Source organism: Cupressus sempervirens, chromosome 2, assembly GCF_028749045.1.
Source record: "Cupressus sempervirens isolate cs-2001-9-10 chromosome 2, ASM2874904v1, whole genome shotgun sequence".
NCBI classification, from domain to species: domain Eukaryota; kingdom Viridiplantae; phylum Streptophyta; class Pinopsida; order Cupressales; family Cupressaceae; genus Cupressus; species Cupressus sempervirens.
In genome coordinates this window covers 643,983,235-644,271,592 of record NC_143119.1, presented here as the reverse complement: position 1 = coordinate 644,271,592, position 288,358 = coordinate 643,983,235, and the positions used below count along the sequence as shown (strand labels likewise).

Here is a 288,358-nt window from a genome sequence, read left to right as displayed (position 1 = left end):
TTCTGGAGGCTTTGATCACTTTCTAAAGGTCAACACCTATGATGTCCTAGCACTTTTGGAAGAAGAATGCCTAGAATCTGTCAAGACCCAAAGATTTATTCGGATTCATATCAAAGACCACTTTCTTAACTTCTTCTAGGGTGATGGGTTTGATTAGTTTTCTGTTATCTTCTTGAGTTACAACTTTAGGGATAACTTTTAATAGGCTTTATTGCACTTTTCTATTTGAGCCTTCATGATTATTTAATATATCCTAAAAATATTTAATGAAAGTGTCAGCTATTTCACCAGGTTTTTCTGTTAGAATGCCTTGATGGTTTTTAACACATGTGATCCTGTTCTTAGCTCTGTTGTATAATGTGTAGTTGTGAAATTTTTTTGTATTATAGTCACCTTCTACTAGCCATCTTTCTCAAGATTTCTGTTTCCAAAACATGTCTTCTTTGGATAATATGTTTGCTTGCTTGGCTATCCATTTTTTTTCGAGAAGATAACTCCTATTATATGTGCCCTTGCTAATTATTTCAGAGTTCAGTTCTTTAAGTTGGTTTTCAATGTCCAATTTTTCTTTGAAGATGTTGTTAAAATTTTCTCTAGTCCACTTAAGGATACGTTCTTTAAGCATCTTTAGTTTGTTGATAAAGACAAACATGTTGGACCCTTCACAACTATCTTGCGCCCACCATGATTTGATATTATTGATAATGTATGGGTCTAGGAACCACATTTTCTCACACTTAAATAGGTTTTTGTTTGGTTTAAGGGGCTCAACAAATTCAAATCTGATCGAGAAGTGATCAGACCCAAGGATAGATAAAATGAAAGATTGGATATTGAGATTGCGGACATCCAGCTCACCCTTAATCATAAATCTGTCTAGTTTTTCTACAATGTAAGCAAAGTCCTTTCTTCTATTATTCCATGTGTAAATGCCATTATTGGTAGGGACGTCAATCAAATTATGCATAGCACACCACTCTTTAAAATCTTTAGATGCTTGTGATAGCACCTGAATACCTCCTACCTTTTCATTGATATCTAAGATAGTATTAAAATCACCTCCTAGAAGGAATAAATTGTTAAGGTGACTATCCATGAATTGACCAATTTCCTCTCAAACTATTTTTTTATCAATATTATTAACCAAGCCATAAACGTTAATGATAGTAAATTCAAGATCTAATTTTAAACTATGAACATTACCACTTATCCAATTGTTAGAATTATGGAGGATACTAATACTAACCTTCCTTGGATCCTAGAGGATGCCTAGACCCTAGGATGCCCCTAAGGATTCATGAAACATAGAACACCAAACTCCTAACAACCTACTAATTTTAGCTATTTCTAATGTATCTAATTTAGATTCTTGAATTAGAACAATATCAAAATTAAATGATTTAAGGTTATGTTTTAGTAACCTATTTTTGCTAAGGGCATTGAGTCCCATAGCATTCCAAGTAGTGATCTTCATACCTGATTGGGAAGGTACTTTCCCTTTCCATTGTAGAAAATTTGATCTATCTTCTACTGTTCCTTACAAAGACCCTCTGCTTCCCTGAGCTCCTTAAGGGATTTTCTTCCTCTTTTGCCCCTTACTTTGCAGCAACATGGAGATTTAAGTGCTTCTTGAGACATGTAGATGCCTAGTTGTTCTAGGTTAGCTTCCGCTGTCTATACTATATCCATCTTTTCTAGTAGAGGCTATTCCTATACCTCTGACTCAACTTCTGTATTGAGCTGAATAAAGAGACCAGATTGTTTGGAAAATTCTAATGCCATGTCTTTCGATTGAACATTTAATGTCTCTTTTGAGATCTTCACCAGTATATTCCTTTGAGGCATTTTTCCTTTTGCCTTGTCCTAAAATATTCCTTGATTGGTGTTGAATTAAACAAATCTAAACCCATTCTTGTGAAACATTCCTTTGGACTCTAATCTTCTTGAAGCATTTTGAGATCTCTTCTTCTAATTAAGGGAAGAGACTCACTGAGATCCAATCTTTTGGACATCATGTTAAAGGACTGTCTTCTTTCATCATCAAGTCTGATGATATCCAAGATTTTTCCCTCATTCTTGAGAAATTCTAAATCATATTTGGATCTATTTGTGATGAGTTTTAATTGTTTGGAATTGAATTCATTGATTTGACCATTAATAAAGAGTTTCACATTATTGCTATTTTGACAAGCCAAATCCAATCTAATGAGGTTTCCTAGAGAGCTACCAATACTTTTTAAGATGTTAATGTGCATTAATTCTAGAGGTAATGAGTGAACTACAAACCAGGTGGGAATTAAAAAATCTAAAACACTTTCATTACAATTAGAAATCCAATCAAAGAAGTGAATAGCATGGCCTTTGAACATAAATTCAAAGGCCTTAAGAAATTATTTTTTAATTAAATCATCATAGTAATGAAGATAAATTATTTGATTAGAGAATTTAGAAATACATACCTAGGTGCCACAAAACTCTTCAAGCTAGTCGATCAATCTATGCAAATTAGTAACAGGGCCATTCCAATAGGCAAAAAAGGCCTTCCTCTTGACATTCTTCCCATTGCTCTTTGCTAACTTGATCATTGATGATGAGAACCATGGCATCATGTTCCATTGAGGAATGGTGGAGGGGTCTAGAGAAACTAGGGTTGAGATGGGGATTTTTGCTAGCTCTATGATGCAGAGGGATGCAGGGAGGGGACAAAGGTGAAGAAGGGTGAATCGACGAATGAGATGGTATTACTGGTTGATGAAGATGAGAGAAACCCTCAAGCCTTAGATAAGGAGAAATCTGGTTAATCTTGGCATACTTGGTCAAATTGAACACAACAATCTACTTATCTAAGCTTGAAACCGAGAATATTTTGGATGGCATCTCTCAGCTAGATCTCACTGTTGTGTTTTCCTCCCTCTTCATTTTAGATCTGCCAATGGAGCATAATAATTTGATGTGTGAACCTTCTCTATGCCAAGATAGCCATGATTGCCTACCTTGCTTTGGAAATGATGGTTGAAAGGAGCTTTGCCAAACTATTTGGAAGTTTGAGAGTGACACCAATGATGTTTTCCTAAATTCTTCCTAGAAAAGGGTTTGGAGTTTTTTGTATGAAGTCTGCTATTCACATTTTTTGCATTGCACTTTTTGCTCGCCATTTTTTCCTTTAATTATTATTATTAATTTAAATGATAAACTACACTTTAAATAGTGCTTGCACTGATTAATAAAGTGGAGGGAAAGAAAATAAAAGAATATTTTAATTACAAAGTTCTTTAAGTATGCATGAAAGGATTAAATAATAAAATTTTATTTTAAGGAGAGGCCTTTGCATGTTTTAAAACTGGAAACCCTAGGTAGAGTTAAAATCTTTATGAAGAGATTTGAGCTCATTACTACACACAGGGTTTGGGGAGAAAAATTTAGAATTGGATCAAAAGAATTGTTGAAAGTTTCAGAGGGTTTGGATTTGCATGCATTCACAGATTGTCTTAGATTTTAGCTGTGATTTTGAGGCAGGGTTTGAAAACCCATTATAGAATTTTATTAAAAGATCTGCCTACTTCATGTCTTCCTAGGTGCTTGCATAATGCTTATTAATTTATTGTATTGAATTTTGGATAAGAATTATGTTGTAGATTTTGAAAAAAGTAAAACTTATTAATCAAGAAAAACTTGACCGAGGAAAATTGTAGAAAAAATCTAGAAAATTATTATGATTGTATTATTTTAAAATCCTTTCTAATATAAGAAAAATTTGATTATAGAAAAGTGGAAGAAAACAAAAAATTGAACAGCTAAGGTTTGAACTTTAAATTTGTCATTCAAACCATGTGATTATCATGAATTTTCTAAATAAAGATAAATATTCTTCTTACACCTTAAATAATTTAATTGCAAGATTGATTTGAAAAATAAAAGATTAATTCAGATGAAAGCATGGTGTAACTAAACTTATGCATGCATGTGAAAAAAAATATACAAAAATAGAAAACTAAGTCACTACAACATTTGGGCTCAAATTGTGATGGCAAATTGCGACGATGGTGTAATTTGTGGTCATTTTCATTTATTTTTTGTAGTTATCCTTGACATCATCACAATATTGGCATTGGCATGGTAATTTCAATGCTCTCGCAAGAATAAAACAAAAAAAGAAACACAACAATTATTTTTCATTTGTTTTGATTTTGGAGAAAGCTGCGTACAAAAGACGTGGAGAGCTATGAACGTTGTCGTGGCACTTGTGATCGATGCATTTGGCTGGTGTGCGCTTGTGATCTCTGCATTTGGCTGGTGTGCGCTTGTGATCTCTGCATTTCCTTTCTGTACCCTTGCTTTGTGATTTCATTGTCATGTTGTGCCCTTGCTCTACAATTTCATTGATGTGTTGTGCCCTTGCTCTACAATTTCATTGTCGTGTTGTGCCCTTATGATCTATGTGTCCTAGATTTGTGATTTTCTTCAAGGGCGAGAAGGGATGTGTATGTAAATGTTTTTTTTCTTTTCCTTGTAAACATGTATATCTTTATATTTCCTTCTAAACATGTATCTCTTTATATATTTAGAGAGATTTTTTTCAAGGTGCTTATTACATATATGATCCATGCAGTGCCTCTCCCATTTGATTTCTGTAAGTCATCCTGATGGATGCAACCTTGTTGATCTTTCTTGGTGAAGTGATTGTAATTGGGACCATGAGTGGTTTACACCCTTGAGGTGATTGGATTTATGTTACTGAATTAGTTGCTTTGATTATGCTTATGGTCAATTTACAAGATTATGATGTATTAGATGGCTCATTGAGGTTTGTGACAGTGGTTACCAAGATTGGTGTGGTATCATGATGTTGTTCCATGATTACCTTGAGATTCGTGCAAATATTGCACCATGTATTATTATCCTCCTACACTGGACTAGGTTCTTGTAGGAGTGGTTAGTCATATATTTGACCATGTTCACTTATGCATTTTAAGTGCCTTTTTATGTTTTTTATACAACCATCATTAAATGCCTAAATAATTAGAAATGAATTGTCCATGTTAGATTACTATGTTGTTTAGTTGATTATTTATGCATGATGATGCCTTTTTGAGATGACAGTATGTTTTATGATGATATCTAGTTATCTGGTATTTGAACATATTTTTGATTATATTTTATGTAGGATTTAATGTTATGGTTGGTTAGACCATTCTTGCTTTGTTATATTTTATGTGAACGTGAGTGATGTAAATGTTGGAAATATAGATGGAGTAACTGAGAGGGGGGGTGAATCAGTTACCACAAAAATAAATCCATAGATCCCTTAGATGTCTCAAATAACTAGATACTACTGTCACTTAGTACCCATACAAAAAAATGTTATAACTCATTAGATAAACTATGTATTAACTTATTACTGATCTTTAAGCATTCACAATTATTGACATGCATGCAAAAAGAAATAACATGAACACAACAGACACTAGATTTAACATGGAAACCCAATATGGAAAAAAGCACTAAGTAACTAGCTACCAATTTTCACTCTTCTGAAGTGAGCCCTGTTAGGAGCCAACCCTATTAAAGGTTACAAAACACACTATTAGGTGTGACCTTGTTGGAGGATTTAATCACCCTGCTAGGAGTGGCCTTACTAGAGGACTTTACAACAATTAAGTAGAACTGTCCACCTTGTTAAAGGATTTACAAAAATGGCTGCTAAACCAACTATGTTAAGAGATTTAAAATTCACTGATATAATTGTGAGAAAGTAACAATGAGTGACCTGAATAAGATGCAACTAATCTTTTCTATTACAGATCTTCATTCTGCTTCACTAGATCCTTACTAATTGAATACACCTTTGCTGCTCCTCAAGGATATCTGACCCTTCTTCAAAATTTGCTCACACTTCCTCTTTACACAATCAACTCACTTGCATACTCGTTCATTCATACATCCATTCATACTTTAGAATTCACAACTTGACCTTTTATTTATACCTTAGAAATTATCAAGTCAGCTCATTTGCAAGTTACATTTACCAATAAATAATACATTAGTTGGCTACAGACATTACATGAAACAATTAAACTTTATTTCTCAAAACAATGAAATCCTTCATTGACTGACCCTACTCGGTAAACACTGCTCTAGAAATGATTTCTAGTGTTAACCAAGTGAAGCTTGGTAAACACTGCAAACTTTGCAAAATCCTTTGGAGACTGAGTGAACTCGATAAACACTAACTTTCCTTCATTGACCTTGTGAGCTCGGTAGAAATTGACTTCTGCCTTAGAATCCTTTAGTGCCTGAGTGAGCTTGGTAGAAATTATAATTCACTTTGCTAACCTTTTGAACTCAGTAGACTCTTTCTTTTTCTTTTCTGACCAACTGAGCTCGGTAGATTTTGTCTGATAATTGATATGACATTTGTGTAACATCAAAGACAACACACAATTGAACAATTGTATCCAATAGCAAATGAATTATTTCAGTATAATTAAATAAGTGATTAAATTAGGTTATTTAATGTATTTATTGCTTTGACTATGTTATTATATGCAATTGCACTTGATCATGAGTTTTAGTGTCTAGGATTTATATCCCTAGTAGTGCCACATGGAGTTAGTAATTCAACCGTTCATATTTTACCAAAGTCATCCCTGTATGGTCAACATATCCTATTTAATTGTTTAAATTAAACCTTCCGGTGATTTGATTAAATCCAGACTCATTCATATTATGTGATTAGACCCATGAGGGTGTTTGTGCATTTAGAGGTTTGCATTTGTCACGAGAGTTGTTAAGGAATTCTGTGATTTTGGTATAAGGGATTTAAAAAAATTTCTAGCAGCTTTGCCATAGATGAATTCCAATTACTTGGAATAGTCTTTTTTTTTTGGGTTGATTCAGGGTCTAACTAGGTTACTTTGCTATTTACCCTAATCAATTATTCACTCAAAAATTGAATAAGTATCCAAAAAGGAATTTTATTTGTCACTTCTCACTTTTGAATTAGAAAGTTTGAGAGTAAAGCCCAAAAATTCTCTTCATGAGAAATTACTTTTCTATTCATTGTGGGAGCTACGGGCATGGGATCGTTATGAGATCAGTCTCATTGGAACCATCTTGGGGAGACCTCAGATTGTCGCGATTTTCAACTACTTCTATAGGAATTTCATTTTATGGTTCAAATTCTTATTTTGGCCTTTTTGGCTGTGAGGTAGGGCTCTCCCATTTTATTTTTTCAACTCTGTTTCTACTTATGTTTTTGGTAGCCATTTGTTAGGAGGCTAAGAACTAGTGGTCCCCTCCATTTTTGTATGGTAGCTCTACCTAGTTGGGTGGGTATGAGCATTTCCCTATTTTCTAGGATGAGGGTTTGGGGTTTTGCACCGTTATGTTGGCCATTTTTTCATAGAGACTTCAAACTCAATTTTTTTAATATTTGTGGCTTTTGTGCCCGAAGATGAAATGGGTTTTAATTTCAAAGTTTTTTGAATTTTAAGGTTTTTTACCTCAATTTGTGTGCCGCTTAGTTTTCTTAGGTTTTCTTGGCATGGTGTTGGTCATGGATTTAGATTATTCGTAGGATGTCAATCCGACCATTTTTGCATCTTTATGTTTGCATTGGGATGTGTGTTGCATTTGTACTCCCATCATTGTGTTTGGTTGAGTGATTTTATACTTGGTGTTATTGATTCTTTTGGACCTTTGATATAATTTCATGAACACTAGGATCTATGTAGAATCCATACTCCCGAATTGAGGCCGATTGAGTGAGTTCATGATGTTTGGTCTTGTTGCATAATCGGGATTCCTATAGAATCTATACTCTCAGATTGAGGCTAGTTGAGTGAGTTTGTGATATATAGCTTTATTGTTAATTGGGATTCATGTAGAATCCATCCTCCCAAGCTTGTATTTGGTTGAGTGTTATTTTTCTTATATTATCATCTAACCCTTGTTTTATGATCTTTGTGATGGTGGTGCACCACCCATGAGCACATGTGTGTGCATTTTTTGGTGACTTGTGAGGCTTGAACTCCTGGTGGTAATTCAATTAAGTAATGTTCATTGGGGTTGGGTTGGGAATATGCATGCCTACGGGAACTCATCATTGTGATGAGCATGGGTATGTAGGGTAGCATGGAGGAGCTTCTCTCGTAACCTTGGTGACTATTTCCCAGAGGGTTAACATAAAGAAGTTCTAATTAAGTGATAACTAAGTAAATTAATTGGGTAATAAATGAAATATAATAAAATGTTAAGTGAGCACCCGATTGAGTTTGAGGACAATTGTCATATGAGCACCCCGTTAAGTTCGAGGACACAGGATTATGCACCTTCCCTTAAGAAGTTGATGCTACCAAGATTGTGCACCTTATGTTGGGAATTTGATGTTGCCACCACTAGCTTGGGCTACTTGATGCTAAGTTATTTACCCTCTGGTGAGCCCCTATATAGTGACCCATAGAGTGTATGACCAGGACCTGATCCACTTGCATTGTCTCATGATCTTATTTTCAATTGTCTTTACTGTTTGGCATGAGTGTTAGCCACTAGCATTTTCTTTTTTTATGTTTGTGGTTAGATCATTATCTCCATCATCACAATGGGAGTGGACCTACGGGTTCCACATTTTTGGGAGGCATAGCTACCTATACCATTGTTGGGGACCGATGTACAAAGACAATCTATTATTCTAGTGTGACTGATGCTTGATGTTTACTCGGTATATTTAGGATTTTGGAGTATTCTTCCTTGTGATCTATGCTTTCATTAGAATGCTTGGATACCATGTTTAGATGATGTTTGTTTATTTGATGCATTCTTATATTATGATTTTTAGCATATGATTAGATGATGTGATTTTCTTAGTTGGAGTATCTATTGCTTATTGATTTGGCATGTTAGATTTCCTGTTCTTATGATGATATTATGTTTTAGTAGTGACATCCTCATAAGACAACCTTGACTATCTAGTTAGTAGTTTGGGATGTTACGCATAGGGGATGGCTAGGGCCTTTGAGGTCTCATGATGCTATTATGGTTGGGAGGAGCTACACATGAGTTTTATCATTTTTGTACATTGCAATGATGCTTTCAATACATTTCCTTTACTGCTATGTTTCAGATGGTTAGATGCAATTTTCATCTTTCCGTTATTGTGTTTGAGTGTGTAAGGCTCATTTTGTCAATTTGGTACTCCCCAATGTGGAGAAATTGTTTTACCTATCTTCTCTTATTGTATTTTCCTTGCTTCCTATTGTGAATCCCCATGCAAGATTTTACTCTCTCCCATGTAAAACTTGGCATTTTCTTCTACATAGCCTTGCATTTCTTCATGTGGTTTCTTGTACTTCCTTGTGTGAACCTCAACACTAGTGCAGTGTATTTTGGTTACTGGACCAAGCTTTCCCTTGTGTGGTAGATAGATCCTCACGTTGCATGGTATACTTTCTCAATTGGTTTGGAGCACTTTCTCATGCAAGACTATCAATTGTGTTTTCTCACATGAAAAATAGGGTGTATCTCTAGTATTTTGTAGAGAATGCAATTTAGTGTTTCAAGTACCCTTTGGGATTGCTTGTTTTTCAAGGCTCCAATAAATCAAAGATTATTTGTTCTATTGTCACCTTTGGTTTTTATTTCCTATTTGAGTGGGTCAGTTGGTAGTGGCATTTGGATATTCATTGGTAATCAAGATGGTTGATTAAGTCTTCCATTGCAATCTTTATGATCCCTATATGTTGATTACTGTGTGCATCCATACTCGTTTTAAAAAATAATGTTGGATTTTATTTATCCTTGTTCCAAGGATCTCTGGGTGGGGCATTACATATGATATCAGAGCCCATGTTCAAACATTGGGATCTTAGTGTATATGTTGCCCATATGGTTGATGCTACATTGTGTGAGTGCGAGTGTCTCTCAGAGAGCTCATGAGTTTTTTTGCCTAGGTATCTACTTGTGATGGACTTTCTTGTCTGGTAGATGCAACTAGAGTAGTGTGAGGACAAGGAAGAGAGTCTTCCTAGTTACGTGGATGGAATCGATGTGCCTTAGTATGGTTGGTTTCTTGGGTGAACCTTTTAGATGGAGCCATTGATTGGTTTCCATGTTTGGGCTTTGAATGCCTCTTTTGTTTCTCCTTGTGGAATAATGTGCATTGTTTTCTTTATTTTCTCCTATTGTAAGTAAAAAAATGAATCTTACATGTGATTCTGTGTTATGTCAATATGGTGATAAAATATTTCCTTTCATTAAGAAATGAGTGTTATTGGGAATCATTGCAAAGTAGTAGGTTTGCATTGTATCACCTACTTTAGTAGTTGCAAATGGAATACTAAGATCAACAAAATATTCACAATACAAAATAAATTAACACTTACGATAGGATGAAGACAAACATTATGGAGGAGAGAAAACTAAGAATGGTAAGCTCCTCAAATGTGTAGCTTATGATAACATCAGTATGTCTAGATATATAGGGGATGTATGCTCATGATGTGCTCAAGCTTCAAATGGTAGGTGATCAAGTGTGGAGATGGATGAAGGGTTTAGCGATGAGTGTGTGGATGGGATTTAGCTTGGTAATGGTGTAAAATGGTTGTGTTGTAGTGGTCAATATGGCATTATAAGTTTGCATTAAGAGATGACATGGATTGTGAGAGGGAAGGGTTCTATTTATAGGGGAAGGGGTAGTGAGATGGAGGGTCAGGATGTAAGGATGGAAGAATAGTGAGGGAGGGCTAGGATGCTTTGAAAGGGAAACACATGGATTGTGCTTGTTTGGAGCCAATCAGGGAGTGACACTTGTCTCAAGGAGGATGAGTGTGAGGGGATGAGAAAAATGGATGGTCAAAGGGAGATATGAGGGAGGAGGAGTGTATACGAGGGATGTAAGAGGCATTTAAGGGCATTTATGGCATGTAAGAGCCATTAATGCTCTTGGATAGGAATTTAAGAGGATAAGGGAGACTATTAACTTTGGCTTGGGTTAGAAGGTCTTAACCCTTGCTTAAATTTGTGCACATGTTTAGGAGGGGGATTAGGTTTAGCTTAGAAAGGGGGTTAGGAGGTAAGTGGATTAGCTTTGATGGAATGGGTTAGTTAGTTGGCTAAGTGAGGTTAGTGTAGGTGAATGGGTTGAATTAGGGGTAATGATAGGCTTTAGGGATGGTTTAGGGGTTTAGGATGATTTATTAAATGATTTATTTAATAAATGGGGGATGTGGGATCAAATTAACTAGATTTTTACATTTATTTAATTTAATAGAGGAATGGGGATTTAATTGATAAATTGATTTTGGGTTATCATTTGATTTTATCAATTGGACTATAGTTAATTAAATAAATAAGTAAACTAGTGGATGATGATTAATTAATTAAATATAATATATTTAATCAATAATGTCCTAGAAGATGACTAAATAAGATTACATAATGATGTAATCAGATTTAGGTGTCTACATGCATTAGATCCTTTGGGTTAATGACTCAAGTCTTCAAACTGATGCTTTGCAAGCTTATGAAAATTGTATTAAAAGTGATGGTTATCTGAATGTTGCATTTCATGGAAAATAATTAAGGAAATTAAAGTAGTATGCATATGCATGAGGTTATTGAGGGTATATTGCTTGATGTGTGTGAGTGTGTTCTCTAACGCTTCTAAGATGATGAATTCCTTAGCATTGTGTGGTGCTTTATCCCTTTTGTCTGACTGTTCTCAGTCATCACATGTAATGTGATTTGATTGATGCCTTATTTTATTTAGCTGGAGGTACTTTCCTCATGTTGTTGGGCTAGCATTGGTTTTCAATATTTTTTATTTCTTGGACTAGTCATCAAATTTTTTTATCGCTCTCTTTGTGGTTGTTGTCACACTTGAATTATTGTTGAAATGAGCTCTTTTGTGATTTACTATTGGAGTTGACAATTCCCCATTTGGGCTTTTGTATTTTAGTTCATGATGACTATTCTAAATGTGTTTTACTGCTGCCTAGATGTGTGTTGTGACTCTATCACGTTCATCTCGAACTGCTGGTAGTATGTACAAGGGATAATATCATAGAGAACATGCTAGTGTATTTGTGATGCATGTAAAGTTGTTAGTATGATTGAATGGTTTAAATGATAATTAAACATAATGTTATTTTGGAAACAAATTTGAAAAGATATGTACTTGTTTTATGGTAAGTGACTCTTGAACGCTTGTGTTATGATTAACTAATGAAATTATGAAAGAGAAGTAATATTGGTTTTCATGTGTTAATTTTCTTTCTTTTCATTCCTTATGTTGTTTTGGACTTGTCTTCTCTTTGGTTGTTTTAGACGTTGCATTTGTTGCTTGTCTTGGTAACCAAGACTATCTGATGTTGCCTATGATGTTTTAATCTTGAGTGGTGATTAATAATATTAGGTCTTAGGACTCTCTAAACTCCATCATGTTGTAGGCCATGTCGATATCTTTTTGAATCTTTTTGAATGGAGTCAATCAGAGTCCAAACGTAAAAATTATGGCCTCTGGAGTGAAGGAAATACTTGTGTTGTGAGATTCTATGTGAGTAAACAAGTGTCATGCATTTTATCACCTAGGGTATTGCATTATCTCACCTGATTATGTGAGAAATCTTGCACGAGAGAGTGCTAATGAAAAATGTCACCTGGGCAGCCATAGGAACTCTTTCACACATCAAAAGATGGAGATTGATGTTTCGAATACCCTTTATTGAGTAGAGGCCAATTCAATCATGACATATCATATTTATGGCCATTAGAGAAGTTTAACCCTTCATGTTATTCTTAAAGGAGGAGTTAAAAATCCTTTATAACCTACTGGGTACTTGTTGGAATTTGTGCTTGGGTCGTGTGTTCCCTATAATACCGATCCACCTTTGTGAGGTGAATTGTTTCCTTGCCCTTGTTGTTTGGGAATGACTCAGTCCTTTTGGTGAGTCTAGATCATCATTTTGGATGATTGACATTGGCACATCACTATACCCTTTCCTCTTTTGAGAAAGTGGGCTAGCATGGGTATGCCACTAGCTCAGTTAGTGTTGGATGAGCATTTTTTATGGTTGGTTGAATTGTGAGTTTCTGTAATGTGTCTTGGGCTGATTTAGTGTAGAGGTTGAGAGAGACTCCCTCTTAGTCCTAATAATCTATAGTTTCTTCCTCCCTAAGCTTGTATCTTGAAGAGGATTGTCATAGTCGAGTTGCTCATTTATAGTTGACTTGAGGTTGGAGATTGAGTTTAGCAGTAGGTTGGGTGTAATTTCCCCAATATGTTGTTGGAGGGACATGGCATCATTGGACACATGTCACCATTTTATGAGTTGGTATGAAGATATTACATGATTTTTCCCACTACTGATGTTCTTTGCAACCTTTTGGAAAGGTGATATCTTGTTTGGTTGGGTTATATAACCTAAGTTCACAGTGATAGTTGAGCTTCTTGTATCATAGAGACTAAGTGATCCTATGCTCAATGGTTAGTTATGGAGAGTATCTCTTTTGGAGTGTGCAATTTTGTTAGTAAATTGTCATCCTCTATGATCAAAGGGTGAATTTATGTGGATTCAAGGATGCTCATGTGTGGCATGATAGTACTCTTAGGAATTTTGGGATGATTATTCTCCATGATTCTAACTCTTGTTAGAAGTATGTAGTGTATTGACCTTGTTTTGTGGTCACATAGTATGTGCATGTTTAATTGGGCACCTCTTGACGAGGTAGAGTGGCTTTTTCTTTACCTTGTATTGTTGGCTTTATGGCTAAATGGGTTTTCCTAGTGCATAGGAAGTTTTTTGTTGAATGACCTTGTGTTAGTGTGACACCTATTCTCTTGAGGTTAACCTATTTGCAGGGCGGGGGGGGGGGGGGTGTGGGCATTGTTGAGAAGGCTTGTGAATGTTGGAGTGATTTGGTTGGACTTGTGAAGAAGTTAGCGAGTCATTCCTATTGAACAATTTTTATTATGTACTTGGTGTGTTTGGTTTCTATTCTTGGATTGCAGGCTTCTAGGTGTAAGCATAGTCTTAAGGGGGGATGATGTAGTGCCTCTCCCATTTTATTTTTGTAAGTCATCCTATTGGATGAAACCTTGTTGATCTTTCTTTGTGAAGTGATAGTGATTGGGAGCATGAGTGGTCTACACCCTTGAGGTGATTGGATTTATGTTACTGTATTAGTTGCTTTGATTATGCTTATGGATGATTTATGAGATTATGATGTGTTGGATGGTTTGCTAATGTTTATGCTAGTGGTTACCAAGATTGGTGTGGTATCATGATGTTATTCTATAATTACCTTGAGATGCGTGCAAAGACTGCACTGTGTATTATTATCCTACACTAGACTAGGTTCTTGTAGCAGTGGTTAGTCATGTATTTGACCATGTTCACTTATGTGTTTTAAGAGCCTTTTCATGTCGTTTATACAACCATTATTAAATGCCTAAATAATTAGAAATGAATTGTCCACGTTAGATTATTATGTTGTTCAGTTGATCATATTTGCATGATGATGCCATTTTGAAATGAAAGTATGTTTTATGATGATATCTAGTTATTTGGTATTTGGACATATCTCTGATTATGTTTTATGTAGGATTTAATGTTATAGTTGGTTACTTCATTCTTGCATTGTTATGTTTTATGCGAACATGAGCGATGCAATTTGATTATATCAGTATAATTAAATAAATGGTTAAATTAGGTTATTTAATGCATTTATTACTTTGACTATGTTATTATATGCAATTGCACTTGATCATGAGTTTTAGTGTGCAAGATTTATATCCTTGGCAGTGCCACATGGAGTTAGTGATTTAGTCGTTCATATTTTACCAAAGTAATCCCTATACAGTCGATGTATCCTATTTAATTATTTAAATTAAACCTTCTAGTGATTTGATTAAATCTAGACTCATTCACATTATGTGATTAGACCCATGAGCATGTCTATGCATTTAGAGGTTTGCATTTATCATGAAAGTTGTTAAGGAATTTTATGATTTTGGTTTAAGGGATTTTTGGGCTTTATGTTTATTGATTTTAATTTATGGCAACTTTTCCATAGATTAATTCCAATTACTTCGAATACCCTATTTTCATTTGGGTTGATTTAAGGTCTAATTAGGCCACCTGGTTATTTACCCTAATCGATTATTCTCTTGAAAAGTGAATAAGTGTTCAAAAAAGAATTTTATTCCTCACTTCTCATTGTTAAATTAGAAAGTTTGAGAGTAAAACCCAAAAATTCTATTCACGAGGAATTATTGTTCTGTTCATTGTGGGAGCTATGGGCGTGGGATCATCGTGAGATCAGTCTCATTAGATCCAGCTCAAGGAGACCTTAGATTGCCACAATTTTGGGCTACTTCTATGTTATTTTTATTTTATGGTTTAGATTCCTATTTTGCCCCTTTTGGCTGCAAGGTAGTGGTCTCCCATTTTATTGTTTTAGCTTTGTTTCTACTTCTATTTTTGGTAGCCGCTTGTTAGGAGGATGAGAACTAGTGTTCCCCTACATTTCTATATGCTAGCTCTATCCGGTTGGGTGGGTATGAACATTTTCCTATTTTTTGGGATGAAATTTTGGGGTTTTGCACCGTTATGCTGACCGTTTTTGCATACAAACTTCAAACCCAAATTTTATTTGATATTCATGGCTTTTGTGTCCTAAGACCAAATGGGTTTTAATTTTGAAGCTTTTTTGAGTTTTGAGATTTTTTGCCTCAATTTGTGTGTCATCCAATTTTCTTGCATTTTCTTGGCATGATGTTGGTCATGGATTTAGATTATCTATAATACGTTAATCCAACCATTGTTGCATCTTTATGTTTGCATTGGGATGTGTGTCACATTTGTACTCTTGACGTTGTATTCGGTTGAGTGATTTTATACCTGGTGTTATTATTTCTTTTGGACCCTTGTTATTATTTCATGGACACTAGGATTCATGTAGAATCCATACTTCCTGATTGAGATCAGTTGAGTGAGTTCATGATGTTTGATCTTATTGCACCATTGGGATTCATGTAGAATCCATACTCCCAAATTTAGGTTAGTTGAGTGAGTTCACGATGTATGGTTTTATTGTTCATTGGGATTCATGTAGAATCTGTCCTCCCAAGCTTGTATTTGGTTGAGTCTTATTTTGCTTGTGTTCTCATCTAGCCCTTGTTTTATGATCTTCGTGATGGTGGTGCGCCACACAGGAGCACATGCACATACATTTTTCTAGTGACTTGCAAGGCCCAAACTCCTAGTGGTAATTCGATTGAGTAATGTTCATTGGGGTTGGGTTGGGAATATGCATGCCTATGGGAACTCATCATTGTGATGAGCATGGGTATGTAGGGTAGCATGGAGGGGCTTCTCTCGCAACCTTGGTGACTATTTCCTAGAGGGTTAACATAAAGAAGTTCTAATTGAGTGATAACTAAATAAATTAATTAGGTAACAAATGAAATATAATAAAATGTTAAGTGAGCACTCAATGCAATTTGAGGATACTTGTTATGTGAGCACCCAGTTAAGTTCAAGGACACAGGATTGTGCACCTTCCTTTAAGAAGTTGTTGCTACTAGAATTGTGCACCTTCCGTTGGGAAGTTGATGCTTCCACCACTACCTTGGGATACTTGATGCCAAGTCATTTATCCTCTAGCAAGCTCATATATAGTGACCCATACAGTGTCTAACTAGGACCTAATCCACTTGCATTGTCTCATGATCTTGTTTTCAATTATCTTTATGTTTTGGTATGAGTGTTAGACATGGACATTTGAGTTGTGTGTGTTTGTGCTTGGATCATTATCTCCATCAACACGATGGGAGTGGACCTATGGGTTCCATCTGCTTGGGAGGCGTAGCTACCTATACCACTATTGGGGATTGGTGTACAGAGACAGTTTATTATACTAGTGCGAGTAGTGCTTGATGTTAACTGGGTATAATCGGGATTCTAGAGTATTCTTCCTTGTAATTTATGCTTTCATTAGAATTCTTGGATATCATGTTTAGATGATGTTAATTTATTTGATGCATTCCTATATTATGATGTTTACCATATGACTAGATGATGTGATTTTCTTAGTTGGAGTATCTATTGCTCATTGGTTTAGCATGTTAGATTTCTTGTTCTTATGATGATATTATGTTTTAGTAGTGACATCCTCATATGATAGCTCTAACTATCTAGTTGATAGTTTGGGATGTTATGTGCAAGGAATGGCTAGGGCCTTCGAGGTCTCATGATGCTATTATGGTTGGGAGGAACTGTGCATGAGTTTTGTTGTTTTTGTACATTGTGATGTTGCTTTCAATACATTTCCTTTACTACTATGTTTCAGATGGTTAGATACAGTTTCCATCTTTCAGTTATTGTGTTCAAGTGTCTAAGCCTCATTTTGTGAATCTGGTACTCCTCGGTGTGGAGGAATTGTTTTACCTATCTTCTTGTCTTGTGTTTTCCTTGCTTTTTGTTGCAAATCCTCGCATGAGATTTCACTCTCTCTCGTACAAGACTTGGTATTTCCTCATGCATATCCTTGCATTTCTTCAAGTGGTTCCTTGTACTTCCTAGCACAAACCTCAACACTAGTGCAATGTATTTTGGCTGCTAGATCAAGTGTTCCCTCGCATGAGAGGCAAATCCTAGCATGACATGGTGCACTTTCTTGCATGGCCTGGAGCACTTCCTCATGCGAGACTGTTGGTTATTTTTTCTCGCATGGAAAATAGGGAGTATCTTCATTGTTTTTCAGAGAACACAATTTGGTGTTTCAAGTACCCTTTGGGATTTCTTTTTTTTTCCAAGATCCGGTAGATCAAAGATTATTTGTTCTGTTGTCATCTTTGGTTTTCATTTCCTATTTGAGTGTGTCAGTTGGTAGTGATGTTTGGAGATTCATTAGTAATCAAGATGGTTGGTTAAATATTTCATTGTGATCTTTATGATCCTTGTATGTTGATTGTCATGTGCATCCATACTTGTTTAAAAAAATATATATCTTGGCTTTTATGTATCCTTATTCCAAGGATCTCCGGGTGGGGCATTACAATCAAACTACATAAATATTTTAGAATCCAAATAATACAACAATAAAACTCACTCAACTCATTCTACGTGACTTACCTCAAGATCTTGCACAAAAATAATGCAGAGCTCAAAAAATAGGTCGACTTCGTAAGAAATTTTACAAAAACATATCATAGCATATTTTTTAGAAAGAAACAAGCCTCCAGTTAAATGGGTCTAGTTGTTGATTAGCTGGGTTGATATATATGTATATTTAACATGGTTTGGCATCTGCAAGGGAGTGGGCCTCATAATTATGTATATGTGTTTGGTGCATTCCTTTCCTGTGATATATCTCTGCATTTTGTTCTCATGCCTTTGCTCTGTGATTTGGTTGCCATGCCCTTGTGATCTCTATATTTTGTTGTCATGCCCTTGCTCTGTGATTTCATTGTCATGTTGTGCCCTTGCTTTGCAATTTTTTTGCCATGCCCTAGCTCTAAGATTTTCTTCAAGGGTATGTAAATGTTGGTTTCTTTTCCTTCTAAACATGTATCTCTTTATATCTCCTTTTGAACATGTATATTTAGAAATCTTTTTAAAGGTACTCATTACATATTAGCTACACAATAGAAAAATTGATCCAACTGCATACATATTCCAGAATCCAAATAATAATAAAAATTAAGCTTACTCAACTCGTGCTAAGTGACTTACCCCAAGATCCTCCACAAAAATAATGCAGACTAGGAAAAATGGGCAGAGTTCGCAATAAATTTTACAAAAACATATCATAGTGCAAATATTTTTAGAAAGAAACTAACCATAACCAGTTAAATGGATCTAGTTGTTGATTAGCTAGGTTGATTAAAAATTCCTTTAGAACTATCATTATATTAGGTACAATAAAATGAACAATTAGTTGTTCCCAGCTAGCAGGATCAAATACAATTTTCCAAGGTGATAAAATTGCATATGCAAGGAATTGAAGAATAACTTTAGTGAAGATTTGAGTGTAAGGAGTTGAAGAAGCAAGTTCTTCTTCTATGTAAATGCCATAATCATGAGGCTCATTCCCTTGTAGAAGCCTCTACCACAATGAAATTACCTCTAGAGCTTGAAAAGAATGTTGAAGTGGTTCCCAACCTTGAAACACTCTTATAAGCATTTGATACTTGGAATTATTGTAGGGAGACTGTGCCAATACTTGGAACACTCTTATTAGAATTTGATATTTGGACTGTAAATTCTTAAAAACACTTGCGAGTGATTCTAATGTCATAATACCTACCACAACACTTTCCTAGATTCTATCAAGTGGCTCCCATAATATCCTCTATGCTATCTAGTTGTTGTTTCTATCATGCAGTCTCTTTATAAAGTCACTACTTCTCATTCTCTTTCTAAAGTTTCTCCTTCTCCTTTTCTCTCGTGCCTTAACTTTTGATTATTAAACTTTTGAATATCTTCCACTACCTTATCTAAAATCAACTTCATAGTGTGTTGTAACTCTGGCATAGGTATTTGATCATCGATAGCTTTCATTTCAACATTCAAGTTTTCAAGATTGGTCAACACCTTCACATGCAAACCTCTCATGTCAAGCACTTTTTGTACTATTTCAACACCATGTTCTTGCTTCTGAGCTAATAGTTCTTCATATGCATTTTCTTGTAAAACATTAATTTTTTTGAATAATTGTAAACTCTTAGAAAGTGCATTGTTGTTTTCATGTATGTATGCGTATCATCTTAAAATAGAAGCACTTCCATGATAAGAGTGTTTAGCCCTCTAAGTAAGTGGTATGGGGTAATGTCAAGCACCTTGAATGGGTCTTTTCATGGATTTGGTTGTTTTCCCCCTAGTCTACTTCTCTTTCTCTATTTCTAACCTATTTCTGACAAACTGCTATGTGAAACTAAGGACTTTGGCGTCTGGGTCAAGGATGACCTTCTGGGTCAAGGTCAAACTTGACCATGATCTAGGTCAAGGATGACCTCAACCCTGACCTAGGGTAGGTTCAACCTTGTCCCCAACCCTAGGTCCCATTTTCAATTTTTGGGAGTTTTGGGATCTCGGGCTTCAGTATGTTTCTTTTCTCGCTTTCGAGTTAGCTGTTTTGGGTTTTGGAATGGTAGACTCTTAAATTACATTTAATCTAGGTCTATTCCTAGGGGTTAAGGTTAAATGGGATTTAAAGCTCCTATGTCAGCCTTCTTTAGAAGTTTGTGCCCTTGATCTCTATATAAGGAAGCCTTCTTCCCTCATTTTGACATCCACTTTCTATGAATGACTATCTACTTTTAATCCACACATATTCACAAGCTATATAAAATCTATACACAATCAATCTACTTTTCTATGAGCTAGGAACTACCCTTTATGAAATGCATCCACCTACATGAAGTGATGTTCTATCAAGAATTCAAGTATTCAAGCATCCAATTCATCAAGGAGATCTATTGTTAGCCATTGATGGATTCAATCTGTATGGAGCCCTCTTGTTGAAGATTTCTACATCCACATTCATCCAAACCTTCCTCTATGCAAAGATATATTCAATATTGGTGTTGAAGATCTAATGACAATGATTTGAGACATCCTAAATACATTTATAGCATCTATACTTGTGGATTCAAGGATTCGATTCCTCTACAAGAATTTTCACATAAGCAAGGTGAATAGTTTCATTTACTTTGTTTATAAATATATTATTTCAATTATATTTCAAGGTTAATTCCAAATTGAGGTTTGACTGAGGCAAACCCCCCTATCTAACAAACAAACCATTGTTCTTGTAGATACAAGTGTAGAACAACGAATTGGAAAGTAGATTCAAATACCATTTTTGTTGAACTTACGAGACTCGTAAACAAAAATTTTGTCGGAGCAGTGCAAGTCAAGGTCAAATTTTCAAGGTACAATTGTGCCCCACCAATAGGGTCAAGGTCAACCTGCCTTCAAAAAGACAAGATGTATGGATTTTCTCTGTCTTGACATTTCAAGTCTAGAGTAAGTTGTAGATTTTTCAGAAAATATCACTTTCCAGATTCAAGGTTAGTATTTGTCTTTTATCTATTTCAAGATTTAAGCATATACTCTCCTATAATAGAAAGATTATATAATCTCCTTTCTCCCTATTTTACATCTCTTGATCCGTTATTGCACTGATCACTTTTGATGACATGAAGAAATAGATGTTTTTTTTACCCTTTTTGTGAACATTTATCTATAACGTACTAAACTTTATCATCCTTTAAGTATAGTATTTTGTAATTTTGATGTATAAGATATGAACATATGGCATAAGAATGATAATTAAAATTATGTCTAAAAAGGGTTCATTTTGTTGGAAAAAAAAAATTTCTTCATGAATGTTTGGCATGGGTAGAGCTTCCTACAACCGAAGAGATTGCAAAAATTGTTAGTTGAATATTAATTAATAAATATAAATGAATTTTCGTTGGAAGTCCTTGTGTTCATTAAATGTTGGCCGCAGGTATCCAAGCCAAGCTAGAATCAATCAAAATAACTTTAGCAAAGGACTAGTGTTGTGGAATCATTGGTATTAAAGAGAAATATTATGGCACATTGCAGCTGGAGACTTAGTTGCAAAACTTGAAGGGACCTATTTTAATGGAATAATAAGAGACCTGTTCGGTGGCATAGAAAGGGGACATGATCCAACAGAATAGTTGGGACCTGATAAAGTGGCTGAGTGGGAAAGCAAGCATCCAAGTGATTAGTTGAACATGCAAGGAATTGTTACACAATACATAGATTCCTAGAAGCTATTTAAGTCAGATAGCAGAGTAGATCTAGCATCTACTATGCTCTATATTTATGGGAATTTAAGGAGATAACTGATTTTTTTATGATTTCATGCTTGCATAAATCTTGAGTTGTAATGAACTATCCTTCATGAGGAAGTCATAATTGTATGAATCTATTATTTCCTTCCTTTTAAATAAGACCTTGTCTATATCGATGAGGTCAAGTAGTAAGTAGATTGATAGAGTTGTTAGACATCCTGTTTTCCAAGAAAATGTAATATTGCATATTTAAATGAATACATGACTTTGCTGAGTTTTTACACTTCTGTCTAAGTTAATCTTTTCTTCATTCTTTCGTGGGGGCTCACATAGAAGGTGGAATTTACTTTAGCAATTAGGAGTTAGACTCAGTTTTCTAAGTTAAAATTTAAAACTTCTATTCCTGCAGCCACTGGAAACACAACCACTCACTATTCCTGCAATAGTAGGTGCATAGATGTAGAGTTAAGTAATTAAAGTTTCCTTCCAAGTATTTGATAGTTTTCTTTCCTTTTGATAAGCTACATTTCCTTAATAGTTATTGTATTCAAGGTAGTAGTGACTTTTAGTAAAGACTAGAGCTCAAGTTCACGTTCCTGGATTGATATTTAATGAAGATCAACATAGTACTTTGGTAGTAAAGGATTTCCAATCCTGCAACTAAAAAGGTGTTATATTGGCTCAAAATTATTTTGCACCATTGTCGAGGATGGTGTCAATCTAGTATTCACTATTGAGTCACCTAGTTAGTTTCATTTTTAGTATTTTGCATGCATAGGAGAAGAGACCACCTTGGAAGATTTCTTCCCAAATTCAATCAAGAAGATCCCTTTCATCATGATCCTAAGGAAGAAGAAAGAGAAGAAAGAGAAGAAGAAGAAGAACTATTTGAGAACGTGTTTGCAAAAGCACTTGATCAAGTACAATCACCAACCACATTTGAAGAATCTTTCCATTTGAATAGCCTTTTTGCTAAGCTAGAATATCAAGATAATCTATTAGCTCTGGTCATTTATCAACCACCTCTAGGACATTAATAAATGGTAGCTACTCAACCTACCTTTCCCCTTCCAATCCCTACTCAGCAGGGTAATCAAAATCTAAAAAATATACCCTCAGATGCCCTGCCAAAGTTCTATGGCCTTATTACTGAAGATCTAGAAACCTTTCTCTTTGAGTTTGACATTCTTTGTTGAAGTTATGATTATACCATAGACACTTATAAACTGATTTTTTTTCCATCAACTCTCAAAGAAGCTACCTTAAAATGTTTTATGAGTTTAGGTGCCAATGATGTGATAGATTGGCCAACTATGAGTAACTTGTTCCTTAATAAATATAAGGAATATTGCAGAGGCCATGATTTAAAGGGAGATGGCATTTTTAAGATGTCACAAAAGGAGGATGAGACTTTGGAGGACTATGTCACATAGTTCATGTTCAACTTGTAGCACAACATGTAGCATTAGCTGAATGAGGAGTCCCAGAATCATCACTTTCTGAAAGGAGTGCATGATAGGAGTATGGAAGCCTTAGACTTAATGGTTGGAGGTGACATTACATAGAAGATGTGGGCTAAAATCTAGAACATCTACTTGAGCTATTCCAAAGCAACAATAAAAAAAAGGAAGAGGCTTGAGAGACTTACTCCAAAAAACCCTAGTGCCAGAGTACCTAAGACAGAACTATCAAACCTCCTATCAGATTTCAAGCAAGACATCATTAATGATGTCACTACACAACTAGACACCATGCAAGCATGAAGGAAGAAGGAGGATGTTGATATTATGTTAGCAAAATATTGCCCTTACTACAGAGAGAAGAAACACAATTGCCGATGCAAGCCTATTGCTAGTCTAGAGTTACAACATGTGCCTACTGAATTTAAGGCAATTGATGAAGATGAAGAAGTTCTCTATATTTCTCAATAAAGGTCGTGGGCTCCAAGATCAGGTATTCCTCAAGACCCACTTCATAATTATGGTGGTAATAGTCAATGGCAACAACAAAAACATGGTGGTTATAACAATTGGCAACAACCTAACCAAGGTTGGCAGTAGCCTAACTAGGGTTTGTAGCAACCTCAGCAAGGTTGGCACTAACCCCAAAACTGGTAGTAGTAGCAACCTCAACAAGATTTGATGCAACCTCCTCAAAAACAAGCCTTAATGCCTCCTACAACAAATACAACCCCTCCAAAATAGCCACAATTGTCTGCATAGCCTACTCCCAATCCCAATAATGTAAAACCTTCAACCCAACAACAAAGCTATTCCATCACCTTGAGTGATAGTCATTTATGGTCAAGAACAACACTTGCATCACCTCAATAGCCCATTATAACAGAAGTAGATGATATAACTGTTGAGTCAGTTCAAGAGCCTACAACCACTATCTCTACTATAGCCAAGAAACCACCATTTCCTGGTAGGTTGACAGAGAAAATTCTGCCAAATGAAAATCAAGCTGCACTAGATTTCCTTGAACAACTCAAGCAAATGACAGTAAAAATCCCCTTGCTCGATGCAATCAAAGAGGTACCCATATATACAAAAGCCATCAAAGAAGATTGTATTAAAAATCTAGGAAGGAAAAAGAAGGACCCAAAGACTATCCATGTCCTTGGCCAACTTTTTGATCTTATGCTTGATAACCTTAAGATACCCAAGTATGTAAACCCTGGAAGTCTAGTAGTAACACTTGCCATTCAAGGAATCCAAGTGCAGAATGTCTTAATAGACTTAGGAGCATCCATTAATGTAATGACCAAGGAAGCAATGTCTAAATTAAACATCATTGGTCTTAGAAAAACACCAACAATCTTGCAATTGACAGATAGTTCTAGCATCATTCCTGATGGTATGTTAGAAGATGTCACTGTCACATTACATTCATGGGATTACCCAGTTGAATTTATAATACTCTCTCCAAAAACCAGTACTAGGGGGTATCTTATCATTCTAGGATGACCATGGTTAGCCACAAAAGATGCTTATATTGCATGCTGATCAGGAAAAATGACCATCTTAGCCCTTGTTGTAGGATGACCAAGTTGTCTGGCCAAATTTGAATAATTCTGACATGGACATAGATTATATTAAACAACTGATGATGATCTCAAGGGACTCATTTGTAAGTCTTAAAGAAGAAGATGATGTCATTTCTTCTATCATATTGAATGAGTACGGAATGCAACTTGAGACATCTTCCAAATAGGATTGTGTTTTAGAAAATATTCTGCCCTTACCATCTAAACTTCATCATTTTGAGTCTGCACAACTTCTACATTCACTCCTACCAAATGAAATAGACTCACAACCAATTGCTCAGAATTTCAATGGCTGAAAAAGTAGTCAAAACAATAATTGTTCTAGGGAGAGAACTAAACTTAAGCAAATCCTTATCTTAGGCACAACATCACGATATCCTACAACTGTTACAAAATTACCAAGATGCTTTTGCTTGGGAATATATGGATATGAAAGGTTTGGACCCCGCACTCTATACTCATAGGATCTATATAAGCCCTGATTGCAAACCTATGACACAACCACAACATAGGATAAACCAAACACTAAAGGATATTGTCAAAAATGAACTACAAAAGTTACTCAATGCTGGCTTTATATATCCTATTTCAAATAGTCAATGGGTTTCACCATTGGTTATTGTTCCAAAGAGGGGGGGGGGGGGGGGAATGGTGAGTTTGCATAGATTATAGAGAACTTAACTCAACTACCAAGAAGGATCATTTTCCACTACCATTTGTAGATTAGGTTCTCAACAATCTTGTAGGAAAGAAGTACTTTTCCTTCTTGGATGGGTTTAGTGGTTACAATTAAATCTAGATAGCACCAGAGGATCAAGACAAGACTACATTCACATGTCCATGGGGAACATTTTCTTATTTCGTCCTACCATTTGGTTTATGCAATGCACTTGCAACTTTTCGAAGAGCTGTTATTAGCATTTTTTTTGATATATTTGCAGACTGCTTAGAGGTATATATGGATGACTTCACCACATATGGGCAGACCTTTGAAGAAGCCAAAGAAAACTTGGAAAAGGTTTTGCAAAGATGCAAAGACTATGACTTGTCCTTAAATATTGAAAAGTGTTTTATAATGATGCAAGAAGGTGTGGTGTTGGGACACTTTATTTCCCCCAAAGGAATTGAAGTGGATCCAACAAAGATAGAGGTTATATGCACATTGTCTATACTAGCTAAATTGAAAGAAGTCATGAGTTTTCTAGGGCATGTAGGGTACTATTAGTGCTTGATTAAAGATTTCAGTCAAATTGCAGCCCCTCTATATAAATTGCACCAAAAAGACGAAGCATTCATATGGAATTCTGATTGTACAAAGGCCTTCCTATAGCTTAAGGAAGTCCTTTCAACAACACCAATTCTACAAGGACCAAATTGGGAGCTACATTTTCACATACATATTGATGCCTTAGACCATGCCATTGGAGTAGTGCTTGGACAAAAGATGGATTCCGTGGAACATGTAATTTACTATATTAGCAAAAATCTTCAAGGAACCGACTATAATTATACTGTAGCTGAGGAAGAATTGCTCGTTGTAATTTATGGTCTGAATAAATTCAGACATTATATTATAGGCTACCAAATATTTGTACATACAAACCACTCTACTATCAAATACCTGATGAACAAACCAACAATCTCTAGACAATTGGCTTGATGGTTGTTACTAATGCAAGAATTTGACATTACCATTATTGACAAACTAGGTAAGGCAAATGTTGTAGCTGACTTCTTATCCCGTCTTCAAACACATGATGATCCTGCAGCCATAGAAGATAGCTTCCCCAATGAACATCTCTTTCTTTTGTCAGCACAAAACCCTTGGTATATCAACATTACCAATTACCTAACCACTGGTAAAACACCTCCACATTTCTTTGCAAATAAAAAATGGTTGTTGGCACAAAAGAGTTTCAACTTTTCATGGATCTCTGGGTTCATGTTTTATACTGGACTAGATCATGTGACACAAAGATGTCTTAGAGAGGATGAAACTTATGATGTTCTTCATGCTTGTCATGATGGGCCCTGTGTTGGCCACTTTCCTACCAAAAGGACCTCATTGAAGATTTTAAATATAGGCTATTACTAGCCCACACTTCACAAAGATGTAGCTCAATACACAAAAAAAGTGACAAATGCTAGAGAATGGGTTGACCAATGAAAATAGATGAAATGCCCCTACAACCACAGATAGTAGTAGCACCATTTGATAAATGATGGATTGATTTTGTTGGCCCTATTGAGCCACCTTTAGAAGGGAAGAGTTACATCTTGGTTTGTACTGATTATGTTACTAAATGGGCAGAAGCAAAGCCAATGAAGCACCTTCATGATAATAATGTTGCAAAGTTTCTATACGAATGTATCTTTACTATGTTTGACATTTCAAGAGAATTACAATCAGACCAAGGCCCTCAATTTACATCTAAGTGATAGCTGCACTCATGGAGGAATACCATATTTGACATGGAAAATCTTCCCTGTATCATCCATAGGCCAATGGATAGGTTGAAGTGACAAATAGAGAGTTGGAAAATATCCTCACTAAAATAGTGTCCTTACATAGGAAAGATTGGGTGGCTCAGCTTCCTGAAGCCTTATGGGCATACAAAACAACATGGAAATCCACTACTGGGTTTACACCTTTTGAGCTCTTATATGGGAAGACAACCATCATGCCCATTGAATTTGAACATAAGACTCTACAGACAACCTTGGAACTTGGTAGTACTCTTCCTACAACACAATAGGAATGCATTTTGTATCTCAATGAGTTGGACGAATGGTGGAAGTTAGCTCTTCATAAGACAAAACTAATTCAGAGTCAGAGGAAGCAATGGCACGATAGATTCATTAAAGATAGAAAGTTCTCTATTGGTGATTAGGCGCTCCTATATGACTCCCAATATCAACAAAACTAAGGAAAATTTCAAACTAGATGGCTTGGTCCATATGAAATCATTTCAATTTTTAACAATGGAGCAGTTCAACTGTCAACAATTGATCTGGTCAAATTCAAATTCCTGGTTAATGGACATCGCCTAAAGTTATATCACAAACCAACAACTTGGAAGGAATTTCTTCAACAATTCAACACAACAGAAACATCCCTTCCTATAGCCACTCTGTCTGAGTCTTCTATTCAGACACCTATAGCCCGTTGAATTTATTTCAAGGGTTTCATAATAAAAAATTCACATTTTATGTGAAATCCATTTCTTTTTTACCTCAATCCATCTAATCTTCTTGTCTTTCCATCATCACTCCATCTCATCTTCTTTATGTAGTACATTACTACTTGGAGCATCCTTTCTATCATGTCTCAGGTTGGTTACACTTGACCCCTCTACATTTATTTAATTTATTATTTATTTAGAAAAGGGTGTTATTTTGATTTTCAAAATTTGCAATCTTTAAGGTCTAGTGGGATCCAGTCTCTGCTAGGTTGGGGGGAGGGAAAATTGAAATCATAAATAGAAATCAAGGTGAATCTTAAGTTGGCATGTAAGATGTATAGGGTAGGGTCATCTCAGTAATGAGCTAGCAGCCCTTTGTACTTCTGAAGTGTGTTAAAGGTAATTAAAAAAGCCAACCATTAAGCCATGATTTCACAAGTATATAACTCCTAATTAATATGGTGTATGTTTTGAGCATGATCTATGTTTTCATTATGTTTTGGTGATTAAAATGTCGTCATGAAATACTGAAGGATGTGATATTTGGAATTGCTAAATTGTTTAAAACTTGTTTCCTTTCCCAAATGCAATTGTTAAAACCCCTATAGCCATCTCTACCCACACTTTTAATCACCTACAGTGAATTCATAAGTTATAGCATTTTTCAAAAGATAACATGGGCTGAGAACCTCAACGGCATGAACCAGCAGATCACAGAGTCCTGCTAGCAAACCCAACAACATGCAACTTGTTTCAACAATAGGGTTGGTTGGCCTACTGTCTTAGTATGAAGAAATTTGATCAAGAAATTGCACTCCAATTTCATAATACACTAAGGGATGGATATGCAATTGTTAAAGGCATCCAGATAGAGTTTATAGAGGAAGTGGTGGTAGAGGTTACTAGTTTGCCTACAAATGGGGAATGATGGATAGAGGACATGAATGCACTAGCACAAAAGGAGCAATTTACAATGCATTGAGACCCTTGGCTAGAAGAAAACAAGAAGCAAGGTACATTACGATTATCTCTTCCCCTTCAATTTATTCACCCTGCTGATTTTATCATAAGGTATTTTACCTGTGAGGGGAGGTATTCCTATTTGCATACTATTCATTTCAAAATTTTGAGTGGTTTGCAACATGGTGATTTTCTTGTAAACCTCCCAAGTTTCCTTTATAATATTTTCAAAAGGAAAGCTACCTATGTACAGCAAGGCAAAACCCAGTTGGTGTCCCACCATTGTTTAATAAGAGCCATAGTTGAGAGGGAATTGACTAGGAAACATTTAGGGACATGGGATGATTTTGTAAAGCTTAAAATAGTGGGACCCCAAAGGGGTGGACCTAAGGGCCAGGGAATGGGGACAAGAGAGAAAACTGCCATAGGAGTCAGAAAGGTAGTATATAAAATAGTTCAAGAAGCTTCAGCTTCTGTGTCCACACCCAAATTTACCAAAAGGAGAATTTTGCCCTTAGAAGCCTCGACCTCTAAAAAGAGAAAATCACACATAGCTATTGTAGAAAGAGGTTCAAAGGAAGTATCTCTAGTGCCATAGGAAGCTACACCTAACTTTAATAAAGGAAAATCTATTAATAAGGGTAAGCAAAGAATCTCTACCCCACGGCGAGTTACCAAACTATCTGGGGTGAACCTGAATACTGAACCTTCCATTCCACCTATTGATTTAGAAACTCTGGTACATATGCCTATGCAATCCCCAAAGAATACAATCCATACTCTTGAACATGAAAGTGATCCTGAGCAAGTTCCCCTGAAGCCAAATAGCCCTATTAACATTAACAACAAGCAAAAGAAATTGATAATTTACCGCCAAAAGAATATCCATCATTTGCACAAGAAATAGTTCAGGAAATTGTTGAGACATTTAAAATTAATATGGTTGTTGTGCCCTATCCTGTAGCCATAGTACCTTTAGAAAAGGTTAATAGTCCTATTGCTCATCATCCTCTCGAAGATGATAGCATTACTGCTCATCAAAATGATAGCCTTGTTGATCGTCACCATTCTGAGGATGACAACATTGTTGCTTGTTTAAGTGACAACCCTACTACTCATCCTAAACACCATCTTGAAGATAATAGCCCTATTGTCCATCATCATGCACCACCGGACATTTCTACTCCATTAACCATCAGCCTTAGTTTGTACCAACAATTTCAATGGGAAAAAGAAAACTAAGACCTAGAGAGGAAACAATTGCTCAGAACTATAAAGGAATAGGCATGACAAATCGAAGAAAAAGATAGTGAAATTATGATCCTACAACAACATGTCACAAAGGTAAGAGAGCTCATTCTAAAGCTTGTGAATTGCAGGTCACCATCTCTAGTTTATACACGATTCCTAAAAGAGCAAAAGATTAATTTTTAATTGTCTCAAATTACTTGGGGATTGAACCCTTCTTGGCACACTCCCTAGAAATTTTATGTAACATTCAAATTAGTCCTGATGGCTTTGCAAAATCTTCTCTATGAGCTATATGTTCATAACCTTGTTGTTCCAGATGATAGAGATTGGAATTCATTGTTATATGTGGGAGATGTACAGTTCAGAGCAATCATGTCTTGGATGCAAAACGAGATCAGTCAAGAGAATCAGGCCACCCCTTATAGGGAGAAAGAAATGTTGGAACCACTATACATTTGGCTTGAGGTACAAAATACTCATAGGTTGTTCTTTGATTGGCTCTCTATTAATAATAATAAAAGTGGTGCTGCTAAAATTCACCCTGTTCGGGAATAGGCATTTCTAGATTGGGAGCAACATTGTTCTACAATTGCTCTTGATGCCATAAGAGCTTCTACTCAAAGATGGATCCAATTATCAAAAGATCTAAAAACAAGGGAATTATACTCTCCTCAAAATTTGGAGTTGGTTATTAGTAGGATGCCCAGGTATATGATACTAGGTAGAAATCAAAAGAGTTATTGAGTTCCTCTTCATTTCCAACCACCAATACTCTTGCATCCTATGCTCAGAAAGCATGATTCTTTTGTTGGTTATAATATGGCCATTGAAGAGAAGAAATGGGAAAGGTTAAAATAGAATCATGGATACTTTAACTACAGGGCTCATGAATCAGGTGAGAAGATTGATAATGATCTTCGGCTGGGGATGAGGATCAGAAATTTATAAATGCTAAAGGGACAAGGATCAGGTTGGTTGGGGGGAAAAATGATGACATGAAGAAATAGATGTCTTTTTGACCCTTTTTGTGAACATTTGTCTATAACATACTAAACTTTTTCATCCTTTAAGTATAGTATTTTGCACTTTTGATGTATAAGATATGAACATATGGAATAAGAATGATAATTAGAATTATGTCTAAAAAAGGTTCATTTTGTTGGTCAAAATCTTTCTTCATGAATGTTTGGCATGGGTAGAGCTTCCTACAGCCGAAGAGATTACAAAAACTGTTAGTTGAATATTAATGCTTTTTCTTTATAAATTAATAAATATAAATAAATGTTTGTAGGAAGTCCTTGTGTGCATTAAATGTTGGCCATAGGTATCCAAACCAAGCTAGAATCAATCAAAACAACTCTATTGAAGGACTAGCACTATGGAATCATTGGTATTAAAGAGAAATATTATGGTACCATTGCAACCAGAGACTTAGCAACAAAACTTGAAGGGATATGTTTTAATGGAATAATAAGGGACCTATTTGGTGGCATAGAAAGGGGACCTAATCGAGCAGAATAGGTAGGACCTGATAAAGTGGCTGAGCAGGAAAGCAAGCATCCAAGTGATCAGTTGAACATGTAAGGAATTTTGACATGATATATGGATTCCTGGAAGCTATTTAAGTTAGATAGCAAAGAAGATCTAGCATCCACTATGCTCTATATTTATGGGAATTTAAGGAGATAACTGATGCTTTTATGATTGCATGCTTGCATAAATCTTGAGATGTAATGAACTATCCTTCATGAGGAAGTCGTAATTCTATGAATCTTTTATTTTCTTCCTTTTAAATAAGACCTTGTTTGTATCTATGAGGTCAAGTAGTAAGTAGATTGATAGAGTTGTTAGACATCCTGTTTTCCAAGAAAATGTAATACTACATATTTGAATGAATACATGACTTTGCTGAGTTTCTACACTTCTGTCCGAGTTAATATTTTATTCATTCTTCCATGGGGGCCCACACAAAAGGTGGAGTTTACTTTAGCAATTAGGAGTTAGACTCAATTTTCTAAGTTAAAATTTAGAACTATTGTTCTTGTAGCTACTGGAAACATAACCAGTCATTGTTCATGCAACAATAGGTGCATAGATGTAGAGTTAAGTAATTAAAGTTTCCTTCCAAGTATTTGATAGTTGTCTTTCCTTTTGATAAGCTAGATTTCCTTAATAGTTACTATATTCAAGGTAGTAGTGACTTTTAGTAAAGACTAGAGCATATACTTTGTAGACACCATCTCAAGTTCACGCTCTCGGATTGATATTTAATGAAGATCAACATAGTACTTTGGTAGTAAAGGATGTCCAATCTTGCAACTAAAAAGGTGTTATATTAGCTTGACAACTCTCTTGTGCATAATCAATTTGGATCATTCCTTTTGGAAATTAGTGTTGAGAAAAGGTTTCCATTTTCTTCCTATTCATTTTTGTGAACCCGCGATAGACAACTCTTTCTTTTTGGTGTTATTTTTTCATCTTGTGTTATTTATTGCATGTTAGATTTATTTCGTTTATATATTTCAAAAATACAAAAAAATTGCAAAATCTCTTTCAAAATACAAAAATATTGGTGTTTTATAGTTTATTTTATTTTCCTTGCATTGGTTTATGAGCTTTATTACTTCTAGTCCTACTTCTAATCTTAGAGTTAGATGAAGTCATAGACTTATGGGTACCTTTGAGCCTAAGTCCTCTTCTTCTTTCCTTAGGATTCTAGATGAAACTTTGATTCTTCCCAATTCTAATCATCTTGTGGAGCAAAACTCTTCTCACTCATCTAATGATGAGGATGATGCTTTAAGAGTTCCTCCTGAACAAGTCCAAAAACTTTCAAAGGAACTTGATAAAATGGGTAATTGACTTCTTCAAGAAAATCATAATCAAGATTCTATTCAAGCTATAGAGGCTCTTAAGAAAGTTCTTCATGATAATGACCAAGGTCTTAATCTCTTGCACGGTATTACTCACCTTGTGCATTCCAATGTTAAACCTTTAGCTTAAGAAGTTTAATATTTAGGGTTGACTCCTCTTATCACTAGTGTAGAACCTTTTTCTATTCCTTTTCCTAGTGTTCCTACCTATACTCCTTTGGTGACTATGATGGTTCCCTCTATTCCAATGAGTGTTCCTAATATGTCCCTTCCTACTTCACAACCTTCTTATCATAATGTTCCTTTTACTTATTCTATTCCTATGCCAACTATAGTTCCTAGTGTTCCTCCAATTGTGTATTATATTCCTATAGCTTCGTACACTATACCTAATGTTTCTAATGTTGCTAGTTCTCCTATTTTTTCTCATGATTCAACAATTATCAATTTGGCTCAAACTGTGTCATCTTTACAACAACAACTTTCATCCTTGACTCAAAACAAATTTAGTATCCCTACTTTTGACATGGGAAGTCATTTGTCTCAGGATATTATTCATACTCCCATTCCTCATGATCATAGGATTTTAGCAAAGTTATTTTCTCTCATGATTATGCTCATGATCATAGGATTTTAGCGAAGTTATTTTCTCAAACTTTTTGTGACAAGGCCTCGCAATGGTTTTGTTATTTGACTTCTTATTCTTTTCATTCATTTCCTCAACTTGCTAATGCTTTTATTCAAGAATTTCAAAACAAGATTGACCCACAAGTGTCTTTGACTAATTTGATGCATTGTAAACAAAATTCTAAAGAAAAATTGACTGAATTTATTGGTAGATTTTAAGAATTTACATGCTCATATTTCCTATCCTATTCTTGATATTGATATTCAACATATGTTCATTTCAAATTTGTGAAATGATATTAGAGATAAGATGTTCAACAACTTTTTGCAATGCTTCATCATTATCAATTACAAGTGAGTCAATTTCAGTGCACCACTCTAATGGCTCATGTTCCTATTGATAACAATGATGCTTCTCCTAATCCAAATAAAGTTCAAAAATTCAACAACTATGTCAAGATAAATAAACAAGCAAATGTACTTATTGATCAAGTTGTTGTTACATCTCATAATGCCACTTCTCTATCCACTTCTTTTTGATTGAATCATACATTTACTCCTCTCTTTGAATCTTTACATTCTATTATGAATATGTTGTTAACTACTAATATGATTACTTTACCTCCTATTCATCCTCTTTTACCTACTACAATAACAACTAAATCTTTTTATCTGAAAGCTTTTTGTCAATGTCATCACCAGAATGATCATGATACTGAGAAATATAATTATTTAAAATATAAGGTTTAGGACTTAATTGATTCTAATTATTTATCTATTGATAATTTTGATGGTAGTAGGAATAAATTTGTTTCTCCTCCTAATCAAAATTTGCAAATCTATATGAATCCTTTACTTACACATGATATTAATACTATTGCTCAACCATCTTCTATGGATATTGTGTACAATTCAAATATGGATAATCTTAATCATGTGGCTAATCAAGTGAAGCATGTGGTTCCATCTATATCTCCACCTCAATCTCAACCTCTGCTTCAATCTCAAGTTTTAGCTACACCTCAACTAAAACCTAAGCTACAACTAAAGCCTCAACCTAAATCTCAACAACGACCTAAGAAAAAATGGCCTCAAGAACTTTTTATTACCTTTGATGATTTTGAGCTCCTGATGGTCCCCTTTATATTTATGCTAAGGTTGCTAAGATACCTACTCGCGATTGTTTTGTTGATCCTACTTCCTTAGTCAATGTTATTATAGAAGAAAACCTTTTTATGAAAAGTTTGCAATGTGATTTTTATGATAAATTAGATGTATGGATTCAAACTTGTAATGGTTTTCTTTATCCATCATTTGGTTCTATTGATTTGCCAGTTGAACTTTGTGGAAAGATTGTGAACAATACCTTTGTTGTTATTCCCACTTCTGGTCAATTTCAAGTTAAGCTTGGTTTACCATGGTTAAATTCCATGCATGTTGTTGCTTCACCTATTCATAAATGTCTTAAGTTATTTTATGATGATGAATTGAAGATAGTTAATCATAGTTTATACCATACTTCTAGGCCTAGGGATACTGCTACCATTGATTTATTTTGGTCTTCATTACCTAATTCATGTCCTACTCGACCTAATCATCTTTTCCATTCATATCAAGGCTATAAGCAATGAAATATTTTTGAGTTAAGTTTATCTCATAAGGATCTTAACCATGGTATTTTCCTACACTTTCCACACCTCCTTTATCTATGGCTTCTACATCTGTTAATCAAGCTCCTCCTATTGCTTACCATTCTACTAGTAATCCTATTAATCCTCCTATAGAACCTGTGAAGGATCCTATAATTGTTCTTCCTAGTTCTCAACACATTTCAAGTAAGGAAAAATGTAACCAATCTGCTAATGAATGCCATAAGAAGCGTCATGCCAAGCTAAAGCTCATAATTCTATTATTCAAAAATCTTTATCTTCTTTGGATACAAGTATGCATGATGTGTTAGAAGAAGTTGTTACTGATAATGATGTTAAGTTGCCTGATTCTAATAATTCTATTCACATCTTAGATCCTATTTTAATTAATCTAGATGACGAAGATACTTTTGATGATATTGATGATGTTAATGATGAATATGAAACTATTGACATTGATGTTGATTTACGTAATATGCTTTCCTCACAATTAATACTGACACCTAGTATTGAACATTGTGATTCTCAAGAGGATCCTTGTTTGGAACTAGCTATTATTCCTACTATATTGGATATAGTCCCTCTTGCAAGTTATCCACCTTTCCTAAATGATAAAAAATGAGATAGGGAGAGTAGTTGGCATGCTTTCTTGGCTAGTCTTTCATGGTGGCTTCTTTTGTATGTTTGTCTGTTGTATTGTGCTTCTCCCATAATAAGTTTGCTAAATGTTATTAGTGTAAGGAAACGCATGTGTGGAAACAACTTCCTACACTAATCTCTTAAGGAAAGTATTGTGAAAATTGTTATAAAATCCTTACAATTATAGATTCAATATTATGTAAACAATAATATTGCAGTCAACCATGAATACATAAACAGATAGAGAAATAATAACACATAAATACAAAGATATGCTGGTGAAGAAAAACCTTTCGGTAAAACAACCTCACCCCTCCAAAACCTACACAAAGTATTATCTGCAACTCAAAGATTACAACACACTTACAGTGCAAGCTCTTTCAGGACATGGAAGACTTATCTAGTAGCAACCAAAAATACACTAGTCACACTCTTCACTAACTACATCCCCTAAAAGTGCTTATATAATGCATGTTCCATTTTTAGGGAATCTTTCAAAGATAGCTCTTATGTGTCATAGGAATCTGCCATAACCATTTCAGTCATGATTTCCTTACACATAATTAAATCTTCCAAAGATAGCTCTTACACATCATAGGAATCTGTCATAACCATTTTAGTCATGATTTCCTTACACACAATTAAATATTCTAAAGATAGCTCTTACGTGTCATAGGAATCCATCATAACCATTTTAGTCATGATTTCCTTACACACAATTCAGGATGCTGACACATGCAAGTTTAGTGACACATCAACATGCCAACTAGACATGTACACTCACACTTAATTACATTATTTGCAAAAAATACATTTACAAAAACAAATAATAAGAATAGGAATTATCCCAGGTTGAGACACCTTATTCCTAACATTCTCCCACTTGTCAAACACCTTGTAAGAGCAATAAGAACATAACAAGAACTAACCGCTATAGGCCGAAAGACCCATAGACTCCGAACACCATCTAAACTTCTCTATGCCCACTAGTTTCATCAATGCATCTACAACATTCTTTATAGCATGTGCCTTCTCCAAATTTACCTTTCCATCTTCCACCATATCTCTCATAAAGTGAAACTACACATCAATGTGCTTTGTTCTGGCATGGAAAGTTGGATTCTTTGCAAGGCAAATAACACTCTGACTATCACAACAAATAATAATTTGTCTTGCATCAACATCAATATCAAAACACAATATCCTAATCCAAATGGCTTCCTTACAAGCATGAGTAGCATCCATGTACTCAACTTCTGTCGTGGACAAAGTAACCATAGGTTGTCACTTACTCATCCAACTGATGGCACCACCAAACATAGTGAACACATTAGCACTGATGGATCTCCTACTGTCAATATCACCTGCCCAATCTGAATCCACAAACCCATGAATACAAACTAAATGCAGAGCTCCAAAAGAGTTACCATGATAACAAATGGAGTAATTTGATGTATCCCTCAAATATCTGAATACTCGCTTAACTGCATCCCAATGTATCCCTTCAAGATTAGCCATAAACTAGCTTAGAACTCCCACTGCTTAGGCAATGTTTGGTTTGGTACAGATCATAACATGCATAAGACTGCCAACCACACTAGCATAAGGTACTCTACTCATGTCCTCCACCTCACTAGGAGATTTTGGACAATCATCTACAAATAATTTTGTTCCCATAGCAACAAGCACACAAAATGGTCTACAATCTGCCATGCTAAACCTTTCCAACACAGACTTCACATACTTACTTTGACTCAACCAAATTTTTTTGTTTGACCTATCTCTACTAATTTCCATACCCAAGATATACCTTGTTGCCCCAAGGTATTTCATCTCAAACTATGCTGAACACTGAGATTTAAAATCAAAAATCATACCCTTACCCTTCCCAAACAATAACATATCATCAACATACAATGCAACAATAAGAAGGCAATCATTTTCAACTCTGAAGTACACAAAATGATCTGATTTAGATCTTACAAATCCAATTGACAAAATAAAGGCATCAAACTTAAGGTACTACATCCTAGGAGATTGTTTCAAACCATATAGAGACTTCTTTAATCTGCAAACCAAAGATTCTTTACCTTTAACTTAGTAGTGCTCATGATGTGACATATAAATTTGTTCCTCCAAATCACCATGAAGGGAAGTTGTCTTCACATCCATCGATTCTATCTCTAAATCATATGATGCAATAAGAGATAACATAAATCTAATGGATGTCAAATTTGCAATAGGAGAGAATATTTCACCATAATCTATTCCCTCTACCTTTGAATACCCTTTTGCAACCAATCTAGCTTTGTACCTTTCAACACTACCATCTACACATAATTTCTTCTTGAAGACCCATTTGCTACCAATAGGTTTTCATCCTTTAGGAAAAGGTACAAGGTCCCAAGTTTTGGTTTTATCCAATGAAGCCATCTCATCATCCATGGCCTCAATCTAGGAACCTGCATCTTCCATACCCATCTTTCACAGATCTAGGCTCATCAGTGTTAGTAATCAAAGAAAAGGCACAACTGGAATCTAACATAGAATAACCAAACCTTTCTTGCTACTTTCTTACTCTCATGGATCTCCTCAAGGGTTGAGGTTGAGGTTGTTCTTCCCCTTCTTCTAAACTATCAAAGCTACTAGAGCTCTCCTCATCATTAGACCCAACATAGTCTTTATGTTTAGTCTTCTCAGGGGTAGGAGGCAACTAAACAATATCTTCCTTCTTTTATTTTTCTTCCGGTTGTAGCACAATAGGAGAAGATGTTATCTCTCTAAAAATAAAATTTATGCTATACAACACCTTACTAGTCACAGGGTCCCAAAGCTTGTATCCTTTCATACCAACACCATACATGATGAACATACATTTGACAGCTTTATTTTCCAACTTAGATCTTTTCTCCTTTGGAACATGTGCATAAGCTTCACAACCAAAAACACGAAGATGTCTAATTGATGGCTTCTTACTAGACCACACCTCCTTGGGTGTCTAATGAACAAGAGTTGATGTCAGACATCTATTAACCAGATTGCAAGTAGTGACAACAAATTCAGCCCAAAACTTTTGTTCAAGATCAGCTCCACTAAGCATACTCCTAGCCTTCTCCATTAGTATCCTATTCATTCTTTTTGCAACTCCATTTTGTTGTGGGGTATAAGGAGTTGTCTTATGCCTCTTAATACCTCATTCTTTACAGAATTATTTGAACTCTATTGAGGAAAAACTCACCACCATTGACACACTTAATCTTCTTATTAGTCTAATTCTCTACAAGGGCTTTAAATTCCTTGAACTGACTAAAGACTTGTGTCTTAATTTTCAGGAAATAAATCCATGTCCTTCTACTATAATAATCTATGAAAGATACAAAAAATATAGACTTTGAGATTGAAGGAACTTTTACATGACCAAATACATTAGAATGAATAAGATCTAAAAACATTAGAAGATTTGTGAGAACTAGAGGAAAATTGAACACGATTTTGTTTATCATAGACACAATGTTTGTAGAATTCAAACTCGAGATTAAAATCATTTAACCCCTCAATGAGTTTCTTTCTTTTTAGGGTTCTAAGACCCTTCTCACCAATGTGACCAAATCTTATATGCCACAATATAGTCTTTTCTATAGAAAGCTTGTCTTCCAATGTGTTTGCACCCTTAGGTACACATGCTACACTTCCATCAGAACCAATAACCATAGTCTTCTTTACTACTCATTTAGATGGTGGGGATGAAGTGATAGTTGGTCTCTTCTTTGAAATGGAAGAACTATTGCACTAAGAAATGCATGCATCAAGCTGAAATAGAGTACCTCTCCTAGTACCCTTATCAAGCACCATAGCTCCTCTCATCATCTTACATCCATCTTTAGAAAAAACAACTTGCACACCTACATCATTCAACATACTTACAGATAATAGGTTTTGTGCCAAACCAAGGATGTACATTAGCCCATTGATCCCCTTTACTCATCCATCGGGGAATGTGATAGTGACCCATCCTCGTAAAACTATCTTTAGGTGAGAATCATCACCCAAGTACACCTTTCCACCATAAAAAAACTTCATACTTTGAGAACCAACTTCAATGAGAGGTCACGTGGAAAGAAGCACCTGAGTCTATTAACCACACATCATCAGATGCATGCATTACCAAAGCTACGATGCAAGCATCACCATCTTCTTGAGATTTTTCTGAACTTGAATCTGAGGCCTTCTTTTTCTTTAGCTCTTTACAGTTTTTACAAAAGTGCCTAGCCTTATCACAGTTCCAAAATTTTGCCTCGGACTTTCCAGGAGTCTTTGATTTTCCATAGGATTTGGATCTACTCTTTCCAGACTTGTCATTTTGCTTGCCTCTATTATTGGATCTACCGCAAACAACAAGAGCTTCCAAAGCTGAATTTGATGACTTTCTCTTCATCTCCTCAGATAAAAATGAAGACACCACATCATCCATTTTGTAAGTGACTAAAGTACTTCCAAGAGCCATCACAAGATGGTCCCATGAATCTGGCAAGGAACATAATAGGGTCATACATCGATCCTCCATCTCTATCTTGACACCAGATGATGTCAACTATGCAATCAACAAATTAAAAGCATTTAGATGATCTATAACAGATTCTCCTTCCTCCATTCTTAGAGAATACAACTTCTTCCTCTTGAAAAACTTGTTCACCAGAGATTTGGCCTGATACATAGACCCAAGTCATGTCCACAAACTATTTGTGGTCTTCTCATCAAGAACATTTAGGAGAACTGAATTAGCTAGATAGAGTCTAATGAGATCCTTAGCTTTTTGATCCTTGAGATCCCAATCTGCTTGAGATATTGTTGCAGGTCTCACATCAAGTGAAGTCACCTCCCATAGATCACAATCTTCAACCAAGTCTTCCATCTTGATTTTCCACAACTCAAAATTATTGCCATTAAATTTTTCCACCTCCATTTTTCTGTATGATGAACTAGCCATCTCAATCTACAAATAAGATTTAGAATTCTCTACACAAAACTCCCAATCAACTTGAGATTAGCTAAAAAAACCCTACCCAACAACTAGGATCAAAATTTGATCAAGCTCTAATACCACTTGTAAGGAAACTTAGGCACAGAAACAACTTCCTACACTAATCTCTTAAGGAAAGTAGAATAGACATGTACACTCACACTTAATTACATTATTTACAAAAAATACATTTACAAAAAAAAAAAATAGGAAAAGGAATTATCCAAGGTTGAGACACCTTATTACTAATAGTTAGATTCTTTTATACAATCTTTGTTTCTTCGAAGGTGCACGGTAATAAAAGAATCAAACTTGTTATATTATTCCTCTATATATATCTCTATTATTCCATATGTTGTACTTGTGTTATTTTTTGTACATGTTTCCTTGTGTAATATGCTTGGATCCGTGACTTGGTAGCACTAATTCTTTTTTGGTCTCTAGGTCATGGCTCAAAATGATTCTTCTATGTATTTCTTATGTGATCTTCCCCCTTTATGATTGTAGTTCTACTTTATTTGGGGAATGATGTCAATTCATTTGCAATAATATATATATATATATATATAAAATCTAATGATCATATGAACCCCACAGTAGGTAGATCCATTTTGTGTTCTATGTAGTTTATGTGGTATTTCCCTTGATTTGTCTTTGCCTGGGGCATCTTGTAGTGGAAACATAATCAAAGGAGTTATTTATGTTTCTATCAAAGCCATTGCTCCTGTTAAAGTGTTAGCAATTACTTTAATGGAGGGACATACACTCTACTCACTTATTGCACATAGGCACTTTTCAATACATATATATAATTTTTCAAGTTAACTTTTTTTTCCCTTTTCAGATTAATGACTAATCCTTAAACTATGGATTTATATTTTAGGATCTCTTGATCCCTACAGTTTCAAATATTGTTGATCCCTTAAGGTAAAAGGTGTCCTTAAGATTGGATCTCTTTTTCTTTTTGGTTTTACTCTTATAGAATAGAATATTCTTGAGGGTGAATCCTTAATGGGTTGAATAGTGAGTAGCCACATTCACTAGGTGGTTCAATTCCATCTTTCCAGTTGTGCAGTTTCCTTGTGTGGTTCACAATGGGACATAATTTCTCATTGGGCCAGATAATCACACTCTTTTTCCTTTTCTCTTTTTTCCAGAGATGTCTCTCTTATTGTGATCTTGGAATTGATGAAGGTTTGAGTCTCTGGGAGCTTGAGGATTTCTTTGTCCCTTTGATGTTAAAAAGATTATTTCTTTGTTTTGATCTACTTTACCAAGAGTTTGCATCGAGTCCATACTCTTGCTAAAGTGGGGGCTTAATTTATCGTCTTAAAATAGAAGCACTTCCATGATAAGAGCATTTAGTCATCCAAGTAAATTTGGCTATTTTCCCCCTATTCTACTTCCCTTTCTCTATTTCTAACCTATTTTTGACAAATTGCTCTGTGAAACTGAGGACTTTGGCCTCTGGGTCAAGGTCAACCTCGACCCTAACCTAGGTCAAGGATGACTTTGACCCTACCCTAGGGTAGTGTCGACCTCATCCCTGACCCTAGTTCCCATTTTTAATTTATGGGAGTTTCAAGATCTCAGGCTTCAGAAAGTTTCTTTTCCTACTTTCGGGTTGGATGTTTTGGGTATCAAAATGGTAGACTCTTAAATTACATTTAATCTAGGTATATTCCTAGCAATTAAGGTTAAATGGGATTTAATGCTCCTATGTTAGCCTTCTCTAGAAGTTTGTGCCCTCGATCTCTATATAAGGAAGCCTTCTTCCCTCATTTTGACATCCACTTTCTATGAACATGATCTACTTTTCTATGAGCTAGGAGCTACCCTTTATGAAGTGCATCCACCTACATGAAGTGAATTTCTATCAAGCATTCAAGTGTTCAAGCATCCAATTCATCAAGGAGATCCATTGTTATCCATTGAAGGATTCAATCTCTATGAAGCCCTCTTGTTGAAGATTTCTACATCCACATTCATCCAAGCGTTCCTCTATGAAAAGATATATTCAAGATTAGTGTTGAAGATCTAATGACATTGACTTGAGATATGATACATACATTTGGAGCATTCATACTTGTGAATTCAAGGATTTGAATCCTCCAAAAGAATTTCCACATAAGCAAGGTGAATAGTTCCATTTACTTTGTTTATACATATATTATTTAAATTATATTTCAAGGTAAATTCACAACTGGGGTTTGACTGAGGTGAACCCCCCATCCAAAAAACTAACCATTTTTCTTGTAGATATAGGTGTGGAACAACGAATTGGAAAGCAGTTTTAGATATCCTTTTCATGGTACTTGCAAGATTCACAAACATAAATTTTTTCAGAGCAGTGCAGGTCAAGGTCGACTTTTCGGCATACAATTGTGCCCTAGGGAAAGATTATGCCTTGCCAACAGGATCAAGGTCGACCTCCCTTCAAAAATACAAAAGATTTATGGGTTTTCTCCATCTTGACATTTTCGGTCCAGAATAGGTTGCAGATTTTCCAGAAACTACATATAGGTATTAGAAAACAACATTTTCCAGATTCAAGGTTAGTATATGTCTTTAATCTATTTTAGGATTTAAGCACATACTTTCCCATAATAGAAAGATTATATAACCTCCTTTCTCCCATTTTTTTCATCACTTGATCCATTTTTGCATTGATCACTCTCTTGTGCTTAATCAATTTAGATCATTCCTTTTAGAAATTAGGGTTGAGAAGAGGTTTCTATTTTCTTCCTATTCAGTTGTATGTATGCATGCATGCATATATGTATGTATGTATGTATGTATACATACATACAAAGAGATCTTATGGATTATGGATTATAAAAAAAAAACACACACAACATTAATCATTCCCCATTTGTTTTGATTGATTACGAAGAGCTGCGCACGGAAGAGGGTGGAAAGTTCTGAATGAGGGTGAGATCTCTAAACATTGGTGGAGATTAGTGGAGATCTAAGATTTTGTTGTCATTCCCTTCTGATCTTCATGCCCTTGCTCTATGATTTTCTTCAAGGGCAGAAGAGTTACCTATGTAAATGTTATTTTCTTTTCTTTCTGAACATGAATCTCTTGTTCATATATAATTGTTTTGGTTAGATTCAAGGATAACTAATTATGATGATTGTATGCATATGTGCATGTATGTATTTAAATCAATTCACTATGTGAACTTCTTTACATGCATACATACACACTTGCATAGTACTTGTGCTAAATTAAATTTATCATTCATGTCTTGGATCCATACAAGCAATTATCCTTGCATTAAATTAAATTTATTCATACCAAACTATGTATGCAAAAATCTATACTTACATATTATATTATTTCTTGGCGATTGAGTAAAGATCCCATGCATAATATCATCCAGATAATGATCAGATGCATTCACATTAAGTCATAATAGAATTGAGTAGATGATCCATTTATGTTACTTCATTTTATTTTTATTGAACATTTTGTTTAACATAATCAATAATACTAGAATTATAAAACTACAACTAGTACTCTTGTTTATTTTATTCAATCATATACATTTAAGACTATTATTTTTCTTAAAATCAAACTGCATATTTGTTGTCACTAAAACATAAATATAGATCTCTGATAGTTATCTTTTTTAATTTCAAGATCTTCATATTTAACATGAAGAGTTTCCACTACTGGATAGTGAAATAGCCACAATGTGGAGCCACATAGCTCATGGATTTTTCCACCAACTTATATTTTTATTAAATTTTTGTTCTTCAAAAATATTAGAGGTGAATGTTCTTTTGATTTTTCATATATTTAATAATTTTCCACTTGTTGTTTGAGGTAATTTTCTATTATGAGATAGAGATATCTATCATAAGGATGGACATGCCAATTTTGATCATCCCACTTTCAAAGTTGATTCCCTTATCTAATTAATGAAACTACTTGCAGCTGACACCCTAATTTTCCACAACTTGTTTGATTAGCCATTCACACAAATGAATCATCTCATATCCATAAACAACATCTAATCTTCTATAAGTCTCTCTCCTCTAAAGACCCAATACATTGAGCCATTATCATCATGAGTAGACTCACTCTCCTCAAATGAATTCAATCGAAAATATTCATACCAAACTGAGTATGCAAAAATTTGTACTTACAAATTATATTACCTCTTGGTAATTGTGTAAAGATCAAATACAGTTTTCCATGGTGATAAAATTGCATATGTAGGTGTATGTATGTATGTGTGTGTGTATCTCTTTATCTCATTGTTGTGCCTTTGTGATCTCTGTATATGTATGTTTGTATATTTATATATATGTACATATACATATGTATATGTATATAAATGTATGTATACACATACATATACATAAAGAGAAGCTTCTCTAATCACCTATTGGGGAAAATATAAAGAGATTCATGTTATAATTCTTTAGAATAACTGAGAGGGGGGTGAATTAGTTATTAAAGGTCTAGATGTACCAATTAAAATTTTTCACTTAGCTCAGTAAACATTCATATCTATATGTGCATCCAAGCTTATTACCAATATTTCCAAGTTACTATTAAATCAACATACAACAATAAAATATGAAATATAAAAAATCATCCACACACTTGACATAGTGATTTAACATGGAAACCCAATTTGGGAAAAACCACCAGTAACATGCTACTCCTTTTTCACTCTTCTAAAGTGAACTCCTATGAAAGGCCAACCCTACTAAAGGTTACAACACACACTATTAAATAGAAGTGAGCCTGGTTAAAGGACTTTAGACCATTCACTTGGAATGCCACCCTGTTAAAGGATTTTCTAATGACTGTTAAGTCAACCTTAGTCCAAAGATTTTTTACCCTAATTGATACAATTGTTAGAGAGTATAGTAGAGTATTTAATCTGACACAACTTACAACTTTTCTTGCAGATTCCAGATCACAATTCAATCCTCAATTAGCTTGGCTTTCATTCTTTTTAGCTTTGATAGCTTGTTCACCCTTCAAGCATTTGTCTTCTTCAGCCTTCTAGCTTGGTATGCCAATGTAGTCACTAATTTGGTCACTAGATGAAGTAGAGTTCTTGACTCTCTGTCTCTGTTCTTCCTTTGGTCCTCTTGACCTTCTCTTATATCTCACTTCAGACCTCTCTTCTTCTTTTTGCTTCATGACTAGGCATTCCTTAAATAGGAAATTAGAATACTTTACCATTTTTCATCATCCAATTAGAGTTTAGATAGATTAGGTAGGATACAATGTATCTGCCCCATATCTTGTCTCTTCTAGAAACTTTTCCTAGAATCCATTTGAAATTCACCCAAAAATGGTTCACCTCAAATTTGTACCACCAGCTCATCAGTCTTACCTTCCACCTAGTTCAAAAAATTCAAGATAACAAATTTATCAACTTTTATTTGGTGAATCTATGATCTTTTCAATAATGCAACAACTCGACATTATTGATCTTATGATGCTTGGCACATACTGCATAGCTCTACATCAACTAAAAATCACTCGGCATTAACTACATTTTACTGATGCTCAACACCTATTGTATTTTGCTTGCACTAACTATGTTACTCGACACATACTAGAATTTGCTTCTACTTGGCACCAATTGATTTTCTGCTTGGCATGACTTATCTTTGCTCGACACCTACTATCAACTTGGTCAAGCTTTGCAGACAGTCTTAGTGTTTCTTATTCTTCTAAAGTTTCTAAGTATGACCAACCTTTGTAACTTCAAGTAGATTATCAATACATCATTTCACCATTGTCTTAACTAATCCTTGTACTTCATTTCATTACCATAACTCAACCTTTCCTCTAGGTACTATTGTTACATCTTATTGATTAATTCCTCTTCATCAATCAACTAGATAATAGTCTTTGGATCTTATAAGCAATTGTCTCACCAACAAGTAGTAGGTTTGACATTAGTGACAAAACAATGATTGAAACACATACTGCTTCAACAATCTCTTTCAGCAATGATCTTTTCAATTAGATCTCAACAATCTCCCTCTTTGGCATTGATGGCAAACCAAACCAATCAACCAAATCATCTAAATGATAAAACATGTTATTTGACCAATCTAACTAGGTTAATAAAAACAATAAGGCAATACCGAAAAGAAAAAAAAATTGTCTCAAAAGTGCTTCTTGCATCTGCAATTTCCAACTTCTTATGACTCCCTCTAAAGTTCATTATTTTTATAGCTCCCTCTTACTATTGGAGTTGATGAAATCCAACTCTGAAGATGCCCAAGATCACCTGCATGCATAAACCTGTCAAAGAGAAGCCAAGGAGAGAAGAGTGTGGAGCAAGGGAAAAACCCTAAACAGACATGAGAGAGAAAATATGCAAACACAAGGAAAAATGTATCTACAATATGTAATGTGATTGTTGTGATAATACAATGATGGAGCCCGAATATAAAGAGCTCCAAGAATCTTTCAGAATGAGCTAGAAGATGCTAGGAGATAAGTGTGACAACTAAGCATACATCCACATAAGGTGGAAAGTCCTCGAACAATGTGAGAGGATAAGTATGACTTAGGAGAGAATAAACTCTTGTATTGTCAACAACTTATAACTAACTCCTAGACTACAACTAATAAATGAATGCATTTGCCTAAGTAAGCTTAAGTAAATAGAATAAATAATAAATAATTAATTATTTACTCTAACACCCCCCTTAAGTGCAACTTAGGGAAATGCCTTAAGCTCACAAAACTAAGATGAAATGCAGAATGGGTCTTGACAACAAGGCCATGTTAGGTACCCATGTACAATGCAAAAAAAAATGCAACCTTTGAAAATGGGGAAAGAGAGAAAACCACATGGGAAAAACCCTCCCCCAAAAAGAGGTAACCTAGTGAAGAACTGAAGAAGCCTCCAACTAGGGAAATGTCCCCTAAAACAGGAACAAGGAGTGATCATGAAGAGAATCACTGAAACATGAAGAGCCGCAAAATCTGCTTCAAGAAAGAAAAATGTAACTGCTAATCTGAAGTACCACCAAGGAAGAGGAAGGCACAAACCGAGCGTGTCTATATGGTAGATGATCCATCTCACCGAAATGCATAGGTAGCCAGCCACTGCAATCACCTTGTGCATAGGATCAACCACTGAATACATAGCTCACACTATTGAACCATTAAACTACAAATGCATTAGAACAACAACATAACCCCCCCTAAATGTAGATGGGGTGAGATGACAGGCAACTAAGAAGGTTAGCCAAAGTCTCCTGCAGACGAACCAAGAACGACGAGAGAGGAAGAGGTACAGACACCTATAAAGACATGGTCATACTGACACTAAATGGGGCTAATGTCGTGGAAGGGACACTCACTTGACAAAGGGAGAATGCCTAAAACAACAAACAACAATCCCCCCATGGTGCTTTATGAAAATACTGCATGTACAACTGACTCAAAACAACGTTCATAATCCCTGGAATGCAAAAGTGGCACTTTATCTCAGTACGATACAAAAAAGTGCTTCAAAATGATAGCTACAATAATAAAAATAAAAAATAAGCTGCAACAAAACATAGTATAGCTCAAAACAAGAGAAACCATGCTAGGAAAATGATCTTTGGGCCTAAAACACTCAAAATATCCACCATATAGCAAAAATGCTAAAAATAGGATAGAAAGAGCATGGGCCAAAAATGAAAAAAAAGGACCACATTTCTGAAAAGGTGATAGAACCAGCTTTTCAAAAATATAAAGTTTTCAAAAAACTGACATGGGACGCAAAAGATATGCATGCTGGAGTCAAAAACACAACTTCAAACTTCAACTAAAAAAATAGGCAACAAAAAGCATCAAAACCTAAAAATACTTACACCAATGTCTCTATCTCGAAACTAGCTTTCTGGCACTTCTTTTGAATCGAAAAAATACCTCTGTATGCTCAAGTTATGGCCAAAAAATTGAGAGTAGGTCAAAAATTGACCTTGGAGAGGTGCAAGGGCTAAGATACTGATGATGTCATGCTGATGTCAACAATCCATGACCTTAAATTTGACAACCACATGGCCATCGCCACAAAAAAGAAGCCACATGGCAAAATAGTGACATGGCAGGGGGACGTGGCAAGGTGCCATGTGGCACCTAGGCCACGTATCACCCTTGCAGGCTACCAAGTGGTGCTGACTAGGCTGACCCCACTGATGCAGGCACTGACTGGATCCACGTAGTTGTTGATGCTAACAGACTACGTAGGAGAGGTGACTAGGCAGAGATCCTTAGCAGAGCGGAGGGATAGAGGTTCGCAGCTGGCGGAGCGGAGGAACAGGGAGGAGACACCGGTGTTGGGTGGTGTAGAGGAAGAGCGTTGGCCGAGTGGTAGGTTGGGCGGTGATCGGGGCAGAGTAGCCTACTACCACCACTACGGGCCGTGTGCAGGTGGCGCGGTGGCAGCCCTGCGGTGGCGCTGTAATTTTAAAAAAAAAAATTGCAATAAATGCTAAAAATATCCGTACGGTCTCCCGAGCTAATTTTTTGGCCTCCTGGAGCCTTGTCTCCAAAAACAACAAGTTTTATATGAATCCTAACTAGAAATGACCTTTTGGATCCAATGGCAGTGTCTATTTAGGCTGAAAGTGCTCTAAAAAATCATTGATCCCCCAATTTGAAGAAAAAAACACAAACAAACTAGGGTTTGTGTCTCCAAATCATGGCTCCAAAAATATTTCAATGAAGCAGCAGCAGGGAGGCTCTGATACCATGTTGGAGTTGATGAAATCCAACTTTGAAGATGCCCAAGATCACCTACATGCGAAAACCTATCAAAGAGAAGCCAAGGAGAGAAGAGCGTGGAGCAAGGGAAAAACCCTAAATGGACACGAGAGAGAAAATATGCAAACACAAGGAAAAATGTATTTACAATATGCAATGTGATTGTTGTGATAATACAATGAGGGAGCCCGAATATAAAGAGCTCCAAGAATCTTCCAGAACGAGCTAGAAGATGCTAGGAGATAAGTGTGACAACTAAGCATACATCCACATAAGGTGGAAAGTCCTCGAACAATGTGAGAGGATAAGTATGACTTAGGAGAGAACAAACTCCCGTATTGTCAACAATTTATAACTAACTCCTAGACTACAACTAATAAATGAATGCATTTACCTAAGTAAACTTAAGTAAATAGAATAAATAATTAATAGTTAATTATTTAATCTAACACTTACAAGGTAGATCTTCCTCTGATCAACAACATCAGTAGTTACCTCTTTCTCTCTTTTTTTTTTGATCTGTCATTGCTATGTCTCTTTGTTCTGTTTCTCCCTTTGAGTTTTTGATTAGCTTCTTACTATTTCTCCCTCTTAGCTGCTATTTTTATCTTTTAGCTTTGATCAGAGCTTTGATAAGTTTTTGCTATTTCTCCCTCTTTGACAACAATGCCGAAGACGTATCATCTTAACATCTTATCATGCAGATATAGAATTTGTAGTATCTCTAGTTTCTCTCTGTGTCACCTTTCTTGTGACTGATTTGGAATTTCAGCACTTTTATTACTTCAAGTAGTACCTAAAGTAAGATCCTTTGCATCAATTTGTGATATGTGACAATTAGCCTATTTGATGTAGGGCAGTCCTATTGTTAATTAAACAACCTTTGATAAGGGTACTACCCCTAACTTACCTCTTAGATATTCATATGGATCTTTAGGTAATGGTTTGGTGAAAATGTAAGCAATTTGTTCTTTTCTATTGACATACTCCATCTTCACCTCTTTGTTTTCAACTAGCTCTCTTACATAATGATACTTGATTGTAATGTGCTTAGTTTTGGCATGCATTATTGGATTCTTTGATATGTTTATAGCATTGGTGTTATCACAATAAAGTATCATAGCTTTTGTTATTTCTTCCTTCATTCCTTTGAGTAGATGCTTGATCCATACAATGTTTGTGCAGTTTATAGCAATTGCAACTTATTCAGCTTTAGTTATAGATTGTGAGGTACAACTTTTCTTTTTACTAGTCCAGGTAACTAGTCTCTTGCCTAAGAAAAGCACTCCTCCACTAGTGTTTTTTCTGTGATCTATATTACCTCCCCAATTAGCATCAGTGTAGGCTCTTAATTCAAACTTTTCATTCCTCTTATAGTATAGGCCAAAGTCTTCTATTCCTTTCAAGTTTCTCATTATTCTTTTCACTGCCATCAAATGATTTTCTCTAGGATTTGTAGAGAATCTTGCAACTATTCCAAAAGATAATGCAATATCAGGTTTACTATGTACAACATATTTCAACTTACCAATCATTGACCTATATAATGTATGATTCACTTCAGTTGACTCATCATTTTTTGATAGTTTCTATCCTATTACCATGGGTGTGCTTACTGGTTTTGAATCTTCTAGTCGCAATATTTTCAATATTTCCTTTATGTACTTTGACTGGGTAACAAATATGCCATACTTAAGTTGATAAACTTGCAGTCCCACAAAAAATTTAATTTCACCAAACATTGACATTTCAAATTCATGTTTCATCTAATTGGCAAAATCCTTGCATAAAGCATCTTGTCCTCCAAATATTATATCAATAAAGATTTTAGATAAAAGAATGTATTTACCTTTTTCTATTTTTATATATAGATTGCTATTGTCATTAGTTCTTTCAAATCCAATCTTCACAAGATACTTATGAAGTCCTTCATACCATGCTTTTGGTGCTTGTTTCAAACCATAAAGAGCTTTGTGCAATTTACATACCTTGTCCTTATTGTTGTCATCAACAAACACTTATGGCTGTTGTATGTAAACTTCTTCTAGTATGCCATTCAAAAATGCAGATTTAATATCCGTTTGATAAACTATGAAACCTTTGTAGGCATCATATGCAAGTAGTGTTCTTACTCCTTCCATCCTTGCAACTGGGGCAAATGTCTCCCCATAGTCTATTCCTTCCTCTTGTGCATATCCTTTGCAAACCACTCTAGCTTTTTTTCTTGTTATTTCACCATTTTTATTTAGCTTGTTCCTGAACACCCACTTGGTACCAATCACATTTTTGTATCTAGCCTTGGAACTAAACTCCAAGTTTTGTTTTTCTCTATCTGATCAATTTTTTCTTCCATAGCTTTGTACCAATGATCATCTTCTAGAGTATCTTTAACTATTTTGGGTTCTCTCTTGCTTAGAAAGCATGATTCATTCCTTAATCTATTCCTTGTCATTGGTTTAGCATCTTTATTCCCAATGATTTGATTAACAAGATGATGTCTTCTAACATATTTGGATAGTCTTGGCTCTGTTCTAATTCTTCATTTTGTCTTTCAACCTTTGAGTCACTATGTATATTTCTGTCAGGTATATTAGCTTCTCTTTTAGGTATACTAACTTCATAATCAAAATGTGTTGTTTCTTCATTCTGTAACTTGGCATCTGAATGCAACTCGGTTCCTAAATTCAACTTGGAATTCATTGGTTGTGACTTGACTATTACTGAAACTTTTTGTTGGATCTCCACTTGATTGGTTGTTTCTTCTTCAACAGACATTCCTTCGTAGAAGTATACAAATTATATGTATTCTTTTGGTCTTTTGATGGGTTTATCATCATGAACTTTTGTATATTCATCAAAATTTACATTTGCACTTTCCACAATTTTATTAGAGTTAGTAATCAAACACTTGTATGCTTTGCTTCTTGTGGAGTAACGAAGGAATGTACCTTCATCACTTTTTGCATCAAACTTAACATTTCTTATATCTTTGAGAATATAACATTTGCTCCCAAACATTTTAAAATATTTTACATTGGGTATATATCCATACCATAATTCAAAGGGTGTTGAATTAGTACCTTTCTTGATTTGTACTCCGTTAAGGGTATAGACAACTGTACTTATAGCTTCTCTCTAGTATTTTAGAGAAATATTCTTTTCCATCATAAGTGTCCTAGCATAGTCCATTATTGACCTATTTCTTCTTTCAACAATTCCATTCTGTGGATGGGTTCTTGGTGCAGAAGTCTGTCTTTTGATTCCTTTGTCATTACAAAACATCTCAAATTCTTGGATGTGAATTCTCCTCCTCTTTGTGATCTTAAACATTTTAGACTCTTACCTATTTCTTTTTCAACTCTTGCCAAAAACTATTTAAACATTTGGAAGGCATCAGACTTTTTCTTTAAGAACATGATAGTCATCATCCTAGAGTAGTCATCTACAAACAACATTGTATACTTGTCTCTTTTGTAACTTTGCACTTCTAAAGGTCCACACAAATCAGTATGAACTATCTCTAGTATCTCTTTAGAGGTGTAAGTTTTACTTTTGAAACTTGACTTAGTCATTTTGCCCTACTGACATTGTTTGTATATCACATTATTAGGCTTTTTAGTTTGGGCAAACCTCTAACTTTCTTCAATTTGTTGATATTTATCAAGTTATCAAAGTCAACATGACACAACCTTTTATTCCATAACCATTCATCATCAAATTTCATCATAAGACAAGTAGCATCCTCTATCTCAAGGTAAAATAGATTACTTCTAGTTTGGTCTCCTTTTCCTATCAGTTTTCCATTTTTGTCATATATCATGGCAGTCTTGTTTCCAAATTCAACTTTGCATCCTACATTGTTTAGTTGTGACACACTCAAAAAATTATAATTCAATCTTTCAACGTAGTAAGAATTATCACAAGAGATCTTTTCTGTGAGTTTAATGGAACCCTTTCCTTTTATCAGACATGGAGCATCATTACCAATCTAAAAATGTTTCCATCATAATGATTTAAGATAAGGAACTTACTTTTATCTCCTATCATGTGATGTAAGCATCCACTATCATTTATCTGTTTTTCATTTGTGTTCACACAAGTTACAAGTGTAGTTGCCTAATCTTCATCAGACTCATCCTTCATTGCAACATATACTACTTCATCATCATGTTGATCAAATTCATCTTCTTCAACAATGTAGCACTTTTTGCCTTTGTCTTTATAATCTCTAATGTCATTTTCTCTTATGTTTTTGTACTTGTTTCTTTCCCTAAAGTTTTTCTTTGGTGTACATCTTGCAGCAATATGACCACCTTCATTGTAATTGAAACAAATGATGAGTAACTTACCTTTGAATTTTCCCTTACCTTTGTGAAATCTTCTTGCCAATAGTGCTTCCAATTGTTCAACATCTTCTTCATCTGTATCACTATCACTGGATGCATGCTTTATCTTTCTTTTCTTCTTCTACTTCTTCTCATCAGAATATTTCAATAGCACTTTTTCCTTAAAAGAAGATTCAAGACTTTCTGGTTTGTAATTGTCAAAATTGGATAATTCAAAAGTAGTGAGTCTCCATACTAGACCTTCAAGGGTTAGATTATTTCCTGGTATACATCTCAATTCTTGAATTGCAGACACTCTAATAGCATAAATAGGCAGTAATGTTCTCAAGACTTTACTTAACATAGTGTCATCATTTATGTGACCAATAGCACCTCTTATTGCACTAAAAACTTCTTTTATCCTAGCAACGTATTGAGCAATGTTCTCACCTTCTTCCATTCTCATGTCATCAAATTTACCTTTGAGACTTTCTGACTTGGCTCTTTGAACATTTTTGTCTCCTCCATAGATGGTTGTTAGGGCATCCCACATCTTCTTTGTAGTGTCACATCCCTTGATGTCATAAAATTTTGTATAGCTGAGAGCAGAGGAAATCTCCAACATTTCTTGATTATATTCTTTCTTATTTTTCATATCTTCTACAGTAGCAGCTCCAACAGGATCAACATGTTCTACTGAAATAATGGATTGTGCATGATCTCCTATTCCTCCAAGATGTAGTTTCATTAGGCTTTTCCATATAGGAAAGTTGTCTCTGTTAAGCTTGGGTACTTCTCTCTTGGACATCTTGATCTTTGTGCTTCTAGTACCTTCAAACTAGTTTAGTCAACAAACAAAGCTCTAATGCCAATTGTTAGAATTCTTTAGAATAACTGATAGGGGGGGGGGGGGTGTGGATCAGTTATTCAAGGTCTAGATGTACCAATTAAAACTTTTTACTTAGCACAATAAATATTTGTATCTGTATGTGCATCCAAGCTTATTACCAATAAAACATAAAAAATCATCCACACACTTGACATGGTGATTTAATATGGACACCCAATTTGGGAAAAACCACTAGTAACATGCTACTCCTTTTTCACTCTTTTGAAGTGATGCCCTATGAAAGGCAAACCCTGTTAAAGATTACAACACACACTATTAAATGTGACCCGGTTAAGGGATTTCAATCACCTTGTTAGAAGTGAGCTTGGTTAAAGGACTTTAGACCATTCACTTGGAATGCCACCCTGTTAAAGGATTTTCTAATGAATGTTAAGTCAACCTTAGTCCAAAGGATTTTTATCCTAATTGATACAGTTTTTAGAGAATACAATAGAGTATTTGATCTAACACAACTTAAGACTTGTCTTGTAGATTCCATATCACAATTCAATCCTCAATTTGCTTGGCTTTCATTCTTTGCAACTCTGATAGCTTGTTCACCCTTCAAGCATTTGTCTTCTTTAGCCTTCTTGCTTGGTATGCCAATGTAGTCACTACTTTGTTCACTAGATGAAGCAAATTTCTTGACTCTCTGTCTTTGTTCTTCCTTTGGTCCTCTTGACCTTCTCTTATATCTCACTTCAGACCTTTCTTCTTTTTTTTGCTTCATGACCAGACATTCCTTAAGTAGGAAATTAGAATACTTTGTCATTTTTCATCATCCAATTAGGGTTTAGATAGATTAGGTAGGATACAAAGTATCTACCCCATATCTTGTCTCTTCTAGAAACTTATCCTAGAAGCCATTTGAAATTTTCCCAAAAATGGTTCACCTTAAATTCTGTACCACCAGCTCATCAGTCTTATCTTCCACCTGGTTCACAAAATTTAAGATAACAAATTTTTTGACTCTTATTTGGTGAATCTATGATCTTTGCAATAATGCAACAACTTGGCATTATTGATCTTCTGATGCTCAGCACATACTGCATAGCTCAGCATCAACTGAAAGTCACTTGGCATCAACTACATTTTACTAATGCTCGGCACCTATTGTATTTTTCTTGGCACTAGCTGTGTTACTTGGAACATACTAGAATTTTCTTTTACTCGGCACTAACTAATTTTTTGCTCGGCATGACTTATCTTTGCTCGACACCTACTATCAACTTGATCAAGCTTTGTAGATAGTCTTAGTGTTTCTTATTCTTCTAAAGTTTCTGAGTATGACCAACCTTTGTAACTTCAAGTAGAATATCAATACATGATTTCACCATTGTCTTAACTGATCCTTGTACTTCATTTCATTACCATAACTCAACCTTTCTCGTAGGTACTATTGTTACATCTTATTCATTAAATCCTCTTCATCAATCAACTAAATAATAGTCTTTGGATCTTATAAGTAATTGTCTCACTAGCAAGTAGCAGGTTTGACATCAGTTACAAAACAATGATTGAAACACATACTACTTCATCAATCTCTTTTAGCAATGATCTTTTCAATTAGATCTCAATAATACATGCTTAGAAGGAAAAGAAAAGAACATTTACATACGTACCTCTTCTCCCCTTGAAGAAAATCGTAGAGCAAGCACTACTACATTTGGGCCTAAACACCACAAATTACACCATCATTGCAATTTTACCCCAAATGTTGTAGTATTGCAAAGAGCACAAAGATCACAAGGGCACAACATGAAAAAAAAATCAGAGACAAGGGCATAGGGATCACAAGGGTGCAACAACAAATGACAACGAAATCCTAGATCTCCTCTGGTCTCCACCAAGGACACGACAATGAAATAAAAAGATCATAAGGGCATGACAATGAAATGCAATGATCACAAGGGAATGATAATGAAATCTCCACCAATGTTTAGAGCTCTCCACCCTCATTTGGAGCTCTCCATCCTCTTTCGCACATAGCTCTCCACAATCAAAACAAATGGGGAATGACTTATGTCATATTTAAAAAAATTTAAAAAAATCTAAAATCAACTTCACATTGTGTTGTAACTTTCCCATAGGCATTTGATCATTGATAGCTTTCATTTCAAAATTTCAACATTCAAGTTTTCAAGTTTCCTCTTCATTATACAGTCCTTTCCACCCTAAAAACCACTTTGTTACTTATTAAAATCTTGACTTGAACAAAGGCAATGATAAAACAAAGCCCATATTCCAGAATCCAAATGATAAAATAATAAAAATCACTCAACTCGTGCTAATTGACCTAGCTCAAGATCGTGCACAAAAATAACGCAAACCAGGAAAAGTGGGCAAATTTTTTTAGAAAAATATATCATAGCAAAATTTTTTAGAAAGAAACAAACCATAACCTAGTTAAATTGGTCTAGTTGTTGATTAGTTGGATTGATTACAAATTCCTATAAAACTGTCGTCAAATTAGGTACAATAAAATGAACAATCAGATGTTCCTAGCTAGCAAGACCAAATATAGTTTTCCAAGATGATAAAATTGCATATGCAGATGTATGTATGTATGTATGTATGTATATATCTAGAGAGAGATCTTGTGGATTGTGGAGATCAATGGAGATCTAGGATTTTGTTGTCGTGCCCTTGTGATCTCTATGTACACACACACACACACACACACACACACACACACACACGTATGTATGTATGTATGTATGTATGTATATAAACAAAGAGATCTTGGCATAATAGAATAATAATAAAAATCACTCAATAGTTAGCATGGCCACGAGCATTGTTAAACATAACTATATAAGGAGTGAGTTAGAACATATATAGGTTAGCCTTAAATTAACTGTAAACTACAACACAAAGGTTGCACTAGGGTATTACAATATTTTAACTATAAAAAACCACTTGATTCACCCAAGTGGATGTATGATGGTGAAGAGTTGTATTAGATGAGTGAATCTCACCAATGGTTATAGGAATATAGCTACATCAAAACAATTAGAAACTAGAACTACATATTCATTAGAGTAAGTAGTTCAAGGGTCTTGATCCCATGAATATGGGTATGTAGGCAACCTGGTAGGTGGAGTATGCCTCAAGTGTGCAGACGCCTTGGACATAGATAGCCTTGGACGTAGTTAGTAGCACCTAATCATATATATATATGTATGTAACTATTCTCTACTTAATAGTGCCATCCACGTGTAGGTTGTTTGGGGGAGGGGGGCGTGGCACAGTTGAGCTTACACCTTCAACAAAAATTAATTTCCATTATTTGCACTCTTTGAATCAAAGGTCTATAACTTTATCACTTGTTACTATAATTGTCAAATAGTACAAACCACAATAGTTTCTTATAATTCTATGGTTCTCTTTGTAAGTTTATAAAATTAATTGCATTTATGTACATCTTTTTCAAGTTTGATATTTCTCTTTTTCCTCACTCATAGTCCAAGAATAATTTTTCAAAACACATACTGACCAATTGGAGATTGAGCCAAAAAATTGTAAGAACGATTGTGCCAAAAGAGCTAAAAAAAATCATTGTGCACAATAGTCATCTTTTTACATTATTTTTGGCACAATTGTTCTTACATTTTATGATTTTTGGTGAGAACAAAATTCCAAACTAATTAGGTAGGTGATAAGACCCATGTCTTGTGATAAGACATGTTTTTTTAATTAATAGAAATCCTAGAATTATCTAATTGTGTTTATTTTTATTTGGTTTTGGCTAATACAAACTTTTATTTCAAATCTATTTTCTTTTTTCCAAATGCTATGATTTCTAACGAGAAAATCTAGCTGAAATATCATATAAAAATCCTAGAATATATCTAATTTTTTTAAGGGAAAATTTGTTCATCTTTTTAAAGAGTATATGTATTTAAAGATTTCTTTCTTTTGGAATGGGGTTTGAAATATGTTTACTTGTCTACGCCTCTTAATTATAACTATGTTTTCTATGTGCTCAAGAAATATGAGTTTTTTAAATTCCAATTTGACTTCAATTAGATTCAAGAAAATTAGCTAAGACAAGGTATAAACAATGTAGGAACATGTTGGGAAACTTATTGGACTATGTTATTATTTATTCTATGTTTGCCAGTAAATTTAACTGGAATGTTTGGATCTAGCAGACTTGGTATTTTATGCCTATCTTTCTAAAAGTTTAAAAGAATTGCAGATAAATAACTTGATTTAAATTTTGCAGGTTTTGAATTGTATTGGCACACTCTCCCTACGAGGATCCCAAGTATCTATTGTGAGCAGTAGCTTTTAGTGGCTTTATGATGCATGATCTTTTAGTAGTTTTTTTTAAAGCTTTTAATACTTTTCCTAGTTTTTAGAAAGTTAATTTTTATTAATAACCTCAAAATATAACTTCCAATTTCGAATGTTAGTTAGTAGTTCATCTTATCTCAATTTTAGGAAGCTTCATGAAAAAATTCAGCTTTTTTTGAGTTGTTTTCAAAAATTACCAAAGGAAAAAATAGTTTTATGAAAGAACTGCCAAAAATGGTAATTTCAGATTTGTATTTAAATTTGTATTTACTCTCATTGTAGAGGAGGAGGATTTGGAAGAATAACAAAGAAGAATTTGGAGTTCTAATATTTATTTTTGTGTTCTTTCTCTCTTATGTTTATGTTAATTATTTGAGGAATTTTGGCTGCATCATTTGGTATTAGAACACAAAAGGTCTAGGAAAAGGAGATTTTTGTGGTTGTGTAGTTTTGAGTTTATGTTTGAGGAAATAGTTTCCTAAAGACTAGGTAGAGAAGATAAAATACCTAGGTTGAGGCAAAGGCAAAGCAGAAGCAAGGTTAATGGACTCGTTTGAAGAACTAGATTTATTGATGAAGTATTTGCATAAGAGGAGAGAAGAAAATAAAATAAAAGAGAAAGAGAGGAAGAGGAAGGAGGAAGAGATGAGGCAATTAGAGCTGAAAGAAATGTTAAGAGAATTACAAGAAAATTGGCAACAATTAAGAAAGCTAATGGAATTGGAAATGCAAAAATGATACCTACCAGTCAAGAAGAAGATCAGATGGCCTATTAAAAAGATTTTTTAGAAGAGGAAAATGTAAGAAAGGAAAACTAAAAATATTGCAGGAGGAAGAGGTACAAAATGAAATGGAAAGTATACCTCTGATTGTTTCGACATCAAGCACTGAAGAAGACATGGTAAACATAGCCATAAAAGAGTCTTCCTATCATTCTCAAGTATTTGAATCTTATCTTCATAATGAGAAAGTGGAAGTGCATGTTTATAAGAAGGTTTCTAATGATGATGTTTGAATTTATTTTAAATATGGAATATATATATTTTCAAGGATATTATGAAAATTGTGGTAATGGAGATTATGTTGATATATTATATGTTGAAGACATAAATGATTATGGTATAAAGGTTTATATAGAAGAAATGGAATTTTGGTTTTTAAAGGTTGAGAAGATGTTGAGTAGAATATGGGTTAAGAAAAATAAGAGGAAGAAGGATCCAGTGACAGTTGCAAAGATGAATGATAAAATGTCAAAAAATTGGAAGACTAGGAAGAAGGAACAAACTTACATTCCTCTGAGTCAATAAAATTAATGTTTGATATAATGGAAGGAAAAGTTCCAGAAAAGAAACTATACACATTCAAAAAACAACTTGCAGGAGCTTTTAGTGGCTTTATGATGCATGATGCTTTAGTAGTTTTTTTAAAAGCTTTTAATACTTTTCTTAGTTTTTAGAAAGTTGATTTTTATTAATAACCTCAAAATATTACTTCCAATTTCAAATGGTAGTTGGCAATTCATCTTATCTCAATTTTTGGAAGCTTCACGAAAAATTCAGCTTTTTTTGAGTTGTTTTTAAAAATGACCAAAAATGGCCAAAAATAGTTTTATGAAAAAACTGCCAAAAATGGTAATTTTGGATTTGTATTTAAATTTTTATTTCCTCTCATTGTAGAGGAAGAGAATTGGGAAGATGAATAAAGAATAATTTGGAATTTTACTATTTATTTGTGTCTTCTTTCTCTCTTATGTTTTTGTTAATTATTTGAGGACTTTTGGTTGCATCATATTGTTGTTAATATGGTCTAGTCATTGATTAACTAGGTTGATTACAAATTCCTGTAGAACTGTTATTAGATTAGGTACAATAAAATGAACAATTAACTGATCATAGCTAGCAGGATCAAATACAATTTTCCAAGGTGATAAAATTGCATATGCAAATGCATCACTTGAATGCTAGGCATGAAGCACATTCCCCAATTTATAACGAATGGTTGGATATAAAGGCTCCATATGCTAGCCCAAAAATGGAAGCCAAGGATGTAACCATGCATGTATTGGAACACTCTCCTTGTGAGAATACCAAGTATCTAATGTTGTTAATTTGGGCATCACTATATGATCTAGAATGTAATGAAGTACTGAAGTCGGTAGTAACTTCTCCCATGTCTCCAGAAAACACAGCATAGGTTTAGGGTCCCTTGGCTCCCAAGAATTTGTAGCAGCTATTCTCACTGCTAAAAGAATAAGTTCAGTTAAGAGGTGAGTGTAAGGAGTTGAAGAAGTAAGTTCTACTTTTGTGTAAATTCCATAATCACAAGGCTCATTCCCTTGCAGAAGCCATAACCTAATTAAATATACGTATATATACAAGCCATAACCTAGTTAAATGGGTCTAGTTGTTGATTACTTGGGTTGATTACAAATTCTTGTAGAATTATCATTAGATTAGGTACAATAAAAGGAACAATCAACACTATTTTTTTGCAGGATCTTGAGCCTTGAGCTAAGTCAATTAAATTAGCATGGGTTAAGTGAGTTTTATTGTTTAATTATTTAGATTCTAGAATATGTATGCAGCTAGAACAATTTTTCTATTGTGCTAAGATGTAATAAGAACCTTAAAAAATATCTCTATGTATACATACATACATACAATACATACATGCATACATACATACATATATGCATACATGCATACATACATACATATATGCATGTATTATGCATATATGTATGTATGTATGCATGTATGTATTGTGTGTATGTATATATGTATGTATACATGTATGTATGTATGTATGTATATATCATGTGGAGATCTATGCTTTCATTGTTGTGCCCTTGTGATCACTACATTTTGTTGTATGTATGTATACATGCATGCATGTATGTATGTATGTATACATATATGCATGTATTATGCATATATGTATGTATGTATACATGTATGCATGTATGTATTGTATGTATTGTATGTATGTATGTATGTATGTATCATGTGGAGATCTATGTTTTCATTGTTGTGCCCTTGTGATTGCTACATTTTGTTGTTGTGCCCTTGTGATCTCTGTATCTCGTTGTCATGCCCTTTTGATCTCTACATCTCATTCATTTTATTGTACCTAATATGATGATAGTTCTATAGGAATTTTTTGTCATGCCCTTGTGATCTATGCATCCCAAGTATCTATTGCTTTTGTTAATTTGGGCATCACTATATGATCCTGAATGTTATGAAATACTGAAGCTAGTAGTAACTTCTCCCATGTCTCTAGAAAATGTAGCATAGGTTCAGCGTCCCTTGGCTCTCAAGAATTTGTAGCAGCTATTCTCACTATTGGAAGAATAACTTCAGTGAAGAGTTGAGTGTAAGGAGTTGAAGAAGCAAGTTTTGTTTCTATGGAAATGTCATAATCACGAGGCTCATTCCCTTGCAGAATCCATAATCTAGTTAAATATACATATATATCAACCCAACTAATCAACGACTAGATCCATTTAACTAGGTTATGGCTTATTTCTTTCTTAAGATATCTACTATGATATTTTTTTGTAAAATATCTTGCAAAATCTGCCAATTTTTCTTAGTCTGCATCATTTTTGTGGAGGATCTTGAGGTAAGTCACTTAGCACCTTAAAAAACATCTCTCCGTATATACATACATGTATGTATGTATGTGCCCTTGTGATTGTTGCATTTCGTTGTCGTGCCTTTGTGATCTTTGCATCTCATTGCCGTGCCTTTGTGATCTTTGTATATGCATGTATGTATGTATGTATATACATACATATATATATATATACATACATACATACATACACACACATATATATATATATATATATATATACATACATACATAAATACATACATACATACATACATACATACATACATACATATACATACATACATACATACATACATACATACATACATACATACATACATACATACATACATACATACATACATACATATATATATATATATATACGTATGTATATGTATATATGTGTGTATATGTATGTATGTATGTATGTATATAAATAGAGATATCTTGGCACAACAGAAAAACAATAAAACTCACTCAACAGGCATCATGGCCACAAATGCGATAGCAACACTTATTGGTAAGTAGATTCCTCTTTCTCTCTCTCACATTTTTCATGTTTTTATTTCACTTGAACTATTATTTCTCAGGGAGAATTTTCTAATATTGGATTCATTTTATGCACGAGGCCATGAGGACATTCCTGGATGTACCCATGTGATGAATTGCCCATGAGAAATGAAGATGGACTTCCCTTAAGAGTAGCAGGAGGTGATTCCAGGTACTTTAAAGATTGATCCTTTCTTAAAGATTTTAGATGTTAACAGAGAATTTAGATGTTGGATTGGGGGGGGGGGAATGAGCTTCCACCTTCATGTGATTGACCCTATTTAGTAGAGAATATTAACCTATTCTCGAAACCAATTGAAGCTCAACAATAACCTATGATTGTATGAAAACTAATTGTGTGAATCTCTTAGTTTCAGGTAATACAAAAGGATGCCATAGTTCAATATGCAATGTCAATTCATATGCATACAACATCAGGCAGAGTTGAAAAATGCAACAAGTTTTCATTTTCATTAGAGGTCTTTAATTAGGTATTTTAAGTTATAGACCATCACAAACATTGTTCATGATGATGGTCTATAATTTTAAAAACTTAATAGACCTACTAAATAAATGTAATTGTGCTGTATTTTTTTTTAGCTCCGCCTATTATCCATGCATAAAGAATGCAGTTTTGTGTGCATTCTCGATTCAAAGTGGAAGAATCTTATTTTGGATGCGACGAAAAAATGACATGCACCAAAAGATGGGAAAATGATGTCACTTTTGCAGTTTTGGAACCTTTTTTTGTACTTTAAACATTGATCATTTCTTAAAGATTTTAGATGTTAATGGGGAATTTAGATGTTGGGGAGGGGGTGGAGCCAAATGAGCTTCCACCTTCACATGTTTGGACTTGATTAGTAGAGAACATTAAACTATTCTCAAGACCAAGTAAAGATCACTATTAACCTATCATGCCTATTCAACGTTTGCCGCCATTTTTTTAAAATTAATATAGCATGACATTGCAATTATGACTACTGGCCATTGATCCCACAACATTCCTGCCACATTCACATCCAATTGTGATGGATGTTTCTGATGATTTATTGTGGAACCTATAGCATTTCAGTCACACAAATGTCACAATTGTGATGGTTTCTTCCACAGATTTATGTCGTAATTCTTATGGTGAAAATGAATATTTTGTCAAAACAATAGCCCAATTTATGACACATTTAGTCATCGCAATTGGGATGGTAACCCTTGCCATCGCAACTTGTGATGGAAAAAGTCTAACACCCGTTCGATGGGAGCCAATTTTGACTAATGTCAATTGGGCGACGAGTTACTGTTGTAATTGTCATCGCAATTTAGACCCAAATGTAGTAGTGAGTATAGTATGTTTGCATGATTTGAGACATAAAAAACATGCAAAAATACTAATTGTATATTTATTTTAATTTTATTAAAATTAATTTAATTTTCAAATTTATTTCATTGCTTTAAAAAAATCTTTTTAAAAATGATTAGATATTAATTTTTGAAAATAAAAATAAAATAAAATTATATATATATATATATATATATAATTTATTAATTTTTGAAATCTTCTTATAAGTGGGTTTTTTATATCAATTACTTTTAAAACTCTTAGAGGGATATAACTTATTATTTATTTATTAATGCAAGTGAGTTACAAATTAATAAATATATAATTGCGATTTTGTTATATTTTAAAGAGAAGCTATAGTGGAGTTCACTATATAATCATCTAGTTAAGAATATTTAATATTATGAGAGAAATTGTAGATAACTTAATTAAAATTATAATTTCAAGTATGAGTTACTTGTAGTTGCATTATGAATTAAAGGAAAAGTAAATATTAACATTGGACTTAAATAGAAGTCAAGTTAATATTTTAGAAATAAAATTGATATTAATATTTAATCTAATAATATAAATTTATGTTATTAATTAAATCATTCATGATTTGAGATTATTTAAATTAATAACATGATAATATTGCATGATATTTTATATGCACAAAGAGATTTGACATTCAAATACTTATTGATTTAAATAAGTATATTATCATACAATTTATATTAATATGTATATTCTTACTTTATTTTTAAACACATCTGTATGACTCAAACTAAACAAGAGAAATGATGGAATTAAATTATATGGTTGAAAACTACGTGTTTTCTTAAATATTCTATTTATAGTCTTGTGATGTTTATTTTCATGATGGTTTTTTTGTGTGTATTGTTTAGTTGGCCAAGTTAGGATGTGCACCAAAGATGTTTTCAAGATTTTTTTAATGATTATATGACTCTATGTCATGATGTACTTTATGATTTAAATTGATATTTCTTTTGATGAGTATTCATGAGAACTTGGGTTTTGATAACCAATGTTGTTTTCGAGTTGCATGTTAGGGAACCAAATTTGATCAATATTAATTTTGTGCTATGTGACACAATTGTGGTTTGTGAGTTTTGAAAAGGTAGCCTAGGTGCATGTCTATGGGAGTAGCTTGCAATGGGGGTCAGGCTCCAAAGTGGTTGACAGGGTAACTCATTGTAAGTTGTGTAACAAGTGATAACATAGTAATTAAAATAATTTCCTCCTCCATGCCTTGAGAAAAATTTAAAAAGATAAGCTAGAGATTTTTCCTCATCGATGTCTTGAGTGCTTGTATAGGCTAAGGATAAGAATGGGATGATATCTTGAGAAGTATGACTAGTTTCATCATCTTCACGAGGGGGTATTCTGGCTCCACATAGAGTCACTAGGGGAGTCAAGGTCTTGAGAAACTACCAGGGTAACCTTAGAGTTGGCTCATGTGATGACACTCCATTGTATGTAGCCTATGTCTCCTTCATGTTTTCTTTGTATTTGCCTCTTGTGGTGTACTTGTTAGATATTACTTTTGATGATATATTTATTGTGATTTATTATTTATTGATTGGATGTCAATTATCATTGATAGTTAACTTTTATTTTTGAATATCAGTTATTCATTAATGGTGCTTTTATTTTTGGAGTTAGTGATTGAAAGTTTAATTTTATTGACAACAATTGTATCTGTTGGTTATTGTGTTTGTGACACTTGATATTGATTTGGAGGTAGTTGTATCTTTTTAGTTTTGATATTTGATTTGTACTTCATTTCAGTTGTTTATTTTGGTATGTGATGTTGGTTTGAATGAGTGTCTTTTCGGCTTTGGTTATTTTTTTCTTTATCATTAGTTTGTGTTACCCTTGAGGTAGATTTTGCTATCAAGTTTCCTTACCTAGGATGGTTTTATGATTAGATTATATGTGTGTGGACTGTACATTATCTCTCATGCATGGTGGGAGTGGAAGCATGATTAGGTGACCACGTGATCGGGAGGTAGTGTCTTCTTACCATTTGAGTCCCCCTCAAATTGACAGAAGTTGGATGCTCGTTAATATAGTTGCACCATTATCATTCTTATTCTTTTCTTGAAGAGTTATATTTGTTTGATGTATCTATGCATCATATGTTTTGAGACCCTACAAGATATTGTATTGTATATTGATGTACTTATATCTGTTCTTGCATACCCTGTAATATGTGTAGTAGATGTTATTCATTGGATGTATTATGTTATATGTATTTATGATTTTTCTTATGAGATGATGTATTTGTTACTTCCTTGTGATTGTGACACTGTACTTGAGACTTAAAATAATTAATATAAACTTCATAATGTGACTCAACATGAAGGAATCCTTGAGGAATGGAAAGTTATATTTTTAATTGCTTATGTGTACTTGATGTGTATGTGTATATTGCTTCCGCATTGTTAGCTTGTTTTGTTTAAACTTTTTTTTTAAATAGTTCAGTAAATATTGTAACATGTTAGGTTTATTTCTCTTGGGTTCCCGAGTGGGGCGTTACATGTAAAGAGATGAAGAGGTTTAAATCTCAGGATCAGAAATATCTTGATTATCAATAGAGATCTTATCAATGGATTCTTTGCAGTGCTTAAGTTTAAGGAGATTGAAAAAAAATTAGAACCCCAGTCTTCGAATTGGAGCCAATGGGCTCTAGATCTAATTTTAGCCCCCCAAATTTAAACCTGTTGACATTTCCTAAGAGTGTCCTTAGCTGCCATGACTTGAGACAAGAGATCAAAGTTTGAGGAGTTCTATTGGATATTTCTCTCAGCCCTCTGAAGCTCAGTGCTCAACTGCTTCTCAATGAATCTATAGTCTTTTGCCCTCTTCTAGCCAATAGTCTAAAGGAAGCATTTCCAAGAAGGGAGGTTGAGGTTCCATCTATCTAGATTAGATAAATGATGAAGATTAACTTTATTGATGCCTCTAATGATTTGAATGGTAGAAAGGACATCCGCATCCTTAAGAAGGCTAGAATTCAATATAAACTTATGAAAAGAGACCTTATTATGCACGAGGACCTTGGTAAAAATAGGGTTGTGGTAAGAAAGAGTAGTGGAAGTGACCTGAACAATATTACCAAACCAATCAGGGGGGAAGGAGAAAGAGTGCTTATCATCATAAAAATGGTCAAGCCTAGAGTAAATCCTTGCCTATCCTTACTGAAAATTGCACCATGTATGCCAAATACCAGGGTTAAGATTCCTATTACTCGCAATAGGATCAAATAAATTTTTAGAGTTTAAGAATCTATTCCAATGGAATTTCTCATTGTCTTTCCAGTGAAAGGGGTTGCCCCTAGCTTTATCATCTTGAGATTCAATCATGTTAAAATCACCTCTGAATAGCCATGGGATATGAGGAAGAGAGATCAACCAATCCCACAAATTACTTCATTCTTTAGGCTCATTCAAAGCATATATAGAGCAAATGCTAAAAATGTTATCATCCTATTGGAAAGTACACCAAACAACTCTTTGACAAGGAGAACAACCATTCTTAGAGATGTATTTTTCCCATTTAGGGTTAATGAGAAAGGAAATGCCACCTCTTCCCCTATCATGCTTAGTAAACAATTTAATGGTGTCTTTCCAAATGAAATTGAGATTAGATTCAAGCATTAATCTAATAGCTTTAACTTCTTGCATCATAAAAAAGTCTACAGACTGAAATGAATTAATCAAACGTTTAATAACAAATTTTCTATGATCTGATTAGGATTTAGGACTATTACAGAGGAATGCTAATTGATTACATAGAATTAATTTAAAACTTTTAACGAATCAAATTAACGTAAATGAAATAAGAGAGCAACAAGATTAAGTTGATAAAAGAGACAATGAGAGAAAGAAGACGCAAACAATTTGATCTCGGAGTTCATCCGTATGGACTACGTCTCCGGGTCCTGCTCCAATTGGGGGACCGATCCGATTATCTCCAAAAATTAGGTACAAATGTTTACAAAGTCATTCCTTTGAAGTACAACAACATCACGCTGTTTCAAAGTACAAGAATGAGAACTTCAAAGATCTCCCTTATACTCAGCACTTGGACGTTCTCTCCTTTTTCTGAATGCCCCTAAGAGTCTCCTAACCCCCTTTTTATACATGAAATTAGCCAAAATAAGGCTATAACAAAATTTTACAAAAATAACCTTTTAATTAATTCCCCCCTTCGAATTAACCTTTAGCCATTCTTGAAGATTCGGCATCATGTCAATTTTGGGGTCAAAAATAACTAATAACCTTATTTTACTAAGGTTGGCGGTTTTCTAGATAAAGTCAAATAGCAACTCACGCAAAATAATTTTTAAGTGCTAAAATGGTGCAACGGTTAACAAAATTTTGTGGTTATCGCCGGTCGGGGGTTCCAATCCTGCCGGCAGTCACCTTACTTAAAAAGGGGAGCTAGTTAATGGTTAAATATTAATTGCCGCCAATGGATTTTGAAAACCATGCGTGGCATAGTAGTGGAAGCATGAGTGTTGGGAATAAATGGTCATGGGTTCAAATCCGACCATAAACCTTTTTATTTCCCACTTTGCTGACATCATGATGATGTCATTAATATTCATCTCTCATGCCGAACTTTAAAATGTCATAACTTCCACGTACAAGCTCCTTTTTTGACAAAATAAACACCGTTGAAAAGCTCTCGATGAGCTCTTTGTTTTGAAATCCATTGTTGTGCACTTTGGAGATGATTATTTTTTTACCTTTTTGATGACCTCCGTTCTCAGTTTGACCAACCTTTGACTGACCATAACTTTTGCATATGGACTCCGTTTTTGTTCGTTCAAATTGCATTGGGTCCAGAATTTCAAGGAGTTTAATCTTATGCTGATTGTTGGAGTTTTGGAGATATTTCAATTTTGACGAAAGTATCCCCCGGATCAAGCCTCCCCACTAAGGAGCTTTCGGACCACCGAAAGTTTGGATTACTCAGAAAGAAGGTGAGGGTATAGTTCCCTCACTTTACCAATCTCCATCCATCTTGCCTTACTTGGATGCATCCCCTTCAATCCCACTCGGAGGTATTCAACTGGTCCTCTTCGTGAAGTTCTGACATTCCTGTCTAGGATAACATCTTCTGGCAATTCTGACATGTACTCTGGTGAAAGATCATCAACTGATGGAACCTGAACACTGATGTCTTCATCCAAGATCATTGGAGGCTCATACAACTTCAGATTCTCAACATTGACAACTGAGTAAATTTGCATGTATGGAGGAAGATTAAGGCGAAAAGCATTGGTACCGATCTTTTCCAAGATCTCAAAAGGACCATACCTGATAGGTTTAAGCTTCCTTCCTTCACCTTGCATTCTTTCCTTGCTAATATGTAACCAAACTCTGTCACCAACTTGGAATTGGTGATCAATGCGATGCTTATCATGGCGAGCCTTGTATTTTGCTTGGCTCTGCTCCAACTGTGCTTCTACTACCTGATGGATTGCTTGGACCTTTTGGATGAACTTTAAAGCCTTTTCTGCATCATGGCATCCATCTACAACATCGTCCTTCCCAAAAGAAAAATCCATTGGTGTCTTAGGCAAGTAACCGAAGCAAGTCTCAAAAGGAGACCTCTTTGTAGAAGAGTGTGCCGCATGGTTGTAAGCATGTTGCACATAATGAAGACTTTCATCCCACAACTTAGGATGTTTGCTGCAGTAGCCTCTAAGTAGATGCACAATTGTCCTGTTCACTACCTCTGTCTGTCCGTCGGTCTGCGAATGGAAGGTTGTACTCTTCTTCAGCTTGGTGTCCATGAGTCCCCATAAAGATGACCAAAATTCCCCTAAGAATCGAGAATCTCGATCCGATACAATAGAAGTGGGTAACCCAAAATGAACCCATACATTTTGAAAGTACAAATGAGCAGTCAGTTCAGCAGTAACTTGCTTTTTACAAGACATTAAAATACACATTTTGCTGAACCGATCAACTACTACATACAAATAATCATGACCCTTCCTAGAAATAGGTAAACCTCCCACAAAGTCCATAGATACACTTTCCCATGGATGGGATGGTACAGTTAATGGTGTGTACAAACTTAATTTCCTATTACTTGGTTTATTGGTTGCACACATTACACATCCTTTTATATACTTGGTGACAGTTTCCTGCATACGAGGCCAGTAACAATATTTCTGCAATTGAGCTAATGTCTTACTTACCCCGAAATGTCCTGCAATCAATGAGGTGTGTGCTTCACGGATTACATGTGCTTGTTCATTTCTAGGAATACATAATTTTCCCAAGTGGTACAACAAATTATCCTGCACATAGTAATCTTTCTCTTCTACATGTTTACCCTGGATTAAAGCTGCATAGATATCCTTAAAGTTCTCATCATTAGCATATTGTTCTTGAAAACTTTCATGAACCATAGAACTATTTTGAAGGATTATCAAATCATTCTGAATAGGAGGTCTAGATAGCATGCTACTTTGTTATGGGAACCCTTCTTATACTTAATTACCAAATGAAACTGTTGTAGAAAACCCATCCACCTAAAGTGCCTACTTTGTTGCAACTTAGATTGTGAGTGCAAATATTGTAGTGGTTGGTGATCAGTGTGGATTATAGTTTCCTTTCCCATTAAGTAATGTTTCCATTTTTTAACACTCTGAACTAAAGCATAAAGTTCTTTATCATACGTAGGATAGTGACTTACTGCTCCTGAAAAAGTTTCAGAGTGGTAGCAGACTGGTTTACCTCCTTGCATGAGTACAGCTCCCATGGCAAACTCACTCGCATTTGTCTCGATCTCAAATGGTTGATGTAAATATGGTAAAGCCAGAACTGGTGCAGTGCTCAACTTTTCCTTCAAAGTATCGAAAGCCTTCTGCTGTGGACCTCCCCATTGAAAAGTTGCCTTGGTACTGGTTAATGCATGCAACAGTGATGCAATGAAAGAGAAGTTTGCAATGAACTTCCTCCAATACTGAACTGCACCTAAGAAACTCCTAATTTCTGTAATTGTACTTGGCTTAGGCCATTTTACAATACATTCAACCTTCGCAGGGTCTACTTTCAATTCACCATTCCCTACGACATAGCCTAAGTACACTAAGGATGTCTTTGCGAATTCACATTTTGACATCTTTACATAGAGTTTTTCTTTTCTCAGTACATCAAGTACTTTCTTTACATGAATTACATGATCATCCCAAGACTTACTGAATACAAGAATATCATCTAAATAGACTATGACAAAATCATCTATAAAGGGACGGAAGACATCATTCATGACTCTCATAAATGTAGCTGGTGCATTACAAAGCCCAAATGGCATGACCAACCACTCAAAAAGTCCCTGTTTTGTCTTAAAAGCAGTTTTCCAAAGATCACTTTCTGCAATTCTTATTTGATGATATCCACTACGTAAGTCTAGCTTAGTGAAATAGATTGCATGTTTCAACTGATCAAGTAAATCATCAATTCTAGGAAGAGGGTACCTGTTCTTTACCGTTATCTTGTTCAAAGCCCTGTAGTCAATACACATTCTCCAAGTCCCATTTTTCTTTGGAACCAACACAATAGGAGAACCACAAGGAGAAGTACTAGGATGGATAACTCCTTTCTCAAAAAGCTCCTGAACTTGCTTTTTGATTTCTTCATTCTGCAAGACTGATAAACGGTACATGCCGATATTAGGAAGTGGTGCATCTTGCTGCAACTGAATCTCATGTTGTATCTCTCTCTTAGGAGGCAATCCTTTTGGTTCCTGAAACAAGTCATCATAAGCGAAAATGACTTTGACCATATCAGCCTTATGTTTTGGATCACATCCCTTAAATGCCTCAGATGTTTCATCTTCTTTGGCTTTTACAAGCATTAACACAAAGTTCTTACTAGAGTTGACTAACCTTTTCATTTGACTAGCATTGACTAATGCTAGATTAGTCTTAACCTTATGTGCCCGTACAATGTATTCAATATTGTCTTGAAACAAATGATACTTATTTTCCCTTCGATAGAAGATAGCCTGTCGATCATACAAATAGGGACTCCCAAGTACAAGACCACAAATATCTAAAGGGACTACATCAGCTTCTACCTCATCCACAAAGTTTGTAGTGATAGCAAATCTTAACTTGCATTGTTTAGTTACTTGTAACTGTGCATCATCGCAAACCCATCCAAGAGGATATGATTTTGGATGAGGTGTTGTAGTCGAGTTAAGCTTTTTAACAACTTCTTCAGATATCAAATTAACTTGAGAACCCGTGTCAAATAGTGTATCAACCTTAGTATGCTTAATAACAACTCGGATGTGAAATAATTCATTCCTTTGCTTATCATTCTTAGGAGAAGATTCTTTACTTGTACTTGCACTTATACTAGAAGAACTTGTAGCTGATGAAAGAGATATACCTTTTCCTTTACCTTGGATCCCGGTAGCAACAATCTTTGTCTCATCTCCGGAGTCAGATCCAAGATCTTGTTGAGTTATAGCAGCAGTCTTTTGTTTGCCTTTGTTTCCACCATATTGCTTTGGCCTCTTTTCAGGATGTAGCTTCCAACACTTAGAATCATCATGCCCTTCTTTCTTGCAACGTGAGCATGTGGGTTTCTCACTCTCTTTCTTTAGTGTTGCTATCTTTTTACCCTTTCCTTTTCCTTTGGACTTTTCCTCAGACTTAGATGGCTTTTTATCAGACTTATCAATGAAATTACCCTTACCCCTTGATTCTAAATGTGTTGCCTGGACACATACTTCATCCAAATTACAAGGATTTAGGACGAGAATAGAATGCCTTAGGTAAGAATGAAGACCACCTATATACTTGAGTAAGGTGTCCTGGGTATACAATGGGACATTTAATGAAATAGCCTTTTTGCGAAATTCATGGGTGTAATCCTGGACAGACTAACCTTTCCCTTGCCTAAAATGTTGCCAGTTCATCATTAACTGTTGCATATGGCCTAGGGGGTAGAATTGCTTTTTTAAAGCAGTAACAAATTCTGACCAAGACAAACTAAACTTACCATTTTGTGAAGTTTCATCCCGAGACCTTCTCTCCCACCAAGTTAGGGCTACACCACCTAAACGAAGAGTGGCTAACTGAATTTTGCCAACATCATCTACAAGGTTTTGAACTCTACAGTAGACTTCTACTTGCTGAATCCAGTCATCTAGTTTCTCGGCATTTAACTCCCCACAATATTTTGGTAAGTCAAACTTTACATCCAACTTAATTCGAGGCTTATGTCCTCCTTTGAAAATATTAGAAGACTCAGAATGGGTAGAAGAAGGAGAAGAGGGGGAAGAAGGAGAAGAGGGAGAAGAAGGAGAAGATGGAGGTGTCTTTGGTGGATCACGATCAGCTCCTTTCTTTTTCCCTTTGTCCTTTCGAGCTGCACGTCTTTGCATCTTCTCTTCTCTTTCTCGTACCAAAACCTCTACCATTGTCTGCAAATTTTGAAGAGTCTTCTGAATACTCTTATCTTGAGAAGCTTGTCCACCTTCGTCTGCCATTTGTGATGATGGTTTAGTCCTTCGTTTTCCAATCTCAGGATTGTATTCCTCAAGCTTTCCTTTGCCTTTCTCAATCCTGGATCTTGGTAGCATTCAAATCTACAATACTAGTCCAACAAAAGCTCTGATACCAAATTTGATCTGATTAGGATCTAAGACTATTACAGAGGAATGCTAATTGATTACATAGAATTAATTTAAAAAATTTAACGAATCAAATTAACATAAATGAAATAAGAGAGCAACAAGATTAAGCTGATAAAAGAGACAATGAGAGAAAGAAGACGCAAACAATTTGATCTCGGAGTTCATCTGTATGGACTACGTCTCCGGGTCCTGCTCCAATTGGGGGACTGATCCGATTATCTCCAAAAATTAGGTACAAATGTTTACAAAGTCATTCCTTTGAAGTACAACAACATCACGCTGTTTCAAAGTACAGGAATGAGCACTTCAAAGATCTCCCTTATACTCAACACTTGGACATTCTCTCCTTTTTCTGAATGCCCCTAAGAGTCTCCTAACCCCCTTTTTATACATGAAATTAGCCAAAATAAGGCTATAACAAAATTTTACAAAAATAACCTTTTAATTAATTCCCCCCTTCGAATTAACCTTTAGCCATTCTTGAAGATTCGACATCATGTCAATTTTGGGGTCAAAAATAACTAATAACCTTATTTTACTAAGGTTGGCGGTTTTTTGGATAAAGTCAAATAGCAACTCATGCAAAATAATCTTTAAGTGCTAAAATGGTGCAACGGTTAACAAAATTTTGTGGTTACCGCCGGTCGAGGGTTCCAATCCTGCCAGCAGTCACCTTACTTAAAAAGGGGAGCTAGTTAATGGTTAAATATCAATTGCCGCCAATAGATCTTGAAAACCATGTGTGGCATAGTGGTGGAAGCATGAGTTTTGGGAATAAATGGTCATGGGTTCAAATCCGACCATAAAACTTTTTATTTCCCGCTTTGCTGACATCATGATGACATCATTAATATTCATCTCTCATGCTAAACTTTAAAATGTCATAACTTCCACGTACAAGCTCCTTTTTTGACAAAATAAACACCGTCGAAAAGCTCTCAATGAGCTCTTTGTTTTGAAATCCATTGTTGTGCACTTTGGAGATGATTATTTTTTTACCTTTTTGATGACCTCCATTCTCGGTTTGACCAACCTTTGACTGACCATAACTTTTGCATATGGACTCTGTTTTTGTCTGTTCAAATTGCATTGGGTCCAAAATTTCAAGGAGTTTAATCTGATGATGATTGTTGGAGTTTTGGAGATACTTCAATTTTGACAAAAGTATCCCCCGGATCATTCTATCAGGAGACTCAAGCCCCCTAACATTCTAGGATAAGCAGTTCATTTGGAAACAATGTTATGGGTGGAACAAACGAAAACATCAATTGAGGGTGAGGCTAAATCCAAAACCTTTCCTGGTTCCTACCTAGAAGCTTTGTTTTTAGAACCAGGAGACCTACCTCTTCGCTTAGCCGTTAAGGCATCAACTCTAGATTCATCAATGAGATCAATTTGGGAATCAATTTCCATGGATGGCATACTAGAGGAACCATCAAGAATTGGTATGGTTGGAATAATTTTGATGGCATAGTCATCCTCAATTTCTTTGAAAATCTTTTGCGGTAAATTCTGAGAGGAAGCTTTGGAAAGGGATTGACCTTCAGCTACCTCACTTTGTGGGATCTCAATATTTTGCACAAAGTTAGGGCTATTATTATGAGGAGAAGATTGACTAAAAAATTTATTAGAGCCCATGGTAGTACTAGGAACCAAAGGATTTTGTGGGCCAGTAATGTTTTTAGGACCAGTGCTGCTACTTTTACACTTTTTTTTGTTATGAACCACAACAAACCCATCATCTGAGTTAGAGTCAATGGCCAAATTTGTAGCAAGATTCTTCTGGGAGTGTGAAGCAATTTGAATAGAAATGGGGTTATGATTAACAGAAGTAATTTCAGGCAATATCAACTTATCCGAGTCGAGAATAGGAATAGAACTGGAGGTTTTCATCGAGGGATTAGGGATCAACGAATTAGGGTTCTTATTAGGGTATTTTCTAGTGATAGGGTAGTTCTTTTGTAGATGCTCCTCTTTACAATAGAGGAAGAAAGTATTTAGCCCGCCTAAGACTTCTATTGGGCAAACATAGGATTCATTAAGGATATTGACCACAATATTAGTAGGGATTTCTTTCCCATGAAGGAGAGAGATTAACATTCAAGCATCCATATGTGGAACTAATCTTACCAAGTTATCCATTCAAATAGTTTTCCCTAGAGGTTCTAGCAAATGGGGCAAGAAATGCCACAGGAAAGGAGGAATATTTTTAACAAGGATCCGTCTTGGAGTAGATAAGGCTAAAAATTCATTGTGAACCGCTTCTTCTGAACATGCCAAAGCCCTAAATGAAGTAGAGCCCACTGAACAATATTGTTTTTTAAGGACTTCTTTATGAGAATCTGGGTTAACAAAAAAAATTACATACATACCTTTTTGTATTTGTCAGCAAAAATATATATGAAACCCTAATTTGTTGTTCCAAAAATTGTGAAACCAATCATCCATGAATTTGCATGGAGGACACTTATCTAGTTCAATAGCAGAAAAGAATATTGTAGAATTTATTAACCTAGCTTTCTCTTTAACAATCTCATCCAACATTTCTAAATTAGGAACAACAGTAAAAGGAGCAGTGGTAGCTAAGGTGAACTTACCATTTTTAGCAGCTTGATCGAAGCAAGGGCTAGAGAATTCAAGCCTGGCCTTTGAACTGACACCTGTGGAGTGAGCAACAGCCTTAGAGAAGGACTTGGGTTGAGAGTTGGGTGAGTTAGAATGAGTTTGAGTGGCATTACCACCCGCGAAAATAACCTCAGGAGGAGCATTTCCAGGTAAATAATTGCTGCAACAAACATTTACTTCGCAATTATTGTCCCCATCACAGCCACTAGAGGATGTCACCATGCTGGAGGCCAACTTTGCAAGACTCATGATTTTCAATTTGCTCAATATTTTTGCATGTCCTTCTTCACATACCACTTTTGCATTCGCCTTCGTAGATTGATTTCGCCTTCGCATTCATAGAGAGCAGAATATGCTATTTTGCATTCGTCGTGGTGGATAATTTTCCTTGAGAGATGCCTGATTGAGATTACAAAAATCCACACATATGTGAATTTCTCTATTTTTCTTTCTATCAGGAACTATATTAGCTACCCAAGACGAATGATGAATAGGAAAAATAATACTTGCTTCAAACATCTTTTGAATTTTGGCCAAAATGGTACCTAAAATCTTGGCATTTTATTGCCTCTGCTTTTGTTGAAAAGGAACTATACCAAACTTAAGAGGAATATCATGTTGTACTTCTTTTGGATGAAAATACTTTATATCTTCATAAGAAAAATCTAGAACATCTTTGTATTCTTGATGCAAGGTGATAAAATTTTCCTTCTCTTCCTCTATGCACCAATTACCAATGTTAACCAACTTTGGGTCTTCTGCAGTTCCAATATTGTATTTCTCATACTGTTCCATAGATCCTATCCTTGTCTTTTGTTTCTCATTAACATATCTATCATACTTGTGAAAAAAAAATTCCAAGGAAACCAAACCCTTTGAAATCTTATTTCCTTTAAGATGAATAACTTCATGACTAGTTTCAAGATCTATCTCATAAATTACTTCATTTTCACTTCCTTCAAAGTACATCTCATCCAAACCCTAATTTATTTCAAGAAAATTGATGATCTGAGTATCATCATTGAACACTTGCTAATGATCACAATTATTTGGAATACTTGGTTGATAAACCAATTGTATTTAATATATATTTCCTTCAAAATCTTGGTGTGGAAGTAGCTGAGTAGTTGAAATAGCAAGTGAGTTAGCCCTATCATTCAACTCTCTAGGAATCAATGAAATATTGAAAGAATTGAAAAATTTGATGTAATCCCAAGGTAAATCATGGTAATGTCTAAGTCAATCATTTCTTGCTTGATATTGACCCTTGACTTGATATACTACCAACTCAGCATCTCCTTTTACACACAAATTAATTTTGAATTCCTTAAGCATGTGCCATGTTCAATCCCAATATCAAAGCTTTATATTTAGTCATGTTATTACTGTTAAGAATGAACTTGCAACTTGTAGGAAAAAGAGAAAAATTAAAAACAATTCAGCACCGGATCCCATAAAAGCACAACTACCATCAAATTCCATAGTCCAAATACCAGTAGAACTACTTGAACTTTCTCCTAAATCATTTAGAATGATTTTTCCTTCAAGAGAATCAATAGAAACACTTTCAAAAAGAATTTTTCATCTTTAAAACAATACATAGAATCATCTACAAGAATAAATCCTTCCTTAGGAATAACATCTTCTTCAATGATTTCGAGAACATCAACAAATCTTTCAGTGTCTGATAGTAATGAAGAACTTTTAGAATCAGTCCAATATTTGGTAAATTCAAATACTTCATTTGCATGTAGGTAGTAATTAACCATTCCAACTAACTCAAAAAGAATTTGAGCATGTGGATCATTAGACTTGACTACTACATACTTTATTTCTCTCTCAGGGTGCAACTTCTGCATAACACCTTTAACTAGTATTCTAGCTTTAGTCATATCCATATTGAGTTCTCCTCCCGCATCTTTGTAGAAATTACAACCAAGCAAAATACCATAAGAGGTTGGTACATCAGCAACTAAGACAATCGTCTTGATCTTTTTCCCTAGGAAACACACAAAGGTAAACTGAGCATCTTTGATTTGTCCTTTCAAGGGCACTTGTTTGTTTTCCATAGAATAACAACTACCAAAATACTAAGTCAAAGTCAAACCTAAAACATCTGCAAGCTTGGATAGCATAACATTATTAGAGGCACCAGAATCTATGACACAATTGCTTAACTTAAAACCATTGATCAAAAGAGACAGATAGAAAGCTTCAATATTTCTTAGAATTGAGGATGGATTGGTCACTAAGTTAGTTGGCATATTTTTAACTTTAAGGGCAGCCAAATGAGTTTGGTAGGCTGGGATTCTTTGATAAATTTAGTAAGTCCATCTAGCTAATCTTGAAAGGCCTGTAGATATTCTACCTTAGACATTTGAATTTTAGTCTTCTTAGCACGATCTATGATGTCAAAATCTTGGAAAGAATTCTCTAAAGAAGAATTGAAATTTTAGGTTTGATTTCTAACACTAGTATTAAGCATAATTGTTTGATCAACACTTATTTGATTTTTAGCTGGATCATTAGGTAGGCTAGGTAATGTTTTTTCTCTCTTTCCAATGGTCATAGGAATTTGAGGAATATCCAACTTCTTTTCAGCCTCTTCTTGTTGTTGAGCCATCTTGGTTTGTGAAAATGTCATAACTGCATGTAATGTTTGACTTCTAAGGTGTTCACAGAAGTATTTTCTCCATGTGAAATGTATTATTAAAACACCACTCTTGTTAATCCCTATGTCTATATGGTGAGGGAGGAGAAGTGGTTGTATGGCTTAAGGATATAGGTTCTAAAACATGATGGACATGTGATGGTCATACGATGCAGTTGTATGATGGAGGTGAGGGATGGTGTACAGAGGTAGTGGAGTTGGTAACCGTGATGGAGGAATGAGGCCATACAATAGGGGGCTAACTACATTGTATAGTGCTAAGATGGTCATACAATATACTAATGATGATTGTACATGGGGTGAAAGTCTAAGGTTGTACAAGTGATGCATTGAGTTGAAGGAAACTGGAGAAGGGTGGATGGATGGTGTAACAAAAGAGAGTTTAAATGTAGATAAACAAAGAGATTGAATTACCCAATGCATATATAATCTTCAAATAATATTTTCCACAAGATGGTGCTCCAATTTTCTAGTCCAAGAAAAGTGTTATAGGTGACAGAATAGGGTGAGGGTTGAATCCCATCGAAGCTGGAAAAACCAAATAGGAAAGGTTTTTCACTTCCAAAATGGTGAACAACAAAGAACTCCAATTGGAATTTTTAGTATAGAGAAAATAATCCAAATTGCATACCTACGACTACCTACATGTTGTGCTTAAATAGTTATCAGGAAAACCTTCTGAGGGTGTACAAAGATAGTCAATGACCACACTTGCCTATGGAAATAATTAATTAAAAAATGGGTTCAAGATATATTAAATCAATTGGCCCATTAACAAAGTTTAATTAAATATATTTATTTTATGGTAGGGACATTATAGTCCTCCCATCCCAAAATTTTCTTGTCCTCAAGAAAATACAAATCTAGGTCTAGAAAAACTTTCATAATCAACTTCTTTAGTTATGAATCAGGTACTAAGTAGATCTTCCCATTGAAGTAAATAATGTCATCGATAACTTTGTATCTTTCATTACGTACATAACCATCCATCTACTCACATGCAAAAGTGTTCTTGGAGTACTCGACCAATAGATTGGCCCACTAATTATCCAAGGAATGGGGTAAGGTGTTGATTTTCCTATTTTTACTTGCAACCTATGGGATCAAATCATGTTTAAAAATGACCTCCATCTTCTTGATTGTGACTTCCATCAATCCTTTATTTGACATTCCTCTTAGCAACACATTCTTGTCATCCATCTCGAATGAAAAATCCATCCTTTTGAAACTTTGGGTATATTGGTCAAGATTTCCAACCATTGGATGCCCAAAATTATATTAGTATCAACCAAATCTATACAAAGAAATCATCTGTAATGGTATAGTTTCCCATGGAAATTTGTAGCTATGGAATCACATGAGTGAAGGGTAACAAGGTTCCTCCTGCAACCTTAACCTCAAATCCTTCAATCTCAACTATATGCAAGCCTTTACTAGTGACCAAGGACGAATTGATGAAATTGAGTGTGACACTACTACCAATCATGATTGGGACTCATTTTGCATGAAGTGTTCCATAAACCTTGAAGATACCACTTCCATTCATTGTAGTGAGGGTAGCAACAAGACCCCCTTTTTGAATTAGGGCATTTATTCTCTCCTACTGGGTAATTTCTTTATCAGTTGTTGTAGGTATTTTTCCTTCATCTTCATTAGGAATTATCTCATTGTAATAAATCTTTCCTTTCCCAAAGCAGTGATGACCAAGTCCCCATGGTTCTTTGTACATGAAACAAAGGTTTTTCCTCCAAAGCTCTTGTCAAGAATCTTCATCAGTCTGAGGTTTTTTTTTCTTGAATTGGCTCCTTGTCTTTGTCTTCTAGTGGGGATGGTGTTGGTGTAGCTACATGAGTTTTGGATGAAGATGCAACCATGTCATTCACTTTCTTAATAGGTTCATTGAGTGTGCATGTGTTGAACCCTTGGATCTAATCTCTCAAAGGCTTTTTTAGGTCATCCATGAATAACATGATTTGACATCTTTTAGTGATATCTATGACTAATACTGACAACCTTTGCAACTCAATGATGTAATTGTCTACCATACCTATTTTCTTTAGCTAAACTAGATCTTTGAAGTTTAGTTGAAGATCCTTTCCATCAAAACTATCAATGAGTCTCTCAGTGAACTCAACACAAGATGTTACTTGGTCATGGCCAAGAGTAATCAATCCATGGTGCCACCATTCTTGCACCACTCCTTCTAAATGGAGTGCTACGAACTTGATTGCTTCCACTTTGGGCATTGGGTTGAGTTGGAAATAGGTGCCTACCTTTAGAACCAATGCCAGTGCAGTGATGGTTCCAGATCCATCAAATGGTGATAAGTTTACCTTTCTGATCTTTCTCCTGAGATCATCATTAAAATAACCATAATTTCCTCTACCAAAATATCTCATTCTTAGATTAACATAGTCTTTGTAAGATATATCATATTCCATATTTGCATTCCTCCAATCTTCCTAAAGTTTTTCTTGCATTTCCTCAAAAGTGGGCTCTCTTTCTTTGCATAGTGCTTTTGTCCTTGGAAGGAAGATGAGTATCAAGGGTCAAGAGTGAGAGGGTTGAAAGTTTATCCTTTCTAAAATATAATCGTTGCGATGCCCATTTTGTTCTCCTATTTTCTTTCTCTCGACCAATTTTCATTGAGTTTCTTGCATAAGCCTTTGGGTTTTTTGATTTGCAATTGGTTTATGCTTAGCTCTCTTAACATATTCATGAGTTTTGTCATAGGATCCTGATGATATACCATTATACCGATAAGGTTATTTTGTCTTCTCCATTGAGTATAAACTTCCATTCACTTCCATAGGTAGGCAGAATCAAAAGCTTTGATACCACTGTAATGTCTCATTTTTGAGATGTTCACAGAAGTATTTTCCCCAAGTGAAATGCACTATTAAAACACCGCTCTTGTTAGTCCCTATGTCTGTATGGTGAGGGAGGAGAAGTGGCCGTATGGATCAAGGAGGCAAGTCATACAATAGGATGGGCATGTGATGATCATATGATTATAAGGAGGGATGACATACAGTGCAACTATACTGTGGAGGTGAGGGATGGTATACTGAGGTGGTGGAGTTGGTAACCATGCAGGATGAATGAGGTTGTATAGTAGGGGAGCTAACTAGGCCATACGGTGCTAAGATGGTTGTATGGTATACTAATGATGATCATACATGGGGTGAAATTCTAAATTCGTAGGGGTGATACATTGAGTTTAAGGCAAATGGAGAAGGGTGGATGGATGGTATAACAAAAGAGAGTTTAATTGCAGATAAAGAAAGAGATTGAATTGCCCAATACATATATAATATTCAAATAATATTTTCCACAAGATGGTGCTCCAATTTTCCAGATCTGAGCAAAGTGTTATAGGCAACGTAATAGGGTAGGGTTGAACCCCACCAAAACTAGACAAACCAAATAGGGAAGGTCTTTCACTTCTAAAATGGTGAAAAATAGAGAACTCCAACAAAAATTTGCATTATAGAGAAAATAATCCAAATTGCATACCTACAACTACCTACATAACATGCTTCAATACTCGTCGAGAAAACCTTCCAAGGGTGTACAAAGGTAGCCAATGACCATACTTACCTAAGGAAACAATTAAATTAAAAATGGGTTTGAGATATATTAAATCAATTGGCCCATTAACAAAGTTTAATTAAATATATTTATTTTATGATGGGTACATTACACCACATAAGCTTGTGCAAAATTAATTTCATGATCTACATCATTGTATTGTACATACCCAATAGTAGATTTGACAGCTACTCGAGAATCATCATGATATAGAGAAAAAATATCCTCGGAAGGATATTCATCATGATTATCATTCATTGGATCAGCTTCAAAGTAACCAGTAGTTGTGTTACTTGGTGGCACTTTGAGTGCAAGTCTCTTTGGAGGAGGAGGAATCTTATTCTAATTTTGAGCTACATAATTATTCATAGCATTAGGATAGGTTTCCTTGGAATATCCTTGTATGGTGTTGCAAATGAACCTTGAGATATTTGCTTCTTGAGAGGAAGAAGTTCATTTGCTAACTTCTGAACCAGTGAATTAGATGTACCTGATGAAGAAGATTCTGCGAAGGAATTGTTCTTAAATCAGTTGGCATTTTTATGGATTTTTCCTGCCAGTATAAGATCATATTCAATTTTTTTTTCCAAAGATTTTGCAAGAGCCAACGTTGTAGGAGAAACTCTTCTCAACAAAAAGTAGACTTCAGGAAGTTGAGTGTTGATAAAGAAACACTTCAAATTCGTGGCAGTGGGTTGAGAAGTAATAGGAATTCAATTAGATAATTTATTGAATTTAGCAATAAATTCCCACATTCCGTTATTTTCTTCCTTCTTCATTTGTATGAGTTGTGCTAGGTGGGTATGCTCATCTTCTGTAGGCTTGAAGAAACTTAGTATGCAAAGACACCCAATATGTGATGGAATTAGGTTCCAAATTATAGAACCAGTCAATTGGTATACCTTGTAAGGTCTTAATAAAAAGCCTTATAGATATAGCTTCATGTTCAACACCAAAAAATACTACAACAATATAGAAGGCTTTAATGCGTTGCTTACTATCCTCGTAGAAATTGGGAAAAATCTTACAAGAACCTTGAGGTAATGCATGCAATTATGTTGCAAGATTTAATGGACCAAAAGCTACTCCCCACAGACTAGTAGCTATATTGATTATTGGAGGATGAGTAGTATGAGTAGCAAGATATAATTGTGCAATGGACGAAAGGGGTTTGAGGAAAAATTGGGAATATTTAGTGGGTATAACAATCTTATTTTTAGGAGGATAGCTTGTAGTATGGGAGAGAGAAGGATTGGTAAGCAAATCAAAACGAGCCTGTTGTGCCCAAAATGATCTGGTAGAACTTGATGAACTATCACCCTTCTCTCTCTAAGAATACACATGCTCAAAACTTGCCAGTGTGATAACCCATAATGCCAATTTAGAACAAGGAACTAAACTTCAAATGAAAGCAAGAGACTTTTGAATGTGTTCATATCCCTAGTAGAGTCACCAAAAAAATGTTGGGTAGATATTCTGCAACTAGTAGTTTTGGGTAAAAATCCAATTGCAAAATAGGATGACTAGCCACATTGTGTGAGATAACGTCTCTCCTACCTTAAAGGGAAGGCTCCCCCTTCTCAACATTCCTTGGATCAACTCAAAGGCAAGCAAGAAGTTGATATATTTTGTACAAGGTTGTTACCAATATTCTTTCCTCTTAACTTTCAGGAAAGAATCCTCTTACCCGTGGAGCGAGTAATGGGCAAGGTGAAATATCTAACTACACTTCTATCTAAAGCTAAAAATGGTGATATCAATAAACCAACACTAACTTAAAGGTTAGCTAAAAGTGTACCGATTTGGCTCTAAGTTTGGTCATAATTCTATATGAAAATGCTTTACTAATAGGGCACAAAGACTTCTAAAAGTAAAGATATATAAAAGTATTTTGTGAATCAAGAGAGATATATAAGCTATAGACAAAGCTTCCAGTCTATATCTCTCTACAATTGCTCCTAGTCAATGCTCTAGCTCCAATTGCTTCTTATCTCATTTTATACTCAATTATCAAGAATAGACAATTGCATGAATCAAAGATAACATATGCAAATCACAAAAAAAGCTTCTAATTTACACAAGTAACAATCTCACTCAATCAATGTTAAAGTCTCAATTTCTCCTTTGTATTCATTTTTCTATCAAAATAGTGCTACACAAACAAAGTTCTGCTGGCACAATTTCTCCAAAGCTCTCTTGCATACAATAAAAGATGATTTTACAAAAAGAGGGCACTCAACCAACAAAAAATTCACACTTATTTTACTTAACATAAATCAGTAGTCAATAAAACACTTTCATGAATATCCTCTATTATAATTGATAGTCTTGACAATAACTATTTGTAATGATAAATGATAATATATAATTTGCAAGTAAAATAAACACATAAAAAGCATAACACAATATTTTGGTCTTGCAAAAAACCCTTGGTGAGAGGGGAAAATTGTGTAGGGATGGTATCCACAACTCATCACGATAGTAATAAGGTACTAAACTAAGAGCTTACATCAATAACATCTTTTCAATGACTACACCTCGTCAAAAGTATCTAATACAATATTAAGAGTATCTACGATCTTGTTAAATACTACTCTATTAAGAGATTTAATCCCACTTATACAATATTCACTTATTTAAGGGATTTATAATAAGTTCCAAAATAAAACTCCTAAGTCTCGTTAAAGACTACCTAGTTAAGGGATTTCACAATATTTTTGATAAATTTATAAGAATAAAACAACAAGAAATTTGACATGTAGTCACCTTCCTCTAAATCTTGATAGGTCCTTTATGCTCCACTATTTTGAAACATTATTTGCTCTGCACACTTCTTCTATTTGATAACCATGCAATGTGTTGTGCATCATACATTCAAACTTTTTTCTCTTGCTCACTCTCACTCTAATATTATTCATTAATCCCTTTTATAATATTTCTTAACCTAACTTCATGTATGTTTCTTAACTAGCCTAATTAGGGTTCCAGAAGACTTCTTCATGAATCTTCCATTGGTCATTTTTTATTATGCATGTAAAATCATCTTAGGTAAATATGGAGGAAAAATTGGGAGCAACTCAACCACTTTGACCAAGTCTAACTAGAAGAGAAATTATTGGGTTACATGCCACTGCACATACAACTCACATTACATGTAATTACATTTTTTAATGCAATGCATCCTCTTTGATCTAGAAAAAATAAATAAAAACAAAATAACAATCTTAAAGATTTTTCTTTAGTACCTTGAATCGATGATAACATAACACGCTTTAGGAAGATCAAAAATCTCCATTGTCTTTGATATCGCTTCTATATTTACTGCATCTTCATATGTTGATTGCACAACCTAGGAATTCTTCATTAGAGAAACTTGCAAGTCTTTTTCCAAAGATCTATGCAAAGAAAACTTGTTCATTGTGTGAGAATCAAAATCTTTAGAATCTATATCAGCATTGATCATGATTGTATATTTTGAAGTCATCCTTTCAGCTGCAATCAGATTATTGTGTTCATCAAAAATCTGATATCCCATTTTCTCTAAGTCACATGTGTTCCATTTTTCTATTGCTTGGAAATCTCTAAGGGATGACTGCAACTTTGTTATCAATTTTCTCAATGTTTCTTCTTTGTAGCCCATAAGCCCTTGATATCTAAAGAACATTTCACATGACATAAGAATGTCACATGAAACCATGACATCTAAATCAAATTTGACAATCTCATTCTAGTCATTGAGAATCTCTTTCAAATCATCCACTTCTTGAGTTAAAGAGGAAATCAAGCCTTGCTCCTTTTCAATCATATCTTTGATAAATCTAAGGATTTTAATTGTATCTATAATGGCTTGGTTTCCTACATAAATTACTTCTCCTATCTAAGACTTGGCAACTTCCATTAACTTTCTTTCCTTGGATGTCTGAGACGTAACAACAATATTTTGAGAATATTGTTGCTAAATGACTTCATTTAAATGAGTATCCTCTTGTTTGAGTTGATTCTTCTTTTCCCACAATTCGTGATTTCTTTTTGGCACATTAGCTAATGCATCTTGCAAGCAACTCAAACATGGCTTCTTCCCAATCTCTACCTTAGCAAACCTATAATTAGAATGGGTAAGATCTTCAATAGGCTTGTCGACCAATGACTCGGCAACCTCTACAAATTTGGTTTTCTTCGAATTGACTAAGATCCTTGAAACAATCTTATCTTTTAAGGATCTGGACTTAGTTTTCTTTATAGGAAGGTTATTTAGAGGTACACCCACTTTTCTTCTCTTCATTGTGATCCTACTCAACCATGCAAGCAAACTGAAACTTTCATCTGTGGAATTAGGTACAGTGGAGACCATTGGCATTGATCTTGATTATATCTCCATTGTAACCGAGAAAGACTCAATTTGCACAACTGAATTCATAGGTGCATGATGAGATGATTCTACCATGAATAGCTCAAAATCTGTCAAAGATGTATCAAGTTGAGAAACTTGTCCCTCTGTGAGAGTTGGAAAATATTTGAACCAACATGTTGACTTATGAAGCTGGAATGGAAGATATGAAAATAGTGGAAAATGAGTCCACACCATCATCTATCTCATCCAAAAAGGGTGCTTCATGCATGGATGGTGCATGAGTTTGTGTAGGTCTTGGGGGAGATATGATCATAACTACCCCTTCTTCCTCATCGTCTTCTTCCTCTGATTGTTCCTCTAATTCATCCTCTAACCCTTGAATTGGTGTAGGGATCTGAGATGATTTGGATCCCTTTATGCCCTTCAACTTGAATTTAAGAGACTTCTCCATCTTTACCTATAATTTCCAACTGTGACTTCCTTCCAAGACAACCAAAACTTCCACAATCCCAACCCAATTTTAGATTAACCCTTTTTAGGCCTTTAATTTTCAATCACATATTGATGTTTGTTAAAATGGATTGAAATCTATCAAGGATAGATGTACCTTCCTTCTACTTCCATTGAATGGTAAAAGGGCATCTTTTATTAAAACTAGCCTAATGATATTCGAGATCAAAAATATTGTCATCATCTTCAATTTGGAAATTTGATTGGATCTCAAGCATGTTAAAATCAATGATTTTCTACAAAGTTAATTTGTAATAATCCATTTTCATTATATCTAGTTCTGTCCACATGTTAATCCAAACATCCTCAATATGATGAACATGTGTGAGAATGCTCTTGATTTGAGAATTCATTTCTCTGAAATCAAATTCAAATCTGGCTTTGAATTTCTTCAAAGTGACCAGCTACTTTTTTGCTTCCATATATTTTTCTTTATGTATAGAATTGATCAAATTATTACCAATTACCAAGGGTTTGATAGAAGAAATACCAAAACTTTGCCTATGCAAAACATGTTGATCATATTGCATTTCCATGAGTTGTTTGGCTAATTCCATCAGAATGATCCTATCAATAGCACACCAAGGTAAGGTATATGGCTTACCTCTAAAGTACCCAATGCTCAAGTAAGTAAAGGTTAGAATTTGGATAAAGATACAATCATATTGATTTACCTTCTCCCAAGCTTCATTAGATACCCTTTTAATGGATAAATTTCTATTAAACAAACATTGAAAATGCCCAAAGATGGCATCCTGAACTCTTCTATAATGGAACTTACTGTTAGCCAGAGTGATATGATCATAGTAATCTCAAATTGGAATTTTAAGATGATCTCCTTTGGTTGAGAGTCCAGAGAATGATCCCATGGTAGCAACAATATAAACAAGGTAGGAATTCATGTAGAAAGGAAACAAAGATCCTCCATTGAGCAACTATTGACAAAGTGCAGTATTGATCAGTTCTCCCCAAAAGATATGTTTGTTATTCTCTATGATCTGGAAGATGAATTTATATATTTATGGTTCAAAATTAGTGGAATCTTTAAGACCACAAATCCTTCTGAGAAGAATAATAAGATCTTTGTACTCTTGCTTGAAATTAGATCTTTGAATGGTCTTTGGCTATCTTGAGAAGTTGCTTCTCTTGGTATCCAACCAACATTGATTTACATACTTCGAATAATCTCCCTTATTCTCATTCCATATTTCCAAAGATGATTCTTTGGTCAGATTTATGCATTCGGCATTATGAGGCACTTTGAAAAATTTCTTGATGACTTTTAGATCAAGACTAATAAGAACTTTGCCATCATCATCTTTGATCATCTTTGACATTGGGCTGAAATATTTTGTGCATCCAAAAATAAAATCATGTTCCATGGTAGCCATGGGAAACACAGGCACCAAGTGAATATGAATTCTCTTAATACATTTCATGTCATGACCAACATGAATTTCTATTCTTCGTAGGAAATCATTCATATCTACATGTCTGATCTTAGTGTCTAATACATTATCAAGAATGTATGTGACATGAAATGGAGTTGCATGAGCCAACTCTTTATCAAACTAGTATTTCATTTTGCCCTTAGATTTAGATGGTGAGGGCATTTCTTGCACTTATGCTGCAACACAAAAATTCCAAAACGTAAATACATCATAAGAGGAAATTGACATAAAAGGTTGATTCTTGATCAACTTCAATGGTTTGAGTATGGATTAGATACTTTGTAGACCTAATGAGATAATGTCAAAAAGAGACATCATACATATGCAGTGGATGGAAATGGAAGGTGGAGAGAAAGAATTATAAAAGTGGAAATGGAAGGAGACAAATATGTTTGCAAATGAAAATTGTTGACTTTAAAAGTGACTTGGGCTTTCAAGATGTCATTGCACAAAAAATGAATTGCATGAATATGCAACATGTAATGAATAATCGAATGTGAGATGACATGCGAATGCGAATGGAGAATGAGCTTACATGGAAGTGCAGATGACAGATGAGGTGAAATGCATAATGACATGAGAAGTAGAGTAACATGTATTTTCTCATGGAGGTGTAAGTTCTTATGGAAATATGGAAGTGTAATGTAACTTGAGGTGAAGTGCAATTTATAGTCATATTTGTGGAAAGGTGAAGTCAAATTACATGGGAAAACATGTAAATGACATTTTTGACCTTTTAAAAAGTGCCTTTAAGTCAAAAACTGGTTTTAGAGATGCAATTATGTGTAAGACTTTTCATGTAATCATGTCATGTGATTGGATGTGGAAAGTGAGATGAGTGGAAATAGAAATGGAAAATGAGATTAAATTTACGTACAAATGATGGATGGGATGAAATACATGTAATCACATTTGACGAATGAGATGTAAAATGTTGTGGCATGGAAAGATGGAAATGGAATGTGATAATGCTTTTGCATGAAATAGAAGATGGAGTGAAGTGAAACATGACCAAGTTCTTGGGAAAGAACTTACAACTTCTCCAAAATGAAGAAAACCGAAAAGCAAACACAGAAAATACAAAAAGAAACTTCAGAAGAAAAGTATTCCTTTGGCAAAAGAATCAAACATGTCAACAAGCAAGCAACTTCAACATGCAATTTTGAATGTGGAGTTTGAGAAAAAACCAAAAACATGAAAATGAACCATTATATCATTTTTAAAGGAAAAATACACTTTCCATGGCAACAAAATCAACAAGTGTAAAACATCAATCTAAAGTATCTATAAAATTAGCAAGATAAGCACAAATTAATTAGCAAGAAGGAAAATTTCCACTTACATGATGATTTTGTGTGAAAAATGGAGGAAAAAGCTCCCATGTTGAAAAATTCTCAAACGAACTTGGATCTTTTTAACTTTGCAAGAGGAATTCATAATGGGTAGCAAATGATGCATTTTCAATGCATTATGCCAAAAATGTGTCCTAGATTCCCTCAAACTTCCAACATTTTTGTCAAATGCAAGTTCTTAAAACATTTTTGGGTGAAAATATGATTTACATTTGCACTTTTACAAGTCATTTTTGTCATTGAGGAGCAACAAATTGCTTTCCAATGACCAAGACATTCATCTGAAACACCAAACATTTCTTCTTTGCCCCAAAATGTGATCTAAAACACTCCCAAAATGGACTTTTTTCAAAAATGTGGGTGAATAAGAGCATGAAAATAATGTTTTAGCAATGAGATTCAACGTTTTTATCATGGGAACACTTGAATTTGCAAAAATGACCGTAAAGGAGAAGATTGGAAGATATCTCATGAAGAAATCAAAGATTTGTATGCAAAAATGTGTTCTTGGGAAGAACTTGCATGCAGTTTTTCAGAAACTAGTTCACGAAGGTCAAATGAATGTGTCTGAGAGTAAAACACACCTTTTAGAGGTGTTTGCATATATTAAAAATGCAAAATAGAGAAAAGTGCACCTTCTAGAGGCCATTACATGTTTGAAAAATATGTAATGGTCTCTCCCAAGGCAAAAAAACATCTTTTAGGTGCATATGCATGTATTAAAAATATGCTTTTTGCCCAAAAATAGGTTTTGGAGATGCATTTACATGTCTTTGGTGCAAAACACACATTTTAGGTGCAAAGACATGTTTGAGTTAATTGCATATGCAACCCATGGCAAACATTCACCTTTTTATGCATATGCATATGACATATGTGGCTCAACTTTTTGATGTCATTGCACATTTAAGTTGAGTTTACATGCAATTTCATCATAAATGCCCACTTTTAAGATGCCATTGCACATTTAAGTGATCAACTTAAGCACATGTCAATTTAATTTTGATAAAATATTACTTAAGTGGGATATAAATTATATTTACATTATCATATTAACAATATAATGTATAAATATCTTTTAATAAGTAATATTTTCTAGAGCATTTGATTTAAATATCAAAAATTAAATTGAACTATATAGTTAATATAGTCACTTAAGTGAAAAATTAAAAAGTAAACTCAATTCTAAAATATAACATAAAGTGCACTATAGTTACTTTAAGTGAAAAAATAAATGCTAAAGTAACCTAAAAGCATAACATAAAGTGAATTTAAGTTATATTTTTCAAAAGTAAATTTTAAATTAAAAATATAACATGGTATTTTTAATTTGTGCAATTGCATAAAAAAAGTCCACTTTTTGGGCACTAAATTGGTCATATCTTTTGATTGCCAACTCAAATTAGGCCCTAAGATAGATCAAATCGAAGGGAAAACTGAAAGCAATGAGTTTAGAAAAATTAAAAGATTAAAAACCAAGAAACACACACTTCAAAATGGAAAAAGAGGACAATCAAGACGTCAAAAATCAAGCAAAAGCTTGACAAACAGAAAAAGAAAAAGACTTGATGAAAGCCTTCATTAAAAGAATTTGCTACATGAATTGAAGTTGATTGATCGATCAACTTTAACCAATTAAATAAAAAATTCAACTTAGAGAAATGCGAAACTAGTTGAAGAAAGTTTTGTACTATAACCTATATTTTGTGGTGACAAAATGTAGGATAATAGAACTAATAGTCATTAAGGATTGAACAATCTGTGTAAATCCTTTAATTGGGTGACATTCTAATGGAATGTTCTAAAGTCGTCTAACAAGGCCACTCTTAATAGGGTGATTAAATTATTTAACAAGGTCACATTTAATAGTGTATATTGTAACCTTTAATAGGGTTGGCTCCTAATAGGGCTCACTTCATAAGAGTGAAAAAGTGGTGACATGTTGCTGGTGGTTTTTCCCAAACTGGGTTTCCACATTAAATCCTAGTGTCAAACTTGTGTTGAATGTTATTATGGTGTTTTTGTTGGAAATCTGATTGAAAAGCTCATTGTTGTTGAAGATCAAAGAGGGAGATTGTTGTAAAAGAATGTTTTCAATCATTGTTTTGTCATTGATGTCAAACCTGCTATTTGTAGGGATGATATTTGCTTATAAGATCCAAGTGCTATCACTTAGTTGATTGATGAAGAGGATTTGATCAACAAGATGTAACAAGAGCACCTAAGAGAAAGGTTTAGTTATGATGTTGTAATGAAGTGCAAGGATCAGTTAAGACAATGGTTAAGTAATGTATTGATGCCACTCAAAGATACTAAGGTTGGTCATACTTAGAAACATTGGATGAAGAAGTTGTAACAAAGTTGATTGCAAAGCTTAAACTAAGATCTTTAGTGGGTGTCGAGCAAGTTAGTTGAAGCCGAGAAAATTCTCAGTAGAAGTTGAGTAACATAAATTCCTAGTGTGTGACAAGTGATCTTCATGTGCCGAGTAAAGATTAGGTGCCGAGCATCAAAAAAATTTCAGTTGGTGCTGAGTGATCTTCAGGTGTCGAGCATTAGGAAAAACACAGTTGATGTCGAGTAACACAATGTGTGCCAAGCACCAGTATTTCAATAGTGTCGAGCTGCTGCATTATTTCAAAAGATGAAGATTTTCCAAATCTAAGCTGACATAGTGGTTACATTGGATTTTTTGAACGAGTTGGAAGATAAGCATGATGAGTTGGAGGCACAGAATCCTATGTAAGCCATTTTTGGGAAAATTCTAAATGAATATTCATGAAGTTTCTAGAGGAAATAGAATATGGGTTAGATGCAATGAATTCTACCTAATCCATGTGAATTGAAATTGAAAAATGGAAGAATCGTGTGGGAAAAGGTACTCCAAGGCTTCTATTTAAGAAGTCATAGACCAAGAATCAAAGTGATGTTTTTGTTGCTAAAGAGCCAAATCTACAAAGTGGTTAGAAGGGTGTCGAGGAGGAGACATCTAGTAGAAGGAAGAGCACAGAGGCTCTGCTTCTATGAGTGGTCATGAAGAGATGATTGCAACTGTACATTGAGTGTGGAGACTCAAGGAGACAAAGCTTGAAAGGAGGGAAAGCTATCAAGAGTTGTAGAGATTGAAGGCTAGGCAAGGGTATGAGATGAGAAGTGATTTGAGATCTGCAAGATAAGTTGTATATTGTATTCAAGTTAAGATTTTCTAATACTCTCTAGCAATTGTATTAGATCTGAAAATCCTATGGACTTAGGTTGGCCTAACAGCCATTTCTAAATCCTTTAACAGGGTGACATTCCAAGTGAATGTTCTAAAGTCCTTTAACTAGGCCCACTTCTAATAGTGTGGTTAAATCCTCTAACAAAGTCACATTTAACAGTGTGTTGTAAGCCTTTAACAAGGCAGGCCATTCATAAGGCATCACTTCAAAAGAGTGAGAATTGAGTAGCATATTACTGGTGGTTTTTCCCAAATTGAGTTTCCACGTAAATCATTGTGTCATGTGTTGATTCCTTATGCGTTATGCTTGCATGTTTATTTATAGTAACTTGCTGATTGGATAAGTTAAAGCTTGGATGAATGAATGATCGAATGGATTCACTACACTTAGTGAAAAGTTTGAATAGGACATTTGGACATTGAATAACTGATTCATCCCCCCCCCTAGTTATTCTAAAGCAATTCTAACAATTTTATATTTTCATGTTTACATTCTGAAAGTCTATTATATTAGGATAGTGAACTACTAGTTAATGTTGTAATGTAGATTACAATAGAGAATGAGCAGCAATATAAGTAAGACAAAAAATTGTTCAAGTGTTTTGTTTGTTCAATTGGTACATATGGACCTTGACCAATTAATTCATCCTCCCCACCTCTCTTAGTTATTCTAAACATTCTAACACAAAAGTGGCATCCAAGGAATCCTATGCTAGGGGACTAGAGCCTTGCACAGGCTTGCTCCCTTGTGAGTAAGTAAACAAGTGATAACATAAAAAAAATATTAACTATGGGTTTGGACATGGGTTTTCACATTAATCAAGATAATTGTGGAAGTAATGTTGAAATACTCGAAGTAGGGACCCACTACATATATTATAAGTTCCTAAGCTCAAGGGTTGATCCCAATATTATTTGGTCATGCCTATCCTAGTTGGAGTACTCGGGAAAAAGACTTTTTGTACAACAAGATGGTCTTAAACCCAAGGGGTCGATCCCAATATTTAGGAAGGTACAATGGCACTCATGTAGAGGTGGATACACCCTTTAATCTTGCCCTTTACATTTAGAGGTCTTTGAGAACTTGTATAACTTTCTCTTTCTTTGTTTGGGTTACACCCTAGATTCTTTTTAAGCCATTTTTGGATCATGGATTGTCTCCTAGATCCAGGGTGGAATCTTTAGGGTCCACATGGTTGGGTGGGAAAACTTGAGGCCTGTTCAAGATTTGGAAATGGAGTCCTTGAAGATGCTTGGATGATACTTATGCATATGTTCTTGAAGGTGTTCATGATTAAATTATATTTGTTGCAAATTGTAATCCAACATATTGAAAAAGAGAAACATTGATGTATTTTATAGAAAGCATTGTCAAGAGATTGCTAGATAGGAAAGAAAAAGTTATCATGTAATTTGTAATATGTTGATTTCTATCATTCTTGATAAATTCAAAATGAGAATATCTTGGAGAATCTAGTTTATATTATGGGTCATTCTTTAAATTAGAATCTTTTGCATCTTTCTTTTAAAAGCTTGTCAAAATGTGTGAACTAAATTAATGATTGTTATATTGTTGAAAAGTACATCTCTCAGCTAGACTTGATCTAGATCACATAATAAAGAATCTTTAAGGGAATTAATCATAAGGTTAATTTGTTAGGGAGCCTACTTGGACGAAAAAAAATTTATCCATTTAGATGATTTAAGCTTAGTCTTACGAGGCTCCCTAGCGGGGACATTACAAAGAACCCTAACAATGTAACACTAGATAGTGTTTGTAAATATACACCCATAAATTTATTCATTTTAAAGCATTATTTACAAATAGCTACATCCAATCACAAGGTGAACATACCTATTAGCACAATCCTATAAGTATAAAATATAATTCAAGATACCATGCTCTGAAAAAGAACCCATGAGATAGATCCTAAGAATATGATATTGTATAGTATATGTAGCTATACACCCACACATTTGAAAACTTATGAGATTTTTTATAGCAGAAGCCAATAGAAGGGAAAAAAAAATGCAAACTAAAGAATAAAATCCTAAAATAATAGAGATATTAAATAAAAAATATTAGATGGTGACAAAAGCCCTTTCTATTAAAATTTATTCAGATATATCAAAACACAAAAATATTTATAACTTAAAAACAAATATCCTAACTAAATATTGTGTCTTGTATGAGATGAGAACTCTGCAAACATTTTGCCTATATTGATAGGAGGGATTTTTAAAGAGGATATAAAGAATTGCATCAATTAGATAATGGAAATCTAACATATAAAACATAAATTCTACAATTTATATCATTGTACAGGGTAAAATAGAAAAATTCAATAATAATCACAATAGTTATACCTTTTGGAAATGCTTCAAATTAATTGGCAATAATTGTCCCTTTTGGAAACACTTGGGATAAGAAATCTATACCAATGTTATCTATTCGGCATACGAATCCGATTCGGGCACGTGAATCGGATCCGTGGATTCGTGATTTTTTTTTTCTCGATTAGGATTTGTGAATATATATATATATATATCGTGAATATATATATATTACTGATCTTGCCCAAGCACCAACTAGTAACATATATATATATATATATATATATATATATATATATATATATATATATATATATATATATATATATATATATATATATATATATATATATATATATATATATATATATATATATATATATATATATATATATATATATATATATATATATATATATATATATATATATATTTGTTTCTCTCATTTATTAGTATATATAATGCATAAAAAGGTCATTTTAGCACTAGAAAGCAAAAATATATATTTTAAAAAGTCATATTAAATAACTTAGACTCACTTAAACCTGTTGATCCTTGAGGATTCACGCTGGATCCTTGAGGATTCGTGCCTAGATTCATGCAGATCCGGGCAGGATCCTTGTTTTACATGGTGGATTCGTCAGGATTCGTGGGCCATGAATCCAGACGAATTCACTGTGTAAAACAAGGATCCTGCCTGGATTTACATGAATCCAGGCACGACTCTAGATCTGGATCGGACCCGAATCCGAATTCGGCCTCTAGGGCACGAATCCGGTAGCTAAGATCTATACAAAAATGAAAAAGCCTTAAAATCACCTCTATAACACTAAATTCTATCAACCAATGATGTTGCCAATAATTTATTTTTATATTTTTTGAATTTTAAAATTATGTATTTGAACTTTATGTATCATCTTAAAAAGTTAGTACTCATTAAATTGGTGGCTCTAGGACCTATTAGACCTCATTTAGTGATTTCAAGATTTGAGTGTTTTTATGCTTGATTCCCCATAATTTATATTTTTCTCCTAAAACTTTTCACACTTACCAAGACCCATATCCACTTTGAATTTAACTATATCGGGAGGTTAACCTAAGTTGACCTTGTCCTATACAATATACTCTAGGTAATTTCAACTTTGTACTTTTATTTGACTCCACACTAGTCTATAGGTTAGTGCTAGCTACAACTTAACTAGTAATGATTTTGAAAACATAATGAACACATCAATAGAAACACATAACACAATATTTGTCTTGTGGAAAACTAGCTAGGGTAAAAACCACAGTGTGTGAATCAATCCTCACGAAGATTGCACTCTCCTAAAGTGTACCCATTCAAGAGTTAATCTATGTTAAGAGATTACAAAAACACTATTAGGTCCACCTAGTTAAGGGATTTGAATAAGACATGTGATAGTCATGCCATATTAGGAGTAGCCTGGTTAAAGGACTTTAGAACACAAGTTAATGTATCACCATGTTAAGGGATTTAGTACAAAGAAGTTGCTAGGGTGCACCCTCAACGAGATTTAATGTTGTAGAGATTAGTAAACAAAGAAGGAATGATCTAATAAAATAACTACTACAATTAGCTTGAGTATAGATCCCTTTACTATTTCTTTAACCTATTTGCAACTATGTGTTGCTTTCTCTCTTGGCTCTACAACTTTTTACACAATCACTTGTGTGCTTGGAACTGCTCTCTCTTGTGCACATATTCTTGATATTTTTTAGGCTAATTGGCTTCTACTCAACACACTAACTCCTTAGCTTGTGACTTCTCTCTGTCACCCTTTCTAGCTTTGAGATTACATACTTCAATTTACCAATCATAGATCAATAAAGTATTTCATTTGCTTTAGGAATTTTATCTTCTTTTGAAAAATTACAACTGGTCACCATTGGGGTGCTCACCAATTTTGCTTCCTCCATACTAAATGTCTTCATAATCTCCCTTGCATACTTTGTCAGACTTATGAAGATTCCTCCTTTCAGTTGCGACACTTAAAGTCCAATGAAGAATTTGATCTTATTGATCATGTACATTTCAAGTTCTCTCTTTATTGCTTCAGAAAACTCTATGCTCATCTTATCATCTCCTCCAAAGATGATGTCATCCACACATATCCTAACAATCCTTCAATTTCCTTCTTTAGAAATATGTTTTGATTGTTGCTTGTTCTTACAAACCTAGTTTTTATCAAGTATGAGTGCAATATCTCATACCATGCTCTATGTGCTTGTTTTAATCCATACAAGGATTTCTTCAACTTGCACACACTTTATTTTGTCCTTCTTCATTTTCATATCCTTCTGGTTGTTCAATGTACAATTCCTCTTCTAGAACTCCATTTAGCAATGCAAACTTTACATACATCTGGTAAACTTTGAAGTTCTTGTAAGCCATAAAGTCTAGGAGTATCCTAACTCCTACCAGTCTAACCATCAGTGAAAAGGTCTCTCCATAGTCTACACCTTCTTCCTATGCATATCCTTTGCAAAAAAGTTTGTCCCTATTTTTGATCACTTCTCCATCTTTGTTCATTTTTTTTTTGAACACCTATTTTGTGTCGATAACATTATTATCTTCTAGATGGTCACTAGGGTCCAATATACTGAATTCTTTACTATTTGATCAATTTCTTCCATGGCCCTTCTTTAGTCTTTTTCCTTGAGAACTTCCCTTGTAGATTTGGGCTCTAATTGTGAGAGAAGACATATTGTCTCTCTCACTTTTCTCTAGGTCATCACTCCTGCGTCTTTATCTCCAATGATCTGATCAATAAAGTGGTGTCTTCTTACATATTTTTTTAGCACCGGTTCTCCTTCAAGTGCTTCTGCTCTTTGTTCTTCAGGCTAAGCTACTTATGCTTATGTTGGTACAACTTCTTGTACAACTTTCACTTCCAATCATGTTCTTTCAATTGCATCATTAATTGGAATTTTTTTTAACTATATGTAGTCTTCCAGTTCTTTCTTACTTTCTTCTTCATTATTTTCAAAGAACTCATCTACCCTTACACTAGAAGATTCCACTATCTTGTCCATCCAGAGGTTCAGACACTGGTACACTTTTCTTTTGGTAGAGTATCCCAAAAAGATAACCTTATCACTCTTTGGCTCAAACTTTCCTTGAAACTCATCTCTTTCGATATAACATTTTCTTCCAAATACTAACTCACTGAAGGTGGAGAGTGATCAAACCAAAGTTCATAAGGAGTCTTCTTTGTTCCCTTTTCCACCTATACCCAATTCAATATGTACATATATGTGTTCAAAACTTCTATTCAATAGATATGTGGAACATCATTCTCAATCATCAATGTTCTAGTATAATATATTATTGTTTTATTCTTTCTTTCAATGACACCATTCTATTATGGTGTCTTGGGAGCTAATATCTACCTTTTGATTCCATGCTCTTGACAACAACTCTCAAATTCTTATTAGGTGAACCCACTTCCCTAGTCTAATCTCTAGCGTTTCAATTCTCTACCAATCTCTCTTCTCACCTTTTCCTTATAGGCCTTGTACATGTGGAAGGCTTCTAATTTTTTCTTCAAATATATAGTCTACATCATTTTGGAAAAATCATCAATAAACAACATGAAGTATCTATCACCAAATATACTTTTAGTCCTCATAGGGTCATACAAGTTAGTATGAACTAACTCTAAAACTTGTTCAAAGGTAAATGACTTGCTTGAAAAACTAGAGATAGCCAACTTTCCTAATCGACAATCTTTACACATCACATTGTTAGGTTTAGTAATAGGAGGTAGACCTTTTACACATTTATTATTCCCTACCTTAACAATTCTTACAAAATTTACATAACATTATAACCTATGTCATAACTAACTGGTATCATATTTAGTTGCTAAACATTTATTCTCATAAATATTGAGGTAGAAGAGATTATCTCTGTTTTATTCTCCTGTAGCCAAAATTTTACATGTCTTGTCAAATATTCAACAAGACCCTTTGTTAAACTCAAAGCTATAACCTTTGTTCATTGGCTAAGCTATGCCCAATAGGTTCCTTTTGATAACTTTCACTAAAAAAATGTCTTCACAATTAGTGGATTCATTCAGAGCTACAACACCCTTACCTATTACTGTACATGGTGAGTTATTGCCAAACTTCAGTTATCTTTGAGCATATCATTTGAATTCCTTTGTATATCATGATTTAAACATTCAAGGAGAATTATCTCAAAAGCTTGAATTCTTCCAAAAAAAAATTTGAAAAAGATTGAAAAAAAAAAGAAAAGAAAAGAAAAAAATTTGAAAATGTGCCTTGGTGAAAACTTGATAATTAGGCACCTTGGTAGCAAAACTAAAGAGAAATAAATTTGTCCTATGGTGAAAACCACTCCCTTGTGGCACCTTGGATAAGTACCATGATGAAAACTTGACAATCAGGCATCATGCATAGTTCTTCTACATCTTTCATCCATTTCGTCTTCTCTCTTTGATCTTGACAATGTTGACCTATACACAAACATTTGGCTATCTTGTGAGCTATCTTATGATGATCTTGTTTTCATTCCTTTCATGTTTAGCCTTCATATCTATTTTCCTCCATTCATTCTAGTCTTTCGCTATCCTTTTCCCATTTACCCTGTTGGTCTTGATCTAATAAAAAAGAGTAAAATATGATGCTATAAAGTCTCTTGACATGTCTACTCCTTTGGATTGCATCTTTCCCACCTTTACATTATACTTTCATGAATTATCATATGCTGGCCTTTCATTTCTTGTCCAAATGTTCTTTACATGACAAATTTTCCCTAGCTTGGGTACTCTTGAGGAGTCAACCTTTGAAGATCACTTTCACTTGCTTCACACACTCCTTGCTTATCCATCATATCCACTAGCTTGCTGTTCCATCATGTCCTCTACCTTGGTAAACATTGGGACTACACGATATGATCCTGCTTGAGAGTTTGGTCCTTGTTTTTGTTTGGGGGCATCTTTGTACATATTTATTGATACTGAAAAAAAATCCAAAAAAAAATTGATATATTTTAAAAAATCCAAAAAAATGATATATTGTAAAAATTCTAAAAATTGAAAAATGTCCTAAAAAAATGATCATCTTAGTGACAACCTAGCAAAAGGCACTTTGATGTATCTTCAAAAAAATTATATATTCCAAAAATACAAAAAAAATAAAAGATTCAAAAATTCAAAAAAATAGAAAAAGTGCCTTGGTAGCAAAAATACAAAAAAAAAAAAATTATAAAAAGTCCTGAAAAAAATAATAAATAAATAAAAATAAATAAAAAAATCCAAGTGATGAAAACCTGGAAACGGGCACTACTTGAGGCCTTTGCACCCCTGTTTCTTAGCACATGTCCTCGACACTTAGCCTTTCTCCACCATGCCTTGTCCTTGTTACCTTGGTTTGGAATTGGTCTTTGTCTAGGGGGCATAACTATGTTAGCTTTGGTTTCTTAGATGTGTGAGTCTTTAGGACACCTCACAAATGGTGTTTTTCAACACCCATTGACATCGAGTGTTTTTCAACACTTATTGGTTTGGTCTTACCCAGTATCATCATGTGATCTTACCTTCCTGCATGCATTTGATCCTTGTCCTCAGAACTCAGTATCAGTTAACACACTTAAATTTTTAAACGCAACACTTAATGCTTGACTTATGTCATAATTTTTTTTCTCTGTGTACTAACTGTTATTGATTTTTGTTGAGTGTCTTTGTCTGATAAGTCTCTCCATGATGCATCGCTAGAAGACTTGGGGCATGAGACATGTTTTTATTTATTTATTTTTGCTTGTGGGTGTGGTCTTAAACTCTAGAGTGTCTTTTGTTGTCCCCTTGAAACACTTAGGAGATTTGAGACATCATCCTTGATTGTTTTTGCACAACCATTCTTATAGTCATCTTGGCATCTATACCTTGATGCGAGTATAGTTTTTCTATATTAAATTGGGTAAGCTAACATCGAAGTCATCTTGACCTTTATGTCTTTGATGCTTATGTTAGAATCTTTCCACATTTCAATCCAATATAAAACGCATTCATATCTTCATAGTTGCATTTGTAACTAGTGATGATTGTGTGATTTTTCGATGTCTATTAATAATGGCCCAGTGATGAAAATAAGTTCTTTTACATTCTCTAATGAATGATGAACACAAAATCCTATGTTACAGTTGCTCTTTTGCAAGTACACCATTGCATTTCACGTAGCTTGCATTATTAGACTTCATGTTAGTTTGCATTTTTAGGCTGCATTATGAGTTTGAGAGGGTTCTCCTTTCATCTTTATTGTGGACATTTAATCAATTGTGGTCACATTTTGATCTTCATTTCCTTATTTTCTTTTGTGATCTCAATCAAAATTTCTATCTTAAACAGTTGATTGATTTTTTGGAGCATTTTCTTTTCTTATTTCTATTTCTTTCCATATCTTTCAAACTTCTATCTTCCATTTTTTTTTTCCCCACTTCTTTTCTTCTAAATCACCTTTGGGGCATAATATTTCATGCTTGATGATCTACCTTGGTTCTATGATTCTTATATCTTTCATCTTACATCAAGAACCTTATCTTTTGTTCGATTTGATCAAATTTATCAATTTGTTGTTTCTCCTCTATCTCATTTCGATTTCGATCACGAGGGGGCAGTAATTATCAATTTTAATCCTTGATTCAGTTTTATCAATTTTATCCTCGACTTTTTCAAGTTAAAATTTATTTTTATTCTTTTTCCTGATGTGTTCCCGAGTCGACCACACATCTGGGTTGTTTTGTGATCCCAAATTGACCTCACACTTCAATTTCTTTCTTTGACTACATATGTTCCCAAATCGATCACACATTAGTCAAAGAGGGGCAAATGTATGCACCCAAAAATGGTCGCCTAGACTATGGGCCCCCATTATTCAATTTATCAAATTTTCTGAATCAGTGGTTTGTAATATTTTATTAAATCAATTCAAATCAATTTCTTTGATCAAATTCGATTTATTTCATTTCTAAGATTGATCATTTTATTCCAAGTCTTCTATTTAATTAAAAAGAACTTGCTCCCTTTTAATTAAATAAAAATCCCACTTAAATATCTCTTTTGATGAAAAAAGGAAATAAAATAAATTCTTTTTATTTAATTTCTCTACACTTAAAAATGTGATCTAAGTGGGATTTATCTTTCCACTTTCTCCTCAACCACTCCTCTTTTCTAATTGGTGGAATCTTGTCTCACATGGATCACCACTTTCTTCTCAACCACTCCTCTTTTCTCATTGGTGGAATTTTGTCTCACATGGATCAAGCTCTATTATCCCATATTGGTTGTGAGAAGCCTCTCACCTCCATAATTTTCTTTATAAGGGAGAGCCCTCTCCTCATGTTAGACACCCATGATTATGCTATTGTTATGCTGCAGGTTTGAAGACCAATTTTTGAAAGAGTTTGAATACAAAAGCTTTTTGTGGAGAACTTCTATTTTCTTGTCTTTTTCTCTCTTGCACCCCTCATGGGCTTTTAGCTTAGATCTTGCATTTATAGATTAGATTTTGCTTTCATAGATTAGATCTTATTTTCATGCATACTTGAAGATCATGGAGACTAGCATTCTTGCTTTTCCTCTTTGAATCTCTCATCTCATGGTGTACTTGCATGGGCACAAAAAAGGTCAAACTGAGGGCCTCCATTGCAAACCCTTGCACTCTATGAGTAGAGAGCTATGGATTGATTTGTGAGGGCTCATTCTTGAGTTTTCTTACATGTAATGATTCATAGAAGTGTGACAACATTTTAGCACACACATTGAACTAGGTGCCACTCAATTAAGGAATTTGAATAAGACATATGATAGTCTTGCCCTGTTAGGAGCATCTTGGTTAAAGGACTTTAAGAAAAAAGTTAACATGTCACCCTATTAAGGGATTTAGTATAAAGAACTTGTTGGGGTCCACCCTCGATGGAATTTACTATTGTAGAGATTAGTAAGAAATAAAGGAATGATCTAATGAAATAGCTACTACACATAGCTTGAGCATAGATCCCTTTACCATTCCTTTGACCTCTAATTTACAACTATGCTCTACCTTCTATATTGACTCTACAACTTCATACACAATCACCTATATGCTTGACATTGCTCTCTTTTGCACACATTCTCACTTGTGTTGTTTGAGCTTACTTACTTATCCTCAACACCCTAACTCCTTATCTTGTGACTTCTCTCTATCACTCTTAATGTAAAATCTAACCTTTTCCCTTGAAGCATAATTCTCTTTTATATTCCTTTCTCATTCTACTTCAAAACCCTAATCTACAAATTCAAAATTTGAATTCTCAACCCTATTTCTAGCTTGTCCTCTTGTCACTATCATGCATTGCTCTTGTTGGGTGTAATGTGTACAAAAAAATTTCATGAATGTTCTATGACCTTGATGGCTTGCATCGATAGAAATAATTCAAATTTGAATTCTTTTGACTATTTCTTGATATGACAATACTTATCACCATTAAATGCATATATGAATGCACTTCTACCTACTTCTTGGTGTGGTAGTTACAAGTATCCTGCTACATGATTCCCTTGTTGACTCGATTAATCCTTCTTTCATTACTACCTATAATTTTGTCTTCCTTGCATGACACCATCTAAGTGGTCATCCTTTGTCATTGCCTCTATTGGGCTTGACCTTTACCTTTCTCCAATCTCCTTGTGAGCTTGGAGTTGCACACTATAGGCCTAATGTGCTTCACCAGTCATAACTCAATATTGGTCATTGTTCCTTTTTTTCCTTCCTTGCCTTGACATCAATGACAACATAGTCATAATAGAGTACGCTAGTGACACTGCCAGTTTAGTTAGTTATGCAAACAAAAGGCAAGCTCATTTCAACAAAAAATTTCCCATGTTTTATGTGTGTAAACACATGTCATAGTTTTAATATGTATTTTTAGAGTTACAAAATCAACGACATGTCCTCTATATATTTCACCAGCTTTTGGGTCACATTAACTAGGTATGTCAACTTTGGTCAACATAGTCCTTTGATTCTGGAATTTCATAATCAAAATTTATAGGTGATAGAGTGCCATATCTAGGATCATTTTATATTTCAACAATTCTAGGATGGTCGATTCCAAATCTAATGTTCACTTGTCCTCTCCTACCTTCAAGGTGAGTTCATTCTTTCCATTTCCTTTAGCAATTACTTAAATGCATCAAATTTGATATCACATCTTGTTAATAGTCTTTCATTTATCATATCATAAGTATATTTTATACATTTACATATCACAATCACACTAACACACTTTTTAATAAGGAATACCCAAATCCCCCTTTCACATAGATCTTGCATTAGCACCCCTTTATCCTTTCTGGGTTGTGCTAATCACATTTTTTCTAAAGGAGAGTTTACCCCTTTGTGATTGATATATATCTTTTAGATTTATTATTGTACACTTCGAAAGGAATAAGTTGACATAAATAAAAAATAATCTAATGTGACTAGTGCAAAATATTATATAATTACACACAAATGAATGCAATAGTATTTCCTATGACAAGTACTAGTAATAGTTTTCCTTATTTACAAATGAAACCCATCAAATATATTTTCCAAGAAAATTTATTAAATTTTCAAATTAGAAGAAGAAAAAATACATATCATGGATCACATTTAAAAGAGCAACCAATATAGTTTCCTAATTGTTGTAGATGATGTTATTTGTGTACAACAATTGGACTCTCTATTGATAATGAATATGCTAAATGTCTGTGGAGGATTACCTCTATCTTTTCAAGTTCTTGGGAGTCATGTTTGTGGAAAAGATTAGAATTAATCAAGCTTAGAATTGAAAAAGTTTGGACTCTAGCTCAAGACATACATAAAAATCTTAAAATAAGCTTTTATGCATTAGAATACAAGGAACACAAATTTTTCATGGATATTGTATGCTTTTTTGTTGACAAACTGAAGAAATATCACCATAGAAGTATGAGAGGCATAGGATAGAGCACAAAGATAAAATAAATAAAAGATGAATTCATGGTAGGGAAACATAAGATATATTTTCATTAACAATGAATGACCATCTGGAGGACCTAGGAAGAGAAATGGTAAATGGACTGAGCTACCATCACTAGTTCGATATTCATTAGATCATTAATACTTGGTAGGTTTTTTTTCTTTATTTATAATAATGCAATTTTTGTATGATAAGTTTTAGGAAGTTTTTGGATGTATCCAATACCTCTATACATCAAGACAACAATTTTCATTCTTCAAACCAAAGACATATGCTTCTATTCATTAATTGACAAGTACTTGGATCATTAAATAATATAATATTTGGAGGAATCAAACATGGCTACTATTACTAGAAGATATACATTTTTGTTGTATCTTAAACTCAAGCATTAGGGATATTAGAGTCAACATTAGCTTAATATGTTTTTTGGTAAGCTAGAACCATGCACTGTTGGAAGATCTACATTTTTGTTGCATCTTAAACCAAGTATAAGGGTTATAAGATTCAACATTAGCTTGGTATGTTTTTTTCATAAGTTACAAAAATGCATTCCTTAATGGATTCATGTTCAAAATTTGCAATCCTTGATTATCGATGAGCTACAACTCAAAAATTGTGGTGTGGTTATGGAAATATATAATTTTTCTCAATGAAATTAAATTTTTGATTAATGCTACTTTGTTTTTTAGTGGTTGTCATCAAATTTGTGTGACCAAAAAGATCATAGACTGCCCTTAGTTCCATTGAGATGTTGATTTTCTCTTCATCTTTGTGGATGAATGTTTTATTGCAAGAAATCATACTTTTTTTGGTTGATCCTTGTTCCATTCTTTTTCTCAAAGATATAATACCTTCTTTAACTACTCATCCCCATGTTACGACTTCTTTATTAAAGATTTTGTCATCCAAGTTCTCTTTGCATACTCTATTTCTATTCTTCCCTACCAATTCTTGTTTTCCTTCCCCTTCCCTTATTATGGATGGAACTGATTTGGAGCCTTAAATATTCAATTTTTAAAAATTAATCTTAGTAATTTTCTCCATCCTGAATACGAACTCTTATCTTTTTCTGAAATATAGATATTAGATTAATTCATTCTCCTTTTTTTTCTTCCTTAATCCACCTAAAGTTTTTCCCCTCTTGGTTTTAACTAGGGTTGCTTTAAAATTCCTCCACCCGTCTTCAATTTTTTCTATCTATTGAACTTGTTGATTGAGAGTCCTCAAATAAAAATTGATTTATTATCTCTTCCATCAATTTTAATTGTGCTTCCTCAATACAAATTTGCATAAAGTTTTCCATTTCTTTGAAATAGATGCTATTCAAAAAGAGGTTAGGTATATTTATTTTATTTCCTTTTGCTCTGTCTTGTTCTAGAATTTCTTCAATAGAAGAAGAAATTCCATTTCCATTGTTTGAAAAATAGTAAAAGATTCTATATATTTATAACCTTCAAAATCATTGAAGGCTAATCTCATTCTCATATATTCAACTTGTAAATCCCCTTTTATTTATGGTGTAAAAGATTTCCTAAAAGCAAAGACCCAATATCTATTTGATAATTTTAAATTGTCATTTTGTGTTTTGAAACGTTTCCATCCCAATTGTTTCTAGTCTTCTTTTTGCTCTAAGGCATAACCATGGCTAACAATTCATCTTCTTCATCTTGTAAAAGCTTGCCCAAATGATTGAAAAATTCACTCTAAACTTGTATTATCCCTTCTTTTGTTATCTAGCTTAATTTGTTTACGACATAGAATTTTTTAGCAATTTTAAGCAAAACATTCAGATTTTCATGAAATACTTCATCTCTCCATCTTCATCCTCATATTGTTATAATGTTACACCATTTCTTAATATCACTTCTACAACACTCTTCAAAAGTGTCCTAGTTAGTTTCCCACCTTGGCTTCTCATATCCTTTCTCTCTTCCACTCAAACAATTCCCCCTTTCCATATCTTGATATCTCTGTATATTCCAATATGTCATCCAGACAATTAGTAAAATATTCACTTGTGATAAATTAATTATCTTATTCTTGTTCTTCCATCCCAAATTGCTACTTGATGAGTTTAAAAAATATTCTACCTCGTCATTCTTCTCCGACCTATCACACTTAAAAACATTCTTCTTAACCATTTAGTAGTTTTGGAGTTCTAGGAACATAGATTTCATAGATCTCTACTTTCAATTATTTATAAATACGAGTTACTAATAAATGAGAAATTTGATCCCCAATGAATACCTTAATGCTTGTCACTTCCAAAACATTGAGCAGATATAGATAACATTTTTTTCAAACTGTTTCTTCTTTTTCATAGAAAATCATTTGCACCCATTCACCATATATGGTAATGATTTTTAAGGAGGATGGAAATATTTCACCAGTATCTAAAAGAATGCAAACCCTAGGTGTTAAATTTACAATTTCTGAAGAAGGGATCAAATCTTGAGAAAACCTCCATTTATTGCCTATGTTTTCTAGGATATTTGGATCCTCATATGCCAAGGGTAGATTATGAAATTGAAACCAAAATGGTATAAATTTAACATTAATCTTTTCAATAGAGAAGCTTGTTGTTTATATTTGTGTGTGAAGTCCCCAATTTCTATAAAGACAACATTTATTTCTGAAAAGTTTTGTTTATCCCTTCCTGAGAATTGAAGATTGTTAGGATTAAACCATAGACAAAAATAATAATTACATACAAATATAACCAATATCATAAAATAATAGATCACATAGAAAAGAACACAAGACACCAAGATTTAACGTGGCTCACCCAATCCTTGGGCTATGTCCACCAAACAACAAGTCTGATATTATTAAGATCTAGTGATTACAATCTGTAATCCCTTATAGCTCAATACCGCCGCAAGAATCACCACTATGAAACAATCCCTAACCCTAAGCTCTTTTATAGAAGTATTTTTACCACTTTAGGGTTATAATTAATAATTACATGTTGGCCCAAAATCTTGATAAAATAGGTTCCCACATTTTTTTTTAGGGCGATGTCTCGAGCCCTAAAGAATTTATGAAGTATGTACAATACTTTCCTGATTAGTCACCACAATTTAACAATCTCCCACTTGGGGACTGATCAGGCTCCACACTAAACAAAAATCTCCCACTTGGAGACTGATCATGTAGCTATGTCGCTACTCCATGAGGTTCCCACTGGATCAAACCACTTTGGACTCTATTGTTCTTTTATTCACGTTCAGTCTAGAAGACCAATCGAAGCTGGAGAGGAGTTCAACTTCTCCGTTGTTACTACCTTTGTAAACATATTTACTAGATTGTCATCTGTATGTATCTTGTCCAGCTTTAATTGTCTATCCTCCAAAACTGACCGAATGAAATGGTACCACAACTATATGTGTTTGGTCTTTGAATGCAGAGTTGAATTCTTTGCAAGATGAATGACACTCTTACTATCTATAAACAAATAATTATCCTTCTGAGGGTGTCCCAATTCTTCTCAGAAGAACTGAAGCTATATCATCTCCCTGGCTGCCTCTGTAGCAGCTACATACTCTGCCTTTGTAGTGGATAAAGCATTAACCTTTTGTAACCTAGAAACCTAGCTCATGGCTGCCCCACCAACAGTAAAGACATAACCTATAGTACTTCACTTAGTATCAATATCCCCTACCAAATCTGAGTCAACATAGCCCTATAAATCAGTAGTAGACCCCCCAAAGTGTAAACACTTATTGGATGTTCCTCTCAAACATCTAAGAATCCATTTGACCGCATTCCAATGCTCAATTCTTGGATGACTCATATACCTACTAATGATTCCCACTACATGTGCAATATATAGCCCTATACATACCATAGCATACATCAAGCTTCGTACAATTGAAGCATAGGGTACCTTGGACATCTTGTCCTCCTCTATTTGTGTCTTAGGACACATCTCCTTAGTCAACTTCAAATGGCTAGGTAAAGGTGTGCTGACAACTTTAACATTCTCCATAGAGAAACGTTGCAACACCTTCTCAACATAATCAACTTGAGATAACGTCAATTTTTTATTCTTCTTATCTCTATAAATCTTCATACCAAGGATTTATTTTTCTACTCCCAAATCTTTCATAGAAAATGCATGTGCTAACTGGCATTTCAGCCCCGTAATATGATCCATGTTAGACCCAGCCACAAGCATATCACTAACATATAAACATAAAATAATGTAGCTGTCATCATCCAACCTCTTAAAATAAACACAATGATCTGAATGACACATATTGTATCCATGCTCATGCATAAAACTGTCAAATTTTAGATACCATTGCCGAGGTGCCTGCTTCAAACCATATAAACCTTTCTTCAATTTGCACACTAAGTTCTCCTTACCTTTGACCTCAAATCCCCATGGCTAAGCCATATATATCTCTTCATCCAAATCACCATGAAGGAAGGTTGTTTTAGCATCAAGTTGCTCTAAATGAAAATCTTCAGTAGCCACAATACTTAAAACAGTATGGATATAAGTCATTTTAACAATAGGAGAGAATATCTCATCAAAATCAATGCACTTTTTTGTGCAAATCCTTTTACAACTAACCTGGCTTTAAATATTTTCTTACCTCCATCCTCTTCTTTTAACTTGTAAACCCACTAATTCTATAAAGCTCTTTTACCTATAGGTAACTTGCATAAATCCCATGTCTTATTCTTCAACAAAGAGTCCATTTCATCTTTCATTGAAGACTCCCACTGAGTCTTAGTATCCACTTGCACAACTTCATCATAACATTCAGGTTCACCAACATTAGTAAGTAAAATTGAATACAAAGAGGGAGAAAATCTTTTTGGAGGTCTAATTTTCCTTGTTGACCATCTAACATTGATTGGTGTGTGTGGTATTTGTTGTTGCACATCATGAAGAATGACTGGAACATCATCTTTTGGAGTATCATCCAACACTATATAATCATCTTCTTTCTTCTCATGTTGCTGCAACATATCTTTGTACAACACTTTCTCATTGAATATGACATCCCTGCTTCTTACAATTTTATGATTTTCAAAATCCCAAAGCCTATAACCAAATTCATTAATGCCATATCCAAAAAATACACATTTCTTTGACTTAGCTTCCAACTTGGTTCTAGTTTTAGAATCTATGTGAGCAAATGCTTCACAACCAAAGGTTTTGAGAAAATAATAACTCGCCTTCTTACTAGTCCATGCTTCCTCTGGAATACTACAACCCAAAGGAGTAGAGGGACTTCTATTAATCAAATATACAATAGTATTGATAGCCTTCGCCCACATGTGTAAGGGCAACCCAACATGCAACTTCATGCTCCTTGCACACTCCATTATAGTCTTGTTCATGTGTTCAACCACTCTATTTTCCTGTGGATTCCTTGGAACAATTTTCTATCTATGCATACCATTGGTGGAGCAATAATCTTCAAATTCATAATTGCAATACTCACCACCATTATCAGATCTGAGACTTTTTTAATTTCTTACCAGTCTCATTTTCAACCAAGCATTTCCATTTCTTAAAAGTTTGAAATACATCATATTTTTGTCTAAGGAAATAAACCCATATTCTTCTAGTTGCATCATCAATGAATGTAACATAATAATGAGAGCCACTAAGGGAAGATACTTAAGCCGGTCCCCATACATCGATATGCACAAGTTCTAATTTCTCCTTTTTGTTTTCCTTCCCAGTCTTCACAAAACTCACTCTCTTTTGTTTTCCATACACACAACTTTCACAGAAATCCATATTAACACATTTTAGACTTGGTAAATTATTCTTTGAATGAAGTACTTTCATAACTTTCTCACTCATGTGCCCAAGTCTGTTCTACCACAATACTGCATCAGAATTTACAACAGCTATTTGTTCTCCCTGCTAAACTGTAGCAACTATTCTTGAACATTCATTTTTCTTTGAAATAATTAAAGTAGAAGGAACAATATGACCTGTACAAAGATATAAAGTGCCTATTTTCACACCTTTTGCTACTACAAGGGAACCTTTTGAAACCTTCCAATTTTTATCATTAAAAGTAACTACACAACCCTCATCACCGAGTTGCCCTGCTAAAATTAAATTCTTACTCAACCTTGGAACATGTCTTACCTCATGTAGTAGCCAATGATTTCCATTTTGCAACTTAATCTTAATTTTTCCCTTTCCAACAATCTGACAGGGTTCATCATCCCCCAAATAAACAAGTCCAAAATCCCCTTGGACATAATCAATGAAATAACCTCTATGAGGTGTAGCATGAAATGAAGCACCAAAATCTAAAACTCATGAATCATCATCACTTTCTAAAGACAGACGCGAAGCATCCTCTTCGGATTTGTTACTTACCACATTTGCCTCCTTGTCTCCATCTGGTTTATCTCCTTCATTTTTCTTTCGATTCCAACAATCTTTCTTTTTATGCCCTAGTTTCCTAGAGTAGCAATAGTCGTTCGGTCCTCTCGATTGAGACCTCCTCCCCTTTGACTTTCCTCTTGATTTTCCATGATTTCCAAAATTACTTCCTCTCTGTCATTCTACCTCTTCTTTGTGCATTCAAAGCTCTTCCTAATGTAGATCCACCTGAGGTTTTTCTACAAGTTTCCTCACTCAAAACAACACTGATCATATTATCATATTTTAGGGTACTAGATCTAGGAATAGAATTACTCACAACCATTCCAGCTTTCAGGCAAAGAACACAAAATCAAGAGAGCCCTAATTTCTTCATCAAAATTGATACCCATAGAAGATAATTGACTAGTAGTAGTATTAAACTCATTTAAATGATCTGTAACAGATCCACCTTCTTCCATTTTCATATTAAATAAATGCTTCATGAGAAATACCTTGTTTGAAGCGGAGAGCTTTTCATACAGTTTCTCTAGGGTTTGCATCAATTCTTCTATCGTGTTTGCTTTTGTAATATTAAATTTCACTGATGGTGCTAGGAATAATTGAATGCTTCCAAGTGCCTTTCTGTCTAAAAGGTCCCACTCATCATTTGACATAGATCCCTAATTCTTGGTTTTGGCTTCCAATGGCTTCCATAAATCCTTCTGATAAAGATAGTCTTCCATTTGCATCTTCCATAACTAAAAGTTCTGCCCGTTAAACTTGTCAACCCTCAGCTTACCCCATCTGCCATCGCTCCCACTCAACTGTGAGACTTTCTAGCAGAGGATAACTAAAAAATAACCTCGCTTTGATACCACTTGTTAGGATTAAACCACAAACAAAAATAATAATTACATGCAAATATAACCAATATCAAAAAATAATAGATCACATAGAAAAGAACATAAGACACCAAGATTTAACGTGGTACACCCAATCCCTGGGCTATGTCCACCAAACAAAAAGTCTGATATTATTATGATCCAGTGATTACAACCTGATTACAATTTATAATTCCTTACAGCTCAATACCGCTGCAAGAACCAATTTTCACATCACCACTATGAAACAATCTCTAACCCTAAGCTCTTTTATACAAGTATTTTTACCGCTTTAGGGTTATAACTAGTAATTACATGTCGGTCCAAAATCTCGATAAAATAGAGCCCCATTTTTTTTAGGGCGATACCCCAAGCCCCAAAGAGTTTATGAAGTATGCACAATACTTTCCTGTTCAGTCACCACAATCTAACAAAGATAAATATGAAAAAAAATTCTTCACTATCTAGGAAGACTATCTTTTCCACATCTAATAAATTTTCCTTAATCCACTATGAAATCTCACTAAATGAAAAGGAAATATTCCAAAACTTACAAAATACTGCCATTTGACTTAGACGATTGATCTATTGGAGAATAAACTCCTTTAAGAACAATATGCTTGAGTGGATTTGACTTGATGCATATGCTCTCTGGACCTCTTTAAAGCATCCTTGGCCAAGCCTTTTGAGTTATCTCCATTATCTATTTCCTCAATCAAATGTTGCTTGTCTTTATCTATTCCTTCTTCTTTCTAATACATCATTTTAGTTAATTATTCCTTGTTTTATAATTCCACCTATTATGGAAGTAAAGAGAAGAGTTTTGATTATTGTTGAAGTTACTCTAAAAATTTCCTTTCCTTTCCATTCTATAATCTAATTGTTCCCACTCATTTTGAACCATTTGATTTATGTTTACAAAGTTGCCTATTCGATATTTGTCTCCAATACCATGCATTTCATTTATCTATTTCATTATAAGGTTCCTTCTAGAGAAAATGTCCTAATAGTAGAGCAACCATGCCTTCCTTGGAAGAGGGGGGTGAAAGTCCAAATTTCATAGTTGGAAGATGGGAAAGTTAAATTAGGGAATGAAAGTAGGGATTTTATTAATCTTTGTAGATAATTTTATCGTTTTGAATTTCTATATGATTTCCTTTCCAACTTTTGACCCTAATCCATTTTGCACCATTCTCAAGCACTCCAAAATTAGAGAAAACTTGACTTGTGAAACTTTCTAGATTTTTTCCTCAATGAATCCTTTAATCTTTGTTCATGTTTTCTTGTAACTCTAGGTTTAGGTTGTCTATATATGGGGACCAAAACATTCATTGAAAATATTCATCATATGTCTGCAGCTAGTTGAGATGCCTTATTATTTGGTTACAAAAAACTCCCAAAAGACTCTCCCTTTTCTCATATATGTTGATTTTTGTTTGATGATATATCCTTCCCCCAAAGATCATTCTCCAATTGGTGTCTTATTGGTTGTAGAGTTCTCATTCTACAAAATTCTCAATCTCGTTCTCTCCATTTTTCCCTCTAGAAAATTATCTAGCTATTGACCCATGTAATATTGTCTAATGTGCTTTATTGAAAAAGCCAAGCATAAAATTTGACGCCAAAATTAATTCTCTAGATGTGAAGGACTTTTGATAGGCTATAATATCACCAAATACACATTTTGATTTCTGATTGATTTAAATGCCACGTCATAGAGTTTGAAAAATAAGATAAATCATTTTATAGGCCTCAGATTCTAATAACTTCAAATGCAATTAAACTAGTTATTTTACTTGAAGACCTATGGTTGCAAAATAAAAACGTTTTAAAACCGAAAATGATTGAACTTATGACTTGCTTTGCCATCACATCATTAAATTGTACAATGTCTATGCTTTCATTACATCCTCCTTTACCATTACGTCTTTAGATTTTAGAATTTCTTCAATGTCTCTTAAGGACATATCAAGATGAAACAACGACATCCATATGCATAACAATATTTTAAGAAGGATATTTTTATTTCTTTTTTTGAAAAGATATGAGTGTAATATACCTTATGACCCAACAAACAAATTATACGAATGTAATATACCTTATGACCCAACAAATAAATATTAATAAAAAATTAACAGAACTAGTGAATAAATTTCACAATAATAAATAAACATGAATAACTAACCAATAAGTTTCACAATTCTTTTAAAGCAATTACTAAACTTCAACATAGCATTTGAAAATAGAGTTAATGAAAAAAGCTCAATGTGCTTTTGTAGAATTTTGTCCATCCATTGTCCGAGCGGTAATGCTCTATTTTTGTTGTTATAAAACTCAGAATTCTTAATTTGCTGTAGTTGCAAAACATCAGTACCCAGTTAAATAGTAATCCAAATTATCTATTTTCGATGGTTAATTCTGTAAATTAAGCAACTGTAAATCAAGACAGTTCTTCAATGACTGCTTTCGATCTTCACTTTAAATATATATGTGCACTACTGTAAGAAGAATTCCCTCAGCCAAAATGGCGCTGTGTATGGCTAACTACAGACAGTTGAAATGCTCTCCTTTATCTATATCAATTTCTTTACCTCTGCACACCCATAAGCCTGTAAGATGCAGCTCATCGTCGTCATTTGGAAGGAGGCAACTGCAGCTCGCATCTGTTGCCATTTTTCTACTCTGCCCAATAAAAGGTACTCTCAGACTACTAGTTTAAAATCTCATTTAAAATCTCATTCTGTAAATTCAAGTTTTTTCGGTGCCTTGACAATCTTGTTGAATGGGGCCTTTACTCTGTACAATTCATTATAATTTTGTTAATTCTGAGGGAGCTTAAAGACTTATAGCTGCGATTGGAAAACTTGTTCTGCTAGTCTCTCCTACTCTAGCATTTTCATATTCTCTGTGTGACCACACTGAGGGCATTTAATTAATTTCTCGTGTAATTCTTTAGCAAATCTGTGTTTTTTCTTGAAAATTATCATTTTTTTCTGATCTTTATTTCCCTTAAATTCGACTCTTGGGGGCTTATTGATGGGGTCTTAACCCAAACAACAATCTTACAGTAAGAACATGATTTTCCTCCTGATAGAACATACTCTACTTGTCAAAGGTAACAAAACTATATCCCATACACCATTATACCTTACCTTCATCTTGTGGGACCTAGAACGATATGCCCAAAGTCGGCTTCCTTGGAGTAGCCTTTGTGTTATTGACTTCTGTCCAATCTGTAGTTTTCTTCTCATCCTCCTACTTCAAAGAAGTAGACAAAGCAGAAAGAGATTGAATAACTGTGTCTAATGAAGAGTGGAATCTTCGTACCTATATCCCATTCCTCAGCTTGTGATAAGTATGGATTCCAAGCAACATTTGGATGCCTGCAGGAGAAAGAGTGAGCAGCTTTGGGCTTAGAAATTTCGGAGGCTTATTCTCTGATTTTGCAGCAACCTCAATGCCTTGTGAACATTCTAATTTATTGGTTTCTAAACATATATTTGTACCTTTTTTTTTTGACAAATCCTCATTTTCCCGTACTTCCCATGCAAGCTAGCATTTCACAATGTATGAGTATTTCAGAGGCAAAGGATTAGCCTTCACACTATTACCTCAGTTGATTGATTATTGGCTAAATTAGTCTCCCGACTATATTGTAGACCATCTAATGGGGAGAAGTGTGTTTCATTATTAGATGTGGGAAGCAGGCACCTTGCCACCATGTTGCCTTTTTGAACTTTTGGGTTTTTCTGTTAAGTTTGGCCCACAATTAAAGATAAACAGCATTAAGGAACAACAAATAGGTACAAGAGACACAAGAGATTATCTTAGGAAAACCCTTCCACTTGAAGGGAAAAAACCCAGCCACACCACAAAAATATCACTTTTATTGATAATAAAATGTTCAAGTACAATGCTTTCCATTGAATACAATATATATATATAGAATTGAGAGACTCTTCATCTCACAACTGAAGGTCTCTTCAATTTCTAAAAACAAGTCCTTTCATATTTCAATACGCATGCCTCTTCCTATGATGCATGACACATGTCTCTTCATATAATATTTTCTCAAATATTATCATAAATGTCTTCTTCAGCTGAAGATGACCATAATGGTCATATTTCTATTACATAAAATCAGAGATAAAGATCTCTATTGCAGCTACAATCTTCAACATTTTCTGCTTTGCATTCAGATGCTTATGCCCCCATCTGAAAGCACCTATAATATGGAAACAAAATATTTTGATAATCTAACACCTGCTTCCAATTCTAACTTCCACCTTGAGTCATATCTATTTAGGTAAATCTTTGGAGGTACCCAGATAGACTTGGAACACCTACCATACATATTTCCTGTACCTTAGGAACATGTATCCACTTAGAATTTCAGAAGGAGATATGGAAGCAAAACCTGTACAAGCATAACCAAAATTGTTGAAGTATCAGATTAAGGACTGGGAACCATGGCTTAACCAACAAAACATTTTTATCTCAGAACAATGGTCAGTTCTTAAAATAAAAGATCTCTCTTCTAGATTGAAACAGCAACATAAAGAAAGATTTGAGCTCTAGTATATATCTTTATTGTGCCTTTAATCTTCTCTACTCAACATTTTAAGATTCAGTATATTTAAGTCTGCAAAAGACCATAGGGTATGAAACTTATAGATTAAAACTTGCTTGGGAAGCTTGTCTTCGTCACAAAGGACGGACTTACCTATCAAAAAGGGGTAGAGGTTCACCTGTTGATGGTTTAGTCTTCAAAAGATGCATCTAGGAAGCCAAAATTGCTGCCTTCTACTTATCTTCACCATTGGATGTCTTCAAATCCACTAGAAGCTGTTTTTCATTTGTATTACCTGGTTCAGTTGTGATGCAAGAGCATCCTAGGTGTAAGTGCAATCTTGCGTCACCCAAAAATATTTCTATTTCCAGTTTTCCAGTTTTTTGTTTTCAATAAGGGCTATTCTTGTACAAAGTTGCTATTTGTGGGAGCTTGCTAATTTTAGTAAGTTGGTATTATGTGCTCAAATTGTTCTAATTCATATGTGGAGGTTCATCTTAGACATATTATTCTGTCAGTTGAACTTTATTGATATATCATATGTATTGGTGCAGTTATTGCAGATTTTCAGTATGAATTTTGGCTATCCAAAGGCCTAAATGGCTCCGAAATGAGGTGAAACCTTGGCTAATTGATGCTTGCTCCATCATCCTTTGTAGATAGCTAGTTGAGGATTCCAGAATGGGGTTATAATAGCTCATCGGGTCAACAGTTTGCTAGTTATGGTCTCCAGAAGTGGACCCTTCCGAAAATGTAATTTGTAATTGTCTTGAGTCCATCATATGTAATAAAGTGTAATGAAATAATATACTATGGGGACGGTCGACCTCAAGGGTTAGGGCTTAGTCTCTAGAACCTTCTCGGGCGGTTAAAAGTGCCTATATAAGAATATCCTGTAGGTTATCTAGGGCAGTTCTGGGTGATAGTTGCAGCTCTGTCTTGCAGACTATTGTAAGGAAGGCATCCATGTGGGTTTATATATTTTAATTCTGTAATTCCGCATCCGTGGTGATAATGAGAAGCCCATATTTTGTTCTCTCAGTTTGTGTTGTTCTTTGTTTTTGCTATATGTTGTGGTATTAAGGGGAGCACCCTTCATCAAGTTGACAATAGCTTTTCAAATACCTTTCAATTACTAAACACAAGGGCTTATTTACAAGGTGCAACAAGAGCCACCATCACTTGCTTCCCCAAAAATCTGAGGCCCAATCCCAACTTATCTACAACACACCATCTCACATGGATCCATGTTCCTTCTTCTACGATCAGTACTAGTGAGACTTTTCTGCTCTGCACCATTACATCTCACTTGTCAGTTGTTAGGGTTGAAGAAGAAAGAGCAGGAGCAGCCAATTAAATTTTTATTCTATCTTGGATTCTTATCTTGATGCCAAAGCTTAAAAGGTTTCCTTTATACATAGACATGCATTGTATGTGTGTTGTTAATAATTCAGAAATCTGTTAGCAAATAAAATATTTTTATTTTAGCCTTCTTCAAATAAACAAATCGTGGTACTTGTAAAAGAACAAGATTTTTTTGCAAGTTAACATCTCCCCTCAAGTTTTAATCTTCTCTTTATTGAGTTGTCTTGAAGATAGATTGCTTAATGTGTTCCGTAACCTTGATGCAATAATCTGTTAGACATTTTTCTTCAAGATAGTACAACTTAAGTACTGACATGTACTGTGAAAACAGAATGTTCCTAATGGTTTTCATAAATAAACTCTTGTTGGGCCATGTGCAGCATAGCTGTTCTTGTTTTTTTAACTTCTGTTAAGTCCTGTGTAGAGTGTGCCATTCTGCTCTAACATTTATTACCCATTTTAACATCTGCCCTTCTGTACTTGTAAAAGAACAAGATATTGTTACACGTGAACATCTGCCTTCACATTTTAATCTTCTTTTTATTGAGTTGTCTTGAAGATGGATTGCTTAATGTGTTCCAAAACCTTGATGCAAGAATCTGTTAGACATTTTTCTTCAAGACGGTAGAACATAAGTACTTACGTGGACTGTGAAAACTTAATGTTCCTAATGAATTTCATAAATAAACTCTCATTGGGCCATGTGCAGCATAGCTGTTTTCCTTTTTTAACTTCTGTTAGTGTTAAGTCCTGTGTAGAGTGTGCCATTCTGCCTCAACTTTTACTACCTGTTTAATAAATTAGCCCTCATTTAAAAACAACTCTTCTATTTCCTTGAGACTTGATTAGCTTTATTTAGAAAATTAGTTTATAATAAAAGGAAAAAAAGATTTTTTTAGTATAAAATGGAATTAAACTTTTTCTCAAACATTCTTTTAATTATGCATATACTAATTTACAGAAAATTGAAAAAATAGCCCATTGAGAGACATGAGTTGCTACAATTTACAAATGTTTGTAGAAAGGTTTGGGCTAGAGTACAGGGGAGCATGTTCAAAACTAAAACTGTTATGGGTTGCCTATGGTTTGATATATTGCAACCAGCTTGTACACAAGAATAAGATTTACAAACGAGGTCACACATGAATTTAAAAATAATGGTTTTAAATAGAATTCTCTTAACAAAATCTGTTTATACAATCGATCTCTTTTCTGGTTTGGTTAACTTGAGGTGAAGTTGCAGACCAGTTTAATACATTTTTGTGATATTTTGGACCACATTCTTATGATTTGCAACACGAGTCATGCTTGACGCACTCATTAATCATTAGATTACACTACAACATAGCTTGACATGTCCATTGGAGTTACTGCAATCGTAGCCAAGCATTGGCATTTGAGTTATCAGTTGCCTTGTGGTAGTGGGTCTGTGGAGAACTGGAAATCAGGTCAGCTACTTACAATCACCCTTCATTGCCATATCACAAAATTCCTTGGAAAATAAAGTAAAATAGGAACATAACAATTTTTGTAATTGTTTTCCTTATCTTTAAGAAACTAACAAATTACTTTTAAGTTAAATTGCTTTTATTTTTCTAGCAATTTTCCTTGGAGATAATTCTTGTGAATTAACAATCTTTTAGAATTCCAATAAAAGTTCAAATAAAATGATGTAGGTATAAGGTTGTGAAGTATTTGAAATAAGGTAAGTGAAGTTGTTCGGTATTAAAAATGGGGTACATTCATAAGTGTGACCCAAACAGCATGGTGGTTCATAGCCTCGCCCCTGTGTTATGATAAATTTATGGTCTTAGTACCAAACCTCTCATAAGAAAATGAGGAACAAATTTATGTCTTTGTTTTGTTTCAACTTTGAAAATTTTCAACCTTGGACCAATTAAGTAAAGCCACATTATATTTTAGGAAACAGAAAAATATTTCTCAAAATCGACCTTAGTTTGATTTTTTTTAAACAGAAATTTTTGAAAGAATTCTGTATGAAACTAGCACTTGAAAGTGGCCTTTCATAGAATCTTATGTAAAACAGATCATTCACTTATAAATCCTATCCACAATCTGACAATTTGACAATGTGTCAGGTTTTCAGATTTGCAAATGATAGATTATTTTGATGTATAGTCAGATGCAATTAGGAAGAAGCACAACAGATATAAATTGGGGCTTCTGATCATAAATCAATGTTAGGCAAAATATCGAACAATTGTCCCGCATACAGGAATCTCAAATGTAGAGCAGCAATTTGTATTCATACCAAGTTTGATAGCTTGTGGTTTACAATTTGAATTTGCAGGACAAAATGGATGTCCAGAACTCTAGTGTTCATACTAACCAATTATATCTTCCTTGAATGTTCATTGGATATAGCTAGATCATATATGTAGTTCCAGAAGAATAGAAAATAATCAATTTATCCTGACCTGATGTTGCAGACCTTAATATTGAAGACAGACTGTGTCAGATTGTGCACGTTTTCCGTCACCTCAGATTCACGGCAAGGTAGTATTTGGTATCACCAAATAGGACAGACACCAGTGTGAGCCCATCCCCTATTATTTCTTCTTGCTGGTTCTGACAAGTATTAATATGTCTGCACAGCTATTCTTTATGATGTTCTCAGCTCCTTGGCTCCTATTAATACTGGTCTCCTAATCATTACTCAATCTTCTTATAGAATATGAACTCCTTGCCCAAACTGTTGCTGTTAAATCACACCAATATCAGCACACCAAGGTAAAGACTGGTAGAATAGCTTCAGAAGTATATTTTGCATCAATATGATTCACTATTGGATTCAAGTATCCCCAGTGATTATTGTAGAAAGAGCAGGTACAATAAAGAAGAGATTGGCGACATGAATAGTTTGTAAACCTCCGGGAATAGTTATTACCTTTGGGAATAGTTATTAGTTAAGTGTGTAAGTTGTCCAGTACCAAATGTAGTTGGGACGCAATGGTTTAGTCGCACCCCTTCGGGTACTATATGTACACTGCCTGAGCGGCATTAGAGAGCAATCAGAAGTACATTATCTTATATTGTATTGTCATGAACATTAATGGAATCGGCAGTTCAGTTCTATGAGACTCAGTGTTGCATTCTTTTACTTATCTATTATGCATTAAACTTGTTTACCCATGATGGTAAACACCAAGTAATTGCCAAGCATGATTGGCAATAATGTTCTCTCCACACACAGAAATAACACTCGATCATGAGCTAATATGACTGAACTATAACTTCCAAACCGTCTGACTCCCAATAATTAGAAGGCACACAAACATTTCTCCAAAATCATTGAAGTCGGCGAGCGCAAAATAGTTTATTTGTAAAGCATAATTATCATATATCTGAAGCCCCCGATATCAATTGCAAACCCTTAGGATGAACAATCTTTGTAGGATAATAAAGTACAGCTATATATTCTTCAATATTTACATTTGCTCACACCAAGAATTAATACAGCAATACATTTAAAGTCTAAAGAAGCCATAAAATGATAGGGACCCATTGAGAATGTTTTCTCTTATGATACCGTGCGATTTGATGATATTGAAAACCTCCACTATTGCTTACACAAACTTATTATTTCCAAGTACAACAACATGTCAATGCTTAAGGATTATGGTCTCCATGACAAATATATTATAAGCTCCTAGGCATAAAATCAAACATGGCACCAAAATGCTTGAAATATTTAGTGGCTCTCGAACATTGCAAATACCCAACTTAAGGAAAGGATTGCCCTTTCACTAGTTATTTACACCCATGACTCAATGAAATAAATCTTATTTGTAATATTACAGTCGAGCCCAATAAATTTTGAAATCCACCATTTCATATACTTCATGCCATACTTTGCAGACTCGGACTCGGAGAGTACTCGGCAAGCCCACAATTTTCAACTCGGAAAAAACTCGGCATACAGTCAACAAAAACTCGGGGAAAACTCGGCAACTCAAAAAGTACTAAAATTTAAAATCTCTTAAAGAAACATATATTTCTTTGTAGAATACAATTACAAAATGTATTAAATTAGTAATTGACATTTCAATAGAGAAAATGTATAGTTTTATAGCACTAAAATGATGTGAAAAATGCATCTAATCCAATGTTTTCCATGCATCAACATTTTTACCTACGTTTTTTAACATCTATAAATACGTGAGAGTTAAACTTGAGAGTACTTGCCCAGCAGAAAAACTTGAGAGTACTCGGCAACTCTGAGAGTACTCGGAGAGTTTGCAAACTATGCTTCATGCCTCTTAATATATTCACCAATCTTATTATAAATATGGAAATATTGGAAATCGATCAAGTAATTATATTATTCTTCATAAATTAAGCCATCCAATGCCTGATGATAATAAATTTGAATAAATTTAACCCTTTTGCTTCCAAACATCAACCATAACATCCAGAGTGAAAGAAAATCCTTATTTGCCAAATCAGATAAAATTTCAGATCTTTATGCCTTAATTTCTATTTCACGTGGAACTTCACATATAAATTTAAACAAACATTTTTGCATGCAAATGATTTCTTTAAAACCAACATATTAAATTGTCAATCATGCATTATCAGATTGAAAACGAGATTCTAAAATGAAATATGAAAATTGCATTTAGTTCTTCCATAAAGCAACAAGAAAATATCCAATCGTAGCCACAAAATTTACTGTCAGATTGGATAACCAGAAGTATGAATTTGAAGTACAAAGTGAGACACCAAAGTGATATCATTAACATATCAATTGGTTTCCGTCCACTATTTCCAAGCTCGAGGGTTTCCGTCCTCAAAATCCCAAAATTCTCCAAGAGAGGAACCAAACATAATGATAAAATCAAGCATGCTCCAAAATGAAGCTCAAGCTGCCTTTTTATAATCCTTCGGTGAAGGTTCCAGCAGACTCTTGAAATTCCCTTTATTTGTCTTTACATGTTTTCCTTTTTTAATTTAAAATTGAACTTGGAAGGAAAATAATTATAAACTGACTTCTATTAATTTTTTAACTAGGCTCCATTAAAGACACCTTAATAGTCTATTAAATAACTAAACTAAGCCGTCATTTGATTTGGTATAATTTGACAACTTAAAAGTTAATTATTTAATTAACCGTCTAATGTCACAAAAAGGGGACATTATATGGTCAATCAAAAGTAAGGGTTATATAATATGGTAACAGTAATGCTTTTACGGTTATTCTAGAATTCTATAAGTTAGCTCTTCCTTTTAGAGAATGAGAATGTGAGGGGATGGATGTGAGGAGACGAATGAGATAACTTCAATGAGGGAGGCATACTGATGTATATTTATAATGTTGTTTTCTATATTTGAATGCAGATTTTTAGCTTTTGATTTATAGATTTTTTTCCCAAGATATAATCTTGGGAACTTTTCTAAATAGTATGAGTTCCAACACTTTTTCAATGTGGTATTAAATTTGTATTTTTGTTCACCCAACATTTGTCTTCCTCGTCCCAAATTGCAACATTAAAAATGCAGGCAGATTTTTTTTATATGAATAACACGCAAGCATCAGACTATGGATGATAGTAGATACTTAAACATAAATAACGTGACATGAAGTTTTCCATATTAACCACATAATGATGTATGATTCTGGACAATGAAAGTAATCACCCAATACCATTTCTTCCATTCACACTTGGTCTCATAAACTTGTGCATAGTGCAACATATACAAGCATGGAAACCTGAGTGGAATGGGTGCAATAGTTGGCGAACAAACCTTTAAAATTTAATTTGATACTTCTAGCTCAAACTTTTATCCATCATACTGGAATATACTCATGTATATTTTGTTCTAGCTTTGTTTTACAAAAGCACATGCTACAAACATCATGGAATCTTAAATTATTTGTTGTCTTATGACTGAACTTTGTAAACTTGACAATATTTGGTCATCAAGAATGGTCTTGTCTTGTCAGATATTGTTTTTATGCACACAAATTTTGAAATCAGTATATTTTCATTGATTGACTGGCTGAGTGCATCTCTTTAGAACCTTTGGTCTCGTACGTATGGTCAATTACAGTTTTCCCCTTTTAGAAATATTCTAACTATGAATTTTGGATGTTATATGCTTCAGTTTTAAAATTTCCCTACTATAAAACAAGTTGTTCTGTATCCCAGGCTGTTATAAATGGAATTAAAGATTTCAAGAAAGTTCTTTCTCACAATTTATAATTTTCTCTCAGATGTCAGGGCTTCTGAGCTTCCAAAAGCATTGAACAAGTATGTCAAAAAGTAAGTAAGACCAATTTGCTTCCCCTTAATTGAACTATTACTGGTTCATGAATTTCATCTTTGTTTTACTGTGCACATGGTACCAAAATCCATATTTATTTGTTATGTGTAAGAAAACTTCAATGAAACTAACAAACTAATTTGTAACTTTAAGTTACTTGTTTATTTGGGACCAAGTTCTGAAAACAAGTTTGTAGCAAAAACTTTTGGAATCATGTATCTATTACTTACATTATGTTTGAACACTATGAATGATTTCTGATAAGATCTTTCTCTTATCTCTAAAATTGATTGTCAAAAGAGTTTTGTGGTTAATGGAAGCTTTTGTGAACTATTTTGTAGCTCTTCTAAATGTTCAGTATAATGTAAAAAGCCCTATAGACGTTGCTTAAGCTGATCATTCCAATCGAGTCTAACAAAGCTCAAATCTGCTCCCATATTTTGATCCTTGTTATGATTGTGTTTTAATTAATAAATTTACTTTTAGTTGTTTCATGACATTTTTCTTGAACTATTCTTTGAAATTGATTTTTCCTAGGCATTGAATGGTTTCTGTTTGTCAGCTTGCGCCATTGGTTTCTCTTCCTTTTTTATCTATGTAGGTTTGTGGGCAATCAACATTTATATTTTCCTCCAAATTATGCACTCGTTAAATTGTTAAGCAAGTGTAATTGTTATGAATTGTAGTTATAGGTGTGCTGTGCCCTAACCTATCAATGCCTGCCAATGTTTGTAATAGAATACTGTAAAGCAACTATAAATAATTCCATGATATGGTTAGAATGGACAATGGAAAAACACACATAATTTTTATTGGTGATCTTGGTAAATTTAAATGTTTCATGGTCGTCAAAAAAAGGTGGATAGCTTGTTTAAGATTAAAGTTTGTATTAAATTAAAGAGTCTCATAAATGTTTACAAGAGCAGAGGAGAAAAGTAGTTTGCAAACTTATAACAATCCAAAATCATTTGTTATATCATGATTGAAGATGTGCTAAATATATTTGAAAAATAATTAGGTAATAAGGTGTTACATGAAATATGAGTGCTAATTGGTTGGATTGCAATATTCACTTATGGGAATCCCAAGTAATAAATAACATCTTAAGTGAGAGGGTTAATATAAAGCGAGCCTTGATTAGCTAAAGCTATGTTGATTTATATTATTTTAAGAAATCTTTAGAGAATTAAGCAGTGTTCCATTGAGTTTCTGGTATGGTGGGAAAGGTGTCTAGGAACTACATTATTATTTTCAAAATTGTGGGGTTGGCAAGGAGATGGTGGAGTCTAGTGCCCCTTTTTCAATCAGTTTAGTATGGTGGATAGTCAGCCTATCTAGTGGGTTTCTGTAGACTAATGAGAAAGGGTTAGGGAACTTTGAGAGTTTTGTCCAATTGGATGCAGCTTAATATATTTATTTGAGCATCAGGTTATGTTGCATACAACTATACTTTCTAGAATGATTTTGCACGAGTTCTTAAATACTCACTATTTTTAGTAAGCTAGCTTTGGGCACCAATTGATCCTGCTGGCAAGGTTACTCAAGTTAGATGTGTTAGTGGGAGAAATAGATATCAATATTTCAATATTTAATATAATCTAGTGTTTTTTAATTTAATAACGACAAGTTATTATTTTTTAGAGTTAAAGTTATAAGTTTATAGTTATTTAAAATATTTTAATTACATGACTATAAAATTCAAGTATTAAATGTTTAACAAAGGGACCATTTTGGAGAGATGAATGCCACTTTGGTCAGATAAGTAATTTTAAATAATATATTTTGAAAAGGCAGAGAACAAGGTTTGAGTGATTTTGGGAGGCTATATAAGGGAGCTTTGGAGTTCATTTTTCTGATGCTGGATTTGATATTTGATGTTGTTCTTGTTCTTGGAAGAGATTGCTTTTCCAAGAGTTTGTAAGGACGAAATTCCTTACAAACAATATCTTCCGCATTGATGGAAAGACACAATCTGGAGGGTTTCTTGGTGGTTTTATCCAGAAATCACATCTATACTTCATTGGTGATTGATATCTTCTTCTTCTTCAGTTTTCAGAGCTTAGATTGATAGAGATCATCAATGGGAGCTGATTAAGGAGATTTTGTAAGTTAATTGATATATCTTGTGGCTGTGTGAGGCTGGCTGTCCCCTTCATTGCTGATCATACCATTCACGGAAGGATGCCTATACTAGAAGAGGAGATCACTAGGGTTTGAGGATGGTTTGTTATCTTCTTGGGAAGCAGTTGGGCAAGTCAACCTTTTATATCTATCATGCTACTTTATGACGGTTTCTTGGAGTTTGGTGTCCATTTCTATAGAGCTAGTTTGTAGATTTTGTGAATAAAACAGACTTCTTCATTGCTGCATTTTGTGGGTTTGTTGGAATTACATTATGTCATTTAATGACTTGGGTTGCTCATACTTTTGAGAGAAATTGTGCTCAATTCAGAGAATAAAATATGGTTTCAGCCTTGTGAATTTCTTAATATTGTCAAATTTCTGAATTATTTACTTGCTGCAAGTATTTCTATCTATCTGCACCATTCTTTGATATATAATCCACTGCATAGCACAAACAAATAAAAAAACTCAAGAAAAATGAGCAGCATGCTACAATGGTACCAGAGTAGTGTATCCTATGGTCTACCATCCTAGGATACGTTATTATAGAATGGTGGTATGTCAGGATTAGACCAGCACCATTTCACACAACATTATAATGCTTATGGAAGCAGGTCTGCTACAAACTTGGTTGTAAGAACAGAGTGCAGTAGAGGTACAAAATACATATTTATGGGTGATAGAAATGCAAGATATCGGAGAGAACATTTTTTGAACTTATTGGATGCTTTGGTTAGAGGGCAACGAGCTATAGGTAGAGAGGACAACAAAAAACTCAATATTTGCACCTCCTAACGGAACTAATGGCTCAACAAATTGGAGTGAATATTGGTGCCAACAATGCTATTAGTGCAAATAATGACAATCATAATAATATTGGGGGAAATAAAGGAACCAACAATGGAGGGAATAATGGAGGAAACAATGGAGAGGACTTGGTCATTGTGAAAATCCAGCACCTTTCCACCTAGGGCACCAGGATAGGTTGACAATGAGCCTTGAATAACAGAGTTTCAGGATTAGTTCAAACATGATTAAGAGAGTGGAGGTCCTGAGTATTAGGTTCATATCTCACTGAGAGACTTTATTGATGCTAGGATGAAGCATAGACCCCATACTACTGGTAGAATGTAGAATTATAATTTGCAAGGGAGGTAGGGAAATTGACTCTTCCTTATTATGATAGCTCAAGGAAGACTTCAAATTGACATCTATATTCAGCTCAACGCTATGCCGCAAGAAGAGGCCATTAAGTATGCAGCGATACATCTTGATGGCATTGTGTTAGCCGACTGGATGGTTCCGGCAGTATTTTGTATTCTGTAGCCGACGGTCCGACAGTGTTTCTCTATTCTGTAGCCGACGGTCCGGCAGTGTTCCTGTAGCCGACGGTTCGGCGATGTTTCTGTAGCCGACGGTCCGGCGGTGTTTCTGTAGCCGACAGTCCGACGATGTTTCTGTAGCCGACGGTCCGGTGGTGTTTCTGTAGCCGACGGTCCGGCGATGTTTCTGTAGCCGACGGTCCGGCGGTGTTTTTGTATTCTGTAGCCGACGGTCCGGCGGTGTTTCTGTAGCCGACAGTCCGGCGATGTTTCTGTAGCCGACGGTCCGGCGGTGTTTCTGTATTCTGTAGCCGACGGTCCGACAATGTTTCTATATTCTGTAGCCGACGGTCCGGTGGTGTTCTTGTAGCCGACGGTCCGGCGGTGTTTCTGTATTCTGTAGCCGACGGTCCGGCGGTGTTTCGGTATTCCGTAGCCGACGGTCCGGCGGTAAATAGTTTGTAACGGATAGAATAATTGTGGCCGATGGACTCCTTTGGGAAGGTTCGACAGTAGTATTTATATCCCGTCTGGGATCATTGTAAATCATGATTCATCTACTATTGCGAATATAATTCTACTATTCTGCTATTATTGTCTGTATGTGTTGACTTCTTTACCTGTACGGTAAACATTTGGCGCCGTTGCCTTATGAATCTGGAAGGTGGGAGGAATGAAGATTAATGCCAAATCAGCTTAACAAGGATCGGAATAAGGTAAAGGGAAAAGATGGAATCCGTATTGCGCAAGAGAATTTGATTCTGGCACAGCAAGCCAAACGCCGACGGAGATTCCAGAAGATTGCTGACGGAAACTGAAGTGCGGAGGAATTATTGGAGGAGACTCGACAGCGGGTGGAATTGGTGGAAGAAGCATGGGAGGAGTTCTTGAATTTGTGTTCGCCGAGGGAAGAAAATTCAGACGGGAGAGCATCAACTCGCACGGCTCGCAGTGCCGACGAAGCACGAGCGTGGAGTGACCTCTTCGTCCAGGATAGACTTCCGCGGGAAACAATTTTGGAGGATCCTATGTCTTCACCAAGGGTTGCAGTAGTCGACACCTCCAGTGTGGGAGTGCAGACCACCGGTGTGGGAGTTCAGCCTGCCGGTGTGGGAGTGCCGACCACTGTAGGAGTGCAGACCTCCAGAGTTATGGTGGGACCCAAAGAAAAATTACCGAAATTTGAAGGCGATGGTACAGCCGACCCCCTCCGACATTGTAAGACATGTGAGACGATCTGGCGGGCAAATGGAATCACAGATGCCGACGAATGGGCCAGGCAATTTCCGGCAACCCTACGGGGTGTCGCGATTGATTGGTTTTCGGATATGGATCCGCAGAAGCTGGATACATGGGATAACATTAAAAAGGAGTTCTTGGTAGAATTTAAACTTTTGCGGGATGACAATGAAATTGTAGCGGAAATTTTCAATACCAAGCAAGGGAAGCACGAAACTGTCCGTGTCTATGCCAGGAGATTGAAAGACTTAATAAACAAAATGGAAAGCAAGCCAGCGGACAGATTGCAGAAAAGGTGGTTTGTGGACGGCCTACGCTCGAAGTTGCGAAGGAAAATGAAAATTGTGCCACCGTCATCATATGCCGATGCTTATAACAGAGCACTGGACCTTGAAAGTGCGCAGAAGACAAAGAAGAAGAAAACCAGCTCCTCTGACTCTGATGATGATGAATCCGCGGAGGATGATAGCAGCGACGACGAAGGTAGTAACAAAAAGGTTCGTGCCTTACAGAAGGATATGGTTCGAATGATGAAGGAGTTTAAAAATATGCAAAAAGAGCCAAAAGGTAATGAATTGTGGTGCACGAAATGTAAGACCGACGGTCATACTAAAGGATCGTGTCCGAAGAACCAATTTTGTGACATCTGTCAGATCATGGGACATTCGACAAAGGACTGCCCCTTTAACATAAAAACAAGAGGATCTCTGCAGCTGCTTCTTACATAGGAGGCCTCCCCATCAGGTAGCAACGGAAACACGAATGCCGTCGGCGCTACAGCTGGAGGCTACAGGAATAATCGGTGTGGACAAAATAACAACAATAATAACAATAATAATGGGAGCCGAAGTCGAACTCAGTATGATGCAAACGGACGGCCGATCGTTCAATGCCGAGCATGTAATTTGTGGGGTCATTTTGCGCGGGATTGTACAGAGGCAAACACACCGAAATTATTATGCAGATGGTGCGGACCCGGCGATCACGAAGATTCCAAGTGTCCAAAGGCTGGAGTAAACTTGATCAATGTTGGCACGGATGTAGAGGAGGTTCTGGCAATTACACGGAGGCAAACAGAGGAAAAGAGAAAAGTGGGGGAAGCGCAGGCGGAAATTGCAAAGGCATCGTCGATGGGGACATCTCAGTTGAAGGATATTACCGGCACCTTGGCAAGGAACTTTGCAGAACAAAACATTGTACGACAGATCTTACAAACGGAGATACCGGTCAAGATAAGTGACCTCCTTCTCACAATGCCCCAGTTACGGACAGCCATTCTGAATCATACACCGTTTCCGAAAGCAACGGAGGACACAGGAAGGGACAGTACGGAAGCGACGGCAACAGACCCAATGCTGCTGGCACTCACCTCCGGACGGCATCCAGCGGTCGTCGAGATGGGGATTTTGGGAAATGTTTTGACAGAGACAATTGTTGACGGAGGGTCCGGCGTGAATGTCTTACCGGAGGATACTTGGAAGAAGTTGGGAAAGCCGACGCTGTGGCCACTTGCATTTCAGTTGCTCACGACAGACCAACATGAAATCAAACCATTGGGAATTCTGAAAGCGCAACCGGTAACAATTGGTACGCAACCATTTTTATTGGATTTTGTGGTCATTCCATTAAAAAGAAAAGGCTATGATGCTATTCTGGGACGAGATTGGTTGGTGCAAGCAAAAGTAAAGCATGACTGGAAGCGAAATACCCTATCAATGGAGCGCGGAGGCAAAAGATTCATAATTGACCTGCACACACAAATGGTTGGCGAGGAGGCAGCATTGTCAGATTCTGACAGTGAAGGCGAGAGTGATGACGAAGGAAAGAGGAGAATGGAACCGGATGAAGAAGGAGTATTCAAACTTGACGGAAGATCAAATGACGACAACTTGGACTCGGTGAATGGCCTTTACCACTGGCAGATAGAAGACTACGAACTCTTTTCGAGTTGTAATATGCTAAGGGTCGACGAAGATGAGAAAAAGGAGGAAAACGAATGTTTGGAGGAATGCAGGGAAGTGGAAGAAGGAAAAACTGCCATGGCTGAAGCTGAGGGGAAGAACCTACAGTTTGAACACAGAAAAACGAAAGATCCCACTGTCCGGTACATGGTGAATAGACCGCGCGGAAAGAAAAGGTTACACCGCAACATAAAATTAGGGGAAGGGCATCGACAGCAAGGAAATAATCTAGTTGTGCGACGACCGCAGGCACAGTGGGCGACGGAGGTGGCACAGAATAGACATAAGGTGTACAACGGTCGGAATGAAACCAAAGTGAAAAAGTTTAAGGGCAGATGGGTTGGACCATATCAGATTTGGAAGGTCGGCGACAATGGAGCGATCAGATTATCAACTATGGACGGGCAGAAGGTATCTCCGGCAGTCAACAGATCCAAATTCAAAAACTATGGTGCCAGGAAGACTCTGTCGCTGTCACAGGATGGCCACCTGACTCCGTCGTCGTTGCAGAATGGCGACGCCTGGAGGCAAAATGGAGGTACCTCTGTTATTTGATTTCTTTTAGGAATAAATTTGGAAAAAATAAAATAAAATAAAATTTATAAAAAAAAAAAAAAAAAAAAAAAAAAAAATTGAAAAAAGAAAAAAGAAAAGAAAGAAATATTAAAAAAAAAAGCAAAAAAAAAGCCGCGGAAAGGCCCCGCGGGCAGCACCTGCCGGAGGTCCCACGGGCAAGTCTACCCGCGGACAACACCAAACGGAGGCCTCGTGGGCAACAGCTTCCGCGAAGAAAATAAAGCCCCGCGGGCGACGGAGAAGAAATAAAGCTCCGCGGGCGTTTGAGAAGACGGAAAAGCTTCCGCTGAAGAAACGCTTGAAGCAAATGTTGTCTCGGGGGACGCAATCATTGTCAGATTTGCAGGGTTCAGTTTTGGAAATTTTTAAGCAAATGCAGCAAGCAAGCGATCTCCAAGCCAACGGTAAATTCAGAGCCATGAAACAGGGTATGGAAATTGGTTTTTGTCAAGCTCTAGTTTCACACAGGCAGATAAGGGCGTCTCAATTGAGGGGGTTGTCTCGTTTAGTTCTTCTTACAAAAGTGCACAGAAGTTTATGAGTGGGTAGTGGCAGTCAGCGAAAATTTGATCACGAAGGAAGAGAGAGGAATTGAAACTAATGATCCGCGGGGAGAACAGGAAGGCCGCGGGCGATGCCAAGAAGGCTGTGGGTGAGGACAGAAAGGCCATGGAGTAGGACACGGGCGCCAGTCAGAGGTTCAGTACCTAAAAAAAAAAAAAAAAAAAAACGTCGACAGAATCAAGTTGTTCAGAATGAGTGACAGATGATGCCAAAGGGAAGGGGACGCATCCGTGGTTGCCAGAAAGAGTGCGGAATCGGCAGATAATGACAGAAATGGTGTGATCCGTGCATTTCTGTGTGGGTTGCGAAGTGTTAATCTGGTCTTGGCATGCCGACATTGAGCACTTAAAGTAGCTAATGTCCACATGCCATGTATTTGCAATACCAAATTTTGCCAAATCTTTTGAGTTGGAGTGTGATACTTGAGGAGGAGGGATTGAAGTAGTTTTGATGTAGAAGAAGCACCCCGTCACATTTGAGAACAAAAAACAAAGAGGCGTTGAGAGGATTTATTATGTTTATGTTAGATAAATGTTGGCCATTATGAATGCCTTGTTGAAATTCAGACCATACCTACTTGGGGGCAAGTTTATCATCAAAACAAAGCACAATAATATCAAGTACTTAATGAACCAAAATGATCTCAATGTTAGGGAGCAAAAGAGGGTTAGTAGAGTGCAGGCATATGATTTCGACATTGTATATGTTGAAGGAAAAAAGAATGTAGTTGCTCTTGCACTTTCTAGGAGGTCTCGTAAACATTATTTGGTGGGGATTACTACTAATTAGAGATAATTAATTGCAATAGAGTATGCTAATGATTCATTGGTAGCAAGAGTTCTAGAGGGCCAAATTTATAATGGTACGGGTTGTCAGGAATAATTGTAACCTTTGGGAATTGTTTGTAAACCTTCGGGAATAGTTATTAGTTAAGTGTGTAAGTTGTCTAGTACCAAAGGTAGTTGGAATGCGATGGTTGAGTCACACCCGTTTGGGTACTATATGTATATCTGCCTAAGCGGCATTAGATATCAATTAGAAGTACATTATCTTATATTGTATTGTCATGAACATTAATGAAATCAGCAGTCCAATTCTATGAAACTTAGTATTACATTCTCTACTTTTCTATTATGCATTAAACCTGTTTACTTGTGATGGTAAACATTTGGCGTCGTTGTCGATTTCAAATTTGGCGAGTGCGACATGAACAATGACATACGGAGACTAAAATAAATGGGAATACTTCTCGAGGAGAACGTGCGAAGTAAAAAAAATCAAATAACTGAGCTATACAAAGGTGAGCATGAACTAACCGCAAACTTTCATATTTTGTTCTGCGCGAGTATTGAAACCTTTGTACGGAGAGAAGCCGTATGTGAAGGGGTTCCAGAGGACACTGTTTGGGAGTCATTGGATGTTACCCTCACGGAAAACCACTTGTTGCATCAATTTCCCTAATTGTTTGCTCAAGTGTTTTTGGCGTAGACAAGGCAATGAGAGGAAATCAAGCAGGAACAATGCAGACAACAAACTCTCTGAAACTTCCTGGAATGCAACCATTGGGAATCTAAGGAACGTGATGAAAACCTTTGGAGGTCTAATCCATGAGTCTAGGCCATGGGAATGTGAGTAAAATGTCAGAACAGTGTGAGTGAAAAGAAGACTAAACTCTGTAATGGTCGCATTGATGACCCGTGATGATGTATGAAGAATATACATAAATAAAAGTGTTCTTTTTATATGCATTGTTTCAAATTCATGAATGAGAAGTATATATGCCAAATATACTAAATAAGGATAGAAATAAAAGGGAACAAATCAATGTCGTACATGCCAAACACCAAGCCCTAATTTTTGCACAACAAACCAAATGAAGACGAAGGTTAAAGCAACTTGCCAAGGGGAACCATGAAGGTGTCATGGAAGGTGACCACAAGGGAGCCGTGGGAGGTGCAGTAATTGAAGGGGAATGGTTCGATTCGCCAGAGCACCAACAAGTGAGAAGTAGTGAGGAAATTTTGGAGGAGACACGACAGAGATTGGGTTTGATCGAAGAAACACGTGAACAATTTTCTAAACATATCTATCACATCTTGGGTGGAGGGAAACCAAGGCAGAAGCATTTGAAGTGAAAGAAGTTGAAGACACCGAGGTAGCGAGAAGTGTCGGGAGGACACTGCACAGTGGTCAGTGAAACCTTCCACAATCCAATCCTAGCAGTTAGGAAACACAACAAGTTGGTTCAGGACACACGAGAATAATCATGTCGTAGAAACAAAAACTGCCCAAGTTTATTGGTGACGGGAAGATCTTGTTAGACATTGTTGTAGGCAAATGGTGTTACTAATATAGACGAATGGGTTCAACAGGTTCTTGCAAACGTACGGGGTGTTGCCATCGGCTGTATTCAGACATGGACAAAACAAAATTAGGTTCATGGGATGAATTCATAAAAGAATTCCAAGTAGAATTTAAACTGCTTTGGGATGATAATGAGATTGTCACAAAGATCTATAGTGCTAAACAAGGTAAGAAGAAAACTATCCAAGCCTACAATAGAAAGTTGAAGGAATTGCTTGGGAAGATGGAAACCCAACTAGTAGATGAATTGAAGAAGAGATGGTTTGCCGATGGATTGAACGCATCTCTAAGAAGAAAAATGAGGTTTGGTCCGCCGACGCCGTACAATGACGCGTATGACAGAGCTATGAATTTGGAAAGCAAAGTAAAACATTAAAGAAGAAGAAGAAAAGTAAGTCATCACCCAAGAGTGATGAATCATCAAATGAGGGTGATAACAACAATGATGAATCCAACAAAAAGGTGCAAGCATTACAAAAGGATATGGAACGCATGATGCGGGAGTTCAAAATGATGAAAGGAGGTGTAGGGTGGAATGACAAAGGAGAATTGTGATGCATGAAGTGCAAAGAAAGTGGGCACACAAAAGGAGCATGTTCGGAAGTCATTATGTGACATCTGCCAGGTGATGGGCCATTCCATTATGGATTGCCTATATAACTTATATACAAGAAGGCCACAAGTGCTTTTTACCCAGGAACAATCATCTATCTCCAGGGCAGCCACTGCTAACCAACAAACAAACAATGCGTCATCTTGTGGGTTCCGAAATAATCGTCGAGGAGGAAGAGGAGGTAATGAGAACAGAAGTCAGATACAACATGACGAAGGTCCAACCGATGATTCAGTGTCGAGCGTGCAGCTAGAGGGCCACTTCGCTTGAGACTGTGAGAAGAACGACATAGCGCAAAAGTTGTGTCGATGGTGTGGCCCAAAAGATAATGAAGAAGGCAATTTCTTGAAGCCTCATGTGAACTTAATCAACATTGAAAACAAAGAAGTACTGGCAGTCACTTGTAATCAGGTGAAACAAGTCTGTACCTTGATCCTTATACAAAAAAGCAGAGTACAGGAGGTGAAAGAGGAAATAAAAAAGGCAATGAAAGCGAAGGGGGATTCATATGTTGCCACAAGTACCTTTGGATGAACAAAGGTCAAGAATAACATACTAGGGCAGATATTGCAAATGGAGGTTCCAATCAAAATACAAGACCTCCACACCTTACCCTAGTTGAAGACAACATTACTAAATACCTGTACCATACAACAATGTACAAGCACCACACACGACCAAAGGTTCTATGATGATCAGCTATAGACCCTATGTTACTTGCATTGAACAATGGATGACACCTTGCAGTTGTTGAGATGGGTATCCTTGGGACAATCCTCACTGATACCATAGTTGATGGTGGGTCGGGGGTAAATGTGCTTACAGAGGAGGCATGGAAGAAACTTGGGAAGCCTACCTTGTGGTCCCCCACCTTCAACCTACTCAGTGCAGACCAACATGGAATTAAACATCTAGGAACATTGATGGCTCAGCTAGTCACCATTCAAACCTAGCCATTTGTGCTAAATTTCATTGTGATTCCATTGAACAAGAAGGGATATGATGCCATTCTCGAAAGGGGATGGATAGTAGCAAGAAAAACATGCTTTCACTGGAGAGCGGCTGAAAGAAGTTCATTATCAACCTTTGTACACAATTGGCGAATGAGGAGATGGCTTTGGAATCTGAATTTGACAAAGAGCATAGTGGAATGGACGAGGAAAGAGATGGATGGAGCCTAATGATGAAGGTGTGTTGGAACTCGAAGGATGTTCAGAAGATGACTTGGATTCCCTAAACGAACTCTTCTATTGGCAAATGGAAGGTTACAAGTTATTTTCGAGTTGCAATATGTTAGGAGTGGAAGGAATGGACAGAGAAGACAAGGATCTGTTTCTAGTGAAGTTTGGGGAATACAAAGGAGAAGCCTGGGTGAATGAAAGTCGTGCTCATAACTTTGACGTAGGGAAACTTATCAAGTACGAATTTCCATCCGTACGGGTCACGAATCTTGGGAATGAAGAAAATTTGTGCAACATACTGGTTGGCAATGATTGGGATCCTATGTTGAAGGCAACAACATTCAAAATCTTCACAGAGTACAAAGAATGTGCTTGCCTGGAGTTACAAGGACCTAAAAGGTGTACCACCAGAGTTGTGTGTATAGTTACACTGTATACCCCTAGTTCCTGGAGCTATACTTGTGCGAAGGAGACCGTATAGGATGAACAAGAATTATGTAGCCAAGGTTGATGAAGAGATCCAATGCATGCTTGAGGTAGGAATCATATTTATAGTTGAGACAAGCGAATGGGTCTCACCTATTGTGATATTGTTGAAGGAGGCAAACTAGATTAGGATCTATGTCGATTTCCACTGCTTGAATGTTGTCACTATAACGGATCCCTTCCTTATTTCGTTTACGGGTTCAATACTTGAAGAAGTTGCTGGACACGAAATGTACTCATTTATGGACGGGTTCTTTGGTTATAACCAGATATCAATCGCGGATGAGGATAAGTTGAAGAACACTTTTGTGGTAGAGGATGACGTCAATGTATATAATTGGATGCCCTTTGGTTTGTGTAATGCACTGGCGACCTTCCAAAGAATAATTCTTCATATCTTTGATAAAATGTCCATACGAAACTTTCACACATTCTTGGATATTTGGTCTATCTTCAGTGGAGAAGACACGCATTTGGCAATATTCGGGAGTGAATGGAAAGGTGTTCTCGGGCTAGGCGAGCGCTAAACCCGAAGACGTGCAGATTCATGGTACCCTAGGGTAAGTTGTTGGGGCACATTGTATGTAAGTTGGGACTCAAAATTGATCTAGACAAGATACATGTGATAATAGAGATGGAAGTGTTGATTGACGTCAGTGGGGTCAAATCCTTTTTAGGACACATTGGATATTATAGAAGGTTCATAAAGAACGTTTCTCAAGTTTCATGCCCCCTTGATAGGTTGACAAAAAAACGAGAACCCTATGTTTGGGGTACGGAGCAAGAAACCTCCTTTAAGGAATTGAAGACGAGATCGCTAGGGGCACCGATCCTGGCATACCCAAACTTCAATAAAGAGTTTCATGTGCATGTGGATGCGTCTAACTTTGCAATTGGCCGCAGAAAATGCATAGATGGGTGATCATGGTCTAGATCATCCTCTATATTTTGCTAGCAGATTTTTGTTGAGGGTAGAGAAGAACTACAACACAACAGAGTAGGAGGCTCTAGGAATGGTGTATGTCATACAAAAGTTCAAACATTATCTATTGGCAACACCTTTCACATTCTATGTAGACCACCAAGCGTTGATGTACTTAGTGAACCCACCCATCATTCAGGGAAGGGTGAGCAAATGGTTGTTGCTACTTCAGGAGTTTACATCCACAGTCGTGGTGCAATCGGGGAAGAGCCATGTTATAGCCAATCAACTATCTCAGATTAGGTCAGGAGAATTGTTGGAAGGAGTCAATGATGACTTCCTAGATGTGCATTTGTTTTGTATAGCCATCCCTCCAGAGCGGTACAAAAGCATTGACGGATATCTATCCACTTCACAATTCCCTAGGGAGATGCCACTAGGCGAACAATGAAAGTTGGCACTAAGGAGTAGAAATTTTTTGTTGATTAATTCTTTGTTGTATAAAATGGGGCCAAATCAAGTATTGAGAAGATGTGTCACGGAGGAGGAAGTACAAAGTGTCCTCCAGGAAACCCACAAAGGTCTGACAAGAGGGCATATGGGATCAGACACAACGACAAGGAAAGTACTCTTGGCAGGGCTATGGTGGCCTACACTAGACAATGATGCTGGAGAGTGGGTGGTCAGTTGTGACATTTAACAACGCACACATAAACCCTTGAAATGGGATTTAATGCCGTTCAATCCATCACATGCCCAAGAATTGTTCAATCAATGGGGTTTAGATTTTGGGGCCCCTCAAGCCAAGTAGGTCTCGAAGATGTCGTTATGTTGTGGTAGCAATTGAGTATTTGATGAAGTGGGTGGAGGCACGAGCGTTGCCCGACAACTCGGTCATAAGCACAATGAAGTTTATTTATGAATAGATCATCACGCGTTATGGCATCCCTATTCAGTTGACCAGTGACAAGGGAGGTCACTTCGTCAATTATGTGATTTGATTGCTCACTGTAATGTTCCCAATTTTGCCAGTATCAAAGTTCGAGAGATTAGCCTATTATTGTGATCCTCGTAGGCTAATTATTGTGGTTAGAGGGTCTTCTAAAGCAGTGGCTTGGCTTGGGAGGGTCTTATCTTCTCCACAATTCAGTAAGTTACAGGTTGGTCTTTGTTTGGCTCAGATTGGACTTCATTTGGGCTTAGTTTTGTGTACTTACTATTTGTGGTAAGTTGAGTGTTGATTGAGATGAACCCTTTCTATTTTTGGAAAGTGCATTTGGTCACATGGAGAAATAATAGGTGTAACTCCTATTTCAGACAACATATTTAAATGATGAGTATTTTGGGAGTTATAATATTTTTAGTGGCCAAATTATTATTAGATCATTAGATGACTTATTATAAAGTTATAATTTAACTTTATAATATCACTTAAGTTGAGGGTTGAGTTATCATTGGAAGGGGCCATTTATTTCATTAATATTATGCCTAAGCCAAGTATTAAATGTTGCCAAAAGAGTTAAGTTGGAAAGTTTCAAGAGTTGAGTTCTTTTGGAAACTCTTGTCGAAAAAGGCATTATAAATGAGTTCATTTCATTGGGAAAAGTGTACTTGGATATTTTATTTACTTTTGATGCCTTTATGGCTTTTTCTGAGTTCTGATTTTTGTGCCCTTGCTGAAGTATAAGGGTCTGAATTCTGAGTTGTTCCATTGGATCTGCAACTGAAGTATTGTAGATTCAAATCTGAGATTTTGTTCTGAGTTTGCATTGGCAATTGTGCTGAGGTATACAATTGGCCATTTCTCCTACTGGTTTACTGTGGCTAAGGAGAAGGTTAATTGTTGGAGCTGATTATTTTCCAACCTACTGCTGAGGTATAGTAGTTTTGGAATTTGAGTCTTGTGGATCAATTTCTTAAGGTTTGCTTCTTCCATTTTTGTCATTGTTGTTGCTTGGAAGAAAGTGTGTGAAATTCTGAGTTGTAATTTGATTCAATGCTGATGTAAATTGAATTGAGAGATAAATATGAAGTAGTTCAGTTTTTTTTAAAGTTACATGGCATAGTAAATCAAATGAAAATTTGTCATTGCCATTGAATTGAGCTTGGTCATCACCAGTGTTGTAAAAATTGCCTAATCTTGGTGAATGTGATTTAGTCAACCATGGGGTTCTTTTCACTGGTATTGGCATTGTATGCTAAATGTTTTGGCGTAATGTCAAAAGTCAGAAATATTAGTATTTGTTAGAGCTATAGCCAAGCAGGGTTATTACACTCACGATCGAGTTCAAAATTTTTCACTCCCTATCGAGCCCGTATTATTCAAGGGCCAATGGCCAGGCGGAGGCAACAAACAAAATCTAGTATCGGTCATCTACAAGTCATGCGGGGTGGAGCAAGCCAATTGGGAAGAAAAGCTACCATCAACACTTAGGGTGTACCGCACAACATACAAAGTTACATTGGGACAAACACCATTCCAACTAATGTTCAGGCAAGAAGTGGTAGTGCCGATAGAATTTATGGTTCCAAGCCTTTGGATAGTGATTGAACATAGACTTGGCGATATGGAAAGTCTTCAAGAGAGATTTATAGGCTGAACAAGCTAGATGAATGAAGGGTAATGGTGCAATGGGCAACAAAGGAAGCACAAACTCGTCGTAAAGCATGGCATGATAAACATCTGAAGTGGACAAGGTTTCAGCTTGGACAGTTGGTGCTAAGGTACAATGGGCGTAATGGGAAGTTGGCAACAATGGAGCCATTAAGTTGTGGATTCTCGATAGACGGGAGATAGCGAATCCAGTTAATGATTTGAAAATAAAAATCTAACGTCTGAGGAATGAGATTCATAAAGTTAATATCGATCGCCTAGAAGAGGGGAACACTTTTTTTTAAAAAAGCAAGCGAAAGTCACCGCATGGTGACTATCACCGGATGGTGAAGTCACCATTAGCAACAGATCACCACACACCGTCGTCCAAGAAATAGAGACCATTGCACACCAAATGTTTAACGATATACAAAGACCATTCCCTTTTTGATAGTGGTAACGCACTGGGTCAAACTCGACTGAGAAAGAGGGAAGGAGGAGATGAATTAAGAGATGGAAAGAAAAGTGAAGTGCTTGACAAGAATAATACATATATATCAGATTTAAATCTGAATACCAAGCCACCTACACACCAATAAAAACATGGATGCATTCGCATGGAGACATTGCAACATTCACACACGGAGACATAGCTATGGCACAGACAAGTGAGTGCAAGCCGCAAAGAAGGAACTAGTCATACGACCATTGGAGACTCTGTTATTGCAAAGCCGTATAGGTGTTGGAAGACTATTATTGCAAGAAACAACAAAAGCGAGACGGTTATGGAGTCAACCGAAAAGAAAACCGCTTCCTAGAGAATAAAGTTACATATAGACTTGCCAAGTTTGAGTTCCAAGATGACCAAGAATGCTTAGATTTTTCCTTTAGGTGTAAAAGTTGCAGGTAGTATGGACAAAGGTAAAAAGATGAGACCAAGAGCATCTACAACCCCGGCCAAAGAGTACGTGATGCCACAGACAATAATGTTTGAAGGCTTGAATGGTTTGGATTACCGGAGGTGGTGGTTCGAGAGTGCAACAACACCAAACAACCAAGTTATTAAAGATAACCTGAGGCATTTGCAGGTGCAATGGATGATACAAATGGTGATATTTTGCATCAAGGATTTTGAAGACCCTCTCTGAGTGATGATTGAGACCTTTGATAACTTCTCTATGAAGAGCATAGTCTCATACATGGACCACTTGGTAGTAGTTTCTTTCACACCATGCGAATTCACGCGAGTTTTTGGCTTACCAGTGAAAGGGCATAAAGTGAAGTTGAAGTCACAGAAGTTGGCTCCAGAGGTGAAATATTTCTACATCCGACTAATCTGCAAAGATGACCTCACCGAGGTAGTGAGGGAGTCGCTTAACAAAGCTTCAGAAAATAGGGGGATAAAGAGTTGTTTATTAGAGATGTGCATTAGGGATGCTTGATGGACTTGGTCAAAAGTCGACTAACAGGTTCAAGTCGCACGTTCGACATGTTATTGCAGCAGGTCTCCATCATGAATAACTTGTTGGGAGGAAGGGTTTATGATTGGGGCACATTATTAGCGGAGTGCATGTACGAATTTATGACCCTTAAGCACAAGATGTTTTACATGCCGCACCACACGATCAAAATGCTTATGGATGCCGTAGTCAACCAGGTGCGCATGACATTTTGACGAGAGAGATTAGAGTAGTATTTGTGGTACTAGACAAGGCCCCTATTATGAGACGATGACATTTGGACACACTAGGCGGTCAAAAGCAATAGGATAGAAGAGATTGAGACAGGTGACATAGATCAACTTAGGTCTTGAGGATACGGATAGCGGGTGCCAAGGGATGTCCAAATGCCAAAAAAGATGATGAAAATGAGATGATTTCAGCAACTCCACTGTTATTTCCACGACCTATGTTGTCTAGCATGACTCATCTGACACCCATTGCCACCAATGCCCTTATTTTGGCATTTGATCAAGTTAGAGCAGCAATAGATGACTCCACCGACAATGACGATGGTGAGGGTTTCGAGGGTGGCCAAGATGGCAGTGATGGAGGCCACTTTAGTGACCATATCACCCACAGAGAGCATTGTAGCAGTTGCCAATATGCCTCAGACAGTCAAAGATTTGGTCAGAAATGTTATAGAGTCCAGGAGATTTCAGGTGATGGATCACAGGAGTAGGTCCACTTGAGGTGATTGGGTCAGATGTTTTAGTGACTTTGGATGCCCCATTATTAGCTGATCCAGTAGGAGGTAAACCTAGGGTAAGCATGGATGTGAGTATTCCAAAACAGGAACATCATGCACTAGTGAGATAGAGCAGTTCATTGGGCCATGCGAGTGCACACCTGGCACGATGGCTACTTCCACCTGTAGCACAGGGACCTTCCATCCAGTCCCCTATGAGAGAGGACCTCCATTCGGAGGTAATGTTATGAGACAATGATGTCCTTTGAGATGTCGAGGCACCTTTGCTAGGCAAGATGGGAGAACAAAGTAGATTAGCACTAGGAGGGGAAGTAGAGACTATGGTGCAGACAGAGGACGAAATGCCAACAGATGATAGGAGGGATAACGATGTACATACATACCTTCGTGCTATTACTTAATTAATGTATAGAGGTAGGTTGCTTGTAGAGGAGGTGCTTGCAATGCGATGAGAGTAGAAGGCTAGGGAAGAGGCTTGGGTACCAACAGAGAAATCTTGGGAGGAGATAGCTACCCGACTAGCCACTAACAAATCACTTGGGAAGTGGTGCATGTAGTAGTGGTAGCACAACTAGAGGTAGCCATGCAGGGTAAGAGTATGGTGGAACAACAATTGGCATAGGCAATGAAGAAAAAGGAAGCAAAGGTAGCCTACGATAAGGATGCTGAATTCCAAGAAGTCACATCGATGCTAAGGGTCCGTTTGGCAAGCGGAATACGAATACGTATTCCGGAATACATATTCCAAAAATTTTAATTCTCTGTTTGGATGCACCAAATCGGAATAGGAATATGAAAAAAATTGGAATACGTATTCCAATTTTGGCCCAAAAATGAGGATTTGTTAATCCACCAAAATAGATAGAATAGGAATACGTATTCTTATTCCAATTTTTTTAATTTTAGAAAACATAAATTTTTGAGTTCGTGTATTCTGCATCAGATTTTGGATGAACCAAACAAGAACAGGAATACGTAACCCCATTCTCTATTCGAGAATAAGTATTCTAGAATAGGTATTCCTATTCCCGTTTTTATATTCCTGCAACCAAACGGACCCTAAAGGAGATAGTCGAGGAGAATTTAGAGGTATGAGAAGATTGGGATATTCACACTCAGCAGGTGTACTAGTTGCAGAGGAAACTGAACGCTTCTACAACCCAACCAGCAGCTCCAGGGACACTTCCTCCCAACTCTTCTTAGCTTTTTTTTTCATATATGTAATCAACATTGTCCCTATTTTGTATTTGTTGTCAGGAGATGACTTTCTTTTTGGGAGGGATGATGTTGTCAGGAATAATTGTAACCTTCGGGAATACTTATTAGTTAATTGTGTAAGTTGTCTAGTATCGAACATAGTTGGAACACGACAGTTGAGTCGCACCCCTTCAGGTACTATACATTTATCTGCTTGAGCAGGATTAGATATCAATCAAAAGTACATTACCTTATATTGTATTGTCATGAAGATTAATGGAATTAATTTTTCAATTCTATGAAACTCGGTGTTACATTCTTTACTTTTCTATTATATTGAAGCCTGGTCATGATGCACCTATGGCTGCTTGCTTTGGTTTCTTCAAGATGTACAAGCAGATCCGGAGATATTTACATGGAAAGGACAAAAGAACGAAGTTGTTAAGTATATTAGAGAGCGCCTCACTTGCCAGGAGAATAAGAATGAGCACACTTATCCATTTGTTCTACTTCAGCTTTTACCCATCCCTAATCTAAAAAGGGAATGCATCTCCATGTATTTTATTATAGGGCTAAATAAGGTACAAGACAAAGATTGCATTTATGTGTTGGTTGATAGGTTGACCAAATTTATGTTTTTTGCCATTTCAGCGACATATTCAATAACGTAGGTGGCTGAATTGTTCTTTAGAGAGATTTTTAGATTGCATGTCATGCACAAGGGTATTGTGAGTGATAGGAACATAAGTTCCTAAGCAATTTTTGGTAGGGGCTTTTCAGATTGAGTGGGACTGAGCTTACTCCTAGTATGAGATACCACCTATAGGAAAATGGACGAATTTAAATAGTAAACAAATGGGTGGAAGAGTATCGTAAGAACTATGTTTTAGGACAATAGAGGGCTTCGATCAAATGGATGCACCTTGGCAAGTATTGCTATAATACTACCTATCACATTTCTATTAGAATGTCACCATATATGACATTACATGGATATGATATACACAACTTTGTGTGGGCATAATAGAGTGACAAGGTATAATATTTGTAGTTGCAAGTCATGATATCATGAAGTGATTGAAGGAAAATATGCAGCAGGCACATAATCAACAAAAGTTATGTGCTGATCAACATTGAGTAGAGTGTAGTTTGGATGGTGGGATATGGTTTATTTGAGGATTTAACCATACAAGTAGTTTGCTTTCAAGAATAGTGGTGCGAAGAAGCTTGGGCCTAGGTTTTATGGTTGATTCAATGTGTCTAGGAGGATTGGAAAGGTTGCTCGTAAGCTTGAGTTATTGACTAGCAGTAGAGTTCATTATGTCTGTCATGTATTCATGCTTAAGAACCAGGTAGAATGTGGTTCCCTCATTTGAGTTGTTACAATTGGATGAGGATGGGAAGCTGATAGTGATTCCGGCCATTATAAGTTATAACAACAAAGAGTAGACTCTTCAAAGGAGGGTCATTAAGAATTTTTATGGTCAAGTAGAACTTGCCAATAGAAGATGCAATGTGGGAGAATGAGCAGATTTTGTAGCATTGAGAGTTGAAATTGCTTGAGAACAAGCAATTTTGGAAGAACTAATTGTAATGTTCATTTTCTAATTAGTTTAGTATGGTGGACAATTAGTGTATCCAACGGATTCTTGTATGCTAATGTGTTAGGTTTAGGGATCTTGTGGAGATAGTTTATCCAACAGGATGATAGTATCAAATATGTTTTTGTGTTATGATAGTTCGTTTGTACACAATGCCCTTGTGTAGAGTGATTTTGGACAAGTTCTCCACTATTTACTATTTTTAGTTAGTTTTTGGCACCAACCAAGCCAACTTGCAAGGTTACTTTTTTAGATGTGCTGGTAGATGTTGAAGATAAGGAAGCTGTGGTAAGATCAACCTGCCTTATTATATAAGATGATATATATGTAGTATGTACCAAACGATGATGGAGTATAGACATCAAAATTGATAAATGTTCTATAACTTTCTATTTCAAAGACCATCATATCTGCAGAATAATATTTATCCTATTAGAAAACTTTCAACATTAACATGGTATCAGAGAAGGTGAACCCCAGGCCTATTCGTATTAAAGATGTTGACCAAGCACGTGGATTAAACTGTCTTCTTTGTGCCCAGAATTTTGGAGAAGCCCAAATAGGGATCAAAAGACAGGGATATCTGATAGAGAATCCTATTTGTAATAGAAGCAGACAAAACCAATATGGAAATCTGTGGGGGTATAAAGGAAGGTCATTATAAAGAACATAACTTACAATGTTGTAGAATGGTTCAAGTTTGTTCTTGAAGTAAGTAACAAATTGCAGATTGGAATGGATGCTCAATATCGATTGTATATAACTTCCGAATGCCTGTGGATATGATCTTTTATGTGTCCATATATGATAATACCAAATTGTTTTTGGAAATTAGAGGCTTTCAATTTGTTAGAAATGCATTAAACAGTTAATGTGCAATTCTGAGAGCTTGGATGGTTAACCAGATCAGGGACTTTGAGATCCACCGTCTATGTGTAATGCAACTTGTGGGCCACAAAGTCCTATTTTTCATCATGTGATTGTTCAAGACAGAGAAAATATTGACGTATATTTCCTTCCTTTGCCACTGAAGTTATCTTGAGGCTTCATGGATGGGTAGTTTCTATATAGACAGGCCTCTCATGGAAGGGTCTTTTGTAGGTGGACTCACCAAGAAGTGAGACTTGATGTCTCTTTATACTACACTTGGAAATAAGGAAAATAAGGAATATTGCTTGTGAAATCATCTCAAGCTTGTTGAAATAGAAGCCATGGTGTACTGACCCGGTGATATTTTGAAAGAAGTGTTTGTTGTGCTAGGTAAACCTTTGCTGATATGCCTGCAAAATACCATACTATATTCATACTTATCGATGTATATATGCTGGTCAATATGTCTCTCAACAAAGTTATCAAGTGGATGGAAATAAGTTGCATTTAAATTAAAAAAATTAAATTGTTTTCGAGCAATTATGTAAGGAAGCATCCCTTAGAGGACTATGATTTCAGGAAGATTCGTGGAATAACTTTTCCTCATCTATGGCTGTGCACAAAACCATGCTTCAGAGAGTCCTTGAAATGGTGTGAAATTGTTCTTTTCAATGGAGGATTATGGGCATATGAGAGTAGACTATTTCTAGATTTCAGCGAGTAATCATCTGCAAATGTGTTGTCCAGATCGAATGTATTGGCTCTATTCATTCTTATGATTCAAGAAGATAATTTTGCCATGAGCTTTGCTTTCCCAAGTTGCTATTCATCTCACAAGTTTGAAGCTCGTGAATGTTTGAGGAATTAGAGATTGTGTATCGTCTCTGGGGATAAGCAGTGCACAATTAAAGACTCAGTCTTATTAGTTATCATCAACAATGTTGTACAACATTCTAGGCAAAATAAAGCGATACCAAAGATGGAAACTGAAGGAAGCTCTCATTATGCTACCCTATTTAAGAGTTAGTACCTTAGTAGTCTATGATGTAGCCCACTGTATACTGACTGGATATTGATGGAGATGGACTTTGATCCTTGTGTGAAACCTTGTGCAATTTGTGATAGACTAAGTTTTGAGATCTATCAAACAGAAATAAGTAATTCTAAATTGTTCTAGGATATAAGAGTGGGGGAATAATAACCAATGTTGCATTCCAATTGTTTGAAAAATATGGAGATGTCTTCTGATTTATGTGCAGGTTCTTGTAGGAAAAGAAGAACTGTGCATCAGACATGTTGTCAAGGCATTTGTAGGAGTCATTTATCTAAAGACAACTCCGAAAGTGTTTTGGGTCTAGCACTTTGAGGATTGTGAGTATGTGAGCAATGTATCCTTTTGTGGCAGAGGGAGCATCTTTAGGATTTTTCTTAAGTTGAATATCAAGGTATGCTCTTGTGACAGAGGGAGCATATAAGGGATATCTGAGGACCATGTCAAAATGAGTTACCTATTTCATTCCTCTTATCAAACCGTCTGTAGCACTCATAGCGACAACCCTAACTTTATTATTTCCTAATAATTGTTTTACCTCACAAGTCACACTTATTGGTTGACCAGTTGTATTGTTATCTTTAACTATCAAAGAATTGTAAATTCTAGGCATTCTACTTGGAGGGAAAGATACATCTAGTACTGGGCCGATGATCTGAGCAATACGTCCTGCCTTCTTTTTGACAAGTGCAGAAACCCCACATGGTTACCTACTAACTATGAAATTGTAGCAATCAGAGGACTATGATTCATATGACGAAGTTCTATGTTGAAGAATGAAGAAAATAACTTGGTGCCATGGGGCTTAGTCGATTGAACTTCTTTGAAAAGAAATAATTAACATTTAGAGGGAGTGTAAAATCCATCACAGGAAACCTTGTATAAGGAGGTCAGAAGGTTGATATCAGATCCAAAGGGAGTTTTGATAATTCATTAGAAGTAACCTTGGATGAGGAAGTCAAAAGGGTTAGTGTTTGCTTCATTAGATCTTCTTTGTGAAGGAAAAATTCTAAGTATAATCCCTCGAAATGCATTCTTCTCTATGAGAGAGAAGTTTGAAGTGAAAGTTCTATTCCGCCCTTTGGAAGTGGCTATGGTGGAGCCACCCTATGATACAGTGGATGTCATGAGTATGACACCATGACAACACCATGTGAGAGAATCCATGGTGACTTCATGCAAAACATTTTGATGTCATGTGTGTTGACTCCATCACTTTAATGGGCCTGCCCCCAGTGTACATTATAGAATGGTGACAATCTTTCTAATAATATACACTTTTATTCAGCACTATAAGGTGACAACTTTACAATGCTTACTATCATGGTGAATATCATGTTGACTTGATATCGGTTGTGTGTCAATATGTTCTTTAAGAGATAATCATGGTGGATATTATGTGACGTAATATTTGTTGATGTGCCATGATGAGTTATTGTAGACATCATGTGACGTGATGTCAGTGCACATACCATAACTTGGATATATGAATATCATGCTGACTTGAAGCTCAATATATTCCTTGATATCATGAGTGAGGTGGTATCTAATTATGTCATACTTAGTATCTCTTGAGCATTTTGATGTATATCATAAAACATGATACCTATTGCAGATCATTATGTTCTTTATGAGATAATCGTGGTGAGACGCCATGATGTGTTATGGTAAGACATCATGCAACTTGATGTCTATACACTCCCCAAAACCGAGATATTTAAAATATCATGTTGACTTGATATTTATTACACTCCTTGATATCACAAGTAATGTGGTATCTAAATTGGTTCATACTTAGTTAATCTTCCCTCGCTAAGAGGGAGTCTTTAAGATAAGGTAGTTGTGGTAAGATCAACCCGCCTTATTAAATAAGATGAACAAGATATCAAGTATGCCTTCATTTACAAATGATTGAGATACAAATCAATCTGAAGTTGAATTGCTAAGAATTAGTTAGTTAGTATTCACTAACTAACCACATCCTAAATGGATCCGTTTAGTTAGTAAATACTAACTGATCTAATAAAAGTGAAAACCATTTGTAATGAAAGGACATGACCATTCTAATCGGTCTATAAGATGATATGATGGAATATGGACCTCGAAATTGATAAATGTTCTATAACTTCCTATTTCAAAGACCATCATATCTGCAGAATAATATTTATCCTATTAGAAAACTTTCAACATTAACAGTAGGAGTAGTGGATCTCAATATCTCAATATCTCAATTTCTAATATATTTTCACGATTTTAAATTAAATAATGCTATTATTTAATGAAACTAAATAAAAATAAAAATTTAATGTTATATTAAATAAATGATTATATGGCCGTTTTTATTAAAATGGAGTGTTAAAATTTAATGAAGGCCCCTTTTGTGTACATGGACACCACTTTGAAGAGATAAGTAATTTTAATTAAATAATTTAAAAAGGTAGAGGAGGAAAGGGTCCAACTTTTTTGGGAGGCTATAAAAGGGAGCTTTGGAGCTCATTTTTCTCATGTTGGATTTGATATTTGATGTTATTCTTGTTCTTGGAGGAGATTGCTTTTCTTAAGGTTTGTAATGACAAAATCCCTTACAAGAAACATCTTCGACGTTATTGATAGACAATCTAGAGTTTCTTGGTGGCTTTAAGCAGAAATTTGTGCTTTATTGGTGATTGATATCTTTTTCTTCTTTAGTTTTTGTAGCTTCAGATTGATAGAGGGAGATACTTTGAGTTTATGTAACACTGTGCCATAAAACCTTTGATGACTTTTCCATCGTTTTAATAAATCTTGAGTCCAATTTTGCCCATTGAAGCTTGAATTATTATTGTTGACCTTTTGTCTGTCATTTCACATTGGAAATTTAGAAAAGTGAAAATAACAAATTTCTAAAAGCTTAAAGTTGTGATTTTTCATTTTTGTGCTTACCTCCTCTATCTAGAACACATTGCAAAAACAAAAATCATCTTCTTTTAAACTAGTAACTTTTAAAGCTAGAAGGTTTGATCTTTTGAATTCACTGAAATTTCTTGTCTTGATTATTGAACCTTCCAAAGTGACAATTTATGCTTGGAAGGTGATTCTCATACACGATTTTGTTTTAATTTGTGGGAGAAGATTTGCCTTAGCTTCAATCCTTCTTATTTCTGTGTAAGGAGCATATGTAGTAAAATCAAGTTCCAACACCAAATGTAGAGTGGAGTGATGTAAGTAAACTTTAAAACCAATCTTAACAATTACAGAAATGCTTAAACACATATACGAAAACATAACAATGCAACTATTACCCAATGATTTACATGGGGAAAACCACCACACTCCAAAGTAACCCAGTGTATTGTTCAGCAACAAGAATAGGTTGAATACGCTTGTAGACGAAGCTTTTATATGCATATAACAACAGCCAAATTTGGAGTTATTTCAACAGCATTCCAGCTTTTAGGCTACACAAGTGATAATGCAATTCATTGCAACAGTCAAATGCCAAAAGACACAAAACAAAAAACCACCTAATGAAAAGCAAAAACCATGAGCAAGAACCACTTGTGAATGTGGCTCCCAAATTGGGTTGCAAAGTTCAACAACCCATTCATGACAAATCAAATTTTGTAAAACTCCGTCATGATAAGTAGTCCATTTTAGACTCCATAATCTTCTCATAAAATGTTTATGATTTGTCAATTAGCATAAGATTCCAATAGAATTCTCCCTAATTTTGCTTTGCTTTGTGTCATAAGATTTATCATAGGATTCAACAATAGGGATACCATAACTCTTAATTATTTGATTTAATTGAATCTTACAACAATTCAAGACACTTCATCTATGGTGAACCAAATGCTAACATATAGTGGGATGCCTCAAGGCTATCTAAAAATACAAAACATAAATAATTAAAAAATAAAAATGCTACGAATTTGCAAAAGTTGAGGCATTTTAAATTCCCACTCTCCCAATTGTCAAATAATTTGCAAGAGAAAAAGAGAAATTCACTAACATCAATATCTAACTTTGGGGGCCAAGAGGTCAATTGACTCGACACAATCTGTATTTCTTTGTGCTCACAAATTTTGTCAAACTATTTGCAACCTCACAAAAGTTTCTACCTTCTCCGACTTCACCTATCATTTTCAACCATATCTATAGCAAACTGGTATTGCACATCTATATTATTGGTCCTTCAGTGAAAATTTGAATTCTTTGCTAGGGGAATGGTAGTTTGATTTTCTTAGTAAACTGTAACTTCTCCTAGATTCAACCTAAAATTTAAACAGATTCTTTTCGACCAAAGGGCTTCTTGATAGGCATGAGTGGCTGGCATATACTTTGTCCAAATTTTGGGTAAAGTGACTAAAAGTTGTCTCTTTCTCATCCAATGTAAAGATGTGCACTGGTGGATCTTTTCTATCAACATTGTAGCCCAATCTGAATCCACATATCCATGACTATTAAAAGAATGCTTGCCTTCTATCATACTACCAAAATGGCACAATGAATACTTTGATGTATCTTGTAAAGATCTGAAGATTCTTTTTATTGCATTCCACTATATATGCCTAGGATTTAACTTAAATTTGTTTAGACCTCCTAAAACTTGGTTGAGGTTTGGTCTAGACTGTAATATAAACCATAGCATATATAAGATTGCCAACTACGCTCTAATAGGATACCTTGTTGATGTTTTCCATCTCTAAAGAAGTAGGAAATTGTATAGCGGAATTTCATTTCCAAAGAAAAGGAACACATAATGGTCTAGATCTTGCCTATTGAATTTTCCTTTGTAAAATTGCATCCATACACTCTAATCAAGAAAAAGCTGTTATTGCGGGTTTGTGGGATGGGGAAATAGGTTTCTGGGACAAATTCTTTTTTGTGATATTGCTATCAAGATTTAACTATGTGATTTTGAGTCAAACTCATTGACCCAAGCTTCATGAGTAGTGATTCAACATGAATCTATCTCTCATGAGAATAAATGGAACACTCAACACTCATTGGATCTAGGAGATGCTCACAGAGGTGAAGCACTGGGACTTCTCGAGAGGTCACCCATCCCAGTACTACTCCAGCTTTAGCGCGCTTAACTACGGAGTTCCCTCCATGGTTAAACCCACTCTGCTTGCAATCCCATTTGCAAAACCTTCACCAAGTGTTTTCCCTTATGAACCATTTAGGAGATAATTTCCACAAGTCAAATTGTGATATTGCCATTAGGATTTAACTGTGTGATTTTGAGTCAAACTCATTGACCCATGCTTCATGAGTAGTGACTTGATATGAATCCATCTCTCATGAGAATAAATGGAACACTCAACACTCATTGGATCTAGGTGATGCTCACAGAGTTGAAGCACCAGGACTTCCCGGGAGGTCACCCATCCTAGTACCATGCCATCTTGAGCACACTTAACTACGAAGTTTCCTCCATGGTTAAACCCACTCTGCTTGCAACCCCATTTGCAAAACCTTCACCAAGTGTTGTGCCTTATGAACCATTCATTAGAAAGCCCCTTAAGCTCATCAATTGATAAGTAGGAGATAATTTCCATAGCAAGTCAAATTGTGATATTGCTATCAAGATTTAACTATGTGATTTTGAGTCAAACTCATTGACCCATGCTTCATGAGCAGTGGTTCAACATGAATCCATCTCTCATGAGAATAAATGGAACACTTAGCACTCATTGGATCTAGGTGATGCTCACAAAGGTGAGGCATCAGGACTTCCCGAGAGGTCACCCATCCCAGTACTACAACTTGAGCGCACTTATTACGGAGTTCCCTCCATGGTTAAACCCACTCTGCTTGCAACCCCATTTGCAAAACCCTCAGCAAGTGTTGTGCCTTATGAACCATTCATTAGAAAACCTCTTATGCTCATCAATTGATAAGTAGGAGATAATTTCCATAGCAAGTCAAATTGTGATATTGCTATTAGGATTTAACTGTGATTTTGAGTCAAACTCATTGACCCATGCTTCATGAGTAGTGATTCAACATGAATCCATCTCTCATGAGAATAAATGGAACACTCAACACTCATTGGATCTAGGTGATGCTCACAGAGGTGAAGCATCAAGACTTCCGGCGAGGTCACCCATCCTAGTACTACAACTTGAGCGTATTTAACTACGGAGTTTCCTCCATGGTTAAACCCACTCTGCTTACAACCCCATTTTCAAAACCTTCACCAAGTGTTGTGCCTTATGAACCATTCATTAGAAAGTCCCTTAAGCTCATCAATTGATAAGTAATACTGGAGTAGTATTGGGATGGGTGACCTCCCGGGAAGTCCCAGTGCTTCACCTATGTGAGCATCACCTAGATCCAATGAGTGCTGAGAGTTCCATTTATTCTCATGAGAGATGGATTCATGTTGAATCACTACTCATGAAGCATGGGTGAATGAGTTTGACTCAAAATCACATAGTTAAATCCTGATAGCAATATCTCAATTTGACTTGCTGTGGAAATTATCTCCTACTTATCAACTGATGAGCTTAAGGGGCTTTTTAATGAATGGTTCATAAGGCACAACACTTGGTGAAGGTTTTGCAAATGGGGTTGCAAGCAGAGTGGGTTTAACCATGGAGGAAACTCCATAGTTAAGCGCGCTCAAGCTGGAGTAGTACTCGGATGGGTGACCTCTCGGGAAGTCTTGGTGCTTCACCTTTGTGAGCATCACCTAGATCCAATGAGTGTTGAGTGTTCCATTTATTCTCATGAGAGATGGATTCATGTTGAATCACTACACATGAAGCTTGGGTCAATGAGTTTGACTCAAAATCACATCGTTAAATCCTGATAGCAATATCACAATTTGACTTGATGTGGAAATTATCTCCTACTTATCAATTGATGAGCTTAAGGGGCTTTGTAATGAATGGTTCATAGGACACAACACTTGGTGAAGGTTAGCAAATGGGGTTGCAAGCAGAGTGGGTTTAACCATTGAGGAAACTTCATAGTCAAGCACGCTCAAGCTGGAGTAGTACTGGGATGGGTGACCTCCTAGGAAGTCCCGATGCTTCACCTTTGTGAGCATCACTTAGATCCAATGAGTGCTGAGTGTTTCATTTATTCTCATGAGAGATGGATTCATGTTGAATCACTACTCATGAAGCATGGGTCAATGAGTTTGACTCATAATCACACAGTTAAATCCAGATAGCAATATCACAATTTGACTTGATGTGGAAATTATCTCCTAATCAAATTCTTTTTTCTCGAAGCAGGAGACGGCAATAGGGAAAATTTTAAATATATATGAAAATTTTAAAGATTCATATGAAACATGGATAACACATGCTTATATACATTACATAACCTTAACATATAATGTTTGTGTTAACTAACTTAAATTGAGAGTTCCCACAAGAGTGGAAGTTTAACAAACGATCAAAATTTAAACATTAAATTTATGGGCCAGCCAAAGGATGGGTTTCCGAAAGTTTCTGGGATGTCCCTATTTTCAGGACGGGTCAAATAATGCCAGAAGCATGTCCTTGGAAAACATTGAGAAAAATATTTTCGTTTCTGTAAATGCAACTAAATATCTTCCTCCAGATCACCATGAAAGAAAATATTTTCCACATCCATTTGTTTAATTTCCAAATCATAAGTTTTTTTTAAAAATTCAAAAAAATCTGATTGATGACATTTCAGCAATAGGAGAAAATATCTGACTATTATACACCCCATTAACACGGGGCTCACCTTTCACTATCTATTGCACTTTATAGTTACTAACATTACCATCAGAAACAATTTTCTTTTTAAAATACCCATTTGCAATTGATAGGTTTGTGTCCTTCAAGCATATGAGCTACGTTGCAAATGACATTCTTTTTAAATGATGCTAACTTTCCATCCAAGCTATTTCCCATGACTCAGCATCATGCATACTTAAAGCCTCTTGCGTAGTTCTTTCTTCATCCATGTTAATATTTAAAAAAAATGTGTTCCCAATCATTTGGGGGATAGCTTTTTGGTGGTTGTCTTTGTTGAGTTGGCCTTTGTGCAACCTGAGGTGGATGTTCTACCTTCTCTTTTGAAGAATCTGAGCTTGCAGAACCCTCAACTTTAGGTCCAATTTGGGCTTTCATTCATCTTTCTCTGGTGGGGTAGGAATTGAACCGCATCTTTCTTTTCAATTTCTTTTGGCTACAATACAACAGAAGCAAGCTGAAATTGTCTGAAAATAATACTCTACTGAAAAGAACACTTCTATTTCAACTTTTTTAATCATGTATCTTGGACAAATTGAAATTTCCCATTATTTCATCTTTAATAATGGATGTTTTAGGAGTGCATTCTAAGTTTATTCCATGTAGCAAGTTTTGTATTCTTTTTTCTTTTCTACACTTCTGTGGGTTTGAGTCTCTATGCCAACCTCTAGTTCTGCCTGTCAGATTCCACCAATTGTGTTCATTAGAGAGATTGATTTTTCTCTATTTCCTTTTTTATCCACTTCCACAAATCTTTTCAGTGCATCTTGTGGTAAATACCTTATTTAAAACTGTGACTTCAACTTTGAGAGTAACACATTCGCTAACTATTATGATGTGAATAAGTGCATAGAGAGTTATTATACTATAGCCATTTCTCAATTATTGAACACAAACTAAAGGTCCTAAAAAAAGGAAAATTCCGCTTACAAATGATCTAGCTACTCTAAAAAATGTCAACTGTTTTTTCTTTGGGTGATTTTCTAAAGCTCTTTTGATCACATAGAATTCTGATTTTGGTTGGTCCATATAAGTTTGTGACTTTAATAGTATTTGTAATAAGGGAAAATGCCACAAATAATTAATTAACTACAATGATAGGCTTGGCTGATGAATGATCTCCCATCTACAGTTTGTATTTATATTCAGAAAGCTTTATGAGTTTTTCCTGGTTATTGTACTAAGATTATGTTATCACTTACAAAAGAAATTACTTTTGTTTGGTGTAAGGAAAAAGTTGGACCCACTCGAGACCTATGTGCCTGCTATAATTCTGAGTCAAGCACAATTCAAAGACATAGGTAAGATGTTGATACTTGAGATTATTTATTTATTTTTGTTTTTCTCAGTAGCAAATTCGTATTTTTATTAATAATTTAAAACATTTTTACATTGAAAAGTAAATAGATAGTCTAGAAACCATAGACAAACCCTACACCTACCAGCCCTATTTACCCTTCATCGGTTTGAAACCAGGTTTTCAAAATGCAAACCCCAACCCCAACAATCATATTCTCAGCATTTTAATGTACATCATAGAGTTATCCACAACATAATAAGATAGGGCTTATAACCACACCTGTCAAGCCCACATCGATTACAATTTCGTTTGCAGAATCTAAAACAACACCATCAAAAACATCAACACAGAAAGTTTTCACCTGGGTTCTGGAGTGTTTTCATGCATTCTCCTCTACAAGCACTTGTTTCTTCAGCTGCTTTGCACCACATTGCCCTTTGGCTTCTTCCTCTGCGACCAACTCTTGGCGTCCGCCTCCTCTGTGGAATTCAACTTCCACCACCTTGGAATTCCTCTTCTTTTCCTCGATATCTTCCTCTAAATTTTGTAGACACAAAAACAATTATAAGCTTGTCCATTCTCGGTGAACTTCGTTGAATCATTTTCTGGGTCAACTCTTATCAAACCTCCAAATGGAAGGTGTGAATTTGGTGTCTTCTAGCATCTCCACATTAATTGGGTCATTACTATGATTCATACCTAACCCCAACACCGCTTGTTCCAGAATTGAATCCATGCCACCAAGAAACTCTGAAGGGACAATGGCCTCCAAAACCATCCATGCATTCATCGTCGGCTTCCCCAGCTGAATTTCCCACTCCACCAGAAATAGTGTTACACATCTGGTTAGTCGATCATCATTGAATAAAAACATATTCCTCCAATCGTTTCATGGGACCATAAAAATGGATTTTTCTGTTTTGCTGTAGTGGAAGTGGAGGATGTCTCCATTTTCATGTAGCAGAACCAGATGACAGGTTTCCACACATTACCTTCAATGGAAATAATGAACATCAATTGGCAAGATTTATAATCAACAAGCCACCTTTGCCATATTTTGCTTAGCAGATAAAATTGCTCAATTTTGAAATTGCAATAGTCTAAAATCTTCAATTATGTCACCTTTATTTGCAAAGGATAAAGCTTAGTTCGAAAAATGATTTGCTTCCCTATTTCCATCCTTTTTCACATGTGCTATTCTAAAGTCATTTATCGAAACCAATTCATCTCCAATAAGATCTACATACTTTTGCAAATGCTAAGCTTCCTTTGTACCTTTACTAATTGCTTGAATGGTGATTAAGGGATCCCCTTTAAGATGTAACCTCATAATCCCTAATCTCTTTGCCACCTTGATTGCTACCAGTATTGCCTCTGCTTCTTCTACATTGTTCATTCCATCTTCCGATCTCTTTCCACCAATAGCAATAGTTTTCGTTGTCCAATCCTGAATTATAAATCCTGCACTTGAAGGGCTCAAATTACCCTTAGAACCCCATCAAAATTCACTTTCCACAACCCATCTTCCGGCTTCATCCAAACAATTGGTTCTGAAACACAAGACACTAGCTTAACTCAATTTTGCCCATTAACAGGCCGAATTTTGATACTTCACCATACTTGCTGAATGTGTTCGTCTCTCAGAGTAAAAGGCACTTTGGGATCGAAAAATTGTTATGCATCTGCCCCAATTGGTTCTTCTACAATTTAGTAGTAAATGATCCGTAGTCTCCTCAATTTCTCTACACATGACACATTTCGTGGGTCCATAACTTCCTAATCTTTTCCTCCTTTCCCCTTGTTGGGTGGATATTTTGCAACTGATAGTTTTGGGTAAAAATCTAGTTGCAAAATAGGTTGACCAGCCACAGTGTGTGAGACAGAGTCTCTCCTACCTTAAAGGGAAGGCTCCCCCTTCTCACCGTTCCTTGAATCAACCCAAGGTAAGCAAGAAGTTGAGAGATTTTATAATATGGGTGTTACCAATATCCTTTCTTCTTATCTTTCAAGCAAGAATCCACTTGCTTGTGGAGTGAGTAATGGGCAAGGTGAATCTCTAACTACACTTCTATCAAGAGCTAGAAACAGTGATACTGATAAACCTTCACTATCTGAAAGGCTAGCTGAAAATGTACCAGTTTGGCTCTAAGTCCGGTTGTACTTCTATATGAAAAGCTTTACAATTAGGGCACAGAGACTCGTAAAAGTAAGAATAACTTAACTATTTTGCGAATTAAGAAAGAAGTATAAGCTACTGACAAAGCTTCTAGCTATATATTTCCACAATTGCTCCTGACTCCGGCTCTAGTTACTTCTTAACTCTTTTTATACTCAATTCACAAGATACAATTACCCAAAACACAAGATAACATGAATCAAAGATAACTTAGATGAATTATAGACAAAGCTTATAACTCACACAAGTAACAATCTCACTTAATCAAAGTTAAGTCTCAAATGCTTCTTTGTATTCATTTTATCTCAAAATAGTGCTTTCACAAACAAAGTTCTACTGGCACTGGCACAATTTCTCCAAAGCTCTCTTGCATAAAGATAAAGATGATTTTTACAATGAGGGGGCACTCCTTTAAATAGACACAGGAGTTGGGAAAAAGGTGGAGGAAAAAGTGGGAGCAACTCAACCAACTGTGACCTAGTCTAACTAAAAGAGAAAATATAGGGTTACGTGCAATTGCACATGCAACTTGCATTACATCTTTTACATACACATGTAACTCGCATTACATGCATTTACATCTTTTTATGTAATGCATTCTCTTAGACCTACAAAAAGAAATAGAAACGAAAACAACAATCTTAAAGATTGTTTCTTAGTGCCTTGAATTTGACAGTGATATCATGCACTGTGGGAAGATTAGCAATTTCTATGATCTTTGATATGGCTTCGATCCTCAATGCATCTGCATACACTGATTGTACAACTTTGGAATTTGTTGCCATAGAATCTAACAAGTGTTTTGTTGAAGATTTATACAAGACAAACTTGTTCATTGTGTGCGTACCAAAGTTTTTAGAATCTACATCAGCATTGATCCTGATTGTATATTTTGAACTTACCTTTTCAACTGTAATAAGATTACTAGATTCATCAATAACCTGACATCCCATCTGTTCCAAATCACAAGTAACACCTGTTTCAACTGCTTGACCACCTCCAAGGGTTGTCTGCAACTTTGTAATCAACTTCCTCAATGTTTCTTCTTTGTAGCCAATAAGTCCTTGAAATCTGAAGAACATTTCACATGACGGAAGGATCTCACATGAGACCAAGGCATCTAGATCAAATATTGCCTTCTCATCCCAATCATTGAGGATTTCTTTCAAATCATTTGCCTCTTGAGTCAAAGAAGAGATCAAGTTTTGCTCTATTTCATTTATCTCTTTGATGCGCTTAAGAATTGCAAATTTCTCCGTGATAGCTCGAACTTCGTAGATGATTTCTCCTATCCAAGACTTGGTGGCTTCAATCAACTTTCTCTCCTTGGATGTCTGAGACATAACAACAACACTTTGAGAAGATTGTTGCTGAATGACCTCATTCAGGTGAGAAACCTTCTGTGTTAGTTGATTTTTCTTTTCCATAGCTCATGATTGCTTTTTGATACATTATCCAATGCATCCTGAGCATCTTGTAAACAACTCAGACGTGATTGTTTCCCGATTTCAACCTTAGTGAACTTGTAATCAGAACGAGTAAGTTCTTCCTCAAGTTTGTCCACCAAGGGCTTAGCAACTTCAAAAAAATTGGTTTTATTTGAATCAACCAAAATCCTTGAAACAATCTTATCTTTTAGAGATTTGGATTTGGCCTTTTTGATAAGGAGATTATCCAGAGGTACAACCACTTTTCTTCTCTTTGTTGTTATTTTGCTCAACCATGCAGGCAAGCTGAAATCTTCATTCGTAAAAGCAAGTACGGTGGAGACCATTGACATTGATCCAGATTGTATTTCTATTGCAATAGAGCAAGATTTAGTCTGCACGGTTGAAGGCATAGGAGCATGCTAAGAGAACCCCGTCATGAAAAGCTCAAAACCCATTAAAGATGTATCAAGTTGGGAAACTTGACCACTTGTAAGAGTTGGAAAATCCTCAAACACATATTCCAAATGCTCATATTGTTCATTTGCGGGAATGAGAGGAGCAACAAAAGAAATAGGAAGAGCCATTGTATTGACTTCCAAGACTGGAATAGGAGTGAAAACAGTGGAGAATGAATGCACATCGTCATCTACTTCATCCATAAAAGGTGCTTCATGTATGGATGATGCATGAGTTTGTGCAAGCCTTGGGAGAGATATGATCATGACTTCCCCTTCTTCGTCTGTTTCTTCTTTATCTGATTCTGTCTCCAGTTTCTCTTCTGATTCTTCCTCTGATTCTTGAATTGGTTTAGAGATCTGAGATGACTTAGAACCTTTTCCACCCTTCAATTTGAATTTGAGGGAACCTTTAGCATCAAAAGATGAGGCACCATCTTTCCCTGTAATCTCTAGTTGTGACTTCTTCCAGGAGGGCCAAAGCTTCCACAATCCAAGCCCATCTTAGGATTAACTCTTTTAAGGCCTGTCATTTCTTCAGCCATTTGTTGGTGTTTACCAAGATGGATTAAAATCTATCCATGATAGATGTACCTTCTTTCTGTTACCACTGAATAGGAAAAGGGTACTTCTTATCAAAGCCAGCTTGATGAAACTTCAGATCAAGGATGTCGCCATCATCTTCAACTTGGAAATCTGAAGGGATCTCCAACATGTTGAGATTCGATTATTTGCTATAGGGTTAATCTACAGTAGTGTATCTTCATTATGTCAAGCTCTGTTCTCATATCAATCTAGCTCTCCTCGATGCAATGAACATGCGTGTAAGCTCTTTTCATTTGAGAATTCCTTTCTCAGTAATCAAAGTCGAATCTAGCTTTGAACTTCTTCAAGTTGATTAACTGCAACTCTGCTTCCATGTTTTTTGCTTTGGGCACAAAATTGATTGAATAATTACCAATCGCCAAGGGTTTGGTTGAAGTAATACCGAAACCAGGCCTATGCATAGCATGCTGATCACACTGCACGTCCATGAGCTATCTAACTAGCTACATCAAGATGATTCGATTTGTAGCATACCTCAGTAAGGTATACAGTTCGCCTTTGAAATACCCAACTCTTAAGTATGTAAAAGTTGGAAATTGAATGAAAATACAGTCTTATTGATTCACCTTTTCCCATGCTGCATCAGATACCCTCTTGACGGATAATTGCTTATAAAATAAGCACCAGAAATGCCCAAAGAAGGCATCATGGACCCTTCTGTAATGAAATTTACTATTTGCCAGAGTGATTTGGTCATAGTAATCCCAAATAGGAGTCTGAAGATGATCTCCCTTGGTTGAGAGACCAGAGAAAGATCCCATGGCAGCAACAATGTAGACAAGATAGGAGTTCATGTAAAAAGGTGTTGAAATTCCTACGTTGAGTAATTGTTGGCAAAGTGCAGTGCTAATCAGCTCTCCCCAAAAGCTGTGTTCTCTATTTTCCATGATTTGGAAGATGAACTTGTACATCCATAGCTCAAAATCAGTAGAATTTTTGAGACCACAAAATCTACTGAGAAGGATGATGAGGTCTTTGTACTCTTGTTTGAAATTAGATCAATGGACGGTCTTTGGCCATTTTGAGAAGTTGTTTATTTTATTTTCTAATTAGTATTGGTTGACATATTTCTGATAATCACCTTTCTTCTTATTCCAACATGCCAAAGATGATTCTTTGGTTAGATTTACACGTTCCACTTTATGTGGTACCTTGAAGATCTGCTCAATGACCTCTGGATCAAGGCTAATGACAACCTTGTCGTTAGTGTCTTTGATAGTCTTTGATTTTGGACTAAAACGTCTTGCACACCTAAGAACAAAATCAGGTTCCATGACTGCCATAGGAAATGCAAACACCAAGTGAATGTTACTTCTTTTGATGTGCTTCATCTCGTGACCAACATGGTTTTCAACTCTCCGTAGAAAATCAGCCACGTCCACATGACCGATCATTGTGTCCATTACATTGTCAAGAACATATACGACTGATGATGGAGTTGCATGAGCCAACTCTTTATCATATTGAACTTTCATCTTTCTTTTGGATTTTGATGATGAGGGCATCTCTTGCGTTTGTGCTGCAACACAAAAATCCCGAAACATAAACACATCATCACAAGGAATCGCCAGTCAAGTTGATTTGCGATCAGCAACAAAGATTCAGAAACAGATTGGAGACTTTGTAGATCCAATGAAATGATCTAAAAAAGAAATCATATGCATATGTAGTGAATGAAGATGAAATGTGAACAAAATGCAGAATGAAGTGTTATGAAGGTGGAAAAAGGAAGATGGAATGAAATGAAATGTGTGAAGGTGGAATGCATGGGAATGCGTGCGAATGAAGATTGCTGATTTCAAACGTGACTTAGGGTCGTGAAGACGTTATTGCATGAAAAATGAGTACATGCAAGTGCAACATGTAGCGGGAGATGAGATGCGAATGCGGATGGAGAATGCACTTTACATGCAAGTGCGAATGGAAGATGAGGTGCGAAGCGTGGAAAGATGCGAAAACATGTATTTGCTTATGAAGGCGCCAATGCATATGGAGAGATGGAAATGGAAAATAGAAGAGGGATAATGAACTTTATAGTCATCTTTGGTGAAAAGGTGAAGTCAAAGTACATGGAAAATGAAAATGACATCTTCTTGACTTTTCAAAAAGTGATTTTTAGTCAAAATTGGGGTTTTTGAGATGCTATTACATGTAAGGCTTTTTGTGTAATTGTGTCATGTGAGTGGATGTGGAAAGTGAGATGAGTGAAAATGAAAGCGAAAAAAATGGGATTACATGCATGTGCGGATGGCGAATGAGATGGAATACATGTGATCGCATTTATCGGATGAGATGTGAAGTGTTGTGACATGGAAGTAAGACATGATGATGCTTTCACATAAAGTGAAAAAACAAGTTCTTGGGAAAGAACTTGCAACTTCTCTAAAGTGGAGAAAACTGACAAGCAAGCACACAACACAAAAACTCAAAAGAAAAACGTACCTTTGGAAAGTGACTCAAACATGTCAAGATGTAAAGCACTTCAACACACAGTTTTGAATTTGGAGTTTGGGGAAAAACCAAAAATATGAAAATGAACAATTTCTTCATTTTCAAAGGAAAAATGCACTTTTTATGGCATTGATTTCAACAAGTGGCAATCATCAAGCAATAATGTGCATAAAATCAACAAGATAAGCACAAATTAAATAGCAAGAAAGAATAAGTCCATTTACATAAAGATTAAGTGCCAAAAATGGTGGAAAAAGATGCTCTAATGTTGAAAAATTCTTCAAAAACACTTGAATCTTTCAAACTTTTGCAAATTCGAAGGGAGAAGGCAGAAAACAAGGCATTTTAGGTGGAAGATGCCAAAACGTGCCCTATTCTTGCTCCAAGATCCAACGTTTTTGGATTGCATGCATATGGGACACTTTTTGCAAAAAATGTTTTTCACCAAGGAGTGAGATCAAAACATTTTGGGTGTTAAACACCAAAGCGTTTACCAATATGTAATGCAAACACTAAAAGAGACCAAATCGATTCCTCTTGGAGCAAAATGTGATCTAAAAATGATGCATTTTGAAGTTTTTTCCAAAAACGTGCCCTAAGATAGAGCTTAGAAAAATGTCTTTTTGCAAGATGAATCCATTTTTTATGTTACAAAATCGATTGCCAAGCAAAAACGACCGTATTGGAGAAAATCTCATGCAAAACCATCAAGTAAATTTCTCTCAATCTCCAAAATCGGGTTCTTGGAGGCCCATTACATGTGTTTTTCCAAAATCGGACTTTATAGGAAGCATAACATGTTTTAAAATATGCACAAGGTTAAAATCGGACCTTTTAAGATGGAATGCATAATTTTAAAACTCCCCCTAAGGCAAATCACACCTTTTGGGAGGCATGGCACATTTTAAAAAAATGCACTTGGTTAAAATCAGACCTTTTAGGGAGGATTGCACATTTTAAGTTAAAACTCATGTTTTTGATGCAATGACACATTTCAAGTGAAAGCTCACATTTTTGGTGACACCAAAAAGGTCCACTTTTGATAGTCTTATGCTTTAAGGTGAACTTTATATGCATCAACATGTAAAATGGCCACTTTTGATGCATGTAATAGCACATAAAATGTCCACTTTTGACAACTTAAAGTCATTTAATAAACATATTTCAATGTAATTTCATTAAAATGTTACTTTAATGGGACATAAACCATATTTATATATCATATTAAAAATGTAACTCATAAATATCATTTAAAAAGTAACATTTAAATGAGCATTTGATTTAAATGTCATAACATTAAACTGAAACTATATAGTTTATATAGTCACGTTAAGTGAAAAATAAAAAAGTAACTCAACTTAAAATTATAACATAAAGTGCACTATAGTTACTTGAGGTGAAAATTTAAATGATAAAGTAACTTGAAAACATAACATAAAGTGAATTTTTGTTATATTTTTCGAAAAGTGAATGTCAAATTAAAAATATAACATGATATTTTTAATTCGTACTGTTGCATCAAAAAGGTCCACTTTTGAGGCACTAAAGCGGCCATAACTTTTGATTGACAACTCTGATTATGCTCTAGGTTAGAGTAAAACGAAGGGGAAACCGAAAGCCATGACATGAGCAAAATCAAAGGACTAAAAACCAACAAACGCAAACTCAAAAGAAAAGAAAGGGACGATGAAGGCTTCAAAAATCAAGCAAAGGCTCGACAAAAGCAAAACGAAAAAGATTTGATGAAAGCCTTTAGTAAAACGATTTGGTATACGAATTAGAGTTGATTGCATTAAGCAATTGAATATCAAATTCAATTTAGAGAGACGCAAAACTAGCTTGAAAAAGTTTTGTGCTGTTACCAACATTTTGTGGTGACAAAATGTAGGACAACACCCCTGTAAGAATTCTACCTCTTATAGCTAGCCATGCAAAAGACCTGGCCTTAGAAAGACATTCCATCCCCCACAATAAATTTTGAGGCCATTTATCTTCCACCCTTCCTTTTTCTAAGAACTGATAACCAAATTTCACTGAGTATTTACCATTACTAGCACCACACCAGACCATCTTATCAACCTTAACAGCTTCCTAGAATTGAAAATCTCTCTAAGCTTGCCAGTCTGCTGTTCAGATATACATCCTATAAACCTTTCCAACCCCATTCATCGCCGAACAGAGCCCTCCTCAGCTGTAAATAATCACTTACATGAAACCCCTAGTTCCTCATACACCATTCCCAAATTCCATTAAACTTCCCTCTGTCAACTAAGGTTGGTTGACCATCCCGAGAATCCTCCCAAAACATTGCTTGTGCCCATTCCCAACTTACCATGTTAGATGATTTGTAATAACCTGTCCACAAGAAACAACAAAGTTGCAAATAGATTAGCCTGCTAAAAACAGTCATTTCAGCTAGATCTATTTTTTCTATGGTGTCTTAGAGTTCTGAAGAAAATGATCACACTTATTGGACAATGAATGCAGAAATTCGTTTGGTATGGAGCAAATGACCAGGATAAGATTCCTCTATTGAAATGGAACAAAATTTGCTTGAAAGAAAAATGGATTGGAAGCCTTAGGGATTGGAGCTTATTGAATGAGTGTTGGGAGCAAAATTGGTTTGGAACATCTACTCTCACACTGATCAACTATGGGTTAGCATAGTTAAAATTCGTGTGTTTTCCATCAAGTCTAAGTACTTAGATTTAAGTATCCTAATCCATAGTTGATCAGGATGAGGGTAGATGTTCCAAACCAATTTTTCTCCCAATGCCTCTTTCATTAAGCTCCAATCTCTAAGGCCTGCACCCCCACTCTGTTTATTCATGCAAATTTTGTTCCATTTCATCAAAGGAATCTTATCTTGGTCATTTTCTCCATTCCAAATGAATTTCCTCATTTCCTGTCCAATCATTCTAATAAGTCTCTTCAAAACTCTAAGACACATCATAGAAAAAATACGTACAACTGAAATTAGTGTTTTTGGCATCAGTATTCTGCTAGCTGAAGATAGTCATCTACTTTTCCATCCATCCATCATACTGCAACAGCTATCCGCAAGCTCCTTACAAACATCTGCTCTGCTTGCACCATAGAAGAGTGGAATGCCCAAATACTTCCCAAGAAGGGATCTGATCTAAGTTTCATTCCAAGAATCACACAAATTTCCCTTTTCTTTCATGCCAGAGTGTTGAAGAAGAAAATCTTTGACTTCCCCCAATTAATACTTTGTCCCAAAGCTTTGCTATAGTTGTCTAAAGTTTCCCGCAGAATTCTTGCCTCCCTTAATGATGATACACCAAACAAAAGTGTATCGTCTCCAAACTGCAGATACGAGATAGCATAAATGCCAATCGCCGTTCTAGTACCCTTCTAATTCCCTTCACGCTTTTTCCAAGATACGAGACTTCCCAAAAACTCAACCATAATAAAAAGTAAGAACAGAGGTATAGGGTCACCCTGTCTAATCCTCTTATCTCCATCAAAGAAGCTTTGTGGGCTACCATTGACCAAAACAAAAAATCATGGTGTTTTAATGCAACCGCGGATCCACTTAACCCAAGACTCACTGAAATCAAAATTGCTCAATACTGCCAACAAACATTCTCTATTAACCTCATTATACACTCTCGTAATGTCTAGCTTCATCAACATTCTCTCTATTCTAGCTATACGTATAGAATGAATGATCTCATGTGCAGCTAGGACACCTTCATAAATCAATCTATTTGGTGAAAAGCCACTTTGCTCGGGGTAATAATATTGCATAAAACACTCTTTAATCCATTTGTAACCACTTTAGAGATAATCTTGTAAATAATAGTGCTTAAAGAAATTGGCCTATAAACATTTAAAAGAGTTGAGTTCTTTTTTCTTAGGTATGAGGGCTATAAAAGTGTTATTAAAGTCCTATGAAAAAAAAACCTTCCACCCTAGACTCTTCCACCACCTCCCAAATATCTAAAGCAAAGATGCCCAGATTTTTTGAGAATTTTTTGTAGGAAAGCCATCAAGGCCTGGAGCTTTCTCACCTCCTAAGTCAAAGAGCACATTCTTTACCTCCTTGAGCATTACTGGGCTCATCAGCGTAGCATCTTGGGCATCACTTACGCATGGTGGAATGTTGGATAAAATGTCATTCATGTCATAATTAGAAACTTGATCAACCTTGAAACCATGTGATAAATGCTTAACCTCCTCCTTGCAAATAGATTCTTTATCTGTTATCACATTCCCTTGTTGGTCTTGTATAGAAAATATGTTATTTACCACACTTCTAGCTGCCACTAAATTATGAAAAAATTTAGTGTTTCAATCACCTTTATCCATGTCTTCCTTGATTTCTACTCCTAGAATGCTTCTTCTCGCTGCAAGACTTCTGAATATTCTTTCTTTAGAGTTTTCTCATTTTCAAAATCCACATCCACCATACCCTAATCAATAATATTAGTATTTAGAGCATCTAACTCCTATTCAAGCCTGAGCTTCTCAAAACAATGTTCTTAAAAACTTCCCCGTTCCATTTCTTCAACCGCTCCTTCACATCCTGCAACTTCTCGAAGAAAGTAAAATCTTGATTTCCTGTCCTCTTTGAGGCATTGGTCCACCATTCTAAGATGAGTTCACTCAGCCTATCCGCACGCAACCACATCTTTTCAAACTTAAAGGGGCACCATTCTGAAGTCTCACCCTCTTGCATTCTTAGACTAATTGGAAAGTGATCCGAACCTTTAAATGAAAGAATATCTGCATTCAACTCGCACTGCTTACTAGCCCACTTCCCAGCGAGTAAAATTATATCGAGTTTTTCTACAATGTTGAGAAAACCCTTGCGTCTGTTTGCCCATGTGAACTCACCCTTTTTGAAGTAATCTCTAGCATGCTATTGTTAGTGACAAAATCACTAAAATCTTTTTATTTTTGGCTTATCCAACCCACCCCCATGTTTTTCCAAGGGTCTTAGTATGGCATTAAAATCTCACCCAAGAACAATTTTTTTATCTCTTTCCTTTTGCAATACCTTAGATAAGATCCTCCAAGCATCATTAAGGCTTTTAGAAAAATTAGGCCTATACACATTAATAAGATCGAACTTATCATGAAATTGTTTTTATTTTACATTCACCCATTGCTACTACTTGTCTAAATTTATGATTTGTAAATCAATAACCTCAGGTTTCCATAGAATACCAATACCCCCAGATGACCATTAGCCTCTACTAACAAACACTTCCATCCACTAAATTGTCTACCAAACATAGCTACATCCTCACCACTTAATTTTGTTTCTTATAACAAAATGATCTCTGGTCGTGTTTGATCAAGACATCTCTTGATTGAACAAACCTTGTCAGGGGCATTACAACCCCTAACATTCTAGGATAGGACATTTATTGCCTTTGGGAAAAGAGATACCATTTTACTGATCTTAGCTATGTTTGTCCTGCTACACATCCTGTGATCTCTAGCTGAGCTATGAAAAACTTTTTGCCATGTTTCTTCCTCCCCCCTACCTTGCATTGATTTCTTTTTGTTGAGGATTATAAAATGGTTCGATTCTCTGTAATTCCTAATGCAGAATTTAGACTTAGGTCCTCACCACCATCCCCCAAGAGTAGTCTTTTATGAAACCTAACTTGTGGCGGACCCATTGTTGACTCTCTTTTAGAATCTTAGACCAAGGTAGGGATTTTCGCACTATCGCCTCCGGGGTTCCCAATCCTAGTACTATTGGAACATCCTTGTTGGATTTTACATTAGGGACCAGGAAACCTCGTGGTAAATTAGTACCACCAGTCATTTGTCCTATAAAAACATCTACAAAAATTTGTGGAATGTGTCATAACATCATTTTCTAATAATGTCCCACTTCCCTCACCATTTTCATTTGATCCACTCTTCTCAACACTTTCCATAACCTTTCTATTTTATTTGATGAACCCTTCCTCCATGAAATTGTTTCTTCCATCACTGATACTGGGGCCACCCTCTTCCAAAATCTATTTTCTCTAATAGTCAATAGCTCTCAAAAGCTTGATCTCCTATGCATCCCCCTCTTTCAGCGATGGTCTGTTAGAGTACCTTTTTGAAGTCCCTTCCCTTTAGCACTTTCTCAGCATTTACTGATTGGATGCGCACACCCTTGCATTTTGGGCATGAAGTCATAGTCTCTTCCACCTCTATTTGCTGCTCCAAACACCTTCCCCTATTATAAGTTCAACCATTTGTGGTAATGGGTGACTCACTTGCCATATAATGTAGATACGAGCATACATACTAAACTCTTTCGTTTCAAGACCCTCATCTGCTATATGAATTGTCCCAACTTATTTTTGACGCGGCTTAGGGTTTTCTCATTCTAGTATTCATGTGGCAGATTGTACAATCTTATCCATAATGGTACCTCATTAATCTTTGTCATTTCGGATTAAATTTAGGGACCCAATCCTTGATGTAAAAGCGTTTCCCATCCATCATTAAAGGCCCACTACCCACAATCCATTCTTTATCTTTATTGCTAGGGAAAATCAGTAAATAGAAGCCATTAGGCAGAGCTTTTATTTCACAAGATTTTCCCCAATGTCTACCACACCACTCTCATATTTTCAAGGATGGCCAAGGCCCATCCCATTTGATAAAAACCCTTCTCTTTGAGAAAGGCTATATATTCATTCCATTTTTTGTTTCTCATATAGAACCAAACACCAATAAAATGTTCAATGTTAGGGCTTACCTTCTCCCACTGCTGCCCTTGTGTAATGGACACCCTTGAATTCCCCAAAAAACTAAACCAAATGCTGAAAGGAATTATATCAAACAATTTGCATTCAACTTCTTATTTCTCCATTTAATGTTTAAACTCCTTATAACTTTGGAAATCAAACATTTATTTGTTCGTTGTGTTTTGTGTATAGAGTAAGAATCATACAACATAAACAAGCAAGAAACTACAATAATATGCAAAGTGGACAATGAATTGTTGTCGATAAAATGTTATTTTCAGAATTTAATTAAATAAAAAACATGGCAGATTATCAACTCACTAATTACTCCAATATCATTGGCATAATACTCTAGCCCATGCTTTCGAACTTGCTGCTACAATGACGTGAATGGTGCTGCTACAATACTTTGTCTTTCAAACAGTCCACTACCTTCATAAAATCATTCCCTCAAAGTGGCATAAGTGTCGAACAAGTAGTGACGAAGAGATGAGCAAAATATCAAATCCGCCTATAGCTGGAAATGTAACCAAACTGCCTGATAGTGAAGTTGATAACAATGAATTCCAAAGGCCAAACTCCTAAGGGAATGATGACTAGAATGTCACAAGAGAGAATAGACATACTCTATTGCCATGAACGGATCTGCAATGCACACATCAATTTCTTCTCATATTCAACATGCCGAATAAGGGTCACAAGCTCTCCTTTTTATTTTTAGTTCATAGGGTCGACCCACTTTTCACAAGCAATGTGGGATAAAGTGTTCTTAAGTAAAATAAAATAAAATAACACCTTATGTCTCCCTTGGGCTTCCCTTTTCCAACACACAAGCCAACATGAATAATATTAAAGTAACACTTTATTATTTTCACATTGAATTTAAATGTTACTTTAATAAACTTCAGGCATTAAAATAAAATAGTAATTGGACTCAGAATAATATGAGTGACAGCTCGTCGGAATGCTCTCATCGAGGAGCATCAAACCCAATCAATAATTCTAACATTGTCCATGTCCTACTGACTTACTAAAAATAGTAAGTTTGCCCAACACCATGTAAATCAACTCTGTTCTGACCCAAACTAGAAATGATTAGGCCAAAACATCTTAGGATCCCACTGACCTCTTCGTTAGCCTCTGGGACCACGTAGGAATAGGCTAACGATCACACAACTGAACACCTACTAAAGTGGGGACATTACAGTCCACCCCCCTTGAAATTGTTTGTCCTCAAGCAATCTCAGTCCTTTTTGCTATAACACCTGGTCACTCTCCCAAGTAGCTGTAATGTTCCGGTCCTACAACTACTTGCAGACAATCCCTTCTCTCGCACAATGTCAGTTCGATGGAGCAGGTATAGTGTTCAAGATGGTAGTATGGCTAGGTGAATTGACCAAGGTACAAGAAAGATGGGAGGCCGTATGGTATGGTGTATGCTACAGGTTGGGTGTATGGTGAGGGTGGGAGAATGACGTGTGGTGAGCGGCTTAGGCCGTACGGTGACCAGGTTGGCCATACGGTGACCAAGGAGGTCCTATGGTGTGAAGTAAACAGTCGTACGATGGGGTAACCAATGTTGGCCATACGGTAGCAGGAAGGGGAAGGCCTGATGGCCATACGGTGATGGTGTGAGGGAGTTGAGACGTTGGTCATACAGGGTAGTGTAGTCACACAGAGAGATGCACTTTGTATTGGAAGAGGTGTATGGATAGAGTAGTGCTCAGACATACAATAACACAAAGACCCAAATTCATAAGATATAATCAAAATGGAGATTAGAACACAAAACCCTTCAATTAGAGTTGCTAAAAGATGGTGCTTCGATTTGCTAGATCCGAGCGAAGTATTATAGGCAACAGAATAGGGTGAGGGTTGAATCCCACCGAAATCGAAAACAGTCAAGTAAGGAAGGTCTTTCACTTCCAAGATGGAAAACAACAGAGAACTCCAACCGGAATTCGCAGTACAAAAAATTAATCCAAAATGCATGCCTAATGACTACCTACAAGCCGTGCTTAAATACCAGTTGGGGAAAACTTTCCAAGGGTGTGCAAAGATAGTCAACGACGACACAAACTAGGGAAACAAAACAGAAATGGGTCCGAGATCAATTAAATCAATCGGCCCATTAACAATAGTTTGATTGATTATTTATTTTATAACGGAAACCATAGTAACGTGAATCGGAATCGTATCGGAATCGGCACGGCCGAATCGAATCGTGAATCGGGGGTGAATCGCCGGTGAATCGGCAAATTTGAAAAAACCCTTTAAATGTAAAGATTTTAACAATTTAAGACTTATTTCATGCACCTTTTATTGAATATAACTTAAAAACACTATAACATCATCAAATAGAATCTAACATACATAAACATGAAACATAAAATCCATCACATACGTAACTATGTTATCATTATGTACTAAAATGTAAATTGTATGCTAGCTGAAGTAAATAAAATCCAAATGATCATAATGATTCAAATCATAGAATCAATAAGATGAAATCATGAAGATCTATAAGACATAAAATCATAAATGTATGTATAAATCTAAGATGAAGATCCATGAAGCTTTGAAACATATGTCTATCAGTGATTTAGTATCACTGTCAATATCTATACAGTGTAAACAAAATATAAAAACAAGGCTCCAGCTCAAGCCTCATCATCCTCATCATCATCCTCTAGCTCTGCTGTAGCCTCAACCTCAGCCTCTGAGTATCCAGTTTGCCTATGAGAAAGGCGTGTAAGGTAGGTCCTAGAGGACCGCCGAGCCATGTCCCCTACATGGGCAATGTGCTCACGAATAACATCGCTAGGGCCTGCGTCTGTGCATGCGCGTGTGCGTCTACTAATGCCTAAACGTGCTCTAGTTGCCTCCTCTGCCCTGGCCATAGCCTCAGCCTCTACATCCACCTGGTCAACCCACGCGCGGTCTTCCTCAGTGAAGACTGGGTCCACGGTCTCTGTGATCCACTCTGATTCTGGATCAATCTCCTCTAGAATGATCGGAGAGGAGTGAGCGCCCAAAATCTGTCTGATCCTAAGATGAATGTTGTAATGAACAAAGACAAGATCATTCAACTTTTGCACTATCAACCTGTTTCTCCTCTTTGAGTGGATGTGCTCGAACATGGACCAACTGCGCTCACATCCAGAAGCGTTGCTCGGCTGACTCAGAATGCGGATGGCAATTTTTTGAAGGTTTGGGGTTGTGGCCCCAAACATTTGCCACTATCTATCTGAAATAAGGAAAAAACAAAAACAATTAGTCTCATTTACAAATTACAACTCTAAAATTAATACATTATATAATCAACTTTAAGTTTAGAATCTAGATTCATGAACATTGAATATATTATTTAATTTTTATCTGGCTGTAGTGTTGTCTGAGCATTTATGGCCATCCTGCTAGAGAAAAGTGGCCCCTCCTTATTGTTGAATTGGTCTAGCTCAACAATCGCAGCAGTGCTATTTTTATCGCTACTCAATCTCTGAATCACTGTGTATAAGCCAATGAGAACCTCCGCATCCGCCTTGAACTCAAGACGGAAACGAAATGCCGGATTCAGATAGTAAGCTGCTGCGTGGATGGGTCGATGGAGCTAATTCTGCCATCTCCTATCGATGATGTCCCAAATAGGGCCATACCTTTCCTGCATTCCTGCATATTGGGCTCTGATGGCCTCCTTGGCCCTATCCATGCCCTCATAAATGTAGCCCATAGAGGGCTTCTCCCCATCAGCAGTTCGTAGCAAAGCTACAAGGGGCTCAGTGACCTACATATAAAGTAAAACAAAAAATTTGAGTCAAAACTTAAATATAAAATAATATAACTTAAAGTAAAAGCAAAATACTAAATGTTAAATTGCAATAAATTTACCTTAAGGATTTCTCTAGCGGGTTTCCAAAAACCATCCTCATCAAATATGCAATCCGCCACATCTAACCCTACAGTGGTCGTAGCATAGGAAGAGCAAATCCACTCCTGCCCAACAAACATGCTCCTCAATCCATCCCTTGATGTCAACAAGGACTGCAAGGTGATGAAATTCGAGGCAAACCTCGTGATACCTGGGTGAGCTAACTCCTTGCCTTTTGTGTACTTCCTCATTGTGCTAAGGACAAATGCATGATTATAAATGAATTTGCATATGTTTTTTGCCCTTTCCACACATGACTTGACAAACTCAAGTTTGCCAATTTCCTCCAACATGAGGTCACTGTAGTGTGCCGCACAAGGGGACCAAAATATGGTGGGGTGCCTCTCCATCAAAAGTTTACCTACAACAATTTTAAGTCAATTAGAAACTCAAATTTCAAAATTCAAATAAATTTATTTTCAAAACTTGAAAAGTTAAAAGTTTACCTGCTACAACATAATTTGCTGCATTATCCGTCACCACCTGTATCACATTTTGTTCTCCCACCTCTGCTATAACTTCCTCAATAGCCTCACATAAATATGTGGCATTTTTCACATGTGCGGAAGCATCAATGGATTTTATGAACATGGTATATCCTACAAGTAACAAAACAACGAATTATAATATTAAATGGATCATTAACGAATTAGCATTCAACAAATCAAAATTTACAATTATGTATGTAGGAAAGTAGAATGATCAATCACCTCCACAGGATACAAGAAAATTGAGGAGTGTTCTATTCCTCCTATCGGTCCAACCATCAGTTATGATGGTGCAACCTTTTGCAATCCATTCCTTTTGGTTCTGCTCGAGGTCAACCCTCATGTCCTCTACCATCTCATGCAGGAGGTATCCGCTCAACTCAGCCTCAGTTGGGGCTTTAAACCCCGGACCACAAATAGCAACCGCATCTATCATATTCTGCCAATAAGGAGCCCTATCACAAATAAAAGTTTAGATGTCAAAGACTCAAATTATAAAACAAGTAGATATAATTAAAGTTTTACTTTTACTTTTAATTTTAACTTTAAAGAAAACAAAGAAAAAAGAATCAATTACCTGGCTGCAATAAATGGAATGTTGCAAAAGTACCAAAATTTGCATATCTCCTTTCTAGCAGCATCGTGAATCTCCTTGTTCAAACCCATGCCCTCAAGTGTGGGTTGGGAACCAGGAGTAGTGCAGGGCACAAAGTAACTATCCATTTTGTTTTTCCGCACTCTAGGCTGCAATAGGTTGGTCTGGGACTCTGTCTCAGTATGTGACCGACTAGCACTAGCACTAGCATTAGCACGAGCAGAAGAACTAGGATAAAAAGGAGGCCTAGAAGAACCCTCTCCAACACAACCTACGGATGCGGAAGCTGATACAAATGCAGATGTGGATGCGGCTGCGGATGCGGGAACATGGGAGCCAATACCCCTTAACCCTTCAACTTGCATTTTCCTATTTGCTTTTTCTTTTTCAATTTTTTCTAATGCCATTAAGCAAGTGCATTTTGCCTCAGGAGTTTGGTGAGTGGAAACTGTAACATCGTGTCCAGGTATAGCAGCAATGTGGAATTTCAATCTATAAATACCCCCGGAAGTTATTTTTTCTTTACAAAACATGCATTTTGTTTGATATTTGGTTCTTCTAGGAAACTCTTCATTATATTTCCAACATTCATCTTTTTTACTCATTGGAATTTGCGAAAAACGAGAGCAAAGGCTGCTGCAATAAAAAAATTTATGTAAAATATCAAAGTTTGAAGCTAATAAAAATTAGAAAACAACAAACCCTAGCTTGCAACTTAGTAAAAATAAAGAACATTCAAGATTTACACTAAAATTCTTGAAAACTATAGAAATTTAACAAAAAACGCATAATACACTAAAAATTTAACAAAAAATGCATAATACACTAACATGCAAGAAAAAAAAAAACACTTACCTCTTGCAAATGAGTTGAGGAGTGTTGATATTGGCTCCTTAATGCTCCCAAAGCAATTGATGGGCTCCCCAAATGGCCTGCTGATCTCTTTGGTGCTCTTCCTTCTTGCCGGTTGGAAACCTATGGCTTTTCTTTTCTCTTCTTCTCTCTCACTTTTCCTCTCTTCTACTCATGCTTAACAAATAGAAGGCCCTTTAGGGTTATAACAAAGAGAATAGGTCAAAAACAAAGTGAAAAAAACAAGTGATTTTTTTTTAAAATTTCAACTTCCCTTTTTACATGCCGCGGGCGATTCATACCCGATTTTTACAGGCGATTTTGGCGATTTTTACATGAATTGCCTGAATTGGCAATTCAGGCGATTCATGCCCCAGAAATCAGCGATACCGATACACGATGCAAAAAAAATCGCCCAGCATGAATCTAGTCACGGAATCGCCGATTCAGGCGATTCTCGTTACTATGACGGGAACATTACAGTCCTTCCGTCCCAATTTTTGCTTGTCCTCAAGCAAATGCAATGCCGGGTGCTGAAGAATCTGTTCGCCTTCCCACATCACGTCATCCAATGGAAAGTATTTCCAACGCACCAAATATTCCTTCACCATGCAGTACCGCAAGGTCTTCTCATGTACTTCAATGATCTCAATTGGTTCCAATATGAGCTTTTCTTCATTGAGCAGCGGAAAGTTTGTGGGTACTGTGACGTTCTGCACCACAACCTTCTTTAGGCATGAAACATGAAAAACGTTATGAATACAGCCTCCCTTCGGTTGTTCCAACTCGTAAGTGACTTCACCAATGCAACGAACTATGTGGAAGGGGCCATAAAATCGTGACTTCAATGAGGATTGTCGATATGGCTAGAGCTTGAGATAAACCAAGTCCCCTACTTCGAAAATCCTCTCCATCGATGTCTGTTGGCATACATCTTTTGTTGATTCTATGCCCGTTGTAAGTTTTCCTTCAAGTATCGTAGGATGTTCTATCCCTGCTGAAGCCAGTCCCTTGCCTTTGATGCGTGACTGTCTCCCAGCATCGTGTCGATGAAGGAGAGGGGTTAGTACCCGTATAGGGCTTTGAATGATGCCATCCCAACGGACATGTGATACATGGTATTGTAACAATATTCTCCTAGATGTATCCACTTGATCCATGCCTGTTGTTGTGCCGAAACATAGTTTCGAAGGTAACCTTTGAGCCACTTGTTTACAATCTCTGTACTTGGTGATAATTCTGTCCCTACCAATTGAAACAATTATGTCCAGAAGATACTAATGAATCGTCCATCCCAATCAGTGACAATGTTTAGAGTAACATGTGCAAATGAAAGACTTATCTAAAAAACAAATCGACAACTTGTGTGGCTTGAAAATCTAAGGGGATGGCGAAGAAATGTGTACTTAGTCAATCTGTCAACCACCACGAAAATACAATCCTTTTCGTTCACCTTGGGAAGTCTTGTTATGAAATCCATGGAGATACTTTCCCACTTATGTTCTGGAATTGGCAGAGATTGCAGTAACCTAGTAGGTAGAGCATTTTCGAATTTGTTCTGTTGGCAGACCACACACTCTCTTACATACTGCAAAACGTCTCCTTTAAGTCCTTTCCATGAAAACCTCTCCCGGAGGCTTCTGTAAGTTTTGAGAAAGCTCGGGTGTCTTGCCAAGGGTGAGTCGTGTACCTCTAAGATTTTCTGCTTCAATTTGGATTTCAGCACTAAAAATATCTGACTCTTATAGTTAATAATGTCATCCACCACTTTGTACCGATCATCTCGGGTGTTGCCATCCAGTAGCTCACAAGCAAATGTGTTTTTGAAATATTCTACCAACAAATGTGCCTTCCAATCAGCTGAAATCTGGTTTAGTGAGCAGATGGTGGGTTTCCTAGACAAGGCATCTGCAACCACATTGTTCTTTCCTCTCACATATTCAATGTCAAAATCAAAAGCCTGAACCTTGCTTACCTAATTTTGTTCGAGTGTCTTGCCAAGGGTGAGTCGTGTAGCTCTAAGATTTTCTGCTTCAATTTGGATTTCGGCACTAAAAATACCCGACTCTTATAGTAAATAATGTCATCCACCACTTTGTACTGATCATCGTGGATGTTGCCATCTAGTAGCTCACAGGCAAATGTGTTTTTGGAATATTTTACCAACAAATGTGCCTTCTAGTCAACTGAAATCTGGTTTAGTGAGCAGATGGCGGGTTTCCTACACAAGGCATCTACAACCACATTATTCTTTCCTCTCACATATTCAATGTCAAAATAAAAAACCTGAACCTTTCTTACCTAATTTTATTGCCTCTCGTTCAAATCCTGTTGCTCCAAAAAATATCTCAAACTATTGTGATCTGTACGAACAACAAACTTGGCACCCACTAGATACTGTCGAAACTTGGTTAGTGCATGTACAATGGCCAACATCTCTTTGTCATAGATGGAATATAAGCATTCTATTTGCGTAAGCTTCCTGCTCTCATAAGCTATGGGGTGTCTATCTTGCATCAGTACCGCGCCAATGCCTTCTCCGGATGTGTCGCACTCCAAAATGAATGATCGAGTGAAATCAGGTAATGCAAGTATGGGACAAGTACTCATTGCCTCTTTCATCTTATCAAAAGTGAGTCGTGCCTTTTCACTCCATTGGAAAAACCCCTTCCTTGTCAAATCCGTTAAGGGTTCACTGAGCTGAGAGAATCCTTTAACGAACCTCCGATAATAATTGCATAGTCCGAAAAACCCTTGCAAATTCGTGAGTGATTTTGGGGGAGGCCAATCAAGGATAGCCTGAATCTTCTCCTGATAAACTTGAACTCCATATTTACTAACAACATGCCCCGGGTACAATATTTTTGTCATACCGAATCCACACTTGGATTGCTTGGCGAACAAAGACTGCACCTTCATGATCCTTAGGACTTCATCCAGATGCTTCAAGTGCTCCTCCCATGTCTTGCTATAAATAAGATCATCAAAAAATACCAATAAGTACTTACACAATTGTTTGTTGAAGATGCAATTCATGCATGATTGGAATGTAGCAAGGGCATTTGTTAATCCAAACGGCATGACCAGAAACTCATAATGCCTGTAGTGACAATGACAGATTGTCTTTTCTACGTCTTCCTCCCTCATGTGGATTTGATGGTATCTCGAATGGAGATCTATTTTCGAAAAGTAGACTGCGCCATGCAATTCATCTAGCAACTCATCTATCCTTGGAATGGGATATCTATTCTTTATTGTTTTCTTGTTCAATGCACGGTAGTCCACACACATGTGCATCGTCCCGCCCTTCTTTTTGACAAATACCACTGATGATATGAAAGGGCTAGAACTGGAATGGATCCATCCTTTCTCTAGCAGTTCTCGAATCGTCTTTTCGATCTCATCTTCGAATTTCTTGGGATGGCCGTAGGGTGTGGTTATGATCGGCTTGGCTCGTGCTTCCAATCGACTGTATGTTCAAACCCTTGATGAGGTGTTATGCTAGGAGGAATGTCTATAAAAACTTTATCATGTTTACTCAAAATATTTTAGAGATCATTATCCTGGGGAGGTGTCCATTGCCCTTTTATAGGTTTTTTCGAGACAAAATAATGTGCAACCCAAGCAACGTCATTACGCCGAAAAATTGCCTCCATCCGATGCGGAGAAACTTCCTTCGGACCCTCATTTGCCATTCCATGGAGAACAACCTTCTTTCCATCGACAACAAAAGTGAAATCCATTCATTTGAATCTCTGAGTGTATTCATCAAGTGTCTCCATCCATTGTATGTCCAAAATAACCTCTATGTCATCAAGGTCCACTATGAAGAAATCCTCGGTCACCGTATGATTTGCCATTGTGATACTTAGTTGAGAAACAAGGTGTATGCAGGGTAGAAGAGTCCCTCTAGCAACCTTGACCTAAAATCTTGTGTGTGTCTCCGTAGGTAGACCTCTTCGCTTCACCAGGTTTGAGTTAATGAAGTTTAGAGTGGCTTCGCTATCAAGCATCACCATAACCCTTTGTCCTTGAAGCATTCCCCGTACATGAAATACTGTGCATCTTGGGCTACCGCCTAGAGCGATAGTTCCTCCGCATCGTACCAATGTTGCTATTCTTTTTGTACAATTCAAGCTAACCATGTTGGTGTCGTTGTGATGTTGGTTGTCTTCGGTGAGTATTTCTTCCTGTTTGTCCTCATCATCGGACACGACCTCAATGTAGTGGATCTTCCCTTTTCCAAGGCATCTATGGCCAGGTTCCCATGGTCCCTTGCAATTGAAGTATAGTTTCTTCCTTCGGAGCTCCTGTTTGGTAGCTTCATCCAACAACAGCTTCTTGGGCGGAGGTTTATTATCTCTATCTCTCGGAAACACCGATGGTTTGGAATGTGAGTAACTTCACGAGGATGATGCCGATGATGATGCCATACTCCATGCCTTCTTAATGGCCTCTGACAAGGTGGCAGGATTCAACCCCTTTACCCAACCTTTCAGTCGTTCTGTCAGTCCGTCCATGAAGAGCACTATCTGTCTTCTTTTAGAAATGTCTATGACCAAAATAGAGAGTTTCTAAAATTTCACAATATACTGGTTGACCAATCTAGTTTGCCTCGGTTGTGCCAAATCTTTGAAATTGAGTTCTGAATCTTTACCATCAAATCGATCTATCAATCTCTTGGTGAATTCTGCATAAGTATTTATTTGAACATGCCCAAGTGTAATGGTGTCATGATGCCACCATTCATGCGCTACTCCTTCCATGTGCAGTGCCACAAATTTAATTGATTCTTCTTCTAGCATGGGATTAAGCCGGAAGTAAGTATCGATCTTCATTACCCACACTTATGTAGATATGGATCCAAATCCGTCAAATGGAGACAAATTTACTTTACTCAACTTCCTCCTGAGATCATCATTAAAATATCCTCTCTTTCCGCCTCCCGAATATCTCATTCTCAGATCTGCATAAGCTTTGTAGGATATATCTTCCTCCAGATTCGCATTCTTCCAATCTTCCCTTAGCTATTCTTGCATTTCTTCAAAGGTTGGTTGTTTCCCTTCATGTGGTGCCTCCATCCGTGGAGGAAAAGACATGGAAGGTCGAGAGCATGCTGGATGAGGGTTTTCTTTACTCAACACCGATTCCGCGCTATGACCATTTTGTTCACTAGATATTTTATTGTCTGCCAACTTCTTGAGAGTTTCTTCCATGAGTCGTCGAGTATCATTGATCTATGCTTGATTCCTCACAAGCTCCCTCAGTAGTGCCACGAGTTTGGCGGTTGTGGGTTCCGGTTCGGCAGCCATTTTATCAACGGAATGTGTTCTTCTCTTCCGGCTATAAACTCTCATTCACTGTCCACAAGCTGGCAAGATCGAAGCTCTAATACCATTGTAATGTTCCATTCCTACAACTACTTGTAGACAATCCCTTCTCCCACACAATGTCGGTTCGATGGAGCAGGTATAGTGTTCAGGAGGGTAGTACGACTAGGTGAATTGACCAAGTTATGGGCAAGATGGGAGGCCATACGGTACAGGCCGTATGGTATGGTGTAGGCTATAGATTGGCCATACGGTGAGGGTGGGAGAATGACGTGTGGTGAGCGGCTTAGGCCGTACGGTGACCAAGGAGGCCGTATGGTGTAAAGTAAGCAGCCATATGGTGGGGTAACCAATGTTGGCCGTACTTTAGTAGGAAGGGGAAGGCCCAATGACCGTATGGTGATGGTGTGAGGGAGTTGAGACGTTGGTCGTATAGGGTAATGTAGTCATACAGAGAGATGCACTTTGTATCGGAAGAGGTGTATGGATAGAGGAGTAGTGCTCAAACATACAATAACATAGAGACCCAAATTCATAAGATATAATCAAAATGGAGATTAGAACACAAAACCCTTCAATTAGATTTGCCAAAAGATAGTGCTCCGATTTGCCAGATTTGAGCAAAGTATTATAGGCAACAGAATAGGGTGAGGGTTGAATTCCACCGAAACCAGAAATAGCCAAATAGGGAAGGTCTTTCACTTTTGAAATGGTGAACAACAAAGAACTCCAACTGAAATTTGCAGTACAAAAAAAAAATCCAAATTGCATGCCTAATGACTACCTACAAGCCATGCTTAAATACCCATCGGGAAAACTTTCCGAGGGTGTACAAAGATAGCCGACGGTGACACAAACTACAAAAACAAAACAAAAATGGGTCCGAGATATATTAAATCAATTAGCCCATTAACAATAGTTTGATTGATGATTTATTTTATAATGGGAACATTACAGTAGCATCCTCTTTTGGCAGGTGTCTCCATCTGACTAAATATTCTTTAACCACCCTGTTCCACAGAGTCCTCTCCTTGGTATCCATAATAGCCTCAGGAATCAATACGAGCTGACCCTCGTCATCCAATGGTGGCAAATTTGCAGAAGGCACAACTCTCTAACCAATGGCTTTCTTTAAGCCTTGACACATGAAACACATTATGCACCCGACTACCCTCTGGAAGCTCAATCTCGTAGCCAACCTCACCCACCTTGCGAATTACTCTGTAGGGACCATAAAATCTAGGCTTCAACTTCTCTGCTCCGCTCTTCTTGAGTGATGATTGTCTGTATGGTTGTAGCCTCAATTAAACCATATCCCCAACCTCAAAGCTTCACTCTATCTAGTGCTGATCAACATACAATTTCTGCTGATCTTGGGCCTGCTGTATATTCTCCCTGAGCACCCTCAAAATATCTTGACTATCTTGCAAGAAGTCTTTGGCTTTAGGCACTCGACTATCCCCCAAAACCAAAGCCATGAAGCTAGGTGCTTCATAACCATACAGTGCCATGAATGGAGTCATCTTAATGGACACATGATAAGTGGTGTTATGACAATACTCTCCCTTATGTAGCCATTTGACTCAAGCTCTCTGTTGTGTAGTTACATAGTTCCTCAGATATCCTTCCACCCATTTATTCACAATCTCCATCTGCTCATCTGTCTGTGGATGATAACTAGTGCTAGGTGTAAGATCTGTGCCACACAACCCAAACAATTCCTGCCAAAAAGCACTCGTAAATTTACTATCCCGATCACTGACAATGAAACTAGGTAGCCCATGTAACCTAAATCTCTCTGAAGAAAAGATCAACCACCTATGTTGCTATGTAGGTGGATGGAATAGCAAAGAAGTGACCAAACTTCATCAGCCGGTCAACTATGACATAGATGCAATCTATCCCCTGTACTTGTGGTAACTCGGTGATGAAGTCCATAGAAATACTTTCCCATTTCATATCCGGAATGGGCAAAGGCTATAACAACCTTGCAAGATATGTGTGCTCTGCCTTATTCTGTTGACAAACTGCACACTCCTTGACGTGCTTCTGAACATCATCCTTGAGTCTTTTTCATGTGAATTGCTCATGGATCTGCCTGTAGGTCTTAAAGACCCCTGGATGTCAAGCTGTAGGTGCGTCATAAAATTCCTTCAGTATTACCTCCCTAAACTATGATGAAGGAATCAAATATATCCTTCCCTGGAACTTGATCAATCCGTCCATCACCACATAATGATCATCCTTATGGTACCTGCAATCACTCCAGAAGCCCAAGTGTCCTTCACATACTCTACTGTAACGTTATGTCTCCAATCTCCTGTAATCTCAGCTAGAGCACAAATATGAGGTCTCCTGGATAAAGCATTTGCCACCACATTCTTCTTACCTTTGATAAACTCAATGTCAAAGTCATAAGCCTGCAACTTCATAATCCACTTCTATTGTCTATCATTCAAGTCATGCTGACTCATGAAGTATTTGATGCTATTGTGATCAGTCTTGATAACAAACTTCCCCCCAACTAGGTAGGACCGAAACTTGGCCAATGCATGCATAATGGCCAACATCTCCCGGTCATAGATGGAATAGCTCCTCTCCATTCCATGAAGCTTCCTACTCTCAAAAGCAATGAGATGCTTCTCTTGCATCAAGACTGCCCCATTCCCATCACCTGATGCATCACAATGAAGCTCAAATGGCTTCGTGAAGTCCGATAGAGCTAATACTGGACATGATGACATCACCTTCTTGAAATGATCGAAGCATCTTTAAGCTGCCCCTATCCATACGAAGGCCCCTTTCCTAGTAAGGTCTGTCAAGGGTGCAACGGTTTGTGAAAATCGCTTAACAAATCTCTTATAAAACCCGCAGAGACCAAAGAACCCCTTAAGCTATGTGAGGTTTGTAGGAGTAGGTCAATCAACAATAGCTCTAATCTTTTCAGGATCTACCCGAACTCCATCTGTGTTGATGATATGCCCAAGGTATAGTAACTCAGTCAACCCAAACTCTCACTTAAATTCCTTGGCATATAGTGACTCTTTCTTCAAAATGGATAATACCATCTCAAGATGTTGTAAATGCTCCTCCCAAGTCTTACTAAAGACCAAAATGTCATCAAAGAAAATAAGGACAAATGTCCTAAGTTGCCCCCTGAATACTTGATTCATGCAACTTTGGAATGTAGCAGGGGCATTGGTTAGCCCAAATGGCATAACCAAAAACTTGAAGTGGCCATAGTGACACCGAAAGGCTATCTTCTCAATGTCCTCCACCCTCATCCTGATCTAATGATACCTTGACCATACATCAATCTTCGTAAAAAAGCATGCACCATGCAGCTCATCAATCAGCTCATCTATCCGTGGGATGAGATATTTGTTCTTAATGGTCTTCTTATTCAATGCCCTATAATCAATGCACATGCACATCGTCCCATCCTTCTTCTTTACCAATACTACTATTGAAGCAAAGGGGCTCTTACTAGGATTGATATGCCACATCTCCAACAAATCCTTAATCGCCTTCTCTATCTCATCCTTGTGTTTCTTAGGATGATGATAGGGAGTAATCATAACTGGTTTGGTTCCCTCCTTGAGCTCAATAACATGCTCTATCCCTCTATCAGGAGGAACCCCATGCGAAATCTCGCCAAAAACTTTAGTATGCCTTTCAAGTATCTCCTGGATATCTAGTGGATGACTCTTCACCTGTGGCTCCTGTAAGGCCGGCATAGTGAAACATTCTGTCGCCCACTCTACATCATCATGCCAAAACAATCTCTACATTCTCCTCACGGGGATTACTCTGTAGCTCCCATCAGAAAGTCCTCTAAGTACAACAATTTTGCCCTCATGTTGGAAACCTATCTTCAATTTTGCTTGGTTGAGTGTGAACTCAACCATTGAGGCCATCCATGTCATGCCGAGGATGACATCATAATCTCCCATGCCTACTACATAGAACTCATCCTCCAACTCATAGCCATCTCCAAACTTTATATGAAGGTTAGATATCTTCCGAGTGCATAATAATTTGTCATTGTTCACCACCATGACTCTAAACCCAACATGGTCCTCGGTCTGTAAACCTCTCTTGGCTACCAATTGTACATCTATGAAATTATGTGTAGCCCCAGTGTCAATGAGTGAGATCACTTTTCGTCCTTGGATAGTACCCCTAACCTTAAATGTGATTGCCTTCTGAGGCTCCGTTAATCATGCCAATGACTTCTCATCCTCAGAAATGTTGCTCTCCTCTATAGTGCTACCCTTGCTTGAATCAGAGTGCTGATCCTCCCTCTCTGACTGTGACTCCTCAGCTAAGAAATACTCCATTTGATTTGCCTTAGCCTTGAGAGGACACTTATAAGTCCCAAGGCTCTCTGCAATGAAAACATAGCTTCTTCCTCCTCAACTCATTCAAGGTGTCATTATCCAACTTATTATCCCTTTTTGGTTGAGCATCCCAATGAAAATGGTTTTTGTCCTTCTCCTTATCCTTCTTCATATGTGAGTCCCTAGGCTGGAATGTGCTTCTAAAAGAAGAAGGTGCTAAGTCACAAGGCTTCTTAGTAGCCTCCTGTAATGTAGCTGAGTCATGCTCCTTGACCCAACCCCTCAAGGGATCTGAGAGTCCATCCATAAACAACACTACTAACCTCCTCTCTGAAACATCTGTGACCAACACAGCTAACCTTTGAAATTCATTGATATACGTCTCAGCTGATCCCTACTGCTTGAGTTGTGCCAACTCCTTAAACTATAACTCGGGATCCCTAGTATCAAATCTATGAGCCTCTCAGTGAACTCCTTGTAGGATGTGATTTGATTATGGCCCAAGATTACAATATCATGGTGCCACCACTCATGTGCTAGGCCATCCAAATGAATAGCCGCATACTTTATAGCCTCCTCCTCAGGCATAGGATTTAGCTGCAAGTATGTATCTACCTTCTGCACCCAAGCTTGTGCAGTCATCTTCCCTGAAGCATCATAATAAGGTAAAGAAAGTTTTCCAACTATCTTTCTCAACTCAAAGTTTTGATTCCTCCCTCATGCTCTAGGCATGTGTCTCATCCTCAAGTCCATATAATCTCTAAGGGAAATGTTTACCTGAAACTTTGAGGTCCACTAGCTTCCTAGTCCCTCCTGAACTGATCTTGTAACTCGGTAATCTGTGGTTCGTTTACTAGTTGAACTGGATCTCTAGGTGGGAAGGTGGTTAGAAGAGGTCTCGAGCTCGCTGTTTGAGCTGGGCGTGCAACATGTCTAAAGTTATCAGCCTCATTCCCATTGTTGCCATGTCCATTATTACCATTAATGTTATTCTCAAGATTGTTGTTGCCTTGGCCGCCATTATTATCATTGACCCTATTGTTATCGTTTCCCCCATTGTTATTGTTTCTATTGTTGGCATCACTTGGATTAATATTGATGTCCATCTATCTAGCCATAAACAGCAACATCATGTCCATTCACCTATTCTGCTCCTGCTGCATACGGTGCCCCTCCTCTAACATATCTAGTAACCATCTAAACATTACCTCCTCCTGATTTGGACTGACATTCTTGCCTCCGCCTAGTCCTATATATTCTTATCATTTTAGTCACCCATACTGCTGTCTTGTTCATGTGGCTGGAAATGCAACTAAACTGCCTGATAGCGAAGCTGCTAACAATGGATTCCAAAGGCCAAACCCCAAGGGAATGACGTCTAGAATGTCACAAGAGAGAATAGACATCCTCTAATTCCAAGAACGGATCTACAACTCACACCGATCTCTTCTCATATTCAATGTAAGGGCCACAAGCTCTCCTTTTTATTTCTACTTCATAGGGTCAACCCACTTTTCACAAGAAATGTGGGGTAAAGTGTTCTAAAGTAAAATAAAATAAAATAACACCTTATGTCTCCCTTGGACTTCCCTTTTCCAACACACAACCCAACATGAATAATATTAAAGTAACACTTTATTATTTTCACATTTAATTTAAATGTTACTTTAATAAACTTCAAGCATTAAAATAAAATAGTAATTGGGCTTGGAATAATATGAGGGATAGCTCGTTGGAAAGCTCTCATCGAGGAGCATCAAACCCAATCACTAATTCTGACATTGCCCATGCCCCGTTGACTTACTAAAAATAGTAAGTTTGCCCAACACCATATAAATCAACTCCGTACTGGCCCGAACTGGAAATGACTAGGCCAAAACATCTCAAGATTCCACTAACCTCTTCGTTAGCCTTTGGGACCACACAGAAATAGGCTAATGGTCACACAACTGGACAACTACTAAAGTGGGGACATCACACCTTGCACTTTCTCCTTTGCTCTCTAGAACTTTTTTTCCAGGTTTTTAAAAACAACTAGTTTATGGAGACTCGTGTTGGCGAATCCCCATCTATTCTTGAAATGTTGTTCTTCATGTCCTGTCTCGCGTTCCTGAGTTTCCCACCTATGATTTGCTAGAGCCTTCCATGCCTGCTCTTGATGAGACCGAAATGCCATTTTTTGAATTGAAACCTATTTGTGGCATTTGGGTTTTAATTTGAGAAGATTGCCAAACCATTAGTATAATATGTGGAAAGAGAAACCCCATTTCCAAGCACTCTATTGCTTTGTATTATTCAGGGTATTTTTTTATACACTGTTAGAAACTTAAAATATGAAACTTACAACTAGCTTTCCACTTTATAGTATGATTATTGATTAAAATTAATTTTTAAGAATAGACAATGTCTTTTTTTCCTTGGATGGTGAAGTATGGGAGGAGGGGCTCACCCCCTTTTATGGAATTCAAATTTAAACAAAAAGGTCAAGGTTCAAACCTGTAAAGACTATCTTGAGAGGCCTACCATTAGTACTCTTGCTTGCAGTTTAAGATATGATCATTTTACCAAGAATGTGTGCACACTCTTCTTTTTTTATGAAGCCCGACATCTTTGAATCCTATTCTTCTTCAAGTGTTTGAAAGAAGTAATCCTCATTTTCCAAGATTGCTCCATGCAATTCTGAATATCTTCCTTCTAAAATCTCCCTGGTGCCAGGATAGCTTCAATAGGAAAGGTTTTGCCTAGGGATAGGGGATCTTAAGCCATCACAGTGTGTGAAATAGTAGTGAACAAAAGCTAAGACAAACCCTTAACATGCTTGATTAATTAATCTACAAAATCGCTCTCATCTTGATGCAGTGCACTTGGAGACAAAAACTGTTCGAAAACTCCAGATCTCCGCCTAATCTGATTAACAAGATTGTCTAATTTCCTTCTCATTTTTTGAGATTGATTGATTGAAAAGTAGATGTGAGAAAAGTTGAACATCTAGAGATTTTATGCCCAATTAAATGGCATTTGAAGCATCTATCATTTAAGACCGAGTCCAAGTGCCCTACGAAGATAGAATTTTGATAATTTGGTGGACAGGCTTGGAAATGTCTCATGAGACATACTTGTACAAATCTACATTTTGGATCTGCTATATCATAACCCTACTTCACAAAGTACCCCACTTGGTTAATCAAATTTTGAATAAGACCACAATCTTTCATAATCTGAGGGAGACTGTATGACCACACCCGAATTGGGATTTTGGAGATAATTATATTTGTATGGTTGAGGAAAGAGGCTCAAGGGGACATAAATGCCCAACTTTCCTTCCAAGGGTTTATTAAGGTCAGTCAATCCAAACACCCTGCAACATGCCATCACACAGGCCTTGATTTGGAGGTTTCAGTGATTATGGATAGCTTTATCTCGCATCTCAAGAGAATCCCAAAGTCCCATCCAAGCCAAGGAAGATGATAAGAAGCTGGATTTTGAGAGCAAGAATGAGCTGCATAGCAAGTTGTGCTTCACTTGTAAGGAGCCATGGATGCCTGGTCATAATTGTCATACAAAAGGAAAATTGCATCATATTGAAGTTATTTATGATACTTCAGGTAGTGACAATGAGGAGCAAGATACTACAGACTTAACACATAGCACTTGGTGCCACAACTTTACTTTCAGAAACTTCTTAAGTATGAGCCATCTAGAGTAAGAGGAGTGGTTAGTGGATAGTGAGTGAGATTTTTGGTGGATAGGCTTGGTACAAGAAAAGGATTTCCATTAGAAGATTTTTCAGGATATTGACTCATGATGGCTGGTGGGTTTAAGACGAAATGCAACGAGAGGGTACCACAAATAAACATTTAAGTTGATGATTAAACAATATGTGATGATTTTCTTTCATGATTGAGATTATTGAATCTGATAACATATCAAGCATTCAGTGGTTGCATTCTCTTGGACAATACATTCAGAACTTCCAGCAGATGGAATTGGAGTTTATGGTGTATGGAAATAAGATAGTAAATACTCAAGGCCTTGGTGAATGAAGCACCACAGGTAGCAGCAGCAAGGTGATCACAGAAATGAATATTTACAAAGTGAACAAGGAGTAGCCTTACTAGTTGATGTTCCAAGGAGTGATTATGTTGTTGATGCAAGAGATTTTTCTGGTATGACATTTTATGAACTTTCAGTCTATTATGCATCTATGGTGGGCAGATTGAAGTATATAGAATGGACGAGTATACAAAGACTCATGAGTATGCATCATGTTGTTAATCAAATTTCAATCTAGAGTTTTTTCTGGTATGACATTTTATGATGAACTTTCAGTCTATGGTGGGCAGATTGAAGTATATAGAATGGACGAGTATACAAACACTCATGAGTATGCATCATGTTGTTAATCAAATTTCAATCTACAACATGAGTATGGAATTGTGGGATTTTGATGAGACATTGTTGGAAGGAGAGTGGATAAGCATAACCGTAGGAATATTTTCACATGACAGAGTTGTCAGTTTTGACAGTGTTTATTGCATCAGACTGGAGCAGTAGAGTGATATAATGTTCTTCATATGGCCGGCTTGGGATGGTACAATATAAAGTTGCTTGAGTACAAGCAATATTTAGGCCGAGAGGATTGTAATGTCCCCAATTATAAGGTGACATTGGTTTTTATCATCAAAATAATAAGCAAAATCATTCAAATGATGAATGGAAATTTATTAATTTAATTAAATTATAATAAATCATAAATATTATTAAAATTTCACTATATTAAATAAAATTCTCCATATATGACTCATATTAAAGTCAGCCTAATATTCTAGATGCTTCTTGGAGTTCTTTATAAGGACGTTGGATGGGGGAAGTAAGATATGGTTTTGGGTTTTATAAATGTGTTATGATTTTTGGAGATGAAACCTTTAGTCTAAGCGTCTATTATGCCATGAATAGTTAAATAAGACTCTTGTTACTTAATAAAACATTGTTTCAAAGGGGTGTCGTCGTGTCGTTAGTTTGTGATGGTTGAAGAGTTAACCAACCATGTTGAGTCTATTTGTATGGAATCTGGAACAAGCGAGGGTGTGGAAAATGTGGGAACTATTATGCTATGAAATATATATCATACTATTATTTATGGTATAATGTGATTCTATGTTACTCATGCTATTTTTGTATTTCATTTCTCTTGTATTACACAATTTTGTTGAATCTGTACATACTTTGTAATCTCTCTCAACTTAGGCATCCAACATTTTTGCATCATTGCCTAAGTCAACTTTGGAGGTCTAAGGATGTAGGGAGTGGTGGGATGGCAACGTAATGGGTCAAACCTTTGACCAACAAGTGGTAGTGATTGACAATGACATGGAGGACAACAATGAAGTGACCCAAGAAGATGAGTTGGTAGAGGATTTGGTTCAAGCGTAGGATGTGTGGGTCGACAGGTACGTACATTGGGAGGGTCATGAGAGAGTAGTCTTTGCTGGTAAGGTACTCGCCGAACTCGCCATGAGCGGCTTGGTGTACGATCTTTTGGGTAGCCTTATAAGTTTGTTGCCCTCGACATTATTGGAACTTCAGGATCAACGTGGGGCTCAAGAGAGAGCAATGTAGACAAGAAATATTGTAACAATACGAAGAGAGGAACTAGAGGGAGGAAACATGTGGTCCTAGTAGGTGTCGCACCTCAAGTAACTTCGATAATTAATTCCCAACCTACCAAATAAGGACAACCAACAATGCACAAGGGCGGAGATAGAGGGGGAAAATGAAGATGAAACTGTTGTACGAAGGTTTCTACATGTCCAGGAGCAGGCTAAGAGAGACCTATGGTTACAATAATTAGTGGGACAATCTGTTACCCCCCACCATCTACACAGGGCAGCCATGAAGGCGGAAGACAATGGTCAAGACAGGAGTGGGAAGGGACCACCAAAAAGCTACCTCTCTTGAGCAATTCCTAGGGGGAAGAAGGATTTGACGATAGTTGGGAGGCTAGTTCAACACCAACCAAACCTTTTGTACATTCTGAAGAAGACAACAACCAAGAAAGAAACCTTGAAGGGGAGGTAGCTGATTTGTTTGAAAGTACTCTAATGGGCATTGACAACTTAGTCATTTCAAAGGGATCAAGAATAGGGAGAATAAAACCAAGGACCTCGGGGGGAAGAGAGTACCCGTCCCACTACAAGAAAGGCAACTAAAACGTAAATGACAAGGATGGAAGTGTAGAAGACTTGCGCACAGCTGAAATAGTGGAAGGTGCAGAAGGACACGGAGGAGGAACTAACCTGGCGACATGTAATGTCCACGTCATAAAGTAAATGTATTTAATTAATCCTTTGCAACGGGTTAATTGATTTATTTTATCTCGGACCCATTTTTATTTTTGTTTTGTTTTCGTAGTTTGTGTCGCTGTCGGCTAACTTTGTACACCCTTGGAAAGCTTTTCCTAACGGGTATTAAAGCACCGCTCGTAGGTAGTCTATGGGTATGCTTTTCAATTATCTGTACTACAGATTCCTGTTGGAGTTCGGCATTGTTTGCCATTTCGGAAGTGAAAGACCTTCCCTATTTGGCTTGCACGGTTTCGGTGGGATTCAACTCTCACCCTATTCTGTTGGTGTTCAACTGGTTTGTATCGGGCAAATTGGAGTGCTCTCATTATTTGCTATTCTTATCAATTTGTGAAAGTTCTTCCGAATTGGTATGGGCGTTGTATGGTATTTACATTATTGTTTGCCATTAATCAATCAATAATATCTGTTTATGTTTATGGTGTACGACTCACTTCCCCTGCAAATCACATTGCCACAATTCGTTGTGCCTCACCTCATGACCGTACAGCCTGCTATTTGCAACCGTACTTCCCTTTTTCCCTGACATACGGCCTCCATTCATTAGCTACACATCTTTCCATCCCCCTCCCTTGCATAGCCGTATGGACACTTTAATTCACCATTTAGTGGCTTTTACCCACCGTACAGACTAAACTAATACCGTATGGCTCAGCTACCTTCACCATACGGATTTCCCTCTCTCGTACAGTCAGCTCCTGACCACTTTCGTATGGCCATTTAAGTTCCACCGTACAACCCTTATTGGCACACTGTACGGCCCTTCCCTGAACATTGCTCTGCAACATACGAACTCCTAAGTCATATTTTCCCTTCCCTGCATCCACCGTACGGTTATTTGGACTTGCGACCGTACTCCATTTCCAGTGACCATATGTTGTCCACCTGTGTTGCCGTACGACTGCATTGTTCAAGCAGTTTCTTGGTAAGGAGGGACGTGGGAACATTACAGTGGTATCAGAGCCCTTCGATCTTGCCAACCTGTGGACAGTGAATAAGATTTTATAGCCGGAAGAGAAGAAGGACACATTCCATTGATCGAATGGCTAATGAATGGGAACCGACTGGCGCCGAACTTATGACACTTCTAAGGGAACTTGCCCGGAATCAAGCACAGATCATGGATGCGCAACAACTCATGGAGGAAACCCTCAAGAAGTTGGCGGAGAACAAAATATCTGGAGAACAAAATGGACACAACGCAGATTCAGTATCGGGTAAACCACACCCTCAGCCAGCACGCTCTCGACCTTCCATGCCAACCTTCCCACCACAGACGGAAGCACATCACACACAGAGACTACCAACCTTCGAAGAGATAAGAGAGGACTAGAGGAATGCAAACCTTGAAGAAGACATTTCCTACAAAGATTACGCAGATCTAAGAATGAGATACTCGGGAGGCAGAAACAGAGGAGGATACTTTAACGATGATCTTTGGAGAAAATTGAGTAAGGTGAATCTGTCTCCATTTGATGGATCGGGTTCCATTTCAGCACAAGCATGGGTAATGAAAGTTGATACATGCTTCCAGCTGAATCCTATGCTAGAAGAAGCAATCAAATTTGCCGCATTGCATTTGGAGGGAGTTGTGCACGAATGGTGGCACCACGACACCATCACATTAGGGCATGATCAAATAAAGACCTATGCGAAATTTATGGAGAGATTAATAGAACGATTTGATGGGAAAGACCCTAAGCTCAATTTCAAAGAGCTGGCGCAACTGAGGCAAACTAGATCGGTAGATCAGTTCATTGCAGAATTTCAGAGACTTTCTATGTTGGTCACGGACATCTCCGAAAGAAGGTCGGTTGTGCTCTTTATGGATGGATTGGCAGAACCACTAAATGGTTGGGTGAAGGGATTCAATTCGTCTACCTTGTCGAAAGCAATCAATATGGCACGAAGTATGGCATCGTCGTCGACATCAACCTCATCCTCTCAGAGTCACTCACATCTGAAACCACTAACATTTCCAAGGGACAAACCTCCGCCCAAGAAGATGTCATTGGATGAAGCTACCTGACAGGAACTTCGAAGGAAGAAATTGTGTTTCAATTGCAAGGGCCCTTGGGAGCCTGGCCACCGATGCCTTGGGAAGGGAAAGATCCATTACATCGAGGTGGTGTCTGATGATGAGGACAAACACAAACAGGAAGAAATGCCGATTGAAGATGACCAACCTAATACTAACACCAACATGGCCAGTTTAAATCGTACGGAGAGGATTTCCGCCTTGGTATAGCGCGGGGGATCCATTGCATTGGCTAGTAGTCCGAGGTGCACAGTTTTCCGTGTGTAGGGTACCCTACAAGGACAAAGGGTTACAGTGATGTTGGATAGCGGAGCTATTTTGAATTTCATAAACTCATCCTTGGTAAAGTGAAGAAATCTCCCTACGGAAGCACATGCAGGCTTTCAAGTCAAGGTTGCCGGAGGGACTTTCCTACCCTGCATGCACCTTTTTCCTCAATTGAGCATCACAATGGCCAATCACACGGTGACGGAGGACTTTTTCATAGTGGACCTCGCTGACATGGAAGCCATTCTTGGCGTACAGTGGATGGAGACACTTGATGAGTACACTCAGAGTTTCAAGCGAATGGACTTCACTTTCGTGGTTGATGGGAAGAAGGTGGTCCTCTGAGGGATGGCAAATGAAGGTCCAAAGGAAGTTTCCGCGCATCAAATGGAGATAGTCCTGCGGCATGATGACGTTGCGTGGGCTGTGTATTGTTTTATCTCGGCGGAACCAATAAAGAGGCACCGAACACCTCCACAGGATAAAGAACTTCAGGATATTTTAGATAGGCATGAAAAGGTTTTCATGGATATTCCACCTGGCATACCACCGCATCAAGGGTTTGAATACACAATAGAATTCGAATCAAGGACAAAACCAGTCATAACCACACCATATCACCACCCCAAGAAATTCAAGGATGAGGTCGAATAGACGATTCAGGAGTTGCTCGAGAAAGGATGGATTCGTCCTAGTTCTAGCCCGTTTGCGTCATCCATGGTGTTGGTCAAAAAGAAGAACGAAACGATGCGCATGTGTGTGGACTATCACACGCTGAACAAAAGGACAATAAAGAATACGTACCCCATCCCGAGGATAGATGAGCTGCTGGATGAATTACACGGCGCAGTCTATTTTTCAAAAATAGATCTCCATTCCAGATACCATCAGATCCGAATGAGGGAAGATGTGGAGAAAACAAATTTCCGTTGCCACTACGGACACTATGAGTTCCTGGTCATGCCGTTCATTTTGACCAACACATCTACTACATTCCAATCGTGCATGAACCGCATTTTCAACAAACAGTTGCGTATCTATTGGTATTCTTTGATGATCTTATTTAGAGGAGGACATGGGAGGAGCACCTGAAGCATCTGAATGAAGTTCTGAGTATCATGGAGGAACAGTCCCTATTCGCCAAACAGTCCAAATGTGAGTTTGTTATGACAGAGATATTGTACTTGGGGCATGTCATCAGTCAATATGGGGTTCAAGTGCATCAGGAGAAGATTCAGGTTATCCTCGACTGGCCTCCCCCAAAATCACTCGCGGATCTGCGAGGGTTCTTCGGATTATGCAGTTACTATAGGAGATCTATCAAAGGTTTTTCTCAACTCAGTGCATCTTTAACGGATCTGACGAAGAAAGGGGCTTTCCAGTGGAACAAAGAAGCACAACTCACATTTGATAAGCTAAAAGAGGCCACGAGCACTTGCCCGGTTCTTGCACTGCCCGACTTCACTCGACCGTTCATTTTGGAATGCGATGCGTCTGAGAAGGGCATTGGAGTGGTTCTGATGCAGGATAGACACCCCATTGCCTATGAGAGCAGAAAGCTTACACCAGTAGAACGCCTATATTCTATTTACGATAAAGAAATGTTGGCCATTGTACATGCACTAACCAAGTTCCGACAGTATCTGGTTGGTGCCAAGTTTGTTGCCTATACGGATCACAACAGCCTGAGATATTTCCTAGAGTAGCAGGACTTGAATGAATGGCAACAAAAATGGGTAAGCAAAGTTCAGTCTTTTGATTTCGACATTGAATATGTAAAAGGGAAGAACAATGTTGTTGCAGATGCCTTGTCTCGAAAATCGAGCATCTGCTCGCTAGAATAGATCTCAACTGACTGGAAGGCACAACTGTTGGTAGAATATTCCAACAATACGTTTGCCTATGAGATAATGGATGGTCACATCCACGATGATCAATACATGGTGGTGGATGATATCATCTATTATAAAGATCAGATCTACCTAGTGCCAGAATCCAAACTGAAGTAGAAGATCCTGAAGAAAGTGCATGACTCCCCTTTGACTGGACATCCTGACTTCCTTAAGACTTACAGAAGTATGCGAGAGAGATTTTCATGGAAGGGACTAAAAGGGGACATGTTGCAGCATGTGAGAGAATGTATGGTTTGCCAACAGAACAAATCCAAACACATTCTTCCTGCCAGATTGTTACAGCCTTTGCCAATTCCCGAACATAAGTGGAAAAGTATATCAATGGACTTCATAACAGGTCTTCCCAAGGTAAACGGAAAGGATAACATCTTCGTGGTGATTGACAGATTGACAAAGTATGCTCACTTCTTCGCCATCCCCTTGGACCTTCAGGCTGCACAAGTTGCCAAACTGTTTTTCAGAGAAGTCTTTCGCCCGTACGGGTTACCTCGAAACATCGTGAGCAATTGGGATGGACGATTCGTGAGTATCTTCTGGACATAACTGTTTTGTTTACCGTCCAGGTAAAATAAATGAACGCATACAGACAATGGAACATGAACAGCAGAATTCTTTAGATTATTCGCATATGCTAGACATACATTATGCTTGATAAGATGAATGATTAATGATGAGATACAGACAATAGAATAGAATAGCAGAATTATATTCGCATATGCCAGACATACATTATGCTTGATAAGATGAATGATAGAATATGAGATACAATGATCCCAGACGGGATATAAATACTATCCATCGAACCTTCCCGAAGGAGTTCGTCAGCCACAAACATTATGTCCGCTACAAACTATTTACCCATCGGCTACAAAATATAGAAACACTGACGAAAATCACTCCGTCGGCTACAAAAACACCGACGACAATCATCCTGTCGGCTACAAAAACACCGATGACAATCACTCCGTCGGCTGACACAATTTCTACCGACAACATCATCCCCCCCAAAAGAAAAATTCATCTTCGGACGACAATTACAAAATATCTGAGATAAATTAACAAACAAAATACAATAACAAAGTGACTACAACAAAAAATCTGCTTTTGTCACATCACTTCCACATTCATCCCGTTACATCTGTAGCCTCTGCTAACACAATACTGTCTCCTCAAGCTGACCTTGATAGCCACCCATGCTGCTTTCTCTGCTTCCAACACTAGGTCCACTGAGCTAAGTGTCGCTGTACTGCCTTCTGGATGACCCACTCCTCCCGAGCTCTCTATGCATCCACCAAGATAGCCTCTCGGCCAACACCTACTCCCAGTGCCTCTGGTACACAGACACTCCATGCCTGCAGCAGCTCCAAGTCTTCATCAACTGGTCATACGTCCCATGAATGATATCCGCAATGATTGGGGGTCCAGGGGGCAACGCCCTCGCCGCCAAGACCAAATTAACACTCTGAAACCCACACAAAACTGCATGAAACACACCATTTCTGTCATTTTCTGCCGATTCCACACTCTTTCTAGCAATCACTGATACTTCCCCTTCCCTGTGGCGATATCCGATACTCATTCCACACTGCTTGAATCTGTCGTCATTTTTTTTTTTTTTTTTTTAAATAATAAAACTTCTTGGCACCTTCCTTTTGCCGAACTCAACACACCTCGAAGCATAGTGTAACCCTGCAGAAAAACAACCCACGGATGGATAATACTATGCCGAGGTTGAAGAAGTGAAGCCATCACCGAGGTAGACAACAGGCATCCTGTCTGCGAGGGATGCAAAGAAACTCCACGAAACCATCACGAACGTACGCAACAATAGAACAATGTCTGCGGGAGGAAAAGAACATGAAATGAAAAAACAAATTCTTAGCCTGCAGGGCCCCAGCAAGCATGTCTGCCTGCCGCTCACGGGTAAGTGCCCGCGGAGGTTGCACGCAGACAAATGCCCGCCGAGCAGCCTTTCGTGGACAGGTGCTCGTGCACAGCTTGCCCGCGGACAAGTGCCCACGGACAGATGCCCGCGAAGCAACCTTCTGCGGACAAGTGCCCGCAAAGCAACCTTCCGCAGACAAACTGTCCGCACAGTCCCCTCTGTGGAAGAGAGAAAAAAACTAGTCAACTGCTGGGCGTGGCTGTTCTTTCCCTTTCCCTTCGTCCAACATGCAGACGTGCAGTAATTGCTAGGCTTCCAACTATTGCTTTAGAGACGCCTGGGACTCGATTGTCCGCAACGAGCAGTACCCAAATCCTCTTAACTGTTAATCGATGTCCCCAACTCAACTTCAAATGTTGGGCTTCAAAATCCCCAAAACAGTAGAAGACACATAGCAATGCCCGAAAGAAGATTTACGATGCTCAAGAGATTTCTGCAGTGACCGATTATGCCATAATCATCCAGGCAAAGAGTTGCATTATCCTTTAGTTGCTAGTGATGGCAAAAAGCGCTCTGTTCCTCCCACAGCAACTCAGCTGGTAGGTAGATTGCATAACATGATGACCCTGGGAACTTTGCCAAATCTTTCAACGAAGTCAAATCAACCTCTAATCGCTGCGCTGATAGCATCATGCCGTAACAAAAACTTCCTTACCTTCTGTTGCTGTTGATCCTTCTCTGTGCCCATTACTTCATCACAAATTGCCGGATACGCACCTTAGATCACAAATGCACCAAAGGTTTGTGGGCGCTGAAAGAAATTGTGAATTTTGTGGTTTTAAAACAACCTCGTGGGTTGCTTTCGCAGACAAGACAGGCATAGTATTATCCATCCGTGGGTTGTTTTTCTACAGGGTTACACTATGCTTCGAGGTGTGTTGAGTTTAGCAAAAGGAAGGTGCCAGGAAGTTTTATTTAAAAAAAAAAAAAAAAAAAAAAAAACGACGACAGATTCAAGCAGTGTGTAATGAGTATCGGATATTGCCACAGGGAAGGGAAAGTATCAGTGATTGCCAGAAAGAGTGTGGAATCGGCAGAAAATGACAGAAATGGTGTGCTTCATGCAGTTTTGTGTGGGTTTCAGAGTGTTAATTTGGTCTTGGTAGCGAGGGGCACTGCCCCTCAACCCCGCCCTCACCTGAGGCTCTACCCCAGGACCCCACGGGGTCGCTGCCCCTTGACCCCCAGTTTGCGAATATCAGTCTTGAAGTGTGACCAGTTGAGAAGACTTGAAGCTGTTGCAGACATGGAGTGTCTGTGTACCAGAGGCACTGGGAGTAGGTGTTGGCCGAGAGGCTGTCTTGGTGGATGCATAGAGAGCTCGGGAGGAGTGGGTCATCCAAAAGGCAGTACAGGGACACTTAGCTCAGTGGACCCAGTGTTGTAAGCAGAGAAAGCAGCACGGGTGGCTATCAAGGTCAGCTTGAGGAGACAGTATTGTATCAGCAGAGGCTCCAGATGTAACGGGATGAATGTGAAAGTGATGTGACAGAAGCAGATTTTTTGTTGTAGTCACTCTGTTAATGTATTTTGTTTGTTAATTTATCTCAGATATTTTGTAATTGTCGTCCGGAGACGACTTTTTCTTTTGGAGGGATGATGTCGTCGATAGAAACTGTGTCAGCCGATGGAGTGATTGTCGTCGATGTTTCTGTAACCGACAGAGTGATTGTCGTCGGTGTTTCTGTAGTTGACGAGATGATTGTCATCGGTCTTTCCGTAGTCGATGGGGTGATTTTCGTTGATGTTTCTGTATTCTGTAGCCGACAGGTAAATAGTTTGTAGCGGACATAATGTTTGTGGCCGACGGACTCCTTCGGGAAGGTTCAGCGGATAGTATTTATATCCTGTCTGGGATCATTGTATCTCATCATTAGTCATTCATCTTATCAAGCATAATGTATGTCTGGCATATGCGAATAATCTAAAGAATTCTACTGTTCATGTTCCATTGTCTGTATGCATTCATTTATTTTACCTGTACGGTAAACATGTTTCAGATGGCAGGGACAGAATTATCACTGAGCACGAGTTGCCACCTGCAAACAGATGACCAAACTGAAATTGTGAACAAATGGCTCGAAGGCTACCTACAAAACTACATCTCGGCACAACACCGCGCGTGAGTAAAATGGATACATCTCGGAGAGTATTGCTGCAATACTACGTATTACATGTCGATCAGGATGGCGCCGTTCAAAGCTCTGTATGGGCACAAATCACTCTCCTTCGTCGAAACGGGTCTAGGTGACAGTTGCGCTCCAAGGGCAAAGGATTGGCTTCAAGAGGAATAGGACATTCTGAGGAGCTTGAAAGAAAACCTGCAGCAGGCACAAAATCGACAGAAGGTGTATGCCGACAGACACCGGATAGAGAGGAGTTTTGAAGTGGGGGATTTGGTCTATCTTTGGCTTCAACCATACTGATAGTCTTCATTAAAGGGAACAGGAAAGGAGAAACTGAAGCCACGTTTTTATGGTCCCTATCGTGTGATCCGTCACATTGGTGAGGTAGCATACGAACTGGACCTTCCAGAGGGTAGTCGCATTCACAATGTTTTCCATGTTTCCTGTCTAAAGAAGGCTATAGGGCAAAACGTCACAGTCACTATCGACCTTCCGCCATTTAGTGAGGAAGGGAAGCTCATTCTGGAACCTGTTGAGATTCTCGAAGTGCGTGAAAAGATCCTGCAGAACCACACCGTAAGAGAGTACTTGGTACATTGGCGACACCTACCATTAGACGACGCGACGTGGGAAGGCGAGCACATCCTCCAGCACCTGGCATTGCACTTGCTTGAGGACAAGCAAACTTTGGGAGGGGAGAACTGTAATGTCCTCATCATAAAATTAAATGTATTTAATTAATCCTTTGTAACGGGCCAATTGATTTATTTTATCTTGGACCCATTTTTATTTTTGTTTTATTTTCATAGTTTGTGTTGCCGTCGGCTAACTTTGTACACCCTTGGAAGGATTTTCCCAATGGGTATTTAAGCACGGCTCCTAGGTAGTTTGCGGGTATGCTTTTCGATTATATCTCTCTGTACTGTAGATTCTTGTTGGAGTTCGGCATTGTTCGCCATTTCGGAAGTGAAAGACCTTCCCTATTTGGCTTGCACGGTTTCTGTGGGATTCAACCCTCACCCTATTCTGTTGGTGTTCAATTGGTCTGTATTGGGCAAATTGGAGTGCTCTCATTATTTGCTATTCTTATCAATCTGTGAAAGTTCTTCCAAATTGGTATGGGTGTTGTATGGTATTTACATTATTGTTTGCCATTAATCAATCAATAAAATCTGTTTATGTTTATGGTGTACAACTCACTTCCCTTGCAAATTACACTGCCACAATTCATTGTGCCTCACCACATGACCGTATGGCCTACCCTTTTTCCTTGACGTACGGCCTCCATTCATCAGCTACACGTCTTTCCATCCCCCTCCCCTGCATAGCCATACGGACACTTTAATTCACCATTTAGTGGCTTTTACCCAACGTATGGACTAAACTAATACCGTACGACTTCTGTAGCCACCGTACGGCTCAGCTACCTTCATCGTACGGATTGCCCTCTCCCTTACAGTCAACTCCTAACCATTTCTGTACAGCCATTCAAGTTCCACCGTACAACCCTTATTGGCACACCGTACGACCCTTCCTTAAACATTGCTCTGCAACGTACGAACTCCTAAGTCATATTTTCCCTTCCCTGCATCCACTGTACGGTCATCTGGACTTGCGACCGTACTCCATTTCCAGTCACCATACGTTGTCCACCTATGTGTTGCCATACGGCTGCGTTGTTCAGGTAGTTTCTTGGTCAGGAGGGACGTGGGAACATTACACGATGCCTACTGATGTGCATGGTAACTAACGTACGTGGTTGTAATGGAAAACCCCCTATACATGCAAAAACTCTCCCAATTCAGTGGGGATGGGTCAAAGGATCTGGTCCACCACTATAAAAACATGTGTAATGATATGGGAAGCAAACAACCAAAATGACCATGACTACTGGTTGAAGGCTTTTCTTGCCACCCTACGAGGGATCGCAATTGATTGGTACATGAACTTGTCAGCAGGGGACAAGATGATGTGGGTTGGCCTGAGAAAGCATTCCAGGAGGAGTTTAGATTGCTCAATAACGATGACAAAGTGGTTGCATAAATCTACAACACAAAGCAAGGGAAAAATGAGACCATATGGTCCTATTATTACATCCTTAAGGAACTCATCGACAAATTGGACAACCAACCAACTGACAGGTTAAAGAAAAGGTGGTTCATTGATAGGATGAACCCCTCCCTTCGGAAGAAGTGAAGGTGTTATCGCCATGCTTGTACATAGAGGCCTACAATCTGACAATGAACATTGAGAGTGAAAATTAGACATCCAAAAAAGAAAAAAACTAGTGACAATGATAGCATGGATGACGAGAGTTAAGGGGAGTCCTACACGATATAGACCCTTCAAAAGAACATGATGAGGGAAATGCAAGAAGAGAAGGAAGCTGCCAAGGAAGGCAAAGGCAAGGAACAATGGTTTACAAAGTGTAAGAATGAAGGGCACACAAAAGCTAATTATCCCAAGAAACTATAATGCGACATTTGCCAAGTGTTGGGACACTCCATTAATGAGTGCCCGCACAACTTGAAAGTAAGGAGCAAACAAGTGCTCTTTACCCAAGGAGAGCAAGCAACTTTGCCTCCCACACTGCTATGACAAACAAATTATAATGCTTCCCTCAATAGTTACCATGACAATGGATGAGGAAGCAACAATAACCGTAATAACAACACACCAAGAAACTACATCCAATATGATGTGAAGGGACAACTCATTATACAATGCCATAGATGTAATGAGTGATGTTACTATGCACGAGATTGCCATAATGCACAAGAAGGCGAAAGCATGCTTTGCAAATGGTGTGGTCCTAGTAACCACGAGGATGCTAATTACCTGAAGGGGAAGGGTTAAATTTGTTAAACATCATAGGATTTGAGGAGGAGGTCCTAGTAATCACAAGGTCCAAGTCGAAAAAACCATGTACTTGGCCCACCTCGGGAGAAAGAAAGGTTAAAGGAAGCCAAAATGGAAATGAAATTGGCAATGGAGGAAAAATGGAGGTGAATGCATGGTACTCCCATATGGCTAGCATTAGAAGCTAACAATATATAGTAGATGTTACAGGCGATGATCCCAATATGAGTGACATACTCACTGGAGGCACTACCACAATTGAAGGTGGCAATCACTAACATAAGTGACACTAACAAAAGCCAAGATATAGGGAACCACAGGGTGAATGGGACAAGGGAAATAGACATGGAAGTTACTACCTCAAGTGGTGTTACAAATCTTGTATTGTTGGCAATGGGTGTTAGACAGACACTCGCAATGGTCAGAATGGAAATCATGGGATGTACGCTGACCAATACTATTGTAGATGGAGATTTGGTGTAAATGTACCACCAAAAAAAAAGTGGAAGGCCCTTGGTAAACCTACACTTTGGCTGCCAACATCGCACTTGGTAGGTGCCAACCAACATGGTAAAATTAAAAAAAAAACAATCGGAACACTCATGGCACAAAAGGTCGCCACTGGAACCCAACAATTCCTTTTGGTTGTCATCGCCTTGGAAAGGAAGGGTTATAATGTTCACAACACGGGATGGCTTGCCACAACAAAGCCCAACCTTGATTAGAAGAACACCCTCTCCATCGACACTGAAGGGAAGAGATATGTCATTGACCTTTGAAACCAATCAGTAAGCCGAGAGTTGGCATCAGACTTAGAGTCAGAAGGAGGAGAATTTGGCAGGGAAAGAGGGATGGAACTAGATGGTGAGGGAATTTTGAGACTAGGGGATTGTTTGGAAGATGAAATGAGTTCACTAAATGGATTTTTCATTGATAGATGGAAGATTATGAAGTCTTTCATCCAAGTTGTAATGTATCGGAGAATCTGGAGGCGGATAAGGAAGAAAATGACACCTACTCCCCAGAGTACAAGGATAAAAAGGAAGGTGTGGTGAGGGTGGATGATACCAGGGCCCACTAGTTCAAAAGAGATAAGGCTAGGAAATATGAAGAAAAAGGAATACAAATGAGGCAAAATGAAGACAAAACAAGATCCACAAAAAAAGGGGTATAGAGGGGGCAAAATGAAGACAAAAAGGGGCCCAAAAAGAAGCTCAAAGTGAGAAGACTAGATAAGGTAAAGAAGAAAATAAAGAGAAAGTACTTTCAAAATTTAGCGGGAAAACAAAAAAATAAAAGGAATGGGAACTTTGATGAACATTTATTCGAGAAAAAGAAAATAAAATTAAAGCGAAAAAGATGGGAATACAAGGCAAATGGGTTGGAAGATCAAGGGTGATGAAGTAATTATTAGTGGGACTTATATTTATAGGGAGTTATAAGGAAAACAATGCAAATAATACAAAGGGAAAAGAACGAGAAAAATAAAGAGAATAAAGATTCTAGCATTCAAACAAAAAGGAAATATGCTATTACTATTGGCATTAAGTTAGTATTGCCATTAGTGACAACACTTATCCATATCAGTATAGCTACCGAGCTCAGCACTTAATTCTCTACTCTCATCGAGCATTCTAGTATTAACCAAGCTTTGAAGAGTTCAGCAATTTACACCGAGTAGACTGTGGCTACCGAGCGAATACAGGCAATATGAAGATCAGTAGTGTCTACCGAGTAGTAAGCTTGTGTCATGCAAATTTTGTGTAAACCGAGCATTGGGAGAATTAGTGTTTACCGAGTGAAGCAAGGTAAACTCAGTATCTACCAAGTGACACTACATCTACCAAGTCACTAGTGGTCACCAAGTTCAGAACTACATCGAGTGATTAGTATGGACCGAGCCTTCACTTCTACCGAGTGCATGATTATGCCGAGTAATGCAATGAATGCCATGTATCAGAAGGTCATTGAGTCAGTTCAGTGAACCCGAGTTATTTCCTATTGGGCCAACTTTGTAATGTATTTGTTCACTCGTGTTTTGGCCGACCTTGCAGATTTGTAAATTCGAAAGATATATATGTAAGGTGTATTGTAAGATATCATATGTATGAAGAGATAGCGAAGTAATGAGAAGCATATGCGAAACATTATCAGCTGCAGTTCAAGGAACACAACAAGGTCAATACAGAGGCAGAAAAGTTATATCTATCACATGAGGTGATTAGTACAAAAAAGATCTTATCAGCAATCAGTTGTAAGCAAATCCACTGCTTCATCTTAACAGGTGAATCAGTTTTCTAAATCCTCTAACAAGGTAGACTTAACAGTCTTTGTACAAATCTCTTAACTGAGTGCATGCTTCATTGTATGTTTGCAAATCCTCTAACAAGGTGGACCTAGCAGTCCTTTGTGCTCCAAACAGGGCAGATCACCAGAAGTGGTCAATGTAAGCCTTAACAGGCCAACTTTATGCTGCAGTATTGAAGTTTTGTGGGTATCATCCCCACCTCAGTTTTACTTTCTATTTGGAAGGTTTTTGGGTCACCAAAATATTGTGTTCTTTTCTGTGATGAATGTTTTAACTTTCAGTATTAATGCATACAGTAGCATAGATTGGTTTGTGACTAATTCAAAAGAAGAATTTAAGGTTACCGATTCACCCCTCCCCTCTCAGTAACCTATCATATATTGAATATTTCCAACAATTGGTATCAAAGCTTTGTGGTTCTCAGGATAAAAGCTTGATAGCTTGAGCAAAGATCTAAGGACAAATGGAGATATTCAGACTTGACAAGGCAATTGAAAATGAAAAGCTAGATCCGGAGATGGCCATAGCTCAACTCAAAGAAGCAAAGGAACACCTTTCCCAATCCTTGAAAAGAAGGAAGGAACTTGCAAGACAAATGGATGACCATCAATATGTTGAAGAGAAGATTGAAGACTTTTTCCCATTAAGCAACTCGGATGAAGCTAATGAGGCAATCAAAGAACTCCTAGCAAAGAATGGCTCTCTGCAAGAAGAAGTAAGAAAACTTAAAAGAGAACAAGAAATCCAATCAATCAGGTTATGTGAAATTTTGGAACAAAGAAATAAGGCAAATGAAGACTTGGAGGAAAGAAATAATGAAAGACAGAATCAATCCAATCAGCATGAAGACCTCATTGATCAAATCTCTGGAGCAAATGAAGAAATCAGGATTCTCAAAGCACAGAATGAAAGAATAAGAAGTGACCTAAATTATGAAAGGGAAATTAATGAAAGAATAATGAGAGAACTAAGATGTGAAAAGTAAATCATTGAAAAATTGAAGAATGACCTAAATGTTGAAAAACAAATCAATGAGAGAATGTTGAAATCACAAGAAGACATGAATCAATTGAATCAGCAAAATGAGCAGAATCTTCATAGGCAAAAGGGTAAAGCAGGACTAGGATACAATGAAGAACAAAGTGAATCTTCCAAGCAAGGTGCAAAAAGGAATCTAAAACCCTCATGCAATCATTGTGGGAAAATTGGTCATACATCAAACAAATGCTGGACAATGGAAAAGGAAAATTCAATGGAAAGTTCTATAACTGCAATCAGCATGGTCACAAAGCCAATGAATGCAAGGAGAAATCAAAATTTGAAGGTAAATGTCACAAATGCAAAAAGCATGGTCACAAGGCATCTCAATGCATCCAAATCATTCAATCCAGCTGAACAATTAGTAAAGGCAATATTTGGATGATACTACAATACCTGGTGTAGATGTCATTATTGTGGAGAATATGGACATATTGGCATAAATTGTGCAAGGCACCACCTAAGAAAGAAAGATACTACTATAAAGTGTTACACATGCACTGAACTCAGTCATATAGCTAAAAACTGCATGAATATAGGCAAAGTTGAAGATGAAAAGAAAGCAAGGGCTAACAATATAAGGAATCAAATGAGGCAACAATGGATTCCTAAATCTATTGAGGATACAAGCTCAAATCATGGTAGTGAAGTCACTCAAGAAGTGGGTGACCCCATCCCCTCAAACTAAATTCCTAAGAATGAGTTGGAGTTGTACTCAGCAAGAAAATCATAAGCAGTTCCAAGAAATATGAGGAAAGCAAATGATCCAATCAGTATTCTAGATACACTAGTAATCATAGAAAGGTTATCCTTCGCCGAGCTACATCAGACTCCACCGAGGTAAGTTGGTTGTAGACCTTACCGAGCGAGGTCAGGAATAAAGGAAATTTGGTTTGTTCGCCAAGTTAGGTCAGTGGATGACAGTCTATCATGCACTATGTCATAATGGCGTCGAGCATTTATGAAAATTTCTCAACAAAAAGGGCAATTTTGACTTCATTTTTCATCGCATCCACAGCATTCGAAAAGCAGAGCAATTTGAAAGAGCATTATAGTGTTTCTGAGCAATTCAGCAGCAAGATCTTCATGAATTTCATCATCTACCGAGCAGTGATGGCGTCTACCAGTGGAAGCAGCACTAAACCAAAGAAGGGTTCTGAAATGTTGTTTAAAGGTGTCGAATGGAAAGCACCAAACTTCAAAATCGTTTCAGCCGTTGCTGAGTCACTTGATCCATATGGAGCTCAGTCACAACTTCCCAAGGTACTCCTAATTAATGACATACAAACTCACTTTAAATGTTCTGTCCAAGAATTAGGGACACTAGAAATGGATACTGCCCTAGCTGAAATGTGTGTTGACGGAGTTTTGAAACCTGAGCATAAACATTTGGAAGTCAAAGGATTAACTCATATCCCTCACATGCCTCGAAATTTTCAAGTGAAGTGGATAAGATACATATTGAGTCGGTTTCACAATGGTCAATTATGGTTGGAACAACCCATTCTAATTACAAAGAAGATGATACACAAGGTTACAAGTTTGCCAATACTAAGCAAGACCAAATCAACCAAAACCCTAGGTCGGGAGGAACTGCAAAAGAAAACCTTAGCCGAATGGGACGGTAGAGGTTTGAAACTAAACAATGTCACTGACATAGAGCTTAGGTTCGGCATATTGTTACACATAAAATCTCTAGCTCGAGTCGGTCAAACAACGTTCCTTGTGAGGCAATTGACCTAGCATACAAGGTTATAAAGAAGAACCTTGAACTTGATTTGTCAAATGTACTTCTGAAGCAATTGAACAAAAACATTGAAAGTGTGAAGACTTCCAAGAACAATTCCTTCAAGTTCGGTTCATTGCTTACCTGTTTATTCTTTTATGTTCAAAAATTCTTTCCATCTAAGGGCACAGTTGTATGGAGAAAAGACACCCCTGTTCTTTATTAGATAAATGAATTTATTGAAGAAATGGGTGAAAACTTTGAAAGGGTGTTGGATAATTACTTTGAGGCATTCAAAGAGAAAATGAATAACAAATTCCGAATCCCACCCAAGCTTGTGGAAGACCACAAGGATGACATATGCTTCATGGTGGATTGTGACAAAGCATACATTCAAGTAGTCATACCAAGAGTGGCATGGGTAAAACCATTGCCTTATGAAATTAACATTGATGAAGCTAGAGACATCATTGAGGCTTTAATAAATGAGCCAGCCAATCCAAATCTTCCTACATTTGGCACTTATGAGGAAGCCAAGAAGAGGATAGAACTCAGTATCAAGATTCCTCAAGCTATCAACAGAGGCAAGAAGAGGATTGCAAAATTGAAGAAAGCTGAAGGTCCTCTAATGCTTACCGAGGGCAAGGGTGAGGATGAAGAAGAGGAATATGATGAAGGTGAAGAAGAAGAATTAGAGAAAGAGGAACCAGCAAGGAAGAAAGGTAGAGTGATTATCACTAAACCTCAGAAGAAACCTACTACAGTATTCTCCAAGAGAGGTAAAAGTGAACCAGTGAACCAGTATTCATTCACTCTCCACCTACATTTGAGGAAAGGATGAAACAGCTAAGAGTTGGAGCAGGAATATGTACTTCAAAGTTCTCAAGTATGAGACTTGGTCTCCAGCTGAGTAGAAAGAGATTGAGGACTTAGTCATGGAGAAGATGGGTATTTGGAAATACTCCCCTGCTCAGATGCAACCTCAAATCCATGCAGATCTTTTTGCCAAAATTCAAGTCAAATGGGAGAACACGGTGCAAACTGTTAAAGACATCTTTGAAAAACAGCTGAAACAGTTAGTACCTAATCTGACTAATGCTGAAGTAAAGAAGGCAATGAAACAGCATGAAGACAGAATGATTCTAAAGCTTAACTCATGCTTTATATTAATGAATAACATAGAATTAGTAGTTAGAGCATGCCTCAAACATCTAGAGAGATGTATATCATCTCAACAAGCCATTAGAAGAAACTGTTATAATTAAAGATGATGATAGTAATGATGATGATAATGTTGATGATGACAACACTCCTTCCATCACAGTTACTGAAGGTGAATTGCATGCTCTAATGGAGGAAAAGGAAGAAGAGGAAGAAATAGAAGAAATGGATGAAGACAAGGAGGAAAGGATGAAGATGATCTAGTCAGAATTGCAGCAGAAGCTATTGCATCTCTTCCTCACACTCCACCACACATTGTCACATCTGTGGAGACAGCTTCTACTAGTGAAATTGTGAGCACAACAGCAACATCAATTGCTCAATCTTCACCAGTCACCTCCCAGCTCCAAGTGTCTGCAATAGAAGTATCAAGCACTTCATCTACAAAGCTGACTGTTACCTCTTCAGCTACTGAGTTAGCTCCCTTTGTATCTGCATCTTTAGTTTGTGCATCAATAAGTTCTACAATTTTGTCTTCATCAATTCCAGTAAGCTCTACAGTTTTGTTTTCATCTGCATTGTCTACATCTACTTCGATTCCAGTTAGTTCAGACACTTCTATGAGTATTCTACCAAGTGTGGCACCATTTTTGGGAAGTGTTTCAGTTTTTGGTCCAATTAGTACTTCTGTTTGCATTCAATCCTTAAGCCCTATTCCATTTTTCATTGCTAGCCCTTCTATCTCTACTATTGTGTCTGTTCCAAAGGTCAAACCAGTCATCGCTGAAGTAAAACCAAGGCAACCATTAAAACTTCTGATCACTGGAAAGGAAATTGAAGAAGACGTTGACTTAGACACAAAGATAATAATACCTAAGATTGACTATGAGACTGCTACTATTGAAGAAATCAGATTAGCCAGTCAACTCATAGAGAAGAAAGCTACGCAGAAGCAGCTAAGGTCTGAAAGGGATAAGGAGTACAGAATAATTGAAAATGCCAAGAATATAATTACAGATGCTATAGGTATTGAAGTGGATTCCACTCAACATATTTTGATTCAGTTAGAAGAGGTTGTACAGAAATATAATGAGGACTCCTCTAGACAAGAGAAGCTAATTAAAAAGGCTGAAAGGAAGTTTGATACCAAAGTGCTAGAGCATATTGCTCAGCAGATTGCAATCAAACAAGTGGAGTTGTCCACATTTTTGGGCAATTTTGAAAATTCCTTTAATAATGCAGCATCACTTTTTGCAGAACTTTGTGATATGTCCCGTTTTACCATTGAAATAAAGGAGAAGATAAATAAGATTGATGCTGACATGAAATCTAGTGCATCAAAGTTGCAGGCTGACCCCTCTTCTAGCTCCTCTCATCACACTAAGGTGAAATATCTAGCAGAAGTGTAGGCAAAACTCCTAAGAGAAGAAGCAAGAATAAGAGCAACCTTGATTGATATTCAGAACATGATCTTGCCAATAATGGATACAATGCAGAAACATATTGCTCATTGCAAGACATTGGTTCTTGATCAGAACTTCTTAGTGGCTGATCACATGATCAAATTATCAGCAGAAGTGCAGATTGCTCTCTTTACCTGCAAAATTTTGCAAAAGAATTGGGATACTTCATTCGCCCTCATTCTTAAGGTACATCAAGAATTTCTCTCTCATTTTGGTGTAACTATATAGATAGTACATGTAGCCCTTTGGCATTACTGTCAAAAAGGGGGAGAGATTAACAACTTTAGCAAAAAGGGAAATTCTATAAATAAGGAGAGATATCAGTATAAGTGAAAGGGGGAGATAGCACTCAATAGAGTCAGCATGTATATGTGTATAGCTATGTACATAAGTATCTTTGCATATACATTATATGTCATCAAGGAGATATATGTAGAAATGTATATGTAGCAGCTTTACAAAGATCAATTTTGAAAAACCAAAACTTAGTTAGTTTATGAACATATGTTTTGGCTTATAAGTGTTTTGTCACTAATGCCAAAGGGGGAGATTGTTGGCATTAAGTTAGTATTGCCATTAGTGACAACACTTATCCATATCAGTATAGCTACCGAGCTCAGCACTTAATTCTCTACTCTCACCGAGCATTCCAGTATTAACCAAGCTTTGAAGAGTTCAATAGTTTACACCAAGCAGATAGTGGCTACCGAGCGAATACAGGCAATATGAAGATCAGCAGTGTCTACCGAGCTTCACAATGTCTACCGAGCAGTATGCTTGTGTCATGTTGATTCTGTGTAAACCGAGCATTGGGAGAATTAGTGTTTACCAAGTGAAGCAAGGTAAACTTAGTATCTACCGAGTGACACTACATCTACCGAGTCACCAATGGTCACCGAGTTCAAAACTACATCGAGTGATTAGTATGGACCGAGCCTTCACTTCTACCGAGTGCATGACGATGCCGAGTAATGCAATGAACGCCGTGTATCAGAAGGTGTCCTAGTTAGTTCAGTGAACCCGAGTTATTTACTATTGGGCCAACTTTGTAATGTATTTGTTCACTTGTGTTTTGGCCGACCTTGCAGATTTGTAAATTCGAAAGATATATATGTAAGGTGTATTGTAAGATATCATATGTATGAAGAGATAGCGAAGTAATGAGAAGTATATGCGAAAGATTATTAGCAGCAGTTCAAGGAACACAGCAAGGTCAATACAGAGACAGAAAAGTTATATCTATCACATGAGGTGATCAGCGCAAAAAGGATCTTATCAGCAATTAGTTGTAAGCAGATCCACTACTTCATCTTAACAGGTAAATCAATTTTCTAAATCCTCTAACAAGGTAGACTTAACAGTCTTTTACAAATCTCTTAACTGAGTGCATGCTTCATTGTATGTTTGCAAATCCTCTAACAAGGTGGACCTAGCAGTCCTTTGTGCTCCTAACAGGCAGATCACCAGAAGTGGTCAATGTAAGCCTTAACAGGCCAACTTTATGCTGCAGTATTGAAGTTTTGTGGGTAGCATCCCCACCCCAATTTTACTTTCTATTTGGAAGGTTTTTGGGTCACCAAAATATTGTGTTCTTTTCTATGATGAATGCTTTAACTTTCAGTATTAATGCATACAGTAGCATAGATTGGTTTGTGACTAATTCAAAAGAAGAATTTAAGGTTACTAATTCACCCCTCCCCTCTTAGTAACCTATCATATATTGAATATTTCCAACAATTACAACCCCGAGGGTGGAGAAGTGTAATAAATTGAGACCAATTCAAGGAGTAACCAATTATATAGGAGGGAAAAAGGTGGAAAGAAGCACCCAAATTAGAGGGGGAGGAAGAGAGACAAAGTTGCTGAAGGAAGCAACAATACGTATAGATCATTATCCATGCACCATATGACTAGAAACAAGTAGCATCATTGTATGACATGTGTTGCCTCTAGGAGTGATCATGGTGTGAGTAGAAGTAGCAGGAGGAGCAACAAAGGGTTGCAAGATTTGCCTAAGGGAAGTCATATAAGCCATATAGGCGATAGGGGAAGAGTTAGGTGCATGGTGAGCCATACAAACAAATTATTGATTTTTGGTGTCATTTGTACACAAGGTATGGGGTGTAGGAGTGTTGCTAGTCATATGATAGAAAACATAAGGATCTAGATATCTATCGTAAAATCCATACAGTTAGCAAAGTCCCAACATCTATGCATACGATTGGAAGGGAGTAACTAACTAGAAGTAAGGAGAGAGAAGAATCATTAGTTTGGGGGTTGTGCGTGCCCTACAAACAATATCGGAAAAGGAAGCCAAAGAAGCAATAGATCCATAATCTTGAGACAAACAACACATCATGTGTGTAGACTAGAAGGCGTAGATATTCTTGGCACCACCGTACAAGATAGGAAGAAAAAGGTAAGAGGTGTGTATAGATAAGCTATCCTTCAGCCATAGGATCTATATGGACTATACGTACAAAACTGGGGGCATCGAGTGTGTCACCTGTATGGACTATACAGGCAGAAGTAGAGGCTTGAGCGTGGTGAAGACAACTGCAATATAAACCGTGGCATTGGGAAGCAGGAGGTAGTACAAATGGGAGCCATACAAAGCATAGAGATTACGGGACATGGAAGGGAGATGTTAGTTAGTAGTTGAATGGAAGTTGGTATAGGAGAGATGTTGGAAGTGTTTCCCCTAGACCCCCATTTTACTTTTGAACTAGACTACAACTTTGAGTTTCTGTAGTACAAGTCATTGTCTACACTAGTGTCATTGGTCTTCCTAAATATTACTTGATGTATACTTGTTGTCTAGAAGACGGCTTTTTCCTTTGTGGGGGGATGATGTAGGTGGCAATTATGCCACAAATAGTTAAATAAGACTTTTGTTAGTTAATAAAATATTGTTCCAAAGGGGTGTCAATTTTATCTTCAGTTAGTGATGGTTGGGGACTTAACCAACCATGTCGAGTCTATTTGTATGGAATATAGAACAAGCAAGGGTCTGGAAAATGTGGGAACTATTATACTATGAATTATATATCATTTTGTCATTAATGGTATAATGTGATTCTATGTTTTTCAAGCTATTGTTGTATTTCATTACTCTGGTATTACGCAAATCCGTTGAATTTGTATATATCGTGCAATCTCTCTCAAGTTAGGCATACAACATTTAGGAGTTATATGGAAGGGTTGGATGAAAACCTGTCTCTTCCCAACAAGTAGATTTATGATGGAGTTTACATCTAGGCAGATTCGTTAAGTCTCCTTTGGGGACAAATTTGATGTTTTATTCAGAAATAAATATTGATGTTTTGCTAGGATCTATTTTCATGGGAGTTGGAAGGCTTAACTTGTAAAGCTTAATAATAACAGCACCAAAGTAAGAATATTAATTGCAGCATATAAGAGGGGAAATTCATTGAAATAATCTTTTAGGCACGAAGTCTGAAATTGGTAAAAATTATATTTTAGCAATTTGATTAATATTGGCATTGATTATTACGAAGTTGTGGTTTTGGTGGATATTACTGACATTATAAAGGAGTTGGTATACTAAGGGGCTTCATAGAGGTTCGACATATTGAAGGGGAATATTTAAGCAAACAACCTTTGATAGGAGTAATTGTATATTGATTTCATTCAACATGAATTCTGAGTTCCATTCTGAGTTCTTATGTTTTCTGTTTGGAAAGATTGACTGGTGTATTAAAGAATGGGTTTAATATCTGCTTGCTCATGTTTGATTCTGCATTGAGTTTTGTTTAAGCAATCACTTATAAAACTCAATAAACAAGCAAATTCAGTCATATAGGTTTCCCGATGTGATATCTTGGTGAAAAAAACAATATTTACAGTTTGTGAGTTCTGTTTTGGAAATTTCTTTCAAGATCTTCCATTCTCTTTTATCTAAATGAGGTTATTGTAAGAAAACATAACTATGCAGAATTGCTTTAGATTAATTTTTTCTCTTTCTAATGATAATTACACTGTATGGGGACTAGATTGAGAGGTATAGAAGTGAAACATATTTTCTTGATTGATTTTTGAATTTTCTGGAGTAAGCTGATTTTATCTTTTATATGCAGCTTATTGGAGAAAATTCCACAATGATGCACCACTGCAGAGAGAATCTGAAAATTCTATATTCTATTGATGCAAAGCAACTTTTTGTGTTTCATGCAGACAAAGCTTTACAATCTGACAAACCAAAGTATGTTGATAGTCGATCTTTGTTGCGGTCTGGACCAGCTTCATCTCTTCGTATAAACATTCGAGCGGTGATTTTTTTTTTTTGATTCCCCAAATTTGGAAAAAGAAAATGCTATATAGTATTAGATTAGAACTTCATGTATTTGCTATTTTATATGTTAATCATAATACACATTATTAGTGCATGAATAATCTTGAAGAGTTACTGAATATAAAATAGAGAGATAGGTTGGCTTGGGATCATTAATATAGCGATAGAATCACATATAGCAATGCAACTAACAGTAATCATCAGTGTTACATGGGAACTCGCACCCCCTCCCAAACCTTGGAGTATCAATCCCCGAGACATCCTCACACTGGGTACTCGCGTATCCAAGTACCCCCACCTCCGCCATTTTGCAACCATGCTGCCGCTGGAATGGGGACTTGGACTTCTATTTGAGATTTGATTTTTGAATGTTACTATTGGGTATGTAATATGTTACTATGTTGAATGTTCAATGGTTCTAGTGCATGTTGCAATTTTGCTGTGTTCAAGTATTATAATTTGGTGCGTTCTATTGAAACATCATTTCATAACAAGCATTTCAAGTTCTATATGTATACTATACAACACCCCTCCTTGCCTCGTCCTCCCCTTGCCATTGTCCCCTAGGCATCCCGTCGCCATCTCGAAAATAAGGTCCATTTTCCCTAGGTCCCAGAAACTCGTCCCGCCGTATTGGTGTTACATTGGTAATCATTTACACTAAATAATCGATAGGGATCATTCACTTGCGAAAGTTTGGTCTTGATGGGTTTGTCCCATTTTAAGTCATAACTTCAAGAAAAGTTGAAAATAGTTAAGGAAAAACTTTATCACATTGAGATGGGGATGACGGGATTTGTTCAGGAACAGAAATTCATGGGGCCATGGCAGGTGATGATTGTATATGTGAAACTCAAAAACTTTTACTTGTTTAAGTATACATTACATCAAAATTTAAGTATATCAAATTTAATAGTACTATAAAATTAATTCAAAATGTAATTGACATGCCTGATAAGCAGTATAGCACCAATAAAAAATAATAGATAGAGAAAACGCAACTTTTAAATTGATAGAAAAAGCAAATGTAACTTTTGAAATTGACATGTTGTATGATATATTTATCTGTTGAATCTAAGGCGAGTTTCTAAATGATTTCAGTAATCTACAGGTGCAACAGCAATAGGATGCTAACAAATATAATTTAAAGTATATTGAGAATTCTGTGGTGCTAAATGTGACCTTTGCCAAAGGAATAAATTCTTTTTAAAATCAGATTCTATAATAGTAAATACCATATATTAATCATTTTATTTGAAAAATACGACATTTTTCCTTGATCAGAGTGTACTCATGGAAATTACAACTAGATTAGTACAACCTTTCAAATTTTGTAATTAAAAAATACAGAACAGTGATTCAAACAAAAAACAACCATTGGATTTTTTTTTTGCAATCAAGATGCTTGGATGTCCCTGAGATGATTGAGGTATGTCTCAGATGCCCCTACTTTTCTGGGGATAGCTAAATATCCCTAGACTTCTTCGGAATTCTCTGGGACGCCATACAAAAACTTGGAAATCTGGAAACATATGTAGCAATGCAACTAATATTAACCATTTACTCTATATAATGATTTAAGATCACTCACATAGGACAGTTTGGTCTTGATAGGCTGGTCCCATTTTTAGTGACACCTTAAAGTTAATTCAAATACAGGGGGAAGTAAAAGTCATATTACATTGATCTCCATAAATGACCAGAGAGACTTCTATATAAATCTTTGTCCCATGACATTTCGAGGACAGGGATGTCAGGGGATGGTGTGATATGTTTTGGCGATGGCAGTCCTTGGGGGCATTTTTTGGGAGATGGTAAGGAATGGCAATATATATATGAAACTCTGAACCAGTTTAATCATACATGAAATCTGACATTTAAGTTTAGACACTCGTAACTTCAGATAATGAATCAAGTTTGATACCAAATTTAAATCAAAATGTAATTGACATCTGACAGCAATATAGAAGCCATAGAGACTTATAAATAGAGTAAATGTTAGTTATAAAATTTGCAGATGATATGGTTGACCTATTAGCTCTATCATATCAATGTGAGTTTTTAAATCATTTCAGATGTCAGCAAATATAATTGAAATCAGGTATACCGAGAGTTTAGTGGTGCTAAGTGAGACCTTTGTCAAAAAATAAATTTCCAAATGTCCAAACCAAATTCCAAAAAAGCCAAAAACAAATCATATTATTTGAAAAACAAAAGAATTTTCTTCCTTCAACTGAGTGTATTTATTGAAGTTAAGATCAGATTCCCACTTCCATTAAACTTTTCTTTTTCTTATAGAAAAAGAGACTTTTCTTAAAACACTGTTTTTTTATTGTATTGCATTGCATTGCATAGATTTCCCCATGACAGCTGAGAGACATCTCAGATGTCTCCCACAGTAACAGGGGTAGCTAATGCTCTGAAAGTATTCCAAGGTTTTGAGTGACATCATGGGGAGTTAGGAAATTCCCAAAAATATTTTTGGATTGGGGACATCCCCTGCAGTCCCAGAGACCAAGAAACATCTATGAGAATGGGGATGGGTTAGGATCAGGACAGGAGTTTCAAAGTGAGGAACACATTCACATGTAACATAGGTATAAATGTGCATCTAAATAGTTATGTAGGGGGATAATGTATGATGTGCATCTAGCATAACTCTAGGAGTCAAAATACTATCAATAATAATGCCATGATGGAACATGAAGGTAGGGAAGAGGAAAAAAATTAAAATCAGAAGTATAGAGTCATTTGTATGGCATTTCTAATATCCTTGCAATTCCCTAGAGAGGCCTTTAACCAAGAGAAAAATATCTGACCACTCACTGTGTTGTCCTGCATTTTGTCACCACAAAATGTAGGTAATAATACGAAACTTTTCAACTTAGTGTCACGTTTCTTTGAGTTTAGTTCATTATTCAATTGGTTAATATTGATCAATCAATCAATTCCAATTGATATAATGAATCCTTTTATTGAAGGCTTTCATCAAGTCTTTTTAGTTTTTCTGTTTGTCGAGCCTATGCTTGATTTTTGAAGCCTTCAACGTCTTTTTTATCATTTTTGAGTATGTGTTTGTTGACTTTTGGTCCTTTGGTTTTCCTAAAGAAGGAACTGTAATGTCCCTACTTGCAAGGACCTATAATATTGTCCTGTTATTTCCAAATAATCAATTCAAAGTTTATTATTGTATTATTTAATCAAAAAAATGATTCTTTATATATGTATATTTTCCTTCCCAGTTTATTACATTGTACGTATAGGCTAAGTCATTCGGAGATTGGACAAGGAGACCACATTAAAGGCTTGACAAGACCTTGGTCCCCGCCTTTCAAATGAGTGCCTTCCATCTCTCACCATGCCCAAATGCTATACCATACCCCAGTCCTCGAACATTGTGGTGGGGTCCCATAGCTCGATAAACCTAAACCCAAGAGATGATATTTTCCCCCTCGTGTCTTAGGACTCAACTCTACCCTCTTATCCACCTAGTTCTTACTGATTAATGTAATTTTTGGGATTGTTTTAAGTTATCATCATTTCTTAATCAACTATGTTGATTATATGTTCATCTCTTTAAAAGGAAAGTATTCATCTTTGTTTCTTTATATAATTATGTGGCATCTTTAAATGGAATAATTAATATTTAGACATGTTTATTTTTTACATAATTGAGTTGTTTATTCCATATCAAAATATATAATTAATTTGTTTATTTAATACATAATTAAGTTGTTTATTCCATAAAACATATAATTAATTTGTTTATTTGATTATAATGAAGTTGTTCACTTAATATTAAGTATATGCATACAATTAAGGATTCCTTTTAAATAGCTTAATTAGTTTTATGACCTATTAAATAGATCCTTCATTACCTTTCCGCTACGCTGGAAGTGAGATGCATGGATGATGTGAGACTGATGAATGGAGGACTGCTATTGAAACACCGTGGACTATACCTTCTACTTCTGCTTTGGTTATTATCTCCTACTGCGCTTGCCTACGGTGTAGGTTACGTGTCTATCTTTGCCCAACACTTGCGAATGGAGAACTTCCACCGTCTTTCCTCACTTATGATGTCTGTTCACTTCCTTTCTGCTCTCCATACTCTTCCATGTACTCCCTTAATAAAGTGCTCAAACATTGTGTTGCTTCCATGCAATTAACGGTATTAGTTTATTTTTTTAATTTTTTATGTTAATTTGTGTTTTATTGTTTCTTTGTATTAATAATTAAGTTAAATGACAATAAGTGTATTTTATTAATACTATGCTTCTTCAATATATCATAATTGATAATTATGAATCTATAATCATTATATTCGACCATTATTAATAATTAAGTTAAATGACAATAAGTATATTTTATTAACAATATACTTCTTCAATATATCATAATTGACAATTATGTATTTATAATCATTGTATTCGACAATTACATATAATCTATTTTAATGATTACATTTTGGTTTACTTTTAACAATTTGAATAGTAATGCTTTACATATTATATTTGTCCACATATTATATTTCTTTGCCCATCCAAGTAGCATCTTCCTTTGGGAGATTTTTCCATTTCACCAAAAATTCTAGGATAACTCTATTCCTCAACCTTTTTTCTTGCTTATTGATGATAGTCTCTGGTTTTCTAAAGGGTGACAAGGCTAGAGCCCTGAACAAGTACAATCCATGTGCTCCCCTTTCAAAGCATCCTAGCCCTCCCTCACCATTCTTCCATCCTTGCATCTTAATCCCCCATCTCACTACTCCTTGGCCTATAAATAAAGCCATTCCCTCCCACAATCCATCATCAACTTTCATGCAAACTTATAATGCCCCACTGACCACTACATCACAACCATTTTATACCATCATAATGCTAAGATCCATCCACAGCTCCATTGTTAAAACCCTCACCCATCTAGACACTTGGTAAAAACACCTACCCATTGGAAGCTTGAGCACACCGTGAGCATACATCCCCTATCCATCCAGGGACATATCTACGTCATCATAGGTTACACCCAAGGAGCTTACCATTCTTGGTTTGCCTTCCTTTTGGTGATAACCTCATCCTATCATAAGTGTTAATTGTTTTAGTTTTGTATATGCTTTTGTTAGTTTTAGTAGTCAATATCACACTACTAAATTAAGTGATATAGGGGGAACTTTCCCTTTAAGGTAGAAGTGACTCTGTCTCACACACTATGGTTGGTCATCCTATTTTGTGACTGGATTTCACCCAAAACTGTCGGTTGCAAAATATCCACCCACCACACTGATTTATCGATCATCATGTTCTTATCCAAGAAGACTTTTCATGTATCATATTTCTCACATTGTATCATATGCACTTTAGACTTTGGCAAGCTATTGCTGATCTTGCAAGGTTTTTTGCTTTGCAACTCACTAGAGATTTGTGTAGTAGAGGAGAGAGTTAGTGGCGAACTAGATAGACGAAGAATCCTATTCACCCTAACACCAAAAGTAAACTAAGTGTGAAGAGAGATATAGTGGAGAACTAGCTAAAGAAGAACTAGATAGCTAAAAAAGTTTATTCACACTAAAAAACCCCTTAAGTGCAACTTGGGGCAAATTCTAGACAAAGAGCAAGGATGAGTTTTCAAAACTAGGCCTGTTGAGCTACTTATGTACAAAATATTCTCTCAAGAAGAGGAGGGTAAAAAGTACTAAGAAGCCCCTTCCAAAGTGGATAAAGGAAATGGTAATTGCTTGAAACTGGATGTAGAAGATGGTTCTCAAATGTCGAACAACATTACTCCCCTTAGGAAGAAACAATACCAAAGGTATATGCAATATATCTTCCCATTCTTGAAATAAATGTGCAAGAAGAAATCTCAAAATGAGTGATGTCTCTGAATTCTTCCTAGTGCTCTTTGTGTTGATGCTAAAAGTTCTAAGTGTCAAAATAAGTGTTCTAGGCCACACTATTGAAGATGACAATCTAGAATCTCCACGAAATTGATGCAAAACATAATCAAAAGACTCAAGTGTCTCCCCTGAAAGAAAAAGGCCTTCTCCAAATGTTGTGTCAATGTATTCACACTCATATCAAACTATGAGGATTGATCATGTAGGGAAGGAAGAAGATTCTCAAAATGTTCCCTTACAACAACTAAAGAAGAACTATCCTCATCAAAGAGAAGATGGATGAAAGCAATATAGTCTCCCAAGTCTGAAATAAGAGCTTCCACAAATAAGTTTGAAACACCTATCAATAATTCATCCCAGAAAGCTATATCCAAACAACAATGTATGTCCTGTTGTAAAGAATCAATGGAAGTTTTCAATGAAACAATACTGAACTTTTAAGAAGCAATAATAGATGTGGTATCAACAAGCTGATTGTCCCAAAAGAATGTGCCACATAAGACAATGCAACAAAGGTCTCATTATCGTCAACAAGGGTCTAGTCATCTAAGATAACATCACTTTCAGATGAAGATCCAATTTCTGTATACAATTGGTCGATGATGGTCCAAGTAGTAAAAGTGCACTTAGTGTGCTCTATATGATGTAGAGTATCCTTAGAAATAGTAAGACATATTAGTCCATAGGCCATGTCCTTATTGTTACACCATGCATTTTTTTATTCATAGTCACTTGGACCAAGAACAAGTCCAAGGAGATAGGGCAATGAATCCTTCTTATAGCAATGATTCTTTTGTTAGAAATAAGAAATACTGAAAGGGGGCGGGGGGGTGAATCAGTATTTCACAAACTTTTGCCCAATTATGGATATCATTAACAATCTTATAACTTGCATATGAAAGTAAATTGATTAAGTTGAATAGTTAACACAATTGTAAAGTAATGCAACACATAACACCATATTTTGTTAACTACGGAAACCCTGGCCAAGGGAAAACCCCAGTGGGGATGGTACCCACAAAATGATTTGCTAATCAAAAGTATCTTGTGAAAGATATTGACCTTGTTAGGAATCTATTACATCTAGATAGTGTCTCGGTCCTTATTAGAGGACTAGGCCTAGTTAGAAGCCTCAACCTTGTTAGGAGTTATTAATACAATTACATAATATATGCAAGCTGAGCTCACAACCCAAACATGCAATATACAATGATATTCAATATACAAAAGAGTAGATACAAAAACCTCTTTACAACTACTGATATCTTCAATATATAATTTGATCTTTGTAGCCCACTATGTTAACTTCGCATACTCTGTCTTTAAACTACCTTGATAGCAAGTTCACATCACAAAATAATTGCATTCAATCGTCACATCATACTCATACTGAACTTCGCATTTCAAAACTTTCCTTTATACCTTGATATTTCATGATAACTTGCACTGTCGGCCTTCATACCTTTACACGTTTGCCAAAATGCAAAACTATACATTTCCCACTTGGGGTTAACATATAGGATGTCGTCCGTAATTGGTCAAGTAATTGTTTTGGTAAACAAAACAATTCCTTAACATAAAATACTTGATTTCTTATCTATATCCTGTTTAGTCGTCTCATTACTGCAACTGGAAATAACAAAACAATTCCTTAACATAAAATACTTGATTTCTTATCTATATCCTATTTAGTCGTCTCATTACTGCAACTGGAAAAACTGTAATAACTCTTTGTACTACCTTGTGCACATAGATGCGGCATCCAGACATACTGTACTTGTTGTAGCTAAGAACACATGTGCCAATATTGTCTCTGTGAATTGTGCCAAGCAAATCTCTAACTGTATTGCAATATAAACTTTGTGATACTTAGACAATTTTCTAAGTCTAACTCCCAAATATTTATCTTCATACTTTGCTTACTTCATATTGACTATATGTTGCCATAAATGACAACCTCAAACTATCTAACCTAGCCAAATTGCCAAAAATCTTCCCCTTTGGCATTGATGGCTCCATATTGGGAAAATTGGTGGAGTCTCAAAAACTTTAAAATTACAAAATTTTAGAACTTGTAACATCTGTTACATGGGCATACAAAATTTACAAAATGTGGATCATTTCTAATTTATACCATCTTACATAGGGATACTCACTCTTTGACTATGCTCTTACTTATAACTCCCTTATATAGTCCTCACACTCCCTTTTATATATACATTTTTTCTTACCACTCTCCCCCTTTGACATCAATGACAAAGGTGGTACCAAAACTTACATACAAATCAAAATTTTGAATTTCTACCTTTAAGATTGTTGGGTGAATATATGTGTAATGCAATTCATAAAGTTCTTCAAGATAGAGAATTCCTTGTCAAACTTGTCCTTGACTGCATTTGATATGCTTATCAATGCATATAATCCATATGATGCAATCTCTACTGCATTCAAATCTATGTATACAAATTTATCATATGATGCGTTGGTTGAAAGGCATTCCTCTAACTGTCTCTACACACGACCTATCTGTAGGGTAAGGTTCTCTCTCAATAGCAAAAACCTTTTCAATATCCTTTCTTTCTTTAGGTCTAATAGTCCAATATCATCGAGAATTTTGCCTATTATGCTTTCCAAGTCCATGATTGATACATTAGGACTTTGTAGCTCAATAACAAGAGTCTTCAACTCTTCTATTTTGGTCTTTAACTCATCTTAGATGTTCTTGATAAAAGTATGTGATAGGGAACATTTACCATATACTTATTTTCCTTCTATCAAATATCTTCTCAATTCCTTGATGCATGTGTCAAGAATCTTCAAGTCTTCTCTAACGTTTTCACAAACCTTCCTAAACATTTCAACATCATGAAGAGTTTGTGCCTTTGTAGCTGTAACTTCTGATAAATGAGTAAACTCCTCATCAAAAGCCTTGATCACTTTTTTTGCTCTTTCCTATGGATCTGATTTAGTAACTCTTACTAATATTGGACTCTGTAATTTCTTAGTAAGTTCCATCAATGAGCTTTGTAGATTCTTCACTCTTTTGTTCTCCTCAATAATTTTTCTCACGGATGATATCAATCCAACTCGATCATCATCATCATCTCCAGATAGAGTTGCTAAAACTAATTCCAATGGTGACTTGGAAGAACTAGGTGTCTCTGCACTTCTCATAGGAGTGACCAGATTTCTCATTGAACGTAGGTAGGCAGGCCCTACTATTCTAATGGGGCCTGCAAAATGCTCGACCGGTGCTTGGAAGGTGGGATTTCTACTTGGATCTGATGGCCCTACTATTCTAATGGGCAAGGCTAACGACTGCTGCCGTGCCTCTCCCTCTATTAGTGGATCCCAATCAATTAGCTCTTCCTCCGTAGGTTGTGCATCTCGATCGTCATCATATGGATTTGGAACGAACTCACTATAAAACAGCTTACCCAAAGGCGTAGTTCTCATAGGAGTGACCAGATTACTATCATCCTCGTGCTAGAAAATAACTTTGTCAACCTTAGTTTTAGTGTGTTTCAACTGGGGTACAACCAAAGATGTTTCATGTGTAATAACCTTCCAATTTCCTTGCTGATTCTTATCAATCTTCTTAAGTTCCTTTGCTAAAGTAGTCAGATCATCATTCTTTTTCTCCTCTTCCTTCTTTTATTCTTCCTTTTTATTCTCTCCATCTTCATCCTTCTTATCTTCATCTTCTGAACTAGCATAACCTGGCAAATTATCAACATCTGGGCCATAATCCTTGAAAGGATCTTCTATTGTATCAACTATAATTCTTGTGTTGTCAACATTCATGGTGTCAATGCTAACAGTTATCTGTGGGGCTGCTGATACTGTTGCTTCTTCTGCTCTGTTTTCTTCTGCCTCTTTCATTTCTATGTTTGCCTCTGTTGTGACTACAAGTGCTGCTAATAGTACTTCAACCTTTTTTCTTTGTACTATTGTTGCTGGGATAGGGGCTACTCCCCCTGATATCATGCTTTCCTTTCTAGTTGTTGTTTGCTGTGGACTTGATGGCTTAAGTTATACCATCATCTTCACTAGAGTTGCCTCTGTTTCTTTGTTCACTTCCTCATAATTTCTTCCCATAATTAGTATAGGTCGTCTTGTTCCTTAAGTAAGGCTCAAGATTTTTCATCAATCTTTCTAGGTGCTCTTCATTGATTACTTCGCATAATTTCCTTATCAAGTTTTCTCTTATTTTCTTATCTTCTTCTTGCACTCTCATCTTTCTATTCGCAAATCTTTCATACAAGTCTTTGGGGATAACTCCTCGTATATTAGTGAACTTCTTGTTATTCAGGATCATATGCCTTATTACTGCATTTTCTAGCTCAAATATCTCAAAATTGTTGTACTGATCGTAATACTTGTTTAATTGCACAAAATTGCCATCATCAACGATTGCGCAATTCGGTTTATCAACTTTAGGCTTCCATTGCCTTCTTCCCTTGCCCGTGCTCTCTCTTCTTGTCCTCCAACCTCAAGGATATCAATCTGTACTCTCATTTTCCTTTTTCCTTCAAATGTCATCAAGACTTTCTGTTTCTTGCCTAGTCCAGTTGTCATTTCCTTCATCCTGTTATGTCTAGGAGCCTCTGTTGGTCCTTGTTTTACCTCTGCTAACCTAGTAGACTTTCTCTTCACCTCCACCATGCTAATTTCCTCTTTTTCTCCTCCTAGCTTAATAGGTGGAATAAGTGGTGTGACATGTGGTTGCACTGGTGCAATTGCTGCATATGGAATGGTGGATGCCTTAGCTGCTGGTTCAGCTACTGTAATACCTTATACTAATGCTGAAGCTGATGGTTAGGGTCTTGCTGCTGCTAATGGTGGCACAAACATTATATTTTCCTGACCATTTTTCTTCATTACTGCCATTTTTTGTCTTACTACAGTAGATTCTTCAGGAGTCATCTATACTTGCTCCATTATCTTCTTCATCGAGGTTTCCGCTTTCTTCTTAGCAAACTTCTCTAGTTTCACTTGATAAGATTTCTGCATGTTCTCTTCAAAGGTTCCAAACTTGTCAAACTCTTCATCTTTGTCTGATTTAAGAATTGCTTTCACATAACTTTCAATTTCTTCTTTTCTAACTTCATAGCCAAGAGGGTCAACATACAACATTCTTGGTTCTACTGCTTCAATGTATGTGAAATCTATATCAACCATAAAGCAAATGTCCTCCTTGTGTCTACTCACAACTGATGATGGGATCTAAATCTTTGTTTCATCTCACTCTGGAATGTCTTAATAATTAGGTCTGTACTACTCTCAATTTTGTCTATGGAATGTCTCTTGTATAAATCAGTTATCTTTTCCATTGTGCATTTGTCACTGTTAATCAATTCAAAATTTGACATAAATGAAAGTCAATAGGTGGAAGAACATATAGATAACTAGGGATTGAAATCTGAATTGACTGTTTCTTACTTTCTTAATGCTCTCTAAGTTCTCTACCAACTGCGCTCTTAATAATTCACATAAATTTACCTTGGCTTTCTCAACACAATGTTTATATGTTGCATGGACAAAGCCTGCTGCCATTTCATCTTCCCTTGAACTAAAACAAATACTAGTTGCCATAATTTTGCTCGCATACCTTACATCTTCTTGTTTTATCTTACTAATCACAATTCCTCTTCCATTATAAGTTGACTAGGTGCTTTCAAGTACAACCTTCTTCACAGTCTTTTCATTTAAGGGGATAGAGCCTTCATTGTTCAAGCTAGTAACCTCATGTATCGGATTAGCTGAAATTTCCACAACATTTTCTCCCATCCAGAACTTACCATGTAATGGACACCCAGGAATGCCCAAAAGCTGAACCAAAGCTGGAATTATATTAATTCTAAAAATGCTGCAATCAAGTACAAAGAGATGTATTCCAAAGGCCAAACCCTAAGGGAATGACGTCTAGAATGTTACAAGAGAGGATGAACGTCCTCTAATGCCAAGAAAGATATGTGATTCACACATCCAAACTCTTATCAAATGTAATTCACAATTATCTGATACAATAATCTCATGCTCAACAATGAGACTTTCAGCCCTATTTATCCTTTTTTTCATCCTTTTGGAAGGAACTAAAACATTAATTAATTGCAAGGGCTAGAAGCTTCCTCCTTCCAATAATTAATGCATACCCTAAAAACTCCTCCCTGGAAATAATTAATTAAATCGAGAGGCTTCCGTCCTTCCAATAATTAATACATACCCTACAAGCTACTCCTTTGTAATTAATAATTAAATTAATTAAATATAATGTCACCTTTAAATTGAATGACTTTATAAGAAATTAATTTAATTTTTTCTTATCTTCCACTTAGACTTTGGAGAACGTGAAGGCCAAAAGATGGGATCATTACAAATCCGCCCTCTTTGAAATTGCTTGTCCTCAAGCAATTAAGTAACATAATGGACTCCAACCTCCACCTGGATCCCAATATGTGATAACCATATGGAAGTTAAACCAACTGCAAACCCACATCATCAGGACCAACCCCTGTAGCCTAGCATTCAAAACTTGTGCTGATGAAGTCAGAATGTCACCATAAGGAAACTCCATAGAAGATTTATGAAACGTCTTCTTCCCTTTATCCATCCACATAATATATATTGGACTGGAATGCATATTATCACCATCATGCATTGAAAAAGATGTAGTTGTAGGTGAACCATATGTACTCATGCTAACTGTATCAACAAAAGGTGTTGCCGCATCGAAATATATGGACATAGGAACAACATTAACTGCTGCAACAAAAAATTGAACTAAATTTGTAGTTGATGAAAACTCATAATCATTAACATGTGTGGCTTCTTTAGAAAATACATCAACCACTGCATTTATACCATTAAACTTCTCATTGGATGCTTCAACTGACATAGAAGTGGTTGCTGATATGATAGTATCCTCGCATTCTCCTAATTCCACTATTGCTACGTCATCATCCCCTGACAAGGCTTCATATGTGGTCTCCTGACTTTGCACGCATGTCTCTACTGACTCTGTCGAAATGCCCACATCATAGCTGGCTGGCTCTATACGTGTCTCGATCCCACCTGAGAAATCGACTACCTTCTGCTCTGGAGTAACATATAAATCATCAATGTTGATGCCCATCTGTCTAGCCATTAGTTGCAACATCATATCCATTCGCCTATTCTGCTCCTGTTGCATACGTTGTCTCTTCTCTAATGTACCCAATAACTATCTGAGCATCACATCTTGATCTGGACTAATATGCATCTTTATCCGGCTATCAATATGATCTCCACAGGATGGCAGGACTTATAGCTCTGATACCACTGTAATGGACACCCAGGAATGCCCAAAAGCTGAACCAAAGCTGGAATTATATTAATTCTAAAAATGCTGCAATCAAGTACAAAGAGATGTATTCCAAAGGCCAAACCCTAAGGGAATGACGTCTAGAATGTTACAAGAGAGGATGAACGTCCTCTAATGCCAAGAAAGATATGTGATTCACACATGCAAACTCTTATCAAATGTAATTCACAATTATCTGATACAATAATCTCATGCTCAACAATGAGACTTTCAGCCCTATTTATCCTTTTTTTCATCCTTTTGGAAGGAACTAAAACATTAATTAATTGCAAGGGCTAGAAGCTTCCTCCTTCCAATAATTAATGCATACCCTAAAAACTCCTCCCTGGAAATAATTAATTAAATCGAGAGGCTTCCGTCCTTCCAATAATTAATACATACCCTACAAGCTACTCCTTTGTAATTAATAATTAAATTAATTAAATATAATGTCACCTTTAAATTGAATGACTTTATAAGAAATTAATTTAATTTTTTCTTATCTTCCACTTAGACTTTGGAGAACGTGAAGGCCAAAAGATGGGATCATTACATACCATCATGAATCCTACTCAAAAAAATCTTTGTCCACTCTTCCGTGTCAATCTCATGTTGAAATAGGTATCTAACTAGATCATTCTGCCCTAGGTGTTCATAATCTTCCTTAAATGACATATCTTGATTGTAAACATGGTCAAACTCTTTTGAAATGTTTTCCTCACCTATTGTCTCAAATTTACATTTGGTGTAACTACTGGTATCTTCCAAGTACAAGACATCATTAGGGGTTTGCGAAAATGCAGTCAAAGAGTCGTCTTCCAAGGGTTATATGGGGTTTAACTTCAGCTTAGGTCTAGGTACATCCTCCACATTGTGAATCATAGACTTATCCATTTTAACTGAACAAAATACTGAATACAATTCCATAAATTAACCTTCACAAGATCGTAAAATACCTCAAATATCGTGGAAATAGAGTTTGTTGTTGCACACATTTTAAATTCACCTTGACAGCCTTTAATTTGCTCCTTCACACACATCAAATGGTACTCATAAATTCAATTTCGTTCCTTAAATCCTTTCCAATTGACTTCTGCATTAATTGCACATGTAGTCACAAAAAGTTGTTCCTTGATTGCCAGTAAACTTGTTTTCTTTCTCATGCTCACATATGACCTTCAAAACTCATGCACACTTAACCATAGCTTCTACTCATCCATGTCTACCTATTAACTGTGGAACTCCCAATTCCGCTAATTCTGTTATAATCATTGATGAAGTGTGTTGGATGGATATTTTGCAACCGACAGTTTTGAGTAAAAATTTAGTCGCAAAATGGGATGACCAGCCACATCGTGTGAGATAGAGTTCTCCTACCTTAAAGGGAAGGCTCCCCCTTCTCACTGTTCCTTGGATCAACTCAAGGTAAGCAAGAAATTGAGAGATTTATAAACTGGGTGCTACTATTATCCTTTCTTCTTAACTTTCAAGAAAGGATCCACTTATTCATAAGGCAAATAATGGGCAAGGTGAATCTCTAATTACACTTCTATCACGAGCTGGAAATAGTGATACCGATAAATTTTAACTAACTCAAAGGCTAGCCAAAACGTACCAAATTGGCTCTAAGTCCTGTTGTACTTCTATATAGTAAAATCTCTACAATTAGGGCACAAAGACTCCTAAAAATAAGAACAATCTAACTATTTTGCAAATCAAGATGAAAATACAAGCTACAGACAAAGCTTTTAGCTATGGATTTTCACAATTGCTCCTGGTCAAAGCTCGGGCTTCAATTGTTTCTTAACTCTTTTCTATCAATCACAAGATACAATATAAATGACAAAAGATAGTACGAATCAAAGGTAACTTGAATGAATTATAGACAAAGATTACAATTCACACAAATAACAATCTCACTTAATCAAAGTTAAGTCTCAAATGCTCCTTTGTATTCACTTTCTCTCAAAATAGTGCTACACAAACAAAGTTCTGCTGGCACAATTTCTCCAGAGCTCTCTTGCATAAAGATAATGATGATGATACAATGAGGGGGGCACTCCTTTATATAGGCAAAGAAGTTGAGAAAAAGGGGGAGGAAAAAGTGGGAGCAACTCAACCAACTTTGACCAAGTCTAACTACAAAAACTAAAGGGTTACATGCAACTGCACGTGCAACTCGCATTACATCGTTTTACATACATGTAACTCGCATTACATGTAACTACACTTTTTCATGTAATGCATCTTCTCCAACTACAAACATGAAAGAAGAAAGAAGACAAAAGAGAAAAGAACAATTCTAAAAGGCCTTGTACTTGACGATGCAATCCCAGATGATAACAGGATTGGGAGTTCCTGTACCTTGTACTGCTGCATTCACGTTGATAACCATAGTATTGCGTCTTTTGATAACCTCTAGCTCTCTTTGATGAATTGTCCATTATCATGTGGAAACTTAATGCGATGCATCTTTTCTCGCTCAAGTTCTCGTGAATTCTCCTTTGTAGATCAGCACAAACTGGAGTCTTTGACACTTTGAAAACCTTCTTGACGATGTTCAGATGTACACTCGAAACAACTTTCCATCAGCACCTTTAACTCCCTTTAAAAATAAAAATAAAAAAAAAGTAAAGTGCTTGGCGCATGGGAATGCGTGTAAATGGAGATTGCCGATTTTCAAAAAGTGACTTGGGCTTTCAAGATGTCACTGCACGGAAAATGGATTCCATGTAAATGCAACATGTAACAGAAGGTGAAATGAGATGCAAGTGTGAGTGAAAGATATGCTTTACATGCATATGCGGATGAAGGCTAAGATGGAAAGCATGGAAAGATACGGAAACATGTATTTGCTCATGGAGTTGTGAATGCATATGGAGAGGAGAAAATGACATCTTTTTGACTTTTCAAAAAGTGACTTTTAGTCAAAATTGGACTTTTTAGATGCAATTACACATAAGACATTTCGTGTAATCGTGTCATGCGAATGAAAGCGAAAAATGAGATGGATGAAAACGGAAGTGGAAAACAGAATTACATGCATGTGTGAATGGGGAATGAGGTGAAGAACATGTAATCACATTTGTCGGATGAGATGTGAGATGTAATGACATGAAAATAGAATGTGAAAAATGATAACGCTTTCGCATGTAATGAAGGAAAAACAAATTTTTGGGAAAAAAACTTGCAACTTCTCCAAATGGAGAAAAATTGGCAAACAAACACACAAAACCAAAACAAAAGAAAAACATACCTTTGAAAACAACTCAAAACATGCCAAGATGCAATGTACTCCAAAGATGAAATTCGAATTTGGAACTTGGGGAAGAACCAAAAACATCAAAATGAAGGAGAAATTCATATTCAAAGGAAAAATGCACATTCTAAGGCAAAGATTCTTACAAATGGCATCCATTCAACGATTTCATGCATAAAATCAGCAAAGATAAGCATGAATTAAAATGCATGAAAGAAGAGGTCCACTTACATGAAGATTAAGTGCCAAAAATGAAGGAGAAAGAGCTAAAATAGCAAGTTTTATAGTCTTAAGACCAATTCTCCCTTAAATCCGGATTTTCAAACAACCTTCTGACTTTTTCCGCACTTGCATGTAATGGACATTCAATGGTCGGATTTGACATGAAAGTGCCAAATAAATGGTCTCCAAAAACAATATCATGCATTTAAAACTCAAAAACAATCCCTTTTGATCAAATGTATGGGTTGAAAATGCAATTTTTTGAACAAAAACATGACTTTTTTATTCAAAAATCTGGGCCGTTTTTGCAAAAACGTGGCCAAAAACTGCATGTTTTTGAGTCATTTTTGACTTGTGAATGCAAAAACGACTTCCCCAAATGCATATACATGGATCCAAATGCAAAAAAGTTGCTTTAAAACACATAAAAGTGGATTAAAAGCCCAATTTTCTGGGCATTCTAAGCAAAAACGATTTGATGTTTTAACACCAAAATAATGATCACAATGCAATGGAATCAGCAAATAAGGTCAAAACAATTTGATTCCAAACAAAAACATGTTCCAAATTTGAAGATTTATGGAGTTTTTTGCAAAATTGTGCCCTAGCTTGGGAGTTTTGAACACATTTTTGGATGCAATAAACTGATTTTTGATGAGGGCAAAATGATCACCTCTCCAAAACGTTTTGAATGCAACTGATTTCATCCAAATCCATGGAGAAAATCAAAAGTTATAAGCAAAATTGGAGGTTTTTGGAGCAAGAACATGTTTTCTTCACATAATAGGACATTCTTATGTTTATTACATATTTTAAAACATGTAATAAGACAAAATCGGACTTTTTAGAGTCTAATGCATGTTTTAAAATATGTCTTTGATCATAATCTCACTTTTTGAAGCCCATTACATATTTTAAAATGTGCAAGTCTCCAAAATCTCACTTTTTGGAGTCACTTACATATTTTATAAACATATCTCACCTTTTTGATGCACAAGCATAAAAACTCAACTTTTCATGTCATTGCATCAAAAAGGTCCACTTTTGAGGCACTAAAATGACCATATCTCTTGACTGACAATTCCGATTGACCTCTAGGTTAGACCGAATCGAAGGAGAAAACGAAAGGCATGACATGAGCAAAACCAAAGGACTAAAAACAAACAAACGCAAACTCAAAAGCAAAAATGGGACTTTGAAGGCTTCAAAAATCAAGCAAAGGCTTGACAAAAAGCAAAACAAAAAAGACTTGACGAAGGCCTTCAATAAAAAGATTCATTGTATCAGTTAGTACCAATTGGTTGATCAATACTAACCAATTAAATAATGAAATAAACTCAGAGAAATGTGAAACTAATTTGAAAAAGTTTCGTATTGTTACCTACATTTTGTGGTGACAAAATGCAGGACAACAAAGTGAACTACTCAATCGGATTGGGATTGGTTGGTAACTATCACTGACTTCAATCTGTTTTTAGGTGCTTTACTTAACTGATTTTTCAACACTACATACGAACTTGCTAGATCCTTAGCTTTAAGAAATGATTTATCAAGATTTCCTACAAGGTCTTTCACATTTTCTCTTTGGCTGTTGCTGTTATTCTCATTTCTTCTATTGTTGTTCATATTCCTTCTAGGATTAGGGTTTCTCATGTTGTTCCTCGTCTTGTTTGGCATTCTCATATTGTTTATCTTACAAAATCTTTTTGTATGTTCCATGTTTTTGCAAATCTGACATGCTATCACATTGTTTCCATATCTAGGTCCTGACTGATTGATTTGTAATCTGCAATCTCTAGCAATATACCCAAAGTTGTTTCACTTATAACACATGATGTCATTTCTTATAATATTGGTGCCCCCAATAGGTCTACTAGCTGCAGGGTTAGTACCTCTAAACATTCTACTATTATCATTAAATTTAGGTTTCTTACATTCAACAACTCTATGACCAAAACCATGACAATTATAACAATAACTCGAAAAGGGTTTAAAATGCTTACCTATATAGTCCTTCATGTGACCAAATTCATTACGTGCATAACATCTTCCTCTAAATTGGTTCCTTGCTTATTTAAGTGATTCAACTTGTTCAAGGTACTTAGGTACATCTTCAGATTGATTTGACTCAACCTTGTTCAGATCTTGGTTTTTGGTTGTTGGATCACAATATCTGATTCCTTTGTAACCTCATTTTTCTTAGATGATTCTCCTTCAAAATATCCAAGACCAGTCTTATTATAAGAAGATCTTTGCATATAGATATGCTCTTTAAGTTTTTCACTACTGGAATACAATTTCTCAAGATGTTGCTTAGATTGTGTTAACTCTCCTTTCACAATTGCATTATATTTCTCAAGTTCTACATATTGTAACTTTGAAGACTTAAGTTCAAATGTCATCTTTGGAAGTTTAGATCTTAATATTGCATTCTCAGTTCTCAAATCTGATTCAATCTTCTTGTCATCATCCTTCAACTCAACTTTAAATTTGTAATCTCTAGCTCATGCTTTAGGATCTCATTCCCTTTCTTAGGCCTCAAAACTTCATTGCAGTCCTTGGTCTGATCTTTAGACTCTTTCTAAGATCTTATATGTTCAATCTTGTCCTTCAAATTCTCAATGTGATCTTTAGCATCTTCATACTTATCCTTCAGAGTATCTCTTTCTTTTGTAAGTACATCAAGATATTCAAGAGCTTCTTCTAGGTTCTTCTGTAACTAATCTATATCCATAGAGATCTTACTCAAGCTATTAGGCCTTCACTGAGTAACTATGCTTTGATACCAATTTAAAAAATAGGAAATATTGAGGTGGGGGAGGGAGGGGTTGGATGAGGGGGGTTGAATTGGTATTTCACAAACTTTTTTCCAATTATGGATATCATTAACAATCTTATAACTTGCATATGAAAGTAAACTGATTAAGATGAATAGTAAACACAACCATAAAGTAATGCAACACATAACACTATAGTTTTTTAACTAGGGAAACCCTGGCCAAGGGAAAACCCCGGTGGGGATGGTACCCACAAAATGATCCACTAATAACCACTAATAATTGAAAGTATCTTGTGAAAGATATTGACCCTGTTAGGAGTCTATTACATCCATATTGTGTCTCGGTCCTTGTTAGAGGGCTAGGTCGGGTTAGAAGCCTCAACCCTGTTAGTAGTTGTTAATACAATTACAAAATGTATACAAGCTAAGCCCACTGCCCAAACATGCAATATGTAATGATATTCATTATACAAAGAGTAGATACAAAAATCTCTTTACAATTGTTGATACCTTCAAAATCTAATTTGATCTTTGTAGCCCACTATGCCAACTTCACATACTTTGTCTTTACACTGCCTTGATAGCAAGTTCGCATCACAAAATAATTGCATTCAATCATCACATCATACTCACACTTAACTTCACATTTCAAAACATTCCTTTATTAGGGTCTGGATTTGACCCTGTGAGTTTGTTTGGATTCATATATTGTGAGTCTAGACGAATCCATAGGGTCAAATCCAGACCTTGTGAAAATCTGGCGTGCACCAGTTCGCAAATCTGAACCCAATACGGACCTAGATCTAGTCCACGAGCCGGCCGCATGAATCTGGTAACATAGCCATATACATTAATGTTTTATTCCAAATGACATATGAAAATGTCAAAATGCACCACCATATCAATGTTTGAGTTCAAGAATAATAATGTCAACATTAGCAATCAGCCATCATTGATCAAATATCATCAAAAGTCATCAAACATATCATCATCCTCCAGCTATGGAAAATCAAAAACACAAACAGTGCAATTGGCATCGGTACTAACAATCTTAGCTTGAGGAGTAGCCTCACTATGACTAGGTAGCTCATGATAATCATCATCAACTACAAGTGCATCAAGGTAGGCAATCGAACCATCCAACTAGGCAAGATTTGATTCAACATTCCAATGCTTTGCCTCCCTTTTTATAGATATTGTCTTTGCATGTTAGGAGCCTCAAGTTTGAACACACATACACCAAATCTTCTGCCTTCCTGGAATGTAGTCTCTTGCATTTTATTGCATGGATGAAGAAGTATGTGCTTTAGTTCCTCTTGGATGATGATGAACTAACAACCTACCAAGATCTTCGATTTTGAAATTAGAGAGTTAAGAATACTGAATAGAATTATTAAATATAAGTTCAATATTCATCAACAAGAATCTAGAAATTAGAATCTGAAGAGTTAAGAACTTGTGATAACACTTTGTTGGCAACGTGTTGTAGGTGCTGGTGCATTTCTCCATGAAAGTACCACCATATATGAGCATCAACATTATTCTTGTTTTCAAGAGCATCAAGATCACAATCATCAATGCTTGTGAAACTTATGAATTCAGACCTCGTCATAGGCCATATGGGATCGGGAAAGAGTCTACAAAGGGCTACCTTGAGGACATGATCAGTTTTAGGATCTCTATAGGGGCAAATCTAGCACCACTAGCATTAAGAACTACTTGACCATATTACTTTGTGCTCAATGCAAAGACAAGGAGATGCAAAGGGGTAGTCAATTTGTTCCATCTCTCCCTTATTTTTTGTAGTTCCTTGAAGAATATTTCTTCAGGATCTTGCTTTTTCTCATTTATGATTTTTTATTATCCTCAATCCTAGAGTCAATGCCATTATATGTCTCACCCAAGCAAGGTCTATCCATGTAAATGTATTGGATCAAACTCAATATAAGTTCAACAAATCTTAGGTTGTACTTAGCACGATTCAACAAGAGTCAACTAGTATCATTGCCTTAATGCCAACTACCCTTGTACTACTAAATTGCTCATGTGTGCTCCAATTAGCATTAGTTACCATTCTAGACAATGTTTCTTTAACCTTCATAGAGTGTCTCAAAACAATAGTTTTGAAGGCCAATCAATTCTTAACAATCTATTTCAAAAATAAAAAAATAAAAAATAAAAATAAAAATAGAAACTTAAACATATTTTTTTTACTAAATTAGATTCTAAAACATATTTAAATTTTAAATAATTTAACTTATCTTCAAGAGCTCGAATATTGAGAATTGTCTTAATATGGCTTGCGACATGTGGTGGTTCGTGATGAACATTTGGATCTCTTGGGCATCTTTATACATTTGTTTGATCCACTCAAATTTCTTGCCAATTTTTGTAGCATTAGGTCGAGTGAGCGGACAACACAAGGTGACCACAAAAATGTGTTTATAGCATTCCTCAACCAATTGCCCAATGGCCCTACAATTTTCAGCATTGTTTGTGATTACTTGAACAATATTTTAATCTGCAATGAATGGTCCGTCTTTCACTTCCCTTCACAATCCATTGCTCTCAAAAACATCACTCCTCTCGTTGACATTGCAATAACTTTGGAGATTTCTTGCATCTTTCCATCCATCAAATACTATGGACACACTTGTTTTGATACTTGAATCCATGATGAGCATCTCAAAACAATAGTTTTGGAGGTCAAACAAGTCTTAACAATCTATTTTAAAAATTAAAAAATCAAAAATCAAAATCAAAATTTAAACATAAATTTTTTACCAAATTAGAGTCTAAAACATATTTAAATTTTAAATAATTTAACTTATCTTCAAGAGCTCGAATCTTGAGAATTGTCTTAATATGGCTTGTGCATTTGGATCTCTCAGGTGTCTTTATACATTTGTTTTATCCACTATTTCTTTCCAATTTTTGCAGCATTAGGTTAAGTGAGTGGACAACACAAGGTGACCACAAAAATGTGTTTATAGCATTCCTCAACCAATTGCCCGATAGCCCTACAATTTTCGGCATTGTTTGTGATTACTTGAACAATATTTTAATCTGCAATAAATGGTCCATCTTTCACTTCCCTTCACAATCCATTGCTCTCAAAAACATCGCTCCTCTCGTTGACATTGCAATAACTTTGGAGATTTCTTGCATCTTTCCATCCATCAAATACTATGGACACTTGTTTTCATACATGAATCCATGATGAGCTTCAAAGAAGCCTCTACATGTTTCATCCAATAAAATGGTGCACACCTTCTCATAACCCGAGCCCTTAAAGACCTTTGGAGCCTTATTAATTGATCTCACCATTTTTGCCAGTATGGTGAGCAAACATCATTAAATGCCAATCCATTTGCATAGATGCATCTCACAGTGTCTTGCTCGGCAATGTCTCTAGCCTCATTGTGTAATGGCATTGCCAAGGGCCCCTTCACTCTCTCATTTGTCACTTGTTCTTGAGGAACACAAAAGAATGGATGGCTCTCTATGGGCTGTTCACTAGAAGTGGAAATTGAAGTCATAGAGCCAAAGGCCTTTGTTCATTTTTTTACTTTGATACCTTCTTAAAATATGAACAGTTGGATTCCCAGCTTCTTCATTTGCTTATCTTTTCTCTTCAATATATTTTAGTACAAATTGGTTTGCAAAAAAGGTTTTCTGTGGAGGTTTCCCTTCAACTCTTGACTTGCCTAGACAAAACTTGATGCCTTTATGAGGGATAAAGTACAAACGTGCTTTCACTCTCCTATAAGAGCTTTTATATTCCTCTTTGGAATGGCTGCAAATAGAAACAAATCCTATTTCATGTGTGTTAGTGAACTGATTTTCACTGCAATAAATTAACACGTGATGACTCGCAATGCCTAGACAGAAGCACAAATGCTACTAACAGTTGGGTCGCCTCACGATTGGAATGCGCAAGCGCCCTCTGAATTATCCGGGTACAGCTCCCTGTGCAAGATTTACAATGAATTATCTAACTTAGAATTGAAATGCTTTTAACCGGAAAGCACAAAAGGCACACAAGCACTTATCCATAAACATGGAATAAGCACAAAAAGCTAAATGACTGAAAGTAAATGACAAACGAATGGCTCAAAGTCCATTCATCCAACCTTTAAATTATACAAAGAATGCAAGAAGAAAGACAGACCAGTTGCTTCGAAACACACAAATAACTATAGCTAAAATTCCAAATGATAATCATGCATGTAGTCACATGAGATGAAATTACATTCACAGAAAATTGAATTGATACAAAGACCGATTTCAATCAGAAAACAAATGTCCAAACTCAAAGTTTTGGCACACAAACCTCCTTTCTATGAAAATACAAAAGATGACAAAGATCTTAATGTTTCTTTGCTCACAAACTACAATATGGAAATCCAAACATTTCTTCCCTCCCTGCAATTACAAATACAAACAAAAATAAAAGCCCTCTGCCTGTAGCACAAAGTCTGCAGTCAAGAAGTGGAACCTCCTCTTCCAAATTTCTTCCACTATATAGACTTCTCAAGAGCTTCATTCAGTTTCATAACTGATTTGGAAATGATTATTAATTAAATCTCCTTTCCTTTGATCATTATTTATGGTCACTTTCCTTTATCCATTTCCTTTTATAACAAAAGTCCTTATAAACATTATAATTAATATTTTATGGATATCATTTTATAATGTTTATAAGAAGACCGAGACATGTGGCATTTGTTGGCAATGAGGTGTTGTCATCCTTTGGTGGTTGTCATTGACATTTTTGATAGTGCACAATTCAAATATGCATAACTTTTGATCCATAATGAATCTAACAAAACTGTTTGGAGACAATTTAGAAAACTAGATTTTTCAAAACATATCAAAAAATTAGCCTGATCCAACAATCGGATTAGGAGATATGGCCCCCACACCAAGACTGATTTTTCTGTCATCCTTTGTGGCTGTCATTGACAATTTTGTTAGTTCATGCCAATGCTCATAACTTTTGATCCTTAACTGGTCTGACAAAACCATTTGGAGAGGACTTAGAAAACTAGGATTTCTAAAACATATCCAACAATCAGCTCAATCCAACAGTCAAATTAAAAGTTATGACCCCCGCACCATGACCCATTTCTCGGATTTTAACAAATTTGTTGCTGTTGTTAAAACTAAACTTTTTGAACCTGCCAACTTGAACCTACAGACCTGTTTGAACTGATTTGAACTGATGAACTAGTTTGTACTTTATGGAGTTGTGTTGAACCATAATGTACTTGTATGTATTTTCTCAAACCTGTCGAACCATTTTGAACTTCATTGAACCTGTTTAAATCAGTGAACTTGTTCTTTGAACTTGCAAACCTTTGAACCTTCTAAACTAATTTGAACTTGTTGAACCCGATCGAACCACATTGAACCTCTCAAACCTCTTTGAACCAATTTGAACTAAGTTCGAAGGATTTCAATTATTTACTTTGATTGTTTGAACTTAGTATGTGAACTAGAAGGGATATGCTTGCTAAAACATGGTAAGCAAGTGGGGCAATGCGACTTTGGAATTTTTCTTTTAAATGGAAAGTCTATATGGGTACTAACATTGTGCCATTTGTTGAACCATTTCCACATATTTCCATAGTGGAGAGCCTGGGTTTGTTTTGTACTAGGAGTTCCTAGTGTTAGAAGCAATTGTTATTCTATGAATCTATAAATAACATACAAAGCCACTGTCGTCAGGAAACAGTGTATCGGTGGAATTGAGCATTGTGGTATCTTTTCGGCCAACTGATTTTACGAGAGTCTTTGGTATACCAGGAGCGGCATAAGGTGGAGCCAAGATTGATGGTAAACCCAAAAAAATGAGCAAGGAGACAAAGTTGCAGCTGATACGGATGGTGTGTAATGACGAGGTACAGAAGCACATCGATACCCTCATGGACGCTTCGAAGAAAAGAGGGCTGCGGAAGTCTGAGATTCAGGAAGGACATTGGAAGTGCTTGATGGATGTGGTGAAAAGTAGGCTTACAAGATCCAACAGGGCATTTGACATTTCCTTCCCCTTGGTCAGTATGATGAATGGAATCATAAACGGAAAGGTCTATGACTGGGCTTCATTGTTAGCCATGCGCATGGAGGAGTTCATGACCCTACAACACAAAACATTCTATATGCCGCACTACGCCATCGGACTCTTTTTGGAAGCCACGGCCAGGACGATACCCCATGAGCAGCTAGAAGTTAAGCCGAGTCCGGCAGCACCTAGCGAGCCTCTGGTAATGCAATGGAAGCATTTGGATTCACCTACAGGTCAGAAGAGCGTGGGCCAAAAGAGGACACGAAAAGAGATGGAGGAATCGGGTAACACCGATAGTGGCCGTCAGGACACATCCTACGAGGATGACGACTCTGAGGGTATGGAGGTAGAATAGGAGGAGCGTAGTTTCAGCAGTCCCACTTCGCTTTCTGCGACCAGCTGCACCTGTGACTACTACTTTAGCTCCGGTAACTCCGGCACCACACATACACACTATGGCAAATGCTCACATCCTAGGGTTTGGTCAGTTTCGGCGTCCAGTGGTAATGACCCCGGTCACTCTACATCCTACATCACGAACAGCAGTAGCACCTGTGCAACCATCAGTGCGCCAACGGACAACATCACCTGTAGCCACGAGTACGTAGCCAGCAGTTCAGGAACCAACTCCCATACCTATACTAGAGAGTTTGCCTCAGCCACTTCCTGTGGCGAAGCCCATGACAGAGGAAGGAGTCAGTGAGGAAGGTACGTAGCAGCAGGTTCGGCTGGAAGTGATTGGGTCAGATGCGGTGGTCACTGTAGCAGACACTCTGTTGGGTGAGGATCAGGGTGCTCACTCCAGTATTCCTGAAGCGGCAACCCAGGCCCCAGCAACAAGCATAGCAAGTCGGGCGAGTGAGTACCTGAAGCGTCGACTACTTGCCCTTGTCACCAGAAGTCATTCCATTCAGTCTCCCATGAGAGAGCACATGCCCTTGGAGGCCAGTTGGTCCAACAACGAGATAGTCGAGATACCGGCATCACCAGCGGTGGAGGATCAAAGTGCAGCGACAGCTGAGAAAGTGGCTACGGGAGCGCAGGCGTCAGATCCTCTACTAGCAAAGGCGGAGGACATGGATATTCATTCTCGCCTAGCTATCATTGCTGAGCAGAGCAAGTCCATAGCGGAGATGGTGCTGACAGAGCGAAGAAGGGCAGAGGGAGACGGCAGAAAAGGCTCGGGAGAAGATGGCCGACCAACTTACCATCCAGCACCTTGCATGGGAAGCAGAACGGACAGCCCTATTAGCACAGCTCGAGGAGAGTACGCGAGGGAAACAGCAGGAAAAACAACAGTTAACCGCAGTGGAGCAGCAACTAGCCGTAGCCGAGCAGCGGTTGGCAACAACACTTCAAGAGAAGGACTCAGCGCAGTAGGCTCACGATCAAAAGGAAGTTGAGTGTCAGGAGGTTGCATTGATGCTGAAGGAAATGGTGGAGGAGAACTCACAGATTAGAGCTGATTTGCAGATATGGACAGATCAGGTGTATCAACTTCAACACAGCCGGTCTTCACAGTCAAAGACTCGGCCTTCGAGTTCATGATGTATAAGTCCATGTTGTTTTTGTTTTATGAATAATGTAGTTAGTGTGGGTTTTTTGTTGTCTCGTCGTCGGGAGATGACTTTTCTTTTTGGGGGGGATGATGTCGTCAGGAAACAGTGTATCGGGATGTTCTCGACGGTATCAGGAGGTTCCTGACGGTGTATCGGGAGGTTCTCGACGGTGTATCAGGATGTTCCCGACGGTGTATCAAGATGTTCCCAACGGAGTATCGGGAGGTTTCTGTCAGTGTATCGAGATGTGTGCCGTCAGGCCGACATGTATCGAGATGTATCCAGAAGGTTCTATTATTGTAGTTGACATGTTGTATGTGGCCGACGGATACCTTTGAGAAGGTTCCTCAGACAGTATTTATATCTCCCTTCGGGATAATTGTAATCATCATCATATGAGAACCCAATGTAATATCTTGGCGTATGCGAATAATAAGAAGAAGAGTTCTGCTATTCGAGTTCGTGTTCATTATCTGTGTGCAATTCTTAATTAACCTATGCGGTAAATAGCCACAAAAGAAAATGAAAAAATAAAGTAAAACTAGAGAGTTCATTTCATTTTGTTAAAAAAATGCAAAGAATTTTTTTTTAAAACAAATACAATCAATAGAAACCTACCTCTTTTGTTGAAATCTACTTCTTCAATGTCTTTGAGGAGTTTTCCACACTTGCAACCATGTAGGAATAGCTCACAAACTAGCTCAAAGCATGCAACAATCACCTTTCAACACTTTGTGAGCAATGCCAACCAAATAAGAAAGTTCAGCAATGGAAGCAAGTTTTTTTTTAAATTCCCAAATGCACAAGTGACATGTCTAACTATTTTGGTCTTTTTAGTTGTCTATTTAGGTTCAAATAGACAAAAAAGAAACTTAAGAAAAGTCATTAAACTATGTTTTTGGCCAAAATTGGTTTGGGTCCTGCCGTGGAATTCAAAATAGTCAATAAAAGGCCAAGAGTCTACCCAGGTCCTTCTGATAGAATTTTGACCGAATTTACATGTCGGCAGAAGAATTTTGGCCAAACTAGACTAGGACCTTGTGCTTCCAAGGAGGAATTTGGTAACTTGGAGGAAATACAAAAAATTGCAGAGTTCACTCTATGAACCAGGCAAAAAACTTAGTACTACATGTTAGTCAAAGGATGGCATCGTGAACAAACTTTAAAGGGTGGGAGAATGTTTGGTTCACATCAGGGAATCATCCTTTGAAGTGTTAGTCATAGCTCTAACTCCAATAATGATCACCTTAAAACAATAGAAATGGTTAAGACATCACGGTGAAGAGATCAAGTTGTCGGTGACCTCTCGGTAAAGTGAGATAATAATTTTTTTTGGCATGCCTAGTTCCCAATGACAATGACATGATGAAAGAGGTAGTGCAACAGTCATCTTGAAACTATTTGTGAACATTCAAGCACTTTTTAATGTAGTTTTCAACCAAAATAGGTCCATATGAAGGTAATATTGTACCAACCAAAAGGGCAGTAAAATTAAGTGGATGATTCTGGGTAACATTTGGTGGGATTGTGTCAAATATCTCTTCAATTTCACCAAACCAATTTTGAGCATGATCTATTATATTGACTTAATTGGCTTTGTTTGGGAGAGATATATGAAAGCATCAACTCAATGTTTGAGAATTTGTTCATCACCATAAATAAGAAAGTGCGAGATTTTGAAGGAGCTTAACAGTTGCACCAAACTATGGAAGAGAGATGGAACAAAATAACCACCTTGTTACATCTTTTGTTTGTATTCAGTTCCAAATATTGTAGCGCTAAGAACTTTTTTGTGCTACAAATGGTTGCCCCATATAGAGATTTGAAGTCAGAAATGGAAACAATACAACATTTTAGTCCTAATTTCCAAGATGGAGCAAGGATTGAGATCATAAATTTTATGCACTCCAATAACTTTTTTATTGATAAAGTTGATGCTTACAATTGGTATTTCTTCCATGCCCAATCATTCACACTAGTCCAACTTTTTGTGATTAAGTTTCATTTTGATTTTATTTTAGCCTAGTTTATTTACATCGATGAATTATTGGAATGCATATTCCACTCAATAAACCACAAGAAAGATGGACTCTGTGTATGTAAATTCCAACTCACTTGCTTTCTCACACAATGGCAACAAAAAACAGTACACAAGGAATTGGGAGATAATGCTAGAGCATACTGACTTGTATTTTCCACTTCCCAACTTGTTGGATTGGATTTTGAGAGGATGGGCCAATAAGCGAGAACACCAGTGTTAGTGGCACTGTTTGTGGCTCTTTTCCTATACCTGTACCTCATCATCAAATACAAATGGTCGTGATGATATATTTGTACACTCATATGCACTAATGTCTGATTAGTGAGGGTTGATTGTTGACATTATTATTTTTCATTTTAATAGATATCATGACATTTGAATTCGACTAATTGACATTGTATTATTTATAAGTTTTATGGCAGTTGCAAATATGTATATATTTCTGTTTTTTTTAAGGACAGACCCAAAATAAACTCAACCCCAACATGTTTTGGACTGAACTAGCAAACCTGAACCCAAACCAATAACAAGATAGTAACTTAGATTAAAAGTCTGAAAAAGTGGTAGTTAAAAAAAGTGTGAAGCAGCTTCTAAGAAACATTTTATCTTGGATTAAAACTTATAAAGTAGCTTATGATTTGAATGGGCGGTGATGTGAGAGTGCAAATGCATGACCAACTAATGTCCACGTATCCATCATTAACCCTTAGAGGTGATGGTACCTCAACGCTTTTCTTTAACAGATTCTCAGCACTGATAAATCCCTCTTCAGCCTTAAAGATAAAAGCGTAGTCTAGCATGACCTTCAAGTGTTCTTATGCAGATGATGTAGAACTCAAATCTCTTTTAGCTGATTGTTGCATTCAAATAGATGATACTGGAAATTCCAAATGTTTTTAAATGAGTTTCAATTCAACTGCTTAAATTTATGATCAGTAGGATCATGCTAATTATATATATTTTAGAAGAATTAATATCCCTCACAAGATCAAGGTTGATACACAGCTTCCATGTAAATGAATGGAAGTAACAATGAGAGAACAATTAAAATGGAACAAAACATGGGCTTTTATCAAATCTTACACTTTGAATTGACAACTTCAACCATCATTTGAATAACCAGGTAGCACAGTATGCATCAGAAGAGGGGAATGGAAAAGTAGCATCAGATGCAGTTGATGAGTGCTTAAGGTAGGCATTGCTTGTTAGATTGGCATAGCTTCTTTAATCATTACCTTTTGATAGTAATACATTTCAAAAGGCATCCAGGTGAAATAACAGCTTGATTTTTCTTTTTCTTTTTCTTTTTCTTTTTCTTTCTAAACTAAATCCCTTTTGGTGATATATAGTGCCTTGGAGGATTTGGATTCATTACTTTTTCGTGCTTCTAGAGATGATTCAAGTGCCTCAACCAAGGCAATGAAAAGCAAGGTCAACACAGCTGTTGTTGCACTAGACAGGTGAAAACAAGTTTAAAACATTATTTACAAAGGAGAAATTCATATTTATTTATAGTTTTGGTTGATTACATAAGGAATGGGTTTGTTTGTTATAGGCTTTTACAAACAGTGCCATCTTCGATGCTAGACAAAGGGAAAGCCATTGCAAGGGCTTATCAAGAAACAATTGATCCCACTTTGCAAGATGAGGGAGGGAAGGAAAAGCCGGAGCCTGATCTTAAGCTTCTTGAAGAATTTTTTTGATACAAGAAGCATTCCAAACAATAACAATTATCTGTACAATTTAATGTGTAGACCACGCCTGGAATTTGATCACCCCTGCATGTCATACGAAAATTTCAACTGCCTTTCAATTGATTTTCAAAACTAATAAAAATGAAATCTATATATGCATAATTCAAAATCTTTCCATTTTTGTGATACAATTTTGATTATAGATTTAAACTGTTTAAATACGAGTCTAGACAACCATCAAATTTAGACCTTCATGATTACTTTTAAATTTTATGCACAAAGCAAATGTCCTAAATTTACTATGCAATTAAAATAAGTTTCTAAACCCATATGTTTAAAACATTGATAGCACACAAAAAAACTGGCATTTACCACCTAATCGAGGTATGAAACTTAATTCTAATGGAACTTCTTTTAAAAATCTAATGGTCTTGGTGTAGTCTATATTATCCAAAACTTTGCTACCAGCAACAAACAAGAGCTCTGAAAGAGCTAGAGTCCCTGCCTTTTGCAAGGAAGAGAAGGCTGATTTTTATTTTTATGGATATAGCATAGTTTAGAACTATGACTTTCTATGACATTGGATGAGGAATGTTTAAAATATTGTTAAGTAGAACTATGGACCGTGAGTTGCTAAGTTTATTTCTGAACAAATGAAACAAGTAACTACTTATAAAGCCTAAACCTAAAGTCTAATTGTTGATTGTAGGAAGAAAAGAGAAAGTCAATATAAAAAAATGACAATCTAAGGAACTAAAAAAGGTAAAGAAAATATTGATATTTTAGGATCACTGTGTGTAAAATTGAGGTATGATATTTCAAAATTCATCTATATGAAGAATTTACATTTGATCATTTTTACAATAATTGAAAACAAAAAAAAAACAAAAATTATTTTTTAGGATGAATTCTATACCATCATTAACTACATTGATCATTAATATAAAATTATAAATACAATTATAAATATTTTTAAATTATAATTAAAAAATATAATACTTTATATTTGTACAATATAAAAAATAATGTCAAATTATATGTGAATTATGTTTGTTTATCTTCTTGATGAAACATTGTAGTTGTTTTGAACATTAATATTTTAGATTATATTTAATTTAAAATATTTTCAATATTTTTCTATTAGATAACTAAATTATGATTTTTGAATTATAATTATAATTCAAAACATTAAAAAGAAAAATCTTTCTAATTCTAGACTTAGATATCTAATTAAATTTTTGAGTATATTATTATTTCTAATATAATATATTAGATATTCATTTTAATTGTACTACTAATATTATTACTTATCACAAATTTCCGGCTCCTAATGGCAAAACATTGCTTCATGTCAAGTTTGCCATCTGTTTAGTGTCATTTTCGTCCGTAACTACATTTAATCCGTGGTTTTCGTCCCAATCCGCTATTTCTTCGCTGAAGATGAATGAGCAAATTGAATAGGGTTTGCCACCTAATGCGGGTCTGTAGATTATACAAATTCTATTATTAAATGGAGGATTCTGAAGCTTCTAGACTCGTCATATTCCTCTCTCCTCTGCCTTTTGGATGAGCATGGTGCAAGATAAAAATTGTTGGTGGAAGGAGATAAAGGCGAAAAGGTTGAAAGGTTGAAAAGCCACGAGAATGAGGATTCCAAAAATCAATTGGATCTGGCAATGTAGTAATAGTCAAACAATTCACGTGTCTTCTCTTTGCTTCGACATTTTGTAAGGATGCCAACCAGGGCATTTGCAACTTAAAACATCCGACAATTCCAAATCTTTTATTTTGACACAGGCTGCGAGGATGGATGCTGGAAAAACTTGTTGAGTCTTATTTTACACCTGTAAATTGCATATGCTTGAAAGTTTCCAATTCCTTTTCGAAAAATCCCATTTTGTGCATAGCTTTTATACCTCTCAATCGCATTTGCTTGAAAGTTGTAAAAGCTTTCTCAACAATTCCATTTGGTCAGTAGCCTTGCAATTAGGAAATTCCATGAGAACAGATTTCTTAGAGGAATTCGGTCAAACAGTTCACATGCTTCGTCTCTGCTTCTTCTATAGTTTGCATAAATACCCTAGGTTATGTTGTTCATCGCTGCAGCTAATCTTTTGCCAGATTTCCAATGCGAACATGAGTGGAAAAATACTAGCCGCATGAACAATGTGAAATTGGTGTTTGGCACAGTGCTCAAGAATCCGACCGCTCTTGGTGAGAATTTGGGTTCCTACCCCTGCCCTTAATGCTGCCCCTTCCCGTGATCATGACCGCCATAGCGTCTGCCCCTGCCCACTTGGGCATCATTCATGCCCTGACGATTTTTTCTTGAGCACTCGCAGTTTGCATAGACCAACTTTATTTTTGTTGAAACCTGACTTCCATCTGTCTGCCTTCATCACGTGTAGGCTTAATTATCTCCACTGCCCTGCTATAAAAGTAGTAAAGAACCGAGCATGTGTTGGGAAACCAAAGATGGAGAGAAGCATGAGAGGCTTGATGCTACAGTTCTTGTGTTGTTGGTCTGTTGCAAATGGGAAATAGCTGATGCAGCAACAGAGGGAACGACTGTGCAGCAACAGTAAAGTTGCAGAATGCAGATGTCATCGATGATGACAGTAATAGAACTTTCTGGACTTTTATTTCTTTAATTTTTAATCTAAAAAATTCATTTTTATCCCTGGGGAAAATGCAACCAGCCAATAGAAAAATAGAAATTGTTGATTAGAAATTAATTAAAAAATAAATCATTTTTGAACTTTGACATTATACTGACTTAGGTAATAAAAATTATTGTGCACCATCACCGGGAACATTAGTTCCCTGTCTTATAGATAAGGCACGGACTAATAATAAAGATGAATTCCAAGTGCTCTTGTCTTGTTTAAAAATGTGTAAAAATAATCGCACATCTGACATTGAGGGTTGTTCATTGAACACTATAAACACTTCTAACTAGAAGCTAAATAGCATATTAGGACAAATTTGACAAATCGTGGATAGAATGGAAATCTATTGTATCAAATTTTCTTATAGATAAACATCTCTAAAAGATCTAGAGCAATCTTTTTGTAATAAAATCTAGTAGTTCTTCCAAGGAATATGGATCATAAGTTTCTCTTCCCAAGGTTGACAGGAATGCAATTCGCCATCTACCTTAAGATTGAATAGGATTTTTTTTTTAGTAGAGGCAAATTAAGCAATTACTAGAAATTATTTGTTGGAGATGATGCATGCAAATTTGCAACAATTTTCCATAGAAATCTTTGGATAATACTATGGCCAAGACAATTACTACAAACTAAATTTAGTGGAAATTGATTTGTGATCATCTTTTGTGTCAATAGATAGTTTGTAGTGCAATTGTGCTCTAATAAAAGATGTACATAGCCACCCTTGTAGGACTTGAATTTGTGAGCTCTATTTCAATAGTACAAGTGGAAATAACAAAAACTTCATAGCGATTGAGGAATATGGCTCGTCTAGACTGAGTGTATATGTTGTAATATCCTCAATGTAATCATGTTCGGGCGCACACACATCCCTTTAAGCACAACAATGGCCTTTCACTTTCCTAACTTGGCTCATACATGATCCCCTATAACTCCAATGTTACCACGTATGCTAGGAATTTTGGCATAGGGTATCTTCTCTACCCACATGACCCTTAGAGAAATTGAATACCCCAAACTTCAATGCCCATAGATACAACCATACATCCCTCTAGCTTATGTAAGATTAAATAATGATTAGATCTTCACCCCTTTTACTTGTCATTCTCCCAATAGTCCCTCCCTCTGACCTATTTTGTGTGAAAATATATTTGGCAACCAAATCACAGTACAACAATTTATGATATATGTACAACTAGGAATGTGATCATACGGTCACTTTAGTCTTGTGTACAATCAAAGCTTGTAAAACCTTACTTGCCTTCCCTCCACACAATTACACAGATGTTAATTCACACAAGTATTAAATAAATACATAGAATAATAGTTTGATGTGCCAAGACACAAGCTTGGGAACTGGCACAAGCAAGAAGAAATTATATTAATAATGATAGCACTTCAGATTACCCAATTTTGGAACAAATATCAAATATCATTGTTTATTAGAAATTTATCCTTAGAGAAGACTTCACAAATTTGGAGCACGTTGTGATCAAAATATTAGAATGGTATTTCCAACGAAAAATTAGGGTGACTGTTAACCATCAAAATTGCAATCACATAATAGGGATGATCTTTCGCCTCTAAAACTACCTTCAATCTCTGACTTTTGGAAACACAAAGAAGAGTCAAATACAATCCATGATGAATTACAATGTCGAACCATCTCCTTATAAAGGCCTCTCAGAAGCATCTAGAGACTTACAATAGATCAACATTATTCATTTATTATATCATTATATTATTTGTTTCCTTTTATTTAGAGGTGGAAAATGGCTAATTCTTCAAACCCCAAAACTTGTTAAATCAAGTGCAGGCTAACTTTTCAAATCTACAAACAATAGTTTTTTTAAAGATTTGATTTATGAATTTTACATCATATAACATATCCAGATTCTATCAACTAGTCGTATGACCAATGCTTTATCCATTGGGTATTTACTCATAAAATTGACACATTAAGCCAAATCTATTCTCTCACTTTGTGAAAAGGAAACCAATGCTCAACTCAAAATCTCATTCTTATCAAAATATTTTTTATGAAACCCTCAATTCTCTTAATTCACATCAAGCATTTACACAACTGATTTGATCATCAACAAGATATGAAAGAGATATAACTCTAAATGAATTACAACTAAAACCCAATAAACTTTGTTATCAAATTCTGGAAAATTGAAAGCAACACAAAAAGAGACAAGATCTAAGCTGAGTCACCAACATGCTTGCACTTTGTATTATCTTGCTTGAAAATATATAGTTCAATATCAACCTTCATGAGAAAAAACTCAAAATAGACTCAACACTAAATACTTTCAATTTTCATTAAATGAATTCAAGAAAAAACACTACACAACAATGGACTAACTCAGAACATGAGAATACATTCATTTCAGAAATATTCAGACCCTCTCTAGCCATGGAACTCACTTATATAGGTGAGTTGCTACAAGCTTCAGGCATAGAGATTAATATAGATGTCACAATCTAATGTGACATTTCAATTTGTTACAAACTATCAACGAGGTTAATCCTATAACAAGCTGATGTGACAGTTTGTGATCACGTGACTACATGTCTCTTCTCTATTTCTTGTTTCATCCAAGATATCCCTTTACTACTACCTCTGTGGTGGGGAATCTTTAAGATTAGAATCATCAAATGGAATATTATTTTTTAATCCATTCTTCAAATTCATCATTCGTAGGCCACACATGCTCCAAGATTTGATATATCACTTGCCTATAAGGAATATGTTAAACTGTGGCATGGGTGACTTCTTTCTCAAAATTTTCATAGAATATCATTGAATTAACTAATTTGGACATATATTCTTGGAAAAGTGACATGTCCACTTCCTCAACTATTTCTCTTACCAAGTCATTCATTATGGTTATAGCCTATGTTCTCTAGCTAGCAAAATATTTAATGCTTGTGTCTTTACTCAAAATAGGTGGCACTAGAGTATCCTTGAATTCCTCAATTTGATCTTTTAACCCCGCCATTTTATTCTTAATGTAATCCGACAAAACAAAGAAAATTCTAAGTGATTTAACAATTTTCACTGTGGCCATGACACTTGGAGGAGGGTTAGGGTCCACCCTTACACATAGCTCAATCTGCGTATTTTTTTCAATTCCCCCTATCCATTTTTGATAAGTTGGCTTAACCAAACTGTTGGCATCCTCTATTTTATTGATGGCTAAATAAAGAATTTTACAAACCTCATGAATACTAAACAATTTTGAATTAACCCTCTCAAACAAAATCATCAATGCGGTTTGAACTATAAATTCTTTATTATGATTAAAATCACTTTGTTTATTTTCTAACTGCATCTGCAAATCTACAACCTCTTTTATCAATGCATCATTACTCCTGGTCTTCTTCGAAAAGGTTTCCCTTGGGTGAGCTAACAAAATTGTGGGGGCAAAAGGCACCATGTGTAGCTAGCCTGATGAAGTAGCTTCCCCTATAGTGGGTGGTTGATCCATGCTAGAAACTTTAGCTATTTCAAGCTCTGCTACTTTCTTTTCCAACAAACTCACCTGCCTTTGCAAGCTAGCATTTTCTTTTGTTCTTTTCTCATAGGCATAATATACATGATTATACCTCTCTTGTAACTGTTCATGTTTCTTTTTTGTTCCCTCTGCCACATTATGAACATAAGTCACATGCTCTTGCAAATTCTTCATGGATTGGGAAAGTTCAACATCTTCAAACCTATGCAAAACCACATTCCCTCTTACTCCACTGTCCTCTCTAGCTCCCTTGCCAGAAGAAGAAGGTGAGAGAGACCGGGTAGCTGAAATAGCTAGATCTTCACTATAGTACATCCTAGAGGTAGAAATTTTTTATTCCCTATTAGGTCTTTTCAACCTCATATCTTTTCATATTGAGCCAAATGCAATTGCATCAACAATGTTGAGATTTGACAACAATTGGATTCCTGATTCCTTTACAATTTTCCTCCCTTCCTCTAAGTTGATGGCATCAAATTTGATCATCATTTCATGTTCAACCTCTTTACCATTGTCATCAGAATCATCAACTAGCCTTTGTTTCCTTTTCTAATCAACCATCCAGTGACAATCTTCCCTAAAATATTGTCATAGTAATTGTTTGAAGAGGATTGATTTAACAAACTCATCATTAGAAACATCCAATTTACAAGACTTTGTTCTGAGTTCCCTTGGGAACAATCACTTTATCTCGTGTGGTAATGTTAGAGATTGGTGCTCTAAGGACTTGAAGATCTCTTCCTGGGACATCGACATAAATGTATTCCTCTTCCTCATCATTGTCATCTCCATATGGAAAATTCAGCTCCTCAAATTGCTTGCACTTTGAATGTTCTTTGCTTCCACTGTAACCTCTTCTTTATCAGCTACTTCTTCATGTTCTTCATGTATATCATCACTATGTCTTTCATGTGTGGAAGCTATAAGAGGTGGTCTAGGAGACTTAGGAGATGGAGATTTTCTTGTTGGATCATCTGGGACTATTGCCTCCACACTTGGTATTTCAACTATTCTTGGGTCAATAGGCCTCTCTCCTATTCTTTTTCTTTGATACAACCTTAAGCCCTTTGGAGTCTCAAGAATTTTATTTGATTCAGTATCATGGACTTATGACTCTTCTTTGATTCTCTTTTGTCTTCTTCTTTCTTTTTGGACTATATCAGTAGATTGTAACAACACATTCAAACTTTCTTCATCATCAACAAAGGTTCTATTTGTCTTTCTTCCTCTCCCCAACTTCTCTGTCATAGTTTCATCTATACTCTAGAAATTTCCCAAAAGACTTCTCAATCTTTGCTCTAAGCTCTTACAATCTAAGAGTGGGTCATAGTTGGGGTCCTTTTTTGGAATTTCTTCTAAGGTCTCTTGATACATACACCAGTATGCTTTCTTTCTTCTCTAAGATTTCAAATCCTCGTCATTTCTAATGATATCCTTTGGGTAATCAAACTCATGTTTAATAATTGCAAAATGATGAAAAATTGGGAGGTCATGAAAGAAAGTTCCTTTTGTAGCCTTCTCTGGAGGGAAATTAGTGTCTTGCAACATAGCAATCTGCCTCATTACTTCAAGGAAACCAATTCTTAATGGGACATATTTTGGAAGCACAAAAGGCCCTCCTAGGAATCCAAACATCTATATGAATGTGGTGCAGGGGTAAAAATAGATGTCCCCCCATTGGTGACACATCTTTGGCACTTAATTAAAATCAACAGGCCTCAAGAAAAACTTTAATAATCAGGGAAAATCATCAACCATTGGTAGAATTCTTCTTTTTGGGGCCACTCTAAATTGGTTTTCAAACAACACAAAACTTGAACCATCCCAATCCATAGACAAGACAGTCGACCATAATTTGACATGCAACTTCTCTCCATCTCTTTCAAGCTCTGGATCGATGTACTCTGTAATATAATCCCTATTGTAGAAAAGAATTTTTATGCATAAGCAATGAGTACCACCTGAAATTTGTGGACTCTCCCTTCTTTAGAGTTGTTATCCCTTCATTAATGTTTATTTCCAAGTATTTTGGGAAATCATAAATCACTACATCCCCATACTTTTGAATCCCTAAGCACATCCACAATGTTTTCTTACTAAATTTCCTTTTGTTGGTCAATCCTAATACCTGATAAAGGTAAGTGTGGGTATTCACTAGAGTGCCATTGTAGTGCTCACAGTTACCTATAGTGTATGAAATGGCTAGAGAAGTCAATTTTATCCTATCTACTTCTTTCAAGAAGGTATCAAATTCTATTGCACATCCTTCCCTGCTCTATCAAAGGCTTCTTCAAACATCTTGAAGTCTATGTTCTTAGTCATGTCCTTAACAGGATGAAGACCAAAGGCTTCTCTAATAGAATCAACATCTATTCTCAACAAAGTATCTCCATTTATGTCTCTAATTACATGTGATACATGGTCATATTTATCCACTAATTCCAAAAGTAGGTCAAGAAAATTGTAGGCATTGCCAATTTTCCTAAATCATATTGTCATGCGTTACTAAGTGGGCTTCTTGCATTGGCTTGGCCATACCACCATCTAAAAATTTCCAAGCCTTTGGTGGGCATATTTTTATCACAAACATTTCCATGTTTCTCCTTTAAACCAAGACATCCTCATTCTTCAACACTTTCCATGCTTCAGTTGCTTCTCTCCCTTCCTTCAACATAGGTAATTGTTTGATAAAGTCATCTTGAAGCCTTCTATCTATTGAAACAATTGATTAATTGTGTATTGTCTTTGATGTTACACAAAATGTCATATCATTATCAGTTAGTGTATACCAAGCTCACTCGGGCATTGAAGAGAGTTTTATGTGGCTACTGAGCATTCCAGAGTTTGCCTAGTTTAGAAGTCAGTTTCTACCAAGTTCACTTGGGTGTCAAAGGAAAGTTGAGTGTTAACCAAGCTCACTCGGTTAATGAAAGAATGTTGGATGGAACCAATGTTAACCGAGCTCACTTGGTTACCAAAGGAACTTTACAAGTATGCAGTGTTGACCAAGTTCACTTGGTTAACACAAGAAAATCGTTTATGAGTTAGTGTCTACTGAGAAGAGTCAGCTAATGAAGGATTTTCTTGTTTTGAAATGTTGAGTTCAATTGATTTATCTATTGGTTATAGCCGACTGAGAAGATGAGTATTAGTTATTCTAAGTTGTATTTGAGCCGACTTGACAAAATGAATGATATAAATAAAAGGTCAAGTTGAGGGTTAGAAAGTGTATATATGCATGGAAGATAATTGACGATTTGAAGATGTTAAGAGGAAGCGAATTAGAAGGATAAGCAGAATATCCTTGTGGAGCTGAAAACATATATTTGATCAAAAGGATCGAGTATACAAGCTAGAATTGAGATATGTAATTAGTAATTCGATTGCATCCAAATTATGTCATGTCATTGTTACTCTCTAACCATTGTAGCAGTGATCTAAATCTCTTAACAGAGTTGGCTTAATAGCTATTTGTAAATCCTCTAACAAGGTGGCAGTTACATCGAATTGTCTAAAGACCTCTAACAAGGCCACTCCTAATAGGGTGATTAAATCCTCTAATAGGGTCACACCTAATAGTGTGTTTTGTAACCTTTAACAAGGTTGGCTCCTAACAGGGCTCAATTCACAAGAGTGAAAAATAGTAACTAGTTGCAATTGGTGGTTTTTCCCAAATTGGGTCACATTAAATCTTAGTGTCAAATGTGTTCATGCTATTTCTTTTATGTGTTTGCTACTAAGTTAAAGTAATAAGTAATCACAAATAAGATCTTAAGATTTTCATGTTAAGTGTTTGCTGACCAATCTCAATATTTACCGAGTTACAACATTTTCAGTGTGTTTACCGAGCTTCAACAAAGTTTAGTTTTCAAAGTTTTATTTTGCACTAACATCTAAGGGATCGGTGATTTATTTTTGTATTAATTGAATCACCCCTCCCCTCTCAGTTACTCCTCTTATATTTCCAACACTATCCTCATAATTGAACTTTCTAAAGTACTTTTTCGGAGGCATTTTTCTTACAACAAAAGATCCACATAACTAGGGTTTATCTAGGGCTCAAGGATACAAACTAGGGCCTACTCGTGACAATTGCAAATATCAGGTGACACAATTTTCATATTAAGAATACAAAAGGAGAATGCAACACTTGCTTAGTTCGTAAATTCTAGAGAGCCACAATTTTGATTCTAAAAACCCTCGAGCTCAAAATTTTTGCCTCTTGCAAATTTAGTATGTGGATGTAGACAATCAAAATAAGGTGACAACCTTAAAAAACTGTTGTATTAGCATTAAAACCTCAAATTTGTGTGAAATGACTATCATTTTGCCAACCTGAAGAAAGCTTCCTTTCTTGGCTCTATACTTAGTTTGAAAATCTTTTGTCAATCTTGTTCAAACTTGCATCGGATGACCGAGATCTCTTTTTGACTCTCACTAACCATCTTACTCAATCTTCGGGACCCATCGCAAATGAATGAGGGGTCAACAAAGTGATTACTCAAGCTTATTTGGAAATTCAACACCTTTGAGGAGGAGGGACACATGGACGCATCACGTTGCCTCCCAATACAACTACCAAACCCTTGCGATAACACGTGGACTATTTTACGCTTTTCTCTTTTAACACATAGACAATTGATCTTTACTAAGCAATTAAGTCCCAACCATTGATTTATTCCCATAGGCTATTTTTAGCCTCATAGACGTTAAAATTTTATCTATCTATCTATCTATCTATCTATCTTTCCTTTAAGTGGTACAGACAAGACACATGACATCATCACGCTTCATTGCCATGGGAGGACAAGTCTTTAGCAAGAGAGGTTGGACCGTTGGATCAACCTTTATAATTAATAGTATGAGTGATTAGGTGACTAGACTCACTGACACCATCCACATGGCCCAATCATTTGTCAGGTCCCTACTGATTCCCTAGGGCCCACTAGAAATCCTCACTATGAATTGAGATACGTGTTATAGTCTTGCTTCTTCACCATGGCAACGTCTATACAGCCACGAAAATGCACTTCCTTACGAAAGAGAGGACTTAGAATTTTTTTTTGGTAAGTTAGAAAAAACAATGTAAAGGGAGTCCATTTTCGTGGCTGTTTAGCCACGGGCCTTCACCATAACCCTCGTCATATTTTGAGAAGCCACGACACAGATGAATCACAAGGAAATGGCCCCACTTTAATATAAAAGGAAAAACCCAATCGTTGAGTCCGTGTGGCATCCTCTTTGCATCTTCATCATACAAGTCACAACTTCGACCCATCCATACTGGTTGTCATGGACATACGTGGACTAATCAAAACATGGTTAGTTCCTATTGGAACTGGCCCCACTGGAAAAACTTTAGCTTAAGTTTGGATCCACGTGTTAGCATCCCACTTTATCGCTATATCAGCAACCAAAGGTAGTGGGCTAACGTGAGCCGTTGATCTATTTCTTTATATTTGCAACATGCAGGCCTAGTGTAGGACACGTTCCATTGTCATGTTATGGCGCCATCCAGGGAAGGGCACTTAGCAGGATAGTGTTGGACGTTGATCTACCTTGACTACTGGCTCAAAGAGAGAGGTATTTGGTCCCGCCATCTCCATGTGGCATCATCATGTGTTCTCGCTAAGATGAAGGTCAGGATTTGAGAAGAAATGCGTGTTGTTAATTTGGATCACATCATTTTCACGTGCTCAAAACCAAATAATGAAGATTGATACAAAGGTTTAATTATAAATAAAAACGGGACCATGGCTGACAACAAGGTTAATATCTAGGACATGTATACACGAGGCCCCATTTATGGAGTATAACAATTGCCTTAATGTTTTAAAATGATAATTATTTAAAAAAACAAAAGGGTTGTGGGGTCACAACTTAAAAGGTGATAAAGCTTAGCCTTAAAACATGTTATGATGATGGGCACCCCCCCCCCCCCCCCCCCGCCCCTTAAGTAATTACAAAAGGCAATGAAGAAATAGAAAATGCTTAGGGTTTTCTCAGTTTGGCCTAGGGTTTCTGCTTAAAGCCCTATGCAACTAGGGTTTTTCAAAAGAAGACCATTGGCATAAAAAAAATGATCAAAAGAATCCTTAGGTGAAAAAGGGAAAAAATACTCTACAAAACACGCCAACACAATGTCTTCTCAAGACAAGACTTCCTTGCTCAATGTCCTTTAAAGACAAGTTTTCCTTTTATCAACGTCATCCCTTATATTTTGGTAATAAATTCCTCTTTGACGTTTATCTCTATATCTACTTATTTTTATCTCTATGTAAAAGGAAAAACCTTATTTTTCTACCTTCATCCCAAATATATCTTACATTATTACAAAATCATTTTCAACTTCCCTCGAGGGATTGTTGAATCTATTTTGTGCCCAATATCTTGAGCCAATTGGATGACTTCACTTTCAATATAAGGTAGAAGTAGGCTTAAGTTCCCTACTTTGCATGCATAAACTAATGAACCCTATTTCTTGCCCATGATTACATTTTGGTGAACCTAGCTCTAGGGATACATATTACATTTAAAGCTCCTACTTAAATTAAATTGATAATCATATTCCAGTTATGCAATGTGAGAATTAGGTTTATTTAGAGATCTATTTTATATGTAGTTTCGTGCAAAAGTTTTATGACCTTAAGTTATACTACTAATATCCTTGTGAGAAGAAGCTACATGATTATGACAAGGATGACTCCTAACTTGAGTATCTTTGGACTAATTTGAAAAGTTTGCAGATGACTTGGAAAAGCTCACACAATGGATGTCTGAAGAATACTTGAATATTAGTGAGGTGATCCTCTTGATAAAAAGATCAAGGATAATGATCCAAAGCTATAACATGGTGTGGAAGTGTTGTGACAGTTCTCATATTGTTAATGATAATATATTTCCCATCTAAAGTTGTATTGAATCTCTTAACTTCTTTAATCCTAAAAATTACATTGACAGTCCCATTCTTATACCAAAAACATTTCCTAATGTGCCTACATATACACCACTTATCATAATTACCTCTACATAAAATATCAATCCTACACATGTTAGTCTCCAAGGAAGCCTCGTTGATCACAACTCCTATATACCTCCTTCCACGAGTCTTTCATGTATTTCTCAATGATCTCCTTAACCCACTTACCCTAATATAATTTCTACCCTTCTCCCCATCTATTTCCTACACTGTTGCACCTCCTTCATAGTCAAACATGTCCAATACCAATTTATCCATTGAAGTAATTATCGATAACTTAGCTCAAAGCATCTCATCCTTACAAAAAATATGGTTTTCATAACCCAATCCAAGTTCAATATGACAACATGTGATATAGCTACCCCACTTTCCCATAACATTGTTTGCACCAGTATCCCTTAATACATGGAGTTGTTAGCATGGATGTTGATGATACTACACTGGGGGAGTATCCTAAGCATTGGAGAGTATTGACATGTTGCATTCATGATTGTGTTTGTCATTGATGTCAACATAGCATGGTTTTTGTAAAGACTGGTTGAGTAGTAGATAGAAATCTTAATAGTACAGACAATTGTTTGATTGTCTAGTGATGCACAGTTACAAAAATGTTCGGCACAGTGTCTTGATGACGTGGTCAAGTGTTTAGAGTTTGAGTTGAAGACGTATGGAAGTTGTACCTGATTTATAGAGAGCATTTCAGAGATAGAGTATTGGGAAAGCAGTTCCTGATGTTTGTTGGCTAATTTTACATCTGAGATGTAATGAAGAGATGTGCAGTTAGGTAGTGATAGAGGACAGTCGGATGGTGACGTTAGCGAGTGTGCAAGCCCTAGTATCGTACGTGTGAAGTTTTGTATAAACTGTGAGTCAACAGTGCTATTGTAATTGTAATTAATTAATTATCTTGTCATAATTAATTGGGAAAGCCTCAAGGCTGACTCAGGGAATTACTATGAAGATGTGGTATAAAGGAAAGATGTTTTCCTTGATTGTAAGAAATGTAGAAGTATTGTGATCGTTGCATGAAGTGCGAAGTGCGAAAAAGAGTAGAGTGCTTACTGCATGCATGTAAGTGATTATTGGATGCAAAATTTGTGATCTGGTTACAAGATCAGAAAGAGTAGAGGTCTTATTGATAGGACAGAGAAAGAGGAAGGAATAGTATGTACCATTTTATTATTCTGCAAGGAATAATATAGAGATCATTTGAATAGTGGGTTCATTGGTCTTCCCTTGAAGTTGTTTGGGTAGTGGGTCCAACTGTCTTCCACAACTCCTAACAAGATTTGGCACAAATTCTAATAGGGTTAGAATCTCCTAACAGGGATTCATATGTACTAAATGTATTCATAGACTCCTAACAAGGTCCATCCTCTAACAAGGAATATTTATATTAGTACATCACCTTGTGGGTACCATCCCCACTAGGGTTTCCCTGGTTAACATGTCTGGTGTTATTGTGTATGAGTATCTTGTTGTGGTTTTATTTTATATTACTCATATGGTTAAGTTTGTTTAAGGTTGATAATGGTGAGAGTAGTTGGATAACTGATTCACACCCCCCCCCCCCCACCCCCCCTTCTCAGTTATATTAGTGGACTATATATTCTAATAGGAATTTCCTCAATTAGAGAATTGCAATGGAAAAGGTGATTCTTTACTCATCTAAAGACAAGATAAACCTTGTGTAGTGACATAAAAAATGATTATAGGCTTATATTCAAATTATTTGTTGGAACATTCAAAGATAAGACCTTCCAATAGGATTTTACTTTACCTTGTTATTTTATCGACTCTTTTAAAAAAATGGCTAATGCATTTATACAACAATTTAAAAGTATATTGATTCTTGTATTGCTTTGCCTAATTTGATTCATTGCAAAAAGAAGTAGAAGAGAAAGTGGTTGATTTTATTGGTAGATATCGATATTTGTATACTCAAATTGCTTATCTCGTGCTTGATGGTGATGTTTATAAAGATTTCATTTCTAATTCACAAAAGGACATTAGAGATAAGCTAATATGTTATGAACTTATACCCTTTACATAATTGTGTATAGTGCTTCATAATTATTAGCTTCAAGTGAGCCAATTTGAATATATTCATTAATGACCCTAGTTGATAAGAATGATGTCACTCAACAATCATTTAAAAATAAGCAAAAATAAAATTAAAAAATTTATGAACTCCTCAAATCATGTTGATGCACATGATTTAACCAGACATGAAGTGTGGCTCCTTTATCATCAATATTTAAATATCATACTTTTACTCTATATTTTGAGCCTTTAAATAGTATTAATCTTAAGTTGATAAATGCTAACGTGTTAAAACTTTTGTCAAACCTATGATCCTTCTAAACCATTGGCAACATCTCACAATGCCAAGGCCTTTTGCCAGTACCATTGTCAAACTCATTACAATAATGAAAAAGCATTTTAGGTTGAAACATCTTATCCTAGACCGTATTGAGTATAGTACCATAATTGTGAAGGGTGTCATTGGTAAATGAAAAAAATTTACCACCCCCAACCAAAAATTGTGAATCTTCACCAATCCTTTACCTTTTGGTTCACCCAAAGTTTTTGAGCATAGAAACCTTAAGTGTTAGAATTTTTTAGAATAACTAAGAGCAGCAAGGAGGGAATCACTTATCCTTAGGTCCAAATGTACCAATTCAACTTTTTAATCACTTCAATTACTTTAGAAATAACCATTAAGTAGCTTGGTCTCTATAAAAAATCATAAGAAACATAAAACTTGCAGTTCATTGTCCTAGTAGTAATAAACTTTGCATAATGTAAAACATCAATAGTAAAGCATCTCAAATAACATCCACACAAGTATGATACCAAGATTTAATGCGGAAACTAGATTTGCAAAAAAATGCTAATAACATGCTACCAATTTTCGCTCTTTTGAAGTGAGCTCTGTGAGGAGCCAACCCTTTTAAAAGTTACAAAACACACTGTTAAATTTGACCTTGTTAAAGGATTTTATCACCCTGCTAGTAATGGTCTGGTTAGAGGGCTTTAGATCATTCCATTAGAATTTCACCTTGATTAAAGGATTTACAAAAGATTGTTAGGTCACCCTTGATTAAAGAATTTCAATATTGATACAATGGTTAGAAAGTAATAGTAGGTTGATCTAATAAATACAACTCACTTTTCAAATACATATCACAATGTAGTTCATATGTTAATTCACCAACTGACCTCCATTACCATCTATGTCTCTAATCTTCTTGGAGATCCTTCAAGTGATCACACTTCACTTCTTCATAACTCTTCCTAGCCTTCTACTTATGTTCACCAGTCAATAACATCAAGAAAACATCTATTTGCCCACCACCCTATTTGGGTTATCCTTATGCCTCCTTAAATAGGTAGTTCTAATCTTTTGCCACTTAAACACCATCGTAGATCTTAGGGTTTGGCGATTCATTGAATCCTTCAATCTTTTCTTTTCCTCCTTTCTCTTCTAGAAGCTTCTCAAAACTTCTCTTTGAATTCATGCCTAGAAATGTCCAAACATAGTTTCCCTTGAATTAAATACTCCAAGTCATCCATCCTTATCTTCAATACCTTTTACATATTCCAAGACTTCAACTATGTCAGCTAGAAATCAATATTTCCTCACAAACTATTAAATGATGACACTCATCCAACATAGCCTTTTGACACTCGGTCATCATTGAATTACTCAGTCAATACTGACTATTTTGTTCAACATACTTTCTGATACTCGGTTGATACTAATGCTCGATCGAACCTATATTTTTCTCATCTTATATTGTTTCTCAATCAATTCTAACATCACTCGGCATATACTTTTAGTTCATTAATCTTCAACTCTTTTGCTTAGTCAAGCCTATGCATTTGGTCTTCCTTTGATCATTCCTTCTAGGCTTCAATACGACTACCTTCTCCACTTAGGTTATGATTAAACAATCATATTATCTTGTCAAGGTCTAACTAATCGAGTGCCCATTTTAATTTCTCCTAACTCAACCTTTCCTTTAGGTCCTTTTTTTTTATCTCTTCTTCTCAAATCCTCTTCATCAATCATCTTGGTATGACACTACTTAGATAGCAATTGACTTACCAATAAGGTTTGACACCAATGACAACATAACAATTGTAGTTCCAAAACTATCCCTCTTTGGCATTGATGGCAACACCTCTAGGTACCATACAATCCAAAATATCCAATTTCTTCAACTAGCTCCCTTTGTATTCACTATAAGATGTTCATTAATATCCTTAGTTTAATCATGGTTCTCATCTTAGTGTCCAATAATCTCCTTTTTTAGTTTCATTATGATTCTCATCCATGTAGCTCTAATATGCAACACACAGACTCCTTCTATCATATCACATAATGAAATCAATCATCTCCCTCTTTGATATATAACTTTTTAATTTTTGAGTTCCCTGATTGCAAGCAACATCATTCACTAATTTGTCTTTCTTAATGCATTATCTCCCTCTAGATAGGAGACATCATACACCTCCCTCTTTACAACATCACATTATGTTTGCTTCTTCATATCATATGGTAATTGTATGATATCACCCTGTTTGACAACATTTCCAAAGACACTTCATCTTTCTCTTACATATTTACCATGTAGATATCTTCATGTCAGTGTTCTGAATTTAGTTCTTCATTTGTCATCTTTCTTCACCACTTTAGGCATCTTTTAAAGTGTGACTTTCTGCATCAACTTGTAATATATTTTGATCAACACATTTGATGTAGAGCTCCATCTTTCTTAAATAGCCTCAACTAGGGGAATCACCCCTAATTTGCCTCTTAGATACTCATGTGCATCCTTAAGTAAAGCCTTAGTGAAAATATCAGCTATTTTCTCTTTAGTTTTCACATACTCCAATCTTACTTCTTTATCTTGAATTAGTTCCCTCAAATAATGATACTTGATAGCAATATGCTTGGTCTTTGTGTACATCACAAGGTTCTTGATATATTTATAGAACTTGTGTTAACACAATAGATAACAACTGGAGTAGTGATATTTTCCTTCATCCCTTTCAACAATTGCTCGATCCACCCAATGTTAGAACAATTGATTGTTGTTGCTACATATTCAACTTTTGTTCTTGATTGTGAAATGTAGCTCTTTTTCTTTCTTGTCCATGAAATCACTCTCTTTCCTAAAAAGAAAGCTCCACCACCTGTACTCTATTTTTCATCAACATTTCTTGTCCAATCAACATCTATATACACTTTTAGTTCAAATTTATCTTTCTTTTTGTAATATAGTCCATAATCCTCTATTCCTTTTAGATATCTTAGTATTATTTTCACTTCCATCATGTGATTCTCCTTAGGATTTGTAGAATATCTTCCAACAATCCCAAAAGCTAATACAATATCTAGTCTGTTGTGAACAACATATTGTAGCTTCCCAATCGTTGATCTATACAATGTTTGTTTCACATCTATAGCATCATCATTCTTAGAGAGCTTATGTCTAGTAGCCATAGACATTCTGAATAGTCTTGAATCTTTCATCCCGAATATTTTCAATATCTTCTTGATATATTTGGATTGGGTAATGTAGACACCTTTCTTCATCTAATATACTTGTAAACCAACAAAGAATTTGATTTCCCCAAATATAGACATTTCAAATTCCTTTTCCATCTTATTAGAAAATGATTTGCATAATACATCTTGTCCTCCAAATATGACCATCAACAAATATTTCAGCTAATAGTTACCTTTACCACCTTCAGTTTTCAATTACAGATTACTATTGTCATTGGTTCTTGCAAAACCAATCTTTACCAAATAGTTGGTAGTGTCTTTACCAAACAGTTGGGCGTGTTTCAATCCATATAATTCTTTGTGCAGTTTACATACCATGTTCTTCTTGTCAAGATCAACAAATCCTTCTGGTTGTTCAATGTAAACCTCTTCTCTAAGTATTTCATTCAAAAATGCAGATTTGTTATCCATTTGATAAAATTTAAATCCTTTGTAAGTAGAATATGCAAGTAGAGTTCTAAATCCTTCCAATCTTGCAACTTGGGCAAACTTTCCCCATAGTCAATACCTTCTTCTTTTGCATATCCTTTGTGTATTAGTCTAGTTTTGATCCTTGTGACTTCTCCTTTTTCATTCAACTTGTTCCTAAATACCCACTTTATTCCAATAACATTATTTTCCTTTGGTCTAGGTACTAGTGATTAGGTTTTGTTCTTCTCTATCTATTCAATTTCTTCATTCATTTCTTGAATCCAATCTTCATTGTCCAAAGCATCCTTCACTATTTTAGGTTCGAACTCACTAAGTAAACATGTTTCACTTCTCAATATTTTTCTTGTCATAATTCCAAAGTCTTTGTTTCCAATTATCCACTTAGGTGCATGATGTCTTCTCACATATTTTGCTAATGTAGGATCCTTTCTTCTTTCTTCTTCTTCAAGTTCATTCTGAAAATTTATTTCAATTACATTTTGTATCTCTGCTTCTGTGTTTGGTTTCTTGGCACTAGCTTCTTGGCGTTCGAGAACTTCTTCTTGTAGCTTGACATCATTTTGTTGATGCTCAGAACCTTCAGGATATTGCTCAGTAGCCTTTTTCTTTGGCTCAGGTAAGGTGCAAGGCACACCTTCATTGACATATATGAATGTGTTGTAATCTTTAGGTTTTGTCTTGCATTCTACTTCATTATTTTTTGCATATTCATTAACTTTCACATTTACACTTTCCACAACCTTGTTAGTGTTAGAATTCGAACACTTGTAAGCATTACTCTTAGTGGAGTATCCTAGGAATATGCCTTTATCACTTTTAGCATCAATTTTTCCATTCTATTATCCTTTAGCATATAACATTTTCTTCCAAAGACTTTAAAGTATTTTACTTTAGGTGGATACCCATACCATAACTGAAAGGGTGTAACATTTCTACCTTTCTTGACTTGTACTCGATTCAAATTATAGACTATTTTACTTGCAACTTCTCTCCAGTATTTTTGTGATACATTCTTCTCCATCATCAGTGTTCTAACACAATTCTTGATTGATATGTTCCTTCTTTCAGCTATTCCATTCTGTGGAGGGTTCCTAGGTGTTGACATTTGTCTCTTGATTCCTCTATCATTTTAGAATATGTTGAATTAATTAGAGATAAATTCTCCTCCCCTTTCAGATCTCAAGCACTTTAGACTTTTACTTATTTCCTTTTCAACTCTTGTCAAATACCACTTAAATAATTGAAAAGCATCAGATTTTTCTTTTAGAAATATCATGTTCATCATTGTAGAGTAGTCATCAACAAATAGAATGAAATATTTATCACTACAATAGCTTTGAACACCAATAGGTCCACAAAGGCTAGTAAGAACCAATTCCAAAATATCATTAAATGAGTAGCTCTTGCTCTTGAAACTAGACTTTGCTATTTTACCCAACTAACATTGTTTACACATAGCATTATCAAGTTTCTTCAATTTTGGTAATCCTCTTACTCTTTTCATCTTACTAATGCTTACCAAATTATCAAATTTCACATGACATAATCTATTATGCCATAGTCATGTATCATCAAATTATGCAAACAAGCAAGTCTCATCAGATAAATCTAGATAGAACAAGTTACCTCTTGTTTGTTCTCTGCTTCCAATTAGTTCATCATTTGCATCAAATATCTTGGCCTTCTCATGATGGAATTCAACTCTATATCCTGATTTGTTCAAGTATGCAACACTCAACAAGTTATAGTTAAGTCCTTCAACCCAATAAATATTATTACACCTGATCTTATTAGTCAATTTTATTGATCCTTTACCTTTCACAAGACATGATGCATCACTACCAAACTTGACACAACTACCTTTATATTGTTCAATAATTTCAAACTTACTCTTATCACTAGTCATATGATGTGATCAACCACTATCAATTATCCATCTATCTCCTTTACTCACATATGAAATTAATGCAATTTTCTCATCTTCATCAGAATCTTCTTTAATAGCAACATAGACAACTTCTTCATCATACTATCAAACTCATTGCCAGTTTCTTCTTCAACAATATAATAGGATAATAGGATTTCTTACCTTTGTCTTTGTAGTCCTTGTTTCTTCCGTTATCTCTCTTATCTCTTCTACCTTTATACTTGCTTTCCCTTATTTCATCCTTGTCTTCTCTGTCAGGACACCTTACAGCAATGTGACTAACTTTGTTATATGAAAAACATATTACAGGAAGTTTACCTTTGAATTTCCCTTTACCTCTTGGAAGTCTTCTAGCCATTAATGCTTCAAGTTCATCAAGATCATCATCAGAGATATCACTATCACTATACACACATTTTCCCTTTCCTTTTGTCTTAAGATCCAATTGAGATTTGAAAGTTGATTTAGTAGTAGTAGGAGTAAAACCATCAAAGTTTGACAATTCAAAAGCAGTAAGCTTACCAACCAATCCTTCCAAAGTCATATTGTTACTAGGAGTACATCTTAGTGCTTGTATTGGAGAGATGTTAATAGCATAAATAGGAAGTAGGGTTCTCAGTACCTTGCTAATCATAGTTTCATCATCAATCTTTCCATTAGATCCTCTTATAGATTTTACCACCTCTTTGACTCCTCCATAGTATTGAGCGATGGTTTCACCTTTTGTCATTCTCATCTCATCAAACTTTTCGATCAAGCTTTCTAATTTTTCTATTAAAACATTTGTGTCTCCTCCATAGATAGTCTATAGTGTATCCCACATTTTTTTAGTAGAAGTGCACTTATTTATGTCATCAAACTAGGTATAGCTTAGGGTTGATGCAATCTCCAACATCACCTAATTTTTTTCTTTCTTCTCTTTCATCTATTGAGCTATCAAAAGTCTTGGTATCTCTACATATGCATTTTCCACATATTGTAATTCTCATTCTCCAATTCCTTCTAAATGCAACTTCATTAGACTCTGTCATTCAGGGAAGTTCTCCTTGTTCAATCTCGGTGCCTCCTTTTTATACATCTTGATCTTTAGCTTCAAGTACCTTCAAAATTTTCTCTACAAGCACCAGAGCTCTGATACCAATTATTAGAATGTTTTAGAATAACAGAGAGGGGAGGAATCAATTATCTTTAGGTGACAAGTCCATATGTACCAAATCAACTTTTTAATCACTTCAGTTACTTTAGATCTAACCATTAAGTAGCTTGGTCTCTATAACAAATAATAAGCAACATAAAACTTGTCGTTCACTATCCTAGTAGTAACAAAATCTACAAAATATAAAACATTTCAATAACATCCACACAAGTATGGCACCAAGATTTAATGTGAAAACCCAGTTTGGAAAAAAAACACCAGTAACATGCTACCAAATTTCACTCTTTTGAGGTGAGCTTTGTGAGGAGCCAACCCTATTAAAGGTTACAAAACACACTGTTAAATATTACCTTGTTAAAGGATTTAATCACCATGTTAGGAGTGGCCTGGTTAGAGGGCTTTAGACCATTCCATTAGAATGTCACAATTAAAGGATTTACAAATGATTTTTAGGTCAACCTTGATTAAAGGATTTCAATATGTATACAATGGTTAGATAGTAATAGTAGGTTGATCTAATAAATACAAATCAATTTACAAATACATATCACAATGTAGTTCATATGTTGATTCACTGACTAACCTCCATTATCATCTATGTCTATGATCTTCTTGGCAATTCTTCAAGCGATCACACTTCACTTCTTCATAATTGTTCTCACCCTCCTGCTTAAGTTTGCAAGTCAATAACATAAAAAAAAATCTACTTGTCCACCACCCTATAGGGGTTATCCTCATGCCTCCTTAAATAGGTAGTTTTGATCTTGCTTAAACACCATCGTAGATCTTAGGGTTTGGTCAAATTCATCGAATCCTTTCATCTTTTTCTTTTCCTCCTTTCTCTTCTAGAATCTTCTCAAAACTTATCTTTGAATTCATGCCTAGAAACACTCAAACATGATTTCCCTTCAATTAAATGCTCCAAATCATCCATCCTTATCTTCAACACATTTTACATATTCCAAGAATTCAATTGTGTCAGCTGGAAATCAAGATTTCCTCATAAACTATCAAATGCTAACACTCGGCCAACACAGTCTTCTAACACTCGATCATTATTGAATTACTTGGTCAATATTGACTATTATGTTCAGAATATTTTTTGATACTTGGTCAATATTGATGCTCGATCAACATTGTATTTTTCTTAGCTTATACAATCAATCGGTCAACTCTAGCATCACTCAACATATACTTATAGTTCCTTAATCTTCTTCTCTCTTTTTTGGTCAAGCCTATGCATTTGGTCTTCCTTTGATCATTTCTTCTAGGATTTAATACAATTGTCTTCTCCACTTAGGTTATAATTAAACAATCATATTAACTTGTCAAGGTCTAACTAATCAAGTGCCCATTGTAGTTTTACATAACTCAACCTTTCTTGTAGGTCCTTTTGTTAGCTCTTCTTCTCAGATACTCTTCATCAATCATCTTGATAAGGAACTCTACTCAGATAGAAATTATCTTACCAATAATTTCTGACATCGATGACAACATAAAAATTGTTCCAATTGTAGTTCCAACATTAAGAACATGAAAGCTCATAATATGTGTTATGATGACAACAATGGTGTGAACTTTATGGAGAAACGTGAACCTAAACCTAAACCTAATTCTAAACCTTGCATTCACTTTTATTCAAAGGAAACTATTAAGACACTTAATGGATCTATATAAATTATTGCAAAAATCAAAGGAAAGCTCTCACAAGGAGGGCTCATTAATCCATTGTATATGGTGAATGTTTTATCAAAAAACCATCTCTTACATGATATTTTAATCAAAATGCCTATGATAAATCCAATTTTATTTATGATTAAGGTGCTTGATGGATTTACTTGTCCTACAATAGGTTCTACCCCCCTTACCATTAAATTTGTTACCAAGTTTTTACATGTGACCTTTGTCGTTATTTCTACCCAAAATTAATTTCAAGAAAGATCTAGGACATCCTTGGATTAGTCCCATGAAACTTATACTTTCTAGGATCCACAAGTGTTTGAATTCCAACATAAAGTGCATTATCATGATCAATTATAGTTTATGAATTCCTAAAAGACTTGGATCATTACAATCTCAAGAAGGCATTCTATTCTTATCTTATCAAATATTTAAACATGAAATGATATCATAATCTACAAAACCTAAGGATATTCTACCTCCTAATGTTAGATTTGCACTCCTTCATACACCTTACATTCTTTTGTACCACTTCCTATGTCTTACAGATGTAAAACAATTGCATCTCTTAACATATTGAAATTCCTTTAGTTCATCCTATGAAAGAAGAAAAGGAGCATATGTTGATTGATCTTAAACCTTCAAAAGTTTTTAGCTAAACCAAGATAAATTATGGTGTTGAAGACCACTATCAAATGCATTGTGTGAAGACCTGTGATCTTTCTTCCCAAAATATTTCCTCCCCTAAGACACCCAAGGATACTTTAATCCCAGTTGATCGATCTTTGTCTAGCCCAAGGGAGGAAAAAAAATCTTAAAAAGATAAATATGTCTAAATAAAATAATTGTTATTTTTGCATTAAAGATCCTATTGTGGTTAATATAGGTGATGGTGTAGATAATAAATGCATTGATACTAACAATGTTTATGATAATAATGTTGATTATAATAATATTTTTGATATTTATGAGGTTACTAAAATCAAGCATGAGCTTTCGTCGAGATTCTCAAAAGCATTAAACCTAGCTCCTAGTGACAAACAAAAGTAACTCATTGTTGGAGCATGGTCCTTGTTTAAAACTCATAGTAGCTCTATCTAATATACTTTATTTTTCTCCTCTTGTATCTTTTCCACCATCATTAGATGATGTTAAGCAAGTTTGGGAGGCTGGTAGTGTGCTTGACTAGTTTCATTTATGTAGTGGACTATTTTATATGTTTACTTGTACAAATGTTCTTTCCCCGTCATATGCTTCTTGATATGTAATTTTGTTATGTTAAGATATTTTTGGATGACCCTTGATGCTCCATTGATGCAAGGTAATAAAGGGGTTGAACTTGTTGTAGCAGTCATCTACTTGTATCTCAATTAATGTATATATTACATCTATGTTATTTTAGATGTGATGTTATTGTAAATGTTTTTTTTTGTTTTCTACTCGGAGATGATGCAAAGCATCAAGATCTAAGTCTCTTTTATCTCTACCATGTTGAGCCAAAAAGATTTTTGCTTGTTCATCTTACGCACTCTTCTTCCATTATGCTCGTAGTTCCACAACCTTTAGGGGGCGAGGTCATTTTAATGTTAGTCTACTAGATATACAAGGTTTATCGAATGCACATAATGACCCAGGTAGTAGATCTTTTATATGCTCTTTTTTCATGTGTTCCATTTCCCTTGAATTTTTCCTTGCTTGGAGGCATATCATAGTGACAATTTACTTGTCTTTTGGATGCATGTGCCACAATCAATTTTTTTTAGGTTACTTAAAACATGTCTTTTGTTTTGTAATCTTCCTTATGTAGATTTTGTTGAAGTTGATGAAAGATCAACCCTACAACTTCCAAGAATCACCTACATGCAAACACCTATCACAGAAAGAGAGAAGCAAAAAGCTATGGAGGTTAAAATTGCTAAATCCATAGATGAGACATTCTTGATGAGCAAAAAGAGAAATTTCTATTATAAAAAATGAATTGGTTAATAATTACAAAGAGAGATTATTTTTATAAAGGAGATCGAAATAGTAAAAAGGTCTAACCTAGGTTGCATCATAATAATTAATAAAAGAATTAATTATTAGATGCATAAAGTTTAGCTTAAGCAAACTAAAGTTAATTAGGAAATATCTAATTACTCTAACACCCCCTCTTAAGATAAAAATAAGGAGTAGCTAAAAACTTAGAAACTACTATTGAAAGTAGAAACAAGGCCTGATGAGGTACCCAAGCACAACCAAATTTCTGAAAAGAGGAGAAATAGAGAAAACCACATGAGAAAAATTCTACTCCAAAAGAGATGGAAATAATGTTGAAAAGACTAGTGAAGGACTGAAGAAGCCTCCAAACTAGGGAATGTCCTAAAAGATAGGAACAAAAGATGAATATGAAGAACACCACTAAAGCATGTAGAAGCTGCAAAGCTCTGTCAAAAGTAATTGTTGATCTGAAGAACCTCCGCTAATTTAGAACTTGACCATATAGAGAACATTGTAATCTACATTGAATCAAGAGGCACACAAAGGCAAACAAATGAACTTGAGGATACAAATGGAATGAAACACCAAAGCCTGAAGAGATGATAAATTTAACATGGAAGGTTGCAACCAAAGTGAGAACGAAAAGAAGAGTGTGTCTATGATAAATGATCCATCTCATCGAAATGCATAGGTACCCAGCCATTGCATCTGCCTAGTACATAGGAACAAAATTGAATACATAGCTCACTCCATCGAACCAAAGAAGCATGAGAAACAACATAAGAACTCCCCCTAATGCAGACAAGGGTGAGGTGACAAGCAACTAGAAAAGTGGACCAAAAGAATTACAAGTCAAGGAACCGCGATCAAGACGCACAAAAGATTACATATGTGTGTATTGAGGTGACGAATTTCAGACATGTCATGAAGCTAATGTCACAGAATGGACACTCACTAGACAAAGGAAGATGGCAAACAAAGGCAAAATATCAACCCCCATGGCACTTTAATCATGAGTAATGCATGTACAATAAGGCACAAGATATGGTGAATCCCAAGAATACAATAATCTGCATGAGTGTCCTCAGATGACACTTCTCAAATCATAAGACTTGTCCCAAAGAGGTTTGTGAAAAATTGTGGGTAAACGTAAACAACTTATGATTTATCTATTCAAAAAAGATAGACTTTGTTACAAACATTTAATCGATCAATTAGATATTTTTGGACTGTGTTAATTTTGATTTGAATGAAACTTTCATTTTCAAAAATTATGTTTTGTTAAATTTTGAATCCTAATGAGTCATTATTTTTCTTGTTCTCATTGATTTTTTTAACTGGGAAAGAGCTATGACTATGATTGCTAGGAAGAAAGACCTCATGATAGTAAGTATGGGTCCTCATCATCCATCAATGCATGGTGTTCTTTGACTTATAAAAACGAGGCAAAATAACTGAAACGGAAATACAAATGCAGCATGACACTTTTCCTGAGTGTGTTTGCAAGAATGCATAAAAATGATGTCTAAATAGACCAGAAGAGACATAAGACTAATACAATAGATAGTACAAGTTATGAAAAAACATCTAAGGCAACAAAATTGATCCCCAAATCTAAAACAACCAAGATATCCACCAAAATGCAAAAATAAAAAAGACTAAATAAAATGTGTCTGGAACAAAATCTGAAAAAATAACTAAGATCATTAAAAAGAGCTTAGAAAGAGCTTTCCAACGATATAAATAATTCTCAAATCGAAGATCGGATACTCAAGATATGCCTCCCAAAGTGCAAAACTATACCCCTAACTTTGACAGTAGAAAATGCCATAAAAAAGCATCAAAACTGAAAACTAACTATAGCACTTTGACAAGCTCGGAACTATCTTTTCGGTGATATCTCGTTTGTAGAAAACGAGGTCTGTATGCCCGAGATATGAGAAAAAATATGAAGGTAGGTCCAAATAGAACCTGAAAAAGTGAAAATATGTTGATGTAGTGCTGACATAGTGCTGACATCAACAAGTGACAAGTCCAAATTTGACAAGGAAAATGGCCGTCGAGATAAAAAATGCTTTAAAATGACCCTACCAAAAAAAAAAAAATCTTGCCACCGAAAACAAAACAAGATGACAAAAACATCACTACCACTCGATCAAAAGGTCGGTGCCAAAGTAAAAATCCAGTGGCCAAGAGGGCCTAAGTGGAACAGTTTTGTTCGCTAGAAAAAAGCTTTTCAATACCAATAAAAAATGTGCAAATGAGCTGAGAGTAGCAGCCCATCGACTAGCTCCCCACCCAAAAGTCTATCCCCACAAACAAATAAAACAAATTTGCCTCCATTCCAAAAACTCAAGACAGGACGGGCTGACTGAGAAAGTCGGTGGGCTTCAAAAAAACAAAACGCCCCCAAATCCATGTGTGCCAAAAACACACGGAAAAAGAAAAATGCAAAAGGGCGCAATATAAAACGTGAGGACCATAACAAGCACCCCACCAAACTGCCCTCTGCATCGCCACTCTCACGCCAATATCAACTTCATGCAATATCAACAGCAACGCCAAACATATCTGCAAACTGATCGTCGTCAGGTTAATGGTTGGAAGCCAAAGAAGAACTTGAAGTTTTTGTTGCATAAATTTCTCAAGAAAAGCGACGTGGGCAACTTGGGAAGGATCGTTCTCCCTAAACGCATCTTCCTAAGCTGGAGGCAAGAGAAGGAACAATGCTTATCCTCCAATCAATTTGTACTCCAATGAGCATAGACGTGGTGCAGTTGGTTGCTTCTACCTCTTTATGTAATGCAAAATCACAAAGCAAGCGCGTGCGGAGGGAGAGGAGATGAAAAAAGGCGGATTTGTTTAGCAGCGATGAGACAACACCATTTTTCGGTTTCCTTGGAGCTGTGACAGCTCTCATGTTCTCCTGTATGGGTGCTGCATATGGAACAGCTAAAAGCGGGTTGGTGTAGCATCAATGGGTGTAACATATCTCAACATGTGCTTCTCAATGTGCAAAACACGCCCTTGATATGGGAACTCCAAAAAAAAATAATGCAAATCCCTAAAACTAAGCCAAGTTCCCAAGTGAAATGTGTCCAAATCTGTCCAATTGGTTAATAATTGTTAGATGTATAAATGAGACATTCTTGATGAGCAAAAAGAGAAATTGATATTATAAAAAATGAATTAGTTAATAATTACAAAGAAAGATCGTCCTTATAAAGGAGATCAAAACCCTAATAAGGTTTAACTTAGGTTGCAACATAATAATTAATAAAATAATTAATTATTAGATGTCTAAAGTTTAGCTGAAGCAAACTAGAGTTAATTAGGAAATATCTAATTACTCTAACAGATTTCCTACAAAAAAATGCTTTATCTGGTTATTCTTTGCACCAATCTTTTCCAAGATGAATTGACTACCATAACACACTTACTACACTATGCCTTTTCTCCTTTACACTAACTCTCTACATGACTCATAGTAAGCATAATTTTACCATGAAACCATAGACATGCCTTATTTTTTCTACTCATGTGTTGCTCCTTTAGTTTTTCTATTAGATTGGTAAGATCCTAAGTTACTTGGGGACTAACCAATTCTTGTGTCTTTAATGCCTTGATAAAATCTTTGTAATGCTACTTTATACTTTAATGAGATTATAAATGAAGGTTCATACCTCGACCAAAGTGGGGGATACATGTGGTATTATAAATTGAATTTGTATAATTTTGCAATTTTCTAGGCCACAATTTAGCAATTTTTATCTCCCATGCCCGATCAGGCGTGAACTCATTCATAGGTTCAAATTTTGGCTTCTCCTCATTTTGGATGTCAAGTGTTTGACCTTGCCTTCATTGGGAGGTCAAAGTCTCTTGTGGGGACCTTGTCCAAGACAGGGTCACTTGAGGTGATCTTGGCCTAGGACAAGGTCATATGGTCTGACCTTGTCTCAATATCAAGACTCAAGTTCAAAAGGTTTAATAGCTAGTTTGTAGTAGGAAACTTTCCAATGTCATCTTTATTTGAAATTGTAGACATCCCAAAATACTAGGGATAGGTATAAAAGAAATCTTACACTCCTCGCTCATTTGAACACACAAGAATATACCTCAAACATTCAAGATCTCAAGTATCTTAAGAGAAAGTGATCAAGCATCATTTAAAGTATTGAAGACATGAAGTAAAGTTCATATCTAAAGAATGTGTGATAGCATACATGACCCATTCTTTATAAATTCAAACCTAGAATTCAACATTGACATCTTCATAAGGATTTTGGAACAAAGAATACTTGTAAATTTATAATCAATTCAATTTCCAGATTTAGTTGTTGCTACATTACAAGACAATTTTTTTAATTCAATTTATTTTAATTTCAAGCTTAATTCATAAATTGAGGGATGTCCTAAGTAAACCACTATCAATGCAACAAAATTCCTTTATGTGTGTAGGTGGAAATCTCATGGTCATGACTTTAGATTCAAATCTAGGCAATAGAGAGCTACAATTTCCCCTTTTTCATATACAAGAAAACAAGGTTCAAGGTTTCCTTATTCAATATCATCCTAGGACAAAGGTTGTCCCAAAAAATGTTGTCCCTCATATTTTGGCCCAAAATTTGATAGGTTCCTCTCTGTCTTTTATCCCCATATCTACTTCAATTGACTTCCTATATGAATTTTGTACCTCTGTGTATATTGAAAGCCCTCATTCTTCTACCTTCAACCTCAAGTTTGACATTTATTTTACATAATTGAAGTGTCATTTTCAACTCCTCATGATAGACTAATGAATCTATTTTGTACCCAATATATTGAGATAGTTGGATCACTCCCCTCTCATTGTAAGATAAAATTAGGCCAAAGACCCCTAATTTGCATGCATGAACTTATAAACTTTATCTCTTACTCATTTATTGCACTATCATCTTTTGTTAGAAGATTATTTTGTGATAGTATTTTATCATTTTGCAACCAAATATCTTTTAATTTTTCTTCCAATAGACCTCCTCAAAGAAGAGTCTTATTTAACTCAATTTTTTGCTTATTTCCTATAATGAAAGAATTATGTTAGCCCCCTTGATGAATAATAATCTCATTTAAATCCAGTATGGATTTCTTAGTCGATTTCTTCTTAGCAAAAAATAAAATCTTAAACTGGGAGTAACTCCAAAATCATATCTCAATTTTAAGAAATAATAACTTTTGATTAGTTGGAACATGTGAGGACCCTCTAAGTAAGGATAATTCATTCAACAAAATTTAACCATGGGAATAAAAGTGGCATCCATGAACTAGTACATTAACTCTAATTTAGAACTTTTGGAAAGAGGTTTGTCTTCAAAAAATGACAAAGGAATAGGGAAGTGATCAAGTCCCAAATTGGATAGAATATAAGAACAAACCAAAGAGGAAGGTAGCCAATTATCATAAAAAAGAAATCTACCTAGAACTTAAGATATTTAAACAAATCCTCTCTTATTAGTCTGCATAACAATGTAATTTTTAGGCATGTAGTCACATGGAATATTCTAAGAGATAAAGATGCTAAAATCATCTAATACTCTTTTACTTTGTGTTATTTCTCCATTTTAGCATGAGACATCCACAACAATATTAAAATCACCACCACATACTCAAAATTCATTTTCAAGAGGTCCTAAAATTAAAGAAATCTTATATAGATTTACTTACAAGGCCCATAAATACTGAATAACTAGAAATTGACATTTGAAATAATGTTGTTCATTGAATGTAACATTAGAAAATCTAAAGAAGATGCAAAATAAATTCAACTTTTATTTCTTTTCCATAAAAATCCTCACCCACTTGAAGAAATTATAGGCGATACTAAAAGAATTACTATTGTTCCATGACCCAGCAATAGAATTTGCTTCTAAGTTTGGAAGCTTAGTTTCCTAGAAAATAGCTAATGCAATAGATATATTGATGAGAGCTAACAACTACCTAATTTTATAGAAGAAAGGTTCTCAATTGTGAACTTTAACTGCAAATTCATCTCGATAGTATTGGACCTTATCAAAGGAAGGATAAATACTTAAGATTTTTTCTTTGTTACTTCACATAGTGTCAATATTTGGAATGAGAATGAATGGGACACTTATCACACACTGGATCTAAGTCATTGTATCTAAGTGATGCTAAGAGATGAAGAACCAAGTCTTCTTGAGAGGTCACTCATCACATTACTACTTCAACTTAAGCATAGTTAATTAAAAAGTTTCCTCCATGGTTAAACCCATTCTATTTGCAACCCCACTTGTAAAACCTTCAACATGTGTTGTCCTTATGAACAATTCATTAGAAAGTCATTTAAGCTCATTAATTGAAAAGTAAGGGGGTTGATTTTTTCTTGCAAAAATAGATAATATGAGTTTATTTATTTATTTTGTTTACAATATTTTTAAGTGATACTCAATGGACCTCCTTCCTTTTTAAAAGCATTTTTAAGGGTCTAAGGTAAGGAGATCCATTATCACCATTCCTATTCATTATTATGGTAGATTTTTTGAATGGGGATAATACACCTGCAAAGAGAAATAACTTGTTGAAAGGGGTACAAATTGTATATATTCCTAATTCTTTTACACGTTGTCTATTTGTTGATGATACATTATTGTTCGGTTGATCAACTATTAAAGAATCAATGCTAATAAGAAAAGTAATGTTAGAATCTCTTTTTCTTCTTTTCGACAACTAATTAACAAAGATAAATCAAAGATCTTTTTGATAAATGTTCTTGATTTAATTAACAATTGAATAACAAGGTATTTGGCTTCTCAATTGGCATGTTTCCACGGACCAATATCTAGGTATCCCTTTCTACTCTAGTTTTAAAAGTATAATTTTGGGATAAAATAATATTTTTCTATTTCCAAAGAGCCTTGTTTGGAAGCATAAATTATTGTCTTTTGCAAGAAAGTAAAATTAGTCATAAATTGCATTTCTATATATCTCATATATCTCCTAAAACTTCCTAAAAAAATATTATAAGAGATCCAAAGTACTCTCAAATCAATATGAAAGAGAATGCAAAGTCCACACATGATAGACCACGAGTATGTAAATCCTTGAATCTTTTTTGCAGAGTTTCCCTGGTATAGGAGTGAGTCTTGTAACACTATTTATCATGTTTATAAAATTTGAAGGAACAATGATAATACTAACCAAACTCCCATAGTTCTACCTCCTCCTCAATGTGATCTTCCTCAAACACCTAAAATGATAGCTAATAAAACTAGTGACAACAATCTTATTGAGAAACTTTGGCTTACTCTAACTAAGGTCTCGGTTTGGGACTTGATTCAAGAAACACTAGTTTATCAAAGAATGCCTCAGGATACAATTCAAAAAGTCCTACTTTCTTCTTCCACAAGATCAAAGAACATAAATGTGTTGATGGATCGTAGTGTTGTGGATACATTGAATATTATAACTTTCTATGCACACAAACTACTACCTCAAGAGGAATATTGCAAATCATTTGATGGTCATATTGTTCATTAATGACATAGGTATAGGGAAAACCGTCGTTGAGACTAGTTCAACTCTCAACGTATGTGGTTTGCACTTATTACACAAAATCAAGGTGGACAAGAATATAATAGCAACATCTTCTCTATTCATTTTAGGGATTTGATGATATTGGAAAAATATATTTAAGAATAGTCATATTAACTCTAGACCTTTAGTCATACCCACCTTGGTGTACATGATGTTGTGGTCTTTAACTTACAATCTCCTATTGAGAAGAGCTCACTTCCATGACTTAGGGGTAGTCTCATCTACTATACATGGATCAATTATGTTTATGGTGGATAATGAAGTAGTTACAATAAAATATAAACCCAATACCATGCATTTATTTCAAATGGAAGTTGTAGGATATACATCAATTGCTTCCACATTTACAAATAATATTCGTTTAACAACCTCTATTATGTTAGAACTCTCTTCCCTAACCCCACCTACTAGAGATGTTAAGGGAAAGATGTCCAAAAAGAGAAAATTGAGGAACCCTACCTACTAGAGATGTTAAGGGAAAGATGTCCAAAAAGAGAAAACTGAGGAAATTCCAATTCTTCTCAAGAAAGATCCTCCTAAGGTTGAATATCCAAGGATGATACACTTGAGGAACGCAATGAAAACTCCTCCTATAGTAAGTCCATTTATTCTCCTTTAAAGCCAAAAGTTAATGCATGTTCAACAAATGATTGAAGAACTATAGATTTTATCGATTCCCATATCGAGGAATACAAGGTCAACCGGACTTGCTTTAGATACCATTGATCACAGCTATAAGAGATGATTATGCCTCTATAAATCATGATGATTCATTTAATATGGATAATCTATTCTATGCCAAACAACCTACTTGTAAAGAACTTCACTGGATATATGAATAAAGATGTGAGATTGTCTGCAAATGTAGTTATGATGGTAGGGGTTACAGTTTCAATGAAGTAGGCATCATAGTTCCTCTAGAGCTTGAGCCTAGACATCATAGCACTATATTCAGATATTGTCCTTAAGAATTCAAGGATAAGCCTTGGTTAGAAATTAATATGATTCTTGATGGGTCCTTGTAGCTAGTCCATCTAGGACTTCATATTGACTTGATTATTGTATCATTAACATATATAATCTTGTCTTGGTGCTAGAAACTTCCCAGTGATAACATAAGAGTGCAAATATTTCTTTTCCTATCCCATAAAAAATAAGTCGCTTGAAAAATTATATTGCTTGATTTAATTATTCCCTAGAGGAAAGCTATATTATAGACATGGAGAAGCTACTAAAGAAATTGCACCCAAGACTCTTATCACATATATCTTGCGGCAGCCAAGCAAAACAAAATAAATTTTAGACAACACGTTTAATATCCAAGGCAATTAAATATTATGTGTTACTTTCAATTCTCAAATAATGCTCAAACATTGTTTTATCAATCCTCTATATGCTCATCAACCTTACATGCTAAAATTTATCTCTAATTTATTTTGATAAAAACCACATAGGCTAGAAGAATACACTTCTCCAATACCACTGTAATATTCTGGATGGATATTTTCCTAAACTTGTCTCAATTTATAATTTTTAGAATACAATAGAAAGTTCATGCAAGTAAATCAATATTATAAACTAGTAAAAAAAACTAATATATGTTCATTAAAATACTTTATTTAACACTTCAGATTTTCTATTGTATTATAAACTGAAAATACAATAACATGCATAAATTATAATCTTACAAACAACAATTACAGACAGATTGGAAAATAACAAAAAATATATAAACACATGAGAGACCCTTGTTGTGATGTCTCTACGAATAATAGTGTCGTGTCCAATGTCTACCAAAACAAGGTTTTCCATCCTCAAGATGGATTAAAGATAGAGCTTTCCAAATAATTCTCCAAGAGATAAAATGAAGTTTGAATCATAAATGACGCATGCTAAAAATGAGCTATGTTTTCCCCTTTTAAGCACAACAAGACGACTCTTCACATTCCCTTGTGTGTCTCTTCAATTATTATTCTATTTTCCCTTTTAATTGTCTTTTTTCCCACTTAACATGATAATATAACTTTATAAACTAAAGTGACTTATCAATTCCCCTTTTTAATTTTAAAGTCATGTTATTTAAACAACTTAATCTTCAAACATTAAAATTAATATCCCATTGAACTTAGAAAGCCAAATATATTAGCTTGTTGGAAAGATCTCAACAAGATGTTCCAAGTCTAATACTACAAATTTGGAAATACGAACCACAACTAACTTACTATATATAGTAAGTATTAGGACCACACCCCCCCCCCCCCCCCCCCTCGAGGTTTGATTGGAATGAAAGTGAAGAAGCATGTGTCAAACTCATACTAGCCCCTAGAAAATACCTAGTTAGCTCACAAGATCATTATGGAAAAGGCTAATGATTTTTTAAATGTAAATGGCTAGAAAAAGAGGTACTACAAAGGCTAAATTGTCCCTTACTCTCTGGAAGGCCATTTAGGATCCTTATGAGGACATGCTAGAGGTAAATCCTTAGTACACAAGTTGATTCATATGGGATATTATTGGCAAGTGATAGAACAAGTTTCATTTTCCTTTGTTAAGAAGTGGCTTCAATGTCAACAACACAACAACTAATCAAGAGTTTCAAGATCAAATGTCACCTTGGCCCTTTCAAACTTAGGAAATGAGAATCATCAGTAAGAAATATCCCTCATCTTCAAAAGGGAATATCTTCATCATCACAGTTACAAACTCTTTCACAAAGTGGGTTGAGATAGTCCTACTAAGATCCACCAAGACTAAAACTATAATTAGCTTCATTATGGATAACAACATTTCTCATTTTGGATTTTCCTTTGACAATTTCCTTTGATAATGGTATATGTTTCAAAAATGAGAGAAGCAATTTCTCAAGGGTATGTGCAAGATAATGATATACCAAACTAGGGCCTTAATTGACAATGAAAAAATAGCAAATTAGTGGTAGTCAATTTGATGTAAAATTTTGAAGTAGTTATGAATCTTATATCAAAAATTTGTAAGAATACAATCTGTAGGAAATCGAATTTTGGTTCTAAATCACTAGCCCTTTTTTTTTTTAAAAAAAATTATTGATTTAATTGGTCAAAACTTTGGATTTCAATGCAGTGGTACAATTTTTTTTAGGAGAAAAATAAGAAGTAGGTGTATATCTGACCACTTTAATCACAATCAAATAATAATATATTTTTTATAATAATCTAGAAATAACAAGTAGACTTATGCTCGAATGTAATGCATATTTTTGAGTAATTATATCCTAAACAAATAATTAATTATGAATTTTTTTCTACAACATTTTTTGAATAAAAATTTTTCTGACCACCTTAACTCATTCAAAACTTAACAAATTTTAATTTTTTATATTTTTTTCTCATAGTAGGTGAAGCATAGAATGCAATGCATCTTTCAAATTTTAAAAAGGTTATACCATTTGAAAGTTATAGATGTTTTTTTATCACTATGTCAATCAACACTTTATAGGTAATTCCATTAGAAAATAAGTAATAATTACTTAATGAACTCATATTTTGACAATAATTATATCAATGGAAAGTTGAGAACATTCTTAAGTAATGTTTTTTTCTTCATCAAAATTGGGTGGAAAAAATGTCATCGAGTACACTCTCAAAGCATAAAACTCAAAGAAAGAGGGCAAAAACACATTTTTGGTAGTTTTTGGGTGTTGACCATTTAGGCTTGGTTAATACCAAGCCTAATCAGGTACCTGAAATATCTGGTATCCAAAAATCCTTGCCAATTTACACTAATCTTGGTATTTGAAAATTGAAATATATTTCATGTTTTAATTTAAATGACTTCTATGTCATTTCAAATCAAATACATTTTATACTATACTACAGTGTATTATAAAATATTATATTTTAGTATAATATACATGACATATTACAATATATTAAATTATTATATCTTACAATATAATATATTATGTTATAATATAATATATTATTATATATTACAATATAATATATTATGTTATAATATAATATATTACTATAATAATTTGTACATTATATTACTATGTATTATTATATATTATAATATAATATATTGGATCATTATATATTATTATATATTATAATATAATGTATCATATTATTTTTTATATTTTAGTATGATATAGTATATTGTATAATTATCTATTTTAGTGCAATATGCTTCTATTTGGTCAAAGGGGGTCATAATGAATCCTAGATGACCCCCTTTGACCCATTTGATATGATAATATGTGAATTAAGACCCATTTGATAACATCCTAAGGGGTCTTAGGACCCCTTGAGACACATAATATCATTTGAATGGGTCAACGAAGGTAAAAGGATACCCCATGACCCCCCTTTGACCCATTTGATCAGATAATATGTGTCTTAAGGGGTCCTAGGACACCTTAAGACACATCAAATTGTTGAAATGTGTTAAAGGGGGTCATAGGTTATTGACCCATTCAAACAAATATAATATGTTATCAGGGGTCCTAGAACCCCTAGGGAAATATGATGTCATGGAATGCATCAAAAGTGGTCATAGGCTATCCTATAACCCCTTTCAACCAATACAAACAAATAGTATAGGTCCCTAGGGTTCTGAGGACTCCAAGGGATATATATGTTGTCATGAAATGTGTCAAAAGGGGTCACATGTTATCCTATGAACCTTTTTTTACCCATTCAAACAAATGAAATGGGTCCCTAGGGGTCTTAGGACCCATGGGGACATATGTTGTCATGAAATGCGTCAAAATATACCTATGACCCCTTTGACCCATTCAAACAAATTAAATATGTCCCTAGGAGTCCTAGGACCCCTAGGTGTTGGAGTTGAGGAAAGCCAACTCCGAAGACGCCAAGATCACCTGCATGCGAACCTGTCAAAGAGAAACCAAGAAGGGGAAAAGCATGGAGCATGGGCAAAAACCCTAAACGGACATGAGAGCCATCATAATGCAAACACAAGAAGAAATGTATTTACAATAAGAAATGATATGATGATCTGATATTATTATCGATACAATGAGAGAGAGCCCGAATATAAAGAGCTCATGGAAGCTTGTAGAACAAGCTGGAAGGAGGTAGAGGACAAAAATGACAACTCAGCACATATCCACAAAAAATGGAATATGCTAAAAAAGGAGAAAACTTCCGAGTTGTCAACAACTAACCACTACATGCATTAAATATAAAATATTAAATGAATGCATGACCTAAGTAAGCTTAAGCAATAGAATAAATAATTAAATATTAATTATTTACTCTAACACCCCCCCTTAAGTGCAACTTAGGGAAATGCCTTAAGCTCACAAAACTAAGATGAAATGCATAATGGGTCCCGGCAACGAGGCCATTTTAGGTACCCAAGTACAATGCAAGAAGATGAAACCTCTGTAAGCAGGGAAAGAGAGAAAACCACATGGGAAAAACCCTCCCCTAAAAAGAGGTAAGAACCCAGTGAAGAGCTGAAGAAGTCTCCAACTAGGGAAAATGTCCCCTAAAATAGGAACAATGAGTGATCATGAAGAAGCAGCATCACTGAAGCATGAAGAGCCGCAAATCTGTCAAACTGTTGATCTGAAGAAACCTTCATGGAAGAAGAAGGCACGAACTGAGCATGTCTATATGGTAGATGATCCATCTCACCGAAATGCATAGGTAGCCAGCCACTTCAATCGCCTTGTATGTAGGATCAACCACTGAATACATAGTTCACACTATCGAACCATCGAACCACGGATGCATTAGAACACAGCATAATCCCCCCTTAATGCAGACGGGGTGTGATGACAGGCAACTGAGAAGGTGAGCCAAAATCTTCTGCAAACGAACCAAGAACGAGGAGAGAGGAAAAGAAGTATAGACACCGATAAAGACACGGTCTTACTGACTCTGCATGGGCTAATGTCGTGGAAGGGACACTCACTTGACAAAGGGAGAATGCCTAAAACAGCAAACAAATAATCCCCCCCATGGTGCTTTATGAAATAGTGCAAGTACACCTGACTCAAAACAACGTTCATGACTCCCAGAATGTAAAAGTGACAGTTTATCTCAGTGCGAAAATGAAAAGTGCTTCAAAAAGGATAGCTACAATGATCAAAAATGAAAAAGAGCTGAACCAAAAGAAAGTACAGCCGAAAAGAAAGCAAACCATGCCAGGAAAACGATCCTCGGGCCTAAAACACTCAAAATATCCACCATAGAGCAAAAATGCCAAAACTATGATAGAAAGAGAAGAGGCCAAAAGTGAGAAAAAAAGACGACAGTTCTGAAAAGATGAGAAAACCAGCTTTCCAAAAATATAAAGTTTTCCAAAAACAGACATGGGACGCAAAAGAAATGCATGCCGGAGTCAAAAAGAGGACTTTGGACTTTAACTGAAAAAATAGGCAATAAAAAAGCATCAAAACCTAAAAATACCTGCACCAAAATCTTCGTCTTGGAACCAGCTTTTCGGCGCTTCTTTTGGATTGGAAAAATACCTCCGTATGCAAGAGTTATGGCCAAAAAACCACAAGTAGGTCCAAAAGTGAATCAGGAGAGGTGCATGCAAGGGCTAATGCAGCGCTGACGTTAGCAATTCACGCAATTAAATTTGACGGCTTGGAGGCCGTCGCCGCAAAAAATAAGTGCCACGTGGCAGTACGGATGATGACGTGGCAGGTGCCACGTGGCGCACCTGCCACGTGTCACGCACAAACTGGTGCTGACTGTGCTGCAGAGTTGGCTGAGGCAGCCGCAGGGTGGCGGAGCTGAGAGGAGCCGCCGGCGGAGGTGGCCGCAGGGCGGCGGAGCTGTGAGGAGCCGCCGGCGGAGGGCGGCGGACGAGCCCCGCGGTGGCGCGGCGGCGGCCCCCGAAAACCCTCTTTTTTTTGAAATTTTTACGCTCTGCGTCCGTACGATCCGTACGGCAGCGACCTGGAAGCCTCAAAAATTCGCCAAAATTGCCCTGTGTCCGAAATCGAAAAGTTTTATATGAATCCTGACTGCAAACGGCCTTCCGGATCCAATGGTGATGTCCATTTGGGCCCAAAGTGCTCCGAAAAATCACTGATCCCCTGATTTGAAGAAAAAATGCACAAACAAACTAGGGTTTGTGA

The 288,358-nt window shown here is 36.1% G+C and overlaps 2 protein-coding genes across 2 annotated transcripts; one reads left to right on the top strand and one right to left on the bottom strand.

The window, feature by feature from the left end:
• The first annotated feature begins 116,132 nt into the window (after window positions 1–116,132).
• Window positions 116,133–247,910, top strand: LOC149575021 (uncharacterized). The gene is made up of 7 exons (XM_089814880.1): window positions 116,133–116,574; window positions 126,049–126,097; window positions 157,922–157,992; window positions 216,768–216,862; window positions 247,171–247,238; window positions 247,397–247,507; window positions 247,603–247,910. The coding sequence occupies exons 1-7, from the start codon at window positions 116,367–116,369 to the stop codon at window positions 247,748–247,750; spliced, it is 750 nt and encodes a 249-aa protein (XP_089671006.1). The 5' UTR covers window positions 116,133–116,366; the 3' UTR covers window positions 247,751–247,910.
• On the bottom strand, window positions 175,275–176,098 carry LOC149575022 (uncharacterized). Its single transcript, XM_089812157.1, has 2 exons — window positions 175,723–176,098; window positions 175,275–175,618 (listed from the first exon to the last, which is right to left on the bottom strand). Exons 1-2 carry the CDS (start codon window positions 176,053–176,055, stop codon window positions 175,445–175,447), a joined length of 507 nt encoding a protein of 168 aa, XP_089668283.1. The 5' UTR covers window positions 176,056–176,098; the 3' UTR covers window positions 175,275–175,444.
• Window positions 247,911–288,358: the final 40,448 nt, after the last annotated feature.

Coding starts and splice junctions, on each gene's coding strand:
- LOC149575022 (XM_089812157.1), bottom strand. CDS start 176,055: ATGTTGGAGGAAATTGGCAAACTTGAGTTTGTCAAGTCATGTGTGGAA. Junction 175,619..175,722: donor CCGCTAGAGAAATCCTTAAG/GTAAATTTATTG, acceptor CTTTATATGTAG/GTCACTGAGCCCCTTGTAGC.
- LOC149575021 (XM_089814880.1), top strand. CDS start 116,367: ATGTGCACTACTGTAAGAAGAATTCCCTCAGCCAAAATGGCGCTGTGT. Junction 126,098..157,921: donor TTGAACAAGTATGTCAAAAA/GTAAGTAAGACC, acceptor GTTTGGTGTAAG/GAAAAAGTTGGACCCACTCG. Junction 247,239..247,396: donor GCAGTTGATGAGTGCTTAAG/GTAGGCATTGCT, acceptor GGTGATATATAG/TGCCTTGGAGGATTTGGATT.